This window comes from Schistocerca piceifrons, chromosome 7 (assembly GCF_021461385.2).
Source record: "Schistocerca piceifrons isolate TAMUIC-IGC-003096 chromosome 7, iqSchPice1.1, whole genome shotgun sequence".
Taxonomy (NCBI): domain Eukaryota; kingdom Metazoa; phylum Arthropoda; class Insecta; order Orthoptera; family Acrididae; genus Schistocerca; species Schistocerca piceifrons.
This window is the reverse complement of record NC_060144.1, coordinates 420805578-421093935: the sequence shown is the minus strand read 5'-3', so window position 1 is coordinate 421093935 and position 288358 is coordinate 420805578. Positions and strand designations below refer to the sequence as shown.

General features: G+C 41.9%; 1 protein-coding gene and 1 long non-coding RNA gene across 2 annotated transcripts; both read left to right on the top strand.

Moving 5' to 3' along the window:
- Positions 1–57468: 57468 nt before the first annotated feature.
- On the top strand, positions 57469–215251 carry LOC124804920. Its single transcript, XR_007017383.1, has 4 exons — positions 57469–57521; positions 141039–141168; positions 158123–158259; positions 215145–215251. It is a non-coding gene; the product is annotated as an uncharacterized LOC124804920 (long non-coding RNA).
- Positions 215252–215307: 56 nt separating this feature from the next.
- LOC124804919 (facilitated trehalose transporter Tret1-2 homolog) lies at positions 215308–246495 on the top strand. Its single transcript, XM_047265296.1, has 5 exons — positions 215308–215407; positions 223353–223801; positions 231823–231973; positions 237784–238086; positions 245728–246495. Exons 2-5 carry the CDS (start codon positions 223374–223376, stop codon positions 246013–246015), a joined length of 1170 nt encoding a protein of 389 aa, XP_047121252.1. The 5' UTR covers positions 215308–215407; positions 223353–223373; the 3' UTR covers positions 246016–246495.
- Positions 246496–288358: the final 41863 nt, after the last annotated feature.

The following is a 288358-nucleotide window of genomic DNA, read 5'->3' as shown; positions in this document are numbered from 1 at the left end:
CAATTAATTTTGTGAAATGATTATGTAAAAATAAGTAGTAAAAGGATTAGAGAAAATTGTATAAAAATAAGTAGTAAAACGGATTAGAGAGACTTTTGACTCTCCTTTGAATGAATTGACATATCATTTGTAGCAAATAAAGCGCGTCAAATGCATTTCTAATGAATTTTATTCCTTACGTTTAGACAAATCATTTCACAAAGCAATTTTGCCGTTTTTTAATTCTTTTGTTTTCAAATTTAGTTAATAAAGTGTGAGGTATAGAATATTTAAATGTCGATGAGCATTCAATTACTATTAAGAGTGTATGGAGCAAGATAGAACACAGGATTTTCGCTTTATGATTAATTTTGATATTTATTTCATTTTTTCGGCATGAAGGTAAGATTCCATTATTTCAACACCTATGTAATTTTTCATGCGCAAAATTGCTAGACCCTGAATAGATGAACTTTTTGACATTTCATTTACAAAGATAGCAGCAACTCTTTGTGACGTATTTCAATTACCTCTCAAACCACTATGTAAGATTTCCCTAATTACCCTGATTACTTTCAAAAAATTAAATCTTTTATTAAAAACCGAAACGTTACGTTAGTCAATTTGAAACTTCATTCGTCCATATCCTACTTTTGTTTGTCTATGAACATTTGGGCAAAAGTCCATGGTGTCATTTCTAAGGAGTCTTGTCTTTACTCCGATTAAATATTTGACCAAAACTCATCATTAAACTAATTCTTGAGTAGTCTTCGTTGGTATGCGATCTTCGTCAATTTGCGTACCGGAAGATACAACAGATTCCAAAAAGCTGCTCCATTTATGACTGGTGTAATTATTCAGCCGAAATCCTCAGAGAACGCTGTGAAGATGTTACGGGATGGACGTGATCTCAACATTCTGACAGCCCAAGTTCCTAAATTAGCCGAAATATTTGCTATTTTCTAATACATACAACTCAGGCATTCACAACAAAGTGGAAAAAAATTGCTGTGTCAAGTTGAACGTGGTCTTTTTTTCTGTTTACCATCCACAAACGTAAGTGGAAGTGGGAAAAGTTACAGTGGTATCCACGTACCCTAGGTGGTTTGAGGACTACGCACATAGATGTATTCACATCGTGTACATGCAGCCTAGTTTCGAGAATCGTATCTCTAGCGAGCATTTTGTGTCTCAAAGTCACCAATCGCTCATTCTTAATGCAATTTTTGTGGTTAGGGATTTCAAAACATTGAAATAAAGGACAATGGAAATTCAGTGCTCTGTACAGTGAGAGCTTTGGATTCTACTGAATATTATCACTTGTGCTGAGCTACATGCATATACCGGACCACGACTCGAACGTGATCATTGGTCTTTAGCCTACAGAGCTCTTCCTTTTGACCTACCATAAATATCTAACAAACTGACTCACTGCTGTGAGATGCCAGTGTCTTCTCAGTTCTTCTCAACTCTACAGAGTTACGAGCTACTCGCAATATGTTGTCTTCCAGGTTCATTGATACCCCGGACAAAGTGTGCAATTCAACATTTTTTTAATTAACTTGCAAAGATGGGGCTATAGAGTAGCTCCCACTGATACTTCGATAACATGATATGGATCTATCAGCTAACTACAGATTCACTTCTTGCGCTGTTCTTTGCCACCGAACGTCATATCTTACGCTAGTATATCTCTGGCCGCGTGCGCAGCGTCGAAGCGCGCCGATTTAAAAGAACGGAAGGAGCGCTGTGGCTCCCTCGGAAGATGGCCGGAATATATCCGTGCGAAATATCACGTGAAGATATAGTGTTTCTGCAGCTGCACATCCGAAGTCTAATAGATTATTCAGAGCACCGCAAAAACTTGGAGATGTATTCTAAGTCATCCTTCTGCCAGCACACTTTTGTCCTGCTGAGCAATGAAAGTACATAAACATGGAGTAATATACCTTCTGAATGTATAGTAAACAGAGATTAAATTCCCGCCCATCTACATAACTTTCATTCGCAGAGTTAAGGCTTTTCCTTTTAAGTAAATACTATGATGCCTACGAAGTTGCAGCGTATTGCAGGGGAAAAATAGGTCCCCAACTCGTTTTATAATTGAAAGAAGTGGTTGTAACTCCATCATAAGTTGCTTTCAGAACCTGTCCCATGTGGTCTGTTTGCCGTTGTTGAGGTGGTCATAGTGCCACTTTGATCTTCATTGTAGGAGAAATTTTTATACATAGGATATCGCCAGTATTGTTACACAATACTGATTATCGGAAAATGGACATAGTTGTCCGAAACTAGCAACCACCAACAAATAAAAAAGATACTTCTGAGTGCTACTAATGACGGAGCTGCAACCATTTTTTTTCAACAAGGATCATTGTTTCAACAATGCGAAAGTCAGTTTTGTCCATTGTATCTTCTCAAACAAGGTGTTGGTTCGTCTTCAACGATCTCGATATTCAAGAGAAGATATCATGATGATCATTATGATGTATGAATCGGTCGAAAAGAGAGGTTTTAAATTAACTTTAAGCTCCACAACATTCTGTTCCTACTGGACTCCGTTAGTTGTTGATATGAAGTGCATTCCTTTGTATCTACCAGCGTGCTATAGCATCTTCTATATCTGCATCATTCCGCTTCTGATTTTAACTTAGATGATAATTTTCCTTAGAACTTGAAACTCGCTGTGTGGCTCCATCCATCTGATACGCCTCAAGAGAGCTCTTAATTCGTTTACCCTTTCAAACATTTAACTGTTATTTGCCTACAAATTTTATATTCTTCGTTCTTCACCGCAGCCGTATTTCAAAGCTTACGAAAGTATTCTCCTTTTTGGATTGTCATCCCTGCTACCTCTCGAACAGTTAAAAATGGTTCAAATGGCTCTGAGCACTATGGGACTTGAAATCTGCGGTTATCAGTCCCCTAGAACTTAGAACTACTTAAACCTAACTAACGTTAGGACATCACACACATCCATGCCCGAGGCAGAATTCGAACCTGCAACCGTAGCAGCAGCGCGGTTCCGGGCCTCTCGAACAGTCATTACTATCGTATTAAGTACTGTCATCATATTGCTCACCTGTCTTTTGAGTCTAATCGTAATTCTTTCAATATTTTGTTTACCTTATTCCATTTTTCTCAATGAAAATCTATTATCCAGTATCCGAAAGACTTATACATCTCTCTTCAGACCTCACCCTTTCCTTGTGTTAATATCGGTTCTTGTTCCCTCTACTTCCCCGTATCAAAGTTAACAAACTGATAATTGTTCTCTATCATGTAGTCCAGTTTCTCCACTCACAAATGAGTAATTTGGCAATCTGGGGTGTAAGACTAATGTTCTGGGATCCTTTAACTCCTTTGAATGTTGCTTATTTTGAGTGGGGAACACGACTGTCTTAAGAAAATTTTGTGGCCAAAAACCTGTTCTTTATATTTTCATATCTCTTTATCAGCAGCGTCATGCTCTGCACGGCACCATATTCTAAAACCTGCTCTGAATTTCCTGATACGTGTTATATATGAAACATTCTGTTAATGTCCACCTATACAGAAAGGAAGGATCAATGTAAGACAGCAAGAGGAATCAGAGATCGAATCGAAAGATTTAAGTATCCGTTTCTTGTGCGTGCTGTTCGATAGTAGAATGATAGGGAAATACCAAAGGTTGAAAATACCACTTCATTTGTAAAATTTTTTTATCATTACGACCGGTTTCTGGCTTTCGAAGCTCATCCTCAGGTGTCGCAACTGTGCTGTGGCCCCCGAGCGCCGCGGTGCACGTGTACGAGCGCGGTTTGCTACCTATGAGCGCAGAACAGGAAGAAGTGTGGAAGTGGGTCGAGGAATCCTGTGAGAGGTCCTTACGTTGAACTGCAGAGTAGATATAGTTGTAGATGAACGTTACGGCTTTCTTATCGGCCCCTTATATTAAAACTGGGCCAGCACTATCTTTGTGACAGTTCTCTCCTTCTTCTAATTGACCATAGTCATTAACATAAATTTAAGCTCCCAGAACTTCTTCTACCTAATAAGTGTAAATCGGCTTCTGTGTTTATTGGTCTGCAATTGAATTTCCGTGTTTCTATTTTCATCATATTTTTTGTTTCATTACGCAATTCTTCTATGACCCACTGTTTCTCTACAGTGTGTCCACAATTAAAGTTCCAATTCCAGTACGCTGTAGAAAAAGAACCACTGCTCAGAATTACGTCCAATTTGAAAATATATTATTAACACACGAGGAAACTTCTTGGAACGAAGTAAAATTTAACGAAAATTTCACCAGTAGACAGAGCTGTAGGCGTCTTAGCATAAATGGGGTCGGCTGCAGATAACAGATGTATCACAATACTACGGCTGTGGTTTGAGTTGCACATAACACCACCCGTAATGTTGAATGTGCATGACTACATGTGTTCTACAGTCAACGTTTCTGATTCTGTTAGCAAGGTAAGCCCATCCATCACGGCAAGATTGTACCACATCGGATGGGACAAATCTGTTTTTGATTGTCCTGAGGGCAAAAACCGCATAAAAAAAAACAAAATGACTACGGTTAACTATCCAAAGACACATTCAGTATGCTGTCCACCGTTTCCTGCCCAAGCCGAAATCGATAAACGTCATGTATCTTCCACAACAGATCGGAGTGTCTCGAGGAAGTTCAGAATGCGTTGCGAATACGTGCTTTCAATTCAGCTACTTTCGTAATTGGGGAACTGAACACCACTGTCAGAAGTCATGCGGATTAAGGTCAGGTGATCTGGATGGCCAAGATGTAGGGAAATTACTGCTCATAATTCAAGCACTTCCGAAACGCCTCTGCAGCAGCCGCTTCTCTCCCTGTGTAATGTGCGAAGGTGTGCCACCTCGCATAAAAATTATCCCACACTTGCATCTAGCCTGTTGGAGTGAAATATGTGCTAAAGCGACTCTCGTAGAGTTTACTAGTGACCGTACAGGTAATAGCGGCCGCAGGATTCATCGCAAAAATATGTGATCCCATAATAGAAGATGCCATCAATCAGCACCACACAGTCACCTTTGTACAATGAAGTGAAACCGGTTGATATGTCTGCGGATTTTCGATTGCCCATATTCTGCATTTCTGTATATTGACATATCCTTGGAAATGAAAATGGGTTTTGTGTGTCCAAAGAATGTTCCAAGGCCATTCATTGTCCAATCCGAGCAAGAAACTCCAGATCCAATGTTTTCCTTGCTGACAGGTCAGCAGGAAGCAACCTCTAAATATGGTTGATTTTCTATGGATAGCAATTCAGGTTGTTTCGCAGGACTTTACGCACCATGCTCGCAACCATGTCCAGCGTTAGGGATTTCCCCGTAAACTGCATGCTTGCACACAACCGCTCGAAACATCCTCCAATAGTTGGGCCACATCTTCGCCAGATGTTGAGTCAACTGCTTTCTCCCCTCTACCACACTGCACTTAAAAAAAAAAGAAAGAAAAAAAACTGTATTTTAGAATTTTTTAACCATTTTCTCCAGGCCCTTAGAAGTATCACCAATGCCTTTTTTCATACGCTTCAGTGTCCGAAACTTCTGCAGGGCTAATGGCCCACAGTTACCGATCTTGTGAAAGAGCGTTCATGAAGGCAGTCATATTAGGCGACTCGGACGCGAACTGAGGAACACCCGTCCACCGCTCGCCTGTTGATGTGCGTATTCCGACACTTAAAGCGCCATTTATTGGGCAAATTTTCGTTCTCTTTTTGCATGAGGCTCCCTCCTGCGTTAATGATATGCTGTTAAAATTTGACGTCATTTTGAGCAGCGGTTGTCTTTCTACAGCGTTTTGAAATTACAACTTTAATTATGGACGACACCCTGCAGTTCCGCCATCATTTTACGCTTACTATCCATCCGTTTTCAGTATTTTCCCTGTTATGCTTCTCATCTGATTCATTATTACACAGGGTGTTTCTAAAGTAACTGTACACATTTCCGGGCGTAATGTATACAGCAAAGTAAGGGTAAAATCTTAATTAAGATTGTGTGAAATTGCTTTATTTCCGAGTTATGATGTATAACGTCATTCGTGGTAGTTATTACATCATGGGCAAGTACGGGCTTTTAGTGTGTCGTGTTTGACTGCATATCACTGGTGTTCCCTTATAGACCCCTCTACATTGCTCCGTACAAAAACGGTTCAAATGACTCTAAGCACTATGGACCTAACATCTGAAGTCATCAGTCCCCTAGACTTAGAACTACGTAAACCTAACTAACCTAAGGACATCACACAAATCCATCCCCGAGGCAGGATTCGAACCTGCGATCGCAGCAGTAGCGCGGTTTCGGACTGAAACGCCAAGAACCGCTCGGCCACAGCGGCCGGCTCACTGTTCGGTACGAAATGCCTTTCTTTGCTTGATTTCGGTAAGGTTCGTTGGGGTACATGTAGGTGGATGATAATCCTCGTGTAACTACAGTAAGAGGATATCGTTTAGCAGTGAACATTTGGAGTGGTGTAGTGGCCAATCGGTTACTCGGACCGCTTGTTACTCCACAGCGTTTGTCTGGCAAAGCCTATAGACAGTTTTTGTAACATGGATTGGGTGGTCTGCTCCATGATGCCACACTGGCTACACCAACCAACTTATGGTTAAGACACGACGGTGGCCTTGCACTTTTCACTCGGGAGGCATGGAAGTGTATCAAAGTTGGTTATCTCGATGAGTGGACAGGTTGTGTAGGTCCCCTATTTTCTGCCAGATCCCTGGATCTCAACCCGCTGGACGTCTACCTTAGACCATACTCGAGGAGCTTGTGTATGGTGTTGGACTCAAACATATAGCACAACTACACCAATGAACTGAAAATGGATCTGCATCTGCAAAAAAATGACATGAACTGAGACTGCAATATTCCAAGATCGGTAAGACGCCGAGTGCGTCATTGTCTTCGTCTACATGGACAACATTTTGAACATGTTCTGTGGTATATGAACAGTATTAAATTGTTTCAAATTTCAGATCCGTGTCGTTGCTTTCTGAGAGATATTAGTTTTGGGTGGATTGTGTTGTACTTGAGGTCCCTATTCTACTGAACCACTCTGAAATCAAGAAATTACAAAGAAAATTTTATTTTAGGAACATCTTACGCTAATTTTGATGCATACATTTCATCCACGAATTTTGAATCACCCAGTATTACTTCTTACTACAGTTCACATTCTTTAACGATTCTAGTAGGTTACATTTCTTCCCAGGTTCTTTTCTGTACCATCAACCTAATTTAACCCGATTCTAATAACAAATGCTGAAACACTGTGTACTTAACCCGTAGTAATTGCTTTGTCGTGGTGAACTTCGGCTTCCACTTACTCCGCGTCCGCCCACTCGCCACGTCTGAGTGGGACGCACACACATCACGTCTGTGGCGGTTCACCTCTCCCCTCCCTGTCCCAGCACAGTACAGTGCGGTGGCTCGCCACTGTTTCCTCCGAGTTGCGCTTCGTGGCTACGGGCCGCTCCTCCAGGAAGTTACTGATGAGCTTTCTGGCGAGATGAGACGGTTTCCGCCCGAGGTGTCAGGCGGTACGTCGCAACCCCCGCGCAACTTTGCTGAACCAATTTCGCTGCACGTGCCTGGCTCCAAGGCGAAAACTCAGGGGAGTGCCATAAATATTTCTCCAAGCAGTTTGGTGCGCGCTCCACTGACCAGAGGAGGTAGACCACCCCGAGAATTGATGGAGTGACGGACAAGTGGTTGCCGCACGGTATTTCGGTGGGTGAAAGACCCTTCCTCGCAACTCTGCCCTAGAAGGCATTTCGCGACCGAAAGACGACGAGCAGAAAAAGTCGTTCTCTCGCCACAGGTGGGCTTCACATAGTCGGCAGCTAACTTTCATACTATACTCAAGAATTTATATTAGCTCTGAAGACCGTATTTATTAATTTTATAGCGCCTTACACGTCTCGACCTTTCGCCATTCTCAGAGGTTCTAAACATATGTAATACTTTCATGTGTAAAACCTAAACGGGATTTTTCGAACGTGGATAATCCAGTTTAGGTTTTATATGCGAGTGGATTACATATATTTTCAGTGTTTGTGAATGGCGCCCAGACCCAATGCTTAGGGGAGAATACGATGGTCAAGACTAATATAAGTTCTTGAATACATTCGAAACGGTCTCTTCAAGCATGAGATACTTATGCATTTCGCTGATGTTTCATACCATATTTAGAAAAAGTTACTCCCCTTAGCTTTAATAGTCGCTGTGATAGTTCATTTGCATATCATCAACAAAACTGTATAGTTCGCATTTGGCATTCAAAATTCATCGCGTCATTACCAACATATTTCTTCATGATGCTACAACGATCTGGATTAATGAATGTAGGCAATGCATACATACTCTGGTGACTGTGAAAAATGAATGTAACGAAGCGTTGTGAGTTACAATCAAATTAAATGATTAGTTAATTGAAATGGCAGCTCCACCTGTTAACGCTTCCAAACTCCAGATAAGAGCTGAAGATTTTCTGTTTCCTGACTGTGGCAGCATCAGAGATGAAACCTACAGCACTTGTTTCAACATAAGAACTTAAAGAATAAGGGAAAGGGTGAGAATCGCAAACACATATCAGAAAAGCAGTGTGCGAACTGAATAAACATATTGTCCATTTGATACACAATTCAGTGCTAGGTGACGCATTACAATACGGGATGACAGAAATCCATAATTGAAAATTACTCTTCGCGTAACTTGTCCGCCATGGGAATCAGAAGGTAGAAAAGAAAAATAATCAAAGAAGAAATAAATATTCATCCGGCCGTTAAAGAGTCCTAATAAATAAAATGAGGGAATCTATCTTGAGTGGTAGATGGGAGACATCGTTGACCATGAGAGATATAAGACTAGAATGAAAGTGCGACATCCCTTACCCAGACGGCATCGGCGAGTGGTGCACAGACATCTTGAAGAGCAGACTGCTTGCGTGTACAATTACGGTGATCGCAGCAGGCACGTACATACCGGCTAGTCATAACCAGATTCTTACCACTGTGATTCCAACTCCAACGTAATGGTGGCCGATATAGGTTAACTACATATGGCAGCATCCTCTGCACTACTACTTACCAACCATATAACGGCAATTTCGTGAACCGGCGTTCGAATGGTCGCATCGAAATTTTGCTTCAGGGAGGCTATGCCAAGAACGAGCATAATGATGGACTCAAGAGAGCATGTTTACATAGTTTTGTTGTCTTGGAGGAGACACAGTGAACTACCAAGCCCAGTAAAATGTATTTCGTGTTTCCAACCTTGATGTGGAGGCTGTCCTAAGCACCTCTATGGCTTCTCACCCTTGGTGGCACGGGAAGACTACCTAGCATTTATGTTGATCGTTCTGCAGTGGTGTTAGGTGGCCGTCGCCATGGAACAAGTCTTGCTAGGCGTTAAAGTCTCTGTGTTTCAAATTTCAATGCAATTGTTTCTTTCTTCAATGATTAACAGCAGCAATTCTCAATCTGTGGGGTGCGTACCCCTGTGGGGGCGTGATGACTCTAAATGGTGGGTGCTGGCATATTGAAAATAAATTATTTCAAAAGTTAATTAATGTAGTGAAAAGAAAGCAAAGCAAAATACATTCTGACATGATAAAAAATGAAAATTTGCGTTTATACTGATAAAATGCGCTTACAAATAGGACCGTTTCAGTACTGCAGAGTGCACTTAATAATTAACTTTTCAGCACTAAATTAAAATGAAGTTAAATAATTATTACTGACGCTCATGGACCTGGTGTTTCTTAGGGCAGCAGCCGTGCTAACTTGCCCGTGCTCGTGCTCTCCTCTGGCGTAATTCTTCAACTTATCGCGCTCTACCTCTAAGACAGCAACACAGGGTCGTCGATTTTGGGTTTATCAGTGTACCGTATCGATGTTGCGAAATAGCAATAAATTTACTTATTCTTGTTAATTGGTATTTAGTAAGACCTGTAACGCTATCTTCAGCGCGAAAATGGAAATGATATATTGTTATAGTATGAGGAAGCGTGGCAGGGGAAGTGATGAAAATTATGATCGAAAACTGGATCACATTTACTGGAAGGTTGAGAAATACTGCATCTCGAGACTTTCTTAAATGATCTGTTCAGTGGTATTAAATTACTTGTACAACAACATCTGACAGTCCAATTTTTAATCAACATTTTAGCGAGTCTGGGTTAAAGACAAAGATCGATACTTTAATTGAAATTATATTATTATGTTTTGTGATTGGTAAATATTCAAGCGATCAGCTCGCAACTGCAGTCACAGGATTTCTGGTTTTGCCACCTATATGAATCCGTGATTGGAAGTGTTATTCACTGAGTAATTAAATACTCTGTAACGACTGGACAAAAGAGTTATTGTAAACCTTTTCCGTATGTGTGTGAGAAATCGTCCAATAGTGTCGCGTTTACAATAGCCCGATAAAGGATTTTGAGAGTGTACACGGCCAACTTTCTGAGAAACAGAATTCCCTTCTACTTTAGAAACTAGTGCACTGTGTTCTGGCTCGAATCGATAATCGATGGCTCTCTATCTTCATGTGTGACTGTACCCAAGCAACGATTCTGGTGGTGTTCCGATGGAACGCACAAGCTGTCCCGTCTGCGGCTCATAGAGCGCTGTCTGTGGAAATTCGCTCTCGGTCTGACTAGAGTCTTCGTGCTGCAGTTGACCAGTGCAGAGGACACCAGCTGACCTGCTGAGGCCCATCCGCTGTTCACACTAGTTCGTTGTTGAGGCCGACGCATTCCTGGACTATATTTTGAAGAGATGTGTTGCAGCCAGAAGGCTCTGGCGAATGTCAGAGGTTGGCTGGTTCTAAGAGAGCAACTGTTGGTAACTTCATTTCATGCACCAGTAGCGCAGCACTGAGGACAATTAATATTATAAGCACGCTGTCAAATTTGTCACCTTTAGAATTTTGGTGTCCCATAGCCAGTGACGGATGTCTTTGTATAAGACGAACCTTATCTAAGTTGGTTTTGTTGCCAGATTTCGTCGGCTTCTGCAGTGTTAGGGCAGTGTGGTCTAGGTCTTGTGGTGTCTAATATTATTTGTAAAGTTGTAAACCACTACCACTAGATTTGTTTTGTGTTGCGCTAAGGGGCTTCGTATTGGGTTTGATTAACATGTTCTACGTTTTCATATCGTAGACATCTTAGAGACATCTCAGGTTTAAATATTTCTGAAGTTGTTTTACACCTCTCCATTTTGTAATCTTGTTCATTTCCATGATTTCAGAAGATTATCTTTTGAATGCTGTAGTGAAACCAATTTGCTGTGCCATATTCTGAAGTTTGTCGTAGTGTGTATACTGTCTTACTGATGGAAGCTGGCCCATCATTCTAGTATTCTTGTTTCATCTCAAGTTTGATTAATTCCGTAGTGTCAGTTTCATACATGAATCATTCATAGTTTTAGTGTTAAGCCTTGTGGCCATAAACATGTGTAATTTATTTATTCATTAATTTTTTGTTCGAACAGTGGCTTTAAAATTAGTACAAGTTGCTGCTTGGGCACAAATTTTAATTGGACTCGCGCTTTTCTATCTTTCAGTTGTGACAGCGTGGTTCGCTCGGTGTTTCCAAATTTTTAAATAGGTATATTTTAAAAAGATTTTTTTCTGTTATATGCTATGTCCGCTACTGTGATTTTGTGCTACAGTTACCTTTGTCACCAGATATAAAGGACAGAAGTTAACATGCGTTAAAATAGAATTAGTAAATTAATGAGAATTTTTCACTGTCAACCCAGGCAAGAAAGTGTGGCAGAGCTGAGCGTGTCGCTCGGGGGTATGTGGCGCTGCCCTCTGTCAGTCACAGTGGCCTAAGCTTGCGAGGTATTTCGTATTTAGTGCTCGTTACTCACCGATGTGTTCCAGAGTGTTAATCTGGAAAGGCATGGCATCTGATAGTAAGAGCGAATTCTTTTTGTGTGAGGTGGAAGGTCAGGGGCAGGTGATGGGTTTTTCAATACTGCAAGTGTAGAGATGTTCAGTAGCTTTAAGAGATTGCCTAGCCCATTTCTCCATGATTCAGAGCATTGTTAATTTATCAGTTCACAAAAGTCACGAAATTGGTAAACTGTTGTGGTCCTATGTTCACTTAGAACAACTCGCCTGTATATTTCAAATATCTCATTCAGTCACTCTTCATGTAATATACGCATTAACTCAAGATATTCTGAAGTTTGTTCTTGTCGGGGCTTGGTATCATGTAAGCAAGTTAAGATTTACGTGACAACATTACGTAGGAGAAATTATCCAATAGGGTTAGGAATGAACTTGGTAAACGGCATTTTCTCTGGTTATAGGCTCTCGATGAGACATTTTTCGACATATAAAACAAATTAAAGCCACTATCTCGGTGTAATGTTTAAAGGTCACCAAAATGGAAGCTGTCAATAACATGTTGGAGGGAATGTATCCTGAAGATCGTTCCTGTATGTTGTTTACTGAAAAACCCAGAATCTTTGTTGAAATCGACAGGATTGTTCCAAGTACAGAGAGCATTTGTGTCAGTGACGAAAAACGTGACACTCGTCAACAAGCTTACGAGTGCGCTCTCACAACTCATTCAGCTAAGAGTCAAGTGAGAAGTGCGATTCAACATTATAATAATTTTTATCGTTGTAAGATACCGTCCTACTTGGTTCGTGATGGCCCAGTTTACATGATAGATTTCGAAGCAGGAACCGGAGCCGGAACAGGAACAACAGCAGTGGGAACACTGTCCGATTCTAGGGGAAACTGCCGCACAGAGATCTAATAAACTGAAAGCAGTTTCGAAGTACTTGATTCCGTTTGTAGGTGCGTCTATTAAAGGTGAATCTGTGAGTACGTAATTTGCATCTTGAATTATGAGTGGTACCTTAAGTACCATCAGAGTTGTTAATTTTTGCTGTTGCAACCAGATAGCAGTTCTTTGGCACCGTGAACAGAGAGTTCTTGCCTTTCGTCATGAGTGTAAGGATTCAGAATTTGTCATGACCAAGCCGGCCGTTGTGGACGTGCGATTCTAGGCGCTTCGGTCTGGAACCGCGTGACCGCTACGGCGCAGGTTATAATCCTGCCTTGGGCATGGATGTGTGTGATGTCCTTAGGTTAGTTAAGTTTACGTAGTTCTACGTTCTAGGGGACTGATGACCACAGATGTTAAGTCCCGTAGTGCTCAGAGCCATTTGAACCATTTTTTTGTCATGACCAGTGAATTTTACACCTGCAAGAGGGGTATTCAATCAGTGTTTTCCTTTATTCTGAGGGCTACCTTGGTTCTATTTTAAATTTCGGCCTGGTAAGGCTGTGTAATCATAATTGCACCCAAGGCATTAGCGACGGTCCAAGTAGTTCCGTTGAATTTGATGTGGCGCATTTGAAAGAAGGGCAAGGTGACTAGATTTTAAGGGTTCTTGAGCAGGTTGTGAGCGGCTGCTAAGAAACAATATCAGATTCAGTTGACTAATGGTACATACGTCACCAATCACCATATCGCTTATCCTGTCCAAAAGTGAAAAAGTTATGCCAGATTATTGACACATTACTGGCTTATGGCATTGTTAGGCCATCCATCTTAACCCATGCTTTACGCATCTTTCTTGTACCTAATGGGAATGGCGTGGTCCATAGGCCGGTTGTCGATTATCTTGTTCTGAAACAGAAAGTTATTTTGTAGTCAGTGCAGTTACTGAATTTACGCAAGTGTATGTTTTTTAACTTCGTGGATAATGTACGTAGCAAGACGACTGAGGAACGTTTAGAACATTTAAGGGAAATTTATTTGCGAGAAGGCAGCTTAACTACTAGAAGTACTAGCCGGGTCCGACGTTGCTCAACGTCGGTGATCTGGTGGCAAGCGTCATTACGAACGTGGAAAGCCCGCTGGCAGCAGTTGTTGCAATCAATTTATTGGTTTCACCATCTGAATTAAAGCGCTCTTTCCACAGGAGTGGTTTTGCTTTTATTTACAGAGAAAAGTCTGTGGTCATTCTGGAAATGTGGATACATAAATTATTTGTACATTTTGATTTCATAGATAAATAAAGAGACAAGAAAATACTATCTTCAATCACAGAAACAAAATCTACATATATATTTCTCCAAACTGCAATAAACTTAAGATGGAAGAACCAATAATGATTGGCTGTTTTAGTTAATCTAGCCCATCAAGGAATCTCCTTTCTATGGCATTTAGTTTCTGGCGCTGGCGTTAAAATTGGTACAGAGGGTACAAGTCTGAAATTTCCTCAAAGTAAAAATAAGAGATGTGTAACTCAATTTATTCCCCCAGTAAGCCGCATCCTTGAATCAGTTTGAATCAGTTATGCTATAAGGCGGAAATCTTTCAGTGGATCGAAAGTCAGCCGACTGTTTTTGATACAAACTTGGGTCTTGCCTGTCGCAGATTTTGAACGCCCCATTATAGTTCCAACTGATGACACTCATTGTGGCATTGGAGCTACACACTTTTAGCAGCTTGACAGCGACAGAGGATCAGTCGTGTACACGTCTAGGGATACGTCTGCCGATGAACTTAAATATTCCGTCTGCAATTTAGAAGCGCACCAGTCAGGTTCACTTTGGAGATATTAAATAATGCTTGGAATACTTTTTCTATTCGTTTATTTAATAGGAAATTGAGATCAGAATCCAGGTGTAGGCAGTGTTAAACAGAAGCTTCTCGCTGATGGACAGTTTAAGGGTTACCAACTTAATAACCGGCTTCTTTGTTGTTTCACCTGTTATGCGGGAATATAAAAATTCTGTCTCACCAAGAAACGTGTCCTTTCTATTTTTAAGTACTTTCATAAATCTTTGCTTGGAAGGCAATCGGGTGTATATAAAACCGTAGGCAAAGTTATGGAGCACCTCACCTGGCCTCTATTTAACAAGGATGTGGCAAGGCTGCTCAATGAGAGTGAGGTCTAATCCCAAACTCATGATTTTCTTCATTCTGTCCGTGAAGACAAGCCCACGGAAAACGGCTTGCGGAATATTTGGGTCCCCTTACTCGAACCAAAAATGGTAACAGATGTGTACCTACCGTTTTTAATTTAATTTCATTTATTCAACATGCCCCACTAATGTGTTCGTAATACTACGAGGGTGGCAACTTTAATATTGGCAACTATTTATTTACAGCTCGTCAAAATAGATTCGTGTCTCAAAGTTTTACTGACCTTCAAAGTAGTCACCAGCAGTGTGTATAACCCGTTGGCAGCGATGTAGAAGCCGTAGGAAACGCTTGGCAGTGCCAGTTGTGTTGACAGTTCGAGCGGTGCGGTCCGTTTCCCGACGATTTTGTAGCAGTTCTAAAGCGAATACCGTGAAGTGTTTCCTTCAGTTTAGGAATCAAGTTGAATTTACGAGGGCTCAATTAAGGGGGGGGTACAGTAGGTGGTATAGCACTTAGCAGCCCCATCACTCAAACATATCAGTAACTGCTTGCACTGTACGTGCTTGAGCATTGTACTGCAAAATGATGGTCAGGTCCTGCAGAAAGTGTCATCACTTCTAAGCTGCTCACAGGCTGTGTTCCAAAAATTAACAGCGGATGGAGCTGATGGAGCTGAAAAGTGCTACACCACGTACTGCACTCCCCTGATTTAATCCCTCGTGAGTTCAACTCGATTTCGAAAGTGAGGGAAACACTTCTGTTTGTAAAACTTGCAGTAACAAATATTCGTATGCTGGAAAAACGTTATGAAATTGCGAAATCTTCGCAATTTGTAAATATATAGCTTTACCAAAACAGGTTTATACACTCCTGGAAATTGAAATAAGAACACCGTGAATTCATTGTCCCAGGAAGGGGAAACTTTATTGACACATTCCTGGGGTCAGATACATCACATGATCACACTGACAGAACCACAGGCACATAGACACAGGCAACAGAGCATGCACAATGTCGGCACTAGTACAGTGTATATCCACCTTTCGCAGCAATGCAGGCTGCTATTCTCCCATGGAGACGATCGTAGAGATGCTGGATGTAGTCCTGTGGAACGGCTTGCCATGCCATTTCCACCTGGCGCCTCAGTTGGACCAGCGTTCGTGCTGGACGTGCAGACCGCGTGAGACGACGCTTCATCCAAACATGCTCAATGGGGGACAGATCCGGAGATCTTGCTGGCCAGGGTAGTTGACTTACACCTTCTAGAGCACGTTGGGTGGCACGGGATACATGCGGACGTGCATTGTCCTGTTGGAACAGCAAGTTCCCTTGCCGGTCTAGGAATGGTAGAACGATGGGTTCGATGACGGTTTGGATGTACCGTGCACTATTCAGTGTCCCCTCGACGATCACCAGTGGTGTACGGCCAGTGTAGGAGATCGCTCCCCACACCATGATGCCGGGTGTTGGCCCTGTGTGCCTCGGTCGTATGCAGTCCTGATTGTGGCGCTCACCTGCCCGGCGCCAAACACGCATACGACCATCATTGGCACCAAGGCAGAAGCGACACTCATCGCTGAAGACGACGCGTCTCCATTCGTCCCTCCATTCACGCCTGTCGCGACACAACTGGAGGCGGGCTGCACGATGTTGGGGCGTGAGCGGAAGACGGTCTAACGGTGTGCGGGACCGTAGCCCAGCTTCATGGAGACGGTTGCGAATGGTCCTCGCCGATACCCCAGGAGCAACAGTGTCCCTAATTTGCTGGGAAGTGGCGGTGCGGTCCCCTACGGCACTGCGTAAGATCCTACGGTCTTGGCGTGCATCCGTGCGTCGCTGCGGTCCGGTCCCAGGTCGACGGGCACGTGCACCTTCCGCCGACCACTGGCGACAACATCGATGTACTGTGGAGACCTCACGCGCCACGTGTTGAGCAATTCGGCGGTACGTCCACCCGGCTTCCCGCATGCCCACTATACGCCCTCGCTCAAAGTCCGTCAACTGCACATACGGTTCACGTCCACGCTGTCGCGGCATGCTACCAGTGTTAAAGACTGCGATGGAGCTCCGTATGCCACGGCAAACTGGCTGACACTGACGGCGGCGGTGCACAAATGCTGCGCAGCTAGCGCCATTCGACGGCCAACACCGCGGTTCCTGGTGTGTCCGCTGTGCCGTGCGTGTGATCATTGCTTGTACAGCCCTCTCGCAGTGTCCGGAGCAAGTATGGTGGGTCTGACACACCGGTGTCAATGTGTTCTTTTTTCCATTTCCAGGAGTGTAGATTGGCCAGCTCCCTCTCTTTCCTGTATTACTCTTCCTTATGGAATCTCTCTCTGTATTAAGATCGTGACACACCGATAAAAGGTGATCTACTGTTTGGTCACCCTCTTCCTTCACACCTAAAAACAGAACTTGGAGTTAGCGTCAGCCGATGGTAGGAAGACATTAATTTTCCATGTGCGGCTAACATCATTGCAATATTAGATGACTGTGGTAACTTTATGAAAAGACAATATTGAACAATCAGAAAAAAACCTTTTGTGATTGCACCATTTGTAGTTACAGAGCGCCCTCATTCCCATTTTTCTTTTGCAGTGTATCTTAACTTATTCCTGGTCACAGACGAAGGGGTTCTGCTGTAGATCTCTGCTGCGTTTTCTCTAGCTCCTTGTTTGGCAAACATGTCTGCCAGTTCATTCCCAGGTGTTCCTACACGTGCTTTCGTTGTTTCGACGTTAATATATCATTTCCTCTGCCGCAATTCCCTAATTTTCTTTCTAATCTTTTCTATCAAATATTTATGAGTCCTGAAATAACGAATTCAGAGTAATTCTACTCTCCTTGCATATTACCACGACCATGTTAACATTTTCTTCTCGTGAGTTCTCAAATTTCTGTAAGGCTCGCAAGATTGTTAATTGTTCTGCTTGGTTAATGGTCCACCCATCAGGGTGCACTTTAACTGACAGGCAGATATCCCATTAATCATTATTACCGCTCCTGAACTTGTCCCGTTTTCCCAATAATTTCCATCGATATAAATCTCTGTAGGATATTCCTTGAGTTTGTAATTTTCTTCAAAAGTTGCTGTACTTGCTAGATGGGGCTACTGTTTGTAGTCTAAAGGAGAGTCTATGGAACGGGTTGTCCGTTCAATTTTTGTAATTATTTGTTCTTCAGCTGTTGCCTTTAGTTTAATAATTACTTATGTAAGGCCTATTAGTGTGCACAACGCTTCAGTAGACCTTCTATAAGCCTTATCAATCTTTGTGTTGATCAAGCCCTAGATTCGAAGAATAACTGAATCTTCGTGCAGTTATATTTTCTTCTTAGTGTATGATTCCAAACTAGAGCTATATATTTTAATACTGGTAGTATAGCGCCTTTGTAAATTATTTTCGTTGCTCCCCCAGTTGAGCCTTGTGATTTAGATAAAGAATGTGTAAGTTCTCTGCAGTTTTCAGTCATGTACTGTATATGTTCTTTAAACATAAATTTAGAGTCAATAATTGTACCCACGTATTTTAATCGTTCGACATGTTGCAAAACATTATTTTTGAGAACGATATTAAATGTTGCTTTGTCTTTACGCCTTTCCTTGTATGAGTTTCGATATTTGTTCATTAGAACGGATTCTGTCGTTTTTGGCCCAAGTTATGAATTTTTCGATTAATGTAGAGCTCCTTAGCAATAATGATGGTATCTACTTTGATCAACATCATGAAGTCATCTGCAAATGCTACCGTTCTTGTGCTCACTGTGTAATCCAAATTAAGCAGAGAATTATACTATATATTCCAATAACTTAGGCCACAGTAAGACCTCTGTTGGCACATTTTGTCACCTTCTTTTCTTGTCTGATGCTGTCAAATGCTAACACTGCTGCAATAGTTGTTTACTGAGTTATCTAAGTTCTAGGATATTCAAATTATTGTACCACTTTAAGGATTCTGGGCCACCAAGCTGCGTCTAAAGCTACATGAACTTCAAGAGTGACTTCTATTACACACTGTCTTTGTGGTATGCTTTCCTCTACGAAGTTCTTAACAGCAAACAGTGGACAAACTGTCCCTTTCTGTGGAGTAGAACCATAGTGAATGTTGTTTAGGTGAGCCTTAGAGAAGACATGGAGCATAATTCTGTTAATTAATAGCTTTCTAATACTTTTCTCTCCATACACGGGAGGCTGGTAGGACGAAATTTGGACACGTTTATGCTGTTTTCTTTACCAGCTTTGAGACTGGGTACTATTTCAGCTCTTTTCTACAGTCTCGGAAAGTAAAAGTTTTTTAGGGCACTGTTATGTAAAGCGGTAAGATAGTTAGGAGAAACGCTATAAATTCAACGACGAATCTTTCTAGTAAAATCATTTTAAACAAGAGTCTAGTTTTCAGGCAAGGTCTTTATTATTTCCTTTATTTATGTCCGTGTAAATACTATATCATTTACCGTTCCGTTCGGCCGTAGCGTTTGAGATCTTATTAACTTGATATTTCGTGTCTTATGTTCGACCGTCCTAAAGCACAAAATAATCGAGCATATTGCTGGCAGTTTCGGTTAAATCCGTTGTCGCGTTCTAGCTTTGTAATGGGAGTATTATTTCTGATTTTCCCTGACGCGATTCGACAGACCACGTTCTTAGCGTCATTCGTTGGGGTCAACCCTCAGTATTGCTTCCAGGACTAAGTTTTTGCTTTCTGTATGGATGTGCTGTATTCCTTCTTCTCTTTACAATATTGTTGTCTTCGTAGTTCCCTCAGCTCTTCATTGTCCTTTGTCCTTCCTCTACATCTACAGCCATACGGTTATTCTGCAATTCACACTTAAATACCTGGCAGAGGGTTCATCGAACCATTTTCATAGTATTTCTCTACCATTCCACTCTCGAATGGCGCGTGGGAAAAAGGAACACCTAAATTTTTCCGTTCGAGCTCTGATTTCTCGTATTATATTAAGATCATAATTTCTCCCTACGTAGGTGGGTGTCAACAAAATATTTTCGCATTCGGAACAGACAGTTGGTGATTTAAACTTCCTAAATAGATACCGCGAAGAAAATCGCCTTTGTTACAGTGACTGCCACCCCAGTTCCCGTATCATATCAGTGATATTCTCATCCCTACTGTGCGATAACACGAAACGAGCTGCCCGTCATTTCACTTTTTCGATGTCCTTCGGCGATCCTACCTGGTGAGGATCTCATACTGCGCAGCAATATTCCAGCAGCGGACGGACAAGTGTAATGTAAGCTGTCTCTTTAGTGGGTCTGACGCATGTTCTAAGTGTTCTGCCAACAAAGCGCAGTCTTCGTTTCACCTTCCTCACAATATTATCTATGTGGTCTTTCCAGTTTAAGTTGCTCGTAATTGTAATTCCTCAGTATTTAGTCGAATTAGCCCTTAGATTTGTGCGATTTATCGTATACCCAAAATATATCGGATTTCATTTGGTACCCATGTGGATGAACTCACACTTTTCTTTGTTTAGTGCCAATTGTCACTTTTCGCACCATACAGAAATTATCTGTAGATCATTTTGTAATTGTAATTGATCGTCTGATTATTTTACTAGACGGTAAATTACGCCGTCATCTGCAAACAATCTTAGGGGACTGCTCAGATTATAACCTAGATCATTTACGCAAAGCCGGCCGGAGTAGCCGAGCGGTTCTAGGCGCTACAGTCTGGAACCGCGGACATGGATGTGTGTGATCTCCTTAGGTTAGTTAGGTTTAAGTAGTTCTACGTTCTAGGGGACTGATGACCACAGCAGTTACGTCCTATAGTGCTCAGAGCCATTTGAACCATTTACGCAAATCAGGAACAGCAGAGGGCCTATGACACTACATTGCGGAACGCCAGATAACACTTCTGTCGCTTGTGTGGAACGGTATCAAAAGCCTTCTGGAAATCTAGGAAAATGGAATCGATGTCATACCCCTTGTCGACAGAACTCATTACTTCATGGGATTAAAGAGCTAGCTGTGTTCGCCGTAAAGAGATGGCTTTATTTTGAATTGCAGTTAATTCAGATGTTCATCAGGGGTAGATTTTCTCCCAGTTCTGTGCTCCACCTGGTTTTGTATCTTGAACACTTTATTGCATGAAGTATCAAAAACTTCTTATTATGTGATAACAGTTTTAGTATTTATTTCCGCTTGAACTTTTGTTGCCAAATTTTAGTGTTTTTTTAAGTTGTGTAAGTACATGTTTGGTAAATATTTGTGCTTAAGTTCTTCCAACAGGTACTCGTCAAAGTCTCTCAGGTTTTCTTCTCTAACAAGAAAATTTTTTTGTTTGAATTTTGCATCCAGCATATGCCCTTGCGCACAGTCCTTTGCTATAAATAATAATGGTTGAGACAACTCTCTGCTTCATCACACGTCCATTGGCTTGGCGTCGGCAGTAGATGACAAGTGGCCTTAGTTAAATCGATACTGCTCTTTCCTTTACTGTTTTCAAAAGTTGGTCCGTGATTCACCTCTTTCAGTAGGAACAGACTAGTGGAAGCCAGAAATTCTTCCACCTCCTTTCCTCTGCCACATGCCAGCTTTTGCTTTGCTATTCATAGCAATTACTAAACCAACTGCTTCATTGTAGGTTACAATGTCATCAATTTTTCTCAGGTCATATTCGATGGGTTTTTTGATATCTGAGTACACGCTACATATGAAAAATCGCGAATTTCCTTTTACTATTTCCCCGAACGCTGCGTCTTCGTAGGTCAAGTGGGCGATCATTTCGGAATTAGTGTCTTTGTTGGTTGGTTAGGTATTGCAGCTCTGGAGAGCAGATGATTTACTGCTACGCGCTCGATTTCGAAGAGACCAAGTTGCTTGGCTTGCATTTCCTATTGACATTAGTAATAATCAGTTTTCTGTTTGCATTGTGTACTATTTACTTCGGAGGTATCCATGGTACTACACTGTTCCTGCTAGAACACAGAGGTGATGAACACGTAATTCATTTAGGGGCCGTTTCTGTTTTAACCACACTTATAAATCGCTGAATGTGGCGACGTTTTTTGTTTGCTTTGGTTTTTGTGAGTTGTTTATCAATTGATTGTTGCAGAGTGATAAGATCTTTAGTTACTGTGTTGCAACAGAATCATTATTTTCTGATTTCTTGTCGCTTTTAAAATGGCTTTGAATTCATTTGAAGACATGAGGTAACTTTACGGATACATTTCGCCAGTGTCGCACCTCTCATTGAGGAATCGTTATTGATGAACCACATCAGGATTCCCTATATATCATGTCATCGTTCTGTTGTGTAGCTTTAGAGGCAGATAGTGAGTCAGTAATACACTACTGGCCATTAAAATTGCTACACCAAGAAGAAATGCAGATGATAAACGGGTATTCATTGGACAAATATATTATACTAGAACTGACATGTGATTACATTTTCTCGTAATTTGGGTGCATAGATCCTGAGAAATCAGTAACCAGTACCCAGTACCTCTGGCCGTAATAACGTCCTTGATACGCCTCGGCATTAAGTCAAACAGAGCTTGGATGGCGTGTACAGCTACAGCTGCAAATGAAGCTTCAGCACGATACCACAGTTCATCAAGAGTAGTGACTGGCGTATTGTGACGGGCCAGTTGCTCGGTCACCATTGGCCAGGGCACCAGTCGAACATTTTCTGTATCCAGAAAGGCCCGTACAGGACTTGCAACATGCGGTCGTGCATTATTCTTCTGAAATGTAGAATTTCGCAGGGAACGAATGAAGGGTCGTAACACATCTGAAATGTAACAACTACTGTTCAAAGTGCGGTCAATGCGAACAAGAGGTGACCGAGACGTGTAGTCAATGGCACCCTATACCATCACGGCGGGTGATACGCCAGTATTGTGATGACGAATACACGCTTCCAATGTGCGTTCATCGCGATGTCGCCAAACACGGATTCGACCATCATGATGCTGTAAACAGAACCTGGATTCATCCGAAAAAATGACGTTTTGCCATTCGTGCACCCAGGTTCGTCGTTGAGTACACTATCGAAGGCGCTCCTGTATGAGATGCAGCGCCAAGGGTAACCGTAGGCATGGTCTCCGAGCTGTTAGTCCATGCTGCTGCAAATGTCGTCGAACTGTTCGTGCAGATGATTGTTGTCTTGCAGTCGTCCCCATCTGTTGACTCTGGGATCGAGTCGTGGCTGCACGATCCGTTACAGCCATGCGGATAAGATGCCCGTCATCTCGACTGCTAGTGATACGAGGCCGTTGGGATCCAGCACGGCGCTCCGTATTACCCTCCTGAACCCACCGATTCAATATTCTGCTAACAGTCATAGGATGTCGAACAACACGAGCAGTAATGTCGTGATACGATAAACCGCAATCGCGATAGTCTACAATCCGACCTTTATCAACGTCGGAAACGTGATGTTACGCATTTCTTCTCCTTACACGAGGTATCACAACAACGTTTCACCAGGCAACGCCGGTCAACTGCTGTTTGTGTATGAGAAATCGGTTGGAAACGTTCCTCATGTCAGCACGTTGTAGGTGTCGCCACCGACGCCAACCTTGTGTGAATGCTCTGGAAAGCTAATCATTTGCATATCACAGCATCTTCTTCCTGTCGGTTAAATTTCGCGTCCGTAGCACTTCATCTTCGTGATGTAGCAGTTTTAATGGCCAGTAGTGTAGTTATTGCGCCTGACGCTATGTGAGCCTTAGTACTAGATTCGTCAGCAACGCTAAATTCACATAAGTCGTTAGTTTCCATAGGAATATCATTCACAGTTCCATATGACAGATTTTTAATCTCATTTTCATTGGGATTTATGTTATTATTGACGACTGAACTGCGGACAGTATTCTTATATAATCGAAATTACATCGACGTCTTTTACTGTCAGTCCAACGAAAAACCACTCCAAAGCAGCAAATTTCCCTATTTTTGCCTTTTATTCACTGTATAAGTAGTTTCGTGCATGGACTCTAGCCATCGAGTGAATAAAAAAAAGTTAAATTTGCAACTTGGACCGGTTTTTCGTTGTACCGATTAACATAAGTTGCTGACCCTCAGCTATTCCAGCATGCTGGAAGTTCAACTTGTAGTGTGTTTGGGGCGATTTTTCTAGGACGGTAGTGCCAGAGTCTGGTGTAATTTTTTTTAGGGAATTAGTTTAATGCGATATCTCCTACATTCCTTATTATCGGCAGCCTCCCTTTGCAGAAAGGGTAAGCAAAATTTTAGAAGTGCTCTCATTACTTTCCATGCTCACTGTCAGACAGTGGGATGAGTCTGTCGGTTGTTTTAATTTGGCATTTTATTCGGATGTTTACAAGATCCGGTGGCAACTCCGGCTACTCTTATGTTTTCCTACCCTCTTGTCTCGTCTGTATCTAATCTCACAGCGATCAATGGCCTCCTGACGGAAACGATCAATCCGGAAATCGTCCAAAGGAATTGTAGGTAGGGCGAAATTACTGTTGTTTTGCGCACCACCGACTGGCTTGAAGGTATAATTGCAGTAAGTATCCTACTAATTTGAATATTCGATAGACGGTCTAAAGTAGTAAAATTAAGAAGATACTGCCACGGTGTATTGGATCTTACAAAGTTGATAAGATATTGACCCTCATTAGCCTCTAGAATAAAGCTATCGCTACCAATAAATCTAGTTATAGTCATCTCAGCCAGATTAATACTAGTCATTGTAAACTGTCTCTCCCAAAGTTTTGACTAAGGGCGAGATATTGAGACTTGCACCAACTGGTACATACCGGTAGAGAATTTCTGTCTACCACAGCCTACAACAGTAGCCTAGTGACGAATCGAATGGCATTCTGCTAGAGTGCGCAACCTTCTCAGACTTCTGGGTTGTAGAGCGCTGTCTGTGGAGGCTCGCTCTCAGTATGTTAGGAGTTTTCGCGCTGCAGCTAACCAGCACAGAGGGTCCCTACCGAGCGCTGCAGTTCTTCACGCTAAACAATGGAGCCAACGCACGCGCTGGACTGCTTTTTTTAGGTGTGTGTGTTGCAGCCAGAAGGCTCTAGCGTGTCTCAGAGGTTGGCTGGTCCCAACGAAGTAGCTGCTAGTAACTTCATTCCATGAATCACCAACAGATAACTGACGAGGATTAATTTGTTGAGAACAGTCTCAGAATTTTGGCCTTCTGCATTCAGCAGGTATCTTTGTATAAGACGGACTTAATATAAATTTATTTTGTTGCCACACTTTAGTGGCTGTGGCAATGTTAGGGCAGTGCGGCCTTGATCTAGTGCTGTCTAATATTACTTGTAAAATTGTAAACTGCTTCCATTGGAACTGTTTTGTTTAGTGCTAAGGAGCTTGGTATCGGCTTTAGTTATGGCATGTTCTAAGTTTTCTTAACTTTTAATAGTTCTTGTACTTAATATTTTTATTCAGAGATTCAAGTTAAATGTTGATGAAGTTCTCTGATACCTCTTTATTGTGTAACGATGTTTACTGCCATGTTTTAACAAGACTGGATTTTGAATGATTTTGTAGTGTTGCCAATAAGCTCCATATTCCCAAGTTTGCCATGTTTAGAGTGTGTCCAGTCTAACTGATGGCAGCTGCCTCCTGATCGCTTTTTGCCTGCTTTAACTCTCGTTGTGCTAATTTTGTGGTGTCATTTGACACTCCAGTTTTTCATTGTTTTATTGTCGAGCCTCACAACATATAATTGTGTATTATCTTTATTTTAGATCTGGCTTCAAAAACGGAGAGTTGCTCTTTTGGCAAAACTTTTTCGTTGGTGTAGCGTTCCCAGATCCCTGCTTTCGTATCATTGCTTTAGCTCCAAAAATAATTTAAAACATACGCTACACTACTAAACATGAAAGGGAAACATAGGTGATTAGATTTTTAAAAAATTTAAAACTGCACTTCGTTGACGCTACCTTAATTATAGTTCTGAGAAACGAAAATATTACCTCTGGCTGTACTAACCTCACAGCAGTTTTATAGAAATCCAGCTTTTGACAATAACAGGAGGAGTAACACTTCAAATGTACATACGTTTGAAATTAAAAATAATTTATACGTGGATTACTTTGTCACACATTTCGTATTATTAAACAACATCCCAAAACAAAATTTATAAGATTCATATAAGTCTCAATTAGAATACATTTTCTGTAGTTTTGATTACCAGATGTCATAAACACAGTATGAAGATATCATAGGAGATGACTGTGCATATATATAATTTGTGGAATCTATGACCTTCAAGCCAACGGCCTGGCCGCAGTAGTAACACCGGTTCCCGTCATATCATCTAATTTGAGCGCTGTCGGGCTGGACTAGCACTTGGATGGGTGACCATACGGTCTGCAGAGCGCTGTTGGCAAGCAAGGTTAACTCAGCCCTTGTGAGGCCAACTGAGGAGCTACTTGTTCTCGTAAACTGACGTATGGCCGCGAGAGCGGTGTGCTGACCACGTGCCCCTCCATATCCGCATCCAGTGACGCCCGTGGGTGAGTGTGACATGGCGGCCGGTCGGTACCGTTGGGCCTTTCAAGGCCTGTTCAGACGGATTTTAATTTAGTTTATGACTGTCACGGGGATCCGAGTGCGGAGGGGATCCGAGTGTTACATAGCATTTCCTATTTCGACCTGGTCACTTCCACTGTTTTCAGGAGTTGATTCGGTGGCAGGATACAACGGTAGATGGGCAGCAGCGTTGTCCCTGTGTTGAGCTAACTGTCTCGGCAGTTCAATCAGGCGCTAAGCCAGCTGCTAGTTAAAACTGCTGGTTACTTGCTCAGACCTTGGAAAAGAGATGGTCACTGGTGCTGACTGTCAGCTGACGACACCTGTATCCCTTTGAGATGGGGTGCCTTTAAGCTTTGTTGACTGAAACAACCCCTCATAAGTCAGTGGACATTTCCTCTGGCCCCTGGGGCCCTGAGAGCGTCTACCACCCATTACACTAATGATGATTAGTTTCTGTCTGAGGCAGCACTGCCTTTGATCTGCTGACTTGATGGTTGCAATGGTGGCTCCACTGTGCACGAATCTCTCTTAGGTCTTGGGTTTGGCTTTCACAGAGACCTTACCACTAATACGACACAAACGACAAAAAAGAAAGCATTAACACTACTTCTCCCGCAATCGTCTCTCTAGCAGAGTGACATCGCACAGAGCTAGACAAGGTATAGTACCCTTAATTTATCACATGATTCAACCACAGTACTGCAAATCAACATATAGATTGTCCTTTTTTCATAACTTTGACATCTAAAAATTTATACTATCTGACTGACATAGTTTTAGCGGGGTAGTTGTAAACTAAGAAGTCTCTATCCTCCCGTTTTAAAACTGCTTGAGTGGGCCAGCTTAAGGACATCTGCTACTAGACGCTTCGTGACACAAAGTTCGTTCAACATGCACTGCCTGACAAAAATGTGAAGCATCTGGAAGGAGAGGAGGAAGTGAAATGAAACTTCTCACCTTTACAGGGTATGTGAAGTTTTTTTCTATGGTTACGAAACCGATTCAGATTTACAGAGAACTGGGCAATATCCGCCCATTTGCCGGTATAATGTTGTAGACAGTCTGCTCAAGATTTATGCTCTGATTCAGTTACGAGGCTTCCTTAAGCCGTTGTATCTTCTCCTGAGGCAGCCTGGTACACAACTCTCGTAACACATCCTTCGTATCCAGTGATGAAGTTAACATCGGAGCTGGTTCCTCAAATATTGTGCCCAAGACTAATCTGTGGATTTTGGTGGCCTTGAGATAACATCAGCATCATGCAGAAAGTTCGCAGAGACACGTACCATGTGTGGACGAGTTGAAAAATAACACCACGAAACTGTCTCAAGGAAGACAACACATGGGGAAGCATGATGTCCATGACGTATCATTCTGCCATCCATGACTACTAGCAGCGACTTCTCTGTTTCTGTGGCCGAGGACGCTTACGCACGCCTGTGTGGTGATTCAAATCCTGGTGGTGTAAAAAACTTTTATTGCTATCATTTGGTCAGTAAGGGGAGGAAAGACGGTGGTATAAAGTTCCTGATCACCAGAGTCTGTGCCAATGTCCTGGTTTCAACACCAAACCTTTCATCAGTCTCTCAGTAGGTGAGGAGATGTGACACTGTTGATGGCAGTCTGTCTATTGGATGGGGGCATTAAGTTTGGCAGCCCCCTTGGTGCTGTTCATGAGGAGTGGACTAGGTACAAGTACTAGCACTGGATTTCATCCTCTCCGTTCTCTCATCATCATGCAACACAAACATTACACACACACAAACACACACAATCCATACGTATAGTATAACGTACATATAATATTGTAATGGAGCATATTGTAATTAAATAAACAAAAAACTTAGAAGAGTCCTAGAGTTGTACGCTTGGATGCAAGAGTGCGCACCTAAGCAGTGGAGGGTGGAACACCTATCTAGTGCTCGGATAGCTGTAGTGAATGACTGGCTAGCAGCAGTGACATCAGAAAGTCCGCATTTCCCTGGGACATGCGAGTTCTCCATTTTGGAGAAACGTTGCTATAATGCGGTGGCCTAGGCTGTGGAGTGCTCATTGGTGCAGTCATACCTCTTAGGAATTTAACTAGCAACTGCTTGACCACAGAAGTAATGAAGTCAATTTGGAGGAACTGTTGCCTGGCCAAATTGTGAACGGAGGACAAATTAGCCATTATTTAATGAATTATTTGTTAGAGTCTTTACTGTAATGCTTAATGAATCGGGTAATATTCCAAATAGTTTTGTAATACGACTGTTCAAATATACGTGTATCTATTTTGGTGATCCAGCCAGACAGCTGATAACAACTAGTCTCTATTATCGTCAACTGCTCTCATCTTGATCTAACAGCCTTACCTATACTGTGTGCATGTTAGATCGGCTATTGTAGTTGTCTGCTTTCCTTTTGCTCCGACGTTGGGCGTTTACTTCACTTGAAATCTTTCATTTATCTAGATTTTATATAATTTTAGATAAATCTTTTATTTATGTGTAAGTAAATAAAAACAACGCCTAGATTCGATGTGTAATATAAGTTCAATCTATTGTTTGCTTGTCCATTGTACTGTTAATCTCCCTATATGTATGCTTACTAATGGATTTCTTGCGCTTTAGGCGAATCTCAGGCAAGCCTTAAAGCGCTTTCACCGATTGTAAAACTTCATTGCATGGTCATCAGCCATTAATTCACTTAATCTGTAAATGTTCTTTATTGTTTGGATACCACCGAAGTTCACTAAATGAAAATTTCGTAGTACCTACAAAATTTTGTTTTGCTTGATAGTGGTTACCACTTTTAGGGGGCCATATGTTGTTTGATTATAATCATTGGTTTCAGAATATATGTTCTTAATAAGTAATTTGTTTTTTGTATTCTCACTCCAGCTGCATATCTTACTATGATAGGCTTTTAGCATTGGGTTTTAAGCCCTTGGAGTAGTTGCTAAGAATGATATTGGATTAGCTTTGCGCTGTTACTTTGTTTACTGAACTGTACCTAACTGTAAGTTAAATTATTTTGGCTTACCAATGGAACACATCTTAAACCAATTTGGCTGCCGCTAAGTTTATTACTTGATTTCCTTAAACTTCAGGTCTATGAACAAAGACGATAGAAATACTTGACACACTACATGCACAACTGTGAATACGCCTTCGAGCACGAATCTCTTGGAATCCTGTATCTAAACAGCCGCTGAGTCCTCACGATACACCATCTTAGCCCGTCTCATGGTGACACCTGCATCTACGCGGTACATTTTCTAGCTGCGTCCTGAAAACTTGAAAAGCTCTGTCACCTCATCAGACCAATATCCGTCTTATTTTGTGGTGTTATTCCAAAAGGACTACAGCCCACCTGTCGAGAGGTAGAGAATTCTTGGTGATTGTCCTGATTACTTCATAAGGATCATAGTCTTTCACCCAATAGATGAACTTTGTGGTCTATATTAAGTAATTTGGCTCAAGTGAAGCTTTTTTCAAATTTATTGGCTTACGGGACCTGCCCATACAGGCATCTCAAGAGTGGGCTGTCATTCCTGACGGTTTGAGCGTATGGACAACACAATACCCAGCCCCCAAGTGGAGGAAAGTCTACGAGGCAACCCTGGCGCCTTTGCATACCTACCGAGGTGGACAATCAACCAAGTTTCGCTTCGCAACCGCGTCGTGGAATGGGTATATGTGGATTTTGGAAGGATTCAGAGCTCACATACAAATATACATAGATAGGCTTCGCGAACTGCACTGGAACCTTAGCCAGACCACAGCGCCATGTATGGAAGATGGTGACTGGATTTAAATTTGGTCAGGTGATGCAATCTCTTGCACCATAACACCCAGCCCACCGGTAAACTAAACGAATTTCCGGATATTTTCTATATTTTTCATTGTTCTTCCAAAAACTGACTTAGTCACTAATTTGTAAACATCTTTTCCGAAATCACATGTCCCGGGAGCCCTCTGTTCTGTGTTTCATGAATATACTCCTTCAACCAGCAATTCTGTCGAAGGAGATGCTACAGATGATACTAACATGTATAGAGACATTGCTGGAGGGTTCTATCGCTGCTTGTTCTCCAGCATTGCCAACAGGTTCAGGACAAAATAAATTAAAGGGACTAAGCACCCTGGACACAATTGGAAGTCGCTGTGCGCATCATGCAAATGGATAGGATATGCTAGTTCTATCTCCAGAACACATCACTCACCATAATTCTGAGCCACAAAATGGATTTTTTCCTTCCATCTGACTGTTTCCCTTTTCGATTTCCATCAGAATCCCACAAACGATAGGCTTTGTTGCATGGCGTATCTGTAGAGGTTGTTTACATCCAAGTAGAGGGTGCAACTTAAGTGGAGGAGGAGATTAGTGTTTAACGTCCCGTCGACAACTAGGTCATTAGAGACTGAGCACAAGCTCGGATTAGGGAAGGATGGGGAAGGAAATCGGCCGTGCCCTTTCGAAGGAACCATCCCGGCATTTGCCTGAAGTGATATAGGGAAATCACGGAAAATCTAAATCAGGGTGCCGGACGCGGGATTGAACCGTCGTCCTCCCGAATGCGAGTCTAGTGTGCTGACCATCGCGCCACCTCGCTCGTTGCAACTTAAGTCTTCAGTGGCTTGCACTCTTCCTCACTCATTCGTGGGTTATTTGCTTGGTTTACCTGTGCATTCACAGCCAAATACCCCCGTGAATCCTGCAGTCTAAGAAGAATAGCATGTCAACGTTTGTCAACACTTCGATGCTGATAAGTGTTCTTCTTAACTTAGCGTCCCAGGAAAGCCCTGGCGTGATATAATAGAAGGCAGGAAACAGAGAGTATGTGCTCAGGCGTAAACTCCCTAAAAAAAAGAGCCGTTGTATTCAAACGAGAAAGTCTCGAATGGTTTCTTCGAAAGGCTACGGTCGATTTCCGTCCGCATCGTTTAAATATTCCGAACCTGTACTCCGTTTCAAGTGACCTCGATATCGATAGGGTGTTAAATCCTAACCTTCATTTCTTCCATGGTTGGAAGTGTTATTAATCTGAAAATTACCCACTCTTTCACTGTAAGGGCTAGATAAAAGAGTCTTGATCATTAACTACGAGCGCGCGCGCGCACGCTTGTTGTGTGTGTGTGTGTGTGTGTGTGTGTGTGTGTGTGTGTGTGTGGAAGGGGGGGGGGGGCAGAGACATCTAAGGGAAGTCTCCCGTTTAAAGTATCCTGTACGGTTATTAGTATTTAGCTTCTTCATGTCACCAGTATACTCAAAACATAAACTGTGCCGTATCATTCAAGTCTTGTTGAGCGTAACATGCGTACTGCAAACATTATCAGTCAGCAGTTAATTATGGTCTCATTTTGTTCTAAACAGTTCATAATTCTCATTTTGTATAAAAAGATTCGACACTACCAAAATTATGCGTTATTACATTTCCTTGTTGAAATGCATGAAATATTTCTTTAAAGGTACTGTCTAGGGAAATCTGCACGAATATACAGGGTGATTGAGCTGCCCCTGCCGATTCGTTTCACATAACACGCAATGAGTCTGTATCAGGAACAGTACCCACACAGGAAATACACATGAAATCTGTGTAAGTTCCGTCCCAGAGCTTTGGGTGACTAGTACCGACGAAATCATACTGTAGAAAATACAAGTGAGGAATGGCTATGAGTTAAATGGTATTTTTGGAACGAGATGTAACTTATTTCTGACGTTCTTATCCAAGTGTCTCCAATCTTACTTTGTGTAATTAGCGGTGGAGTCGTACGGGTTTTGGATGTCTCTGTATGTTTATTCCGTTTATAATACTTAGTCTTCCGTAAGTGGTCGAAGCGTTGTGTACTTGAAAGTTGCTACTTCCACTCTTCCCATTTTCATTCCATGCATAAATTTCGTAGTTTCTTTATAAGGCAACGTTTCTGAACAATTTACGAAAGATTAAGTGGAATAAACTGACAGGGACATCCAAAAACTCTATCATTAAACAGCTAATTACACAAAGAACTATTGGAGATATTTAGATAAGTATGGTAGAAGTAAAGTATACCTTGGTGCAGAAATACTGTGAAGCTCATAGCAAATCTTCACTTGTATTCTAAAGTATGATTCCGTTTGCTAGCAATCCCTCGAAGTTCTGGGAGGGAAGTCATATCGATTACGTCAATTACATTCTCTTCCTTGATAACGTTTCTGAACTATACGTAGCGCGGGTTTCTGAAAACTGATCGGTAGTGGCAGGAGAATCGCCGTGTAGAGTCTTATTTTCAGAAGATTTCGAGGTAGTTCAAAGACTGTCAACTTGTTTTAAACGTTCAAAAACGTAAAACTGTGCACTTAGCAAAACGCAGAGCAGTAATATCCTATGAACTTCGATGAGCCACAATTCTAAACAGGTAACTCATACAACTAAGTACGAGTAACGGTTTGATGAGTTATAAACGGAATGACCACATGGTCCCAGTCGGAGAAAAAGCAGACTGCAGACTTAGATTAATAGCCCAGGTTCTGGGAAAATGCAGTGTGTCTACAAGGAAGGCAGCTTACAAAACACTTCTCCGTACCATCTTAGAATAACGCTCAGTTTTGTGGGACGCATACCAAACAGGACTATCAGAAGATATTAACAGTATAGAAAGAAGTGTGGCACGAACGGTCAAAGCTTTGTTTAACTCACAGCAGAGCGTCACAGACTAGTTCAACAACCTGAATTAGCTGATTCTTGAAGAGAGACGCGAACTTTCCCGAGAAAGACCACTTACAAAGTTAAAAGAAGCGGTAATAATCAAACATTGCAGAGACAATCTTCTTCTCTCTGTGTATCCCTCTCGCAAAAATTACCTCGAGCAATTAAACAGAGAACCGACTTGTGGAGATAATACCTTAGACCTACTGATAACAAACAAACCCTACCTTTTCGACTCTGTAAACGCAGAACAGGGAACCAGTGATCATAAGGCCGTTACAGCATCCCTGAATTTGGAAGTAAATAGGAATATAAAAAAGCAAGGAAGGTTTATCTGTTTGGCAAGAGTAATAGGAGGCAGATTTCAGACTACCTAACAGATCAGAACGAAAATATCTGTTTCGACATTGACAATGTCGAGTGTTTATGGAAAAAGTTCAAAGCAATCGTAAAATGCCTTTTAGACAGGTACGTGCCGAGTAAAGCTGTGAGGGACGGGAAGAACCCACCGTGGTTCAACAACAGAGTTAGGAAACTACTGGGAAAGCAAAGAGAACTCCACTGCAAATTTAAACGCAGCCATAACCTCTCAGACAAACAAGCTAAACGATGTCAAAGTTACCGTAAGGAGGGCTATGCGTGAAGCGTTCAGTGAATTCCAAAGTAAAATTCTAAGTACCGACTTGACAAAAAATCCAAGGAAGTTCTGGTCTTACGTTAAATTAGTAAGTGGATCGGAACAGCATATCCAGACACTCAGGGAAGATAATGGCGTTGAAACAGAGGACGACACCCCTAAAGCTGAAATACTAAAAAATTTTTTCCAAAGCTGTTTCAGAGAGGAAGACCGCACTGCAGTTCCTTCTCTAAATCCTCGCATGAACGGATAAATGGCTGACATCTAAATAAGTGTCCAAAGAATAGAAAAGCAACTGAAATCACACAACAGAGGAAAGTCCACTGGACCTGAGGGGATACCAATTCGAGTCTACACAGAGTACGCGAAAGAACTTGCCCCCCTTCTAAAAGCTGTGTACCGCAAGTCTCTAGAGGAACGGAAGGTTCCAAATGATTCGGAAAGAGCACAGGTAGCTCCACTTTTCAAGAAGGGACGTCGGACAGATGTGCGAAACTATAGGCCTATATATCGGACATCGATCTCTTGTAGAATTTTAGAACATGTTTTTTGCTCGCGTATCATGTCATTTCTGGAAACTCAGAATCTACTCTGCAGGAATCAACATGGATTCCGGAAACACCGATCGTGCGATACCCAACTCGCTTTATTTGTTCACAAGATATATTGCTTCCCTCTACTTATACCTCCCGAGGAGGTCACGAATGTAAAATTAGAGAGATTCGATCGCGCACGGAGGCTTTCCGGCAGTCGTTTTTCCCGCGAACCATACGCGACTGGAACAGGAAAGGGGGGTAATAACGGTGGCACGTAGGGTGCCCTCCGCCACACACCGTTGGATGGCTTGCGGATTATAAATGTAAATGTAGATGTAGATTACGGAAGATCAGTTAAATTACAGCTCGTAGGGAGGTATTGAAGCACTCGGTCTTCTCGCACCCCCCATAAACTATAACTAACAGGTGTTTGCATTGTAAGAACTCTCTACCATGCACCTACATTTTTTTGAACATGGTGACTGTTTCCCAGCCTTTATCTCCCCGTACATCTATTACCCTCCCAAATTTCTCGCCATCATTAACTTAGTAATTCGTTGATCCCTCAGGACGTTCCTACCAATCTCTTTGTTTGTTAAAGCTGTGCCATAAAATTAATTTCTCTTCAACCCGACTGAAGATTAGTTACACGGCTTAAATATCTAATATGCAGCACTCTTATTTGAATTGCGAGCGTGATATCTGTGAAGGTTAACAGGAACTGATGGTAGCATATTAGCGATCAAATTTAATACCAAACTTCTGGTTGCAACGGTATAGTTTCTGTGACCGTAAGCAAAACTGTTCTAAATTAACACATCCCCCTCACTTACTAAAAAATTTTAAATAATACACTGGTAATAAAATCGGAAGTCAGTACAGAAATGGATTTCTTCAGAGGATTGAAACCACACATCTTGGCTTCATTTAGAACAATACCCGCAGGGCTAAACACATGACTACATACATTATCGTGAATCCTCGAAACCAAGACCAGGCCCACCTCACGTACTGCAAACAAGGACCATCAATCATTGCAGAGGGTGACTGTAAGAAATCGCATGGCATCAGCAGAAGGACTCACTAGTGGGTTTAAAAGTGTTACTAGACGTCCAGATAGCACAACGACTGTGCGTAAGAAGTTGAAACAGTGGTGTACAGTGGTCAAGAAGCTTGTCGCAAACTACACGTTTCTGTGGCCAGCACTCAGCGACACTCGAAGGGGTGTAAAGAGCGCCGCCTCTGAACCGCGGATGGTGGGAAACGAGTGATCTGGAATGATGAATCACGTTGTGGTAATGGGATGAAAGAGTTTTTGTCTGGCGGATGCCTGTAGACCGTTACCCGCCAACATGGGTATTCCCAACGGTAAGTATGCAGGATGTCGTCCTACGGTATGGAAGTGTTTTCTTGGTTACGGCTTGGTGCACTTATTGCTCGTAAAAACACGCTAATTGCAGATGGATGCGAACACATTTAATAGCAATATGTACTGCGCACAGAAGATGAGCATTTGTGGACCGATGACTGTACCAGAATGACAGTGCGTCCTATTGTAAAGCGGAAAGTGTGCGACAATAGTTTGTGGAGTCTAACCAAATGGACCGATGACTGTACCAGAATGACAGTGCGTCCTATTGTAAAGCGGAAAGTGTGCGACAATAGTTTGTGGAGTCTAACCAAAGCCCTGATCCGAATCCCAATGAATATCCTTATTATGAGTTAGAACGTCAACTTGGGTTCAACATCGTTACTGAAATGCCCTGCTTAACCGGGAGGACGGGACAGATAGAATAAATTGCGAAAAAAAGCCAAAATAAGGGGCTGTCAGTTACACTCGAACATACAATTTTATTATTTGATCAAACATTACAAGAGCCTAAAAATTTCTTAAACACACAAAAGGCAAGCCATATCTTAAAACATTTCTTTAGTTAGGCTGAAGTACACAAGTTAAACTCAAATTGGCTGAAGGCCGAAGACTTAAAAATTCAAATATTTTTTCAAATGCCAAAGAGCTTATGTGAAACAGCGCTTTAAACTAGGCTAAGGGCCTTAAGAGTAAAACAACTCTAATTTAAAACACAAAAAACACAAAACTGGCTAGAATCCATACAAGTACCAACAACAGGAACAAATTTAAATAAAATAAGGCAGTACACACAAGGGCGCCTAGACGTTCGAGGGTCGGCCTGTAACTCAAACACTAACGCTCGCTTAGGTGAGACAGGCAGTCGGGCCAATCATTCACGATCTGACGAAAACCCAACCGACCGACAGTCAGCGGACCCACCGACAAGATAACTTCCACTTCACCCATTCACTGCACAACAACGTAGAAGATATTGGCGCCCACAACCAATCACACACGGAGCTGTCAAACTACACATCGTACTTTACAGCAACAACACGATGAGGAAACGACACTGCTTGAAATTTACGTCAACGCCCAGGGCAGGTAACCGGAACGTTAACGGTCACAAGGCAGGAGATTCCGCTGGCGCATTTCAATTCAAATAACCAAATACAGTGAAACTCCACAGGAGGGTGGACTGAATTTTCCAACTTGAAAACCAAGTTGTTGCTCACGGGAATATCACAACAGCCGACATCGAATTCCAAACGACACAATGTAAACATTCATTTGCTGGCAGGTTAAATCAAAACTCAACTTCAGTGTCCAGCGTCGGTGAGCCACGGACCTCGTAGCAATGGGAACAGCGCCACACTCTCTGACACCGCGTAGAGGGCGCCAGCGGGCCCCGGCCAAACTATGCCCCACCGAGAATTCCTCACTGCTCCACGCCAACCGACCGACTCCTCAGAGACATTACGCCGACAACTTTTAAAATAACTTGTCAGTCCAAATCACACAAATTACACCCAGTTTCACGAACACTTGCACGAAGAACTAGACAATGCTAACGGCGGTGACTCTGCAACCACAGGGACGAATCACGAGTCGGCGCTCACAGCCAACCCATAAGCTATCTCCGGCCAAATACACGTCGTCCGGCAAGACGACCGACCAACGACCAACCAAAATCGTCGCTACACCAATCATGTGAGTCGGCACCCGTCGGGCGACTCTTGGCGGTCCGGACCCCACTGCTGCCGCGCCCCGACTTAACTTGTGCCGCGTGCCAACCAAACACTGCCAGGTCCGAACTACACTGCTAACACCGCCCAACTGGCTGGCAGATCCGAACTAAATACCAACACACGACAACCGGGACGTAATAGCAGTCAGCAAAGATAATACGCCAGGGCTTATATCGATAAGCGCCGCTGCTGCCGCTCACGGGCAGGAAAGGCGGCAACTCGGTGACACCAGTAATTCAAATTAACATAACGAGGCGGTAGTACAGTAAAAACAGGGTATCAAATGAGATATGGCAAGAACACGAGCTATACACAGCTCAATTACATTACCTGGTCTCCGCTCTTACGGAACATTTGGCTGTTTTTCCTCCTCAAACATCCAGACACCTTTCCAGAAGTGTCTCCAGTAGAGTTCAAGCCGCCAGAAAGGCAGAGGGAGGCCACACATCATTTTTATGTCCATTAGTATGTATCCTGATTCTTTTGATCAGATACTGTGATCAGAGAGCATGGCATGCAGAGTGTCGACGTATTACGATTCTATATGGCAAGGTGTTGAGAAACGAACTTTTTGAACTTTGATATAGATACTTAAAAAAAAAAGAAAAGGAAATTCTGTCCGAACAGGCCGTAAATGTCCTACGATGCAGACCGGCTGCCGTGTCATCCTCAGTCCTTAGGCGTCACTGGATGCAGATACAGAGGGACATGTGGTCAGCACATTTTTCTCCTGGCCATTCTCAGCCTATGTGACCGGTACCGCTATTTCCGAATCAACAGCTCCTCAATTGACCTCACAAGGACTGAGTGCAATTCACTTGTCAACAGTACTCGACAGACCCGCGGTGAACCACCCAAGTGGTAGCCAAGCCCGCCAGAGCTTAGCTTCGATCATCTGATGGGAAATGGTATTACCACTGCAGTATGCCATCTGGATTTATATAGATACTTCTCGCAACCTAGAGCGTCATTCTGGAGCAACTTACGTGTACAATAGCCTAGTACACTGGAATATACACTGAATATTCTATACATAGTAATTCCGTCGAACCCAGTGAGTTATATATACCATTTACAACCGCGTCAAGATCGGAACCTGGATACGTACTGTTTGCTTCTTTCAATTGTTTGTTTTATTTGGCCTCTGGCCAATGTCCACCGTTTTGCAAAAAGATTTGTACTTAGATTTAAATTATATGGCTTCTTGCCAGCAAAATGTGCTCACATTACCTACAGTAACATGAAAACAGCAATATAATTGTAGGTAAGAGATAATTTATCAAGAAGAGTGATTTGATACAAAGGCAAAAGAAAGCAAAGTGAAAACACATTTAGGATAATTAAAAACAGAGATAATCACCTTGCCCTGAGACAGGCTACTATATTAATGATCTATACCCCGTCGTCAAGAAGCCATTCATGACCTCGTCATTGCCATTTCTATGAAGGGGATTTATCTGCGTCGGAGGTCGTGATACAGTATGGCGTTCCTGGGAATAGTGCGCAGTGATGCATAAAACAGCATCGAAAAACTGGAGAATGCAGTTGGCATTCCGGAACTGGGCTTTGTATATCAACACTGTCGAAGGTAGCGAAGTGATGAGCACCTACGGAAAAATCCTTCGTTTGGCAAAGTGCAATGCACACGCGTTATTCACGGCAACATTTTTGCAACCCTTTACCGCTAGAGGGCTATGAATAGCAGAGTGCAACATGGCGATGTGTTACATAACTAGGTCGGTCCGTGACAAACAGCGTGCGGTAATCGAGTTTCGAATTCGACCAGTTCGTCCACACATGGAACAACCTCTGTTTCAGCAGCATGACAATGCCTGACCACACCCGAGCTGCTTAAGCAACAATCCGATGCCTTGGGTTCACTGTCGTTGATCATACTCGACACAGTCCCGGCTTGATCCCGTCCCATTTTCACCTGTTTCCAAAACTTAAAGAGCAACTTCGAGGTCTTTACTTTGAAAGCGATGAAACAGTGCAAGCAGGGGTGGGACTGTGGCTCCATCAACCAACTCAAATACTCTACAGTGACGGTATGGGCAAACCAGTCTCTCATTGGGAGAAATGTGTTCATCGCCAGGCTGACTAAGTTGACAAACAAATATTTGAACAAGAAGATCAAGTATGTAGAACGTTAAAAACGATTATGTTATTTGAAAGGCCTTAAGGGTCATCACGTAAAAAATTTGGAAGCATTACTTCTCAATATGCCCAGATATATTTTTCGGTAAGTGAATATGATTCGACACTGGCTTCAGATGGTCAGCATACAAAGCAAAGGTAATGCCGTCAGGTAAGGTCGAAGCTACAGTCTAACGTTTAGCGAGTAAAATTTCATACGGTGTAACGTAACATACTGGAGCAAATCGGTTCTCTCCCCAGCAATTGACTGTCCCATAGGTGCATAAAACGACTGCTTTTCGACCGCAAATGGAATGTTGGTACAATAGGTTATACAACATGAGAAAGCAACGCAAGTGGTGCAAAAATGTTTTTTGAGTTCTTTTAGTGGACTATTTAAGAAACATCGATTTCCGTGAAGCTGCTGTAACTCCTTTCCATGTCCTATAGATTCGTATGAGAGTAGTTTTGAAATATTAAAATTAGAAGGGGCTACTGTAATTCATTTTAACTAGCAAAGCAACAAGAAATCTATTATAAAAGGAACGTACGTTGGAATGAGTCCACACTTGTCGCCGGCCGGGTTGACCAAGCGGTTCTAGGCGCTACAGTCTTGAACCAGGCGACCGCTACGGTCGCAGCATCGAATCCTGCCTCGGGCATGGATGTGTGTGATGTCGTTAGGTTAGTTAGGTTTAAGTAGTTCTAAGTTCTAGGGAACTGATGACCTTGGAAGTTAAGTTCCACAGTGCTCAGAGCCACTTGAACTATTTTTCAACCACACTTGCCTGAAAATATTAATCTTCGTACCAAAGGAGGTAATGATCTGGTTAAAGACTTATATTCGTGTCTAGACGAAGTGAATTTCCAAACAAGGTAATATAACAGATAAGGAATTATATTCGATTATAGAGGAAGCTAATTTCTGATTTTCAGCATTCGAACCTGATTTGTATATCTCTAAACCATTATAGGTGAGTGCTTGGATGGTCCATTTAATAACATAACAGCCGATGTTTCCACACTTGCACCCATCCCTCTAAAACATGGGCAATTCCCCATACACAATGACCTTATGAAAGCATTAACAATTTATTTCAGCACCATGCGTCAGTATCATCGCTTCCTAGTTCTATCATTAGTCCTTTTTATAAGGATGCGTGCTTGACTACAGAAATCGATGTGACTCAAGTTTGTATTACCACCGTCTGCTGCAATAAGACACTAAAACATGAACGACACTGACTCATAAATTATTTTTGGTTTTCAGCTACTTTAGCAAGTAGCGCTAAATGATTTATCAGTCAGTAGTGAAACGTGAAGTATCGGTCAATTATTCGCTTTTCCTTTTTGGATGTCGCAACGTTTGACGAGATATTGTTTGTGGTGACACTTTGCTATCAGTGACGAGAGTTGGATATCGATAAACGTATTTAAACGTATTCCATGAGCACCCGGCATATGTGGTTAAAGGTGAATTTATTGCTAAAGTTTATTACTAGATTCCCACGGATCGTAGAACGAAAATGCACCACCTTGCAGAAACCTTAAGTGAACGGCAACTGATACCTAATATGGTACGTAGGCGATGAAAAAAAAAAGCCCAATGGATTAAGCGATTGTTAACGGTGAGCAAATAGCTGTGATTGGAACAATTTAGGCGAGATGCACAACACTTTCGGCGTGAGTTTTTACAACGGAGTAAATATAAATTTATACCACGGAACTCAAACAATCAAATCAAGGTATTAGCTCTGGTAAAATGTTCTCAAGAAGTCGAAACCTGTCGCATCAGCAGGAAAAATCATGATGATGATTTGTTGGATTATGAAATAGGGTAATCAAGTACTTTACAGTACTACAGGAAAATACTGGAGCGTGACGTATAGGTATATGCAGACTATAGCGGCGAATGAAAATTTGTACCAAGGTAGAGATTCGAACAGCCTTGGCACAAATTTTTATCCGTTTCTTCAGTCTGTATACATACACTTGAGATGTCTGAGGCTGGAAAACGTCTCTAGAACCACATGGTTTCATTTGATCAATAGATACTGGACCAATATCACAAGAATTAGAAGAAGATGCAGCAGCATTTGACGAGGAAGAGAGGTGCTGTGTCGCTACGATGAAGCGTCACCATACTCAAATGCTGCTGTTGTCGCAAAATTTGCAAAAATTGCATTATAAATTAATGCAATGTCTTCGTATTTTCCTGATATGGCTCGCTGCGTATTCGTCTTGTTTACAACCGAGAAGAAATGGCCCACAGGTAAAAAATTCTACTCGAATGAGGGCGGCGTCATCGATACAAAAGCGTGTCTTAGAAAGGGTTGATCATTCCTAAGCTATTGAGGGTTTAGTAATGACTGGTAGGTTCGGTACCAGTTACGTCTCTCAAAGTGGACTACAGTCAAAAATATATACCTTCTTCGAAATAAGTGGTGCCTTCCTTCATAACATGGGAACTTACTGAACCGTTCTCGTTGGTAGTCATGGAAAGCAACTGGCTGTCGTTACTGTCTACCCTACCAGGAAGCTGTTCACTGACCCCAGCACATTACTACAAGTCGGCCTTTAAAACTCTCGGAATCAACAAGTACAAAGAAGCTTAAGAAGAATAATGTTTGTATAAAGTATTTGCACGATTTTGCTGAAGGGATGCTCTGTTCGGAAAATGGACTGCTGGTCCTGTGTCTCGTTAGTATCTCTTGTGGTGTTCCTTGAATTATTTATTCAATAACATTACAGTCAGTGTGTTCTCTCATTAACCAGCAACTGGTGAAGTTCTCCATATCCAATAAAACTGAAGAAGCAAAACATACACGGTGAGAAAAGTACCGTCGAAATAAGCACTCGTAATAGCATACCGAACTAACAATTCTATTATACCAATCAGATCTGGAACACAAACCATCAGCACTGATTGAGATAACCAGTTTGGTTACTTGTATTTGCTGTCAGTCTGTTTATGTGAAGGAAACATATAACAATCTTAGAAACAGATGTGTAGAACATTTAAGAGCATTAAGTAATCGCTCTCACTCAAACTTTACAAATCATGTAGTAGCACAGAATCACCACAGAGAGAACACACAGAAACTGATTCAGACGTCCTTAAAATAGAAGAAGCATGTACCAAAAATTAACAATAAAAGAGAGTTATCACATTCAGGAATTAATAGCCCAACGAACTACAGTACTAAATACATACATATAATTGTACAATAAAACACTATTTGCAGCTATAGAAGAATCGTATAAATAAACTTTACCCCCACCCCAGAAAAAAATTAAGAGAAACAGCGTATTGATTTCATTTAAATTAAAGTCTCTCTCTCTCTCTATCTCTCTCTCTCTCTCTCTCTCTCTCTCTCTCTCTCTCTCTCTCTCTGTCTCTCTCGCTCTCTTTCTCTCTCTCTCTCTATCACACACGCACAAACACAAACACAGCGGCTGAACATCTCAAACATCAACAACATTTTGAAATCGCATGTCGTTCCCCCAAGTAACGAAATGAACACGTAACGAGACATAAGACTACTACATAGTCGCAACAACTCGCGAAATGCGACAGAAAAGAAACCTTGCGCTTTGCTGATAAATTACATCTAATTCGTGTATGACAGCAAGCAACGATAAAAGCAAAAGAAAGAAGTACCGTAACATGTAACAAACAAGAGAAACAAGACAGCAACATCAGAAAAACCTAAGTGACACTCTATATAATGAGTTTCTCAGTCTAAAATGAGCGAAACCCAGAAGAATACGTTGTTTGCAGATGACTAACTACAGAATACTTGGCAGAATTTGAGCCACAAATTCTGATAACATACGCAAGAGGTTAACATCCAATAATATTTTTTCAGAAAGAAAGTAAACACAAATTTCACTGAAGACAGCACATGAAGTACTGGAAAATATGTAGGTAGTAACAAAAGCTTAAAAGTACCTCTGTCAAAAGGTGGAATTCATCTCTTAGCAAGCACGGAAAACAAGAAGGCGAACAACATCCAAAAGAAGATCACTGAACTTGTTTTCTGGCCGTACAGAGTGCTCTGGAAAGAAAGCGTCTACTTAGACAATGGCAAGCCATGAAGACTCCTTCAAACTATTGGAATGATACACTAGATCAAACAGCCCCCCCCCCCCCCCCCCCCACCAATAATTTCTCGTAGTCTGTCAACAACGATACCGCGTACTGGTCGAGCGTGAAGATTACAATATTTTAAACACAATATGAATGGTGCATATCCTGAACAGGTATCTACAAGCCAAGGACTCCTTGTTGAAGGTATTAAAACAGGCATGTTTTGGGTAACGTTTGTTTCCTTACTGTAGAAAATCGTGGAGCTATGCAGAAGTTATAATACTTACCAGTGAATAATAGAGTGATAATATGGTATATCTGTACTGTGAGTTTTTTTTAAGAGTGAATTTCAACTAATTTTGGAGGAAGCAGGTTGCTTACATTCCTGCTACCGAATATTTTACTGCGAGGCCCGGTATGAGAAACTTCGACTGCTAGGAGATTCTGGTGAATCTGACAGTGATCAGCAGAAATCATCGCTGATGACTTTGAGCCTGTCTGCCGTCTACATGTAAACAGCACAACCACCGACTGGACGTACTTCTATCTTGCACGTATATAGGATTTTCGTACAAACTCATTTACCTGGTAATGAAGTACGCTAAGCCATATCTCTAATTTCGCCTTTCAGTGTTCTGTGAACTAACACTTAAAAAAAGTGCACATACTCTTGTTTTCCTCACAATCTTAGTATGTGATGGAAAGACATCACTTGTGTTAGAATAGTTGTCCGCAGCACGTGGTCGTGCGGTAGCGTTCTCGCTACCCGCGCCCAGGTTCCCGGGTTCGATTCCCGGCGGGGTCAGGGATTTTCTCTGCCTCGTGATGACTGGGTGTTGTGTGATGTCCTTAGGTTAGTTAGGTTTAAGTAGTTCTAAGTTCTAGGGGACTGATGACCTTAGATGTTAAGTAGGGGACTGATGACCTTAGATGTTAAGTAGTGCTCAGAGCCATTTGAGAATAACTTTTGTACAGGACAACTACAATGAAGTTAGCTTTGGATGAGATACAGTTCAATTTTGTGCGAATGAAAACACTAGCTGGTATTTGATTTATGGGCATAATGCCTGGTCCAAGGCATATTTCTCTGCCTAACGTATCACCTTCCACTCCTGGTGACTTCATCAGAGGCTTTAACGATTCAGAAAACTGCTACAGACGCAGGACGAGCTCAGGACGCCGAACTGTTTATACGTATCAACTCAACGGTCGGTTCGTAACGTCATCAGTCCACAATCTACTTTGGTTCCTCCTAACGAAATGTGAGTGTGGGTATCGTCTCCCATCGCATAGACCGGTCGCCTGGTGTAAGTCATTCTAGTTGACGCCACTTCGACAACTTTCGTGTCCATGACAATAAATGATGATAAAGACAACATCCAGTCCCAGAGCTGATAAAATCTCCAACCTTGTCGGGAATCGAACGCGGACCCCTCGTTTGGCTTTCTGCCACTCTGACCAGTCAGCTACGGAGGCAGACATTCCTCTTGATGAGGTGACCTTACAGTTGGAAAGTGTTTTTGCAAAGGGTGTGATAAATCTCTTTAAACATTGAAACTTCCTGGCAGATTAAAACTGTTTGCCGGATCGAGACTCTGGTAGAGCACTTGCCCACCAAAGTCCCGAGTTCGAGTCTCGGTCCGGCACACAGTTTTAATCTGCCAGGAAGTTTCATATCAGCGCAACTCCGCTGTAGAGTGAAAATCTCATTCTTCAAACATTGTCTCATATCAACTTACTATCAGTGGGACAGCCACATCTATAGACTAATTGATGATGTAGCTGTGGAGAACACACTCACCATAGTTGTAGCGAATTTTTATATGGAAATTTTAAAAGGAGCAGCTCTTCAGACGAGTAAGAGGAAATCCTAATGTTGGCATTGGTATGTGGATGATATTTCCATTATATGATCTCATGGATAAGAACTCTCTGAATGATAACATTTTTTGAATAATATTAATTCACTGTGGAAGAAGAGAATCTGTCAAATTTCATTTCCGGACGTGCAGCTAATTAGAAACAGCCTGACGGAACTTCAGGGTATGAAGTCTACAGAAAGCCGGCTTGCCGTCCCGAACAGAAAAGGGTGGGTATCGAAACATTAGTAGACCGAGCTAGAAGGATCTGTGAAGCACAGTACTTGCCAGACGAGCTCCGTCATTTATAAACGGTTTACAGATAAAACGGCTATTCTGAAAAGGTGATAAATAGAGCGCTACATCCTGCAAGAGGCAAACAAAGGCAAAGTTTTCCTTTCACTTGAAAACTATCACACATCGCATCAGCAAAGTAGTTAGGAAACACAGCAGTGATTCAGTGTTTAAACCAACAAGAAATATGTACCGAGGGCTTCTGGCTGCGGATTTCCACAGTAGAACTAAACACTGCGGTGACAAATGTCGTAGGACAGCGAGATACACGTATCAAAACGGTGGCAATAGCTCTTAAACAAGGTATAACAGGGAACTGCATTGGCGGACCTGTCATTTGTACACAGTTAATTCTTGTGGAACGGTATCCGACATGATTATGGCCGAGCGACAAGAATTAACAGACTTTGAACAGGGAGCGGTAGTAGGAGCTAGACGCAGAGGACATTTCCTTTCAGAAATTGTTAGCGATTCAAGATTCTGAGATACAGTGTGAAGAGTATGCCAAAAGTACCACATTTCAGGTATTACCTCGAACCACGGACTACGAAGTTGCCGACAGCCTTCACATAACGACAGAAAGCAGTTGCGTTTGTGTAGAGTTGCTGGTGGTAAAATACAAGCAACACTCTGTGAAATAACAGTAGAAGTGAATGTGTGACGTACGAAGACCGGTTCGTTTGGACAGTGCAGCGAAATTTGGCGTTAATGGACTATGGAAGTAGATGTCCGATTCGAGTATCTTTCCTAACAGCATGATATCGCCCGCAGCATCTCTTCTGCATTCGTCACCATATTCTTTGGACGGCAGACGACTGGAAAATAGTGTCCTGGTCAAACGAGTCCCAATTTCAGTTCGTAGGAGCTGATAGTATGCTCGAGTCTGGTGCAGAACCGACCAAGCCATGGACCCAAGATGTCCACAAGGCACTGTGCAAGCTGCCGGTTATTCCGTTATGGTGTGCGCTGTGTTTACTTGAAATGGACTGGGTCCTGTGATCCACATGTACCTATCATTCACTGGAAATTGGTATATTAGGCTACTTGGAGACCATTTGGATCCATTCAATGGACTTAATGTTCCCAAACTAAGATGTAATTTTTACGGATGACAATGCAACGTGTTACCGAACGTTCTTGACACTTCGAGAAAATGATTTGGCTTCCCAGATCGTCCGACACGAATGCCACTGTACATTTATGGGACATAATCGAGAGGTCATTTCACGCACAAAATCGTGCACCGTCTACAACTTCGCTATTATTCATGGCTAGAGAGGCAGCATTCCTCAATATGTCTGCAGGGGACTTCCGACGATTTGTTGACTCCATGCCGCGTTGAGCCGTAGCAGTGCGGCGTGCAAAACGAGGTCCGGCACGACATTGGAGATATTTCTCGTCTATCGTCACACCAGTGTATAAAATCCCATGCTGTTGCGGCCAAGTGTACATAGCAACTACAGAAAGTAGCGTTATCACCCGCCTCAAGGCATACAAGAGCGGTTGCCGTCTGGGCAAGACGGATAAATCAGCTGTGGTAGATATCGCACAGTTCGGGCAGGAAGGAGTGCCTGTCCCCGGCACGAACCCGATCAGCGGATTAGTGTCGAGGACCAGTGTGCCGTCGTGATGACTGGGTGTTGTGTGATGTCCTTAGGTTAGTTAGGTTTAAGTAGTTCTAAGTTCTAGGGGACTGATGACCACAGCTGTTAAGTCCCATAGTGCTCAGAGCCATTTGAACGAACCAGTGTGCCGTCCAGTATGTGGATATTTTTTAAGGCGGTTTTCCTTCTACTTCGGCAACTGCTGGTTGGTTCCCCGTATTGCGCCTCAATTACACTATGTCGGCGATCGCTGCGCAGCCACTTTCTCCACGTACGCATACACCATAATTACTCTACCACGCATACATTGGGTTACTCTGGTCTGGCGTGGTTAGAGACGTTACAGGAGCCAGTTGTCATGTCAGTTGGGGGGGGGGGGGGGGGGGAAGGGGAGGTCCATTGGGGGCCGCACCGCCCAATAACCGTGGGTTCGGTGTGGGGCGGCGGTGGGGTGAGTGGACTGCTGTAGCCTCTTTTGGGGTTGTGTACCACTGCGGGCTACGGCGGGGTCGAGGCCTCTCCGTCGTTTCGAGGTCTCCAGTTCCATACAATACAATACAATATCACACTAACATCAATTTCGTTTTTTTACACTGTCGTTTTAGCAAAGTATAATAGTTACTAATCTACGATGTACAGATAGGACACAAAAATTCAAAAGCACTGAAACTATTTCAACAGAAAAGACGGATTAAAATTAGACAAGTTGTGGGCTCTACTGCTAAATGAAACGGCCAGAGCCAGCTCTTCCTATCCTCAAATTCCGTAGCGTACGTCGGCGTGACTGCACGATCATAGAGAGTGGTCGATTCCCATAAAAAAGAGAGGCCGTGACGTTAACGTCACAGCACCAGGACACTGCAGGTCTTACGAGTGCTAGCGGCAGTGTCCGGCGGGGAGCGGGAAACTGTTTAACATATTTATCTGGCACCTTTCCAATTACATAATGATTTCCCGTGGGCCCTGCACGGAGCCTAACGTTCGCGAAATGTGGCGGACAAGCCGACTAATCTGACGTCTGAAGTTCTTATGTGGGCCCACATACTTCGTTGGGGCTGCGGCATGATGGCGTCACGAACCGACAATTGGTTGGATACATATAAACAATTCGGCTCGCTGAGCTTGTTTTGAAAAACACCTTTCTGTTCAAATAACAAGCGTTTGCTGCCGGAAGACGCCGTCGACCACCGCCGATATTTCGACAGGAGCACACCCTGCCATTCTCAAGACACAAATGCAAGGAGGAAGCAAATGGAAGGGAATGTAATAATTCACAGACGAGAAACAAGAAAGATACCACACACAGAACAAGTGTCAACACAAACTAAGATAACCAACATCAGAAATATCGATAGTGACTATTAACCAACAGGTGAGGTAGCACTAATTCTGTTCCTCTGTTTTTTGATGAGAGACAGAGCCGAATTCCAAGCAGCATTTAAATAAAATCCGCCATCTCTGTTTATAAGACTGCTTGATTGTTTGATATCAACAGCTTGCTTAATAACACTATCCCAATAGCTGGACGTGCAAGCCAGAATCTCCGTGTTGTTGTATTCCATAGGATGACCGGTGTCAAGGCAATGATCTGCAATAGCGGATTTGCTCAGCTGTTGTAAGCGTGTGTGACGCTTATGTTCAATATACCGGTCTTCCACAGTCCTCACTGTCAGACCAGTATATGGCATGCAAGGAATACGATAGACACCAGCCTTACGCAAACCAAGATCATCTTTTACGGACGCCAACAGAGCCTTAATCTTAGAAGGTGGTCGAAAGACACATTTCACATCATATTTCCGCAAAATTCGGCCAATCCTGTTCGAAATGCTTCCTGCGTAAGGCAAAAAGGCCATAGACTTAGGTGCCATTTCGTTGCTATCGTCACTCACCCGTTGCACAGAAGGCTGATGGCGTAACGCACGTATGATCTGCCTCTCACTATAACCATTCTGACGAAAGGTGACTTCGAGATGTGATAGCTCGGCTGCCAAACTTTCAGAGTCTGAGATAACGTGGGCCCTATGAACCAAGGTACGAAGTACTCCTTCACGCTGAGATGGATGATGACAACTATCAGCTCGCAGGTACAAGTCAGTATGAGTAGGCTTCCTATAAAAAGCCCCAACGTACCATCAATCTTCCTTCTGACCAACACATCAAGGAAGTGAAGGCATCCTTCCTTTTCTACCTCCATAGCGAACTGAATATTCGGGTGGATTGAATTCAGGTGTTCCAAAAACGTGTATTGGATTCGGTTAGCTGGGCTGTAGGCTTATGTAGGGAACTCCGATGTCAAACAGCGATATATGCTGCATGCTTACAGTAATATAGTTGTTTGATGTCGTCAGTTTTTGCGCTGTATTGCGATTTTACGCCATCCTTGTGCAGCGCTATGCTATTAGTTGTGTAATTATAACCGATCTTTGTGATTAATTACGTAATTAGGATGGATATTTGCGTCAGTTTCCCGACCAAAATAAATAAAGTTGACTTACCTAACCTTTCTCTCCCGCATCTGGACAGTTTCCGTGTGTCAGAGGGTGCACTTGGGCTATCCATCCTGAAGCACCAGTGTTCAAGTCCCAGAAAAGGCACTGCCACTCCCCTCCAGACCGCTATCTTGGATTACGTCACGGGAGGGATGACGGTGCCCTCTCGTGGTACTGCTGTGTACTAGGTCAGCTGGACTCCAGAGCCCATGGTCAACACACCAGATGGAGGCACTGCCTAAAATTGTTTAAATAAAGACTGTTTAAATAAAAACATACGTCCATCCTATCTAGCACAGGCTGAGTCCTTTTTACACCAAATGCCAGGTGGGGCCGGGTGGTATCGGGTGGGACGTCAGTCAAACTCTGGGACGAAGAAATTCCCGCCAAAATTCGAAATTTCCGCCAAGCCAACAGGGTAGATTGGGGGAGTGGTGGGGATGGTGGAGGAGGTCGGGGGCGCACGGTGCAGGGGCATACGTGCAGCTGGTAAAACAGGCAACGTCCTCTGTCGGTGGGGGTGATGTGTCGGCAGCTGGGCCAACACCTTGTAGATCGAGATGGCTGAAAATGCACGCTAGACTAACGCAGACGGGCGTGAAGTACTGGAACAGGCTACGTAATTAATGCTATGAAGAAAAGTACGTAGCTGGATTAATACTTATCTTTAATCAATCATTGTGGTACATCGCTCTTGACGATACACAGGAGACTTTAATTACAATCACTGTAAGGCTAATGGCGCCTTGCTAGTTCGTAGCCATTAACTTAGCTGAAGGCTATTCTGTCTCTCGGCTAATGAGAGAGAAAGGCTTCATACATCTAGTCACTAGCGGGGTCGTCCGTACAACTGGGGCGAGTGCTTGTTCGTATCACGAGACCTGCCTTATAGTGGCGCTAGGTCTGCGATCACCCAGTGGCGACACGCGGGTCCGACATGTACTAAATGGACCGCGGCCGATTTAATCTACCACCTAGCAAGTGTGGTGTCAGGCGGTGACACCACAGGGGGTGGACGTTTTTGGGGGTGGGGTTGGGTGGGCGTGGGCGCTATTAATTGATCAATTTAATTAATTTGCATATCAATTTGATATCAAAATTGCGCTGATACCCCGTCTCCCTATTACTCATGACGCCAGGAGCTACAGCGCTGTGTCTTTCCAAAACAATGGAAGTATGGGACTTCTCTCCAGGTCGCTACCGTACTCGTTAACCATGGTTACTTAGGATGGTACTGAAATACGATTCATTGTTGAACAAAATGCGGCGCCAATCATCAGCAGTCCGTTTTTCCTGTTCACGACAGCACTCCAAATACAGTTGTTTGCGTTTTGGTGTTAGCGGCTGCCTACTCACTGGATGGTTATGCTCCAGTCCGTTTGCTGCTTATCTCCGGCCAGTGGTGCTGTGTGACACAGAATAATGAACGGAGTGCATTACTTGTTCTCGACTGGCACGTATAGATGTAAAGTGTGTCTGGTACGCACTACGGCGATCCTGCCTTGTGGAGGGCAGACCTCGTCAACCAAAACTTGGCGGCGAGTGTGGCTAACCTCACTCACGTTCCCATGCAGTTCAACAGTGGAATACCTCAACATTCGAATGCCCCGTTATTTATCGCCAGAACATTTACAAAATGTGACAGATCTACCAAAGACACTGCTTACACTACTCTTCTCCATCCTTTTCTGGAGTACTGCTGTGCAGTGCGGGATCCACATCAGGTAGGACTGACGGAGGACAAAGAAAAAGTTCAAAGAAAGGGAGCTCGTTTTGAGGCTGTAGCCAAATAGGGGAGAGAGGGCCCCGTATATGATACACGAATTGGTGTGCGAATCATTAAAACAAAGGTGTTTTTCGATCACCTACTTTTTTTTCTCAGAGTGTGAAAATATTTTGTTGGCAGCCATCTACAGACAAGTAAATGGTCATAATAATACAATAAGAGGAGAGAGAGTTCGCACAGAAAAATTTAAGTGTTAATTTTTCGTGCGAGCTCTTCGACACTGGAACGGCGGAGAAATTGCTTGAAGGTGATTTGAAGAATCCTTTCGGCAGGCGCTTAATAGTAAGTTATAGAACGGTCATATAGATGTAGATGTAGGTGGAGAAATATGAATATTCCATGATTCTATCAGACAGCGAAACTGAAGTCCATACCATGGCTTCTTTCCAACTCTTTCAAGCACTGATAACGCTGTCGCACACTACGTGTCCTTCATACTGATCTCTCAACACCTGACGCTGTTCACTTTCCTTATAAAACTTCTCGGCTGGTAACAACATTAAACACGAATAGCACTAATACACTGTGGTCACCACTCTGTCTGTTAAAGAGAATTCCAAATCTAATCGTATACATACCGGACGATGGTGTGTACATGCACGAAGTTACATTTTCATCCGAAATTGTGTTTTGGGTGCTTCATTTTTTTGCCAGTCGTTGCAGAATTGTCCCTCATCGTGGGTGTCACAAAGCGGTTACCACTAGGAAAATGTTGCCAAACGAAGGGCTGACGAATGTAGTACTACATCTACATCTACATTTACATGATTACTCTGCAATTCACATTTAAGTGCTTGGCAGAGGGTTCATCGAACCACAATCATACTATCTCCCTACCATTCACTCCCGAACAGCGCGCGGGAAAAACAAACACCTAAACCTTTCTGTTCGAGCTCTGATTTCTCTTATTTTATTTTGATGGTCATTCCTACCTATGTAGGTTGGGCTCAACAAAATATTTTCACATTCGGGCAAGAAAGTTGGTGACTAAAATTTCGTAAATAGATCTCGCCGCGACGAGAAACGTCTTTGCTTTAATGACTTCCATCCCAACTCGCGTATCATATCTGCCACACTCTCTCCCCTATTACGTGGTAATACAAAACGAGCTGCCTTTTTGCGCCCTTTCGATGTCCTCCGTCAATCCCACCTGGTAAGGATACCACACCGTGCAGCAATATTCTAACAAAGGACGAACGAGTGTAGTGTAAGCTGTCTCTTTAGTGGACTTGTTGCATCTTCTAAGTGTCCTGCCACTGAAACGCAACCTTTGGCTCGCCTTCCCCTCAATATTATCTATGTGGTCTTTCCAACTGAAGTTGTTCGTAATTTTTACACCCAGGTACTTAGTTGAATTGACAGCCTTAAGAATTGTACTATTTATCGAGTAATCGAATTCCAACGGGTTTCTTTTGGAACTCATGTGGATCACCTCACACTTTTCGTTATTTAACGTCAACTGCCACCTGCCACACCACACAGCAATCTTTTTAAATAGCTTTGCAACTGATACCGGTCTTCGGATGACCTTACTAGACGGTAAATTACAGCATCATCTGCGAACAACCTAAGAGAACTGCTCAGATTGTCACCCAGGTCATTTATATAGATCAGGAACAGCAGAGGTCCCAGGACGCTTCCCTGGGGAACACATGATATCACTTCAGTTTTACTCGATGATTTGCCGTCTATTACTACGAGCTGCGACCTTCCTGACAGGAAATCACGAATCCAGTCGCACAGCTGAGACGATATCCCATAGGCCCGTAGCTTGATTAGAAGTCACTTGTGAGGAACGGTGTCAAAAGCTTTCAGGAAATCTAGAAATACGGAATCAACTTGAGATTCCCTGTCGATAGGGGCCATTACTTCGTGCGAATAAAGAGCTAGCTGCGTTGCACAAGAACGATGTCTTCTGAAACCATGCTGATTACGTATCAATAGATCGTTCCCTTCGAGGTGATTCATAATGTTTGATAACAGTATATGCTCCAAAACCCTACTGCAAACCGACATCAATGATATAGGTCCGTAGTTCGATGGATTACTCCTACTACCCTTCATAAACACTGGTGCGACCTGCGCAATTTTCCAATCTGTAGGTACAGATCTGTCGGACAACGAGCGGTTGTATATGATTGCTAAGTAGGGAGCTATTGTATCAGCGTAATCTGAAAGGAGCCTAATCGGTACACAATCTGGACCTAAAGACTTGCCCGTATCAAGCGATTTGAGTTGCTTCGCAACCCCTAAGGTATTTACTTCTAAGAAACTCATGCTAGCAGCTGTTCGTGTTTCAAATTCTGGAATATTCCACTACAATTTGTAATCCCACTTTTATCCATGTACTTGTCAGTTTTACCACCATAAGAGGTCTCAGTACTGTGCTCTCAACATCTGACTCTGATCGCGATCCTTTTAATACTTCCAGGGCTGGTGACTGTGATACGGCTACACACTGCTGCCACACACTCCGTGGGGCTTCTCCCGTCGGACGTTCGAGTCCTCCCTCGAGCATGGGTGTGTGTGTTGTCCTTAGTGTAAGTTAGTTTAAGTTAGATTAAGTAGCAAGTAAGCTTAGGGACCGATGATCTCAGCAGTTTGGTCCCATAAGATTTTACGACAAATTTCCAATATTTTCCTAGGCAATGCTACCAGTGGAAGCATAGCCGTCGCCCTGAACTCGTCTGGTGTTATGTCGTGCATATCATTCCACGAAGCCACACACACAGTGAGTCGGGAAGAAAGTTACACGCATTGAGTGGTGAAAGTATTAGTGTTTCTGAACAAAAGATTCGTATCAGTGTATGTACTTGAACAGTGGAGGGAAGGCATAAGCAGGTGATGGTAAATGATACATCGTGATCTAACGTTTTGTTTAATTTTTTATTTTTCTCGCAGAAGATGTTTAAAAAGTCCACCATGAACTGTGATGCATTTTGTAACTCTTCTGGACAGTAGTCGTGTTACCTATCTGAGCTCATTCTTACGGTCCTTTACATATAAAATACGAGCGGGAAGTTCGCGCACTGTGTCCACTCTGCGCTTGTAGACTTCGCTCTTAAGCCAGTTCCGCTTTCAGTAACTTGACACATTGGGATCGGATTAGCTCGGTAGGCAATAAATGATTCCACGGCAACCCATCCAGCAGCCAGGATATGTTTCAGTGAGGTACTGTGTCACTGGGTGTGCGGAATGAGCAGGACCGAATGCCGGACATTTGCCACGCCGGACATTTGCCACGCCGGGCATTTGCCACACTTGCCCCTTCGCCAGGTAGCGATCCCTCAGGTAAGGACGCACTTCCAACTTCTGTCCGCTTTCAAACCGTCGTCTCCACATCTTACTCGATACAACCAGTATGTAAGGGACTTCTTCTTCGACATCTTGGCCAAATACAGAGCCTCTTTCCGAAATAGAAATATTTATAACTTTTGGGAAACAAAAGCAATACCAACGATTATGTCAGTATGTAATTAGTTCTGCCAAGTATAAATATAGATCCCTCTGTCTGTATGGTAGCTTCCTTTCACGCTTACTGATTGCGATAGAAAGAGTCTATCGCCATGAGAGCAACAAGAAAGGAACGATGTAGAGAGAATGCGAATGTACGCTAGTCATTTCTTTTTGACCACTGCATTTGTGCCTACTTTAATTACTACAACTGCATGCCCAAAAGACAATAAGGAAAGAAGAAATGAGTATGTTAATGTTTGAAAAGAAGAACGACATACTCCATATTTGCCGGCCGCGGTGGTCGTGGGGTTCTAGGCGCTGCAGTCCGGAACCGCGAGACTGCTGCGGCCGCAGGTTCGAATCCTGCCTCGGGCATGGATGTGTGTGGTGTCCTTAGGTTAGTTAGGTTTAAGTAGTTCTAAGTTCTAGGGCACTGATGACCTAAGATGTTAAGTCCGATAGTGCTCAGAGCCATTTGAACTCCATATCAATTTAATCTCTAAAATGGGATATCCCGTGCGGCGAAACATTAGTTAATAAAGTGTAGCGGGACAGTGTTCAAAACATGACTGAAAATACGTTCACTAAATAGAGATAAGATCATCTATGATCGACATGTCGTCTAAAGTCGACATACAGTTTTAAAATGTTAGAAAGAAGGAAATGAAGTAATACAGAATGGTATGCTTGTAACGTACGTTGTTGTTCTACATTGTTTAGCTCTGGTATTTACAGGGTCGCAGAGAAAGCATCCTAGGTTTTGGAGGGAAAAGCCGTAATTGTAATGATCTGCACTACAACAGAAACAAGACACACAACTGAGGAAAAATAATGTAGTGTGTGTTCCAGCCCACAAGCGACATTAAGCAGATAGTTCCTGTGACTTAGTATGGGTAGAGGATATATTCAACAACCGGAATAAAGTAATAACTGGCTCCTTTTACAGATGAAACAGTTGCTGAACTGTTCAAAGAAAACTTGAGTCTCATCACAAACAGATACCCCACTCATACAATTATAGTTGGCAGTGACTTCAATCTACCTTCCGTATGTTGACAAAAATACATTTTCAGACCCTATTGTAGGTAGAAAACAACTTCTGTAATTGTTATAAATGTTTTTTTTTTAAATTATTTTGAACAATTAGTTGACGAGGCCATTCAAATTGTAAATGGTTACGAAAACACACTTGACCTCTTAGCCACTAATATTCCTGAGCATCACGACGGATACAGGGATTAGTGAACACACAGTCGTAGCGAGGCTTAATTCCATAACAAAGAAATTCACCAAAACTAAACGTGAAATATATCTATTTATAAAAGCAGCTAAAAATTTGGTTGACGTCTTTCTAAGAGATAGTCTCCAATCCTTCCAAACTATGTAAGTGAAGACCAAATGTGGCCTAAGTTCAAAGACATAGTATCAACAGCACTCGAGAGATTCATACCAAATAAATTAATAAGAGACGGAACTGATCCCCCATGGTACACAAAACACGACAGAAAGCTGATGCAGGAGCACCGAAAAAGGCAAGTATAATTTAGACGAACGCAAAATCTGCAAGACTGGCGAAGTGTTACTGAGGCTCGAAATTTGGTGCCGATTTGAATGCGAGATGCATTTAATAGTTTCCACAACGAAACTATCTCTTGAAATGTGGCGGAAAATTCAAAGAGATTCTGGTTCTATGTTAAGTAAACCAGCGGGAAAGCTCAGTGAGAAAGGAGGAGGAGGAGGAGGGGGAGACAAGGGACCCAACCCTCAGGAGCAAGTAAAATCGTGGCAAATGTCCGGCGTGGCAAATGTCCGCACACCGCAGGACCTCCGTCTTGCTGGAAGTACATACGACGACGTGTCGGCAAAAGGAATAACCTCCAAGTATTGTGGTAACACATTTTGAAGCAGAGGAAGACGACATACTCCATTAAGACTGCTGTCTAAAACAACTGGACCGATGAGTTGGTCATCAATAATACTGCAACACACACGTTCACTGAGAGGAATAACAGTACGTAGACTGAAGTCACTTTGGTCGTATTGGCATACGAGTGCTGGTCAGGAAGGACATACGACTGGCACCCGTCACCTGTAGGTCCGACTCGGTTAAGAAGAGAGCATACGTTCATGTGAAGTTTTTTGTTCAGAATCATCAATACTATCACGTTTGCTCCTGGCTGACCCTATATTTATGTAAGTTGTTTGGGCGTCTGTAGGATTCGGTGAAGCGAATCTCTGTGCGGGGAAAGGGACAGCCGATCGTGGTTCTCGGATTTCTCTTGCCGGTGTTGCGTCAGGTCAAGTGGCTAGTCTGAAGCTGCGCTACCAGTTGCCGGCGGTACGCCGCGGCCGCTGTCCTTGGAAGGCACGTGACGCGTTGGCGAGCTGCACACACGTGGCGAACGGCCAGTCCAGTCCACTCCAGTCTGTGGCTGACAGCGGCCATCGTCACTTCCGTCTCGCTAGCAGGTGAGTTCGTCGCACTTTCACTTAAATATGTACTTCTCACAAGCGACTTTGCTGACTTACTCGACACGTGTTCTTAGTAGCAAGAGATACGTTGTAACTGAGACTAATGGGGAACGAGGAAAACGGTGAGCAAAGCAAAGAAAAGGTTTAGGGCGTTGACCTCAAGTAATTCAGAATTTGTGTTTTGTCTGGGACTGCCACCTCGTTATACGTAAGTATTGCGTTACTCGTGGCCGGAGGAGGGTACTTTGTGTCCCATTATCGTCTTTCATCATCTCCTGATGGCGCGTGGTAACCATGGAGGTTGGTACGCTTCCGTATATGTACCTGGCATCATAATACATTAAGGAGCTCAATAAACTTTACGGGTTAATCCTGATTATTCGCACTGTAGTGCTAGCTCAGATACAATATATTACCATTAAAAGGGATTTTTGAATGCGATGATATTTACGTCGACTTCATCATAAATTAAACTTACCAACTTACCCGTTACGGATGTTCTAGAATCTGAGAGTATGAACACAGATAATGGTCAACACCCATTTTTTGAAATATTTGCTCATTCCCATATAGTAGTTTCGAAGCTATTCAAGTTAAACTTCTGTTGCTTTCATGGTAATTACTTCTTTCTTTCGTAACTTAGTACTAGCTCTGTGACAAGAACGTAGATTTATCGTCATGCGTGATACTTATATAAAGAACTGCCTATTAATGAATTCTTTCACTCACGGCGACTGTATGCACACCACTGTAGTTAGCTCCCTTTTCAGTTACCAAGTGGCTAGAGATTGGTCACTGTTCACTATAAATACAAATATTGATCGTCACGAAAAATCCAGAAATACCCAATATGTCCTGTACCAATGATGCATAAGGGTTGGGACAAAAATTTTCCATCCGAATGCCGTAGAGTGGAGAATCGGTATGCCAATTAGGAAATATTGCCGAGTGTATTGAGGTTATCTCTTTGACGCACTAGGATGAGGATACCGGTTTTGTGAAACATCGTATCATACTCCGTGAAAAAGTTCGTTAGCTGCCGATTTCACATTCTCGTCCGACAGGAATAGTCGACCCTTCAAGGCCATTTTTAAGGGACGCAGGCGTGATAATAACGTGGGGGGCGGGGGGGGGGGGGGAGATCAGGACTATAGGGCGGATGCTCGAGTATCTACTGCTTGAGATGGCATAACTTCTGCTGGCCACCGAGATAGACTGGCATCTTGTGTCGAATCACTATCATCAAGGAACTTGGCGAACCTTTCCAGAGGGGTGGTTTTCGACAGATATGCTCTCCTATATAGAATATTCGTCGTCCGATGGATGCCTACCGGTGTTGTCCTTCGGCTGCCAAGAACAGAATAACAGCACGTTGGTCCTGACAGGACGCGTATCGTAACAATGTCGCTATAGCTCACGTTGCCGCACCTGCCGCACACATACAAGAAATACACGAATGTCGCACTTGTCGGTGTTTATATACCAGCATCGGAGTCGCGTTCCGTTGCATATACGTTACAGTAACACCCTCAAACGGAAACGTTTTGATCGTCCCTTACAAATATTGATCACCCCCAATTTACAGCAAGAATCCAAGACCTGCAGTAAAAATGAGGTATGTTACAATTATCATCTCCACTAGCAATTTGTTTTTGTGCGTGTAACAAAATCGATATGTGGACAAATACATTGATTTAAACTGGTGTTTACGTGAATGACGGAATATACAAGTACAGTAATTACAAGTACAGAAAATTGCAGTGGTTTTCTCGTTTTCCCGAAGCAACATTTATAAAGGGGGCAACAGATTTGTTGTACAATTCTCAACGGCTACCGGTTCCCTGCAATGATCCAAGGTGCTCACGCTAGAAAATATCGCATTTTATGTTAAAGATTCCTCTTAAGTTTACCTGCCATATGGGTTGTGCTCCTCCGTTCTCATGACACCTATGTTTGTCTTCATTCGTGGAAAGCCTGATGGCATAAGTTCTAATAATGATTCCACCCGCTAGAATGAGCAATGCAAGACACATTTATAGGTGCACTTCAATTTCCCAGACGTCGCCCAACAAATCAAATAATTCATTTGCTTACCTGCTACTGACGTCAAATGCTGCTCCTACTTGACATCGAATTTAAGCATTACCCATAACTCTTTATTTGGCAATCTCGCTTTCAAACAACATCAAAATTGAGCGCTGTTTTCTGCAATATGTTAAAATTTTTACCCTTCGATGGGGAATAGTGCTTGCAAGCAACATTTCAGCTCGCATATACAGCGGCATTTTGCTGTCTCTGGTGGAAATTTTCTGAATGGTGTGCGTGTTTAACAGACACATACGACACTACGTGAGTAGCTATTAGCAGTGTCGAAGTCTCTTTCTGGTCTGTTGTGCTTTTTCTGTGCAAAGAAAACTGCTTATAAACGCAAAGAGGAACATAGCAAATGGACAGATCTTTTATGGGAAGAGGAGGCCTGGCTTTATCTGATGGACAACAAGTCCACAAGAAGATGAAAACTGCAGCTTCAATGCTAGTGAGTGGTATATGGTACTATAGTTCTGCGTAGTCTCCGGACTATGGGCCGAAAACGAAGAGGTGGACTTGGCCTTCAGGAGCATTCGACTATGTGTTGTGTAAAATGTGGAACTGTTCTGTGCTTTGCCCAATATTGGATTTTTGAAGACAGTTCATATGAATTAGTGCCAAATGTTACCATTTTTTAGCCAAAAGAAAAACATTGTAGTATTTATGTTGTAGCACATGTGTACCATTTGTGGGTAATAATACTTAAAGGCACTATGATATATTTTAAAAAATGGATGAGAAAGTTCTCTTCTGACAGTAAAGATCTAATTTAAGTAACTTAATATTTTACTTTCACCACATTTTTGAGTGCCAAACAAAGGGTGAAATATGTAACCGTATGGCAGGCTCCTGATACTAAAATATAATACCGTAACACTTGCTTCAGTAGTATATCACCGACCCTGTAATCGGATACAACCGATACTTTTTATCTTTGTTACGGTAATTATTTACCATTGATAATTTCGCATTTTCTTTAAAACTTGATTACATTAAGAGTAAACAACCAGTCTCTGTATCAAACATTAATCAGGTGCTATTCTTACTGCATTTGATAGAAATTTTGTGCTGATGCGATATTCCTGCATTAAACTGTGTCGTCCATTAATAGTTTCAGAGCTACTGTCGTTTATCACGTAGCACACTTACTTTTTGTTCATCTAACAGTAAATTACTTCTGCATGTAACTTCAGAACGACTTGATATTTCCTTGTCGATATGGAACTTCAAACAATTCGTAGTAAATAGGAAACTGCACTTCCTATGCCTGACGTGTGAATCCCACGTTTTCGGGTTGAACACGTTCCAAGGTCGACTTCGCTGGTGACTAGGACACGCGATGTCCTGAGCATTTGGAAGACGTTAACCGCGTTTTCTGGTAAAGCGCCTTTGGCTGCGAGATGGAACGTGCAATTTGATAAGAAACTTCCCAGAAGCTGAAGCTCTTCTGTCCGTGTTTGCTTTAACAATATGTATGATATTTTTGGAAGGGTCCGTCTTTGGTAAAATACAGTTTTGTTCTTTATACCAAACCTGTTTCACTACAGTTTCAATATCATCAATGGGCTTTTATTTTAAGGCTGTTAAACATAAATAATGTTCTTTATTGTTTGTGTGCATGCAAATATTATTTTTGAAATCGTAATTACAGAATTCTGAAGAACACATAAAATTATGTATTCATATCTTTTTATCGCATGGTGTGGTTTTCCTGCTGTATTATGTTTTCATAGTGGCGGTTTCTTTCACAGTTTGTCATTTGTAACCATATACAACTCATTATTATCTATGCAAAAATTACGATTTGGAAACTGTTATGGCTATGATTGAAATTAATTAATTTTAAGTGGAAGGTTCTGTGTGTGTGTGTGTGTGTGTGTGTGTCTATTTGTATTATGTTTCCATTACGTTTTCCTTTTTCCTCATCTTCCTCACTGTGAAGTTCTGCATATTGAGCTGTCACTGTCACTGTTTCACTCTTTACCAGCTGGGAAAACAATATGGCGGACAGTGGAACAGTTGAATGTGTTCTTGGCGGTTGTTTTGAATCTTTCAGAGGTGTACGTGCTATTTTGTGTGTGTGTGTGTGCATGAAAAAGGAGGATAGAGAGAGAGAGAGAGAATAGGTTTGAAGTTATATTATTGTTATTATTATTTTATTTATTGAATTTTTAAATTTTGTGTGTGTGTGTTGGTTCGGGTGGGGGGGGGGAGGTTGGTATTATCTAATAATTCCTTGACGGCAGAGAACAGAGCACCATTACAGAGAGCCATGTGTTTATTTATTACTTCTTTTCACTCAACAATGGCTTTTTGTATTTTATAGCTGCCTTCAATTACTAGTTTTTGTGGGGGCTGTTGCTACATTTGAGAATTGTCAAGTCAGTATTGATGTCTGGTGGGCTGTGTTTCGTGTCCATAAGGTGTTCAGAAAATGTGGAATGGAAGCTGGTACTTTATAATGCTCTTCTGTGTACCATGTATCTGGTATTAAAGTTTCTGTTTCTCTGTCCTGTATAAACTGATTTGCAGTCCTGTCGTGTTAGCTGGTAAATACCAGATGTGTTGCGTTTGTCTGTGCTTGTGTTGGGTGTTCTTAGTTTTATCTGTGTTGGATTGTCTGTCCTGTAGGCTATTTTGAGACCTTGTAGTCTGAGTTTGTTGCTCACAGAGTAGGCGTCATACACAAAGAACAAGGGCTAAAAATAGCCTATAGGACAGACAACTCAACACCGACTAAGCAAAGGGCAGCCAACACAAGCACAAACAAACACAACATCACAACCGTTCGCTCGACGAAAGATCCGTACCAAAAGACTGGAAAGTAGTACAGGTCGCACCAATATTCAAGAAAGGTAGTAGGAGTAATGCTCTTAATTACTGACCCATATCGTTAACGTCGATATGTAGCACGATTCTGGAACATACACTCCTGGAAATTGAAATAAGAACACCGTGAATTCATTGTCCCAGGAAGTGGAAACTTTATTGACACATTCCTGAGGTCAGATACATCACATGATCACACTGACAGAACCACAGGCACATAGACACAGGCAGCAGAGCATGCACAATGTCGGCACTAGTACAGTGTATATCCACCTTTCGCAGCAATGCAGGCTGCTATTCTCCCATGGAGACGATCGTAGAGATGCTGGATGTAGTCCTGTGGAACGGCTTGCCATGCCATTTCCACCTGGCGCCTCAGTTGGACCAGCGTTCGTGCTGGACGTGCAGACCGCGTGAGACGACGCTTCATCCAGTCCCAAACATGCTCAATGGGGGACAGATCAGGAGATCTTGCTGGCCAGGGTAGTTGACTTACACCTTCTAGAGCTCGTTGGGTGGCACGGGATACATGCGGACGTGCATTGTCCTGTTGGAACAGCAAGTTCCCTTGCCGGTCTAGGAATGGTAGAACGATGGGTTCGATGACGGTTTGGATGTACCGTGCACTATTCAGTGTCCCCTCGACGATCACCAGTGGTGTACGGCCAGTGTAGGAGATCGCTCCCCACACCATGATGCCGGGTGTTGGCCCTGTGTGCCTCGGTCGTATGCAGTCCTGATTGTGGCGCTCACCTGCACGGCGCCAAACACGCATACGACCATCATTGGCACCAAGGCAGAAGCGACTCTCAACGCTGAAGACGACACGTCTCCATTCGTCCCTCCATTCACGCCTGTCGCGACACCACTGGAGGCGGGCTGCACGATGTTGGGGCGTGAGCGGAAGACGGCCTAACGGTGTGCGGGACCGTAGCCCAGCTTCATGGAGACGGTTACGAATGGTCCTCGCCGATACCCCAGGAGCAACAGTGTCCCTAATTTGCTTGGAAGTGGCGGTGCGGTCCCCTACGGCACTGCGTAGGATCCTACGGTCTTGGCGTGCATCCGTGCGTCGCTGCGGTCCGGTCCCAGGTCGACGGGCACGTGCACCTTCCGCCGACCACTGGCGACAACATCGATGTACTGTGGAGACCTCACGCCCCAAGTGTTGAGCAATTCGGCGGTACGTCCACCCGGCCTCCCGCATGCCCACTATACGCCCTCGCTCAAAGTCCGTCAACTGCACATACGGTTCACGTCCACGCTGTCGCGGCATGCTACCAGTGTTAAAGACTGCGATGGAGCTCCGTATGCCACGGCAAACTGGCTGACACTGACGGCGGCGGTGCACAAATGCTGCGCAGCTAGCGCCATTCGACGGCCTACACCGCGGTTCCTGGTGTGTCCGCTGTGCCGTGCGTGTGATCATTGCTTGTACAGCCCTCTCTCAGTGTCCGGAGCAAGTATGGTGGGTCTGACACACCGGTGTCAATGTGTTCTTTTTTCCATTTCCAGGAGTGTATATTCTGTTCGAACATTATGAATTACCTCGAAGAAAACTGTCTATTGACACATGGCTTTAGAAAATATCGTTCTTTATTCATATGAAGTGTAGAGTGCTATTGACAATAGATTTCAGATCGATTCCGTATTTCTGGATTTTCGGAAGGCTTTTGACAGTAGACCACACAAGCAGCTTGCAGTGAAATTGCTTGCTTATGGAATATTGTCTCAGTTATGTGAGTGGATTTGCGATTTCCTGTCAGAGAGGTCACAGTTCGTAGCAATCGACGGAAAGTCTTGGAGTAAAACAGAAGTGATTTCTGGCGTTCCCAAAGGTAGTGTTAAAGGCCCTTCCCTGTTCCTTATCTATATAAACGATTTGGGAGACAATCTGAGCAAGCCGTCTTAGGTTGTCTGCAGAAGACGCTTTAGTTTATCGACTAATAAAGTCACTAGAAGTTCTAAAAAAATTGAAAAACGATTTAGAAAAGATATCTGAATGGTGCGAAAATTGGCAGTTGACACTGTATAACGAAATGTGAGGTCATCCGCATGATTGCTAAAAGGAATTCGTCAAACTTCGGTTACACGATAAATCAGTCTAATCTGAAATCCGTAAATTCAGCTAAATACCTAGGTATTACAATTACGAACAACTTAAATTGGAAGGAAGACAGAAAATATCGTGGGGAAGGCGAACCAAAGACTGCGTTTTATTGGCAGGACACTTAGAAAATGTAAGAGATCTACTAAGGAGACTGCCTACACTACGCTTGTGCGTCCTCTTTCAGAACACTGCTGCGCGGTGTGGAATCTTTACCAGATACGACTGACGGGGTGGATTAAAAATTACTCACATATAAAAATCAACTTGTTGCTCTTAAAAGAAAACAACCGACAGGCATAAAATTAATTTCAGTGGCGTCCCAAGCAAGTGTATGATGGGACCGTTACAGTTTATAGTGTATATTATTGATCTAGATGAATGCACCGGAAGCTCTTTAAGGCTTCGAAGATGATGCGCTTGTCTATAAGAAGCTAGCAACCCCAGAAGGCCGTAGAGGAAAAGGTCCAAATATTGGCTAATTTAAGTTATAAATAGTAAAATATTTCTGTTAATTCATAAATTATTGAGGAAACCTTTGGATGGTACAATAACATGTGCCATTAAAAGTTAAATGGGGTTAAACAATTAAAAAACATCCTTCCTATTTTAAATAATTTATTTCATAAACCAATTAAAAACTTCGTTATTGGCTTCAAATATGGGCTACCATTAACATGAAGGAAAAAAAAGTACTTAAAAACAAGTTTGAAGCGGAAATTTATTTGCAATAATAGCAAGTATAAACTCCATTGTCAATCCCTCACTTTCAGTATGCGTCCACATATAGCGCTAGATATACTGAATCCAAATTTGGCTGTTGGCGTCCGCTAAAAATGGACTGTCGCAGAATATGCACGTTCTATCCGTCCCAGAAGACGTGCGGTCTTCAGAAACCTCAAAAACACTTTCCTCGTCGTCTAGGGTAGGCCCATTCTCATTAGATAATTCGTGACGCAAATATAGGTCTTTTTTATGGTGCTAAGCAACAGTCATACAATACTTTTTAAAGGAACATAGCGCCATTTGACTGTTTTATTGTCTATTTAAGGTCAACTCATGTTTCGGCCTTTTATGCCGTTTTGAAGTATTTGATTTTACATCTTTAACATATACTTCAGGACACTTAATATGTCGTCAAGTTCAAAGTTCGCCGTAAAGTAAGAAAAATACTGGCTTCACACGAAATTCCTGAGGTAAAATCATCATCTTGAACAGATCAGTGAATAATCTGAAATGCTACAATATGGTGATTTTACATCCGGCATTTCGTGGGAAGCCAACATTTTTCTTAATTTATGGCCAGCTTTGAGCGTGACAAAATGTTCAGTGTCTTGCAATATACTCGTATGTTAAAGGCGCAAAATCTCATACTTGAAAATGGCATAAAAGGCCAAAACCTGTGGTGTACTTCCTATTTCTTCCATGGATTTTTTTGCTTCAGTTTTTGATGAGGCAAAGTATCTGTCTCTTCAGTGACCAGTCCACGGAACTTGTGAGCTCTTCGTTGTATGTGATCCTGTAATCAAGCAAGCTTTTAGAGAGTTCCGACCTCTGTTTTCTTGTTTCCTTTGCAATTGTTGGTGGGGAAATGTCAAAAGGGCTAACAAGAGCCGAAGTTCCTGGTTGTGAATCTGATGAGGAAGAAATTGGCAGAGGAAATTATGAAAACATTCTTGTCCTTGAAGAGGATAACCGTGAATTTGTTGCCCATTGCTCTAGGGAAAGAAGTGCCTTAGGGCTCACGAATCGATAGACAGTATGAATGGTGATTCAGAGAAAGATCTGCCGAACTTCTACCAGCTTCGTTAGTGGTGAGGGGTGCGTTAGTGTCACTGCTCTCTGCTAAGACAAGCGCCATTCGTTTCAAATCTGATGCAGCATAACCGAAAACCTTTGATCCTTAGTCAACAAGTATGAAACAAGCTCTTCTTCCAGACATGGTCCTAAAACAGAAGGCCTGCCTAGCGTAGCACTGTCAGCAGCAGTTGGGGTAAGATATGTTTTCTTACTTGGAGTCAGCAGGGTAGAACGAGGTACATCATATACTTTTGCTGCCTCTAGAGTTCCTCACAGCAGTGACGGCTTCAGGCATCTTCAAAGGGTCGTGCGTTTTCATTTTCTCTTGGCTTGGTGGTTTAGTCTTGTTGCATGGCACCGCGGAAAATAGATCTTGAGTAGATTACAAATAAAAATACAGGTCTGTAAATTGATCCAAATACAGAATAGCCCATAATTAGACCCTCCATGGTAGCCCATATTTGGACCACACTGTAGACGGAACAATGAAAACTGGGAAACACATATTTTAACGTACCAGTAATACAGTTATTTGAACGAACTGCATGCAGGGCTAAGTCAAAATGTAAGAAAAAAAAATTGTTACCCACGTACCTGCCATTAGAGTTCAGTCCACATCGAGGTTTTCACGCGCAAAATCTCAGTGCACCCAAACAACATGTGTTCGCACAACGAACTGTTTACAGTAGTCGTTGGCTTGCACGCACCACTGCCAGGTTGCAGCACTTTCTGCACCCCCAGGCCTGCCAGCCCATATTTAGACCACGACCCATATTTGGACCTTCTCCTATAACGATTTGCAGGAGGACCTACACGCAGTTGATGAATTGTGTAGGCTCTGGAAATTCACCCTGAACTTAAATAAATGTAACATATTGCGCATACATAGGAAAAGAAATCCGCTGCTGCACAACCACACTATTGACGAAAAATTGCTGGAAACAATAACCACCGTAAGATATCCAGGAGAAGCCTATCTATCCGGAATGACATTCAGTGGCATGATCACATAAAATAAATAACAGAAAAAGCGGATGCCAGACTGTAATTCGCAGAAAGAATCTTAAGGAAACATAATTCATCCACTTAAGAAGTAGCTTAAAAGAAGATCGTTTGACTGATTCTTGAGTACTGTTTATCAACGTGGGACCCTTATAAGGCAAGAGTCACAGATGAGATACGGAAGATTCAACCAAGAGCGGCGCGTTCGTCAAGGGAACGTATAGACGGTGACAAATTTAGCACCAAGAGCTATTTGCTTCAAATATTACAAACAACCATATTCTTGAGACCATTCAATGAAAACTCGGCGTGGGAGAATACAAACCTTATAATTAAGTGATTGATTTTAATACTACGTTATTCCCCAGAAGGAGGTCGGTTATTAAAACTGCACTCTAACGGTAAAATACACTACGTATGTTAAAAAATTTGTATACTGGAATACAAATAAATAGAGAAAAGTTAAGATGGTGGTTTTAATACTACAACTCAACTACCAACTCCGCCTTCAGTTTAGTATTACACACAGGACGTCCATAAAACCATGTTCAGTAGCCAGAAGGTCCTTTTTCGGGATGTTCAGTTTGACCGAAACTTACACATCTTCGATCTCAGTGAACCATCAGAGACCCATTCTGCTCTGTGTCTTTGCGTGGTAGGTTCACGTTTTGCACTAAATCTCCTCACCGGTGATGACTTTTTCCTGAAAAGAGTTGTCCGCTCTTTTCTATTTAGTCCAACAGCAGGCGTCCAAGTGCAGTGTTTGTGTTCATTAGGCGAAATGTGCAGGATAGTCTTTCCACACACATTTCTCTTCTTCACCCATTCTGGAGAATGTCCTGAACATTCTACATGAGGACGGCTGATGAATGACGCACGTCTGCTGTTTGCAGTAGTTGGTACATGCTCTCCAAGTAGTTACTGTTCAGAAGACGCTTGTACGCAAGGACTAAAATCAGCCCCGGAACTTTGGGACGAGTGTTACAAGCGTAACAAACTACATGTACGAAATCTATGAATCCACCGATGATCACGTTATAGAAGGAGGTATATAACGGTGACGGTTTCATAACACTTTTTCAGAATTACTTCATAATGAGAAGAATGTTTTGTTTCGATTTTTATTTCAGTGACATACAAAATGGGGATACATAATATAAGTGTTTTCTGTGAGAAGTCTAGTTAGTTGCAGAGACTGAAGCAAGTCATACTTGCTTCCATATAGCTTCATTTTGTTACTGTTTTTGACTGTCACTGTCACACACTGGCGTACCTTCTAATTGTTCAAATGGCTCTGAGCACTATGGGACTTAACATCTGAGGTCATCAGTCCCCTAGACTTAGAACTATTTAAACCTAACTAACCTACGGACATCACACACATCCATGCCCGAGGCACGATTCGAACCTGCGACCGTAGCAGCAGCGCGGGTCCGGACTAAAGCACCCAGAACCGCTCGGCCACAGCGGCCGGCTGGAATATCTTCGTGAACACCATCTGCCTATTGTCTTGGCCTTATGTATCACACCCAATACAACATAAAGCACACCCTACAAGCAAGAAATTTGTTTTTTCAGCATGGCTACGAGCACGGCATGTTGCGTCGCGGAATGCAGGCTAGTACACGACGACAGTTAATTAGTCGACGCATTTCGCTTGTGTCACGCAATCCTCTCCTGATTATCCACTTGAGCTGAGTGGCTTCCCTTAATGATGCAGATTGCTCATATCTAGGAACAAGCGAACATTCTCGTGGAATTATTGTATGTTGTTGCTTCGATAGTTAAGGCATAGTGTGACACGAGCCATCTCACTCTTACTAAAACAATCACTTCACGCTCTACTTTAATTCACTAAAGCTGCATTTTCTTCTATGAATACTCTTTTTATTTACTGCTTAAATACTTCCTGATATACACTGAAGCACCAAAGAAACTGATACAGACATGCGTATTCAAATACAGCGATATGTAAACAGGCAGAATACGGTGCGTTGCCGAAAGTCTGTGTAAGATAACAAGTATCTGGCGCAGTTGTTAGATTGATTACTACTGCTATAGTGGCAGTTTATGAAGATTTATGTGAGTTTGAACGTGGTGTTATAGCCAGTGTACGAGCGATGAGACACAGCATCTCTGAGGTAGCGATTACTTGGGGATTTTCCCATAAGACCATTTCACGTGTGTACCTTGAGTATCAGGAATACGGTAAAACATCAAATCTCCGACATCACTGCTGCCGGAAAAAGATCCTACAAGAACCGGGCCAACGACGACACAAGAGATTCGTTCAACGTCACAGAAGGGCAAGCCTTCAGCAAATTGCAGCAGATTTTAATGCTGGGCCATCAGCAAGTATCCGCCTACGAACCATTCAACCAAATATCATCGATATGGGCTTTCCGAGTCGAAGGTCCACTTATGTATCCTTGATGACTGCACGACACAAAGCGTTACGCCTCGCTTGGGCCCGTCAACACCGACATTAGACTGTTGATGACTGGAAACATGTTGCCTGGTAAGACGAGTTTCGTTCCAAATTGTGTCGAGCGGATGGATGTGTTCGAGTTGGAAACAACCTCATGATTCCATGTACCCACATCTCAGCAGGGGACTGTTCAAGCTGGTGGAAGCTCTGTAATGATGTGGGGCATGAGCCGTTGGTGTGATGTGTCTAGATACGACTCTGACAGGTGACACGTAAGCATCCCATCCGATCACCTTCATCTATTCATGTGCATTATGCATTCCGACGGACTTCGGCAACACCCCACACGTTCAGAATTGCTACAGAGTGTCTCCAGGAATCTCTTACAAGTTTAAACACTTCCGCTGGCCTCCAAACTCCCCAGACATGAGCATTATTAAGAATATCTGAGATGCCCTTGCAACGTGCTGTTTAGAAGAGATCTCCACCCCATCGTACTCTTACGGATTTACGGACAGCCCTGCAGGATTCATCTTATCAGTTCCCTCCAGCACTACTTCAGACATTAGTCGAGTCCACGCCACGTCGTATTGCTGCACTTGTGCGTGCCCGAGGCAGCCCGATATTAGACAGGTGTGCCAGTTTCTTTGGCTATTCTGTGTATTTATAGTCTCTGGTGCTTTCACTTATCTTTACATACCGCCTGTATCAATGGTCATCCACAATGACGGATGCACCATCTTTAGACTTAACAGTCACATGCCCTAAATATACATAATACTTCGGAAGCAGTATGAAGTACGTAGCCGAGGTTACTTTTATTACGCAACATATTAAGTAACTTCTCTATCCATTAACGGGTGGAGATAATAAGATAGTGTGTAAGCCTCTGTTAAACCCGCTTTTAACTACAAATTTTATCTGCGCCACATCTGTGGAGTAGATTCGTAAAGATCTAAAGAATATTCGTAGTTTCGAACTTGATGTTTACTAAGCAGGTTCTAGCAGTATAAACGTCTTTGTTCGTGTGTGTGCCACAACACTTCTGTTGCACACTCTCAGCATCTGAGAAGCCTCTATGGAAAGAGAAGGTAACGATACATTTCCTGTCCTCGACGCTGTCCGCTTTGGTCGAGCGGTCACAGGCGCCTCAGTCGTGAACCGCGCAGCTGCTACGGTCGCAGGTTCGAATCCTGCCTCGGGCCTGGATGTGAGTGATGTCCTTAGGTTAGTTAGGTTTAAGTAGTTCTAAGTCTAGGGGACTGATGATCTCAGATGTTAAGTCTCATAGTGCTTGTCCGCCACAGCGGAAATAGAAGTTTTGTGTGTATTGTCAACAGGTAATCTACGCACACCGACCTGTACTTACACGCTACCGGTCATCATCACACGGCACAGAATCACGCTGTGTTACAAAAATTGGTACGTAGTGCAGTGTCAGACGCCGATGCCTATCTGAGCCACCTAATCACAATCTTCAGGAACAACGGCGACGACTACCGCCAAATAAATGAAGTGATCTCAAACGTGAATCGCAATAAGACCGCCGACGAGCAGTAGTAAGCGAATCTTGCTTTTTTGTCCTTCTGTGGGTCCTTGTCCGGCAACAAAAGCTTCCTGCTGAAAAGACGAAAGATCAAATTGAACTTCAGACATCCGTCAAAATTCTGACAGTTGCTGAGTGCAGTTAAAGGTGCGGCAGGACTCAGAACGCCTGGAGTGGACAAGTTACCTTGGGAGTGTGGCCGTTCTGATGTCGGACAAACAGTGTGCACTGTGGAACAACGCAAGGAGGTCTTATCACCTATGGTATCCCCAAATATCCGCTTTAACTGAGTGTGTTCTAGAAAACGTATACCGAATTAAATTTGACGAAATCTTTGGAACCATGTAATTAAAGAAGCCATCGAAAGAAATATCATTGACAACACCGCTAACAGAGACAGCGGCAGCAACTCATTGCGGCTTGAGATCCAGCGATCGCGAAGTTGAAGCGGGCACATCCAACACGGAGTCAACGACTGTCTATATGCGCCGATGGCGTGAGCGCCCGTGACGTCAGAGCCGGCAGCTCGAGCCCCGCGAGAAAGACTGGCCGCAGCGGTTACGTCAGAGCACGTGACACTGCAGGTGTGAGAGTGCCAGCAGCCGTCTCTGGCGGGGAGCGAGTACCTGTTTCCCACGAGTTTAATAATTCCTGACGGCGTGTTTAAGTACATACAAGTTCTCGTTAGCACACGACAAGAAGGTACCATTAGGGAGTCCTTTTCAATTAAATATCGATTTCCTGTGGGCCCTGCACGGAACCGAGCGTTCGCGTGTGGCGGAGAAGCCGACTAGTGTGACGTCTCAAGTATCGTTGCTGGGCCCGTATATCTCGCTGACCCCGAGGCAGCTAGAGTATATTAGCAGTCATTCCACGGGGACATGGCCAAGGAGTGGTTGGTCGAAATCTTGTGACATTTTAACCACTCGATGCGCCCAGACCCCTGAAAACATTTTATTCAAACAAACCTCTGACTATTCACACTGCATATCTCTGTCCTTCCTACCTAAAATGGATAACACATGTTTGCACAGTGCTCAAAGACCGCACAATCGTTTTGTAAGCAGTCCGTTTGTAGACGAACTGCAGTCTGTCAATATTGCCCCAATGAACTGTAGCCCACTATTTTCTTTGTTGAAATCCGGAGCCTATATGGTAGTTACACTTAATAAAATTTCTTCGTGGGTCAAACTGCAATCGGTGAAATGTCTGAGAACTACAACAGCCGCGCGGGACTAGCCGAACGGTCTTCGGCGCTTCAGTCATGGACTGAGCGGCTGGTCCCAGCTGAGGTTCAAGTCGTCCCTTGCGTATGGGTGTGTGTATTTGTCCTTAGGATAATTTAGGTTAAGTAGTGTGTAAGCTTAGGGACTGATGACCTTTGAACAATTATACATGACTGTGCTTAAACTGACACACAATATTTTTAGCGCAACGCAGTCTGACATTCAAAAATCCCGGAAAAGAATGGCCCCGACTAACAATAACCTGTACTTTCATGAATCACTTACCTCACAAAAATCTTCGTTACTCGAACCACTGCACTACAGCGAGCGCCACTACTGCCACCTAAATAAAAGATTCTAACTACTGAAAGCACTAACTACTGATAGGAATAGTTAGCAAATGAAAGATTTTGATAGAGAACAAACAATGTATTTACCTTAATAGTGTTCAAAAGTCATAATAAATATAGCAGTTCATAGCATCCAGTCTTACAAATGTATTGTCTCTGATGGACACACGTCCAGATCATCGGCTCTCAAATTTCCGCCATCTCTCTCCCCACATCCACCATTGCTGGCGGCTCACCTCCTACTGCGCAACGCTACGCGCTGTTAACAGCCAACTGCCCAACGCTAAAATGGCGAGTATTACAACAATGCCAACCAGCCACAGACTGCACACAGCACAGCCAGTGATTTTCATACAGAGCGCTACGTGGCGGCGGCGTTACCAATATAAGAACCTAAACAGCCTACTTACACAACTGATAGCATCTGCTGTGTCATTAACGTACATGACTGACAGCAACCATCCTATTACACTACCACATGGCTAACCAGATTTTATATTCTGTAAATAACTCTCCATCCAGACTAATGTGAAGTGTCCCGCCCTTCAGGAGTTTTTCATCTTGTCGAAAACTTGATAATTGTTCTCATTTGAACGTATTTCCTTAAGAACGCCTCGATGCGGTACTGAATAAAAAGATATTTAGAAGTCTAGAACCAACACATCAACCTGATTTTTTAATCATGGAACCAAGGACATGTGTGAAGAACGCGTGTTATGTTCTGCATGACCTATGTTTTCGGAATCCACGTAGATATCCATGAATAAGGCCATTTTGTTCCAGCTAAATCGTAGTGTTAGAGCTCGGTAAATGTTCAGATTACTGATACAAATGGTACTGAGTGATTTACGATGTTTATTCTGGTTTCAGTATCACTTGGTGCTCTTTTACCCCCTTACTCTTGCTGTCATCCAAAGAAGGTTATATCTGTACGTGAATTTCAGATAACTGTCTTCTTCGCAAGGACCAAACACAGGCAATCGGTTCTTCTGTTGGTGCTAACAACTTGACCTTGTAATGAACGTGTCTATTTATGAATTCCAAGACTCAGAGTTTAATTATGTTAGCTAATTCGATATTGAATAACAGTAGCTAAAGTAAGATGGCTATAATATAACAGTAAAGAAAGTAGAAGTAATGAAGGCCAAATATCAGTCATAAAAACAATGTTTATATCAGATAACACGTGATTCCTTCTAAGCCGTATCAAGATGAAATATATGTAAGGATAAATAGCGTTATATTGTGTTTGCATGTGAAGTAAGTCAAAAACAAATTTCATTAAGCATTGACTCTGGATACAAGAAGGTCAAATTTTCCTGCCAGGCTCTCAGCATATGACGTGTATATAGTAAGCCCCCTTTTGCTTGCTGAAGAAAAAGCACAAGCATGTTAGCAGAATATCAAGTGTTTACGAGGGAGAAAAAGTAAAAAAGTTGAAAGTTGACCGAGAGTAAATAGATGACTTACAACTACGGTCAGGGTGTGACTGAGCAGTGCGTTATACTGGCAGAGGCGCTAAGATCATTATGTGGTGTTCCTTAAATCCACAGTGTAAGTCAGTAAACAAAATCAACGTACCATCACATAACTGATGATTGCACCTAATATTCTGCCTTCCGTGCCATACTTATTAGGCTGTGTAAGTGAGTACTAGAAATCAGAATAGAGAGCAAACTGATACTGCAAGAAGAGTTTGGTTCTATATAACCTTATGGATACTGGGGGAGAGCAGCAAACTTTAATAATAGAAGTCAGAACTGAAGCGGGAAAGGGGAGTTAGGATACTTCGGATACCTTCGTGGGTTTGTGGACCCTACAAAGAGTCTTATATATTGCAAAGTGAAATAATGTGTTAGAAATTCTGAAAGAAGCACACTGAAGTTCTAAATAGCTAATGACGTATGAAAAGTGTGAAAATAATTTGTGATAGTTGTAAGAATTGTATACGACTGTGTTGATGATTACTTGTACTCACTTTATTTGACACTTGTGGAGGAAAATTTTCCACATGCGCCTCTACCATAAGTATCGGTTTAAATTCGTACTAGCTCTTGATCTTTGCTTCACTCATACTTCGATGTAAAGCTCCGATCAGAACTATCTGGCGACGACAACTGGGTGAAATCTCAAGTGTAGGGAAGCTATCACTGTGCTCGAATTCAGTCCTCCCCCGGTGTGGCCTCTATAGGGCGACTTGTAGCCATTTCACGAATTCTGTTTTTTTCATCTGCTCCCAGAACCCCTTTATCTTTTCTCTTCTTCTTTCGCGCCATTCAAAGATCTTCAGTAAACTCTTCTCCACTCTGCTCGCTGTTGACTCAGTTTTAACTTCCCATATCCTTCTCTGTCGTTGATATCTGGTACGTTCATCGGTGTGCACTTGCTTCTCCAATTTTCTTTCCTGTCTACCACAATCCGCATTTCCAGTCAATTATTTTGAGTTCTACAAATCAATCAGTTCCTTTCATTCCTCTTGTTCTAACTGTTGTTTTACATACTGCTTTGCTCATTCTACTCATACTCATCCAGATTACGGGTCTTTCCATTCTTACCGTTTTCAGTGTTCTGCCTCCTGTCTGTATCCTCATGCTCTGGTACAGAACTACCCTAGTTCCTCGCAATCATATCTCACCATCTCTGCTAGGGCCCATACGATTTTTCTCTATTCAACATCTAGTTGTTCTGTACCCGTCTTTCCAGTGTTATCGTCTCTGAACAAGCTGCACCGCATTTCTCGCCGTTTCCCTGCAGTATCTGACGTTTGCGACCGTGGATACATTATTTTTATTGTATACCTCACTCGTTAAATAGAAGGCTTATACCAATTTCTTCAGCATGTCTCTTGTTCTTTCACTGCTACATTCCTCAGCTCAGAACTGTCAATAAATGTGAGATCTGCTCATTCGTTACTTTCGCCACTGCAGCGAGAGATTTCCACAAGCGTGTGTGTGGTATGTGTCAGCAGCTATATGAAGACAAACAAATGATTAAAGGGAAGTAGTTCATTTATAAGCTTGTCTTATTTGTGACTAGGGCCTGCTCGTATTGATGAAGCAATTGGGGTCCCAGCAGTAACACCGGAGCCGGTGGGTGTGGCCGAGCGTTTCTAGGGGCTTCAGTTTGGAAACGCGCGACCGCTACGGTCGCAGGTTAGAATCTTGCCTAGAGCATGGATGTGTTTGATGTCCTTAGGTTAGTTAGGTTTAAGTAGTTCTAAGTTCTAGGATACTGATGACCTTAGATGTTAAGTCCCATAGTGCTCAGAACCATTTGAACCCAATTTGAGCAACTGCGTACCGCGCGTGGTAGCCGCGCGATCCAGGGCGTCTTGTCACGGCCCGGGCGTCTCCCCCCTTCGGAAGTTCGAGTCCTCCCTCCGGCATGGGTGTGTGTGTTGTCCTTAGCGTATGTTAGTTGAAGTTAGATTAAGTAGTGTGTAAGCTTAGGTACCGATGACCTCAGCAGTTTGGTCCCATAAGACCTTACCACAAATTTCCAAAGTAACTGCGGAAATGTGAATAAGAGTTCACGACGACGAGAACGGAGAAAGTCCTCGTATTTTACAAAATTTCAGAACAGCGGAACCAGCTACCAAGGACGAACGCCAATTATAATGCCAATAATTATGTTAGGTACGGGAGTTGGTAGAATCTTCCAATTACCACTGAGTGCTAATCCTTCATGTTCTAGGTTTCAGTCACCACAAAGCTACAAGAAACAAGCCATTTTTTAGTCACCCGATAATTCAATTTCAGCTGGCAAAGTCTTTTCCGAACTGCTGGTATAGTTCGAAGAAATGGTTTGCCTTTTCGAATAAAGACCGATAACTACTCTCCAGATCACACTAAAGCAATAGCAAGAATTGGAGGAATAAGTTTGGCTGTTTAGCGGTGAATGGGTGAGGATGAAGTGGGAGCATTCGTTGAAGATGGAAGGAAGGAAGATTTAATGTTAATGTCCAGTCTACGACCAGTTCATTAGAGATGGACCACTAGCTCTGATTCTGTCAAGAATGGGGTAGAATATCGGCAGCGCCTTTTCAAAGGAACCATTCCGTCATTGGCTTGAAGTGATTTAGTGAAATCATGGAAAACCTAGATCTATGTGTCCCGATGGGAATTTGAACCATCGTCCTCCCGAAAGCGAATCCTGTGTGTTAACTACAGTGCAACCTCGATCACTAGAATTGGTTGAAGTGTCGTACAACTGAAAAAAAAATTGTTAGCAGTCGTTCGATCTTATTATCCAGAAGAAGGTATGTCAGTCGAACAGAGTGCACGATAACAACAAGAACTATGTACGCAGTGAATATAACGAGAACTTGGCGGAACAGACTCTCAAAAGCATCGGAATTTGAGTGTACCGCAATGTCTCCACATTTAAAACATCCGAGATTTCTAAGTCATTGATGATTCGAGACTGAGAACCGCCATCAGAATGTAGTAGAGAGTTTTCGCAGTCAAGTTATTGTAATGTGTAAGAGCATTAGCGACGTCTGTATGTTGTTAGCTGAGTCGTCTAATCCACTTCTTGAAATTCCAATGAAATGCTGCTCAATAAACGATGATGTACCTACTAATAACAATAAAAAGAAATATTCTTAACTTTCATCGTTTATATAATGAACGCTCTAATTTTTGTCTGAAAATGTCTGTTGATGTTCCCAGTACCTCGAGCCACAATTAGTGGTGACAAAGGTAATTCGTAGTTCTCATATTAATACTTAAAATGACGTAATATAATATCAGTTTCCCAATTTTCAATTTTCAATATATATCATATTTCGTAATTACGGGTCATTAAATTCTTTAAAAGATTTTCGTTGGTTTTTACCTCCGTGTTTCGACAAATCATATAAAGTTAAAGAAATAATTCCACATTGGAGCCTCAATTCTTTGTTATAAGTACATCTAATCTCAGTGTAACGAAGACAATGACTGGAGAGTTTCTCGCTTAATGAAAGTTTATAAAACACGTAAATCTGTCGTTTATTCTCATGTCAAAGTTCCACCATGGAATAGATTTTAAGGTTTTGTTACTGCAAAACCATTATAACACTGTAGGACTTGACAGCGTAATGTTGTCCCGTCTATTGATCCATTAACATTTTTAAAACAATGCACACACGCTCTGAATACGTCTTACTTTAACAAACACATTCACGTGGTCCATTAACATTTTTAAAACAATGCACACACGCTCTGAATACGTCTTACTTTAACAAACACATTCACGTGGTCTTATTTCAACTTTCCATGTCATTTTATGACAAAGATTTAGGAATGTGGGGGAATAGTGGGCCATGAAAGTTGTTCGATGTTTCTATTGTTTTCTACATATTACGTGAGGTATCTTACAGAGGTTTCTTCTTTGGTATATTAGGAAATATTCCATGAGCTTGTATGCGCTGGGTTAATAATAAATAATCGAAATCACAAGTGCTGTAAAAATACTTAATGCGTTCTATTTCAATTAAAAGAAATTTTTCTTATGTGAAATTGCCATTCATTAAACGCATATTATCATTGTCGATGTTTGTGACGGAATAAGACCTTGAAAAGAATAAACTTCACAAATTAGGCTTATAGTAGCTCCTAATTCATTTATTAAGACTGTGGTAAGAATCGCATATACACTCCTGGAAATTGAAATAAGAACACCGTGAATTCATTGTCCCAGGAAGGGGAAACTTTATTGACACATTCCTGGGGTCAGATACATCACATGATCACACTGACAGAACCACAGGCACATAGACACAGGCAACAGAGCATGCACAATGTCGGCACTAGTACAGTGTATATCCACCTTTCGCAGCAATGCAGGCTGCTATTCTCCCATGGAGACGATCGTAGAGATGCTGGATGTAGTCCTGTGGAACGGCTTGCCATGCCATTTCCACCTGGCGCCTCAGTTGGACCAGCGTTCGTGCTGGACGTGCAGACCGCGTCAGACGACGCTTCATCCAGTCCCAAACATGCTCAATGGGGGACAGATCCGGAGATCTTGCTGGCCAGGGTAGTTGACTTACACCTTCTAGAGTACGTTGGGTGGCACGGGATACATGCGGACGTGCATTGTCCTGTTCGAACAGCAAGTTCCCTTGCCGGTCTAGGAATGGTAGAACGATGGGTTCGATGACGGTTTGGATGTACCGTGCACTATTCAGTGTCCCCTCGACGATCACCAGTGGTGTACGGCCAGTGTAGGAGATCGCTCCCCACACCATGATGCCGGGTGTTGGCCCTGTGTGCCTCGGTCGTATACAGTCCTGATTGTGGCGCTCACCTGCACGGCGCCAAACACGCATATGACCATCATTGGCACCAAGGCAGAAGCGACTCTCATCGCTCAAGACGACACGTCTCCATTCGTCCCTCCATTCACGCCTGTCGCGACACCACTGGAGGCGGGCTGCACGATGTTGGGGCGTGAGCGGAAGACGGCCTAACGGTGTGCGGGACCGTAGCCCAGCTTCATGGAGACGGTTGCGAATGGTCCACGCCGATACCCCAGGAGCAACAGTGTCCCTAATTTGCTGGGAAGTGGTGGTGCGGTACCCTACGGCACTGCGTAGGATCCTACGGTCTTGGCGTGCATCCGTGCGTCGCTGCGGTCCGGTCCCAGGTCGACGGGCACGTGCACCTTCCGCCGACCACTGGCGACAACATCGATGTACTGTGGAGACCTCACGCCCCACGTGTTGAGCAATTCGGCGGTACGTCCACCCGGCCTCCCGCATGCCCACTATACGCCCTCGCTCAAAGTCCGTCAACTGCACATACGGTTCACGTCCACGCTGTCGCGGCATGCTACCAGTGTTAAAGACTGCGATGGAGCTCCGTATGCCACGGCAAACTGGCTGACACTGACGGCGGCGGTGCACAAATGCTGCGCAGCTAGCGCCATTCGACGGCCAACACCGCGGTTCCTGGTGTGTCCGCTGTGCCGTGCGTGTGATCATTGCTTGTACAGCCCTCTCGCAGTGTCCGGAGCAAGTATGGTGGGTCTGACACACCGGTGTCAATGTGTTCTTTTTTCCATTTCCAGGAGTGTAGAAACAGATCAAATATTTTCAGTCTTTCTTCTTACACCTCGAAAATCGTATATAGATACATCAAATATTTTCAATCTTTCTTCTTACACCTCAGAAAATAGTTTCATTAACCGTATCATCACTAAGCTCTGATCTATCACATGGATTTCTAAAGGGGGGGAGGGCAAAAATTGTCCTCCCATTGTTTTCACTTGTTTAACGTTGTTTTGTTTGTTTGTTTGTTTGTTCTGATTATTTAACGAACTAAGAACTTCTTTACTAGGTTGCAACTCACTTTCCATAGTTATCAGGAACATTATAACATATACAAATACAATAAATAGAGTAATGAATATGAGAAATATTATTGTATTTTTGTCATGATACTAACATTTTTATATACACCAGACTTACATTCAGAAATCATAAAAGAACGTACAATAGCAAACCACAAATAAGAGAACAGAAAATCAAAGTCAGTTATTACAATTGAGTGTTTCCTTCCTATTCACTTTCACTTTCAAATTCACAACCTTTGCATATGATTGTTTCTGCAGAAAGGGTGGAACACACATACTTGGAACACCTGCAACAAGCTATAGACACTTTTGTCTTCTTGCCTTTTCCCTTTTTAGAGTTTTTACTCTTCAAACAGATGTGACATCTTCCTCTTGAATAAAATTCAACAGACTGAACAGTTGCAGTAACGCTGGGCAACGTTTTCCCTAGAACACTTTCCACTGCAGAGATGATAGGCTTTTGTAAACCCATGATATTCTTTGTTCTCTCCGCCACACCTGGCCTAATGAGCTGTTGACCTAATTCTTGCGGATACAGCCTTCTTTCATTATGCTTCTTCTTATTCCAGTTTGAATTGTTTATCATGAAAATTGTTCCAGTATTGAGACAGGCAATATCCATCAAGGTGAAAAAGAGAGATAATGGCCACCTTCTCGTCCTTCGTTTACTGAATGATGTCGTGTCATTTGATCAATGCTGTCTATGCCCCCTTTGGTTTCATTGGAGTAGATATTGATGTTTGTCTTTTTTCTCTGTCGACTCATCCACTTTGTTATCATTGTGTTGTGTGAGAAGAAGTACGAGATTCTTCGTAGGCTTCAGTTTGGAGATGTATGATAGCAAGGTAGCTGGTGCGTTGCTTGTTTTCGGATCTGTGAATAAGAGCTTAGAGGAATATACCTCTCGACCCTGCGTCTTCTTTACCTGTTCTGTTATGTGTTTTCTGTTACTCTTCAATGTTCCCACCAAAGTTAACATTTCATCATTGTAGAGCTCCTCAGATAGGTCTATGGATGTGTAATAAGGATCTGTTCTTGTATTTCTTCCACTTCCTGCCAGTAGATTCACCAGGCGTCTAACAACTGCCTTTGCACTCCGTTCCTCGGCAGGTCGTTCATCCATCCCTGCATAGACCACCATTATTAGAACATACCGGGTGTGTGCATCTGATAACATCTTAATCAATACGCCATACTTCCCATGCTTGTCTTTCATAACGAACTTAAAGGGACATCTTCTTCGAAATAGGGAGAGCATTTCATCGATCGTTAGATCTGCACTTTGTTTGTAGTCTTTAACAAACATTGTGTCAGTTTTGTCGAAAACTTCACAAAGGCGACAAAACTTATCCTGCTTTCGTCTTTCGGTTCTTGGTTCTTTATCATCAAATCTAACCAGGGCAGAAGTTCTCCACATTGAATACGACTCATTGTATCTATGTAGATATTCTTCCACAGTACCCTCCCCTGTAAGTCCTCAAGAGACAGTCTAGTGTCATTATCTGTGTCCGTGAGTATCAAAATGCCAATGAGGTGTACATTTCTTCTATTGTTGTAAGTTTGAAGTTCTTATTACGAGTTTCTTCGTTTCTATAGTCCACGATAATCTTCATTATTCCGGGAGTTATAAGCTCTTTGAAAGATTAGAGGTCAAGCCTTGATGAGTCAATCCTTCATGAAAATTTATTATATTTTGAACTGACCTGCGTACTTGCCTTGGAGGCACAGTAATATATCCCTACTGCTTTTCCTGTAACAATGACGCTGGAAGCAACTGCATGCTGTCTATCAGGGGATGAACTCCGTGAACTTGACTCATTGTCAGTTGCTGTGTAACTATCGTATGCCACAACTGTATCATCTTCTTCTGGATCACTTTCATTACCTTCACTTGATTCATTTATTATTGCTGACACCTATATCTGTGAGTAACCTCTGATACTGAAGAGACATTTTAATAGAACTGCGAGTAATATACAACTGCTCGAACAACAACGGCGATTTATTTCAAAACAACAATGGCGCCAGATACACCGGTACCAACAGTAAGAAACTGTATTTCTTTCTCCCTTATAGAGAAATATTTGAATGAGACAAGTTTTCTCACCGATGTCTAAGGGGGTAGGAGGCAAAAACTGCCTACACTTAAATTAAATATAATAGGCAGATTTAAATAATTCACAAAATTTATAAAACCATGACAGAACATACTAAATTCTTGGCTCTTCACTCCAACATATAGATATATTACTCAAATAACACAAATACTTCAGGCAATTTTACCCCACCCCCCCTTAGTTGTGCTACGGTTAAACAATCAGAATTCTCAAATGTGAGTAGGTAACGCCACAATTACTTTGGTGCCTTTGTTGGTTAACACACTTTCTGGAGCACAGAGTTTCGTCAACATTTTTAGTTACCTTGAGGTTCCTGAGACATGAGCGAATTTATTGTCACATAGCGTCCTTTCTTAGAACGCATCTTTTAATACATTTCGTTGTTGATATTACCATTGGGGTTATCAGTGTTTTCCGATAGATATAGCTTATTTCTCTCTCTCTCTCTCTCTCTCATTCTCTCGATGTCTTCACATTGATCTTCTATATTTTTTTCTTGTCCACTACGCTTTTTTTATTCATTTACCAATCTGTAGCAGCTCATTTCCTATATAAGAGGCCATTATTACAGGCTTCATACCATGAGCAGATTATGAAGCTTCTTCTGTCATTTATATCTCGTAGCATGTCTTAAAACTGACTTTCCTATAGTGGTTCCTCTAAAATTAATTACTTTCTCCTTGGGTGAGGATTCCGCTACGCTTGTAGGCTGTCACTTTTTCCCAGCACAGTACTCTTGGCCTCTACGAATTTCGAAACGATACAATCAGCTTTTACTCTTCGACGCTGGTGCGGTTGCATTTCGTTGTCTCTATTTTATTATAAATCCTCTCTTAACCATGAAGAGTTATCGATCTGAAACCATACCTTATGGCAACGTGCGTAGTTCGTCAATATTCTTCTACCAGTGCACTCAATGCAGTCCACTGGTATATCCTTTTCAAGTTGCACACAGATATACACTACTGGCCATTAAAATTGCTACACCACGAAGATGACGTGCTACAGACGCGAAATTTAAACGACAGGATGCTGTGATATGCAAATGATTAGCTTTTCAAAGCATTCACACAAGGTTGGCGCCGGTGGCGACACCTACAACGTGCTGACATGAGGAAAGTTTCCAACCGATTTCTCATACATAAATAGCAGTTGACCGGAGTTGCCTGGTGAAACGTCGTTGCGATGGCTCGTGGAAGGAGGAGAAAAGCGTACCATCACGTTTCAGACTTTGATAAAGGTAGGATTGTAGCCTATCGCGATTGCGGTTTATCGTAGCGCGACATTGCTGCTCGCTTTGGTCGAGATCTAATGTCTGTTATCAGAATATGGAATCGGTGGGTTCAGGAGGATAATACGGAACGCCGTGCTGGATCCCAACGGCCTCGTATCACTAGCAGTCGAGATGAGAGGCATCTTATCCGCATGTCTGTAACGGATCGTGCAGCCACGTCTCGATCCCTGAGTCAATAGATGAGGACGTTTGCAAGACAACAACCATCTGCACGAACAGTCTGACGACGTTTGCAGCAGCATGGACTATCAGCTCGGAGACCGTGGCTGCGGATACCCTTGTCGCTGCATCACAGACCGGAGCGCCTGCGATGGTGTACTCAACGTCGAACTTGGGTGCACGAATGGCAAAACGTCATTTTTTTGTATGAATCCAGGTTCTGTTTACAGCATCATGATGGTCGCATCCGTGTTTGGCGACATCGCGGTGAACGCACATTGGAAGTGTGGTGATGGTATGGGGTGCCATTGGTTACACCTCTCGGTCACCTCTTCTTCGCAATTATGGCACTTTGAGCAATGGACGTAACATTTCAGATGTGTTACGACCCGTGGCTCTACCCTTCATTCGATCCCTGCGGAACCCTACATTTCAGCAGGATAATGCACGACCATATATTGCAGGTCCTGTACGGGCCTTTCTGGATACAGAAAATGTTCGAATGCTGCCCTGGCCAGCACATTCTCCAGATCTCTCACCAACTGAAAACGTCAGCTCAATGGTGGCTGAGCAACTGGCTCGTCACAATACTCCAGTCACTACTCATGATGAACTGTGGTATCGTGTTGAAGCTCTAAGGGCAGCTGTGCCTGTACACGCCATCCAAGCTCTGATTGCCTCAGTGCCCAGGCGTATCAAGGCCGTTATTACGGCCAGAGGTGGTTGTTCTGTGTACTGATTTCTGGGGATCTATGCACCCAAATTGCGTGAAAATTGAATCACATGTGAGTTCTAGTATAATATATTTGTCCAATGAATACCTGTTTATCATCTGCATTTCTTCTTCGTATAGCAATTTTACTGGCCAGTAGTGTATACAGCGGAAGTAGTTTTAAAAGAATGTTTTTACGAGAAGGAGAAGAATATGATTTAACGTCCCGTCCACAATGAGGTCATTAGCGACGGAGAACGAGCTCAGATTGGAGGAGGGGTGCGGAAGGATGTTGGCGTTGCCATTTCAATTTGTGCCATTCAGATATTTGCTTTAGCGAGCGAGGGAAGTTACAAAACACCTAAATCATTATATCTGAAAGGCATTTCTCCTGACCTCCTTTCTAAGTGGAGTCGAGTGTCTCGCCTACTTTCTTCGATTTCGAGACTTATGGTCTTCATCAAGACAAATATTAATCGAGTTTAATGCAGGTTATCCATCACCTGCTCCTAGTCAGTGTTTTATGCTTTTTGCATACCACACACGATGTAGGATGGGTCAACTAGTTCACAATGTTATTAAATTTTCTCCTTGTATCTAAGGTTTACTACTGATATTACGTCATATACATTAAAACTCCGGAGCTTTAGGAAATCAGTCGGTAATGATATTGTCACGTGGCAATTATATTAATGCAGAGGCTCCCCGTGCACGGCACATGAATAGCTGGTGGTCTTCCTTATTTGTAGTCGATTCACAGTAAATTATTAAAGAAGTATACTATAATTATTCTACCCCATATTTATCTGATTCATTATATTGTATGAAACTTCGTGGCAGATTAAAACTGTGTGCCGGACCGAACTCCCGAGTTCGAGTCTCGGTCCGGCACACAGTGCTAATCTGCCAGGAAGTTTCATATCAGCGCACACTCCGCTGCTGAGTCAAAATCTCATTCTGGAAACATCCCCCAGGCTGTGGCTAAGCCTTGTCTCCGCAATATCCTTTCTTTCAGGAGTGCTAGTTCTGCGAGGTTCGCAGGAGAGCTTCTGTAAAGTTTGGAAAGTAGAGACGAGGTACTGGCAGAAGTAAAGCTGTGAGGACGGGGCGTGAGTCGTGCTTGGGTAGCTCAGTCTTCTGGAATTATGCCGGCACGGTAGCTCAGCGTGTTCGGTCAGAGGGTTTAGCTACCCTCTGTAATAAAAAAACTGAGTGAACGGTTAAACGGGTGTCATGAGATGTCTGCCCCGATCATATACAACGAACAAAATAGAACAAAATGAGATCAACTAAGAATTTAAAAAAAAAGTCGGTAGAGCACTTGCCCGCGAAAGGCAAAGGTCACGAGTTTGAGTCTCGGTCGGCACACAGTTTTAATCTGCCAGGAAGTTTCATATCAGCGCACTCTCCGCTGCAGAGTGAAAATCTCATTCTGGCATTATATTGTACATTCTGCTGGCTTAATAAATTTATGCCATTGCAGTGAGAAGCATTTGCAAATATTGCTTTTAGTGGTCTTCATTTCCTCCAGATGTTACGAATTTTTCCCTTTGTTTTCGAGCTTAAATGTCAAGGGCTTAACAAGTAAAATTACAACCTCACTTTTATGGCGCACTGCTGTATTTTAAAGCGACCGCGACGCAACTACATGCAGTATGATGTTTTTATTAAGTTTGCGTATAAACCGGCATTTACGTATGAGATACATCTGAGATTATTCTAGCAATTTGTTACTTGTACAATTTTTCTCACGGGTATTTAAACCTATCATAAAGCCATATTCCATGTAAACAGTTACGCTATACTAATCATTTACATGAATAATTTTAAACTATTTTTACCTAATAGGTGCATAAGTGTTAATGAATTAACTGGTACAATCACATTTGCGAACACACGAACTCTTGCGCCCTTCCTCCCCTCTTACCCCACCGATCCCGGTCGTCTGTCACTGTCTACCTCTCTACCTCTCCCCCCCCCTCTCTCTCTCTCTCTCTCTCTCTCTCTCTCTCTCTCTCTCTCTCTCTCTCTCACACACACACACACACACACACACACACACACACATACACGCACACATACATCCACAAATATACACAAATTCCGTATACGAAAGTATTTGTGTATCGAATGTATGAAGCTGCCAACCACAAATTAAACCAGATGTTATTACCCATCTCCACCTTTAATTTGCTTTATAATACTTGAAAACTCGAAATGCTGGATAACATGTCATCCATGTCTAAATTGAGAACAGACGACATTATTTTAACTCACAGTGTTATATTAATGAACGCTGTGGTTCGTTACTTTAATGAAAGCAAATTCCCGCAAACATTATAAGCAAACTAAATTAGGGTGGAGTAGGTATGAGCAATCGATATCAGTTGAGTTCTTTCTTTTCTGATATATTTTCGAAGACTTACTGATCGGATTCTGTATTCGGAGATTCTTCATTGACAATAAGAGAGTTGATTAAAATATTTAGACTTAGTTGTCTCATCTAACTGACAGACATTCGCCCGCAGACTCGTTTGGTGATATGTACTTGCCAGTTGTTTCACCCCCCCCCCCCCCTCCATGAACCATAGACCTTGCCGTTTGTGGGGAGGCTTGCGTGTCTCAGCGATACAGATAGCAGTACCGTAGGTGCAACCACAACGGAGGGGTATCTGTTGAGAGGCCAGACAAACGTGTGGTTCCTGAAGAGGGGCAGCAGCCGTTTCAGTAGTTGCAGGGGCAACAGTCTGGATGATTGACTGATCTGGCCTTGTAACACTAACCAAAACGATCTTGCTGTACTGGTACTGCGAACGGCTGAAAGCAAGGGGAAACTACAGCCGTAAGTTTTCCCGAGGGCATGCAGCTTTACTGTATGGTTAAATGATGATGGCGTCCTCTTGGGTAAAATATTCCGGAGGTAAAATAGTTCCCCATTCGGATATCCGGGCGGGGACTACTCAAGAGGACGTCGTCATCAGGAGAAAGAAAACTGGCATACTACGGATCGGAGCGTCGAACGTCAGATCCCTTAATCGGGAAGGTAGGTTAGAAAATGAAAAAGGGAAATGGGTTAGGTTAAAGTTAGATATAGTGGGAATTAGTGAAGTTCGGTGGCAGGAGGAACAAGACTTATGGTCAGGTGAATAGAGGGTTATAAATACAAAATCCAATAGGGGTAATGCAGGAGTAGATTTAATAATGAATAAAAAACAGGAGTACGGGTAAGCTACTACAAGTAGCTCAGTGAACACCTTATTGTGGCCAAGATAGACACGAAGCCCATGCCTACTGCAGTAGTACAAGTTTATATGCCAACTAGCTCTGCAGATGACGAAGAAATTTAAGACATGTACGATGAGACAAAAGAAATTATTCAGATAGTGAAGGGAGACGAAAATTTAATAGTGATGTGTGACTGGAATTCGATAGTAGGAAAAGGAAGAGAAGGAAACGTAGTAGGTGAATATGCATTGGGGGTAAGAAACGAAAGAGGACGTCAACTGGTAGAATTTTGCACCGAGCATAACTTAATCATAGCTAATACTTGGTTCAAGAATCATAAAAGAAGGTTGTATACTTCGAAGAACCTGGAGATACTGACAGGTTTCAGATAGACTATATAATGGTAAGATAGAGATTTAGGAACCAGGTTTTAAATTGTAAGACATTTCCAGCGGCAGATGTGGACTCTGACCACAATCTAGTGGTTATGAACTGTAGACTAAAACTGAACAATCTGCAAAAAGGTGGGAATTTAAGGAGATGGGCCCTGGATAAAGGGTCTATACAAGGGCGATGTTCTTGAGGACAATATTATTGAAAGGGAAGAGGATGTAGATGAAGATGAAATCGGAGATATCGTACTGCGTGAAGAATTTGACATTACACTGAAAGACCTAAGTCGAAACAAGGCCCGGGAGTAGACAACATTCCATTAGAACTAGTAACAGCCTTGGGAGAGCCTGACCTGACAATACTCTACCATCTGGTGAGCAAAATGTATGAGACAGGCAAAATACCCTCCGACTTCAAGACGAACATAATACTTCCAATCCCAAAGAAAGCAGGTATTGATACAGGGTGTTTCAAAAATGACCGGTATATTTGAAACGGCAATAAAAACTAAACGAGCAGCGATAGAAATACACCGTTTGTTGCAATATGCTTGGGACAACAGTATATTTTCAGGCGGACAAACTTTCGAAATTACAGTAGTTACAATTTTCAACAACAGATGGCGCTGCAAGTGATGTGAAAGATATAGAAGACAACGCAGTCTGTGGGTGCGCCATTCTGTACGTCGTCTTTCTGCTGTAAGCGTGTGCTGTTCACAACGTGCAAGTGTGCTGTAGACAACATGGTTTATTCCTTAGAACAGAGGATTTTTCTGGTGTTGGAATTCCACCGCCTAGAACACAGTGTTGTTGCAACAAGACGAAGTTTTCAACGGAGGTTTAATGTAAGCAAAGGACCGAAAAGCGATACAATAAATGATCTGTTTGAAAAATTTCAATGGACTGGGAACGTGACGGATGAACGTGCTGGAAAGGTAGGGCGACCGCGTACGGCAACCACAGAGTACAACCACAGCGCGCAGCTAGTGCAGCAGGTGATCCAACAGCGGCCTCGGGTTTCCGTTCGCCGTGTTGCAGCTGCGGTCCAAATGACGCCAACGTCCACGTATCGTCTCATGCGCCAGAGTTTACACCTTTATCCATACAAAATTCAAACGCGGCAACCCCTCAGCGCCACTACCATTGCTGCACGAGAGACATTCGCTAACGATATAGTGCACAGGATTGATGACGGCGATATGCATGTGGGCAGCATTTGGTTTACTGACGAAGCTTATTTTTACCTGGACGGCTTCGTCAATAAACAGAACTGGCGCATATGGGGAACCGAAAAGCCCCATGTTGCAGTCCCATCGTCCCTGCATCCTCAAAAAGTACTGGTCTGGGCCGCCATTTCTTCCAAAGGAATCATTGGCCCATTTTTCAGATCCGAAACGATTACTGCATCACGCTATCTGGACATTCTTCGTGAATTTGTGGCGGTACAAACTGCCTTAGACGACACTGCGAACACCTCGTGGTTTATGCAAGATGGTGCCCGGCCACATCGCACGGCCGACGTCTTTAATTTCCTGAATGAATATTTCGATGATCGTGTGATTGCTTTGGGCTATCCGAAACATACAGCAGGCGGCGTGGATTGGCCTCCCTATTCGCCAGACATGAACCCCTGTGACTTCTTTCTGTGGGCACACTTGAAAGACCAGGTGTACCGCCAGAATCCAGAAACAATTGAACAGCTGAAGCAGTACATCTCATCTGCATGTGAAGCCATTCCGCCAGACACGTTGTCAAAGGTTTCGGGTAATTTCATTCAGAGACTACGGCATATTATTGCTACGCATGGTGGATATGTGGAAAATATCGTACTATAGAGTTTCCCAGACCGCAGCGCCATCTGTAGTAGAAAATTGTAATTACTGTAATTTCTAAAGTTTGTCTGCCTGAAAATGTACTGTTGTCCCAAGCATATTGCAACAAACGGTGTATTTCTATCACCGCTCGTTTAGTTTTTATTGCCGTTTCAAATATACCGGTCATTTTTGAAACACCCTGTAGATGTGAAAATTACCGAAGTATCAGTTGAATAAGTCACGGCTGCAAAATACTAACACGAATTCTTTGCAGACGAATGGAGAAACTGGTAAAAGCCGACCTATGGGAAGATCAGTTCGGATCCAATAGAAATGTTGGAACACGTGAGGCAATACTGACCCTACGACTTATCTTAGAAGCTAGATTAAGAAAAGGAAAACCTACGTTCCCAGCATTTGTAGACTTAGAGAAAGCTTTTGACAATGTTGACTGGAATACTATCTTTCAAATTCTGAAGGTGGCAGGGGTAAAATACAGGGAGCGAAGGGCTATTTACAATTTGTACAGAAACCAGAAGGTAGTTATAAAAGTCGAGGCACATGAAAGGGAAGCAGTGGTTGGGAAGGGAGTGAGACAGTCTTGTAGCCTCTCCCCGATGTTATTCAATCTGTATATTGAGAAAGCAGTAAAGGAAACAAAATAAAAATTCGGTGTAGGTATTCAAATCCATGGAGAAGAAATAAAAACTTTGAAGGTTCGCCGATGACATTGTAATTCTGTCAGAGACAGCAAAGGACTTGGAAGAGCAGTTGAACTCAGTCGATAGTGTCTTGAAGGGAGGATATAAGATGAAAATCATCAAAAGGAAAACGAGGATAACGGAATGTAGTCAAATTAAATCGGGTGATGCTGAGGGAATTAGATTAGGAAATGAGACACTTAAGTAGTAAAGGAGTTTTGCTATTTGGGGAGCAAAGTAACTGATGATGGTCGAAGTAGAGAGGATATAAAATGTAGACAGGAAATGGCAAGGAAAGCGTTTCTGAAGAAGAGAAATTGTTAAGATCGAGTATAGATTTAAATGTCAGGAAGTCGTTTCTGAAAGTATTTGTATGCAGTGTAGCCATGTATAGAAGTAAAACCAGGGCGATAAATAGTTTAGACAAGAAGAGAATATAAGGTTTTGATATGTGGTGCTACCGAAGAATGCTGAAAATATGATGGGTAGATCACATAACTAATGAGGAGGTATTACATAGAATTGGGGAGAAGAGGAGTTTGTGGCACAACTTGACTAGAAGAACGGATCGGTTCGTAGTACATGTTCTGAGGCATCAAGTATCACCAATTTAGTATTGGAGGGCAGCTTAGGGAGGCCAAGAAATGAATACAATAAGCAGATTCAGAAGGATGTAGGCTGCAGTACGTACTGGGAGATGAAGCAGCTTGCTCAGGATTGAGTAGCATGGAGAGTTGCATCAAACCAGTCTCAGGACTGAAGACAACAACAACAACAACAGTAGTGTTGCGACACTTCCTTAAATATTTTCAGTCTAATATTCGAGAATCATAACACAAAAAACTTTGCACGAAACATCGTGTATAATTGTTGATTGAAACTTTGATAAGTTCGTTACGTTTTGATACAAATGTCAGAAGCAAAACTAAAAGCATTATGAAATCGTCTAAAAACGTAGTCAGTAGATAATATCGTGCTCAGCCTGCAAATAGAAAGCTGTTACTGTTTGTCGTCCTGTACACGAAACATAGGTACGTTCGTGTATTAATGTATTCTACTGTTCGCAATTGAAATATGGATTACATATTATCCAGCATTTCGAGTTTTTAAATATTATAAAGCAAATTAAAGGTGGGGATGGGTAATAACATCAAGTTTAATCTGTGGTTGGCAGTATCATACATTCCATAGACGACATCAAAAACAACAATTAAACTGCTATATTGCGGAAATAGAAAGTACTGTTGAACTATTGATGTGCGGTTTTCACAGAATGGATTGGCAGTAAGGGGCTAATATTGTCAGCCACTCAACAGATTATAATAATGCTTATAAAGTGTATATCTTAAATGGAACAATGCCTATTGACATTAACAAACTGAAAGTATAATAAGTATATTAGAATAACAATGGTGCTTGTTGCGGGATTCTAGAGCGAGTCATTAACGAGGTATTGCTTTTTGAAAAATTCCCACTTACACACTTGCAGAACATCTGTACCACCACACATTAAGGAACAGAACAAATGTATACACTAGTTATGTTGATTTTGACCAGTAACGAGACAAATCATCATCACGGCTTGTGTTCAAAATGACCACCAGGAGCGGTAATACACGCCTCCACCTGGTATGGAATGACTGGTACATGCTAGCATTTTAGCGGAGATGTCCGAGCAGGCTGCCGTAATACGTCGGTGCATATGATCGGGTGTAGTTGATATGTCTTTTAACCTTCCCCACACAAAAAAGTGTAAACGCGTCAAATCTGAGAGCGGGCTGGCCAAGGTGCAGGTTCCTTGCGTCCAAAACAACGATTTGGAAGCACTTCTTGCACTGTGGCCTAGGAAGCCGTCAAGCTGGGCCCACAGGTTCTTCTTAGTGAGCAGGGGAAGATGATTTGTTGAGAAGCTGCGATAATTGTGCGCGTTCAGTGTTCCGTGTACGAAAAAAGGGCCTATGAGCTGTTGGTTCACTATCGCGCACTATACGTTTACACTCCATGGACGATGACGTTCCACCTGACGAAGACAACGGCAATTGTCAAGAGACCAATTCGGCGGTTTACCTGGCGATAATTGTTAAATGTGTCGTCATTACTGAACAAGTTACATGATACAGCTGGAGCACCTTGTCTTAATGCCCATGCACAGACGTTAACACGATTGTCATAGTCGTTTCCAAGCACTTCTAGATGGATGGACACTTGATAGGAATGCAACTTATGTCGGTAGAGAATGCGCGGGACACTTGTCTGACTCGTGCCACATTCTCGTGTGATTTCACGGGAGCTAACGTGTATGTGTGTGTGTGTGTGTGTGTGTGTGTGTGTGTGTGTGTGTGTGTGCGTGCGTCCATACATGCGCGTTTCTCTTTCCACCCTCTATTATTCTTGAAGTCGATAGATCATTAGATTTGGTATAGGAATCAAGCAGAGACGAATAGGGTGTGCTGAACACATGTTTCACTGTAGAAGGTACCGTGGCTGACCACCTGGAATTTGTAGAAACTGTATGAGAACTTTCAGGACGCCCAAACCCTCAATGAAGAAGATTCACCCTAGACACAACTTCAGAATTCTACGTTTGCATTATCTCTGTCTATTGTTTTACTTTCTTGAAATGAGTGGAACCGTAGGTCATCTCATACATGTATAGTACCAAGTGTCTCAAAGTTTGCTTGTGTGGCGTAAATGTGATGCAGAGCTTGAGCAGTTGTAACGAATCCCAGGTAGTTATAATAACTGTATGCACTGTGATGAAATTCTTCTAATGTTTCCGCGGGATGTACCGTCCAATATATGCCAGTCCTGCTATGGGAACCCTACACTCATATTTCGCAGGTATTATTCTACCATATACTGCGGGCTAATCGATTCATGCGAATTACAAGGAAGACTTGATTGTCGGTGGAAGGGACGGTGCTCATTTCAAAGAACCGTAAGCTCGTTGAAATCTGCTAGAACTTGATACTGCTATCTACATCTACATCTACATGTATACTCCGCAAGCCACCCAACGGTGTATGGCGGAGGGCACTTTACGTGCCACTGTCATTACCTCCCTTTCCTGTTCCAGTTGCGTATGGTTCGCGGGAAGAATGACTGCCGGAAAGACTCCGTGCGCGCTCGAATCTCTCTAATTTTACATTCGTGATCTCCGCGGGAGGTATAAGTAGGGGGAAGCAATATATTCGATACCTCATCCAGAAACGCACCCTCTCGAAACCTGGATAGCAAGCTACCCCGCGATGCAGAGCTATTTGATTACCTCGAATGCTAAGCGACTAACATCACTCATATAATTACACTGGGTCTGAGTTTAGTACAGGCCTAGACAAGATTTGTGCTCGCTGATCGTACTTGTGCTGCTCTCCGGCTCCCTCACCACTTTTCGAGTAGCTGTGTGAGTGGGACAGCAATATGCTGAAGGCCGTCCACGTAGGAAACATAGGAAGACGTGTTAACAACACATTTAGACCACTTCTAAGAGGCGAGTATTGCGAGATCCTATTACTAGTGTTTGTTTTCAACTTTTTATTTTTCTACCAAAGGAATAACTATTTGGTATTGAATTCGAACATTTTATTAGACAGTGAGTAGAACTATAAAAAAGTTGTACACACAGGCATTTGACATTAAGTTAAACTGCAAAGTTGGAGGGCCATTGTCAGTATCACAACAGAAAAAAAATGTTCGCTTACATACTTTGAACCAAACATTGAAATAACTGTTGCAACTTGTTTATGCATTAGATAATATTGCTTTCGGAGTAATATTTAATAAGAGTCTTCTAATTTTATAGGCTAGACAAAAAGATAATTGAGCTGAGTGCTATACTGTTCGTCTGTCAGTTCAGGTTGGAGGTAATGAGGATATTTACTGAAGAGCCAAAGAAACTGGGATAGCCATGCATATTCGAGATCAGCGATGTGTAACCAAGCAGAATACGGCACTGCGGTCGGCACCTCCCATATAGAACAAGTGTCTGGCGGATTTGTTAGATCGGTTACTGCTGCTACAATGGCAGCTTATCAAGATTTAAGTGAATTTGAGGGCGGTGTCCGGTGTACGAGCGATGTGAGCATCTCTGTGGTAGCAATGAATTGGTGAATTTCCCATAAGATCATTTCACGTATCAGGAATCCGGTAAAACATAAAATCTCCGACATCCCTGTGGACGGCAAAAGATCCTACAAGAACCGGACCAACGACGACACAGGAGAATCGTTCAACCTCACAGAAGTGCAAGCCTTCCGCAAACTCCAGCAGATTTCAATGCTTGGCCATCAACATGTATCAGCGTGCGAACCATTCAACCAAACATCATCGATATGGGCTTTCGGGGCCGAAAACTCACTCTGTACACATGTTGACTGCACGACACAAAGCTTTACGCCTCGCCTGGGCCCGTAAACACCGACATTTGGCTGTTGATGTCTGGAAACATGTTGCCTGGTCGGACGAGTCTCGTTTCAAATGGTATCGAGCGGACTGACATGTATGGGTAAGGGAACATCATGAATCCATGGACTCTGCATGGAGACTGTTGAAACTGGTGGAGGCTCTGTAATGGTGTGGGGCGTGCTGCGTTGGAGTGATATGGGACCCTTGATATGTCTAGATACAGTGGGACAGGATTTGTGGACAGCCCTGCAGGGTTCATGGTGTTAATTCCCTCCAGCACTACTTCAGACATTAGTGGGGTCCATGGCACGTCTTGTTGCGGGCTATTGCGTGCTCTTGGGGGCCATACACATGAGGTAGGTGTGCCAGTTTATTTGGCTCTTCTGTGTACTTCAGCAGCCAAAAGCGAGAGCGCTATGAAAAACAAATTGAAATCAGTCTTCGACGTGCAAAGTCTTAAAATCTCTTTGAGAACTCTTGATGACCTAGTTTAGTTACTTAAACGTAGCTAGTTATGACTGGTCGGAAAATGACTTCCTTGAGTTCCGGGAAATGTTCCATGTCATGAACTTCGAACCGATGTTTCCATAGTATTAATTTCTGTTTCATAACATCAATGTAGTCCACTGCATCTACTACGAAATTTTTGTCCGCTTGCACTAAACGACTTAATGAATTCAAGAAACTGATGGTGTTGACCATGAAAGAAGTTTATAGTGCTCTATTTACCCTTACATTAATTTTTTCGGTATGGGCGCCTTAAGGTCATCCAGCACTCACTCTCGTACTTCAGAGGACATCGCATTGCCTATCTGGTCGCGTTGAAATGATATTCCAGTGAGTGTTTTTCCTACTCATAGGCTCCCTGCGTGGCCTTCAAACAATAGGAAAAGTAAAGTAGTTCACAACAAGCGTTTAATGATGTAGCTTCTTTCACTTGTTCTTTTTATTGGCGGCAACGGCCTTGCCGCAGTGGATACACCGGTTCCCGTGAGATCACCCAAGTTAGGCGCTGTCGGGCGTGGCCGCCACTTGGATGGGTGACCATCCAGTCGCCATGCGCTGTTGCCACTATTCGGGGTGCACTCAGCCTCGTGATGCCAATTGAGGAGCTACTCGACCGAATAGTAGCGGCTCCGGTCATAGAAAACCATCATAACGACCGGGAGAGCGGTGTGCTGACCACACGCCCCTCCTATCCGCATCCTCAACTGAGGATGAAACGGCGGTCGGATGGTCCCGATGGGCCACTTGTGGCCTGAAGACGGAGAGCTATTTTTATTGGCAAGTTCATAGATGCCATGGAGTTCCTAATCCACAACATAAATCTAATTTAACATGGTATTGTCAGTAAAGTATTAAACGACGATTATCTTGCTGTAGCTCAGTGATGTCCTACCTTTCTGCGACCATTACCTGCCGTTGCGATCAAATATTAGCTAGTGGTCCCTCCCCTCCTCTCCCCACACCATCATCAACATTAGCGCCTAACTAACCTTCAGAATGAATAGGATTTTCTCTCGAATACTGTCACGTTAATAACGAAAAAAGGGTAAATGATTTAGTTTTTCTAAGTGTTTTACTAAAACTCTAACTAACGACTCAGTGAGACAACTGGTGCCGCTTATTTGTAACAAATCATGGTTATAGCATGATGAAGCAATTCCACGAGTGCTGCCTACAACACGTCTCAGAAAATTAAGCTAACAAGCCACACTGAGGGTAGATAATTGTTGCAAAACGTGCTTCCTCTGCTCCACTTATCTCTTTAGGGACACATCTTTCATTCAGAATAAAATGTGTGGAGTATACTTTTGTCTGCAGTTTGTACACTACTTCATTGCTGGACTGCTCACTTCTGAAATGGAAGAAACTCCCTATAGCAGTGTAGTAGCTTTTACAGAATTATTGCTGTAGTCTGCTGTCAATTAGTTCTATTATTGTTGTGAAGTAGCGGCGCGGAGTGGCCGCTCGGTTTGAGGGGTCTTGTCACGGATTGCGTGGCCCCTTCCGCCGGAGGTTCAAGTCCTCCATCGGGTGTGTGTGTTGGTCTTAGCATAAGTTAATTTAAGTAATGTGTAAGTCTAGGGACCGATGATCTCAGCAGTTTTGTCTCTTAGGAATTCACAAACATTTGAACATTTTTTTGTTATTGTGAAGTAAACAATGAAGAAATTTCTGTTTATTGCAGGAACTACGTACACCTCTTAGAAGGTATTTTAATAAGATATGCTAAACATATATGATGTATGTATCACTATTTTACTGTCGCAGGTCCTTGGCACAAAGTATGTGTATAGTGGGTGAATAGTGTGAGGAAGATGATGTTCATACATTAGTTTCACTTGTTAACGCTCTTATTTGAAAAAAAGTAATTGCTGGTATCTTATGTAATCAGTATTACAGTCTTACAAAACAGTGATAATAGTAATAATATTTTGAAAATAATTTTCAATTGTGTCAGGAATTCAGTGCAACCTTTTCGTTTTTGCCGCCTGAGGTAACTATATTTACCCTCTTGGGTTGTTTACCCGCGATTTGGTAACCACTGCTCAAGCTGTATCCGACTGCAGCCTTCGGTTGGCGTTCGCTGCTCGCCCCTCCTTCCAACACCCACACTCGCCACTGCGCTCAGAGCGGCCGGAGCATTAGCGTGCGCAGAGCGCTATTCTGAGAGATCTGCTTCATGACGTGCCGTGCTTCGCTTACCTGCCAGCGTAACATAATTGACTGCTACAGATTGTTCTAGCTAGAACATCGTCATCTAAAACAACTTACTGGTGATTGTAGTGACGAAAACGTTGTGGTATCTCTGCTGTTCACTGATTGTACAGTATACGTGAGGTATTCTGACGGGCTTCGAATGGTTGTTCGGGATGCCAGTGGAGAGTGTTAATGTAATGATCCTCCGATGTACGGCATATATTTACCAAACGTTTTTCCTGCAAGTCTGCGGACTAATAAATGTGCTGCTGACGATGATTTAGACAAAACCACACAGCAGTCTACGATGGAATAAATAACATATGCTAAGATACAAAATAATTTGCTTTCTAAGACATTTGGAATACTTATACCAATATTTGATAAAAGGTGAAATGAATAGAAACGCGACGCTAAATCGGATCAGATTAGGACATGGAAGCGAATAAGTGATGATAGTTTATGAGAAATCATGGCTGTATTTTTTTGATCTGCTTTTTGTGAATCAAGAGAAATCTAAATTTGGGTTCTGGGGCAGTGAGTTTAACTAGGTAACTCGAAGTCTGAAACACTGAGATAACACACGCTTTGTAGGGTGGTTCATTGACAGTGACCGGGCCAAATATCTCACGAAATAATCATCGAACGAGAAAACTACAAAGAACGAAACTCGCCTAGCTTGAAGGGGGAACCAGATGGCGCTATGGTTGACCCGCTAGCAGGCGCTGCCATAGGTCAAACGGATATCAACTCCTTTTTTTAAAAATAGGGATCCCCATTTTTATTACATATTCGTGTAGTACGTAAAGAAATATGAATGTTTTAGTTGGACCACTTTATTCGCTTTGTGATAGATGGCGCTGTAATAGTCACAAACATATGGCTCACAATTTTAGACTAACAGTTGGTAACCGGTAGGTTTTTTAAACAAAAATACAGAACGTAGGTACGTTTGAACATTTTATTTCGGTTGTTCCAATGTGATACATGTACCGTTGTGATCTTATCATTTCTGAGAACGTATGCTGTTATTGCGCCATATAGCGGGCCAACCATAGCGCCATCTGGTTTCCCCCTTCAAGCTAGACAAGTTTCGTTCTTTGAAGTTTTTTCGTTTGACGCTTATTTCGTGAGATATTTGGCGCGGACACGATCAATGGACCACCCTGTATTTACTTTATATAGGCGTCTGCTAATAAATCACCGCAAGTTTTATTTAACTTATATTTTAAGCTATGATTATTCAAAATTGAAAATTATTGACAATGCGCACAGTAACAACAGTTTCGGTACAGTTAAATACGGTGTTACAATTAAGCAGATTGCAGCCGCCTTTGCACTTGTCCCAACCATGCGATTCCAGTATGTGTCGGAATATTATCGAGAGCAGGTATTTAAGGTACTAAACCCCTACAAGGTAAGACTCCAGACAACTATAAAACCTTGACAACAGCTTTACCGTCATATTTACGAATAATAAAACAACCATCACGGGGTTGGGAAAAATTCTGGGAGAATATTAACACACACAACACTTCCGGGCATTGACACTAGCGCCTGGTATTCACTGATTACCGACACCGTGAACATGAAAAACACGTTTGTCGGTGATGTTTGGCATTGTCATCTTATTGTCATTCGTATTAAATAAAATCCTTCACCACACTCATCCTCAATTGTAGCGATCAAAATCAAATATTACTTTGAAACTTGGCATATATAACCAGATCAGCTGCGGACTAATACATAAATTATCTGACGGAAACTACGGTGGAGAATGTATTGACTCCAGATTGGTCTCTCTATCGGAGTTTGAAAATTAACGCTAGAGCCACGCCCACGGTACATCTAGTGGCTTTCCGTTCAAAGTCAGCGTTGATGGATGACTGACGAGAATATTTACGCCAATATGAATGGATTAAACATGGTCATCTCGACTATAAGAACAAATCACATTTCTATAAATATCTCTGAGTAGTGCGGGCCGACTTATAATTGTGGTAATGCTTCTTAGTTTCCCAAGAGTAGATTGTTATTTTGATAGTAAATTATTCTTCTTCATGATGAAATTTTCTGAGAAAGTTATTATTCGGTTTTCCCGAAGTGTTTCTTAGTGGAAAGCTCTTACTCTGTCCTAAGAACCGGTCCTGTGCTTTTGAAAATTCTGTTCTTTTATAGTAAGACTACAACGAACTGCAATGGCAGACAGTACAAGAAAGACGTTCTGAGTGACAGAGTGATTTACTGTAAGATTTAGAGAGAGAACTATGTGGGTGGAGTCGGAGAACATATAAGTTCGTTCCACATATGTCTCACGGAATGACCACAGTGAGAGAATCCGTGAAATTTTAGTTAATACGAAATTATACTGACTTTAATTCATCCCACTCTCCATTCGCAAAAGATATAGCGAAAGGGCGATCAGACAGTCGCAATAGATGAACCCTGCACCACACCCCGTAAGGTGGCTTGCGTAATATAGATGTAGATACAATTATAGAAGAGCCTTAATAATAGGAAAGAGAAGTTACATTATTTCTCAAACAGAAGTTTCAATTTTTCCGAAGGTGGTTATTGTAACTGTTCGTGAGGACGTTATTCGACGTCACCTCTATTACTAATACTATCTTTATTTTTGTATCAGAAACTTGTTTTCAGGGTAAGTAGAATAGCTAGCGGGACCAATCCTACTGAACAACTTTCGGTAGGAAGAATTGACCACTGCTGCAAGGTTGGGCCGACTATGGAGCGTTGCAGCGAGCACATAGACGAACTGTAGAATGGGACGGAAGTAAAATAAAAATGGTCTACTTGTTAGCATAGCTGGCAACTAATTCGAATGTCTCATGTAAGAGTCTCGGTGACCACAACAGAGATTTCTGGGGTGGAATGATCTGGAAAGGATCTTCCACCTTTTGCGAGTCCAAGTGAGAAGCTGCTTAATAAAATAAAGAGCGAAATTTCCACACACTCCACAGAAGTGGCGTAAGATTGAGATACTTGGACTACGATTTATCCCATAGTTTTTCATTTATTTGTTACGCAGCGTGGTACTGAGTGTTTAGTTTAATATTGCTTAAAATGTAGTAAATGTCATGATAGCTGTTACTATGCAGTAAATCCCTTATATACCCTTAGTCAAGTAATATCGTTGAATAGCGTCTTATAAAGGACTTTACCTTTGCCTTTTATCCAGTTGTCTTTGTAGCTAACTTCTGTCCAGACATATTTACAAACAATAGAATGAGAGGTGATTTTCACGAGCATCTTTGAGCCTCGCAAAAAGATTTGTAGATAATTTGTGTTTTATCTAGTGAGTGGTAGGCACTGTAACATTGTTAAATGTATCATGATGTGAGGACTATTCTACATGTGGCGTCTTACGTCGGATCTCTTTTGAATGAATGAACGTAACGATAGGGTGATTGAAATTAAAATGGCTGCCTGACTTCAGATTCCCAATTAACACGTACATTTGACCGTATCTGCTAATCTTCTGCTGTCTCGTGGTCAGCGTCAGCCCTTATTTCTCCTATCAGCAATTTCTAATTATTAATTAATAGGTTATAGGAGGCACAGGGAATTCTACAGACCAGAAGTCGGACTGATCTGGTAAAATCTTTTATGTGTTTTCATAAAGAAACACTTGTAAATCCGAGCTAGCGTTTTACAGTTAAAATATTGGATACTACATCCACAGGAATAGCACAAACCTGACACAAATAAGGTCTTGCTGCAGAACAAGACAAAGGGAACAATTTGCAGTTTACCTAAAATTCTGTTAACTCGTCCTGTCCTTAATCGCAGATAGAGAGAGAGAGAGAGAGAGAGAGAGAGAGAGAGAGAGAGCATGTACGCTAAGAAATAGATGGTAATGATTATTACTCACGAGAAAGAACAAACTGAAGCCCAGGCAGAGGCAGTACCAACCACTACCGCGCAAGCCTAGTTAGTTTTGTCGCCCCTACAGATCGACATGCATACCGTTGCATTTATGATGGTTCCCGACCGAAATTATCGTAGTTGCATTACCTTTCAAGCGAAACAACACTAAACCGAGTTGTAAGCTCCTTGGCTGCTATTGAGTAAACAAGCACAAAGACGCGCAAATGACAGATTCTGAAGCTACTAATCTCCACGGACCTACTCCAACTACCAACTGCAAGCAGCTGAGGGCTAGAGAGCATCGCCGGTCAGTTTTTTTACGAGAGTATCGCAACCTAGTAAGCTTCCGGCTGCAGCCAGAGGAGCTCGCAGCCAACCTAAACAGAGTGACTGTTAAGTTTTGTTCTGGCATGCAAGGCCTGGTCTCACGGTTATGATGTTGGGTTCCCTGCAGTGGTGGCGCCTCATCGAAAGTGGAGGGACAGATTGGTGTCCCTCTGCCACGAAGAAGCCGTGATTCAAAGTAACGGCTCGATCAGCCTTTGTGGCTGTTCACCATGTTGCAAATTAATAGGAATATTCAAATAAAGGCTTGGAAAATTACTCCCCCCCACGAGACAACAGTCATCTGGCTGGGCAATCCTACGGCAAATGGAAATGAGCGTTTGGCATCATTGGCCGGGACGCCCTTGCGGGGCAGGTCTGCCCGACTTGATGCAGGTCTTATTACATTCGACGGCACATTGGGCGACCTGCGTGCCGGATGGGGATGAAATGATGATGAAGACAGCACAACACCCAGTCCCTGAGCGGAGAAAATCCCCGATCCAGCCTGGAATCGAACCCGGGCTGGTAGGACGGCAATCTGTCACGCTGGCCAGTCAGCTATCGGGGCGGACAATCATACGGTCATATCTCACTACCTGAGAAAATTAATTTGATATGGATTAATTGACGATTAATTCATCGACTTTCTGAATATTAATCGCACTGACTTTTTGGTGTATCAAATGATTCGTAAATTTACGAACAGTTCTAAACGACCGTCAGAAAAGTAAAATGTATTTTGTTATGACTCTGTCACAAAGGCTGGACAGAGTGGCTGTCGTTCCTACCACACACCGTGTTGTAGGTTAGAGAAAAGTCTCTGTTCTGCACTATGTCACAGAAAAGATATTCTGAAGTATTTGCTAGCGAGTGAGTGGCGAGTGTTTTAAACTAAATGTTTACTCGTTATACTCGTCTTTCAGGATCCATACCGTAATGAGACAATTTTTTGAGAGCTTGTATTTTGAAAACTATGCTGTCTTAGATGTCGAACGATCGAAAGGGTACTATTCACGGTGAAATTTGCTACTCTAGAAGCTCTCCAATTCGTACCCGTTTGCCCTTCTTTTCCTCCCAACAGTACAGCGTGCAAGCCCACTCAGGCTGCATGAAAGACACTTCTCCGGTATCCCGGGCAGACCGGAAAGATCTAAATAAGCTGAATCCATGGAAACATTCACTATTCTGGGGCGCAGCATCGCCACTAACGACGCCACTCCGTACGCTAGTCGGAACCAGTAGCACAGTGGGGCATATAAACTGGAGCTTGTCCACGATAAACACAACCCCTCCCTCTCTCTCCCTCTCTCTCTCTCTCTCTCTCTCTCTCTCTCTCTCTCTCTCTCACGCTGTTCTTGACCACTGTGGTACGCTAAACTACACGCTATGTTTACGGACTAGCTCTCGGAACTCTGTCCTGTCAATGGAACTACTGTCTGTATTGACTTCAATAGCGTACTAGCCTTCTGGATTCCACCGTGGTCTTACTCTCTCTCCCACAGCCAACGTTTTTCAGACTGTGTCTGCCAGAGCGTGGTTATTTCTCATTTACGCTGTCTCATTAAAATAATGTTGATATACGACACACTTAGAAAGATATAAAACGTTATCTGGGAAAATATGACAATAGCGCAGCGCATATATAAATCAGCGTAAATCTATAACGCCAGAAATATGTTTTTCGACGATGATATGTCACGTTGACAGGTTAGATCTAATGTAACATTTCAGCATACGTATCAGAATGGCTACCACGCCGAAATCATGACTTTGTGAAAGAAATTAGCAGTAGTTTAGAGTGAAAAGGAGGGAATTTCTTCAAAAAAAGAATAAAGAAATATCTGGCAGTAACAGATCTAGCAATAAGCCTCTGAATTGCTTCAAAGTCTTCCTTTAAGCCGACCTGGTGAGGATCCCAAACACTCGATCAGCACGTACTAAAGAATGGGTCTTGCAAATGATCCATATGCGACCACCTCTGCGGATGAGTTACGGGCTTCTAAAACTCTCCCAATAAACCGCAGTCGGGTTTCCGCCTTTCCTGCAACCGTCCTTACACGCTCGCTCCATTTCATAGCACTTGGCAACGTAGCACCTAGAAATTTAATAGACGTCACTCTGTCAACCTCTCCACTACGCAAAACAGTATTCCAACATTAGAAGATTTCTTCTCGTAACATCTGCATTAAATTACACTTTCCTACATTCATACGAAGCTGCCATTGATCGCACCAAATAGGACTCCTGTCTAGATCATCCTGTGTCCTTCTACAGTCGCACACTGATGACACTTCGCATATTCTACAGCGTCATCAGCAGACAGCCGAAGATTGTTGCTCATCCTACCCGTCAGACTGTTTACACATATAGAGAACAAGAAGGGTCCCATCAACTACTCTGCAGCAATTCTGACGATACCCGTGTCACTGATGAACACGCGCCGCTGTGAACCACAAACTGGGTTTTGTTACTTAAAAAGTCTTCGAGACACTCACATATCTGAGGTCTTGTGCAATCCTGTCCGGAAATTTAGGACTATGGAGTCGAACTGTTGCCCGTCATAGGATACAGTTTTAATTTCGTTTTTAAGAAAATGATTCGCGCAGGGGGATCATGAGACATATCATCGTTTCATCGCCGCATATATTCCCGCATGAAAGACATTAAAATAGACATCCCTGGCATTGAGAAGCAACTGAAAGGGATGGGGACCCCGTTCGGTTTTACAGATAATACCCCACGGCCTTGGCACCTTACTTGGCTTGAACTTATTTCAAATTTCTTGGCCAGTGGTAAGTCCCAAGCGACTGGAAACAAGTGCTGGTGACTCTTGAATATAAGACGAAAATTACGGACTAGTTCGCTTAACTTCGGTATACTACAGAAGTTTTTAACGTATAAAGGGCTTTCTAAACCGCACTGATTTATGGACAGAAGCTTTTTTTCCCAAAGAAATTTATTATATTCGAAACTAGAATATGTTGAAGAATGAAGCATACCGATGTAAAGTATACAGGTCTCTAATTTTTAGACTAGGTTCTTTTACCCTTCGTAGATACAGGAGTCAGCAGAGTTTTCTCCAATCGTTTGACACTTTGTGCAGGCCGAGAGATTTGTGATAATTGTAAGTTAAGTAAGGTGCCAGTGCCGTAGAGTACTCCTCGTAGAACCAAATTGGGATTCGACTTTTTTCATCTCCTTCAGAGACTTCTCAACGCAACTTTTATGTCCTGCATGCAGGAGTCTGTGCTACGTTCAAAAGATGGTATGTCTGCACGATACCCCTGCGTGAAAGATTTTCTTTAAACGAGATATCTGAAACTCCAGCTTCCGTTTTGCTGTCTTCTAATGCCAGACGAAGTGGGTCGACGAATGGCAGGCTAGAAACCTTCGCCCTGCTTACTGATATTACGTAAGTAAGAGGTACGGTCAGATGGTATGACAGGCTGGGAGACCAGTGCGGAAAGTTGAGCCGGCTAATTGGAAAGGCTTATTGTGTCCGTCACGCACAATAGCACATCTCCTTCGCAAAATATGGTAGTGTGTGTGTATGAGTGTACTGTGTACTGTGGGAGAGGGGGACCCCCCCCCCCATCCAACCCTTGGATCAACATCACCAGTGGCATCCTTCACTTTGTGATAAACGGCGGAAACGGCGGGGCGGAGAGGTTTGCATTTCAGTCCGCGACACTGGCGCCAAGTCTAGTGATAAGGAATTTTAGGCCACCATTCCTCCTACTCTTCGCAAAAGAGTAAACTGCCAGCAGCGCGTGTCGCGCCTGGGCGGTTACCCAGCGAAGTACTGGCCACAACCAGCGCTGCTTAAGTTCTTAAGTTCAGTGATCTGACGGGAATATCTGTATTCAACGAGGCAAGGCCGTGGGCGTTTCACATAGGTAATGAGGGCACGGATCGGCCTAGCACTCTTCCTGCCGTTAGCGGCCTTCCTGCCGCTGCATCTTAGTAAAGTAGTTCTACAGTTGGCATCATGAGCGTGAATGGATCCCGTTCCAGTGCTCAGAACAAGGAAATAATCACTTGCAGTACCGGGACTGGAGCCGGGTCCTCTGACTGGTAGTCAGACGCGCCGAGCGCTCAAGTATAGTGAAATATTCCGATCCTGAATAACGCGAGCATCCAACTCGCAAAACAATAAACCACAATCTGTGTATGCTACGAAATCAGCGTTGTCGAATCCCACATGTGCTTGTGGACGCTTCTCCTTCTTACAGGAAGCTTAACACCGTATTTTCACAATTACTCTTCAGATACTATTTCTGAATGAGAAACCCTCTGTGCTTTCTTTCCTTAGATACAGGATGCACATTGTGTTACACCTACACACTTTCTGCAATCTGACAGTAATGCTAATCGTTTGCATATGCAACCCCCTATAGCAATTTGGCCGGCAGTGTATTACGACGTTAAAATTCCAATGCAAGACAGGAAATCTTGATAGTCTCCTCACGTTTGTTCATGGATCCTAAAAGAAATATATTTTCATATTTACGCGAGCCACCTGTCCGCCATCTTCATGAGAACGCCGCTGCTCTTGAGTCCCGCTGAATACCGATGCCAGCCAACCGTCGTCCTGTGTAGACTTCCTTACTGTAAACGGTGCATGCACAGCTCACCATAATTGCTGCCCCCAAGACTGGGTTGATGGCGTCGCCCGCAGTAGAACACGGACGTCGTCAGCGTATCATACTCAAAGATTATTTTCAATTACTCGGGCTGACCACACCAAAGAATGTTGTGTTTGATGCGAAATAGTACAGGGTTTCCACAACCTGCTAGGAGGACAAGCCTTGCCATCATTAATCAAATTATCTACCATCCTAAGTGCAATTGCTTCTTTATAAACACTGTTCCAAAATGCGGAAGTACTGAGAATGTATTAGAGTCTCGTAAAATATATCTTGTGCTCTCTTATAAACAATGTTAAGCTACCGCCTATTTTTCGAGCTGTTGTAGCCTCGCGTGGCAGTCTACCTGCTTCTCACTTGTACCGAAACTGTGAGAATCTAAATGCCGATCTAAGCCTTCACACTATGACACGGAATTCTCTATATGCCAGTCTTCATAAGTCCCAGATCACTTATAATAGAGCCGTGCGGTGTCCTAACCTTGGAATGTGTACGGAAAATAGTCTTAATGATGTAACTGATATAATCCATTAAAATTCTTCCCAACTTAAACGATATGCCCTCAGCATCAGGAACAAATGTCATAGATCTATGTTCCTTTTCAGGCAGCTCCAGATTCCATAACACAACGAATCTGCTTCTCAGCGAATTCATGTTCCTTAAAGACAGCCGTAAAATGTGCTAGTTTCTGGGTTTAACTGTCCACTTCGGAATAGTATATAATCTTTGAGTGCGATGTATCCATATCGTCGGTGTTCTGCTAGGGGTGGCGTTATTCGTCCAGTCTTGGGGAGCAACAAATTTGGTGAGCGGGGGATCCGCCGTGTACTGTAGGGATGCCTGTCTAGGACGATGATTCGCAGTCTGACATCAGTTTTCATTGGGACACAGCAAAGGCGTACTCCTGATCGCCGAAATACCGAGTCATGTAGATTTTAAGATGGACAGCAAACCGGAGGAGACTCTAAACAATTGAAATCTATACCTTAAATTAAATTTAACATTTATAGATGTACTGCCTAAGACGACATATGAATGTTCGTACCGAACCGAAACTCGAACCTGCATTTCCCGCTTATGGCGAACGGCGCCATACCACTTAGGCTATCTGAGCACGCTCCTTGGACCGACTCAAACTTCCATGTGTCTCGCATCTGTCTACTTCTTCTCATACATTATTAGTTCATTTCCTCACACTTGTACCTCTCGTGCCTCCCACGCGGGTTTTATAATAAAGATAACGAGAAGTCATGATTATCGATGTCATTTCCATCACAGACCCGTCTTCGCTTAATACATATTTATATTTAATGACGAACTATAGTTTCTAATAATGAAATTTATTTCTGAAGTTTACCCTAATTGCAATAGATTTGCATGCACCACTGAAGTTCAATTTCGGCAATAAATTTCATTAAAAATTTTGTACATGACTGGAGCAGCAACCGTAGGACGAAATCTGCTTGTAGAAATAAGAAACAGTCAATCAGTTGCAAGAATGGAAGGTTTATTAAAACCACTTTAACGTGGTTTCGATGTTTATAAATACGTTTTCTTCAGAAGGAAATATTGACAAGTGGGTTACATGTTTTGGCACAGGTGCTTTAAAATATAGCTGAAAGGCGTCAGTAAACTACAAAATTTCATCGACCAATATTTGAAACTGTAGTTCACTGTCAAACATAAATATCTATCAGAAACTATTACATCGAGAAAGTCTATCTAGTCACACGAAGAAGCAGGTTAGTTATAACTTTTGTAACGCCCCTAATTCTTGTGGAACACTTCTATCTGTTAAATCGTTGACATCGAAATACGACGTTTTGAATGAACTCATGATGTTCAACGATTTCTTACATGTCTTTCCGTTATTAGAGCATTACTCGAATGCTTGACAGACTGTAACGGGTATTTAGAGAGTAAAATCATGATGTACCTTTTGAAATTCTGAGAGCCCTTTTCACAAAGTTTCGTACTGTTCCTCTCCAAATACAGTTCTCAAATGAGTTGATGTTACGAAACTTAGGTTAGATGCTGGCACGTGCAGCCACTGTTTTAAACTCTAAGATACCATGAGGTGAATAACGAAGGGGGAAATTGATAATTTGTATCACACGTCTCACGGAAAACACTGTGAATTGAGCAATACAGATATAGTTGTAGATAAGTGCGTTTCTAGACAACATGCAGGCATTTTCGAGCTGATTTCTCGTTATTTTGGTCTTACGTCTCTAAAATGGCTGCTAAAGCCATTACTGACTGGGAATACAAACAAGCATTCGTTTTTGAGCGTCTTTGATCATGGGTGCCTGTTCGTGTATTTCAGGCACTGGAATGGCATCCTGCGGGGGCGACACAGCCGATGCCGTCCGCAGTTGCTTACTTGCGAGAGAATTAATGTCGCGAATGTTGACAGTCTGCGCCCAGCTTTGAGCTTATCACCCCGAGGCACCTGTACTGTGTCTGCTGCCGCAGTACCGTGGAAGGGGGCGCACTGATCCTACCGAGCTCCTTGCGGCAGCGGTTTCTGCTTTATGCAGGGTTAACCTCCATCTTCATTATGGAGCATCTGTGAGTAAGTCTTATTGGTATCTGTGAATACAACGGTCGTTTTATAAATACATGGATAGAACAATAGCTTAGCCATGCACAGTCAAGATTATATTTTTTATGTAACACGAACAATACTTACCTGAAAAGCCCTTTTCTTCATACTTTTACAACATAGCGAATCTGTTATACTCTGCATGGAACTTCAAGTGAAGAACCCAGAAGATACGGTCGGATGTCATTCTAATTTCGCACTACAAAACGCCACTGCGCTATGGCTAAATACATACAGTGCCCTGATCTGAATCGAAAGAACGAGTTCGATATGAAGGTTACCCTTCTACGATTAAGAAGTATTTAATAAACTATTCGCAAAGAAACGGAAAGAGAAGGGTCAGCCCTAGCAAATGAGTCGAGGGTGTGGTTCCTGGTGAAGCTAATAGTGCTGAGAGGCGTGAAGGGGTTCATCTCTAAATACTACAGTGGAAGAGCAGTAAGTTAGACCATCATTTACTACAAAACAACGTGGTAGTTCACTCACCCACACACTAGAGATGAGTAGCAATCGTTACATTAAATCAGTATAGTTACACAGTTGCCAGTACGGGTGGCAAAGTCCCGGAGGGAAGGGAAGTCTGGTTATTAAGTCATGTAGTCGCTCAAGCAAATTAAAGACACGGTTTCGCTTCAGATATAATGTTGCATCGATCGGGTGGTATTCGGAAAATACATGCAGTAGTCCATATCACTAAGACATGGCCGGGCCTTCGATTGCATGAGTGTGCTTTTAAACGATATCCCCGTCCTTTAACTAAAAACACGTCTACTCCTATCTCATCATTAACATCTCGCCTCGCTTTGCTGCCAGAATTTACTAAATTTGAGAGGCGCAAAGGTGAGCTGGACCTCAGAAACTGCAGATAATATCTCCGCTGCAAAGGCTGCCACGGCCTGCACAGTGGATGAATGTCGTCCTCAGATTTCGACCAAGAGTCTACAACTTCACATCCTAACCAAGAGTAGTGTTCACCTTAGCTTTTCAGCCAAGAGGAATGTTAAAACGAAGCTCCTTTGCTCTCTCTGCGGAAATTCTGTCAAAAATTACTGGTTGTCCAATGAGACACTATGTTAAAAACGCCCCCATTGACAAGCCCGTACCAAAGAATTTCCTCTCTCTTTCGAAAAGTTTCATAGCCCGCATCTTGTGGTCGTGCGGTAGCGTTCTCGCTTCCCACGCCCGGGTTCCCGGGTTCGATTCCCGGCGGGGTCAGGGATTTTCTCTGCCTCGTGATGGCTGGGTGTTGTGTGCTGTCCTTAGGTTAGTTAGGTTTAAGTAGTTCTAAGTTCTAGGGGACTGATGACCATAGATGTTAAGTCCCATAGTGCTCAGAGCCATTTGAACCATTTGAAAAGTTTCATATTACCTTAGTCAATCACCTATTCTTTCAGTTTAAACAAATTTACAACAGTTTGGTATAGGATCCTCACCTCGGGCTACGGAGGAAGCTTGGACCAATCCGAAAGATCTCGAACTATCGCCTCTCCGAAACGTGACACCAATTCCTCCATTCTGGCTAATATGTTAACACATCCCCTCCCAAATGTTTGGGTCCATAACATACAGACGTTGGTCCACGGGATGTGGTGGTGAAATTCAAGAGCGGGCATAATATGAGATGATGTTCCTAAAACCCACATTATCTTATCTAGGGACTAAACAGCTGCATAAAATTTGCAGAAACATCTACTTCGCACGTCGGCCCGGCGCCAGTTGTGGCAACTTAAAATTGCTAGCCAAATATAACAAGTAAGTTGCTGGCGACTGCTGTCAAGTACTGCCTCTGGAAAGTTGTGTCTGCAGCCGGCACAACTGCCTGGGACACGGTCAGTGCTCTGCGACCCAGCGCCTCACGGGATAACAAGGCCGCCTGGCCGAGGCGCACCGAGGTGACCCACTAAGCGGCTGGGCTGCCAGAGCACGCACGCATTGTGTTGGCGGCGTCACTACCTGGCGAGTCAGCTGCAATGGCAACACCGCACATTATGCATCGCGTTGCTGTTGTGGTATTCAGCCCGAAGACTGGTTTGATGCAGCCCTCTATTCTACTCTAACCTGTGCGAGACTCTTAATGTCCTAATAACTACTGCAACTTACATCCTTCATAATCTGCTTACTGTATTCGTCTTTTGGCCTCCCTCTACGATCCCCACCTCCCCCCTAACCAAACACTTCCCTTGAATACTAAAGTTGGTAAAGTTGGTTTACTTTCAGAAAAGACTTCCTAACACTCAAATCCATATTCGATGATAGGAAATTTCTCTGCCTCAGAAATGCTTTTGCTTCCATTGCCAGTCTGCATGTCTCAGAACGTGTCTTATCAACCGATCTCTTCTTTTGGTCAAGTTGGACCACAAATTTCCTGTGTTTCCAGTTCTATTCAGTATCTCCTCATTAGTTACGAGGACTACCCAACTAATTTTCAACATTCTTCTGTAGCGTCATATTTCGAAAGATCCTATTCGTATTTTTATCTGAACTGTTTATTGTACATGTTTCACTTCCATAAATGACTACACTCTACAGGCCGCTCTGGCCGAGCGGTTCTAAGTGCTTCAGTCCTGAACCACGCTGCTGCTACGGTCGCACGTTCGAATCCTGCCACTTGCATGGATGTGTGTGATGTCCTTAAATTATTTGAGTTAAAGTCGTTATAAGTCTAGGGGACTGATGACCTCAGATGTTAAATCCCATAGTGCTTAGAGCCATTTGAACCATTTGCTACACTCTAGACAATTACTTTCAGAAAAGACTTCCTAACACTTAAATCCATATTCGATGATAGGAAATTTCTCTGCCTCAGAAATGCTTTTGCTTCCATTGCCAGTCTGCATTTTGTATCGTCTCTACTACGGACATCATCAGTTATTTCGCCGCCCAAACAGCAAAACTCATCAACTACTTTAAGTGTCTTTCCCTAATCTAATATCATAATCATGCTCTGACTTAATTCAGGTACATTCCATTATCCTTGTTTTGCTTATTCCGTTACCGCTTTTTCATTGTACAGATTGAATAACGTTGGGGATAGACTACAGCCTTCTCTCACTCTCTTCTCAATCACTGCTTTCCTTTAACGCCCCTAGACTCACGTAACTGCCGTCTGGGTTCTGTAAAAGTTGTAAACAGCTTTTCGCTCCCTGTATTTTACCCCCGATACATTCAAAATTTCAAAGACGGTATTCTGCTGGTAACATCTTCAAAATCTTTCTCTAAGTCTACAAAGCTACAAACGTAGGTTTGCCTATCCTTAAACTGTTTTCTAAGATAAGTCGAAGCGTCAGTATTGCCTCACGTGTGCCCACATTTCTGCGGAATCCAAACTGATATTTTTGTAGGTCTGATTCTATCAGTTTTTCCAATCGCCTGTAAAGAATTCGTTTTAGTATTTTGAAACTATGACTTATTAAATTGATAGCACGGTAATATTCACACCCGTCAGCAGCTGTTTTATTTGGAATTGAAATTATTAGATTTTTCTTAAAATCCGAGAGTCTCTCATACAGTGCATCTTGCACACTAGATGAAAAGTTTTGTCATGGCTACCTCTCCCAAACGGTTCTGACTGAATATCGCCTACTCCCAGGGCCTTGTTCTTTCAGAGCTCTACCAAATTCTACTCTCAGTATCGGATCCCCAGTCTCATGGTCATCTACTTCCACTTTCCTCTCTATAATATTGCTTTCAATTTCATCTCCCTTGTATGGACGCTGTATGTTCCGGCGTAGCGACAAGCGCCGGCACGACGATGGAGAAAGGAAGAGCAGAGAGGGCTGTGAGACGACGTCAGCCAATACCACGCTGACTAGGACGACACCACGACTGGAGCGGCATCTGCACAAAGAGAATATAAGCGCCGCGCGGCCGAGTAGCGGTGGAATGGAAGAAGAGCCGTCATACAAACGCTACAGCAGTGACTTATGAACTGTATTGTTTTCCATGCATTGAAATTGTATATACGGAAGGTCATTGATTATTTGCATGTCGCTATTTGCTTCCGACACACCTTTTTGCGAATTTAAGTACTGTCAATTTAACTTACTGTGATAAACCCCATTAATCCGACTTGCTTGAATTGTTGTCTAGCGATCCGAGAAAACAAGGCACCCTATATTGCACGAGTCGTCTGGATACAAAACTGTGTATACTCCTTCCACCTTTCAGCTTTCCCTTCTTTGCTTAGGATTGTTTTTCCATCTGAGCTCTCGATATTCATGCAGCTGCTTCTCTTTTCCTTAAAGGCCTTTCTCATATTCCTGTAAGCAGTATCTATCTTTCCCCTAGTGGAATATGCTTCCTAATTTGTCCTCTAGCCATTCCTGCTTAGATGCTTTGCATTTCTTGTGAGTCCCATTTTTTGAACGTTTGTATTCCGTTCCGACTGCTTCATTTGCTGTTTTTTTTATATTTTCCTCTTTCATCAGTTAAATTCAATATCTCTTTTGCTATCTGAGGATTTCTATTAGGCTTGTCTTTTTACCTGTTTGATCCTCTACTGCCTTTACTGTTTCATCTCTAAAAGCTATTCATTCGTCTACTACTTTATTACTTTCCCCTGTTCTAGGCAACCGTTCCCTAACTCTTCTCTCTGTATCCTAGGAATCAGGTAGTTGAGGATTTGTTACATGACGATCAGTTTGGCTTTAGGAAAGGTAAAGGCACCAGAGAGGCAGTTCTCAAGTTGCGGTTGATAATGGAATCAAGACTAAAGAAAAATCAAGACACGTTTGTAGGATCTGTCGACCTTGAAAATACCTTTGGCCATTTCTACTGGTGCATGGTTTTGGAAAGTCTGAGGAAAATAGTGGTAAGCTATAGGGAAAGACGGATGATATACAATTTGTAGAAGAACCAAGAGGGAACATTAAGAGTGGAAGGCCAAGATCGAAGTGCTCGGATTAAAAAGGGTGTAAAAGAGGGATGTAGTCTTTTGCCCCTACTGTTCACTATGTACATCGAAGAAGCAATTTCAGAAATGAAAGGTTCAAGAGTGGAATTAAATTTCAGTGTGTAATGATATCAATGATGCGATTCGCTGATAACATTGCCATCCTCAGTGAAAGGGAAGAAGAGTTACAGGATTTGCTGAATGGGATGAACAGTTTAATGAGCACAGTATATGAACTGAGAGTTAATCGAAAAATACGAAAGTAATGAGAAGTAGCAGAAATGAGTACAGCGAGAAACTTAACATCAAGATTGGTGGTCCCGAAGTAGATGAAGTTAAGGACCTGTGCTTTCTAGGCAGTAAAATAACCCATGGCGGACGGAGCAAGAAGGACATAAAAAGCAGACTAGCACTGACAAAAAAGGCGTTCCTAGCCGACAGAAGACTCCTATTATCAAATATAGGCAATAATTTAGGAAGAAACTTCTAAGAATGTACGTTTGAAACACAGCACTGTATGACAGTGAAACATGGACTGTGGGAAAATGGGAAAAGAAGAGAATCGAAGCACTTGAAATGTGTTGCTACAGAAGAATCCTGAAAATTGGATGGATTGATAAGATAAGGAATGAGGAGGTTCTCCGCAGAATAGGCGAAGAATGGAAGATGTGGGAAACGCTGAAATGAAGATGGAATATAATAGTAGGACATCTATTAAGAAATGAGGAAATAACTTCGATGGTAGTACAGGGAGCTGTAGAGGGCAAAATCTCTATAGGAAGATAGGGATCGGAATACATCCAACAGATAATTGAGGACATAGGTTGCAAGTGCTACTCTTAAATTCTTAAATGAAGAGGTTATCACAGGAGAGAAATTCGTAGCGTGCCGCATCAAACCAGTCAGAATACCAACGACTCAAAAAAAAAAAAAAAAAAAAAAAGTTGGTGGGGGTGGGGGTGGGACCACAAGCCAACGGCGGCTGGCGACTGCCGCTCCAGGGCTTAGAAGACACACTACTCAGGCCTACGTAAAACCAATGTGCAATTACTTGGAAAAATACGGTGTTAAGAGGGAAAGATGAACGTCATGAACAGCGTCAGATGTTGAGTGACCACTGTTAAATGGGGGTTGGAACACCCTTTATCAACACTGTTAAATTTCGTTACTTTCCTTCCCTGTATTCCAGAAATCACTGTGGCAATGAGCATGAAAGTTTTACAGGACATTGCACATTATATTCGTAGTGCATCGAACTTAAATCTTCGCGTTTCAGCCAGTGCTTTGTGAAATACAATATTTTAACCACGTTGTTAAAATTTTGTGTAATCTTTTGTACTTTTTCCCACACAATTTTAATGACACTTAACATTATTTTATACTTTTGTTTTAGTTCAGTATACTCAGTATGTCTGTTTTGCTACTCCCTGATAATTTGAATATTCTACTGCAACTTGTTTCCGAGATTTAGGGAATAAAGCAACGGAAAACGTAAATTTTTAGAAAGAACTTCTAGAGTTTGAATTGACTAAAAACTTACCTAGTATGTGTTTTAATTTTTGTTTTTAGACATTCAGAAGCACCCTGCACCAAACCGTATATGATTATCTTAATCGTTTTCAATGGATTTCATTCTTTTCTTTCATTTGGATTCTTTTCCGTCTATCTCTGCTGGATACAGTGATATATTGATACGAATGTTGTCCACATGTTGAAGTTCTCTGTTGTTGTTTACTCCAGGAAAATTCCCATGTGCTGTAGCGTTTTCATCCTACAAATGTTGACATCATTAAGAGCATCTGAGTTTTAGTGTCTTCCACCAAACAAAAACGTTGTTCATTATGTGAATCCATACGAAACCGTTGAAAGACTCGTTTGGATTATGATTTTGCTCGTCTACAGATTTCTTCAACAAGTTAGGATGTCCCAGATTTCGTAAATGTCTTTATTTATTCCGTGACTGCTGCTGGCATGTCATGTTCCTGGTTGTATGAAGTATTAGTATTGAGCTTTGCGATACTTGCACCACGAATCAGGCTCGGAAGAGCAGGCTGATGTATTGGTTTCTCATTTGTTGACGGTTTTTGGAAGCCATTTCTGCCAGCCTCATTCTGAACACATCATCAGTGTTATTCTTAATCTACATTCCACAGTAGTGTGGTAATTCATCAATAATTTAGTCTGCCAGGCTACCCTTTGCAGTTTCACCATCAGAAGATTCTAGTTTCTCAAACTTACTTTCAGTTCCAGTGCTTGGTGCCCATAGTGTTTTGGACGTGATCCACAAATTACAGTTCTGTGAAAATCTTATCATCATAAGGTCGAGTTTCTATTACACTCTCGTACGCTTTTAACCTACATCAGCTAAGAACGTACAATAACAAACACCCGTTTCATTCAAAGTCCGACTGAAAATTTTGCTAGCTGCAGAGGCCTTCACAGCTCCTATCACAAATACGTTCTGCTTCGTTAACTGATTTACATTTGTAACAATGTTTGTTCAGAATCTTAAAGTCCATTGATCACCTTTCCGCTATCCAGTCTGGTCACTGTAGCATCAGAATGCTCAGAACTTTTACATATTATACGCGTTTGTATTATGTTTCACATTGTTATCGAAGGTGTTACCAATATAAAATAAACATACTTCAGATGTACAATACTGTAATCCCCACCCTTCTATGTAAAAGTTACAGACTTCATTTGATCTTCAAGTAATGCATGTAAAATTCTTAACTCTTCAAACAGGTGCAGGTGATATATATGTCCCATGAAAGTTTACAACTGATTTATACATCGGTTTATTAAGGTAACTGCAAATAATATAATGGAATAAAATATCGAAATGGTCACAAAAATTTCTTTTCCATATCCACTCCCCTTAAAAGACCCAAGATGCCGCATACCCGTGGGAGACAGCTTTATCACCACCTGACAGAGTTCTAAAGGAGCCTCATTGTGCGTCTCCATTTGGCAAGCTGGTTGAATTGAGCTTTATTGACATTTGTGGGGCATTTGGACGTGACAGTGAGCCAGTGTTGGACTGCATGGGGAAGTGAGAGATGGTATACCTGTCGTCAAAGTACCAGTCGACCACGTCTGACCACCACGAGGGAGCACAAAGCGCATCGTAATCCCTTCACATTTCCACCTGTCATCCAAGGACAAGCAATGGACTACCTGCAACATGACGTTGTCATCCCGCTTCACTGGCCAGAGAGTAGCAGCAGCTTGACTAGGGAATTACAATACCATGCATGGACTGCTTTTAACACAACACACGTGGCTGCGTTTGGCTTGGTGCCCTGACAGGGAAACATAGGCTGCTGTTAACTGGCATCACATGGTATTTAGAAATGAACAGTTATTTTGCACAACTCTGGATGACCATCGTCGATCAGTATGGCGACTAACTGGGAAGGTATCCAATCCATTCAGTGTTTTGGAGTGGCAACACGGTGTTACTCATGGCATCATGGGGTCGAGAGCCATCAGTATTACTTCGGATGATGGTTGGTGACTCATGGAACTCTGAAGGCAGAACGTTACATCACGGTCATTCTCCGTCCTTATGTACAACTGCTCACGTCACAGCGTCGTGGTACGATTTTTCAACAGAAAAATGCTCATCTGCGCATGGCATGTGTATCTCTCAACTGTCTACGTGGTGTTGAGGTACTCCCAGGGCCAGCAAGATCCACAGATCTGTCCCCCCACAGAACATGTGTGTGACTAGCTAGGATATCAGCTCGGTGCCAGTGTCAGTATTCAGAATATCAAGGAGCTGTTAAAACAGTTACGGTCGCCTCAGAAGAGGGTACAATGGCGTTAGGAAACCCTTCCCAACACAACCAACGCTTTCCTCCAGACCAGAAGTGGTGTAACGTCATACTGATAATTGGGTCAATACAGCCAAAATCTTTGCACATTGACTGGTTTTGTAATTACCGAAACATCACATACCCTCCCAGATGGTGAATATTCATTTAGTTTCCTCCTTCCCTTTCGCACGCTTCACTTTGTGAGGCACTGGAGCTAAAAACTGCACATACTTCAGCAGCCCACAATAAAAACTACTAACTAGCGGAAAACTAAGAATAATTAAGCCAAAAACCCATACGTAAATGACCCTCAACCATCCCATTCACTCCTATGCAATGATTCCATAGAATTCTGATAGGGACACGAACATTTAGTGCTGCTTCCAAATATTATTATTTCGTGCACTTCGCCTAACAATCCGTCTCACATTACTTTCCCCTACCACATCTTGTACCCCCTCAGAAAGTACCGCAGCCTCCCAAAAACGAGAACACGTAAGTGGATCCTACTTTATCTCTAAACTCGAACCCAACGCACTAATTGTATCTCCCACTCTCGGAAACCTCGTTCTAGAGCTGCGCCTTTGTCAACACAAACCACACACTCTTCATCTCCATACACCAGATACTTTTCGTGGAGTAGCATTAACGTCCTCTCCTTCCCAGATCGCCAATTCACTTCTGACACCTACGCTATTAACCAATGCTTACCCTGCTGCTTCCGCTTCAAACCAAGGCTCCAACGACCAGGAATTTAACTACACCTCTAAAATACGTCGATTTGATTTCACAATGCTTTTACAGGAAGCAAAAAAAAAAAAAAAAATGCAGTGGTAACGGGATGAAAATCTCTATGTGAAATGATCTGATTCGTAAACTGGCACGTTAGCGCATCAGACATTGTGTGTCTCACCATTGGCTCCGTGTTTCTCTGCCGTGAATGTACATTCATTGTCTTGTACAGCTCACCTGTAACCTCACCCCTTTTCCTCTCGTAAAGTAAATGCTATGTTTGACCCTATCACACAACAATACATATACACTGTCCAGTCACATTACGGTGACCATCTGCCAAAAACCTGAATAACCATCTTTTGCAGTGCAGGCAGCTGCGAGACGAGCAGAAAAAGAGTGAGTGAGGTCATGGGAAGTGTTGACAGGGATGTGGAACAATGCCGACTCCAGTGACATGCCCAGCTGCACTAGATTGTTGTCCCGCACAGTCTCAATTGGTTTAGTTCCGAGGAGTCTCGTGCCATTGGGGGTACGGTGAACTCATGATGGTGCGTTCCGAAACACGCACGTACTCTGGAAGCCGTATGACACGCAGCATTGTTTTGCTGGTAGATGCCATTGTGCCGGGGAAGAGTAAACCACATTTAGGGGTTGAAAAAGCGGGAGGGATAGATGCATACTTGTGTTGATCCATCGTGCCTTCCCGAATGACTACATCTCCCAGGGAATTCACGAGAAGATTCCCCATACCATAACGATCCCACCTCCAGCCTGGAATCTTGCGACAATTGTTGCAGTATGTTTGCTTTCAGACTTTTCACACCATACACGCTAACGGCCTTTTATCTGGTTCAACATAAAACATGATTCACCTGTAGAGGCCACCTGTCACCGCTCAGTAGATGTCCAGTTGCAGTACTGGTGTGCTAACTGCAGCCTCGTCGCCGATGAACAGCAGTCAGCATGGGTGCATGGAGCAGTCGCCTGATGCAGAGGACCATGCGCATCAAATTTCGCTGAACAGTCAGTGGGGAGAGATTGTTGGTAGTCCCTTATTTCATCCGGGTGGTCAGTTGCTCAATAGTTTCTCGTCTACTCGCTCGTATGCATCTCCACAGCCGTCGTCCACCGCTGTCATCTAAGGGCCGTGGTGCAGCCAGCACAGCTGCTTCGGCGCTGGTTTTGGACAGCGTCATTTTCCCATGCACGGTATACGTTAAGTACCGCATAGAGCGTACAGTTTCCCAACCTAGCCACTTCGGAAATGCTGCCATCCTTCTCACGAAAGCCACTGGTCATTCCTCTTGTATGTCCACCCTTTAAGCAGGAAGTTTCTGGGACGACGGCCGTTTACTATCGTGACAAAAAATAATAAATAACAAATAATAAATAATAAAAAATAAAAACACCTACAGCCGTCCTTATGATTTTATTTTATTTTGTCGCTACCAGTTTCAACGCTTCATTGCCACATCTTCAGGTTGTTTTGATGCATGGGGATCATATCAACCTGTACCGCATCAAAACAGCCTGAAGCTGTCAACAGTTTTATATATTGGCATTCTTGGCCTCATTCTATATCTTCTCCTCCTGCAAGGCATGGCTGTGTGTTACGTGCGGCTGCCTCGAGTCGAATGAACATGCTGTTGCCTCGCGAGCGAGACTGCGCCCCCTCCACCGGATGTGGCTGCTGATAAGAGCGCCACAGCCAATCAGCGCGCAGCAGAAACTTTGAAACTGGTAGCCACAAAATAAAATAAAATCATAAGGACTGCTGTTGGTGTTTTTATTTTTTGTCACTGATCATTCCCTCTTGAAGTCTGAGAAATCGCTCCGTTTCCGCATTGCAAAAACGAGTCCACTGTTTTCCAAGTCCCTTCAGCACTTTTTATACACCCTTCACTTTTAGTGCTACCACCTACCACCTGTAAGTGGTTCATTCACTTTCATGTCGAACGTGACTGGCTATTACATTAATGTAGGTCGACCGAGTAATTCTGGCCGTAAGCAGTTACATTTAGACCGTACAGTTGCTTTTTTTGCGTGATCTTGACTTCCGAGCGTCTCTTAATACTTACCCTCGCAAAAAGTTGCAAATTTAGAGTTTTAACCGATGTAATAACCATTTACATCTATGAACTGTTGTTACAATGAGAAACCATGTTACTGACTGCAGAACTGACAGCTTACAACCGTGTGTAAACCTGAACAGAACCTACTGTTACAGGCAATCGTATATTTAGTTTCGAAGCGTTAAATGGATACGGCGACTCGGATTTTCCAACAGAGAACACATACATGTTACTCTTCACCGCAGATCGTTATCGTCTTGATCACTTATTTATATCTATCAAACAAAGAGTGACTCTTCAGAGCCAGGATAAGAGCAGCAGCTCAGTTACTGTTAGAATATCCCTCTGAAGTAAATATTAAAAATAACAGAAGGGGGTCGCGAACCCTGATGAGGCTATATATCTATACTACTCTTGTAATTAACTGAATAACTTTAATGCAAACTCTTAGTTTACCATTGCAAAGTGACTTAAAAGATAATATACATGCAAGCAGAAGTCTCTACTGCTTAGCTTTCTAGGTGTGTTTGAAAGACATTACCTAAACAATTATCGAAAATCTTTTACCTTAAACTTGAAAATGACAGGAAGCGAAGTTAATCACAGGAAACTTAAAGATGGACGTATCAATAAGACATTTTCATTTCAGGCATTTTATAACAATAGTTTCTTTGCTAAATGAACGCATTGACATTGCCGTTTCAGTTAACTATGTTTCCTGATGTCGTAGCTCAGCAACAAATCAGCTCTTTGTAAAATGACAATGGAATTAGGATCATGCATGTCTGTAAGAATGAGAGAGTTCGGAAAAGTAAAGCCTCCAAATTTTTATGTGGAAATTTTTAATGCTTTTTAAATATAACAAACGTTGTTAACATTAGAAATCTTCATTCTCTCTGTCTACGTATTTATTTCTCAACAAAGTCACACTGGCGACGAACACATATCCCCCAAGGAGGAAACAGTTTGTTGATAGCGTCACTGTAAATGTTTGACTTTGTTGATGGAGCCACAATTTCCGGCCTGGGTGGCCGAACGGTTCTAGGATCTACAGTCTGGAACCGCGCGACCGCTACGGTCGCAGGTTCGAATCCTTCCTCGGGCATGGATGTGTGTGATGTCCTTAGGTTAGTTAGATTGAAGTAGTTCTAAGTTCTAGGGGACTGATGACCGCAACAGTTAAGTCCCATAGTGCTCAGAGCCATTTGAACCATTTTTTGACTCACAATCTCACTTCTGCTTGCACCGTTCCATCACCATCAAACTGAAGTTCTCTAAATCATTTTATTGGTTTTGGAAACACACGAAATTCGGATGGGACATAGTCGGGATAGATAACCGTGAACCCAAGGCGTCGGATTGTTGCAGACGTCGCAACGCTTCTGTGATGTCCGATACTTTAATGCTGAGAGAAAGGGAGCCCTATGTGTTGACTATCTCTTCGGATTCGTGCTTTCAGTTTTCTCAAGGTTTCGCACCCACAGACAGAATTACGCTTCACCCTACCACGTTAAACGCTACAATCTGGAGTCCTCTAACCGCAGAAGGTAGCAAATTGCCTCAGCGATGTATGTAAGGTGACCGAGGAATATAGATGACATGTAATACCTCAACCGATATTGAAAACGGAATAAAAATTTCTTTGGCATTAGTTTTCATACTGAAGTATAGATCTACTGAAACTCCTGTAAAATGTATCGTTCCAAACTTTCAGAAAAAGGAAAAGTACACTGATACCCGTTACTCCCTATACACTGCCAACTACGAGAGTACATAAAAGTTCTTGCCTTTTAGCAGCTGAGCAGTCGTAAATTGTGATGACGATCACGTTACACAATTTCTTCATGGCTCAGTTAATTAATTACGGCCCATCGTGCAGCTATCCCGAGCCATTGTTCTGGAAATACCAGTGGGAAATTACTTCGCTACAATTTGTGTCCGGAAATTCTAGCATGCGCGGTAAATTACTTTTAGAGACGACTTATAATTGTACACCTCTTCATAGGCAATGTAATTAAAATTTCGTCGCACAGTAATGAACATTTTAACAATACGCTATAGAGCGTCACATGAACTACGTTACTGCCTACAAGCCAGTCTCTCTCTCTCTCTCTCTCTCTCTGTCCAAACTGCCTTAACCCCTGAGAGCGCGGAGCTCTTCCAAAAAGCGCGCCTAATTAAATTCGTTGTAGTTCCACTGTTTTTGTGGATGATCACTGTGAAAGTGAATTTGATGTAGTAAAGATCTCTTGGGAATTGATCAATAATATTGAGTTAAGATCATATTTTGTATTGTATTCCAATACATAAACGACACATATAAATGAAATATTCAGAAATTTAAGTATAATACACTATCATAATTTCACTAGCTTCTTTCACAATTTTGTGTCGATCAAAACTGTATCGATAAATTATAAGATGTAAGACTATCACAAAAATATAAAAATTTTATGGTGTGATATATGATGATGTCATTAAGTTACAGTCGCGTGCTAGGCATGTAGAGATCTTCTTTAATGCAGCCTACAGGCTGATATTGGCATGTCTTCGGTCTACTGCAGAGATATATCAAGTGTTGAAATCAAAAGGTACAAGATGTCGTGACAAGCAAACCAGTTGTAAGATTTATATACCACTTTGGGATGACTTACTGTGGCCGTGCGGTTAAAGGCGCTGCAGTCTGGAACCGCAAGACCGCTACGGTCGCAGGTTCGAATCCTGCCTCGGGCATGGATGTTTGTGATGTCCTTAGGTTAGTTAGGTTTAACTAGTTCTAAGTTCTAGGGGACTAATGACCTCAGCAGTTGAGTCCCATAGTGCTCAGAGCCATTTGAACCATTTTTGATGACTTACTGATACATCTAGCCAATGGAAGCATGTGTCATTACCTCCTCCAAAAAATTCGAAGCTGTGGCCTCAACAGACATGGTAATCCTCAGCGTCAGAGGTCCGATCTTTTCCAATTCCTCGAGCACTAACAAACCATTAATAGCGATGCGTATCTGAGACGCTGCGTACGCTACGCAAGTCCATCAACAGCAAACGGCCTTGGATGTTCACGGAGGGAGTTATTCTGTTCAATGATAACGTGCGTCCACACATCTCCAAGGTCATTAAAAATATAACGGTCAAGTTTAAGTGGGACAGCTTGAGCATCCTCCCTACAGCCCTTACATATCCTTCCACATGTTTGGTCTGCTAAAAACACATCTCAAAGGCAAGCGCTTCAAATCGGACGACGAACCGAATAACACAGTGGAGGATTTACTCATGTCACAACGATTGGAATTTTCTCAACAATGAATCCTTCGGCTAGTGAACAGCGGGATAGTTTTACACAGGCTTATGGTGATTACGTTTGAATAAAAACTTCAGTTCTACCATATATTTTCGAAAACTCTTCATATATTACCTGCAATAGCAGTAGTAAAGAGAGACATACGACGCAGTTTATCAGTACTCTGACCATAGTACATCTCAGCAATCTTCTACAAAGCTTAACAGTCCACCTCATAAAGCAAGGAATGGACATAGCGGCTACCAGCAGCGTACAATTACTCACTGATCAGTGTGAAATATTGTAACGTTCTTTTTTGATTGCACTAATAGACGCTGAACAGCGCATAATGACAACTGGAAACATACACTAATGAACCGAAACACTATGTCGATCTTTTTAACAGCATGTGGTTTCACCTTCGCAACGTTATAAAGCAGCGATTGCATATGGCACACATTCTTGAAGTCCTTGATAGATTTCCAGAGATACAAGGCACCAGGTGTTTGGGAACAGGCTAGACATATCCCATAAATTGCGGTGGTCTGAAGTAGCGGAGCTGGAGCCAGATAGGGTGTCAGATGTGATCCGTTGGATTCAGATCAGGCAAAGTTCGTGGCTAAGACTTCAAAGTGGGGTAACTAGCATGGTCTCCAAATCACTGTGGCACGATTCTAGCCTCGTGATATGGTCTGTAAGCTTGCTAGAAGATGCCATCGCTGGCGGGGAGTACTTAATGACTGCTGGGCTGCAACTGGTCTACGATAATGTTCACGTACTCCACACCTGCCATGGTGCCATCGTTTACTACTACAGATTCCATGGAAACCTAGATGGATGTCCCTCAAAGGAAAATACTCTCTCCACCGATATGCACCGTAGCATGGTATAAGTTTCGAACTGCCACTCGCCCTGGGCTACGCTATATACGAGCATGACCATAGTCCAGGAGTAACTAGAAGCGTAGATTATATAAGTAGACAAAACGTTTCCACTAAACCACGGTCCTATCTCGATGATCCCGTGCACGTTGCTATCGTAAATAAAGGAATCGTTGGGTGGACAGGAGACATGTAGTGGTCGTCTGCTGCGTAGCACCATCTTCAACAATGTTTGCAGAAACCGAACTGTGACCCCAAAACATTTCTACCTGCACCAGCATCGAGTTCTGTCGTTATATGTGTCACAGGTCGCCATATATCCTACTTTACAGAGCGGACAACACTCCGTCTTCCATGTTCTGTGATGCGTGGGCGTCCAACACCTTGTCACCCACTCCCCGTTTAGCCGTTGTACAACCACCTTCCTTGGCTGCTCAGAATAGCTGCACGTGAAAAGCGGAAGCTTCTTGCGTCTCCGTGTCAACGCTCGATTCTGCATTCGTTTTTTCTCCACATGCACACTTTTCTTACTGGAACACGTTTCCGTAGTGCCACCTGAAAACATTCTGTGAATGTCCCTGCCACGGTGTTGTTTATTGTCGAAGTTCTAAGAGCATACTTTCCTAGATGAGATAGTCTGTATCTGCATTTACATCTAGATCTACATTTACATTACTACCCTGCTGTTTATACTTAAGTGCCTGGCAGAGGGTTTATCGAACGACTTTCATACAATTTTTCTACCGCTCCACTCTATAACAGCGCACTTGAAAAAGGACCACTATCTGATCAAAAGTGCCTGTACTCGTGTTAGTGGACGTTAAAACTGTGTATGTCAGCCCTTCACCTTTATGACGATTCGAACTCTGCTGGCGCCACTTTCAATGAGATGACCTGATGGCTGTGGAAGAGTGGAAGTCTATTCTTTCTCAATACCCAAAACCAGAGACGGTATAGATGTCGGACGTTAGGGTCACGAGCGAAGTCGACATTCTGACTCATCCCACATTTATTCTGTTGGTTTCAGGTACGGACCCTGGGCAGACCATTCCGTTACAGAAATGTTGTTTCCCAAACACCATTGTCTCCCATATGCTGCTTTATGACAGGGGGCATTGTCATGTTGATACAGTCATCACCTCCGAACTGTTCCTCTATTGTACGCAGCAGACAGTGTTGTAAAATGTGTTCAGTTACTTTCACATTTAGTGTTTGGCAATGCACAGTAAGGGACTACACCCTACCCACGAGAAATACTGCCATACTACAATGCCACTGTCCAATAGCAAACACTACCTCAAGCATCGCTTCGCATTGACTACAGAAGTATGTGGCTTATCTGCTCGATCACTGTATACCATTCTTTTAACATCTTACGCAGATTCACTGCGCTACCAGTACTGCTTGTAGCACTCTGGAACTCACGAGTGACTCCTTCCACTCACTTCACGGGAGTTTTTTTTACAATCACTGTTCGTAACGCTAGACGGTCCCAGTCGTCTTGGCTTAGTTGCGGCTGTTGCTCCGATTTTCCACTTGACAATCAAGTCATCAACTGTTCTACATGGACACGTCTGGGAGGGTTGAAATGGCACTCATGGATTTGTTCCTTAGGTGACTTTCAATGACTACTCCACAATCGAAGTCTGAGCTCTCCCGATCCAGCCATTCTGGTATTACTGCTTCTCTATTTACAACACAGCACTCGCCGGCTCCTCTTACAGTGAGGGGTCTGTCCATTGTGTCGTCTAGTGGTCAATTCCGTGTTACGTAGGTAGGTCTAATACTTTTGACCAGATAGTGTGTCTAGTCTTTCACATATCTCGAAAAATGTTCATGAAGATAGCATTAGACAGGTTCGAGCTCACACGGAGATTTCTCAACTAAGGTTCTTCTCTGACACCGTTTGCGACTGAAACAGGAACATTGCGGGGGGGGGGGGGGGGAAGTGAAAGTATTACACACTAATCTCCTTCGTATACCGTAAGATAGCACTTGGAATATAGGTGCAGACATAGAAACGCTTCGAGATGTCCAGCTAATTTCGTAGCTTAAATATTTGTTGCAGCAATTTAAAGAACCAGCATCAACTTGACACTTTTATTCGATAGGTGAATCATTGTATGATTCAGTTAAACAATATCAAGGGTCCAGATATTATTCCGTGAAGACTTTGATCCTCATGTGTCTCGGTGAGATACATTTAATAACAGTGATGGCAAATATTTTTGAAATAATAAACACTTTACTTGCTTTATTCAATTCGTCTCTTTTACATTTGACAGTCACTCATAAAGACAAGGTGATCAAGAAAAGTAGCTATTTCTCCTTATCAATCTCCCGGGGAATGTTACATTTCAAAGATGTGTCATCTGACGATTTGAATGTGCAGGGTGCCCGTCATGCTAGAAGAACGTATCCATCCTTTTACCCAGGAGAAGATCTTTCTATAATACCAGACGCTCGCTTTTAGAAAAGTGTAACTGACGGGTCCCTGTAACCGACACTGTAACACAACAAGTCCAGTCAACTGATTGTCTATCACAGCACACCACATGTTTACAGCGAAATGTTCTTGAAAATATTTCTCAACAGAGCCAACAGGTTTTCGTCGGACCACCATTGTGAGTTACAAATGTTACGAGCAAACACATTTAATACGGTTACTCGGCTAATTGCAGTTAGCCATCCGTTTCGTCATTTTCTCAAAGGCGTTGAATCCACTGTAAATGATAGGGTTAGAGGCCGTGAATAAGGACGTGAATACGTAACGTCCAACGTATCCTTGTATGTGGGATATCGATTCGTGTACATATTCAGCGTTTGCTTGTTGAAGAGCTATGTTCTGACATGTAAATAACTTCTTCTACTTCATCCACACTCTGCTCATTTGCACATTCAGATGAAATATGGATGCCAAGCACTGCACCAGTCTCATGCACTTTAGTGAAACACAAGTAAACGCTCTTGAATCCTGTGTTCTGTGGTTAGGATACTTCCCACTTTATTCTCTATAAGAAGCAGCAACGTTACCAATACAAAGCCAGTACACAAATATCGTATCGGCGTTTGTTGTTGTTGTGGTCTTCAGTCCTGAGACTGGTTTGATGCAGCTTTCCATGCTACTCTATCCTGTGCAAGCTTCTTCATCTCCCAGTACCTACTGCAACCTACATCCTTCTAAATCTGCTTAGTGTATTCATCTCTTGGTCTCCCTCTACGATTTTTACCCTCCACGGTGCCCTCCAATGCTAAATTTGTGATCCCTTGATGCCTCAAAACATGTCCTACCAACCGATCCCTTCTTCTAGTCAAGTTGTGCCACAAACTTCTCTTCTCCCCAATCCTATTCAATACCTCCTCATTAGTTACGTGATCTACCCACCTTATCTTCAGCATTCTTCTGTAGCACCACATTTCGAAAGCTTCTATTCTCTTCTTGTCCAAACTAGTTATCGTCCATGTTTCACTTCCATACATGGCTACACTCCATAGAAATACTTTCAGAAACGATTTCCTGACACTTAAATCTATACTCAACGTTAACAAATTTCTCTTCTTCAGAAACGATTTCCTTGCCATTGCCAGTCTACATTTTATATCCTCTCTACTTCGACCATCATCAGATATTTTACTCCCTAAATAGCAAAACTCCTTTACTACTTTAAGTGTCTCATTTCCTAATCTAATTCCCTCAGCACCACCCGATTTAATTTGACTACATTCCATTATCCTCGCTTTGCTTTTGTTGATGTTCATCTTATATCCTCCTTTCAAGACACTGTCCATTCCGTTCAACTGCTCTTCCAAGTCCTTTGCTGTCTATGACAGAATTACAATGTCATCGTCGAACCTGAGAGTTTTTACTTCTTCTCCATGAATTTTAATACATACTCCGAATTTTTCTTTTGTTTCCTTTACTGCTTGCTCAATATACAGATTGAATAACATCGGGGAGAGGCTATAACCCTGTCTCACTCCTTTCGCAACCACTGCTTCCCTTTCATGCCCCTCGACTCTTATAACTGCCATCTGGTTTCTGTACAAATTGTAAATAGCCTTTCGCTCCCTGTATTTTACCCCTGCCACCTTCAGAATTTGAGAGAGAGTATTCCAGTTAACATTGTCAAAAGCTTTCTCTAACTCTACAAATGCTAGAAACGTAGGTTTGCCTTTTCTTAATCTTTCTTCTAAGATAAGTCGTAGGGTTAGTATTGCCTCACGTGTTCCAACCTTTCTACGGAATCCAAACTGATCTTCCCCGAGGTCCGCTTCTACCAGTTTTTCCATTCGTCTGTAAAGAATTCGCGTTAGAATTTTGCAGCTGTGACATATTAAACTGATAGTTCGGTAATTTTCACATCTGTCAACACCTGCTATCTTTGGGATTGGAATTATTATATTCTTCTTGAAGTCCGAGGGTATTTCGCCTGTCTCGTACATCTTGCTCACCAGATGGAAGAGTTTTGTCATGACTGGCTCTCCCAAGGCCATCAGTAGATGTAATGGAATGTTGTCTACTCCCGGGGCCTTGTTTCGACCTAGGTCTTTCAGTGCTCTGTCAAACTCTTCACGCAATATCTTATCTCCCATATCGTCTTCATCTACATCCTCTTCCATTTCCATAATATTGTCCTCAAGCACATCGCCCTTGTATAAACCCTCTGTATACTACTTTCACCTTTCTGCCTTCCCTTCTTTGCTTTGAACTGGGTTGCCGTCTGAGTTCTTGATATCCATACAAGTGGTTCTCGTCTCTCCAAAGGTCTCTTTAATTTTCCTGTAGGCAGTATCCATCTTACCCCTAGTGAGACAAGCCTATACCTCCATACATTTGTCCTCTAGCCACCCCTGCTTAGCCATTTTGCACTTCCTGTCGATCTCATTTTTGAGACGTTTGTATTCCTTTTTGCCTGCTACATTTACTGCATTTTTATATTTTCTCCTTTCATCAATTAAATTCAATACATCTTCTGTTACCCAAGGATTTCTATTAGCCCTCGTCTTTTTACCTACTTGATCGTCTGCTGCCTTCACTATTTCATCCCTCAGAGCTACCCATTCTTCTTCTACTGTATTTCTTTCGCCCATTCCTGTCAATTGTTCCCTTATGCTCTCCCTCAAACTCTCTACAACCTCTGGTTCTTTCAGTTTATCCAGGTCCCATCTCCTTAAATTCCCACCTTTTTGCAGTTTCTTCAGTTTCAATCTGCAGTTCATAACCAATAGATTGTGGTCAGAATCCACATCTGCCCCTGGAAATGTCTTACAATTTAAAACCCGGTTCCTAAATCTCTGTCTTACCATTATATAATCTATCTGATACCTCTTAGTATCTCCCGGATTCTTACAGGTGTACAACCTTCTTTTATGATTCTTGAACCAAGTGTTAGCTATGATTAAGTCATGCTCTGTGCAAAATTCTACAAGGCGGCTTCCTCTTTCATTTCTTCCCCCCAATCCATTTTCACCTACTACGTTTCCTTCTCTCCCTTTTCCTATTGTCGAATTCCATTCTCCCATGACTATTAAATTTTGGTCTCACTTGACTACCTGAATAATTTCTTTTATCTCATCATACCTTTCATCAATTTCTTCATCATCTGCAGAGCTAGTTGGCATATAAACTTGTACTACTGTAGTAGGCATGGGTTTTGTGTCTATCTTGGCCACAATAATGCGTTCACTATGCTGTTTGTAGTAGCTAACGCGCACTCCTATTTTCTTATTCGATATTATACCTACTCCTGCATTACCCTATTTGATTTTGTATTTATAACACTGTAATCACCTGACCAAAAGTCTTGTTCCTCCTGCCACCGAACTTCACTAATTCCCACTATATCTAACTTTAACCTATCCATTTCCCTTTTTAAATTTTCTAACCTACCAGCCCGATTAAGGGATCTGACATTCCACGCTCCGATTCGTAGAATGCCAGTTTTCTTTCTCCTGATAACGACGTCCTCTTGAGTAGTCCCCGCTCGGAGATCCGAATGGGGGACTATTTTACCTCCGGAATATTTTACGCAAGAGGACGCCATTATCATTTAATCATACAGTAAAGCTGCATTTCCTCGGGAAAAATTACGGCTGTAGTTTCCCCTTGCATTCAGCCGTTCGCAGTACCAGCACAGCGAGGCCGTTTTGGTTAATGTTACAAGGCCAGATCAGTCAATCATCCAGACTGTTGCCCCTGCAACTACTGAAAGGCTGCTACCCCTCTTCAGGAACCACATGTTTGTCTGGCCTCTCAACAGATACCCCTCCGTTGTGGTTGCACCTACGGTACGGCCATCTGTATCGCTGAGGCACGCAAGCCTCCCCACCAACGGCAAGGTCAATGGTTCAAGGGGGGCGTATCGGCGTAACATTCGTAAATATGTGCATAACCGACTTAGTACAATTGGCCAGTATAAATCAGTTTCGGTCACAGTTGAGAAATTCTATTATGTTCACTGACGCACAATTTCAAAACTTGAATTTCAACACAAAAAGGTACTCAAAGAACAAATCAAAGCAGTGGAGTAGCAGACTGCGAAATGGAGATTAATCTATTTAATCTACTTTACCCTCGAAACCAATAAAAACTGACGCTCGAACGTGTCGATTAAATCAAGGAAATGTGTGAATGAATATAAATTTTATGCACTTGACTTTCAATAAGAGAAAATATTTTCTTGCGAGGATTAGAACAGTGATCTTTTTACTTCTGTTGCTGCTGAGCAGCGTCTACTATGAACACAAGCATGAGAGACATTAGTTGAAATAGATAGACAACGAAAGCAAAGATTTTATTTACATCAATTATTTTATTCTGATCACTGCATCAATCATTTGGCCAGCATATACTCAATAATTCTCTAAATACACTGCGCAATGGAGTAAGGGATCACTGTTTCGAAACCCTTTAAGTGTGTTCCATTCGAATGCAAAATCCTGCAATTTGGCTCACAGGTTCGTATAGCCGTCCTCTGTAATGGTGCAAAACCGCGGCACTCTGCGACGTCAGCCTCGGGCTCGACGACGCTCCAAACAAAAATGAGTTGACACTTCCGAAAAAAAAGGCTGGAACACAGAAGTCCATGTGACGTGTAATGCGGAGAATGGATTTCACATTGACACCAAATTTTACCATAAATCTGCCCAGTGCCACCGTTGACGTATGACACGATGGAGAGGTCGTCACAGCTCCGCTTACGCCCATTTCACCTCTTCTTCTTCTGCCTCTGCAATCGAAGTCAGAACAGCAACGCCTAGCGTCGAAATCACGCGGTTTTCTTACAGGTGGGGGAGGAAAATATTTCAACCGCACCGCCGTGCAGAAGGGAAACGAAAAGGCCTCAGCCGGTTGCATAAAGGGTGGCAATGAAACCTCCCCTAGCGTGGGACGCTGATTCCCCTTACATTTCACTGTCGAAAACGCCAGTTCGCAGTGAAGTTTGCAACATGAAGACGTACTTAAAAACCTTTGGCACTGCTCACACCCTCGGTCGCTTCAACCCTTCTATATGGACATTTTGGGGCTCATCCGTATTGAATGCATTCGTTTGGAGCGCAGCGCGACCGCAATTTTTCCTCTCATTTACAGCTTGGAACCATTCGGAACCTTTCAAAAAACAAATTGACGAAATTTAAACGTGATCTGAAGCAGCAAAGCTACCCATGCTTTTTCCGTGCTCCTGCTTCAGGCCCTGCGTTTGCGGTCGCACTGGGCTACAAAAGGGGTGAGAGCACATTCATTGAGGTTGCTGCCCCATGATGTCCGTCGAGAAGGGTTAGATCGCCCGGAACGTGTTAACTGTGTCAAGTCCTTTTGCTAGTCGCACTGCGAACTGTAGTTTTCGACAGCGAAATATGTGGGAATCAGGGCCCCAAGGAAAGGGGTGGTTGCATTAACACCATCTATACCACCCCCTGAAACTTTCTTATGTCAATTCTGAGCGGCATTGTGTCTCAACTGCTTTCCTGGGCCACTTAAAAGAAAACCGCCTGAGGGTGAGTTTGCAGAACGCTGCACTTTTGCATCATTTTAGAAGAACGTTGTAGGCACTTTTGAGTCAAATTTAAAACCTCCAAGTTAGTATGGGAGAAATTCCAAAAAGCGGACCTCGCTTTCTGTTTCGCAGAGTATGTTTGCATTTTTTATGCACACTGATAATACAATATGTTGCAGGGGGAATGATCAGTGTTCATGGATGTGACTACAAAGATCATTCGAAGCAAAGAAGTCTATTAAGCATGGGATCTGAAATACATACCTTAAGAGCTATGAGCACTTCTTCATAAGGGAACTTTGACCTGGAAACCCGGAACGGCACGAAACCGTGTTTAGACTACCACTCAGTCACGAAAACCACAGTGGCCTGTGTCATTTCCACGCAAAACTCCGCACTTGTCTGCTAGCGCCATCAGAAAGTGGCTTGTTGTAGCTGCACTAACAAGTGCTCGAGTTGCGTGAATGGTATAGCTGCAGTACGATCATGACTGTTGAAGTGTTCATTTGCGGGTTACTTGAAAATTGTGTTCAGTGATATAATGAAGAGTATTAATCCCGCGAATACGGTCAAAGTATTAGGGATAAATTTGCGACGTTCTGAATATGCAAATGAAATCGACGTCGAGGATAGAGAGTCCAGGGATATATTATAACATAATGATTAAGAAATGCAATGAGGATAACACAGAAATACATAACGTTACGCTCGATAGATATAATGATATTGAAGGAAGGGAAGAAGTGTAGCGGTTCAAGCAGTAGACGATGATAGTCTCCAGATCAAAAGGATTAGTTTAGTCAAAGTGGGTACGAACTATCTCCATCCAAACAGTCGAGGCCCACTGTATTGGGAGGTGGTGATGGCAGTGTACTAGAGAACATTTATGAAGACTATCACAATAGTGGTTTCAGTTCCTATAGTAAACTAATGATGTCGCTATAACTGCATTACAAGTAAATAAAATTAATTCTAGGTCATATCTCTGGCAAAGACGAGCAGAAGATTATTTTAAAGGAAACGGGTTGTCACAATAACAAACTATAAAAGAGTATATAATACCGCAATTTGATAGAATAAGGTCGTATGGATCCACTGTTCACTATTGGAATCTGCATATGTGGGCACTGGAATCGTCTAAAATGGTTGCCTTGGACAATTTCAAAGCTTAGATATCTTATGTCAACAATTTAGAGGCTGAATATGACTTTCATCCAGGCATATCACTACATTTGTCACATGTAAGAACATAAAAGACGTCGGAAGGCAGAACAGTTTGTGGAGTAGGTGAACGTGTTTATGACAGAGTGGAGAAAGGGAAAGTTTGGAAGAGTGACGAGTTCAAGTCCTATATGAAATATATTCTTCAGCACTGCAGGAGAGAAAACTACCGCTAATGTGTTGTGGTCTGCACGTAGCTCTACCTATAGCTTAACAATTGTGTGGCTATCAATGACAGGCAGACTAGGAAACAAATTGTACATCTGCTATAAAGAGGCACAAGACACTTTCGGCCCAAATATTTCGAAGAAACTTGATACAATCCGCCACGAAACATTCATTTGGGGGCAAATAAAAGTGGGAAAGTGACTATAGCACACTTGAAACGTTTTCTAACTTCAGTTCTCGGAGAACATGTAACAGGTGAAATGAGCCTATTGGTGTGTGACTCCTCGTCAGATCGTACAGATTATACCCTTCTAGATGCTAGTTTCCCAAACAAAGATGTTATGCTGAAGATGCTGCCATCGAAAACAACGAAGTAATGGTAACGCTTGGATGTTTACTTCTTTGGACAATATAAGCTCTATATCAGAAGGATTGTAGATTTTCTAAGACTACAGTGTGACAAACCATAAGTGAAGATACTTGGTCGTTATTTAATCATCAAACTTTCCTATTTGATTTACAATTAAATTTCTGCACCAAAGTGTACGCCTATGTTGCAATATGCTTAGCGAAAGGTGGGTTGAGGCATTGACATTCCCGTAGTACCATCGTTTGAAATTTTAGTTAGTGTCGATTTTGATATTGTACTGCTTGAATGCAAAAGTGATGCTGAATCCAAAGACGTAGCTTTAGTGAATTTTGCATGTTGTTCTCTTTCGCTCTGTTTCAGCCGCTTTACCCAAATCTCGCATATGCACTATGATGACTAATATAAGCGCTAACATGTGTGTATAATATGTAAGTTTTGAAGTATTACTGAATTCACTAAATTACATTTAATTTCCATCCTATGGTCTGATGTCTTGTTACTGATTTCTCTCTGTTAAAATGCCACTTATTGTAGAATGCAACGTTTTGTGTAGAAATGATACAGATCACAATTTTTGTTTAAAGATCGAGTGTTATTCTAAGCACAGTTTCGTGCGGTTTCGAGCTTTCGAGGTGAATGTTGTCTCTTGTTAGATACCGAGAAACAAACTGCTTCTGTTTTAAGCTCTCTTTTTACAAATTTTTACAGGTGGTAGTATGGACCAAAACTAGAAAAAAAACCACTAAACAAGGAATCTAAAATGTATACCTTATGAGCTGTTAGCAGTTGTTAACCTAAGCTTCTGCGGAACACTTCCTTTCTACCGAACAAATGCACATGGCTCATAATTGAAGTAATTCAGAGTGCATGATTACCTCAAAATTGTTTTCTTGGGTTTCCACTACTTCCTTGCAGTAGAAGAGATTTGTTTCATAGCATCTAAGATGAAGAAATGCTCACAGCTCTTAACGACACATTTTAGACCTCGTGCTTACTTGACTTTCTTCTTCGAAAGACCGTTCCTATCATATCCTTGAATACTGATCATTCCCCCTTGAACACACTCTGTCTTGAATTACATTTCTTTGAAATGCCGGCTAAATACGTGAAAGTCTCGATGAACCGGAACTGAACTTGGCAGTATCCACGTCTCCAAAGCGAGGAAGACAAATAAATTTCGAAGAGTAAAATGTGTTTATTACTTTCTCATTATAGATCGCAGAGGACAACATATTTAAGTAATACCGTATGGAAGGAAATTTCTACGCTGGAGGCGCAGAAATGAAACTGAGATACTACAACACTTGAAATATGGAATGCTTTATTCGAATTATTAAATATTACCAGATCTTAAATATTTACTGTTCGTAATGAAACACCCACAGTACTCACAGGCCGGCCGCGGTGGCCGAGAGGTTCTAGGCGTTTCAGAGCGGCGCGACTGCTACGGTCGCAGGCTCGAATCCTGCCTCGGGCATGGATGTGTGTGATGTCCTTATGCTAGTTAGATTTAAGTAACTCTAAGTTCTAGGGGACTGATGACCTCAGATGTTAAGTCCCATACTGCTCAGAGCCATTTTAACCATTTTGAAGTACTCACAGATGCTTGACAGTCACTGATGCTTAACAGCGTTTTGGTGAACCTTTGGAGACATAGAGCAGCAATTTTGCGTGCCATGCGTTCGAAAAGCCTTGGTATACATGCAGCAACAGATGTGTGCCCACAGATCACATGATTCCCGTAAATTACATGCCGGTGGCTTCTGTGACGACTTTGGAGTCTGCTAACATCGCAGATGTGCTCCATCGCGCTTACATCAGGTGAATCGGGCGGCCAAGGATCAACATGAGTTCACTCACATGCTACTCAATTCACAGCAACCGTATTCCGGATCAATGACACGGACAACTGTCCTGCTGGAAGATGCCATGGCCACGGGGGCAAACATGGTTCGTGATCCGTCAGCGCTTTCAAGTCCACAGCTCTCAGGATATCATCGAATATTGCCACCACCGTCCTAAGTCCGTGTTGCATTTTATTGTAGCCGTTCGCCAGTAAGAAGGCGACTGAGGATACAACTATGAATCTAGTCTAGTGTAAACATCATTCATCCGAACAGTCGGCACTTTTCCATTGATCCACGGTCCAATCGCGGTGATCCAATAGGCACTGAATTCTTAATTTACGATGTCGTTAGATGAACATAAAACCATGCTTCGCAACGGAAGTTAAAAAGGGCCTTACATACTATAGGCTTTTAGTGTTCCATACCTCAGCCAGTAAAAACGGAACTCTCATAGGAATCTCTATGTCAATAAATTCTGTTTTCCTCGTCGGGAAGTCAGATGAAAATGAAACCTATCCAAGGAAGAAAAGCAGTTTCGTCAAGTTTTTAATACACAAATCGAAATCTCGATATCCTATCCAAGTAAACTCAATGTTAGTGTATATTCGTAAAGGTAAGACTGCAGCACTTAATTCTGTCAATGATTTACACTTCCGAAAATCTGTCACTGAGGTAAAAACACAAACCTCGCCGACAATTGATTCTTTGGTGTTGCACGATATTAACGGCACCCTCTATTTCTTCTCTGGTGTACTATGTCCTCACTAAGATAAACCTCCTAAATAAACCCTCGTACTAAGCCGAACAGCCTCTTAAAACTTTAAGATACGATATCTCTGTTTTCCTGATCTGATTTTGCTGAAATAAAGCCTTTACTTGCATCAAGCTTCGCTGACGCTATGTGGAAACCCCATCAAAATTAGTCTGGCATTTGTGGAGATTTTTGTTCACACACACAAACAGACAGACAGACACTATAGTTTTAAGTAAAACTTTAATCAGGATATCCTTTACATGTGATCCGATTTTGGTGAAATAGAACCTATACGTTACCTCAATCTACGCTCTCGTTACCTGCAAAAATCCCATGCAAATTCGTCTAGCTCTTTTGAAGATTAGAGTGTTCAAACAATCAGACAAAATGGTTTTATAGCTTTATTATTAGTGTAGATGGTGTGCCAAAAGATATGCTCCGAAATACTCGTGTCGACAGATGTGTCACAGACGGATTCTTATCCGGCTGTGAAGGAAGGGAAGCCCCCATCCTCCACGTTGTGTGAGGACGCATTGCCCTCAATTACGTTGTAGTATAGCGTTACTTGCGCTATCAGTATCATTCGGACACGTTCAATAGATACGCGCGATAGTAGTCCATGAACAGTCGATCAGATTGGTCGTTTCCGAGGTGCGCATTGCCAGTGGTCGGCCATGGCAATCTGCCCTATTGTCTAAGTCATTTAAATCACTGGGTTCCTCCTTTTGCGAACCATAACTTCATTAAAATCTTTACCCAATAGTCTCCTTACCGCTTACATACATTCGTTATGTCGTCAGTGTCCTCGATAGAAGCAAAGGCTACGTGTAGCGCACAAATGGGAAGGAAGAACCACTGTTGTTTGATCACACGATTGCTGAATTGTCACTAGAACACTTACATCCATTTATATATGCGTACGACAGAGCTATTTAAAGTGTAACGATCACAATAACAGTGATCATCGGGTGTAGTTTAGTGTTAGAATTCCAAGAGTGTGCCTTCCTAAAAAGAGAGAAACAGAATAACGCTTCCTTCTAGATAAACCTCGTGACTGATTATGCAGGTGAAAGAGAGGGAACGGAGCTCAAACAGTAGGTTATCTGCAGTCGTTCTCCGCTCTCACATATCTCGATTAGCACAGGACACGGGTAAGTTGCAATGTTTCGCAAAGCACTCTTACTAAAAACCGTAAGGATGCATGCATATTATAGATGTAGATTCTACGGAAAACTCCTGTATTGGAAGCCCCCTTCCCCCCCACCCCCTAACACACCCGTTCACATTTTGAGAAATGGACTTAATGTGGGAAAAAACGATTGAGATGATCAGCACACTTAGAGCTGGATGCCACTTCGGTGAAGCACTTGAACTCTGCTCAAGTTATCGAGGGATATTCTTGATTTAGTTTTTCCGTCATTACCTTCAGTAGTTTGAGACAAACTGTACAGAGCTATTTTGATAATTATCCACTCAAAGTACAACTCAACCTTAATCTACTCCCGTGCTTTCTTGCGTCCACTCATGAATCAATAACGTGTGGTGCCCTGCATCCAGCATGAGACGTCAAATTTCGTCCTAGATAAGAAAACCTGGTAGCTCACTCTTGATATTTAACTGAAGAAAAAATAGCAGACTGAAACAAGGCTTAATCACCTCTTTGATATTCATCTGAAGGAAACCAACCAGACTGAGACTGAAATATGCCATAACTTAAAATAATCTGAGGTATCCAGCATTGTACATCTGAACTGCAATGAACCAGTACAAACTTCCTCTTTCCCAGTTATGGCGAGTAGATGGTTCTGCTTTGAACTGCGTTTCATATCCGTGTTAATGTATCTATAATGACCTAGGACGGATAAGACTGGTAATGACATTAGAATGTTAAGTGGTCAAAATATTTTCAGCATACAGTATAGGATAAGACGTGAACGGGAAACACTGCGTTGGCCATTAGTCAGTTAATTAAGGAGATATATCTACTACCGTATTCCTTCCAGACAGCGATGGAAAAGGGATCAGTAAGTGCCTGGCAGAGGGTTCACCAAACCACTTTCATTACATTTCTTTACCGTTTTACTCTCGAGCAGCATGCGGAAAAAAACTAAGACTTAAATGTTTCCATCCAGACCTGACTTTTCTTACGTTATTACAACGATCATTTATCTCTATGTATCTACTTGTCAATAAAATGTTTACGCATTCGATGGAAAGGTTGGTGATGGAAATTTCGGGGGAAAGATCATGCCGCAATGAAAGATGCCTTTGTTCTGATGATAGTCCTCCAAACTCACGCATCATATTCGTTACACTTTCTCCCCTGTTTAGCGATAATGCAAAACGAACTACCCTTGTTTGAACTTTTTCGATGTCCTCCGTCTACTCTGTATGTTAGGATCGGTGCCGCGCGGAGTGGCCGCCCGGTTTGAGGCGCCTTGTCAAAGACTGCCCGGCCCCTCCCACCGGAGGTTCGAATCCTCCATCGGGTATGGGTGTGTATGTGTGGTTCAAAATGGCTCTGAGCACTATGGGACTCAACTGCTGAGGTCATTAGTCCCCTAGAACTTAGAACAAGTTAAACCTAACTAACCTAAGGACATCACAAACATCCATGCCCGAGGCAGGATTCGAACCTGCGACCGTAGCAGTCTTGCGGTTCCAGACTGCAGCGCCTTTAACCGCACGGCCACTTCGGCCGGCTATGTGTGGTTCGTAGCGTAAGTTAGTTTCAGTTGTGTGTAAGTCTAAGGACCGATAACCTCAGCAGTTTGGTCGCTTAGGAATTCACACACGTTTGAACGTAAGGGTTCGTATCGCAAAGCAATGCTCAGGCAGAGGACGGAAAAGTTCAGTGTAGGCAGTATCTGTGGTAGATTTCTTGTTTCTTGCGAGTGTTATGCCGATAAAACGCAATCTTTGGTTTGCTTTCCGCGTAATATCCTCTGTGTGATACTCCCAATTTAAGCTGTTCAGACCGTTAATTCCTTGGTATTTAGTTGAACTGACGGTCTTCACATTGCGTGATTTATCGTATAACCGAAATTTAAGGCATTACTTTATTACTCATATGGATGACCTCACACTTTTCATAATTAAGGGCCAAATGACACTTTTCGGACCGCACAAATATTCTGATGAATGAATTTGCTATTGGTTTGATCTTCCGATAACTTAACTAGACTTTATGAATGAAAATACATAAGCCTCTGATGTAATATTCTATAATACTTATTTTTTTAATTCACAAACTGGTTTTCGTCTGTTACGCCCTCGTCACATACAAAGACAAATACGTGGTGCAGTGAAATTTCCTATAGTTGTAAATATATCAGCAGGAACGTCTGTGGAGCAGTAAAGCTGGCATATACAATGATTTAAAAATTCGGAACTATCGTATAAACCGTGCGTTTTCAGTGATATATTCTATGCTGATGCCTCACCCCTCTTACAAGATATGTATCAGGTTTAGCGGAGCAAGCATGAAAGAAGTGTCTGTTTCCATGCTACGGTTTCCTAATGTGGATTGTTGTCTAAACTTTTCGGATTAGCAGCTTGAATGGTGTACACACTTTAGGACATTAAGAAGTGGTTGGACTATAGTACCGAAAGCTAGAAGCGCCAGAAATGCTAAATCTCGTGTTTTTTTAAGCATTAGATACTTTTAGATCCATGAAGAGGAAATGGTGAGATAAGTAACAGAAACATTTGAACTACTCATTAGAATATTAAGCCTTTTATTGTCTGATTCATAATTTTGGTATTTTTTGTATTTTCAGAGTTTAATGGGATATTACATATAGAATAAGAGTCAACAGACGTAAGTGCAAATGATGTACGCAATCTGACATGGATGGAATGAGCATTGGGGAAGGTGTCATGCGATTATAAACCGAGATTTAATCACAAGTAAGTATAAATATTTTGTTTCTCTTTGATCTGCATTTTTGTGTACGAGATACAGAAGCTTTACAAATTACTCCACATTATATTAAGTTGTCTGAATCACTAGTTCATGACAGAATTTTCTGGCCTGATTTTGTGGAAAAGAACAATACACTGAAGAACTGAAATTTCCTTCCCTTGGCATATGTGTTGGTGTCTGACCGATGTCTATGTCGAGGTAACAGATAAAGTCTATGATAACAAAACTCTTGACGTCAGTTTGGACTACGTGATCAAAATTACTTAGATATGTTTTTAGTGAAGTATGTGAACGAGTTAATATTATGTGACCGAGATTTGTACAACAAGGATGTGCCACGTTACCTTTTGAAAAAACACAAAAAGTACTGATGTAAACTTAACGTTACAATCAGAAAAGAATTTGTCATTATATTTAGAACAATCAAATGAATCTTAAAAAATATGGATTTGATCTTAGATAAAATTAGACCAGAGAATCGTTACAACTTTCTCAGTGGATGCGAAGAACAGCGTTCAGAAAACGTCGCATACTGATATCATCGAAGTACAATGAACTATTAGCCACAGACATTGGTGTACGAACCGACAATTTTGTACAGTCAATAGACGTTGATTATTTTCTGTATCTTCCAGCAATATTTCTTCATTATTACGTTCGTAAATAAACTCCGGTGGTATATATCCGAATGTCGAGAGTTCGAGTCCTCGATTATAAAATCGTCATTGCTCCTTTATATAAAGCATATATGTTAAAGAAAAGGAAAAATCTGTAAGAACGATCCGTGGTTGGTTTTTGGGGGGATACTGACATTCGACATTTCCAAGAAGTACATATGAAAATAGTGATTTAATTAAAATTAAATTTTAGTACAACACTTCATTAAATCGGAATAAAAAGTAGAAAATAGTTTCTCAAAGACAATACAGATTTCTGACTGCATATTCTAGTTAAAGTGTCTTACGTGTGCAACAATAATAGCCTCAGGAAAGGATTTCAGAAGATCTCAATATTCCTATCACATGTCAGCTCAGTAAATTTTACAAGCATTAAATAATAAAATTTCGTGTGTTGATAATTTCCGCGACCTATCTAAGACCTTTGACTGTATGAATCACAGTATTCTCCTAGGTACACTGTTTTATTGGATTGATGACATAGCCAACCAATGAATGATGTTATATCTAACCAAAAGAATGTAGGAAGTTGTACTTAGTAACTGAACCAATGATGTCTGGGGACATTATTCTGATTAGGAAGAAATCACATATGGGATTCCCTAAGGCTCAATCTTAGGTTCGCTGTTACTCGTCATATATGTAAACATTCGTCTGTTAATATACAACAAGCAGAATTAGTTCCTTTAGCAGACGACACTACTATTGTAGATGGAAATGGTAAATAGCGTTCTTTCACATATTGTTAGCTGGTGTTCTGTTTTACAAAGACACACCACTTTCATTTCTGCTCATGTAGGGATACTACACTGTCAATAAGCTGTGTCCATACTGATGAGAATTTAAACGGGAAACGTATGTTCTGGAAGTCCTAAGACGACTTAGTTCAGCCAAATTAGCAATTACAATCATTGCAATTCTTGCCTAGAGACAAATCAGTAAGTTGAAGTATTTTGCATATTTTGATCAAATAATGACATATAAAAATAATCTGCGGTAACTTATATTTACGAAAGTAAGTCTCAGTTGTTAAAATACATGCTGACAGAATAATATGTGATGCCCACCCATGATCCTCTTGTAGACTTCTGTTTAAGAACTTGTGTAATCTGAGTACTGGTCCACAGTTCATTTCTCCCCTCATGAAGTATATTGTAAGTATTCCACTGCAGTTCAAAACAAACACTTATGTATACAACTACAATGCCAGAGGAGAAAATGATACTCTTTACTCCACATTAAGGTAGTCTTCAGTATGAAAAGTCTGGCAGACAGCAAAGTAAAATTTGAAAACAAATTAAAATTTATTCTCCCTGACAACTGCTTCTCTTCCATAGGGGAGTTTCTATAACTGTAATGTGTAAACGGTAGTGGGTAGGAAATAGTATCTCATATCAGCATGTACCCATACTTACAAATTAATTTGCAATGTAAGTTTAAAATCACTCAATCTACATCATCATGATTTATTTTGCAAATGGTCTACGCAACATGAAACTAAATACGTAACCAAATAACTAAATAAATGACAAATATACAGACTGCCCCAAAAATATATCTTTGCGAATTTATAATACGTATGACAATACATGTAATTTTTATACCATAAACGTGGAGCACATTCAGTACATAACTGATGCACAAATAGTTCACCTCCTAATTATTATCTTCATTTGTTGCTTAAATCTAACAAGTATTGTCACAAACATTAAAAATTCAGAAGAAAAATTTTCACAGTGTATTGTAAATTTGGTTTTGTTTAAGTAATATTTTCTTCTTTTTAGTCTTGTGAGTGTGTGAAATTTCCTAGTGAATTTCAATCAAAATGTGTGTCTCATTGCGTATTTCTTTCTGTTACCTACTGTACTGTACTGTACTATACTGTAGGAGTTCGTTCTGTATATGACCCAAGTTTCATTGAGCTGTTGTTTAGCAGTGACATATCATGCGAAAGTTATTTTCGTTCTTCAGTTTCGCATACTTGTGTATTATAGGACTTAAATGGCGTAGCATTTTGAAATGCAGCACGATACACAACATCGTGTAGAACGACAAGGAAAACTGCGGAAACAGCTTACGGCGGTGTCCAGTACGCATTCCTTCGTGTGATTCTAAAATCAATTACTAGACGGAAGTACCGAGCGAAACATATTATGTACATTACCCTTTATATCTAACATCCTCCCCTATAGATAAAGAATCCAGCCAGTGTCCGATCCTGCTAGTGGGTCGATCCAAGGGAAACAATGAATTATGGACGACCGTAAGCATTTTTCCATATTGTAATTTCATTTCTCCGAGAATGGGGCGGTCCGGCATTGATAAAAACGCCACATCACTAAAGGAATCAAGTATGAAGTTCTAAATCAAACAAATGAAATAATTTAAATTTTAAAATATGCTTTGATGAAGGATTTTCTAATATTTTTGAAACTACTTAAATGATTTTACACACAGTCGTAATGTAATCGTGGATTATATGGGGACGCTTGTGGTGTATGAAAATTATCATGTTCAATATGGAAGACACTTCAATATACCCTGTGTCCAACCGGTTAATGTATTGAATCCAAAAGTGTTTGAAGCCTGGAAGGAGGCCTTGGCAATGAATGAGTTGGTATACTACGCGACTTGAGGAAGTTAGGGCGGATGCACTTTGTAAGACAGTGTGAAAGTCTTCCAACGTTTTCCAGATTTGCCGACTATTATGGTGAGACTGAGATACTGACTACACTATCATAAGTTGAGATGCAAACACTGAGTGCATAGCTCAGGAACTGTAGGGTTACAAATTAATTGCGCCCTGTTGAACACGAACGGCCGCAGGTCCCTTCAGAGCTCATTCAATGTAAGAAGCTCTGCACAGGAGATGTGACGTTCCAGAGGGCGTACACTTTGAATCACTGTGCAGCGTCTTCTGTTAAGTTCGTCTACAGCTAGAAATTAAAATGTGTATATTTAATCTCTCTGCTGTACCTTCTTGTCACTGTAACTGCTAAATCTATGCCACTATTTCTACTCTGAATTTAAGTGCTAACGCTTTACCCTTCGATAAAATCGCTACTGACATCCCTTTAGTAAACTGTTATGCTCAAATGAACTGCTTCTTCAGTAAGCTCCCTTTAATTTACGTAAACCATATACACCCATATAGTCATTCATTCATATAAATACATCACAAGTGCACTGGGTAAACTTTTCGTAAAAGTTACGCACAAACTGGCAGTTAACACTGCGATGTCCGGAGTAAGCGTTATGTTGCAGATTCTGTAAATAACAGAATTTTTATATAACGGCGCATTCAGTGTAGGACCTTTTTATCCCCTTCCATAATGGGTCAACAATGTTTTGCATAAGAGGAAGTTTTCTGTCCTCGCCGTATCACACTAAACATTTTGCGCTAATTATAATTGCAGTGCCTTCCTACGTTATAAACTCTCTTTCTAATTTAGCCTATTAAATTAAAACGTTTCCTACAGCGAGAAGTTAACCCTGAATTTCTAACAGTTTAAATAGTTACTCTCACTATGATAATTAACAGCAGTATTTGAGATTGTACTGTGACAGTTTTCTCCTCATCCACAATGTTTTTATTTCTATCTTGATTCAGTAACCGGCGATGTTTTTTTATTACCCTGCAGACATCACCCGATGCAGCGGTGAGATGTTGCATGATCTGAGCTCTTCTCTCGTTGTAGTCTCTCCCTGTACATTACCACAAACGGCGACTTCTGCACTAAGTCCGCTATAAATTATAGTTGTCTCTAACCCTTTCGGTCAATCTGAAACGGGTTATATTGGGTGCACAACCGATTATATTGGGATAGGCAACCAATGGTCGGAAATCCTTGTTTAATATATTATGACCGTACACAGCGTACATCGCGTAACAGCGACGCTCATAGTGATTCTTCAAAGTGACTACTGCCAGTCTCAACGCATGGGTGGCAACGGCGTACGCCGCATTCTCTCATAGATCCTTGGTGTCCGTTGTAGCAGGAGACTAACAACTTGGACCCCAGAAAGCAGATCTTCATCCGTTTCTACGGGGATTTCATACACCAACGTCTTGACGTAACCACTGAGGAAAATGTCCAGAGGTTTGAGATTCTGGGATTGCAGTGGCCATGCGACAGGACCTCCCTTTCCAATCCAACGATGAGGGTTGTTGAGGTGCTCGTGGACATTACATTGGAGCGGGCTGGTGCACCATCATGTCGAGACCATATGCTTTCGCGGAGAACAAGGCGTACACATTCCAAGAACTGTGGCAGTACATTTTACCGGAACCCCAGGTAATGTGTACCAGTTAAACGTGGTGGCAGCAAACAACCTGGGACAAGCCCCCCTGTCCCCTTCCCCGTAAGTTGACACCGATGTGGACGTCGTGGGGATTGTCCTAACTCCAGACATCGCTGTTGCGGCTGTCGGGAACATCATAACGGGCTAACCAGGCCTCATCAGTGAGCATACAAGCTGTACAAAGTACGGAAATAAGGCGCCGCAGTGGGTAGTCCGTTGAATAAAGTGAAGGAGGGCTCAAAACCTGTCGGTCTCAGTGCTTCCAAACGTTCTTTATGATAGGGGTGTAATACTTGTACCACCAGTACTCTCTAGTCTCAATACTGTATCCTTCGGAGTGTGCGTTTCAAAGCGAAATTGACGGGTGCTTATTGTTGGGTGCTCGGCCACACGATCCAACCCCACATCTTTAAAGTCTGGAGTTCAGACATGTGTTTGGCGAGAACCTTGGACGGCTGTCTGTAGCGTGAACATCCCCGTCCCTTGTAGGCTGATTTCCACGGAAATAAACTTCTTCCAATTAGGATGACACCTGTTGGTGTGCTGTGTATATTCGTGCTGTGTTACGGGCACTTCCCGCTGCACCGTACATTAAATGCATGTCTGCCCACTCTCGTGACGCGTAACATTCGATCTCTGACTTCACAACGGACACATCAGAAGCTGTCTAATGCAATGGACAACTAACACCAGGGATGATAGTGTTTGTACGGCACAGGTTAATGTGCCGGTGCGACGCACTCGGTCGTCACATGACACTCGTGTTCTGAGCTAAGCTGTGTACAGTATGTCTGTTGTGGATCGCGGATGTTACCTGTTTATCACCCACTACCTGTTCCAGTGCACAACAGACACCCAGGATCTTAATGAGAGTGCGGCAGAACCGTATGCGCCGTTGCAATTCATGCTCTGAGACCGTCGGTCGTCGTTTTGTACGGTTGCTGTGAGCTATGGGTTTGCTATGAGGTGTACGCTGTGTGTGTCCATTACATAATAAACATGCAATTCCTACCATTTGTTCCCTATCTCAATATAATCGGTTGTGGAACCACTATCAGCTGTTTCAGTTTGACCCAAAAGATTTGAGACAGCCTGTGTACGACCGATACAAACAAAATTATTGCTACTCCATGTTCTCACTTTTCTGCATTTCACGGTTCCTTCGCAATAACTCACCCTAGCCCCAGCTGACTTCATAATCCTGCTTCGCTTAGGCACGGATTGTGTTTACCACCTAACTGGGAGAAGTACGTGATAAGTAATGTACTGAAATTTATTAAATTTTACAAACTTCCATATCAGAAACATTTTTATAAACAAGTCTACTATGTAACATAATACGCCAACAAATTAATGTCATATGTATGGGCAGAAATAGGCTTATAAATAAGATGTAAAATTTATGCTTGACACAAAGAAACAATAAGTAAATGAGTAAACACAGGCAGATAAAGGTTAATAAACTTCCCATCTCGAACGCTGTCCACGTTTAAGTCCGGTGGCTTCAGTACCTAATGTAGAGACTAGGCGAAACTAACCGGAACTTCCGGAACGTCAGTTCTCGGCGAGGGTGCCGCTACCTCGTGAATTTCATTAAGATACTTTCCGAGTCGTGAGGTGGACTGCCGCTCCACATCTTGATGTAATGGTTATCCAGGTAAGTTCTCCGCTCAAATATTTCTGGTGGCCAAGAAGAACAAAATCTATGATTTCGACGAGACGTTAAAACATTTCATGTGCTTCCTCATTCGGACCGAACACTGAGTCATTTCCTGGCTAGATCGCTAATTCTAAAGTGACACCTAGTGGACGTCAGGTTTCTTAGACTAAATCCTGGTAACTCACTTGTTCCCTGGTGCCGCCCTGAAGAATAAACATTCCAACACTTCCTTTCTGTTGCCAAGGCTGTTTAAGAGACAGTAACGCTAAAAATTAAAGCGTGATGGATTTCAGTTTAATGTCATTACTTTTGTGTGTATGTGTGAATGTGTATTATCTGCATGCGTTGTGTGTGTTTTGGTTAGGCACTGTTCATATTTTCATGTCTGATAGTATCATTATCCTGTTACTGGCATTCATGTCAAGTTCCGTGCTATACACACACTCATTTGTAGTGTTTGTGAACAAATGCTGAAGGCGGTGCCTCTCTCTCCGAAAATAAAATTTATTTCGTTATCACGTTCAATACTGATTTATGATCAGTGCCATCATTGCCAACGTCGACATTTAGAATCACTTAAATCTTTATTTCACGTAGCCATTCTATTGATCAGTTCTAGTATTTATATCGAAGTAAGATACAGCGAGTCAGTTTCCACACTACCAGTTGATAATTTGTTTTTATGTGTAGCTACATGAGACCACCTGCAATTTTCACGGTATGCCAGAAGCTCACTTTGTTTCTGTATATGCTTCCAAATACACAAACAGATAAAAAAAATTTAAGCACACTGAAGGGAAACGAAACGAAACGAAACTTCACCGATTGAGGGGGTGTGTGTTGCTGTTGCAATTATTACAAGACCGAGCTCAATTTTGAAAGAAGTTGGCAGTGCGAGTGCATTTATCAGTATGACGTTGATCCTCTCTATCCTCGATGCATGCCCTTATTCATTTGTGAAGGCCGGCCGGGGTGGCCGATCGGTTCTAGGCGCTACAGCCTGGAACCGCGCGACCACTACGGTCGCAGGTTCGCATCCTGACTCGGGCATGGATGTGTGTGATGTCCTTAGGTTAGTTATGTTTAAGTAGTTCTAAGTTCTAGGGAACTGATAACCTCAGATATTAAGTCCCGTAGTGCTCAGAGCCATTTCAACCATTTTGAACCATTTGAGAAGGAAAAGGGTATCATAAAGACATTTTATTCTCTCCTCAGGCAAGCTAGCCATCAACTGTAGCAGCTCGTCCTTGATATCCTGAATACTGTCAGTGGGACGGATTTAAGGCCTGAACTGTTCACACTAGTTCCTATCTAAGACAAATCTTGGGATCTTGCCGGCCATGAGAGTACAAAAGCAAACTCACATTGCGTAGAGACACGTGTCATGTATATACGAGCTTTGGGCTGTTGGAAAATGGCACCTCGTTACTGTAACATGAGAGATAACATGTGAGGACACAACGCTTGAGAACACAGGATGTCCATGACATACCACTGTACCGTCAGAGATCCCTCGCTCACCATCAGCCGCGAGCTGAGGTCACGCACGATGGCTCTCCACAGCTTGACTCAGAGACTTACGCCATTGTGCCTATCCAAAACCTTGCAATAATCGAAACCCTCCTCCTGTCGCCGCCATATTGGAGGGCGACGTTCACCAAATGGAATGGAATGCAGAAACACGAATCATAGGTGAACACTATGTGATGCCGTTCATCAGATGCCCACGGTTCTCTTTCACGACACCACTCCAAACGCAGCCGTTTGCATTTTGATGTAAACAGCAGCCTAGGCAAGGACCATAATTCCACAGTCCCTATGCCGCTAGTTTTCGTCCATTAGTGCACGATCGCACAGAATTTTTCAGCGAGTCCAATACTTATTCTTGGGTTGTAGGAGCACATGTGAAGAGGTTACGATGTGCTCGCTGCACAAAACAGCGATTCATCCTTACGGCGGGCAGACGTAGTCACCTGTAACCTAGGCGATAAGTTTGGTCTCCATCACGTTCTAGTGGAATCTAGCTTCGGTCCAATGTCCCATGCGAATGCACCCCAAATCTGCATATTGAACAATTCGGCCTACCAGGCAAATGGAGACAGACATGAGGCTTGTTGAAAACTCTCTTAGATGGTGATATTAATGTCTCACATGAGTACACGGCATTTCTATTTCATTAACAGTTTCGGTGACCCGCCCTGCCTGGTATGGTAGCTCGGGGAACGGAATGTGGCCGACACCATGCCTTATGCGTTCTGACTATCGGCGCCATCTAGCCTTCGTTTTGTTTGCTATCGAGCCCGATATTCTCAGTCAGTGGCAACAATCTGTAGTGAGCATTGGACAAGAGGTAGCCCAAGTTGCCAATTTTACCTTCATTTTCGGTCGAGCCTGTAGAATGTGAAGAACATGGTAAATCATAAGAAGAAATTTCATCCTCGCATTCAACTGAAAAAAAAAATGATAATTGTGAGACATGAAGTGGAAAATTCTATAACAAAATTATGATATCGAATACACGATATTTATGCCAAACGTATGGCGAACAGCGATAATAAAAGGTGAAACAAAATACGAAGGGTATACATTTTAATCTATATTTGTTACAAATTTACGGTGAACAGGAAATAATATCCTCTTACGTCCACGTCTGTTTCGAGGCATCGCTACAAAAATAAAATTTGTGTGTAATCACGGTGAATATAATTATTTTATAGATGAAGAACTATAAATTGAAAGCAAATGCACTTACGTGCACACGTTTCACCACAGAACGCTACAAAGATAACCAACTCCTACATCTCAACCAAGACTCACTGCAGAGCGCCCGGACGCGGTCAGAGGCAAATGCAAACCCGCACAGTAAACAAAACATACACTACACACTGCCAATAATCAGAATAAGGTAGGCGTGGCGTCGATTATCTACCGCTTCCCGAGTTTCCACGCCTGGCGGGGCAGAGGCGCCGACCGTGTTGACGGTGATCCTCCAACATCTGACGCTGTTCAAGCACTTATCTTTCCTCCTTCATTTCGTAACAATACTAAACAGGAAGAACGCTAATGCATTCTGGTGGTTGTTCTATTTGTCACACAGAATTCCTACTCTAATCCTTTACATACACGCCGACTATGCCTTCTGGGAGCATCACATTTTTTGTCAGTCAGTGTACACTGATGTGACAAAAGTCATGGGGCAACACCTAATATCATGTCGAGCCTCCTCTTCCTCAGCCAAGTGTGGCATGGACTCAACAAGTCGTTGGAAGTCCCCTGTGGAAATATTGAGCCATGCTGCCTGTATAACTGCCCACAATTGGGTTCAAAAAAATGGTTCAAATGGCTCTGATCGCTATGGGACTTAACATCTGAGGTCATCGGTCCCATAGAACTTAGAACTACTTAAAGATAACTAACCTAACGACATCACAGACATCCATGCCCGAGGCAGGATTCGAACCTGCGACCGTAGCGGTCGCGCGCTTCCAGACTGAAGCACCTACAACCGCTCGGCCACATAGGCCGGCCCATAATGGGAAAAATGTTTCCAGTGCAGGATTATGTGGTAGAGTAGACTTCTCTTTTATGTTCCATAAACGTCGGGCGATCTGGATGGCCAAATCATTCGCTCGAATTGTCCACAATATTCTTCAACCCAGTTGCGATCAATTGTGTCCCGGTGACACGGCGTATTGTGATCTACAAAAATTGCACTCTGTTTCGGAACATGACGTCGTTGAATGCCCGAAATGGTCTCCAAGTAGCCGAACATCGGTTCAGTTGGCTCAGAGGACCCAGTCAATTCCATGTAAACACAGTCTACACCATTACTGAGACACCATCAGTTTGCACGTGAATTGACAACTGCACTCCACGGCTTCGTGGGGTCTGCGCCACACTCGATCACTACTGTCAGCTCTGTCAACCGATATCGGGACTCATCTGACCAGGCCGAGGTTGAACTGTCGTCTAGTTTCCAACTGATGTGGTACGGAGCCCTGGAGAGGCGCTGCAGGCAATATCGTGCTCTTAGCAAAGGCACTCGCGTCCGTCGTTTACTACCATAGCCCGTTAACGCCAAATTTCCCTGCATTGTCCTAACAGAGACTTCGTCGTAGTCTCCCATTGATTCCTACGTTATTTCAATCAGTGTTGGTTGTATTTTAGCACTGACAATTCTACACAAACGTGGCCGCTCCCTCTCGTTAGCTGAAGGCCGTCGCCAATTGCATTGTGCGTGATTAGAGATAATACTTGAAATTTGGTATTCTTTGCACATAATTGATGTCGTGGACCTCGGAATACTGAATTTCCTAAGGATTTCCAAAGTGGAATCGGCCATGCGTCCAGCTCCAACTACCGTTCCGATTTCAAAGTCTGTTAAATCCTGTCGTGCGGCCTTAATCTTGTCGGAAGCCTTCTTATATGAATCACCCGAGTACAAAAGACAGCTCTGCCAATGCACTGCTCTTTTATATCTTGTGTATCGATACCACTACCATCTGTAAATATGTATATCGCTGTTTCATGATCTTTGTCACCTCAGTGTATATAATTGTGAAGATTATATTCTATCTTGATCAGACATAAATTGTTCTTCTTTTTACGCTCAAACACGTTTCGGTGAAGTTTTATTACCATCAGTGGGTGCATTGAGTTTATTATTACCAAATATGGGCACTTATGTTACAGCCTGGTATTTGCAGTACAGGTGATATCGTACTCCAAGTAGTAATTTTTTTATACCGCTTTTTCAAACCTCTGTGTCACCTGTGCGATCTAGCACGCAAGACGACTTTATGTTTGATAAAGACAGAACCATTAATTAATAATTATATATACTTTAATACATAGTTCTCTGAGTTAAAGTTTGTAAGAATTAATATAAGAGTATTAGTGGCTGGCACAACCCACATTGCCAGTGAATTTAATAACTAGAGAAAACACTTTTGACTTTCAAACAACACATGCTACCAAATGATCACAGAAGATTGATGTATTAAATGGTATAAGGTACCTGGAAGAAGTGATTTCAGCTTGGAAATTTTGTATGATGCCTGCCAGACTTTTATCGTTTCGCCTTTAAGATCGAGAATATTTTCTTTCTACATATAGAAATATATTTTGAGAACCTCTGACAGTTTCAAAAACGTGGAATATAGTTTTTTTTATCTTGTAACTTGACATCTGTTCTAAATAATTTTCTTTAGGGAAGCCCCAAGTAGCCAATCAATGATTAAGAGGAGTCTGTAGCCAGTCACATTTATTGTTCACCTACATGCAAACGAGATTCCACAGAAGTGTCAACAGATGAAGTCACATAGAGTGTGGTACTATTATTATTATTATTATCATTATTATTATGCCAGATCCTTGCGACGAGGAACTACCGGCAATATATCCTGAAACAGCACGGTATATACCATGGCGGAAAGAAGTTTGTGGGTAAAAAGGAAACTGTATCACTTATGACCTTCTGTCCCATTGGATATTTGAAAATGTATGCTTAGGTCGTCAAAGCAGTAAACAAAGACTTCCTCTGTGCTACGGATATGATCCTCACAGTGCTGTACAAAATTAAAATTTGAAAATATAGTAGCATGGTAGAAAAATTATCGATAAAATAGCCAATTACTGTAGATTGATTAATAAAGCTGCACAAGCTAACTTCCTTGCAAACGTCAATGTCCATAATCTGCAAACACCTGCAAACACTAGATGGCCAAATATAGGGACTGGGAAATCGATATAAAAACCATATGGAAACGGAAGTATGTACACATCATACCTATGGTAATATCGGACACCCACGTTGTCCAAAAATGTACTGTGAAGAGTCTGCAGGACCTAGACCTAAAACTTGTAACGCAATAGACAGAATCTAATTTAGAATACCGCACGATACAACTATGTATGTATTCATTGTATTAGACGGAAAATGAATTAATTGTATCTTTACCCACTTTTCTAAAACCAGTGATTGTTTCTCAGATGAATACATGCTACCTTCTGAAGTTTTTCTTTTATGATTAAAAGTAGAATTGAAACACATAAAATGAGATGATATATCCATATTTAAGACTTTATAAATTTAACTACTACAGACACTTATGACAAGAGTCTTTATATGAAGAAATGCAAACTTATTGATTTTCACTACAAAAATTTTAAATTGATTTTTTATGGACCCCTTAGTGCATTTAGATATTGTCTTAATTACTGTCTGTAATTAAAACTAAGTTGAAATATTTTTGTCAATAATGCCTGTACTGGTTCACATAGGTAAAAATATGGGAAAGTATTGGGGACTGCAACAGCAAAACCTGTGCAGTGTGTGGCGCTGTGAGGGAAGCTGAGCACCAATAAAGCACACATATGCGTTGGAAGACAGGTAGAAAGTTGATCATATGAGCATTTACACTTCTTAGTGGTGCACGAGCTTTTATTTAAAGATTATCCAACCACAAGTTGAAACCAGAATGGCATGGAACCCAATAGGGCACAATTTAGGACTTATTTTATTACAACAAGCATATACCAACATCTAATATTCTGAACAACTGGACTTACGCGTTGTTGATTTTGTTGTTGTGGTCTTCAGTCCTGAGACTGGTTTGATGCAGCTCCCCATGCTACTCTATCCTGTGCAAGCTTCATCATCTCCCAGTACTTACTACAACCTACATCCTTCTGAATCTCCTTAGTGAATTCATCTCTTGGTCTCCCTCTACGATTTTTACCCTCCACGCTGCCCTCCAATGCTAAATTTGTGATCCCTTGATGCCTCAGAACATTTCCTACCAACCGATCCCCTCTTCTAGTCAAGTTGTGCCACAAACTTCTCTTCTCCCCAATCCTATTCAATACCTCCTCATTAGTTATGTGATCTACCCATCTAATCTTCAGCATTCTTCGGTAGCACCACATTTCGAAAGTTTCTAATCTCGTCTTGTCCCAACTATTTATCGCCCATGTTTCTCTTCCATACATGGCTACACTCCATACAAATACTTCGAGAAACGACTTTCTGACACTTTCCTCTCTACTTCGACCATCATCAGTTATTTTGCTCCCCAAATAGCAAAACTCCTTTACTATTTTAAGCGTCTCATTTCCTAATGTAATTCCCTCAGCATCACAAGACTAAATTCGACAACATTCCATTATCCTCGTTTTGCTTCAGTTGATGTTCATCTTATATCCTCCTTTCAAGACACTGTCCATTCCGTTGAACTACTCTTCCAAGTCCTTTGCTGTCTCTGACAGAATTACAATGTCATCGTCGAACCTGAAAGTTTTTATTTCTTCTCCATGGATTTTAATACCTACTCCAAATTTTTCTTTTGTTTCCTGTACTGCTTGCTCAATACAAACACTGAATAACATCAGGGAGAGGCTGCAACCCTGTCTCACTCCCTTCCCAACCGCTCCTTCCCTTTCATGCCCCTCGACTCTTATAACTGCCATCTGCTTTCTGTAGAAATCGTAAATAACCTTTCGCTCCCTGTATTTTACCCCTGCCACCTTTAGAATAGGAGAGTATTCCAGTCAGTACTGTCAAAAGCTTTCTCTAAGTCTACAAGTGATAGAAACGTAGGTTTGCCTTTACTTAATCTATTTTCTAAGTTACGTCGTAGGGTCACAATTAACTCACGTGTTCCAACATTGTTATGGAATCCAAACTGATCTTCCCCGAGGTCGGCTTCTACCAGTTTTTCCATTCGTGTGTAAAGAATTCTCGTCAGAATTTTGCAGCTGTGACTTATTAAACTGCCGGCCGAAGTGGCCGCGCGGTTCTGGCGCTGCAGTCTGGAACCGCGAGACCGCTACGGTCGCCGGTTCCAATCCTGCCTCGGGCATGGATGTGTGTGATGTCCTTAGGTTAGTTAGGTTTAACTAGTTCTAAGTTATAGGGGACTAATGACCTCAGCAGTTGAGTCCCATAGTACTCATAGCCATTTGAACCATTTTTGAACTTATTAAACTGATAGTTCGGTAATTTTCACATCTGTCAGCACCTGCTTTCTTTGGGATTGGAATTATCGTATTTTCTTGAAGTCTGAGGGTATTTCGCCTGTCTCATACATCTTGCTTACCAGATGGTAGAGTTTTGTCAGGACTGGCTCTCCCAAGGCCGTCAGTAGTTCCAGTGGAATGTTGAATAATCCCGGGGCCTTCTTTCGACTCAGGTCTTTCAGTGCACTGTCGAACTCTTCCCGCAGTACCGTATCTCCCATTTCATCTTGAATTACATCCTGTTCCATTTCCATAATATTATCCTCAAGTACATCGCCCTCTACACACTCCTTCCACCTATTTGCTTTCCCTTCTTTGCTTAGAACTGATTTTTCATCTGAGCTCTTGATATTAATACAAGTGGCTCTCTCTTCGCCAAAGGTCTCTTTAATTTTCCTGTAGACAGTATCTATCTTGCCCCTAATGAGATAAGTCTCTACATCCTTACATTTGTCCTCTAGCCATCCCCGCTTAGCCATTTTGCACTTCCTGTCGATCTCATTTTTGAGACGTTTGTCCTCCTGTTTGCCTGCTTCATTTACTGCGTTTTTATATTTTCTTCTTTCATCAATTAAATTCAATATTTCTTCTGTTACCCAAGGATTTCTACTAGCCCTCGTCTTTTTACCTACTTGATCCTCTGCTGCCTTCACTACTTCATCCCTCAGAGCTACCCATACTTCTTCTACTGTATTTCTATCCTCCATTCCTGTCAATCGTTCCCTAATGCACTCTCTGAATCTCCCTACTACATCTGGTTTAGTCAGTTTATCCAGGTCCCATCTCCTCAAATTCCCACCTTTTTGCAGTTTCTTCAGTTTTAATCTACAGTTCATAACCAATAGATTGTGGTCAGAGTCCACATCTGCCCCTAGAAATGTCTTACAATTTAAAACCTGGTTCCTAAATCTCTGTCTTACCATTATATAATCTATCTAAAACCTTCTAGTATCTCCAGGGTTCTTCCATGTAGACAACCATCTTTCATGATTCTTGAACCAAGTGTTAGCTATGATTAAATTATGCTCTGTGCAAAATTCTACCAGGCGGCTTCCTCTTGCATTCCTTAGCCCCAATCCATATTCACCTACTACGTTTCCTTCTCTTCCTTTTCCTACTGTCGAATTCCAGTCGCCCATGACTATTAAATTTTGGCCTCCCTTCACTACCTGAATAATTTCTTTTATCTCATCATACATTTCATCAATTTCTTCATCATCTGCAGAGCTAGTTGGAATGTAAACATGTACTGCTGTAGCAGGCATGGGCTTCGTGTCTATCTTGGCCACAATAATGCGTTCACTGCTGTCTGTAGTAGCTTACCCGCACTCCTATTTTTTTATTCATTATTAAACCTACTCCTGCATTACCCCTATTTTATATTGTATTTATAACCCTGTATTCACCTGACTAAAAGTCTAGTACCTCCTGCAACCGAACTTCACTAATTCCCACTATATCTAACTTTAACCTATCCATTTCACTTTTTAAATTTTCTAACCTGCCTGCCCGATTAAGGGATCTGACATTCCACGCTCCGACGCTTTTGATGCAATTGCAATTAAAGTTCTGGCAAAGGATGTAACAATTTGCTTGCTTTCATTTCTTGTCAACGGCAGAAGACAGTCGTGCTATTTTTGCCGAATAGTTTTCGTGTTCTTGGAGAACATATTTAATTTAGTGGTATCTAGTTACTTACAACGCTATAATTATATCAATACAACGTAAAACTGAGTGAGGCTATAAATAATAATGGTAATATCACGATAATCATGTTGGTAAAACACCAGGGACTTATTAATAAGTACTGAGGGAGATATGTTAGAGAATTCCTAACATCAGAATGAAAATTTCGAATTGCTGATTTATGTAGAGAACTTGGTCATTAGATGACCGGTGAAATACCAGTATACAGTTAGAAAAAGGCAATTGCTCTCAAATTTACACTGAAGGAACAAAGACTGTCTGCTGTGGATAGCATACTTAATAAACCGAAAATATGATAAGGTGAGTCAGCAATTCCATTAGTTTCAGAATGTCATAATCGTACCCAACGTTGTTTGGGATACGTGTCATTAGAAATCCCAGATTCTTAAAGAGATGCCTACAAGCTGACAGGTTAAATACCACATATTATTGACACTGCTCGTTTTATGGAACCAATACTTTCTAACAGATAAACCACCCAAGAAATGTTATAAGACGTTGAATTGTGTAAATATGATGCATTCAGAGGTTGCATCTACGGCTCTCTCCTACAAATAAGAAACACTTCCCTTTCAGGTGACGAGGAAGCAAGATGGCCACTCAGGATATCAGCGCAGAAACAGTAACAGAAGAGCGGCAGCCGCTGCGCCATTCTAATTTCGAGAGGTCTTCCACATTCAGGAGGTGGCCGCAGTATATTGCAGTTTTTTTCGGTAGGTCTCTTCAAGCTGCCACGCACGTGACCTGGTAATGTATTGATGGCGCTTACCGGCACTGCGTTAATGTATATTTTATACTACGTTAACGTGACTACAGCCAAATGCCAAACCTATGTCTGATTAAGATACGGAGATGGCTCTCAGACAGAGCAAATGCTCATGTTCAAATGCAGATCGAAAGTTAATTCTAACCTACATCAATCGGAACCCTTTTGCAGTCAATTAACGGTCTCCTTCACATTGACCTCCATACGCGGCACTACCATTAACTAGACAGCGTCGCTAGAAAAGTTATATGTTTGACCAACACGGGAGTTGCTAGTTGAGAAAAAACGCGAGTACTTCCCATTAGATGGCACACAAACGTACCGGCTAGATATAATGAAAGTACTGTTACTCATGGAGGTCCAGTGTGGGCTGTAATTATCGCGTGGGACCGAAACTTAGTAGCTATGCTACTGCGTTAGTGACAAAACGATTTACACTGGAAAAAATAGTTCCATTTTCGGCCACCAGGTAGAAATCTGGCACTGTGCTCTGTATGTATAACGGTATGACACACGATGTCATTTGACAACACTCAATGATTAGTAATAAAACCAACATTATGCCTTTCTCACTCGTTGGACCTTTTCTACTCACGTCTAATTCCTAATGCATTAAACGTCTTTCTTGTATTCACAGCGCCAGAGTTTCAAATGGCAGCAAAAATTAGACCTAATATCTTTGCAGCGTAAATCGCTTCTGAATGTAGGCATTAGCACATACAGCTGTAGCCCACATTGTGAGTAGCTACACATTACTTATAAACACCTGGTACTTACAAGCCTATGTGGCTCCAGCCTGTGGAAACCGTGTAGGCCAAGACAGAGACGCTTTTTCAATGATCGTGGTTTCGAATCCCACCCATGCCATGGGTGATTTGATCTTGATTTATGTTCGTCCCTGTGGGGTTGTCTTCGTCGCTGACTTAAAATTTGTGAACTAGTTCTTAAGAAACTTGTTTGAATTTCAACAAATAATTGATAATCGTACCGTAGGGGAGTTGCTAAAGGCCAGTAGGTAGCGGCTTTAGCAGACATGTCGTCCAGTCTGACGTCTTTAGAAGATGTTGTTGTTGTTGTGGTCGTCTTTGCAGCGTAAATCGGTTCTGAATGTAGGCATTAGCATACACAGCTGTAGCCCACATTGTGAGTAGCTACACATTACTTATAAACACCTGGTACTTACTGTATACCATGATGAGCGTGTTTTCTTCGAACATGTCAATATTTCAGCTAACTTAGTTTATTGAATAACTTTTGGCTCTGTCTCTTGACAGACTGTAATGAACTGTAATTACAATATTGTGAGACTAGTATCAACCAAAGACTCAGACTTCATTAATATTAATAACAGCTCAGGAATAAAGAAGTAAAATTTTGTATCGAAGAACAGAAGAAGAATTAGAAAATACCCAAGTAAAAACAGGAGTAGAAAGGTACATTTATCTTATTCATGGTGGACGCACAATACTTCGATTCTGGTTGCATCACTGTAAGATTTCTGCGGAACATGGACGTCAAGTAGTGTGTCTCCAGTGCTGCTGCGTACTGAATTTAAGTAGGGGTGATCGGGGCACATTTACGCGGATTTCTTATCGGAACTTTTAAAAAGGTTTCGTTTACATTCGTGTTAAAAATTGTTTAACGGTTATTAAAGTACAGCTTGGCATGTATATTTTTAACTCAACATTATATTTAAGAGTGCAAATTTTATACAGGCGCAAGTTAAGTGCTTAAACGTGCCTTAGCTATGGGGCAGGTTTACAGTTCTGCGGGGCATGTCACAGAACGCAATAATGACTAACCAAATCACACTACTTAACTATCCAATTTAAGTTTTGTTGGCAATAAACAGAATTAGAGTCTTACTTACACTAATTAACATGAAAAAAGCTCAACAATTTTACTGGCAGTAAAGAAAAATTTGCCGAACTTCCATTTGTTAGCATAATATGGCCTACGTAGAAGTCTGAATGTTAAAACAAGGCCTATTCATTATCATTGTACGAGTTTCTATCTATGTATACAAATGTTCCTCCTGTGGAACGATAATTGTCTTGACCCCAACGTTTACATCTAAGGCAATGGACAAACTCTTGATTTTTCTTATTGGTTGTACCGTTTTGATTATTAAATACTAAGACAATTTTATCTTCTTCATCAGACTACTGCAGGTTATAAGAGAAAAGAAGGAGAACTATATCATACTCCGCAAGCCACCTAATTGTGTGTGGCGGAGGGTACTTTCGGTACCACTATCTGATCCCTCCAGCCCTGTTCCACTCACGAATAGTGCGTGGGAAGAATGATTGTCGATAAGCTCCTGGTGGTCAATACGCGAGATGTATGTGGGGGAGAGTAATATGTGTCTGACTCCTCCTAAAAAGTGTTGTCCCGAAATTTCAGTAGTAAATCTCTCCGTGATGCTTGTAACGTTTGCCAGGGAGTTTGTTTAGCATATCCGTGATGCTCTCTCGCCAGCTAAACGATCCCGTAACGAAATGCGCCACTCTTCGTTGCATCTTCTCTATCTCTACTAACAGTTCTACCGATAGGAATCCCAGACAGATGAACAATACTCAAAAATCGGGCGAACAAGCGCCTTATAAGCCACTTCTTTCGTGAATGAATTACATTTCCTTAAGATTCTTCCAATGAATCTGAGTCTGGTGTCTGCTTTCCCCACTATCTGTTCTATATGGTCATTCCACTTAAGGTCGCTCTGGACAGTTACACCTAGATATGTTACGGCAGACACTGCCTCCAGCTGTTTGACATCTGCAGCTGTTTGTCATCAATAGTGTAGCTGTACTGTAGCAGATTTCTTTTCCTATGTATGCGCAATATGTTACATTTCTTTACGTTCAGGGCCAACTGTCAGAGTCTGCACCATTCATCAATTCTCTGCAGGTCGTTCTGCAAATCACAGCTACGGTCCTGTCAAACGTCGCTGTGGTATTCCAGGTATTACCTTTTGATCTGTCGATTTAGATCGGTTAATAGCGACATGTTGAGTTCTGCCTGCAAGAAAGTCTTGAATCCAATCGAAGGTCTGTTCCGATACACCGTAAGGTCGTATTTTTTTCATTAAACGGCAGTGCGGGACGGTGTCAAATTTCTTACTTAAATCAAGGAACACGGCATCAACCTGAGCGCCGTTCTCCACTGTGCTGTGGGTCTCGTGGAGGAACAGAGCGAGCTGAGTTTCACAGGATCTCCGTTTGCGGAATCCATGTTGATTTTTATAGAGAAGATATTCATTTTCCAAGAACGTCTTAGTTCTTGAGCATAAAACATTTTCCATAATTCTACAAGAGAATGACGTCACCGATATAGATGTATAGTTGTGTGGATCTGCCTTAAGACCTTTCTTAAAAACGAGAATGACCTGCACTTTTTTCCATTCGTTATATAACTTCCGTTGCTCAAGCGTTCTATAATAGAAGGGTAGCAAGTTCTTTCGCATAGTCCTTATAGAATCTTATAGGTATCTCATCTGGTCCTGAAGCCTTTCAACTACTAAGCGATTGTAGAATTTGAAGCCATTTTGACTATTTTTCGACTATGACTGTCTTAAGAAATACATAAAGTTTATTTTTTAAATACTGCTACCAGTCACAAACTTTGTCAACTATTGTATTATTTATTTAGCGACATGTTTCGAGGGTTAAACCTCATTTTCAGGCTAAATGGCATTACGCAAACAACTTTACAATACTTTCCAATGAGGTCATACTGATATTATATATTCTTTTCGCAAATGCTGTGGTCATATTTGTTCTTCTGGTGTGGAAGCCTCGTTGGGATGTGTTGCGGTGTATCTATTTCCGAGGCTCTCTTGGTCACTGTTCACAAATTGTCACTAACATAGGCATAACTTCCAAATACGATCAGAAACAGAACAGAACTGTTTGTGATCGTATTTCCAAGTTACCGCTATACTAGTGACAATTTGTGAACAGTGACCAAGAGAGCCACGGAAATGGAAACACCGCAACACATCACAACGAGACTTCCACGCCAGAAGAACAAATATGACCACAGCATTTACGAAAAGGCTATGTAATATCAGTATGACCCTACTGTAAAGTTGTTTTTGTAGTGCCATTTAGCCTGAAGATGAGGTTTAACCCTCGAAACATGTCGCTAAATAAATAAGTAATACAATAGTTGACAAAGTTTGTGACTGATAGCGGTAATTGAAAAAAAAAAACTTTAGATAAGCGATTGTACCTGCTTTTCAGTGCCGGTTATCTCAGTATCAGCCATTTCGATGTTTGTACGACGATTGAAAGGAAGGACAGTGTTGCGATCTTCCGCTGTGAAACAAATTCGGAAGATCGGATTCAGTATTTCGGCCTTCTCTCTGTTATCTTTCGTTTGGGTGCCGTTGTTGTCGTTGAGAGAATGAGTAGATGATTTTCACCCAGTTCCTGATTTTACATACGACCAAAATCTCTTAGGGTTTTTACTCAGGTCGGTTGACAATGTCTTACTTTCAGAATCGTTGTACGCTTCTCTCATTGCTCTCCTTGCGCTCATTTTCGCTTCGTTCAGCTTTTGTTTGTCAGCTAGGTTTTTAGTTCGTTTGAATCTGAGATGAAGTGCTCTTTGTTTACGTAGCGCTTTTCTAACACGACTATTAAACCACGGTGGATCTTTCCCATCTCTTAAAATCTTACTCGGAACGTGCTTGTCTAGAGTGTATTGAACGATGCCTTTGAATTTTTTCTATTTATTCTCCACGTCTTCGTCCTCATCGCCGAGTATTTGATGCTGACTGCTAACATATTCTGAAATTTGTATCCTGTCACCCTTGCTGCCAAAATATATCTTCCTACCTTTCTTAACATTCGTTGTAGGATCCGTAGTCATAGATGCTGTCACAGCCTTATGATCACTGATACCTTCTTCTACTTTAACTGATTCGGTAAGTTCAGGTCTGTTTACTGCCACGAGGTCAAGACGTTACCCTCACGATTTGGTTCTCTAACTACCCGCACAAGGTAATTTTCGGACAAGACATTGTAATGGTACTTGCATTACGTAACCATTTGGGCACCTCACCTCAACCTCTCGATACCAGCAATATTCTACTGTGTTTCTGTAAAATAGTTAACTTATTTCTGTGACAACATTCAGATTTGATTTCATTAATGTAGAGGTACTTTGATACATCGATATTTTTATATTGCAATGATATTATTCTTATGTATATTCTTTCATTTGTCACTATGATCTTTGACGTACTTGCAACTCTGATTTTTGGGCGGGTAAGCGGTTATTAGAGAGTCACGTCTTGGTCGTCATGTTGAAAAGACGCAAATTGTAGTCAGTTTATGAAATGTGAACGTTAACAGTGAGGACGATACTTTCAAGTATGTTTTATATTGTGAAGTGATATTGCAACAAAAGTAATAAAAAAGAAGTGTAATTTAAATTCGGAGTGCTGATCACTTTTTTACATGACCTCTGTCCTAAATTGCAAAAGTTTAATCTTCAAGAATAATTTACGAAACACATTTATAAAACTTTTGAATATCGCAGAATAACACCTAGGCCTCTTTGCATCCGAGCTTGGAATCATCACTACCTAGATTTTCGAAGATTCAGCCATGAGTTCACAATGAGACCAGCGTGGGGAACAGCAAAAGATGAGTGCCTAGTTTGTCCATTGTTTCAAGAAATGACTTTATTAATTGTGCTCTAATGACACCTGCCACATAATACAACTTTGTTGTTGCCCGAAAATGCAATATTTAGCAGCGTGAGCAACACTACAATCATAATTAATTTTTGACCTTTGTTGTGGTAGGGTTGTTAGAACATCAAGAACAATGCCCCACGATTCCCTGTCTCTGACACCAGTTTTGATGACAGAACACTCCCAGTCTATACCTGGCAAGTTGAAGTCATTTCCTATTATAACGGCAAGATCAGGAAAATTAATAATGATATTCTGCAAGTTCTTTCTGAAGTGCTCTACTACTACAGATCCTGACCCAGGTGGTCTATAACACCCCATTTTTGACCGTCCTTTGATATTCATTTTTACCCGGATCAATTCATGTTCGGAAGCGATGATAATCTCGCTGGATTTTATCGAATTTTTTAATGCAATAAACGCATCGCCACCATTGGCAACTAACCTATCCTTAAGATAAACATTCCAATCTGAACTTAGGATTTCGTTGTCATTGACGTCTGCTCTCAACCAGATTTCTGTTCCCAATACAATCTGTGCATTATAACCTTCAGTAAGCGATACTAGTTCTGGGACCTATCCTTGGATGTTCCTGCTGCTTACTAAAATCGTAGTAATCTTTTCTATCTCTGATCTGCGAGGATCAAGATTCTCTGCGGTCGCTGTGGCTGATTTAACAAGCAGATCGTCTTTGTTCGTCTTTGCTCCATATACTAAAAAGGCCCCATGTGCAAGCCATACGTACTCCGCTACCCTAGTAGACGCTTCGAGCGTGTAGTGCACGCTTGACGTTTTAATAAGGGGAACCGTAGAATTGTGCACCAGATAGCGGAGGTCGAGAAATTCGCATCCGATACCGTCGCTGAGCTGTCTAAGTCTCTAGTTTGGACCTTCCACTCTTTTCCAAACCAGAGGACCGCGATCAACCCTGGGTACGATGCTACAAATAGACAGCTTATCCTGCACCCCGGGTGCGTTGCTAGTGGCCTTCACCAAATCAGCCAACCGCCGAAAGGGGCAGATGACGGCCTCAGAACCCAAGCGGCAGGCATCTTCGTGCCGACATGTGCCACTACATGCAGCTGATTGCACCCAGGGCGCACGATAGCCGCCGGCAGGGCCTCCTCCATGTCACGGATAAGACCTCCCGGCAAACATACCGAATGCATACTTGTATTTTTTCCCACCTTTCCTGATATCTCCCTGAGGGACTCCATCACCCGCCTAATAAAGGAGCTCCCAATGACTAGCATACGCACCTTCTGTACCTGTCCGGACTGGGCAAGAAAGTAGACCACTGGCCCAACAGGAGAGGAATCCAGTGATTGCTAACGGATGCTTCGGAAGGACTAGTTGGTGAGAGGAAATTGAGAGAAAGAAGGAGATACAAGATGCTGGACGGCATAAAGGGAAGTAGAAGTTTGGCGGACCTGAAGAGGAAGGCAGAAGCCAGGACAGCGTAAAGAGTTGCCATGTGGAACCTTGATTTGGGTAGAAGACTAATGATGGCATCAGAGGTAAGCTACCCACATTTTTCCTTGTTCTTGCTTTTGGCAAATGATTCAAATGGCTCTGAGCATTATGGGACTTAACTTCTGAGATCATCAGTCCTCTAGAACTTAGAACTACTTAAACCTAACTAAACTAAGGACATCACACACATCCATGCCCGAGTCAGGGTTCGAACCTGCGACCGTAGCGGTCGCGCGGTTCCAGACTGTAGCGCCTGGAACCGCTCGGCCACTCCGGCCGGCTTGCTTTTAGCAGTTTCTTGCCCTTATCAGTCCTTGCTCACATAGAATTAATCTCTTTGAATGAAATTTATTGGGTTCAAATATTTTTATAACGGTCTCTACCCTTTATTCTGCCATGCCTTCACTTTTTTAGACTGGGTTTCCACTACTGGTGTCTTAAAGTTTCCTTGAGTGAGGTATCGGTTAGGATGGCAATGCGAAATAGTGCCTAACGTGTCCTTACAGAACTGCATAAAGTCCCTAATGGCTTGGCTAAGAAGACGACATAAGACCAAAGAGGAACAGGGCTCGTATCTAGGCAGAACTACGAGAGCCCCAGGATTACATTAATAACACCGATATCATAAATTCTAAAAAGGCGTAATTGTCGCCAAATATTTGGCCGTTAAGGGGAGACAAATCTTTGTCTTCCATAGGCCTAAATATTTCAACTTCTTCCAAAATGTTTAACTTCTTACCCTTTTCCGTAAAATGCAAAATCTTAAGATTTTGTACTTCCGGAGGACTGTGGCCATTGGCAGAGCTCTGTTTTACCTGTCCCCATCTATTAAGAAGATGTTCTTGCAATCTGATTTTGAAGGTTCTGCCTGTTTGTCCAACATATCCTTCGTCGTTGAAAAATAAAAAATAAACTAAAATTGCAACCAAGACTGTTTTTAACAAATACTGTTAAGTACTTGTTTTTCTGTATGCCACATATGGAGTGGAAGAATTTCTTAGGTTATACGTGTGTTCTAATGTAATCATAGTTATCCAACCGTAAATGGGGACTTAAAGTTTAACGTTCTTTCAATTGTTCACATTATTGAGAGACGAATGAGCACTAAACTGCAGGGCCCGACTCTATTGGATAAGAAACTGCTTTTTGAATCGCAAGTTTCGTAATTTTAAGCAACTCTTTTATTCTACTCACGATTTCGCGGTATTAAGCTGTACCTCCCGTCTTTGAGTTGTATTTACTGTTAAGGGCTCCTTAGACGCTCAGATATTAGCACCGATCTCTTGTACAGACAATGTTTGCACAGGCAAGACGTTTCGTGTGAATAAATCGACGACTATAAAATGTGTCTGACACCCAAACCTCCAGATCTCAGAGAGTCAGATAGGTACGAAACGCAGTAAGGTGATAGAGTATCAACCAAAACATCGATTTAGTTCTTGCTATGTGCTGTCGTAATTAAAAGTAAGACCAGAACTACGGAGCACATGAAAAGCGCATCTGTGATCAACTGTTTTGCATATTTAGCGTGGGTCAGTTGGTAGAGCGTATGGTCGTCGTGCTCATGGTCTCTGGTTCATACACCGCTGATTACAATTATGTTTTAACTCTTTACTCGTGAAGCTGTTACATGGGAGTTCATTTTCCTGACATGTAAAAGAACTTTTCGGAGTTTGTAGCAGTGTTCATTCAGCTGTCTGGTTTCGCTTCGTTATTTGAAAATACACTCCTGGAAATTGAAATAAGAACACCGTGAATTCATTGTCCCAGGAAGGGGAAACTTTATTGACACATTCCTGGGGTCAGGCACATCACATGATCACACTGACAGAACCACAGGCACATAGACACAGGCAACAGAGCATGCACAATGTCGGCACTAGTACAGTGTATATCCACCTTTCGCAGCAATGCAGGCTGCTATTCTCCCATGGAGACGATCGTAGAGATGCTGGATGTAGTCCTGTGGAACGACATGCCATGCCATTTCCACCTGGCGCCTCAGTTGGACCAGCGTTCGTGCTGGACGTGCAGACCGCGTGAGATGACGCTTCATCCAGTCCCAAACATGCTCAATTGGGGACAGATCCGGAGATCTTGCTGGCCAGGGTAGTTGACTTACACCTTCTAGAGCACGTTGGGTGGCACGGGATGCATGCGGACGTGCATTGTCCTGTTGGAACAGCAAGTTCCCTTGCCGGTCTAGGAATGGTAGAACGATGGGTTCGATGACGGTTTGGATGTACCGTGCACTATTCAGTGTCCCATCGACGATCACCAGTGGTGTACGGCCAGTGTAGGAGATCGCTCGCCACACCATGATGCCGGTTGTTGGCCCTGTGTGCCTCGGTCGTATGCAGTCCTGATTGTGGCGCTCACCTGCACGGCGCCAAACACGCACACGACCATCATTGGCACCAAGGCAGAAGCGACTCTCATCGCTGAAGACGACACGTCTCCATTCGTCCCTCCATTCACGCCTGTCGCGACACCACTGGAGGCGGGCTGCACGATGTTGGGGCGTGAGCGGAAGACGGCCTATCGGTGTGCGGGACCGTAGCCCAGCTTCATGGAGACGGTTGCGAATGGTCCTCGCCGATACCCCAGGAGCAACAGTGTCCCTAATTTGCTGGGAAGTGGCGGTGCGGTCCCCTACGGCACTGCGTAGGATCCTACGGTCTTGGCGTGCATCCGTGCGTCGCTGCGGTCCGGTCCCAGGTCGACGGGCACGTGCACCTTCCGCCGACCACTGGCGACAACATCGATGTACTGTGGAGACCTCACGCCCCACGTGTTGAGCAATTCGGCGGTACGTCCACCCGGCCTCCGGCATGCCCACTATACGCCCTCGCTCAAAGTCCGTCAACTGCACACGCGGTTCACGTCCACGCTGTCGCGGTATGCTACCAGTGTTAAAGACTGCGATGGAGCTCTGTATGCCACGGCAAACTGGCTGTCACTGACGGCGGCGGTGCACAAATGCTGCGCAGCTAGCGCCATTCGACGGCCAACACCGCGGTTCCTGGTGTGTCCGCTGTGCCGTGCGTGTGATCATTGCTTGTACAGCCCTCTCGCAGTGTCCGGAGCAAGTATGGTTTGTCTGACACACCGGTGTCAATGTGTTCTTTTTTCCATTTCCAGGAGTGTAGCAAAGCTATAGAGTTCATTCGTAGAGATAGATGTGGTGTTCTGTTACACATGTCCACAGACGTCGATGATATACTCGTAACACTTTTGAGGATCTGTCTTACAATAAAAATCTGACCCGTAGTGGATCTATTAGACATGAAACCACATTGGCAGTCTCCTAGATACTATCCTACATATGTTCTTAGTGGCCCAGCCCTGATTTTTCCTCATACTTTAAATACTATACAGAGCAGTGCAATTTCTCTATAATTCACAAAGCTTGCTTTATCATGTTTTTATTTTCAATGTTGAAGGCAGAGTATTGCTGAATTCTATTGTCCCGGAATATTTTATTTCCGCCATATTTCCATTATAATCTCATGGGAAACCCTAATTAGCATTTCTCCGCCATTTTTTATCAGTTCTGCGGCAATATTGCCTTCTCCAGGAGCCTTATGGTTTTTAAGACGCTTGATACTAGCCTTAACTTCTTCCAATGTATGACCCTCGACCCATTCCTGGTACTCTTCCTCTCTGTTTACTTCCTGCTCCATCTCTTCTACCATACAAGCATCAACCTCACCTTCATTTTCTGATTCTGTGTTCAGTAGTTGGCTAAAATACTCCTTCCATTTGTCTAAAATCTGATCTTTTCCTCCACTCAAATTTCACGCCATATATGTACAAAAAACTGCTCAGGGTTGAAATTCTTTGTTTATATCTTTCAAACTCATACAGAATTTCCTTCTTTCCTGAGCAGTCTTTATCTCTTTTAATCCAACAATCAACAGTTTTTCAAATTCTCTCATTTTTCTTCTACATTCCTTATCCGTTTTCCATCTCTTCTCCTTGTATTCTTCTATAGTAGCTCGAGTTCTCCTCAGCAGCATTCTTTTTCTTGCCCCATTCTTACCGTTTATCTTTCTCCTACAATCTTCATCAAACCAGACCTGCGTTCTCGATTACTACTTTCTGCACGGTACAGTTTTAGCTGCCTAATGTATTATACGTTTGACCGTTTCCCATCTTTCTTCAATACCGTTTCCTACTGATCTTCGGCTACAGTAAGTCTATTTTGCAAAACAGTGTTATGCTGTTGTACTGTATTTTCATCATTTCTTAACTTGGCAACATCAAACCTTGGCACAGTACTTTTCTTGGTCTGTCTGTAATTAGCTACCCTCTGTCTATATTTGATTCTTACCAAATAGTGATCATTATCTCCATCTTCACGACGACAGCTAGCCACTTCTAATACATCTGAAGCATGTCACCTATCTATGAGTACATGAGCAGTTCGATTATCTGTGATCCCAAGTGGGGAGCACCATTTAACTTTCCTTATATCCTTCCCTTGCATCTATGTACTTTTAAAAATCACATTAGTGCCGTGGCAAAAATCAGTTTGACTGATACGATTGTCATTAGAAGCATCACGCAGACTCTTCTTACCAGCTGTTCTTCTGTATGAGATTTCTCTTCCTACTTGAGCACTGAATTCCCCCATAATGACAAAGGGGGATAGGACGTGAAACGGGCCGACTTGGAGCAGGAGAGGCACCACAGGACATTTCAATTTCCAATGTCTATACTTTTACAAATAATTTAATAAAACTTTGTCAGCATGACCAGGAAGGATTCAGGATTCACATTCACAGCAGAGGAAGTTCAAAAACATAACAAAATAAATTTTTTTTACATGTGAAATTTCATCATTTTTTCACTTGGTACTGGCTGCATTTGTTGCTGTAGGTACACTTTTCTTCGTAAGTAAGAGAGATTCTTTGATGAATTTTGCACAGCAGACAAACCATACCTACAGGTGTATGAAACTCTAGAATTTCCCAAATCTGTTAAAAACTGTGGTAAAAATTGAGATAAATAACTATAAAATTCGAGTTTTCTCTAAACACGAAGTTTAAAACGTAACAGCCCATTCATTTTTCCATAGATTAAATAAATTCTATAGTTTCATACACCTGTAAGTATGGTTTGTAAGATGTGCAAAATTCATCGAAGAATCTCTCTTACTTATGAAGAAAAGTGTACCTATAGCAACAAATGCAGCAAACAGTAAGTGAAAAAAATCATGAAATTTGACATTAAAAAATATAATTTTTTTCTGGTTTTTGAACTTCCACTGCTACGTGTGTGTATCCTGAATATTTCCTGGTCATGCTGACAAAGTTTTATGAATTTATTTGTAAAAGTATAGACAGTGCAAATTAATATGTTCTGTGATGCCTCTCCTTCTCGAAGTCGGCCCGTTTGACGTACTACCCTCATTAACATCATGCTTGCCCACCCTTCCTATTTCCTATCGCAGTAGCTCATAGAATATATATTTTCCCACCGACTCTTCATCTTCTGTTGGGGCATATGTACTTATGAAGGATATATTGAAGAAGCAGAGTCTTCCGCTAACAGGCTTAAAGTTCAATATAGCAGCTTTATGAACATGGCCAACCAGAGGGTCTGTATATCCATATCTCCTGCTTCCACAGCTGTAAAACATTTTGTGTGTCCCAGATGCTAAAATTGCATTTCACCTCTTGTGTTATCGTCATTGTCACATTATGTGTCTTCATTTTCTTTTTCAGATTTTGTAGTCCTCCAATCTTGTTCAGCATTCTCACAATACGTGTCGCTAAATACCAATTTACATGCCGTTTCCGTTGCCAAGGCCGTTTGTCCACTAAATCCGTCCGGCTTCCTTTGTCCTTTGGTTCTGTAACGAGCTCTATCTTCCGGGGTAGGATTTTTAGCCCCACGTCCAACCCTCCTATTTTATCCCCGCTTGGGAATGTCACTGCAATTTCCGTGGTACCTGTCAGTGTCGAAGTAAACAAAAAAGTCCAATAACGCAGGTAAATGTTATACATAAATAAAGTTCCTCAGAGACTACTTATTTATAAATAACAGAGTTTTACTCGAACAAGTAAACTAAGGATTACTGGAATGTAATAAACAATTCATAGTATACATTATCTTAAATCTGTGATATTCATGGCTGTGTCCGCTAGTATTTTGTTTTGCTAGAAGCTCGCCTTGATGCAGCTTGATACACGCAAAGTAGCATATGGTAAAAAAATAGAGTGAAGTACAAACGACAGATGGTACAGTATGTACCAGTCCCGTGGGAGAGTCCGCCAATTGTACTGAACTTTGTTTCGGATTGGTCGGCACATTCGGGAGTTAGTCGCCATAGCGCCTAACTTCTCTTATTAATTATTTATGTACTTTTCATTGTATTTAAGGCAGTTTTTAGCATGACAGTCTCTCACGGTTTTTGTTTATTAAATTTCACCAGTGTTGACAAACATAAGAGTAGCGATATTGCAACCGAAGTACTTCGGACATATTCGGGTCGCTTTGCCACGCCTGAGAGATGAAGTAATGCGGCTGCGAAAGTCACTCTCTTTCAGGAGTTCTGGAGGGACAGACATGTCGTACTCTAAATCGGAAGCTGAATGGAAAAGTTTCCGTACAATTAAGAAAGCTATATTGAGTGTTGTAAAAGACAGTGTAAAATGAGTGAATATCTAAATAATACCCAAAAAAAGGATACATTAATCAATTCTCTTTTCGCTATTACAGTTGTTATACTTATTGACATTCGACATTTCATTTGGACGACACTAGGAAATGAACACTCAATAACTCATAGAGGTGTGAAAAATGGGATATGACGCTACGGACTGCTGCACGTTACTCTGAATTCTGAGCCGCCATATTTGATACTCCGAAACATTAGGAGATTACAGTTTTGCGATTGCTTCTTGTTCTTAATTTGTGTCGTGTTGCACCCAACAGTTGTCGTAAATAGAAAATATTGCAGTTCTTACATGAATAATACAGCGTCAGGAAGGCACTTTCAGACGCGATTCTAGTCTTAAATGCATATTTCACCCAGTAATACGGCGAATTTCGGATCGTTAATGTAAGTACGTTTTTGTTACACGTATCGAACAACCAAGTACGTGATCTGAGAAGTCATATTTCGTAATCCAGCAATTTCCTTAATACGGACTGACAAAACCGATGTTCGATCTATATTGTCTTCCCGAAATGCTGAAAACATATTTTCCTAAGTTTGGTCGGCTTTCAACCTCCTTTCCACAGCGTTCTCCAAGCGATCTTTTCATGTTTGTGTGTATGAGGGTGTGAGTGTGTGTGTGCGTGTGTGTGTGTGTGTGTGTGTGAGAGAGAGAGAGAGAGAGAGAGAGAGAGAGAGAAAGAGAGAGAGAGAGAGAGAGAGAGAGAGAGAGAGAGGGAGGGAGAGTTCACAGATTGTAGACACCACCCGTAGAGCTGCATTGTCTTAATTCACAAACACAATTTTAAACGCTTATTACATCACAGGAAATCAAATGTGCTAGAACGGTTTATAGCAAAATCGTATAAACTGAAACAAGTATATATTTCAGGCCAATGATGATGCCTTCTAAATAATAAAAGCGAAATGCTTAAGACACAAAAAACTTCGGTTTGGTCAGTTCCAATCAAAGGGCAGCAAAGTGATAACTGACAACGTAGTATTATACACAGCTGAGTGGTACAGGAAAATAAACGTTAAGAGGGAATCTGCAAATTCTCCACATCATCAGTATGTACGCTGTTCACAAATCTTTCTTCACTTGCTGCCACAAAACTCATCCAGCACACGTTTATTGGGATACAGTATTCACGTGGTCCCTGCAGACTATTGTTTGTCGTTCTTATCGCACCGAGCAAGGTAACCGCGCGCGTCGGGCGTGTCTCGAACGACCCATTACCTCCCTATAACAGTGGCGGTGCCGACTCGTGCGTCCACGGCTAACCGTCATCGGGCACCTCACTCCGTCGTGAAAAACACTGAGGAAACACACAATACGGAAATAGACTCTCAGTGAGCAGAAATGACTGAGCCATTTGGCGTAAGAGATTCACATAATGGAGAAATGAACTAAATGTATCCGGTTCTCCAATTACGGTTACACTTCAGCTGCACAATGGATTAATGACAATGAAAAGTTGTGCCAGGCTGGGACTCGAACCTAGAGTCGGCTTAACCACTTAGGCTGCCTGAGCACACCTTCAACACGACCCACACCTCCATATGTCACTGGGTGTCATCTATGACCTGCACTTGAACAGTTGCTGTGATTCCCGCACGGGGAGAGTTTTTCAGTTTTATTATCACGGAGTTGTCTAGGAATGAAATGGCATTTGCAGTGTCTGTGTTACACGATGTAAAGTCCAATGTCCTTCAGATGTGCCTGAAGGACATTGCACAGTACGTCGTATAACATAGACACTGCAAATATCGCTACAAATGCGAGAATCTTCATCTCACATTTAGAATTAGCTGCGACATTACTTTGTACTATATGATATGTTTACAGTCTCATCAGAGTGTATCTGAAAGAAATTCTTTATGTACTTTGAAAAATTTATAAGCGCACGGACAAACAAAAAACAGGAGACATGAGATTAACACAGTGTAATACGGCACTAGCCTTGAGGATGGGCTCAAATCGGCGAGCAAGGGAGTTAAAAATATTCTTCGTAGCGTGACGTATGCATGTGGAAACATTCGTCGATTCTTAGATCTCAAAGAGTTGCCGGATTATGGGGGAGTTAATTCCCAAGTTTAGCATGCTGTTCCAAATGCTCCTACGCTTTCCCATATGGTGTAAATCTGAGCCAGTCGAGATATGATAGGTTGTCTGAGAAATCGTAAAACCACACTTTATACACACAATCCTGCAAACACGACTGTTGTCATGTTGAAAGGTGGTAACGTCTGCAGCATATTTGTCATTATCACATAGAAGAAAATCAACAATTCGCCACCGAGAATGCAGAAATGAGCATCTTGGTTCATGTCCATGGTAACCTGAATAAAAGCCGCGAGTCATATTATAAAAACACCGTCAAAACATCACATTTGCAAGTCTGCCTTGTGTTATTTAACAATTGTGTAAATAAAAAGCTTTTTAATATAATACGTTTTTCAAATGGACTAGAAAGTTTAAAAGAATTTCTCCAAGTTCCATACAAATTCTTAACACCCTACAGATAGTCCTGAAAATGTGTGCTTGTGATTTTTTATAGGTATGAAAAGACTTACAGACTTTGAAACGAAAAATATGGGGTGCATGCAATAGTTAATAGTAAAGGAGGCGAACTGTTCCTGAACCAGTTATGTATTGCACGTGGCCCACGTTTTTTATTTTAACTTCTATATGTATTTTCGTAGTTATTAAAAATTCACAAGTAAAAATTTTCTGGACAGTTTTTCGGGGTCAGGAATATTTATTGGGCTATGATTTATGGTCTGTCTTTTAAATAATCTTGCATTGAGAATTTTTTTTTTCAAATCATTATTCTCTGCTTTTTATTCTCGTGTGTATCAAATTTTTCAATAGATTTCAAATATTTTGATGAGATTACAACGTAAATATGTGGTATCTTTCGGGGCTATTTTCGTTTCTCTTCATCTGTGTCATCCGGTACATTACTTCATCCTACGATTATCTCACCAAAAGACCTCTAAGATAAAAATCAGAGAGAATCGAGCCCACATGGGGACATACTAGCAACCGCTCTTACCATGAAATAATGGCAAGTGGAACAGGAAAAGGACAAATAGCAGTGGTACACAAAGTACCTTCCGTCACCCACCAGAGACGTAAGTGGGTTAGTTTCAAGTCTCTAATTCATCAGGAAATTAAGGAGATAAGCAAAGTACCCTCTGCCACTCACTAGACATGAAAGAGAGCTAGTATTGCATCGTCATCCAGCTCTGAGCTATGTTGAAAGTTTCAGATCTGTAGCTCATCGGGAGAATAGTTTCGAATCAATTGCAAGATTTGTACCGAACAAACAGAGAAGAAAGTGACCTAATGAAAATGAGATGAAAGTGGTCATATCGCGACCCGTAGATCCATTCTATGCGCCTAGTGGCCAGTTTTTGAATTGTTTGGAAAATTACTGACGTTCAGCTTAATGTGATGCTATGAGCAATGACCTCTTGCAAGGTATCCGGGTCCATGTTCCCACTGCACAAAGTTCCCTTCGCAGTATTCCCCCAATAAATTAGATCATAAGAATCGCATTCACAGTCAGCAGCACTTTTTGTCCTGTTTAAACCAGATTATCATAGACAGGGTTTGAAGGACGTCTCTACTTCTATTCACATACGCCTTTTACGACCTCTGTTTTTATACCATGTTACACGGAGCTGCGAGTCATACACTATTCCGTTTACTCATCTTGGATAGTCCACGACGATACACGGACGAATATGTCAAACCCTTCACTGTGTGGTGATCGGCACGCCCAAACCTGACAGTTCTTCTCTGTCATTCTGTTAAATCTCCGTGTCGAGATATTTCATTGTGCTGCTTCCATGCATCCCGCCGGCACATTCTCACCACTTGACTCCCACTTCTTACGTCAGTAACAGTTTCACTGTTCTTGTGCTTCTGTTCATTAAAATGTGTGCGATGTGGGAACACAACGTCTCGGCGTAAGAGAACAGCAACAAAACGGTGTCTAGAACGTCATTTCCACCCCCTAGAAATGGTATCCAACGGCATTTTTGTTGGTAACTGCATTGCAACCGATATGATAATAACAGTCTAGTACTACTCAGGTCTACGAGACCAATTCCAGCAAAACATAAATGACAAGATGCCTCTATTGAAACAGGATTTTTCTTCTGGACGATACGCACGCCCAACAAGCTGCTTTACTAATGAAAATACTTAGGGATTTGAATTACGGATTGCTGGAACATCTGCCCCAAACACGGATTTTGGCACTGGTGTTTTCCATTTGTTCCATTTTCTAAAGGAATTTTTTGTTTTAGGTTCATTTTAGAGGTTGGGTATTTCGAGTAGTAAACCGTCAGTAAGTGAAACACAAGGAAGAAATATACTAACTGGCAGAAAATCGGCTTGAAGCCATTGACCGAAAACGTGATGATATAGAAAAGATAGAGTGCATTCTCTGCTCAAAAACGCAATATTTAACCACCTGCAGTTGGACATGAAACTTCGGACAAAGTTAACCTCAATTCACATTTACTAAAGCGTAAATGTAGCAGAATTTTATAATAATAATAGTAATAATAATAATAATAATAATAATGAGAAATAATAGTAATACTGAAAACACTTACGTACAGAAAGCCCAAAAAAAGATTTATGGGAGAAATATCCCTTTGCAAATAAAACAATGTCTGCGAAACAGATTAACCGTCGTCACTCTTCTTCAGTCACTTCGTAGACAGTGCCTCCAGAGACTGGGAAAAAGAATTAAAACAAAAGAAATCTCTGGTAATCTACTCGTCTTGGACGAACAATAGATGGTATTAAGACCTCTCATTTAACTTTCGCTAACTATTTAGTGGTACTTTTGGGTAGTGCAATCACAGAAATAGAACAGAAAAAAGTTTGCAAAACACGTGCTGAAAAAGCTGGACTACAAATCTTTCTTGAAAAGGCTCAGTTCATCTGCAGTAAATTTAAAGTTCACAAAATGAACACAAAGGATGGGCAAATATGACGCTTTAATTCTCAACGGAAGAAGCGAACTCTAAGACTCCATGTAGGAAGAACGAATGATGAAGAGGAAAATTCCTTGCCCACGAAAACCAGAGGACGAATACAGATTGTGCCGGCCGGAGTGGCCGAGAGGTTCTAGGCGCTACAGTCTAGAGCCGCACGACGCTGCGGTCGCAGGTTCGAATCCTGCCTCGGGCGTGGATGTGTGTGATGTCCTTAGGTTAGTTAGGTTTAAGTAGTTCTAAGTTCTAGGGGACAGATAACCTCAGATGTTAAGTCCCATAGTGCTCAGAGCCATTTGAAACATTTTTGAATACAGATTGAAATCCCTCAAAGCATCAGAGAAATTACCAAACATCACAAAAGTTATTAGAAAACGTAAATTTTTGACGCCTTCAGAAACTCCCAGCAACGAAGATTACTCCCAAAACTGGCATACGTGGCAAAATACAAAATGTACCAAGGATCCATCAAGTACACATGACCTCTAGAAAACGCAGCTGGAAGCTTTGGAAGCAGAAGACAGGAATGTCTTGAGTCAAAATGTGAACTGTGGGGTAGCACAACTAGACAATGTGGTTCCAAAAATTCCAAGAACCTAGTGGACTGAAGAAAGAGAAATACTGCACGGAGAGAGAGTGAGAGCCACACGGAAGTTCCGGAAAAAAAATCTGAAAGCAACAAGTGATCAAACAAGGGCCATACCCTAATAATACTGATAATAATAACCCACATGATCATCTCACCTTTTCGTTCTATTGCCGATACTTCCAAAATTTAAATTTTAGGTTTCTCTAGCGGTCTTCAATTATCCAGAGCTTTTCTTGTCATTGTCAGTCTACATTTTATATCCTATCTACTTCGCCCATCATCAGTTGTTTTGCTGCTCAAACAGCAAAACTCATTTAAATTTCTCGTTCCCTAATTTAATTCCCTTAGCATCTCATGATGTAACTCGACTGCATTCCTGTATCCTTTATTTGCTTTAATTGATCTTACATTCTCCTTTCAAGATAATGTCCATTACTTTCAACTGCTCTCCCAAGACCTTTGCTGTCGCTGACAGAATTACAATATTATCAACAGATTGCTAATTTTTTGTTTCTTTTCCCTGAACTTTAATTTCTACTGCAAATTTTCTTTGATTTCCTTTACTGCTTGTCCATTGTGCAGGTTGAAGAACATCGGGGATAGGCTACAACCATCACTCTATTCTCAACTGCTACCTCTCTTTCATGCCAATCGACTCTTGTAACTACCCTCTGGTTCCTGCAGAAGTTGTTGACTGGGGTCCCACTGAACGACACACTTGAACTGACTGCGGAGAGATTTGACGTGCTCTGTAGGACCTGTTCAGGCATACACTGACATCCACGTATTTCCTGTACGGGAACCAATATTACGAGCAAACTGAAGGTGTAGCTATGGCGGCCCACAGTCTCCTCTGATTTCCAGCATGTTTATTGAGAGATTTGAGAAGACGGCACTACTGACAGCCAGACGTAAAACCACATGCTTCTACAGGTATGTGGACGACAGCTACGTGATCTGGCCTCATGGGAAGGACAGGTTCAATGAGTTTCTTAAACATCTTAACTTATGCCATCCAAATATCAAGTTCAGAATAGAACTGGAGGAGAATCGCCAGCTGCCGTTTCTGGATGTCCTAGTCAAAAGGAAAGCTAATGGATGAATTCGCCACAGTGTGTATAGAAAACCCACACACACTGACTGATATCTGCAGGCCGTCAGCTGTCACCACCGTGCGGAGAAGAACGGGATTCTTAAACATTGGTCTACAGAGCACGTGCCTTGTGAGACCAAGAGAGTATACCGACAGAAGCAGAGCATCTTAAAACTGTGTTCTGGAAAACCAGATACACCACAAAGCAAATTGAGATGGCACTCCAACCAGCGACTACACTACAGGTTCCCGAAGAAGAGCAAGATGAAGCAACGAAGGTGGCATATCTGCGGTATGTGGTTTTATTTCTGACAGAATCAGTAGGACCCTCAGTAAACACGATATCGAGTGTGTTTTCTGTCCATCCAACAAGATCGGGGCGCTGGTGAGGACTGTTAAAGACAACCTGGGGTTACATAAACCAGGAATTAATAATGTCTTGTCAATGTGGCATTTCCCGCATTGGCCAGACGACAAGAACATTGGATATCAGGTGAAAAGAAGATCAGACGCACACACGATTAAGACAGGTGGCGAAGTCAACCACCGCCGAACACTGTCTAGAACTAGATCATGCCATTAATTATGATGGAACCAAATTTATAGCACAGATACCCAGATTTTTGTACAATGTTATAAGGGAATCGATTGACATAACAGTGACCGACAATTTCATGAACCGTGACATGGGATACCACCTAAGTAGAGCCTGGGATCCCACTCTGGGATTGTTAAAGGAGCAACGGAGACAGCTGCAGCACTCCACAAATGGAAGAAGAGAAGGCGTGGACATGGAAAACGATCACCAAACAGAGTGCCAGGAGCAGCGGACCGAAGATGGAACGTCGAGGAGGGGGTCCTGAGGAAAACGAAACGGCAACGTTGCAGAAGGTCGCAGCAGCGGACGCGGACCGCAGAGGGAGCGCCTACAACCACCGGTGGAGGGGGAAGGCCACAGACATAAGTACTGGACCAGGTCCACTCGAGGAGCAGTCCCAGGTCGCACCTGATGGAGGTTACGAACTACGTTACCGAAATATCGAGCCAGTACAACGCTGATATCCGGAAGAACACCCTACAACACAAGATGTCATAATATAGGAACTTCAAAATGGGTTATTTAGAATACTTGTTTATTATATCATGTAATAATAAATACTGTAGTCAGCACTTAAAAATAAACGTACAAATAGAATTGCAGCTCGTTCATCCCATCATTTCTACAGGGTGGTCCACTGATCGTGACCAGGCCAAATATCTCACGACATAAGCGACAAAAAAATTGTTCAAATAACTCTGAGCACTATGGGTCTTAACATCTGTGGTCATAAGTCCCCTAGAACTTAGAACTACTTAAACCTAACTAACCTAAGGACATCACACACATCCATGCCTGAGGCAGGATTCGAACCTGCGACCGTAGAGGTCACGGGGTTCCAGACTGAAGCGCCTAGAACCGCACGGCCACACCGGCCGACTAAATAAGGGTCAAACGAAAAAACTACAAAAAACGAAACTCGTCTAGATTGCAGGTGGAAACCATATGGCGCTATGGTTCGCTCGGTATATAGCGCTGCGATAGTCAAACGGATATCAACTGCGTTTTTTTAAATAGGAACCCCCGTTTTTTATTACATATTCGTGTAGTAGGTAAAGAAATTTGAATGTTTTAGTTGGACCACTTTTTTTCTTTTTGTGATAGATGGTGCTGTAATAGTCACAAACTTATAAGTACGTGGTATCGCGTAACATTCCGCCAGTGCGGACCGTATTTGCTTCGTGATACATTACCCTTGTTAAAATGGACCGTTTACCAATTGCGGAAAAGGCCGATATCGTGTTGATGTATGTCTATTTTGATCAAAATGCCCAACGGGCGTGTGCTATGTATGCTGCTCGATATCCTGGAAGACATCATCCAAGTGTCCGGACCGTTCGCCAGATAGGTACGTTATTTAATGAAACAGGAAGTGTTCAACCACATGTGAAACGTCAACCACGACCTGCAACAAATGATGATGCTCAAGTAGGTGTTTTAGCTGCTGTCGCGGCTAGTCCGCACATCAGTAGCAGACAAATCCCGCGATAATCGGGATTTTCAAAAACTGCGGTGTTGAGAATGCTACATCAACATCGATTACACCCGTACCATATTTCTATGCACCAGGAGTTGCATGGCGACGACTTTGAACGTCGTGTACAGTTCTGCCACTGAGCACAAGAGAAATTACGGGACGATGGCAGATTTTTTGCACGCGTTCTATTTAGCGACGAAGCGTCATTCACCAACAGCGGTAACGTAAACCGGCATAATATGCACTATTGGGCAACGAAAAATCCACTATGGCTGCGAAAGTGGAACATCAGCGACCTTGGCGGGTTAATGTATGGTGCGGCATGATGTGAGCAAGGACAATTGGCCCCCATTTTATCGATGGCAATCTAAATGGTGCAATGTATGCTGATTTCCTACGTAATGTTCTATCGATGCTACTAAAAGATGTTTCACTACATGACAGAATGGCAATGTACTTCCAACATGATGGATGTCCGGCACATAGCTCGCACGCGGTTGAAGCGGTATTGAATAGCATATTTCATGACAGGTGGATTGGTCGCCGAAGCACCATACCATGGCCCGCACGTTCACTGGGTCTGACGTCCCCGGATTTCTTCCTGTGGGGAAAGTTGAAGGATATTTGCTATCGTGATCCACCGACAACGCCTGACAACATGTGTCAGCGCATTGTCAATGCATGTGCGGACATTACGGAAGGCGAACTACTCGCTGTTGAGAGGAATGTCGTTACCCCTATTGCCAAATGCATTGAGGTTGACGGACATCGTTTTGAGCATTTATTGCGTTAATGTGGTATTTACAGGTAATCACGCTGTAACAGCATGCGTTTTCAGAAATGATAAGTTCACAAAGGTAAATCTATCACTTTGGAAGAACCGAAATATAATCTTCAAACGTACCTATGTTCTGTATTTTCATTAATAAAACCTACCTGTTATCAACTGTTCGTCTAAAACTGCGAGCCATATGTTTGTGACTATTACAGCGCCATCTACCACAAAGCAAAAAAAGTGGTCCAACTAAATCATTCATATATCTTTACATACTACACGAATATGTAATAAAAGAATTGGGGTTCCAATTTTTAAAAAAGCGCAGTTGATATCCGTTTGACCTATCGCAGCGCCATCTGGCGGGCCAACCATAGAGCCAACTGGTTCCCCTTTCAAGCTAGACAAGTTTCGTTCTTTGTAGTTTTTTCGTTTGACGCTTACTTCGTGAGATATTTGGCTCAGTCACGATCAATGGACCACCCTGTATAGTCTTGGATTGAAAAAAGATCCATTAAAATTTACAAAGCTGAAAAATGCTTTTATATCTAACTATTAATGTTATCTAACTTACCTCACTCCACAGTATGAAGAACCGTTAGGCACATTTTTGGGCATTTTAAGTGTTAACAAATAATTTTTAAACAGAAAACCGCACAACGAATTGATTAAGTGCTTTTGTATTTTAGCAACGTAATGATAGTGAAACTGTACACCATTCTCATTTTGTTGAGCAGTTTGGAGCACGTCCTTGCAACATACGAGTACTGTCACTACGTATCAGCACACATATAGCAGTTATTTGCACAGTGCTGAGTGGGAAAGGAGAACTAACATGGTACTGTGCGCAAAGAGAGGCGCACCACTTTGACGCTTCGTGTGTACCGATGCGTGGAGGAAGCCGCGACCTTTGTCACTGAACAAACGCACACGTGACATTTCGTCGCCAATGTGAACGAGACTAAAGCAGAGTAGGAACATAAAGCGAAAGAATCAACGTACGAGCTGCTGATGTGTTTCTTCTGGGAGAACGACTGTGTACTTGACACGGTCCTGTTTGACACTCCAGTACTGGTCCTGTGTTCGAGTCTGCTTGTGTAGGGGACCACAGAGTGACATCGGTCGTTGAGTTATACTGGTATCCTATTTCCGTGTCTTTCGAATTCTGGACCATTTCAGAATACGTCTTGCCAAAGCTGCGCTCAGTTTGATGAACTCCTCTCTCATACGGCTGAGCAATGTCTCTGAAGTTACTACTTTTTTGACAAGCTTTTTTTAAGGATTGCATTATCACTCCCTTCTTTGTTTAGTTACGTCTTGATTGTGTCGCTGAATTAATGAACCGGGGTGCTAAAAATTAGGTAGATGCCTTAAGGTCATGAAAGACCCACTTCTTTCGTTCTTTCTTTAAGTTTTACCTACCCCATTAACTCTCATTTATAAGGGCACATGCATGTACATTACAGTTAAAAGTCCATGTCATGGTTCATCTTGATGGCTATTGTACCTTTATTTTATTTTAAAAATTCACCTTAATGCGTTTCGGCCACAGCTGTTATCAGAAACTATCCGATAAACAAAACAAATGAGAAGTTACACAATGCCGTGACAAAAGTAAAAAAAAAAGGAAGAAGCAATATTGGGATACCTCCTAATATCTTGTCAACCCTCCTATTTCCCGGCGTAGTGCAGCAATCCGACACAGCATGGAATCAACAAGTCGCTGGAGTCCCCTCAGAAATTCTGAGCCAATTTGCCTCTATGGCCGTCCATGATTGGGAAAGTGTTCGTGGTGCAGGATTTTGTGCACGAATTGACCTCTCCATTATGTTCCGTAAACGTTCGATGGGATTCGGATCGGGCGACCTGTGTGGCCAAATAATTCACTCGAATTGTTCACAATGTTCTTCAAAAAGGTTCAAATGGCTCTGAGCACTGTGGGACTTAACTTCTGAGGTCACCAGTCCCCTAGAACTTAGAACTACGTAAGCCTAACTAACCCAAGGACATCACACACATCCATACCCGAGGCAGGATTCGAACCTGCCACCGTAGCGGTCGCGCGGCTCCAGACTGCAGCCCATGGAACCGCTCGGCGACTCTGGCCGGCGATATTCTTCAAACCAATCGCAAATGATTATGGCCCTATGACATGGTGCATCGACGGCCATAAAAATTCCCTCATTGTTTGGAAACATAAAGTCCATGAACGGCTGCAAATGGTCTCCAAGTAGCCAAACACAACCATAACCAGTCAATAATCGGTTCAGTTGGACCAAAGAGACGAGGCCATGCCATGTCAACAAAGCCCACACCGTTATGGAGCCACCACCAGCTTACACAGCGCCTTTGTGACAACTTGGTCCATGGCTTCATTGGGTCTGCGCTTGAAACATACCATCAGATCTCACCAAACAAAATCGGCGGTAATCCGACCAGGCCACAGTTTTCCAGTCCTCTAGGGTGCAACCGAAATGGTCACGAACCCAGGAGAAGCGCTGCAAGCTATGTCGTGCTGTTATCAAAGACTCTCGCTTTGGTCGTCTGCTGCCACCGCAATATCCTAACGGATACGCTCGTTGTAAGTCCTAAGTTGATTTCCTCAGTTACTTCATGCATTGCTGCTTGTCTCTTAATACTGACTCCTCTAAGCGGTCGCTGGTCTCAGTCATTAAGTGAAGGCGGTCGGCCACTGTGTGGTGCTTGGTGAGCGGTAATACTTGAAATGTGGTATTCAAATGGTTCAAATGGCTCTGAGCACTATGGGACTTAAAATCTGAGGACATCAGTCCAGTAGAACTTAGAACCACTTAAACCTAACTAACCTAAGGACATCACACACACCCATGCCCGAGACAGAATTCGAACCTGCGACCGTAGCGGTCGCACGGTTCCAGACAGAAGTGCCTAGAACGGCTCGGCCACGCCGGCCGGCAAATGTGGTATTCTTAACACACTCTTGATACTTGTATTATGACTAGTGCTGTTCATTGAGGCACCCTGCTTGAAATAAGACTCTGTGACCATTAGGTGGTGTTTAAACCAATAGAAAGTATCAATGTTAATTCCAATTAGCGTCTACAAATGAAGTATACAGTCATTTATTACAAGTAAAAAGTAACGAATTGCAACCCTCACGCTAAAATTCCCAATGGAATCTACTAATTACGCATAGAGTCACAACATAAAACTAATCTACAAAATTAATGAGCAGGACCGGCAACGTTAAGAATTCAAATTATGGTACGTACCAAGCATACAGACAGAGCTTGACCCAACTTTACCCTTGTTTTTATCTATTTAAATCCATATTGCAACCACTTTTATTTTCTTAAGTTGGGGATACAAAATGTAAAGACTTTATTTTAAAATAGCAAGGGATTACAACATTAACACAGACTTTACTACAGGCTTCGGTACCTTACGCCAGCCCGCGGCTGTTGTGTATCAGCCGAGGCACATAGACAGTTACCAAACGAAGCACTACATGCAGGTATCTTCCTAGGCGCACCCCCGCTGCCACCCTCTCGCGGAACTGCTACATTGTTAAGTCTTGGAAAATGTCATAGGACCAATGTGCTCTTGAGCTTGCTCTTAAGGTCCCTTATTATTTTGTCCAACTGAAGAGATGTAACTGAACTGTTTTCCAAACAGGGACAAAATACTCTGCCAAAACGTGGTAGCGTTCAGAAAGTGAATGTTTCGTTTCTTTAGCACCATGCTCCCTATGTGATGTCACAAACTTCCCCGCCCTCCGAAATGATGTATGACTTAATGGTAGACCGGCAGTGCATAATTCGGTCAGTTCAGGATGTAGCGAGAGTCATCATGTACGGACGTGTTGCCTTAAACTCAACCTCCACACATTCTGAAAATACTCCCAGTGACTGAACATTCGATGCAGAGGAACAAAATTCACTGCAGATTATGAGAACTAGTGCCACAAAATCAAAATCAAATGTTGTAAGACCATGTTCTGCAGTATTATTTATGATATGTGAATTGCATTTAGCTCGTTTTTGAGCATTTAGCTAGTTTTCCAGTAAGAGAAAAACTGGAATTTTTTGCCATATTCGTTGGAGTAATGTCTGTACTGTATGCACTTACCTGTTTCACATGGTAGACATTATATTCTGTAATGGTCTTTATTGCATGGAAAATGTCTTTGTGGGTTTCTTTGGAGTCTTCACAAAGATCTAGCAATCACTGATTTATCCCGTGGTTAAAATCAAACTACTGAACTGCATAAGAATAAGTTCCTGTAATTCCTCGGTTCAAAGTATCTGAGTACACAGAAAAATATGTCTTTATGAAGCTCGCCTTCGACTTCATTTTGACTGTATGGGCCAATAACAGTTTCAGAGATAGCCGTTGGCTTCATTCTCCCACATCAAATGTTAGATGAAGTATTACTGACTGGATGATACAATTTCATTTGACAATCCATTAACTTGTAGCTGAGGCCGTTTTTTACACTGTGATAAATAGATGGAACTGCAGCCCGTATCACGGCATCTATTACAGTCGTTTTCTTTTCACAAAGAAATTTGTTGCTGTTTTACTTTTATAGCACTACTGTTGCGACAGGAAGTGCTTTTTTTGTCTTCTGCTCATCCATTACAGCTTTTATTTCTTTAAATTTTATCGACAACATGGCAGGGAAAATCACATCCTTTTCAGTGAAGTCGTTTTCTTTTATCTCTGTTTTGTAAACAGAATTTGTTGAAAGACCCGTATCTGTTGTTTAAGGAAATGCGTGTAACCTTGCTGTACTGAATTTTACGCACGTATTTCGACCGAATTTTGAAACCTTTCACGGGTACGCGCTTTGGTGTGACATATATGTTTACTGTTGTTATTCAAGTGTCCTTGATGCTGAGTCTCTATATAATTGAGTTAAATGGTTCACAATACTTCACTGACTGCTGTTGATATGTGTCTGTAGCATGATGTACGAGATTTTTTTAATTTTTTTAAATTTTGCTTAACGATTTAGGATTTTGTATTTTTCGTCAGTAATATGTATTGTTTGTTTTTGTCTATTTTGTCTCGTCTCAGAATGATGGTTGACAATCGAAACTGGTCGGAATAAATGTGTAAAATTCAGTACAGTAAAGTTAACATGCATTTTCCAAATTATATTCGTGCTGTAAAATGTAGGCTTAAAAAGATGTTTGCGTATCTTTTAACTTTCTTTTTCGGAACAGACGAATTTGAAGAACTATATTCATCACTAGAGGAAGGGAAAAGTATCTTTTTTCCGAAAGCCGACCCTTTCTAATTCTATAATGCTCAAAATGGACATGAGATCTCCTGACAAGTTAACGGCCTGGTAATTTAACGTGCAAATGTGTATTTTGAAACATGTAGAAACGTAGCCGACCGTGGTGGCCGAGCGGTTCTAGGCGCTACAGTCCGGAACCACGCGACCGCTACGGTCGCAGGTTCGAATCCTACCTCGGGCATGGATGTGTCTGATGTCCTTGGGTTAGTTAGGTTTTAGTAGTTCTAAGTTCTAGGGGACTGATGACATCAGAAGTTAAATCTCATAGTGCTCAGAGCCATTTGAACCATTTTTGTACAAATGTACAATGACTGGGGGAAAGAAGTTCACACATCATTCTTTCTGTTCGTTTGCATGGTTTCTCAAATTCGGGGCAAGGCGGGATAAAAGTGTGTGCCGAGAGCTGTTACATAACATATAGTGGAGGTATAGTTACGCTAAGCTTCGACTTGTATAATGTTACAGCTGTACGTTATAATATTTTATCAACACGTTTCTCTAGTTTAGTCTCTGTAGATTAATTTTTGTGAAATGACCTAAATTTTACTTTTTAACGCGTCATGTACGTTATAATATTTTATCAACACGTTTCTCTAGTTTAGTCTCTGTAGATTAATTTTTGTGAAATGACCTAAATTTTTCTTTTTAACGCGTCATGTCGTATTCATCACTTTCACAGTAATTTTTTATCCCTTTATTTGGTAATGTTGCTCTAAATCTACATAAAAATTGCGGACTGTTATTTGCATCGTGTTTCAAATTTCATATTTGGGTGGGCAATGGTGCTTGCTAGTAAATTTTAAGCTTTCATATACGACGACATTCTGTCGTCTCCGGTGAAAAGTTCGTGAATACTGCGCATCTGTTGCAGACATCGTGCAAGGTTATGTGAATATCACTTAAAGGTGCAACAGTTTCTTTCGATTTTGTGGCTGTATTATTTTTATTGTGCAAACGAAAGATGCTTCCAGCCAGAAAGAGGTAGTCTTGAAGGTGAATTATTATACAGATGTATTAGCAAATTCTCACCTGGGACATTGCAAATGGACTTCTCCTTTTTGGAAAGACAACGCCTGGCTTTTTGGAGGGACAAGAGCAGAATAAGAAGCAAACAGCAGCTGCTACGCCAATTAATGATATAGAATACAACAGCTTCGTTCACTTGCCTGAGTAAGGGACAAAATTCAGATGCTGACTTTTCCCTCTGGAATAATCGGCTGTAAATATAAGGAAAATATCGAATGATTCAGTGCTTTGGACCAAAATCGAATTGTTTTAAGAAATTTCAGATGTAGTAGGGAAAAATACTGCCATTTTTTCGGTCAGAGGAACAACACTATATACTTTTATTGTAGTGCTAATGCGTCTTTTGTGATCGACGATGCTTACAAGTAACATATTGTATTTTGAAAGAATATGTGCAAAATTGTTCACATAGCCATATACGTCTAAATTAAGTATTAATACATTTTCTTCGCCGTATATCTGTGTGTGCCACTCTAATGAGTCTAAGCGCAATTTCTACTCGTTATCATTAAGTTAAGCGTGATATTTTGGGTGAGTAGTTTGTTCTTTCATTATGTAACTGTATGCTTAATTTGCAGACGTCAATTTGAATTTAACAGTGAAGTCTTACTGCTTTTAACGTCATCTAAAGCCGCAGAGGTTTATTTAAGACAGACTGCCCCGATGAACATTTCATTGTAATTATTGTAAAAATATAACTTCTCGCTTGTTTTGTTTATCAGACATATTCTGATGATCGCTGTGGCTGAAACGCGTGAAGATGTACTTTTAAAATAAAGACATAGGAGCGATGAAGACGGGCAGTTCCACTGACGGTTTCGTACGATGACTTTGTCATTTGTAGATCCCTTTAAAATACAACACTGGTCGCTTTGGAGCACTGTAGACGGTGTAGAACTGCTACCATCTGATCACGTGACCCACCACCGCTGACGAAAATCATGGCAGTGAAGTGATGTTCATCTGGCAGTTGGTTGTATCGAGACGTGCAGTAGGAGGAGCTATCTCGTTTCAACGTGTCCACCATGACACCGTGAATGAAACAGCTCGATTTGTTGCTGTACCAACGTGTCTACAAGTAATGATGTAATACTCACCGCAACGTAATGCAGAGTAAGAATAATGGTCACAAAAATATAATAACACACAAGGACGGTAGATCATAGAAATTTGTTGTGAATGAGAATTAGATTCGAACCCAACAGGGATTGTTTCTGTCGCTGAATGCTGGTCAATCTCAGCTAGTTTCCGATCGAACATTGCGAAGAGAATTACATGGAATAGACATTTGGAGTAGGCTACCTCACAATGTCCTGCTATTCACAGTCACACAGAGATGCACGTATCCAAAGGGCTAAACAATACAGAAAGTGGACAGAAGATGGCGAGTGATGTGTTGTGTGGTCCGATGACTCACAGTTTATATTCTTTCCTAACGATACAAGGTGTCGAATGGACCGATGTTCCAAAGAAAAGTTCAGCCCTCATTGTGTGCAACGATACTGTGATGTACAGCAAACAAGACGAACTATGATATACACGAAACATGCATGTAGTTCAAGATACCCGATGACCGAAAGTATGGCTTTATTTCACATCTTCGTGATGAGATTGCTGTGCACGCGGCCATGTTCCAACAGGGTAGCAACAGTGTTCACAGGTTTCGTGAATATGCCTCTGTCACACCTCAACTGGCCCGCTAAATCACCATATCTTTATCCCCTGTAAAATGTCTGGGACTATTTGGAACAGTGAATGGAACGTTGTAATCATAAATCTCGCAAATTAGAAGCTCTACGTAAATTAATCATCAATGAGTGACTGCAGTTGTATGTGGATCAACTTATATCACGACCTTTGGGAGCAAGCCACATTACGATTACGACGATTCTGCTGTCCCCCTCAACTCTAGTAATTAAGAGACAGATAATCCAAGGATAATATCGGGTTGGATTAAGAACAGTTACTGTTAGCATAACTTGAACAGAACAATTTACCGTCGGAAATGCGATATTCCAGTGCCTGTATTGTCCTTTGGACATGCGTGCGCGGCCCAAACTACATTGAATTTTCCCTCTTAGCAACTCAGGCACTGCAGTATCATATTTATCCGCCGATACCAGGCAGCAACTTTCAATTAAAGATGTCCTCTCATATACGACAGTTACAGAATGATTGTTAGAGTTCAGGTTGTGACGCAGGAACAACGACATATGGAATTTTTGATCTCGTAGTGAGTCGTACACGGGTAGCCAAAGCGGAAAAAGCAACCGCTCTCATGAAGCAGGAAATCGGGGTTCGACTTCCGGTACTGCACAAATTTTCATTATCCTCATTCCCTTATACATCTGATGGTTGTTCTTGTTCATATCTATGAATGCATTTCATTTATTGTTGGATGCACGACTCACAGACAACCTATTTAGGTATGTACAATAAATTAAGAGTCCACGTGCCATTATACGACACAGATATTATCACTCTGACACGACGCGAATGATCTTATTAAAAACGATTTAACCACTTCGACATGACAGTGTCGGCCTGCCTATTATTTTATCCCGACCCTTAGATTCGACTCACCCCACTAGACTCTACCTGCGACTGCTACTAAGCACTCGCGGCTAGGGCTGTTCATAAAATATCGATATCACCACAAGAAAATATGTCTATATTAACATACAATACAGAGTCCCGATATTTTTATTTCATATTATACCATTATCCTAATTTTCGGTATAAACTGTAGTGGAAAAAATTGTTTACTTTTCATCGCATGCAACCTTTCTCTTTGACTGTGTGAGGCAAGTATAGGTGCCACAAAAGAAAAAGTCCAATTGCACTGGGGGGCGGCGGTGTGAATGGAATAATAAGATTTCCGATGTGAATAAATAGCATACGAATTGCGTTAAAGAACAAGTTTAACGCAACTAGTGTGCTAGTTCCTCACATCAGCATTCTTGAAAAGCAGTTGTTGAAAATGATGAAAAAAATCTAAGTGACAAGACTGTACTTTGCGGCGGGTAGAGACTACGAAGGCAAATGCTAACGCAGTCGGCTCTCTGCACTACCAGCAGAAATTTTAATGTTTAGTGTCACCACGCGGTTTTCGTACATCAGCGTGAAAAAAAAGGTTTATTCGACATGTAGTCAGTGACTGGAATGGAATATTGTCTGATAATATGCCAGGTAAACAGTTGTTGACTATCAACACAATCGTCGACAAAATAAGTGTTGTAATACAAGCTTTTCATCTGCAAAAATTCCCATTATTAATTTCTGGATTTTCAAATTAAGCGTTTCTCTTTTAGTTCTCGTTCTAAGGATGATAGACCGGCTGCTAGGCGCTTCAGTCCGCAACCGCACTGCTGCTACGGTTGCAGTTCGAATCCTACATCGGGCATGGATGTGTTTAAGTAGTTCTAAGTCTAGGGGACTGATGACCTCAGACGTTGAGTCCCAGAGTGCTTAGAGCCATTTGAACCATATTTTAGAACAGGCTGCTAGCTTGTTGATGCACGAAATATCCAATAATAAATCAGTAGTTAAATATACACCTCTCAAACCGGCAGTATGTTAAGAATGAGCATCCGATATTTTTATAGGCCAATATATCGATGTTTTTTGTTAGATATATCGCTACTCACCGCCGATGTATAAATTTCCGATAGTTAAAATGTTCAATTGTGTTGAATACCTTGTGGACCAAACTGCTAAGGTCATCGGAACCTAGACTTACACACTACTTGAACTAATTTATGCTAAGAAAACACACACACCCATGCCCGAGGGAGGACTCGAACCTCCAGCGGGAGGGGCCGCGCAGTCCGTGACATGGTTCCTCAAACCGCGCAGCGATAATTATGTTCTTCAATATCGATGTATCGGAATCCCGATATTTTTAAAAATATCAACAGTTCTACTCTCGGGCAGGAACGACAATCATATTATATTCAAAATATTGTCCGCTGGCTGTGATTACTCTAAAATTCCGCATTGGCCAAACCAGAGGTAGCTACAACATCGTCACTGCAATAAAGCAGTTCAATAAATTCTACATCTATATAATACTCAGCCAGCCACCGTACGGTGCGTGGTGGAGACTACCCTCTCCTACTGCCTGTCGTTTCCTTTCCTGTTCGAGTTACAAAAAGAGCGAGGCGAAAACGACTCTCTGTATGCTTCCGTATGAGGCCTAGTTTTTCTTGGTTTTTCTTCGTGGTTTGTTAGCGGCAGTAGAATCGTTGGGCAGTCAGCTTTAGATGCGGTTTCTCTACATTTTCTCAGTAGTATTTTTCGAAAAGAATGTCGGCTTCCCTCCAGGGATGCACATTTGAGTTCCCGAAGCATCTTCGCATCACGTGTTGTTTGAACCTAACGGAAACAATTCTAGCAGGCCGCCTCTGAATTGTTTCGATGTCTTTCTTCAATCCGACCTGGTACGGATCCCAAACACGTGGGTAAAACTCATGAATAGGTCGCACCAGCGTCTTATTATGCGGTCCCCTTTGCAGGTGAACCACTCTTTCCTAATATTCTCCCAATAAACCGAAGTCGACAATTCGCCTTCCCTAACACAGTTCTCACACGCTAGTTCTACCTCATATCGCATTACTCTCCAACGTTATAAATACGAGGGGCTTTCAATAAGTAATGAAACACATTTCGGTTGGAAAGATGTGGAACTTGTTGGACATCGTGCAGTATTCCCGTTTCAGCGCCTGGAGTTTAATGAAGCTCCTATAGTTGGCGGAGCTGTTGCAGCTATCAAAATGGCGTCTGGTAGGAGACGAGATTCTGGCAGAAGTAAAGCTGTGAGACCGGGCGTTGAGTCGTGCTTCGGTAGCTCAGATGGTAGAGCACTTGCCCGCGAAAGGCAAAGGTACCGAGTTCGAGTATCGGTCGGGCACACAGTTTTAATCTGCCGGGAAGTTTCAGGAGAAATTATGTTTCAGCTCGAGAAAACGAACTGTAGCTTTCACTGGGGTAAGACTGAAACGTGAAATCTCCATACCCATTAAAACTTCATGCATCGATTTAGACAAGGTAGGAGTTTGGTTGTTGGGTTATTTTGTGGGAGGAGACCAAACAGCGAGGTCATCGGTCTCATCGGATTAGGGAAGGACGGGGAAGGAAGTTAGCTGTGCCCTTTCAATGGAACCATCCCGGCATTTGCCTGGAGTCATTTTGGGAAATCATGGAAAACTTAAATCAGGATGGCGCGACGTGGGATTGAACCGTCGTCCTCCCGAATGGACAAGATAGGAAGAAAACGTCAAAAACACGCCTGCTATACATGTCAGAATGCGCTATCTGCAGCTGTAAGTGGAGTAATAACGAGGGTGCGGGATCAAGTAATAAAAGTTACCTACCTTCTGGGTATGAGTAGTTCTAATCCATCTGCACGTCCTCTACCTGTTAAAAACTACCTGTCCTGGTCTACGGTCATCCTTAGTGTTATCCACCTGGTGTGGCGTAGTTGCTATCTGAGTTGACTAATACAGTCCAGGAAAAGGTTCGTACGCCACCACATAAACGGCATGCTACACAATATTATGGAAGCCCCATGTCCTCTAATTAGTGTCGAGTACTACAGCAACAAGTCAAATAGAAAAATGCAATTTCCACGTACCATAATCATCGGAGCCTCTATAGTGCCGGATAATTCTGATTAATAAGAAACAATTTTAAATGTAGATCGCTACACACTTCCGCCTGATATCACAATAATACTGATGCCACGTGGGACATTGAATAAGAAAGCGAGGGCAAATCTAAATCTGCGTAAACACTACACACCATATTTTCAAGGATGATAAAAATTCACACTCACCATCGCAGCCAATTACGTTAGTAACGACTTTTCAACATCACACTGAGAATGATCAAAACCATATAAGAATGTTTGTCCTACTTAGCGATCAGCAAGGTGTGAGATTATGTAATGGCGGACTACAATTATTTTTTTGTGCTGCCATCGTCTGTCATAGTCCAAAATCTAACATTACAAAACAAACTGAAGTCACTTACTGAACGCCTGTTGATATTTTGACTTTGCTAGCATAAGATGAACATATAGAAACCTTATTGTGCAACTGAAGCAGAGAGATTATCAGCTACTCTTACAAGTCTGTCAACACCCAACACGTTATAACACTGAGAGTATTCGACACTGATTTTTAACTTTTGGGCCAACTGTGATCTCAGCCACGATAGTTTTCCTAATATGTACAATTCTGATGAGACTATGCTACCAACTGGTTCCCAAATTACCAATTCTCTAATAACACTGCTTTAAAGAATTTTACGATCACGTGTTCTCCTCATGGACTACTTTTGGACTACTTTATCTGCTGGAACTGGTGTGCGTCCGTAAAGCTGTTGACGGAAATTCTTCTTTCCGGAGCTCCTTTCTGTATCTGTAGCAACATTTATTCTGTTATGAGGCAGAGCTACCACAAGTAGTGGTTAAAGACAGTGGACTGGGATTGTAACGTCTCACTTGGTCACTCACTATACATGCAGTATTAATCATGGGAATATGGATGAGTTGCGTGACAGCTGATGCCCTCCAAGCTGGCGTTCCTCCGCTTCAAATACGCGTGAGCATGGGTAGATGTTCTGAGTGTAAAAAGGCTGAATGATATTATTCCATTCGCATACTTTCCCTTTGATTAAAGTGTAGTATTGTTTAAATCACAGTGTGCAGTCCCTCGTTATTTCCAGAGAATTTGGTGCAAGACAAAGTTCTCCTCTCTTTACCTCGTTGCTTAAGTGAAAGGTACGTAACAGCATCTAATTGGCGTTTGGTTGTAGTCAGTTGGATAAACCTGGATTGATAGATTTTTAAATTGCTTGTTAGTCTGTCCTCAGTCGCTATGAAAGAAGGTCCTTGCACCGCCGATGTTGTGTCGCCCACGTACATTGGTCCATGCACGACTGTGCACTGTACCATCATGTTTCAAAAAGACTTGCGTGAAAACCCGATTTTTCAGTGTGTAACTTTTCGGGCTCTATTGATCACGGAGATAAGGGGTCAGGTTTTGGATAGCCTTTGGCCTAGCTACCATTTGTATACCTATTGGAAGAACGTGCATACTCTAGCTACTCTAGAGAACAGAAACAAAATTTGAGCATTACACACTTACTCCAGCCCAGGCATTGGGTGTAGTATAGGATGGGCCTTATACAGCTTACAAAAACTCTATTTGTTCGTGAATGGTTCCTCAGAAAATCCCGAAAAACTATGATTTGTGGATGCAAAATGTACCAGTTGTGAGGATTTCCATTCAGAACTAATGTTCGAAATTTTTACAGTAACTTCACATGATGATGTTCTCGGTGAACTTCGAAGCTTTGAAGCTTTTTTCTGTATTATAATGCGTTGCCCAGCTCCAGAGGCTCAAATTTACTGTACATTTACACTTGAAATATGCAGATAATATCCGGTGCCAGGCATAAATGTAGTTGTAACTAATTACGGTTGGTGTGTGGGATTGAAGGGACCAGACTGCTAGGGCCATCGGTCTGTAACTAATTCATTGAATGCATGACAAGGGCTCTAGTATCATTGCAAGATTTATGAGGTCACTACTTTTAGTCTCCATCTTTTCACTAATAAATCTCTATGTTGCTCTGTCTCTGTATAATGGGGATGTCACGCCTATACAGGGTGTCCTGAACTGGATATTATTCGATGGAGCAACCTGGTGCGGTAAGCACCTTACAAAAATTTATTTTTTTATATGAAATTCTTTGTACTTGCAAACGAAATACCACATTTCTTGGAATATTTTAGGTGCAGCCTAAAAATGTTGTGCGTTGCGTAGGGTAGTGTTTTGGGGTAGACCGTGTGTTGTGTGTACTTTGTTGTTTACACGTGTCAAACCATGTAAGTGGGTCGAAGTGTATAAATAAATTATTATCCTGCCGAATCCGTATTTTGTAACCAACACACCCTGCAGTAACAGGAAAAAAGAGGACTAGCTGCAAAATGACCCTGTCGGACACAAAAATGCGAATATCCTCGTCTTTAAAACAAAGGAAGAGAGGAACCAACCGCATTAATCCTCATTCAACAAGCCTGATCATCCATTTTGGATTGCGGACACATTCGCGTTTCTTATGCTAATAGGGAGTAGCAGGGAGACAGTGACGAGAGAAGGGGGAGGACACTAGTAATGGGAGAGAAAGATAAAGAAAGACTTAGTAAAAGGATTTTGAATGTTCTGTGTTAAAAGAGCGCAAATATCGTCGCATACCAAAATTTATGGTGAGGAAGGCAGAATGAGGACTTTGGCAGCTGGTCCCCCACAAACCTGATAGTGCTGACAAGATCATTTTTTAGCTGCCGAACTATTATTGGACCAAACGAATCGCACACAACGCTGTAGCAGTAAATAACTTGGGTGTGTGGCTACTTATAGCTACGTTCCAGTTCAACATGGACAGGACATGTAGCTATCTCAGAGATGAAACACGGAAAGTGATCGTGGGAAACGGTTTTGTGGCAGCAACGCAGGATTGCTTTTAATATTGCAAGCATCTCATTCTCTCTGAAACTCAGACAGAACGGAAAAGTGTATTCTTAAACACGCCCTGAACAAGATTGCAATCTTCTGTAACGTTTAGGTTCAGGACATGATATTTTAAAGTTATTTGACTTCAGTACTTTAAAAACCAATAAAGTTAGAGGATAGGAATATTTTATTTTCTGGAACGTAATAACGAAGAGTATAAATAATGATTTGACTGAATTCTAAAGGCTTTATACCTCGTGATATATTCATGGCCATACTTTAAACACATATAAGGAACCCATCTTATAATCGAGCAATATGCAGTGAGCATGCTTGTCTCAATAAGTTCGCTTAGTTTTCCTGTTCAGAAATCTGAAATTTCAAAACACAAAGACTTCACGTCATATGTAAAGCAATGAACCGCCATTTTTCTCGGCGTCGCCTGTTGATGACTTACGTTCAGGCCTGAAAGCATGCAAGCGATTAATCTATGTGTACCGCTGACAGACGCAGTTGCCCCTGCATGATTTAATTTGCCTCTGGGTGTCAATTACGATCAACAGCACAGACACCACAGAACTGAGGTGATCGAGGGTGGGCTAGGAAATACCTGAAAGGATTCCTGAATCAGTGGCCCAAAAAAGTGGCTCTGAACACTATGGGACTTAATTTCTGAGGTCATCAGTCCCCTAGAACTTAGAACTACTTAAACCTAACTAACCTAAGGACATCACACACATCCGTGCCCGAGGCAGGATTCGAACCTGCAACCGCAGCGGTTACGCGGTTCCAGACTGCAGCGCCTAGAACCGTTCGGCCACTCTGGTCGGCCCTGAATCAGTGGTATCCGGTTCTATTCGTTGGCAATCACAGGAGTCGTCTGATCCTGAAGCCAGTCGTAGAAGAGTGTGGAAGCGATCTGACAGCAACAAGTGTCTAAGGCGTGCTGTCCCACTGATACAGCAGGAAGATGGGTCAATCCTGTTGAGGTCAGGTGTCGGACGCCTCTCATCGCTATGGGTGGTTATTTGTCAGCCATGTATTATCCTAGCAGAATCCTTCAACCTGTTATCCTGCCCTGATGTTATCGTTACTCAGATGGTTTCCTCTTTCGTGATGATAACGCAAGTGCACATCGCGCTAGCCCGTGTAGACATCCCTGCAAGATGCAGACCTGTGGCGTGTGCTACATGAAAACGATTGACCATGCATGAGACCCGATAAAACTCGCAGGAACTCTTCTCGTACAGTCTGTAGATTCTTACGCAAAAGAAGCTCAAGATATGCTGGAACAAATTTCAGCAGACTGATTTCTTATGTACACTCCTGGAAATGGAAAAAAGAACACATTGACACCGGTGTGTCAGACCCACCATACTTGCTCCGGACACTGCGAGAGGGCTGTACAACCAATGATCACACGCACGGCACAGCGGACACACCAGGAACCGCGGTGTTGGCCTTCGAATGACGCTAGCTGCGCAGCATTTGTGCACCGCCGCCGTCAGTGTCAGCCAGTTTGCCGTGGCATACGGAGCTCCATCGCAGTCTTTAACACTGGTAGCATGCCGCGACAGCGTGGACGTGAACCGTATGTGCAGTTGACGGACTTTGAGCGAGGGCGTATAGTGGGCATGCGGGAGGCCGGGTGGACGTACCGCCGAATTGCTCAACACGTGGGGCGTGAGGTCTCCACAGTACATCGATGTTGTCGCCAGTGGTCGGCGGAAGGTGCACGTGCCCGTCGACCTGGGACCGGACCGCAGCGACGCACGGATGCACGCCAAGACCGTAGGATCCTACGCAGTGCCGTAGAGGACCGCACCGCCACTTCCCAGCAAATTAGGGACACTGTTGCTCCTGGGGTATCGGCGAGGACCATTCGCAACCGTCTCCATGAAGCTGGGCTACGGTCCCGCACACCGTTAGGCCGTCTTCCGCTCACGCCCCAACATCGTGCAGCCCGCCTCCAGTGGTGTCGCGACAGGCGTGAATGGAGGGACGAACGGAGACGTGTCGTCTTTAGCGATGAGAGTCGCTTCTGCCTCGGTGCCAATGATGGTCGTATGCGTGTTTGGCGCCGTGCAGGTGAGCGCCACAATCAGGACTGCATACGACCGAGGCACACAGGGCCAACACCCGGCATCATGGTGTGGGGAGCGATCTCCTACACTGGCCGTACACCACTGGTGATCGTCGAGGGGACACTGAATAGTGCACGGTACATCCAAACCGTCATCGAACCCATCGTTCTACCATTCCTAGACCGGCAAGGGAACTTGGTGTTCCAACAGGACAATGCACGTCCGCATGTATCCCGTGCCACCCAACGTGCTCTAGAAGGTGTAAGTCAACTACCCTGGCCAGCAAGATCTCCGGATCTGTCCCCCATTGAGCATGTTTGGGACTGGATGAAGCGTCGTCTCACGCGGTCTGCACGTCCAGCACGAACGCTGGTCCAACTGAGGCGCCAGGTGGAAATGGCATGGCAAGCCGTTCCGCAGGACTACATCCAGCATCTCGACCATCGTCTCCATGGGAGAATAGCAGCCTGCATTGCTGCGAAAGGTGGATATACACTGTACTAGTGCCGACATTGTGCATGCTCTGTTGCCTGTGTCTATGTGCCTGTGGTTCTGTCAGTGTGATCATGTGATGTATCTGACCCCAGGAATGTGTCAATAAAGTTTCCCCTTCCTGGGACAATGAAATCACGGTGTTCTTATTTCAATTTCCAGGAGTGTATGTTGGTATGGTTGTTATCGTTTGGACAGCAGTTAGAAGCAATGGCTAGACCCCATTGTGAACATCATTCAAATGACAATACAAGTATGATACGATACCCAGAGTTGTGCAACAGTGTGTTAAAAGTTACCCAGCAGCAGATTTTGGTTTCACTAACGTCCAAACATGAGGACTTTGGTGCAAACTGCCCCAGGTCTGGATATTGTTCTGTTTTTATTTCTCAATAAAGATATTATTTTTTCTTCCTAATGTTTATTCTTTCAATCCCTGTCTGTCTCCTACTATCTAAGCTCACTTATCTTCACAGAAGTATAGCTGGTGCAGAATATTTTGAACAGGTTACTAATATTTGACCAAAACAAACACCATTTTCTTTTCGAAGAGCTGTTATATGCTATCGAAGAAAAGAAACTTGGTCTTACACGGTGCGTTTTAAACGTATAGTTGGAAAGTAGAGACCTATGGAAAATATTCTTCCGTGTTTCCCCACAAGTTCGCAAGGCGACGACCGAACTAAGACGAAGGCACTGTGCCCTTTAACAGCTCATCAGCGACCTGCCGACGGTTTTTGGGCATATAAATAGCAGCCTGCCTCCGACCGCTCTCCGCCCCCCCCCCCCCAACCTCCCACCCCTCCCCCAACCACCAGTCCCTCTTCAGGCGAACGCTTTTCTACGCTATCTGCTTCTCCTTCTCCACTCTGTCCGATAAAATCTTGACAGTAGACAGGACCCTACTCCGTTCGGCATGGAGAGGACGAATGGATTCTTACGCAAAAAAGTTCTTCTCACCTCACTCTCCTGCTGTATTTACGGAACTTCATTATAAATTGTTAAACCTCGAATACACGCTAACGATAGTACTACTATATATACGAAGCTTTTAAGAAGTTTTAAATATCTATATTAATTCCTGCTTATTATTATTGTATGTAGTCGTTCCTCATATATATGTTAAAATGTTTATTGCGATTGCATTGTCAGCATTTTGTCATTTTAGCCATGTTCGGAGGTGTGGATATACGCATTGTTGTGACTACTATTTATGTTATTTACTTGTATTTATTTGTTTAACCAGATCAGGCCAGGGCGTTCGAGTCCTCGCTTACATCCAACGCAGAGTTGCACAGATGCTCAGTATCTTCCTTTACAGCATAATTACCTCAGAAATAACAATAATTATAATAAGACAAATATTAATATAAGTGATCTGAATTTCTGTACAGAAAATGTGAATTATAACGGTAGCGGTATATATAAAAAGAAGATGTAGTTATACAATATAGATATTTTGTGATACAAGGAGTTCTGGGAAGGGAAATTTAAGGAGACTGTACCAAACAAGGACGCTGAGAAATGCCGACCGCTGTGGCCGAGCGGTTCTAGGCGCTTCAGTCCCGAACAGCGCTGGTGCTACGGTCGCAGGTTCGAATCTTGCCTCGTGTATGTATGTGTGTGATGTCCTTAGGTTAGTTAGGTTTAAGTAGTTCTAAGTCTAGGGGAATGATGACCTCAGACGTTAAGCCCCATAGTGCTTGGAGCCATTTGAACCATTTTTTTACGCTTGGCCCAGTCATGATCAGTGGACCACCCTGTATAAATGACGGGATGAACGAGCTGCAATTCTATTTGTACGTTTATTTTTAAGTGCTGACTACAGTATTTATTATTACATGATATAATAAACTCCTAGGTAACAAGTATTCTAAATAATCCATTTTGAAGTTCCTATGTTATGACGTCTTGTGTTGTTGGGTGTTCTGCCGGATATCAGCGCCGTACTGGCTCGATATTTCGGTAACGTAGTTCGTAACGTCCATCAGGTGCGACCTGGGACTGCTCCTCGAGTGGACCTGGAAGACTAGGCAGGAAGGAATGATCTAAGTGATAATGAGTGCGTACAGGATCAATGACATCATTATTGCTGCTAAAGTATATATGTTATTAAATCTCTTTTGAGACTGTAGATGTCATTTAGCTCTCTAATGTAAAGAGGCAGGTTATTCGAGAGACATGTTTCTGACGCTGAAAAGCGGATACAAATTTTCGGCGAGTAGTGCACAAGTATTACACGGTTCAGGCATATGTACAGGGTGTTTCAAAAATGACCGGTATATTAAAAACGGCAATAAAAACTAAACGAGCAGCGATAGAAATACACCGTTTGTTGCAATATGCTTGGGACAACAGTACATTTTCGGGCGGACAAACTTTCGAAATTACAGTAGTTACAATTTTCAACAACAGATGGCGCTGCAAGTAATGTGAAAGATATAGAAGACAACGCAGTCTGTGGGTGCGCCATTCTGTACGTCGTCTTTCTGCTGTAAGCGTGTGCTGTTCACAACGTGCAAGTGTGCTGTAGACAACATGGTTTATTCCTTAGAACAGAGGATTTTTCTGGTGTTGGAATTCCACCGCCTAGAACACAGTGTTGTTGCAACAAGACAAAGTTTTCAACGGAGGTTTAATGTAACCAAAGGACCGAAAAGCGATACAATAAAGGATCTGTTTGAAAAATTTCAACGGACTGGGAACGTGACGGATGAACGTGCTGGAAAGGTAGGGCGACCGCGTATGGCAACCACAGAGGGCAACGCGCAGCTAGTGCAGCAGGTGATCCATCAGCGGCCTCGGGTTTCCGTTCGCCGTGTTGCAGCTGCGGTCCAAATGACGCCGACGTCCACTTATCGTCTCATGCGCCAGAGTTTACACCTCTATCCATACAAAATTCAAACGCAGCAACCCCTCAGCGCCGCTACCATTGCTGCACGAGAGACATTCGCTAACGATATAGTGCACAGGATTGATGACGGCGATATGCATGTGGGCAGCATTTGGTTTACTGACGAAGCTTATTTATACCTGGACGGCTTCGTCAATAAACAGAACTGGCGCATATGGGGAACCAAAAAGCCCCATGTTGCAGTCCCATCGTCCCTGCATCCTCAAAAAGTACTTGTCTGGGCCGCCATTTCTTCCAAAGGAATCATTGGCCCATTTTTCAGATCCGAAACGATTACTGCATCACGCTATCTGGACATTCTTCGTGAATTTGTGGCGGTACAAACTGCCTTAGACGACACTGCGAACACCTCGTGGTTTATTCAAGATGGTGCCCGGCCACATCGCACGGCCAACGTCTTTAATTTCCTGAATGAATATTTCGATGATCGTGGGATTGCTTTGGGCTATCCGAAACATACAGGAGGCGGCGTGGATTGGCCTCCCTATTCGCCAGACATGAACCCCTGTGACTTCTTTCTGTGGGGACACTTGAAAGACCAGGTGTACCGCCAGAATCCAGAAACAATTGAACAGCTGAAGCAGTACATCTCATCTGCATGTGAAGCCATTCCGTCAGACACGTTGTCAAAGGTTTCGGGTAATTTTATTCAGAGACTACGCCATATTATTGCTACGCATGGAGGATATGTGGAAAATATCGTACTATAGAGTTTCCCAGACCGCAGCGCCATCTGTTGTTGAAAATTGTAACTACTGTAATTTCGAAAGTTTGTCTGCCTGAAAACGTACTATTGTCCCAAGCATATTGCAACAAACGGTGTATTTCTATCGCTGCTCGTTTAGTTTTTATTGCCGTTTCAAATATACCGGTCATTTTTGAAACACCCTGTATGTGGCCACCTGCCTGAAGCTTGAATAATCACCTTGTGCAGCGTTGACATGCAGGACGAGTGCCTAAGGGGTTCTGGAAGGTACCGACAGAGAAGTGGAGCCATGCCGACTGTCGTGTCGCGGACAGCTGCGCCAGGTTCCTCGGTTGAGTATCCATAGCGCGAACAGGCCGATCGAGGAGGTCCCTCAGATTTTCGATTGGGTTTACATCCGAGGAGTTTCGTCGCCAGGGTAGTATGGTAAACTCATATGGTGCTCTTCGAACCTCGCACGTATACCTCGAGCTGTGTGATACATGAGACACGAAAACATTCCTCAGGTCACAACTCTCCCTCCTCCGGCCTCGACAATTAACACGATTGTTGAAGGTCCACACACGGCAACGGACCTGTGCCCGACAGATCATAAAACGTGATTCATCTGAAAAACCACCTGTCACCATTCAGTGGACGTCTTGTAGTGGTACTGGCGTGCAAATTCCAGCCTTCGTCGCCGGTGAACAGCAGTCAGCGTGGGTGCATAAACCAGGCGCCTGCTGCAGAGGCTCATACACTGGAACGTTCACAGAACGGTCCTTCAGGAGGCACTACTGTACAACCTTGATTCATCTGGGCGTCAGTTGCTCAACAGTCGCACGTCCATTCACCTGCACACATCTCCACAGCCGTCGTTTACCCTAGTCATCTATGGCCCGAACTGCGCCACAATTCCCTCGTCGCCGGTTTTGGATAACGCCGTTCCGTTGCACGGTATGCTTCAGCCACGGCGGCACACGATCAGATTACAGACTTAGCCGTTTCGGAAATGCCTACCAAAGCCAATGATCACTCCCTTTTGGACGCCAGATAAATAGGTGCGTTTGTGCATTACACAACGGCAGCACTGTTTTCTGCGTCCCCCGGGCATCTTTTACACACCCTCCTCCCTCCTCTACTAGCGCTGGCACCTACGGTCTGTGAGTGTTTTTTGCACATTGACGTCGAACACAGGCGGTCGACACATTAATGTGACTGGCCTGTGTATAATGTAGTGGGCTTTCGAACGTGACACGTTTTGCAAATACGGTATCTATCACATTCCGGCACCTGCCTCCGAAAGCGGGGTCGTTATCGCAGGGCTGTGCAGTTACGTTAGACTAAGAGGTAACCAGTTTTAAATCCTGGCCCAGGATGAAATTTACACAGCCATTATATGGATAGGCAGAGCAGAGCGCGGATAGGTGATGGTGTAAGGCTGCAAATCACTGCACTGTGCGCCAATTTCTTAATTAAATTCCAACGTTAAGTTTGGCGTCCCCCTTGGTGGCAGAAGAGAGGGGCAGGTTGGGTGCTCGCACCGAGTTTCACCCTCCCCCTTTTCTCTTCCTCTCTATACAACACAAGTATAACGCCACACTATACGCACATCCATACACTCACGTACACTCCATAAGACGTAACTCTCTGATATCCGCTAGAAAAGGCGACATCCTGCGCGGTGGAAGAAAACACTTTCCGACTCAGGAGGGTCTCCCATCCAACAACGGCGCACGACTTAACCATTTGTAAGATTTCTATGAAAAGTGGCCAAGTGCGAGTAGGACTCGCGTTTTAAGAGTTCCTGGCTATCTTAATTGTGTATACAGATAGATCATCCAAACCGGGAATCACGAATGTCGACGATTTTTGCTAATTATCGATAACAATATTGGTAAAATATAGATTCCGGGAATTCCAAGATATTCAAGAATGTTTTAATTTTAAGTTCAATTTTTTGTGTAATTTCGCTTTAGTTACATTATAAAGATACGTGAGCGTAATTTTTTGTGATCCTATGGATTCAGGCATCATTTAAGTTTTTAAATTACATTATTAAAAGTAGTTCAATTGTGACAGAACTTGATTAATAGCTGACGTCTGATACATCCTTTCAAACCATAGGGAATTTCGAAATTTATTCCAGGGACTTAAATTCCCGTCAAAAATAAAAGTAGATATTTTATATAAAACAAAACAGTCCATGAAACGTCGAACGACGATAATGGACATGATATTGGTATCTTTAAGGCAAGAGTGATTACTCATTTACAGGTACTGTAAAATCTCGCTTCTTGCAAATTTTCTTGATGGTAGGTCAACGGAAACTACTCTATAGGTTTTGATGAATGAGTTTAGGAGTATGAAAATATGTGATCTAACTGATTGTACTTTTTAATGCATAGACGTAGAAGCATTCATTTTACACCTCCAAGGGACCGTCGACCTTGGAATGTGACACAAATAATTTGATATGTCTGTACATTCCTACGAAAACGAATCTTAATAGACGGACAGACGGACTGTCGTATAAAAAACAATTTTTGGTCCGTGCGATGTAATTACAAATTAACAACTTTCGTACTTTTTTCTCTTAATTGGCTTCTTACCAAGTTTCGTGATTCTACGTCAGTGGGGAGTACTATCGCTTTCGATGACAGAGCTGCGAGTATCAGAATCTACTTCTCTATCTACATTCACATCTGCACGGATACTCTCCAAATCACACTTAAGTGCCTCGCAGAGGTTTAATCGAACTACCTTCACAATAACTCTCTATTATTCCACTCTCGAACATCGTGGGGAAGAAACGAACATTTATTATCTTCCCGTGCGACTTCCGATTTCCCTTGTTTTATTATGGTGATCGTTTCTCCCTATGCACATCAGCGTCAAAAAAATATTTTCACATTCGCAGGAGAAAGCTGATAATTGAAATTTCGTGAGAAGATTCGGCCTTAACGAAGAACGCCTTTGTTCTAATGAAGTCCATCCGCAGCCTGTGTCATGTCCTTGACACTCTCTCCCCTATTCCTCGGTGGCACAAAACGTGCTGCTTTTCTTTGAGTTTTCTCGATGTACACCGTTAATCCGCTCCGGTAAGGATCCCATACTGCACAGCAGTACTACAAAAGAGGACGGACAACCGTGGTGTAGGCAGTGTCTTTAGTACATCCGTTGCATCATCTATGTGTTCTGGTAACAAAACGCACTCCTTTGGTCACCTTCCCCACAACATTTTCTATGTGACATTAATGGCCGTAGGTTTTGGCAGCAATGACTTAAAAGTTCAGGCGTTTTAAGTAGTTAAGCGACCGTTGCCCCTTAGTATGCGATATAATTTTCAACCTTATACGTCAGGCTGTCCCTAAGGAAAACGGGTGTTAATAGCTGGGCAAACAGACAACCGGACTGACAACAAGTGTTCCTATAACGGCTACGTTTTTACTGTAGGGAACCAAAAAAACGTTTGAATTTTGAATTAAGCTTTTTTTAGGTCATCCGTGCAGTGTCGGATTTGCATTAAGCCGGGGAATCATGAACTTGCTTTAATGTTCCTCAATAAAATAAAAAATGAAATATAAGTGCAAATCTGCCACTCGTTTGAGATATGTCTCGTTGTGTGTATCTCCAGCAAAATTTGGTCCTTGGGAATAATGCATCAGTGATATCAAGAATGGTGACTGAAGAATATTGCCCTCTTTTGGATAAATTCTTGCTGGTGCTATTTCGGCTAGTATGAACAACTTGCAAAACCCCCGGACTCGTAATAAACCTCCAGAAATGTCTCAGTTTAGCCCTTGAGTCCGTAGAGGGTGGTACAAGGTGTGTACAGTATAACTGGCCACGCTGTCCCACCCGAGTTTTGTGATAACTAAGCCACTCCGTCCTTGAACTGACTTAATGAGGCGCCGCATAGGAGCTCTTCCTATCTGTTATGTGGAGATGCTCTCGTAGTTCTCCTTGCAGAATCGTAGCAGCGTTGTCGGATTCTGAAAGTGCAATACTACTGTGTATGTTTTACAGAATGAAGCGGGAAGAATTTTTTTGTGCAAATAATTTTTGCACGGGATGCCGTTATGGTGCGTTTTTCTAAGAAACAGCGTGAAATGAACGTTCTCACACTAATTACAAGCTAACTATTAACGGTACCAAATCATGGTCTACCGCAGGACTAGATCGAAAGGTATCCTATCGATGACTGCCGTCTATGGCGCACAGTCTGTAACTTGAGCGTACAACCGGTATTGTTCCTATGAGATCAAACATCTTCGTTATGCCAAAGTTATTCATTTATTTATTAATATAAATGTTTCCCGCACTGTAAAAGTACTGAAAAATAGCATCTATGACTCCTCCTAATGTCTGAGTGTCAGAAGGCAACTTTTGTCAGCAAAGATTTATTGATACCAATTACTTGATTCGCTCCAGAGTAAATTTATGTCCCCTACGTATCTCTTCGCTAAAGTCACGAGCATTTTCTGCAGCGGCACCTCATCCCACTGGCTCTCAAAGCGCAACATGGCCAACCGCCTTTGCTACACACACACACAGCACCTACTGGTCACTCCATACGTACTGCAATACTGATACATTCATTCCACTTATGTAAAACAGAAAAATTTGGAATAAAGTAAAATGCGCTCTTATCTGCAAAGGGGTACCTTACAAACTTTAAGACCCGCACACATTATATTAATTGTGGTGTCTGCAGTAAGTAAGACTAGACTATGCGTTGAGGTTGTTCAACCTCTATATAATGATATCCACTTCACACACCTGCATTTGGTTATTAATCATTATCGATTTCGAAGCGCCCAGGCATAATTTGTGCGGTAGAGCCACAAAGTATATTACGATATTCCTTAATCATGGATCGTTATCAAGAATGGATCCGCCTTTGTCCAGTAAAGGTGATACCATACTTGATAACGATCCATCATAACGAAATAGGATCCGCCCCTACGAAATAAATCTTCAGTATTTTCACCCAACACACTCGTCTAAAACAGATCACAACACTCTCGTTCGAGTTCGCTCGCCGTTTCTTTCGCTCAGCGTGCTCTGCTGTCTCTCGGTCCGACTGATAACGATGTCGGCGAAGATTACCCTCGGCGTAGTATTCTGTTAACTATGTTTCGGTTTCAGGACATATTTCTGATTTTTACTCCTTAATTAGTATCTCATTAGTTCTGTGATATCCTCCCATGTTTCCCGAAATAGAAATAAATCAGGGACGCCCTACAAGAAGGATTGCTGCTGACCCCTTGCACTGTCCGATACTGGAAAGGAAATGAGTTTAAAATACCAGTGAACTGTCAATATTTACCGCGCTCGCAAAGTGAAATAAGTTCTCATTGTTTCCGCGTAGGAAGATATCTCTGTGAGGTAGCGCAACTTGTCTCAGCCGTCTCTCAACTGTTCCCTAACTCTTACAACTGCAGTCTGGTTTCTGTACATATCGAAGACAATTTTTTTCTCTCTCTATGTTATCCTTGTTAAGTCTAGAATTTCAAAAATTACGATGAATAAAAAACATTAAAGACGGGTGTTAAGCTGATATCGCTATAAAGACAATACACAATAATGAGCGAAAACATTATAACCACAAATTTAATAGCGTGCTGGTCCGACTTTGAAACGAAATACATCACCGTTTCTGCGTGATATGTACTCGACTAAGACATAGTGTGTGTTCGAAGGTATTTGGCACCAGATGCCTAGGTACTGGTCGCACATTTCCCACGAAACACGGGTAAGTAGTTTGTGGATATGAAGCTAGGGTGATATAGCGGCCCAGGTGTGTTTCATCTGTTCAGATATGGCACATTTGGTGGCCAAGTCATCAGTACGCGTTCGCTATTATGCTCCTCAAACCACTATAGCAAATGGTTCAAATGGCTCTGAGCACTAAGGGACTTAATATCTGAGGTCATCAGTCCCCTAGAACTTAGAACTACTAAACCTAACTAACCTAAGGACGTCACACACATCCATGCCCTAGGCAGGATTCGAACATGCGACCGTAGCAATCGAGCGGTTCCGGACTGAAGCGCCTAGAACCGCTCGGCCACCACGGCCGGCACCACTATAGCACGGGTCTACCCTTGGACATGGACAGTTACGAGGGCTATTCGGAAAGTAAGGTCCGATCGGTCGCGAAAAGGAAATCACTGTGAAAATCAAAAATGTTTTATTTGCAACAGTTAGATACAGCTTCCAGCCAGTTCTCTACACAGTCGCCGCTCCGACTTAGACATTTATCTCAGCGTTGTACCAACTCCTCAATGCCCTCGTCGCAGAAGGCAGCCGCCTGTGCTTTCCGCCAAATCTCTGCGCTGGTCTACAGCTCGTTGTCTGTGACAAAATGTTGTCTTCATAGCCAGATGTTCATGTGAATAGTATTGTGAGCTGTAATGTGGGTAGCCCGCATCTCGTGGTCGTGCGGTAGCGTTCTCGCTTCCCACGCCCGGGTTCCCGGGTTCGATTCCCGGCGGGGTCAGGGATTTTCTCTGCCTCGTGATGGCTGGGTGTTGTGTGCTGTCCTTAGGTTAGTTAGGTTTAAGTAGTTCTAAGTTCTAGGGGCCTGATGACCATAGATGTTAAGTCCCATAGTGCTCAGAGCCATTTGAACCATTTTTTTGTAATGTGGGTAATCAAACACATCCCCTAGAAAACGCTGCAGGAGCATCTCCATTGCCCAACAGAGAGCGGGCGAAAATTGTCATGAAGGAGGAAACGTATGACAGTCAGGTTACGTGGGCTCAATTGCTTCAGGCGAAAGCTCTCACTAGAACCTCACACTTATGAGGGGGTGCATTTTTTCTAGGCAACTTTAGGTTCTCAGGGTGCGCTCAAAACTGAAAAGAGCGGCGTGACGCAATCGACGGTTATAGTGGAGACACTGCCCATTACTTCTGTGCCAAGTTTCATCGGATTTTCACTGTCATTTCTATTTCGCAATCGATCTGACCTTACTTTTCCAATGGCCCTCGTATCTTCCTGGAAGAGTCAATCACCGTCACGGAAGTCATCATGCATGAAGGAATCAAATTGCGAGTTCTTAGATGTCACGTACCCAGGCGAATGTCAACCCACAGAGTAACTGTGCCCCACTATACTCCGTCTGTCACACGGTGCTTGTTTTTTGGCTGATGGCACACATGGATATGACCGGAAAACTAGTGCATCCAATCAGGCAACATGTTAAGATTGGCCCATAATCTACAGTAGATCCGATGATGTGGTGCCCATTTGAATCGTAACTGATGATCTAGTCATGGAACACGTAGGAGTCGTCTGTTGTGGAGCTCCAGGTTCGACAAGGAGCCTTGAACGCCGTGCTCCCAAACACTCGTGCTAGCCTCAAAACCGTACTCTGCCACAGATCTCCGCCTGTGCTGTCTTACAGAACGACCAAGTCTCCGATCTGTGATGAGTCGTGGTCGTCCAACACCTTGTTGTCTACTCGTTGTTTCACCATCCTTCAACCGCTTTTCAAAGCTGCTCACTACCGTAGTACTCTAACAGACCACCAGCTTCGCCTTTTCGGAGAATCTCGTTGCTAGGAGCCAGGCCATGACAATCTGCGCCTTGTAAGCGTCACTTCTTTCTTTCTCAGTGCTTATCTTACCTCAACACCAATGCCCTGTGATAGCTGTTCAGTTTATAAAGGGTGTTCCTAAAATGATTGTAAGAAATTAGAGGGCTTGTAGCGTGTCTCACAAAAAGTGACTTCCGCATAGCAACAACCCATGTCCGCACCCCTATACATCATTTAACAGCGCAGCGCGCAACCAGGAATTTGCGTATACTATCAGACACACAGTTAGAAACGGTAGCAGGCTACGCAGTAACGTTTTACTTGCAAACTTTAAAACACTGCTGGAAGCTACGCCGTCTTCCTTGAATGCATGGCGTACAACGATGGCTGAGGGACTCTCGCACAATTTCAAATACATACGGAAAACTGTGAATTACATCAGCGGCTGCCGTAACGACGGGCTTTCAGCTCTTCATTCATCTCGATAGGTGTTTCACAAACAACAGATGTCAGACGTCACCAGATGAAAAAGTCAAGGGTTTTTTTAAGTCGGAAGAACGCGCAGGCCTGGCCACTTGCCCACGGCGCCATATCCAGCTCGCATCAAAAGTCTCACACAAATGATTTCGCACCGCATGAGCGAAGTGCGAAGACATACCATCATGTTGATACCACATGCACTGTCGCATGTTGGCATGTTCCAGTTACTCAGACACTGTCTCCCTTATGAAGATTAAGAATCTGTTTACGTTCAGTCGTTGGTAAAGCAAGTATCGATCAATCGCCTACCAGACTAGCCCAAACACTGACGACGAAGCGCCATTGGTACCACGAACAAAGGCGACAGGCGGATCTTCCCCTGTATATAAGTGTTGATTATGGCTGTTGACCGGCCGGAGTGGCCGAGCGGTTCTAGGCGCTACAGTCTGGAACCGCGCGACCGCTACGGTCGCAAGTTCGAATCCTGCCACGGGCATGGATGTGTGTGATGTCCTTAGGTTAGTTAGGTTTAAGTAGTTCTAAGTTCTAGGGGACTGATGACCACAGCAGTTAAGTCCCATAGTGCTCAGAGCCATTTCAACCATATCGCTGTTGAATCCACTTTCCCTTCTAAAGGACACATTGTATGTAAGAAGTACAAAGTACGGGAATTGAGATTGAGTGGCGCTCTTCTACAAAAATCACTGGCAGAAGTCAATGTGATGCGAAAAATCTTCTCTGTCAACGGCTTGAATTTTCTGAAGGTGGTTAAGGGTGCAAATCGTCTTCATTCCGCACATGCCAGACTGCGAGCTTGCTTGCCGTGAGTTTGCTGAGGGCGTGTTTTGCATCAGTTCTAACGCCTTCTCTTCAAACTATGGTGTAAGTGCTGTGCGTCGACGGCCATGTCTGTCTGGTCTTCGAACCCGCATCACAAAACGAATTCATCGGACTTCGATGTAGGCCGTAAGTGCTCATACGGCGTTACGATAAGTCACCTCTAGTGCACCTGCCTCTCATAGGGACGTGTGGATGGAGATGGACATGCATGGCTCTGGCACTCGACGATTCAGAAACTGCTAAAAGTACAACAGTTGAACAGAGAGAGTATTTCCATCTGCCACCCCGTAAGCACAGTGCATTTCTACCACCTCCTCTGACGGAAAGCGCGCCATTTCCCTCCTCTCAACATAGAACCACGCTCAAGAGTGTCCCCATTTGTTGATGGGCGAATCCAACTCTCCACTGTACACAGATGCCGCTCTCTACACCGTTTCGTATCAAACAGAAATTTGCACTGGCAAACGCGACGCGTTCGCGTCCAAGCGAATGACAGGCGAAACTCCATGGTGTTGCCCCGCCAGGTATACCTGCAACCATTTCGACCAGGATGACAGGCTGTATGCCTACCGTTCCAGCGGCGCGCACCGCTGTTAAACTTGTTACTGCTACGACCGACCTCCTGCGGGAATCTCATAGTAGCGAGCATGGGGCAAATGGATAGGGACTGCAGATAGTTGGCGCTATTTGGGAATGTGGATCTGCTGTGAGAGGTGCCAAGATATTCTGTGCAATTGCTTTAGCACTGTGTCCCGGATGGCGCAATGGTTACCGCACCAGCCTAGTAAGTTTAGAACCCTGGTGTGCTACACTTTTTCACTCGTCACCGCTGATTCCGCATAATGTCTTGAAGCAACTAACATCAGTAATACCTTCCCTTTTCTATCCTTCCTCCCCACCTCCAACTTCAATTTACATATATACTTTACATTCATTTCAGGAACATTCTGTACACAGCGCTTTCCTTAACGCGTCACGGGCCCCCAACACCAATAGGTGGCATTGAGTTTCGTGGTTGGTTGTGGTCACATTCTTTCATCTCATCGGTGTAAGGTTCCCTGCACAGAATGTGTATCAGCTGACGTCCGCACTTTCTTGGAGAAAGATGGAAGTTGTGCAATGTGTAGTTGAATTTCAATTAAGTTTTAATTTATTGTCACGAATTTTTTAGCTATTATCTAGAAACTCTAAACGGGTAGTACATATTCAATAATCATAGTGATATACAATGGTTTATATTATGCAAATAGTAATGAAGTACGTTAACAGCAACGATTGGTATTATTAATGTAGAAATTAAACAGAAAATTGAAAATAAGAGTCTATTAAAGAAAACATAAACTGAAATAAATTAATTCAAGTTATAAGTGAATAACTTCGAGCTTTTATCACTAGACATCTTACAGGAAGCCTAGGAATATTTCGAGGTTTTCCCAATAACCACAACCATTAACCACAACCATATGTACTTCTAAACCTATTGCTGCTATACTACTCTACATTTCCCACACTGGTAAGTGCATGCCTCGACGATTCTCAAGTCTATGCTTACCTGTGTAAATGGCCATGGCATTCTTTCTTCCCTTCTTTCCTCTGTTTTTTGAAAAAAATCTTTCTCCTAATGAAATTTGTATGTTCCTGTCTTTGTCTATAGTGAAGGAATAGCTTTTTATGCTCTGTTGACGTTATATTGATACTCAGAGCGTCCACTTGATCTTATAGACTGAAAGTTAAGCACTTGCATTTCAGATATTTTTTGTGCAATCATAGTAACCGTTTTTCACTAGTTCTGGTCACATACAGTTGTTTCCAGGTCGCAGTCAAATTGTCTGCAATCTGTCTCTACCTGAAAAAGAGGGCAGCTAAAAAAGGCATGAACAGCGGAACCTTTCACTCCACATTCACAGATTGGTGTGTTACTACATCCCACTTGATGAAAATCTTTGAGATGTGGACAATGATCTTATGATAGTTCCACCGTACCTCGAGTAGGAGCAATGTCACTCTGTTTCACTCTGTTCCTGATGCTTTTGGATGTATTGTGAACCCACCTTGCAGTGCTTCTAGTGGCTGTACCACACGCAACGGTAATTTATAGGCAGTAGTTGCAGAATAGGCAGTCTGATGCATAACTTTAAACGCTTCTGAGTAACAGATTGCCAGCCGTGAGGCCGAGCGGTTCTAGGCGCTTGAGTCCGGAACCGCGCTGAGGCTGCGGTCCCAGGTTCGAATCATGCCCAGAGCATGGATGTGTGTGATGTCCTTAGGTTAGTTAGGTTTATGTAGTTCTAACAAGGGAACCTCCCCATCGCACCCCCCTCAGATTTAGTTATAAGTTGGCACAGTGGATAGGCCTTGAAAACCTCTACGGTCGCAGGTTCGAATCCTGCCTCGGGCATGGATGTGTGTGATGTCCTTAGGTTGGTTAGGTTTAAGTAGTTCTAAGTTCTAGGGGACTGATGACCACAGAAGTTGAGCCCCATAGTGCTCAGAGCCATTTGAACCATTTGAAAAACTGAACACAGATCAATCGAGAAAACAGGAAGAAGTTGTGTGGAACTATGAAAAAAACAAGCAAAATATACAAACTGAGTAGTCCATACGCAAGATAGGCAACACCAAGGAATGTGTGAGCTCAGGAGCGCCGTGGTCCCGTGGTTAGCGTGAGCAGCTGCCGAACGAGAGGTCCTTGGTTCAAATCTTCCCTCGAGGGGAGAGTTTAATTTTTTATATTCAGGCAATTATTATGTGTCCGTCCGTCCGTCCGATGCGAGGTAACTGCGCCGTAGTATGGGGACGCTACACCTAAACAAACATCGAAACATATTCCTGTCATGTAACGCACATGCCGTCACCAGTGTCGTATAGAATATATCAGACGTGTTTTCCTGTGGAGGAATCGGTTGACCTATGACCTTGCGATCAAATGTTTTCGGTTACCATTGGAAAGGCACGTCCTTTCGTCTACTAATCGCATGGTTTTGCGGTGCGGTCGCAAGACACGCACACTAAACTTATTACAGTGAACAGAGACGTCAATGAACGAACGGACAGATCACAACTTTGCGAAAATAAACAACGTAAAACTTTCACTCGAGGGAAGACAAGAACCAAGGACTTCCCGTTCCGCAGCTGCTCACGCTAACCACGGGACCACGGCGCTCCTGTGCTCACACTGTCCTTGACGTTGCATATGTTGCACATGGACTGCTCAGTTTGTGTAGTTTCCTTATTTTTTTCATAGTTCCTCACAACTGCTTCCTGTTTTCTCGATTGATCTGTGTTCAGTTTTTCAAGGCTTTTCCACTGTGCCAACTTATAACTACATCTGAGGGGGGTGCGATGGGGAGCTTCCCTTGTAAGTATAGAGGACTGATGACCTCAGATGTCCAGTTCCATAGTGCTCAGAGCCATTTGAACTATTTTTGAGTAACAGATTTTACATGTTCTAGAAGGTTTCTTTTTTCACCTAGAATAATGCTTAAATATGTACAAGCAGTGCTGCGTTTTACAGGTAAATCTGTGAAGGCTCAGAGTAACGATGTGTAGCGTAGCGTGTTTGGGTTGGGGCAGCCACCCTGGGCGGGGCGACGGCCGGCCTGGTGGGCGGCTGGACGAGCAACGCGGCGCCGGCGCTGCGGCTGCGCGGCCTGTCGGAACCCTCGCTGGCGTGGGTGGGCGCGCTGCCCGCCGCCGGCGCGCTGCTGGGGGCGCTGCCCGCGGGGCTGCTGGCCGCCAGCCTGGGCCGCCGCCGCCTGCTCGCCGCTGCCGCCGTGCCCAGCGCCGCCGCCTGGCTCGCCGTCTACTTCGCCATCGGCGACATAGACTCGCTGGAGGTGGGTCGCCGCCTCTGCTGGTTACCGGCGCGGTCGCGTTCACTCCTTGCTCATCACAGGCCCCACTATACGCCTTACACCAGCTGCGCAGGTCGTCATAATCGTCACACTATAACCCATTCCCACAGTTTTCATTGAGACAGAGGTCTTTTTTTTCCTCAGTATTGTATATTATTCCCAAGAACACTCAACATTGCACTAAGGTGACAGAAGGTATGGAATAGTGATATGCATACATACAGATGGCAGTAGTGTCCTGTACACAAGTTATCAAAGGGCAGCGCACAGCCGAAGATTTTTTTTCTACTTAGGTGATTCATGAGAAAAGATTTCCGACGTCATTATGGCAGGAAACTAACAGACTTTGAACGTGGAATGGTAGTTGGAGATAGACGCATGGGACATTCCATTTGGGAAATCATTAGAGAATTCAATATTCCGAGATTCACAGTGTCAAGAGTGTACCGTAAATACCAGATACGAGGCATTACCTCCCAGCACGGACAACACAGTGGCCAACGAACTTTACGTAACAACTGAGAGCAGTGGCATTTATGTAGAGTCGTCGGTCGGTGCTTACAGACAAGCAACACTGCTAGTAATAACCACAGAAATCAAAGTTAGACTTTCGATGAACGTTTCTGTTATGAAAGTGGGGTGAAATTTGACGTTAATGGGATATGACAAGCCGACGACTGACGCGAGTGCCTTTGCTAACAGCACAACATCGCTTGCAGCGCCATTCCTAGGATATTGACCATATCAGTTGGACCCCAGACGACTGGAAAACGTTGACCTGTTCAAATGAGTGCCGATTTCACTTGGTGAGAGCTGATGGTAGGGTTCGATTGGTGGACAGACCTCACAAAGCCATGGACCCAAGCTGTTCAAAATGGTTCAAATGGCTCTGAGCACGATGGGACTAAACTTCTGAGGTCATAAGTCCCCTAGAACTTAGAACTACTTAAACGTAACTAACCTAAGGACATCACACACATCCATGCCCGAGGCAGGATTCGAACCTGCGACCGTAGCGGTCGCGCAGTTCCAAACTGTAGCGCTTAGAACCGCTCGGCCACCCCGGCCGGCGACCCAAGCTGTCAAAAATTCCCTGTGCAAACTGGTGGTGGCTTCATAATAGTGTGGGCTGTATTTACTTCGAATGGACTGGGTCCTCTGCTCCTACTGAATCGACAATTGACTGGAAATGGTTATGTTCAGCAACTAGAAGGTCTTTTGTAGCCACTATTGGACTTCGTGTCAAATCGCAGAGTCGCTGGGCCACACTTGTTTACCATTCATTTGAGGGACATACAGGACAGTTCGAACTAATTGTTTGTCAACTCAGATCGTCCTACGTTACCCTCATCGAACATTTTTAGGTACATAATGGAAAGGCCAGGTCGTGCATAAAGTCCTGCATCGGCAAAACTTTCGCAACTATGAATGGCTGTAGAGGTGACATGGCCCAGTATTTCTACATAGAACTTGCAACGTTTTACTGAGTGCAACCCATGTCAAGCTGGGAAAAAGGAGATCTGACACGATATTAGGAGGTATCCTATGACTTCAGTCCCCTCACTGTACATGCACTTACGGGGTCAGTAACTTCACGATTTCGGTGACAACTCGAACTTAAAAGTTCATGGGAAATTAGACTGTTAAGTTCAGAGTAGAGTGCAGAAAGGAAGGGAAAGAGCACAAGGGTCACCGCGGGGGGCTTATTGTCTGATGACATAAAACAAGAAAAACTTGATTTCGATTTTGGAACAAATGGGTGATCCAGTATAAAGGATTGTGAAAAGCTGAAACTGCATTCCCAGCAGTATGTCTTGGAAGCAAGCAGCCAGTGTCCATCTTTGCCTACAGCATCAAATTCATATCCTACTACTGGTGTAATTCGACATTGTTTTCACAGTCACAGTGGAGTGGACCATGTGTGATGATAGGTTAAGGATGGTATGGGATAGCACAAGTCTACTTAGATAATAATGGACTACACGTTCAATAAAAATTTTCCTTTTTGATAAAGACACACAAATATATTAATAACTAGTATTTAGCTGCAGCTTAGTCCAGACATGCATTTGATGCATATATTGAACACACCTCATTCTCCCTGTCTCTGTCTACACCTCTTCTTCCCACTGTCTGTTCACCTCACCCTTACACCTCTATGTGTCCATCTCCTCCAACCCCTCTCTCTGTTCCTTCATCCGCTTCCCCGCTTCCCCCCCCCCCCCCCCCGCTCGTACACTATATTTTAATCATCCCCTCTCTCTTTCAATTTCCACCTTCCCTTCCTGCTTTCTCATCTGCACACCTCTCCTACACGCCTTCCACCTGCATCATGCACTTCCCTCTCCCCTCCCTGTCCTTTCCTCCTAACTCTGACCATCCCCTCCTCTGTCCTTCTCAACTGGCACACAGACATACTTGCTGCATGTGCAGCCGCTGCAGTGCAGTTCAACAAAGGAAACCAATACTACTCATGAGGCCTGCTGTTTCTGTGTCAAATTTTTAGATCACACTCACGTAATTGAAAAAAAGGAAAAGGTTACGAAATAGATGTCAAAATATATGATATAATATGTTATGATGTGAGACACTAAATAATGGACCCAGAGCCAGCACTCAGTTAATCAAGGAAAGCAACAGTCATAAGAAATCGGAGACCACGTACAAGATGGAGAAATAAAACACGTAATTGAGGTTTTGAGATGGAAAACGATACTGTCTAGTGATTGCACGTGACAGGTGAACGTGTCGCATTACCTCAGCGGAGGCATGGAGACGTCGGTGGCATGGATGCAATCGTAATTATTAGTTACCATCGCCATCCGCATGATCTGACTACCGTGACGAGCGAGGAAGAAGATCATTAACTGTTTTTCCACCAACTGGTAATCTTTTTTATCGGCCTCATATAGCGTATCTCAACGTAGCACCGAAATTGTAGGAGCATGTGATCTTGAGGCCGGATCTACCAGCCAGGCAACGTCAGTTTACAGCGGCAGAATTCGATTGCTGGTGAGGCACTGATCAAGCTGTGAGGGTTTATTTAAAATCTTTGGTTTCGAAGAAAACGACCGACTGCTCAGAGAACACTGTATTGCACAGCCAACTTAACACTGCTCATGTGCACACTTTTGGGCAGGTTGCTTACTCAGGACAGACTGTTAGACAATGACTTCTTCTGGCGACCAGAACCGCTTTTCTGACGCCTCTGTGGACCATTCATGCGTGGAGGGCCGTTTAGACTTGGTACAAAATGTACTCTAACCACGAGAAACACGGTCTTGACGAAAATTACTAACCTCTGAATTAACTGCTATTACCTTAAGCCAAAATTATGAACATTACCTCTGTACTGGGGCATCATTGCTATCTATTTGATAAGAGGGGTTGTCAAAAACTAAGGGACACATTTTTATGGTAAGACAAGTAACTTTTATTGAACCTTGCACTTTTCTTCTTCAAAGAGACACAGATACATGGTACTATTTTTGAACGTTGTACTATTTTTGAACCTAAACTTTGGAGAACCTTTCCATTTGCCGCTCCACTTCACTCGCACACTGTGATGCACCTGTTATCAATACTGCAGCAGAACTATCTGTGTAGAAAACCCAGAACATGTACTACCTTCTTACAATATGCCACATTTGTTGGCAATGGTTTTAGCGTGTATCGGCATGTTCTAACACACTTTCAGATGTCCCTACCTATCTCCAATCCTCCCGCGCAGCACACAGAAAATCAGAAATTAAACTATATTCAAAATTAATTCATAAAGTATTGTCATTGCTAGCCTTAAAGTAATGTTAATCTCTAATTATCTCATTTCTTATGTAGGGCTAACAGACTGCCATCCCTGGAGTGTGTGACAGCACAATTTATAAAGCTGTAGATAAGTGCCTATCAGACATTTCAGTATACAATAGTAATAGCTGGGTCACATCTCCTCCCTCTACAGCGTTACAAAACATGGCTGTCACGTACGAGGCCGATATCCACATCTGCGTGATTACTCTGCTATTTACAATGTTCAATGAATCACCTTCAAGCTGTCTCTACCGTCCTACTCTCGAACGGGGCGCGGGGAAAACGAGCCATTAAAATTTTCTGTCCCAGCCCTGATTTCTCATATTTTCTCGTAATGATCGTATCTCTCTACTTAGATGGGTGCCAACAGAATCTCTTCGCAATCGGAGGAGAAAACTGGTGATTTGAATTGTATGATAAGATCCCGTTGCAACGAAAAACGCCTTTGTTTAATGATTAACACTCCAATTCACATATCATGTCTGTGACACTATCACCCCTATTTCGCGATAATACAAAACAAGCTGCCCTTCTTTGTACTTTTTCGATGTCATCCGTCTCTCCCATCTTCTGCGGATCCCACACCGCACAGCAATACTCCAGAATAGGGCGGACAAGCGTGGTGTAGGGAGTCTCTTTAGTAGACCTGTTTCACCTTCTAAGTGTTCTGCCAGTGAATCGCAGTTTTGGTTTGTTCTACCCACAACATTATCTATGTGATCGTTCCAATTAGGTTATTTGTAATTGTAATCCCTATGTAGTAAGTTTAATTTACAGCCTTGAGATTTGTGTGACTTATCGCGTAATCGAAACTTAGCGGATTTCTTTTAGTACTCATGTGAATAACTTCACACTTTTCTTTATTCAGTTTAATTTACTGCCTTGAGATTTGTGTGACTTATCGCGTAATCGAAACTTAGCGGATTTCTTTTAGTACTCATGTGAATAACTTCACACTTTTCTTTATTCAGGGTCAATGACCACTTTTTGCACCATACAGATATCTTATCTAAATCATTTTGCAAGTCGTTTTGATCATCTGATGACTTTACAAGACGGTAAATGACAGCATCATCTGCAAACAATGTAAGACGGCTACTGAGATTGTCTCGTACGTCGTTGATATAGATCAGGAACAATAGAGGGTCTATAGTACTTCCTTGGGGACAGCCGGGTATTACATCTGTTTTACTCGATGACATTCCGTCTGTTACTACAAACTGTGACCTTTCTGACAGGAAATCAGGAATCCAGTCGCACAACTTAGAGGACATTCCGTAGGCACACACTTTGGTTTAGAAGACGCTTGTGAAGAACGGTGTTGAAAGTGTTCTGGAAACCCAAAAATACGTAATCAATTTGACATCCCCTGTCGATAGCACTCATTACTTCATGAGTATAAAGAGTTAGCCCCCACAGCGTTCTGAAAAATAATCATCAATGTACTTTACCTACTTTCCATGTAAGTACTAGGCCTGTGATGCTTTGGTATGAGTATATTCAGATACAAGGCAGTGCAACTGAGGTAGAGCTGACAAAAACACCTTGTTATTCTGTACGTGTGCTCTTCTGTTTCACCATTAAGTCCAACAATCGGGGAGAGCAAACGCCATTTTTTGTGCTAGATAAGAGAAAACACTGTCGAATTTCAACGTGAATAACTAGTCCTGATCGGAATGTAAAACTTTTTACATATCACAGAGGTACAACAGAGCACAGCATGTAGACATGGAGTTACGAATTCAGTAGCTGCATATTAATGAATCAAGCATGTTGTCAACAACCCCAAATGAATTGCGACGGAGGATCTGTTGGTGTTGCCATTATCAGCAGTGGTAGTGGATATATGGGGGGTAATACCGTGACGGCGTTACAAACTTTCAGAGACGATGGAGAACGGTGACTGTGTCAATGTGAAGTAAGAGATCCTGGTCCAAAACCGACCGAGTCGAAAGTTACAAGCTAAAATGTTTCTAATGCAGCTGACAGTTGACCTCTTCCTCTGCACGCTCTATGGTTACCCCATTTTGGGATGAGGCGGGGTGGATCGAAACAATAAAAAAATGTCCAGCAAATAAGGGCTCTAACAAGCATACCTTAAGTGCTATGAGCACTTGTTCAGGAGATGGTATGTGTTTCACAGTAGCAAAGATGAAGCAGCGGTCATAGCCCTTTGACATACATTTTAGAGTCCACGTTTACTGGGTGGTATTATCTTGTTTTGGTCTATACCGATACCTCTCAAAATATTGAAACCAAAGAGCTTGCATTGGAAAAGACCCACCGTCAGAGGTATCAGAACTATTTTTGCTTAGTCGTTTCCGGGCCAGGACTCCTCAACAGCAACTGGTACATTTATACTTTTCCAACATCAATGCAAATTTGTAACAGTATCACGCAATCAACCTATAAACATTGACGAGCCAAACCGTTGTGTCCACGGCAAGGTTGATTTCCGACTGGCGCTGTAGCGGGCACGTGAACCACTGAGGAAGGTACATTGTCCCGTCATGTAAATGTGACCACCTGTCAAATGCCTGAATAACCATCCTTTGCAGCGTGGACCACTGCGAGATGTGCAGGAAGAGAGTCAGTTAGGCCCTGAAAGGTTCCGACAGGAATGAGCAGCTGTGCAGACTCCATTTGCATGGCCAGCTACGCTAGTTTCTCGGTTGAGGATCCATGGCGTGAACAATCCGATAGAGGTGGTCACACTGATTCTCTATTGGGTTTCAATCCGGGCATTTCGGTGGCCAGGGAAGTACATTAAACATATCCTGGTGGTGTTTGAATCACACACATACACTGCGAGTTATGTGGCATGTTGCATTGCCCTGCTGGTAACTGCCATTGTGCCAAGGAGAAACAAACTGCTTGTTGTTGGGGTGGGCATGGTTCCCAAGGATAGACGCACGCTTGCTTTGATCCATTGCATTTCCAGTACATTGCACCTGCATGTCATTCATGGTATGCCACAAAATTTTCGCCCCCGCCGTAAGTTTCCATCTCCTAATTTGGACCCTCCCGAGGATCCAACGGCAGTCTGTCCGATGGAGCATAAAAGCTGATTCGTCTGTAAAAGTCATCTGTCGCCCGGTGTGCCACAAATTTTCAGATTGTTCCACTAATCTAAATATACTGGTACCTAATGCCTTTAATCCTGTGCGTCTTGGCTATTGAGAAAATTTAGAGAATCGGCATTTTGAAGCTGAGTAAAGAGCATTCTACTACCGGCAACGTACATCCCGTGTAAATACCGCTAAAATAACATAGGAGAAATTATGGCTCGTACAGTAATACAGAAAGGCGTTTATGCCCTTCTTCATTTGCGAGTGGAACAGGGAAGGAGATAACGAGTATTGGCACCGGGTATCAGCCGCCAAGCACCGTTAGGTGGCTTGTGGAGTACATATGGAGATGTAGATTTACAATGGGTCAGACAAGCGCTATTCCCATTTTGCGTGCAAACAGCTTCTGTCTGTATCATGTGTCGCTTCAGGAGCAGACTAACATGAGGAATTGCAGAAGATGCATGAAATTCTTTTATCAAAGAATCTTGCTAACCAATGAAGCTCCCTTCACAAATCATGGAAAGCTGATTGTAAGGAATTTACATTCTTGTGTCGCTGAAAATATGATTTGGCTTACGAAGTTTGAACATGAGACGCAGTGGAGTGTGGACAGTTTGAGCGTTACCTGTACGCTAGGTGTGTTGCATATCACTTGGGCGTTATTTCATTTCGATCTCATTGTTTTCGTACGCAACCAGTGTCTTACGTGGTTCCCCTACACTGGAAGTGCTGAACTGTGTAGAAACTAAGCACGGATATGTATATGACCGTATAACCACAGAACATGCGCTACAGTGGTTAGCAAAGCATGTATATTACCTATTTTGATGTATATGTATTCCAATGTCAGATAATCACAACCGAAGTTAGAAACAAGGGCAAATGGCAGTGTGCTGTGTCCTTTGCCACACACTTCAGTAGACAGAGTACGTAGTTGATGTAGCAGTATCGAAACGCCTGACTATCGTAGCTACATGAACGAACAATGAATTCACTTTACACCCAAAATATTTATTCAAAATGATCACGTCGCTCTAATTTGCCTGCAGGGATCGTTAGCAGACAGCGGTATGTACTCGACCAAACTGTGGATTCTGCTGAGCGGACGAGTCCTGCTAGGTGTCGCTATGGGCGTCGCCACGGTGGTGGCACCTCTGTACTCTGAGGAAAGCTGTGACGTGGCCATCCGCGGCCGCCTGGGGGTGGCGCAGAACCTGCAGATCGACGCGGGCATCCTCCTGGCCTACACGCTGGGCGCTGCGGGGGCGTCGTTGGAGACACAGACGCTGGTGCCGGTGGCCGTGCCGCTGGTGCAGTTGGTAGCCCTGCTGTGGATCCCCGAGAGCCCAGCCCACCTGGCCGCAGCGCCGGAGGCCGAAGCGATGCGCCGGGCGCCCAAGGCGGCGCGATGGCTGCGGCTGGAGCTGGACCCTCTGGAGCGGCGGAGGCGGGAGGCCGATGCGAGGGGGGGCAAGGAGACGCCTCCACTCAGGGTCAGGTGAGCACACGGTGACAGGTCAGCGGTGAAGTACAGAGAACAGGTTGAACGGTACTCCTCTACATATTCACTCCTGACTGGGTACTGACTGAGCGAGCTAAGGCAGCATAGCAGCATATCGAAACCTTAAGAATACTTATGGGAAGAAGGTTGAGTCACCACTTACACAGCTGCTGTTGCTGTTCCACATTCATTCTAGATTACCTTATAGGCCGAGGTCTTTCGTTCGTGGTGAGATTGGTACCGGGGCAGCGACATTTATGTATTCATGTCGTTTCTGCTAATGTCAACATTCTTTTGACATTTATCTGTTCATTGTGCACTTAACAAAGACATTTTAAGGTTAGGAGATCTATTTATTTGTAAATAATTACACCTCAAATAATTTTTGGCTATTTATTGTGAAATGATCAGCCAGATACCAGAAGTAGTACGAGGGTGCGATGTAAAACATTTCTCCAGAATTTTCTTCAGTGGATTGGGAATTATAGCCTACTAATAGCCATATACATGTTTATTAAACCTTGACGCGGGTTCGACAGTTTGAAAATTGTCTACTTCGGAAGTTTTTTTTACACAGAATCACATTATCTACGGCCGATGTGGGAATAGTTGACTCTGTCCAGTACATGTATATGTCATGCACTTAATCGCCATTTAAAACACATTATTGAAGAGTAGTAACTCTTTACTGTAGGACGTTGCATTAAAATTTTTTGAACATCACACACTTTACACTACGCATCGTTGGATCCACGGTCAAGTGTGTCTTACTTTAAGACAAAGCTCTACAGCAGAGAGCAAATACTTTCAAATTTTAAATGTTCATTATGTGGATAACACGTACATGTACTAGACAGTGCCGACGGCTTCCCTACTGGATATACATAATGAGATTCAATGTACAGTACCTTCTGAAGAAGAGAGTTTTAAAACTGTCGAAACGACAGTCAAGGTTTAATAAAGCTGTATTTTGCAAATGGTAGTCTGTTATTCCCAATTCATTGAAGCTCCTCAATAGAACCAACGTTATTAACGGTCTACATCTTTGTTCTCCTTGTCTACATATTTATTTCAAACGTAGTTACCCTGGTGAGGGAGACAATTCTCTCAACTAGAAGCCAGTTTGTTGACATCGTCACTGCAGAAAGTTTGGCCTTGTTGACAAAGCCACTACCTCACCCCTGCTTGCACATCTTCATCTTTACAAAGTGTAGTCTTCGAAAGTATTCTTTAATATTTGGAAGCCGATGAAAATAGGATGGTGCTAAGTCCGGACTGTATCGAGGATGATCGATGACGATGAACCCAGTGCGTCATATTGCTGCACATGCAGCAGCACATATGTGTGGTCATGCTGAAGGAGAGGATGCTCCATGTCTGGATAAATTCTTCGAATTCGAAACCCAATTACGGCACACTGTTTCTCACCGACCGACATGGTTACGGTACACACTACCATGTTACACGCTACGATTCAGATCATTCAAGCGGCAGAGGTCTATACAATATGTAGACATGAAGAAAAAAGGTGTAAAACATTAACAACATTTTGTTTTATTTAAATATGTTTAGAGTTTTCACGTAGAAATATCGGAGGCGTTACTTTTCACGACGTTCTAGTACATATCCGTAAGGGTAGTAACGCTCCAGTTGCTACAATTAACATTTGTAATGTTTATCCAAGTGTATTAGACGTTCACAAAATCCAAAGACGGTTTTCTACTTTCAAATCCGGTAATATTGATCTTTAATACTTTTGTCAGACAGGAAGACCAAGAACTTTCAAAGAAAGAAATGGTTCAAATGGTTCTGAGCACTATGGTACTTAACATCTCAGGTCGTCAGTCCCCTAGACCTAGAACTATTTAAACCGGACTAATCTAAGGACATCACACACATCCATGCCTGAGCTAGGATTCGAACCTGCGACCGCAGCAGCAGCGCGGTTCCGGACTGAAGCGCCTAGAACCGCTCGGCACGAAGAACTTTACGAAGTGACATATTAAGGGCAGAAATTAAATCAAATCACTATCAGACAATCAAGGAATTGTCAGACATCCTCAACAGTCCTTGATCGACCATCGCAGAACATTTGCAGCAGATCGGTAAAGACAAACACGGCTAACCGATCCACTACTTCCAACTTACTACTTCAGCGACACTATCCAGAAGCGTTTTTCGATAGTTTGATCACTGTAAATGACAAATGGGCTCTCTCTGACAATCCAAAAGGCAAAATTAATCGGCTCTCTCCGAATGGATCACCAAGAAGTACAGCTAAGCCAGCTATATACACCAAAAAAGAGCTTTTGTGTGTTTGGTAGAGTATTCACGTGGCCGTTCACTTTGAAGTGCTGAAACCTCGACCACCTGTGAATGCAGACATTTCCTGTGAACAGTTACATCAAGTAAATCAGTCATTAATTGAAAAGTGCCCAGCTACTATTAACAGAAAAGGTGTTATTCTGCAACACTATAATGCAAGACCGCACTGCGCGAGAACGAACCCTGGAAAAGAATTATTGAATTGGGATGTCAGATATTGCCTCACCCGATATTGCACCACTGAATTTCCAATTATTCCGATCGCTACATTTTCCAAGTGGGATAAAAACTGAAAATGTGAAATATGTCAAGATGTAATCTCTAAATATTTTTCTCAAAAATATATAGAATTTTATGGATCCGTTATTGAAACTTTGCACTCTAGATGGCAAAATGTTGTTGATATCGAAGGTCATTACATCAGTTATTAAAACAAAGAACTTTTTAAGCATTTATCTGTTTGAATTTAATGTAAAAAAGAACGACATTACCGGGGGCCCCTAAGTTTGCCAACTCAGGTGTTATACTGAAACATTTTTCAGATTATAATCCCGATGGTGGAGAGGGATGCGGTGGTGGGAGGAGACAGTCAGAAATATTTTAGAATACTTTGAAGATGTAATTTCGCTGAGTTCCACGCATTCGGTTTTTGCGAGTGACTACTGTTGTACATAAATGATATTTAGACATTTCGGGGCTTTTTGGTGATGAACATCCGCGTAGTTTAGGGATTTGTGGCTAGAAGAAACAGACATGCGAAATTCAGCAGTAGTCACTGCTCTGGACCTTAGGTTCCGTATATAATACTCAGGTTTCCGAAGAAATTTCACTTAAGCCATTCAGACATTCTGGAGTGAATGGGACGCTCAAACACCGTTTACGAATTCTGTTGTAGTACAAGCAAATAATTTTAGAATACTTTATGGGTTTTTGGTTGAGTGGGTTGTACGTTTAATAATCTGTGTAGAGGCAGGAACTTTTCAGTTAAGGCCGGCCGTGGTGGCCGAGCGGTTAAAGGCGCTACAGTCTGGAACCGCGCGGCCGCTACGGTCGCAGGTTCGAATCCTGCCTCGGGCATGGATATGTGTGATGTCCTTAGGTTAGTTAGGTTTAAGTAGTTCTAAGTTCTAGGGGACTGATGACCTTAGAAGTTAAGTCCCATAGTGCTCAGACCATTTGAACCATTTTTTTCAGTTAAGTCCCAGACAAGCTGCTGGTGGGGCAAAGTTAGTCACAAATTGGGTTATCTAGAATGGGACGCCAATTTAAGCATGTGTTTTATTACCTTTAGAAATCGTTATTCAGAAACGAGCGATGGAAATGGGAAAAGGAAATTCCGAAAGTGAGATGAGAGATGTAATTCTGAGAGAATAAGTTCGCAGAACACTGATAGGAAAGTGTGGAAAAGCAACTGCATAAACCGCATTCCCTCAAAATTTTTGAGATCTTTAGGAGAATATGGTAAAACTACTCGATCAGATTTTAACCATATCAGCCGGGAGAAATACGCTCAGAATTCAATAAGATTTTAACATTTCCAATTCTGATGACAACGCCGGCAACTGTGGCCGAGCGGCTCTAGGCGCTTTAGTTCGGAGCCGCTCTGCTGCTACGGTTGCAGGTTTGAATACTGCCTCGGGCATGGATGTGTGTGATGTTTTTAGGTTAGTTAGGTTTAAGTAGTTCTAAGTCTAATGGACTGACGACTTCAGTTGTCAAGTCCCATAGTGCTTAGAGCCATTTGAACCATTTCTTCCTGATGATAGCAGGTAATACGCAGTACTACGCAATTTTCAGTCTCATAAGGGTTTTTTGCAAAATACTGACACTAATTACTTATACAATGATGAAAAATTTTCTAGACGCTGAACTCAATAAAGACCCGACTGTTTCCAAGAGAAATGAAAGTACACCCCACGCAACACTGAACCTACAGTTTTAGTTACCATATAGGTTAAAGAAAGCCACAAGTACTTTCATAGAATTTGTAGTTTAAAGTAGGAGCTTTCGCCCATGGTGATTGGAATACATTGCTTGAAAATTTGAAGGTAGCACTGATAAGACACAGAGTGCTCAAGGTTCTTTGTAACTTGTACAGAAGCCAGACTGCAGTTATAACAATCGACGGACTTGATAGGCACTAATTGTTGTTAAGGAAGTATAACAGCGTTCCATCGTCCCCAACAATACTCAATGTGTACATTGAGTAGTTTGTGAAACAATAACAAGATGTTAATTATAAAGGAAATCAAAGTTAAGGGAGCACAAATTAAAATTCGGAGGTTTGCCGATGAAATTATACATCTGCTAGACACGAAAAAGCATTATGAAAAATGTTGAAGAAAATGGATAGGATCTTGGAAAGATGTAGGATTAATATCAATAAAAGTAAAGCAGCTTACTTGTGTATAGTCGAATGGAATCGGGTGGTCTAGGTTAGGGAATGAGAGCTAATTAGGTTAGCTAATTAGGTCGGGGAATGAGAGGCCACAGAATATTAGTATTGGTAATCAGGAATCAAAATAACTGAAGCTATCCGAAGTAATGTGCATGTAAAATGCATACTTGCAATGGCGGTATAAACGGAAGAATAGAGATTTGAGGACAGTGAATATAATTATAAGTGCTAGGAAGTCCTTTTTGTAAATATTTCTCTGGAATATAGCGTTGTGCAGAAGTGAAAGGTGGACGAAAAAAGTCAAGGGAAGAAGAGAACAGTTCCTAGTGAAATTTCGTGGCACAACTTGAGTAAAACGAGGGGTCGGTTGATAGACATATCAGGAGGTATCAAGCAAGAATTAAATTGGTGAACGACGGAAATATGAACTATAAAAGTTGATGAAGCAGATCATGCCTTGACTTCAGTAAGTAGCAGGATCTAATGGATGTAGGTGGCAACAGTTAGGCAGCGACGAGGGGGCTTGCATAGGTAGCGAAACCAGTCTTCCAACAGAAAACTGTATCAACCCAACATAAATATTAAAATATATTAATTTCTGCCAGTTATTTTCGTGCAGACTGGTGCCAGCTGGCTGAACTTTGGTCACCGAGATCAGTTGTTACCATCTGCTGTCATACTTCAGAATGTTGGAACTTCTCATATACCGATAACATTGAAAGAATACCGTTTAGTTTCGTTATGAAATAACGAACCTGACAATATTTAGCAATTGCTAAATACATATGGGAAATGGATATACGTCCTAATCTTCTTTTCCCACCTCTCTGTCCTTCCCGTTCTCTATGTCTATTCCTTCCACACACCCCCACCCACGCCCCACCTCTCAGTCCACCTCCTCTTCTTCCCACTCTCTGACCTCGAGCCTTGTTTATTGGTATTTCAAATGAAAACTTGATTGGGAATTGAAGTCGCTTAAAATGAATAGCTACATTGGACGTGATCATTTGTATAAGGGACATGAGAGAGAACACTCTGCTGGATCTGTGATGTGTGGCAGTATTCCGAATAGATTTAATCTGCGAATGGGTAGGATTACAAAGTTTCTCGCGATTCAGATTCTGTAGTAGTATTCCAATCATAAGCCGATAAGCCATAAATACAGCATTCCTCTTATCTGTTAAAACCGACTGCGGGGAAGGAAACAAAACAGCACATCATTGTGTAACAATTTTTGTTGAAGATTGTGTGACACGAGAAAGAATGTACGTGGGGGAAAATTGTTTTATAGCTGCTTAAATGCCCTGGTACCGTAGTTAAGGCCGAACGAGTCAAAGAAAACAAAAACGCACATTTTCAGAGCACAGTAGAGCGCTTTAACAAAAGTTCTGTATATTGTTGTTCGAAAAATATAATGGCTGGTCTAAGACTATATGAACGTATGTTATAGTACTGCATAAAGGTACGAATTAAATGGGTCAAGAGTTCCATGAGATTTTTGATAACGTTTGCCTATTTTGTATTAAAAATATATAATCCATGCCCATCATAATGTTTACTACAATATCACATAAAAATTCAAATAAATCGGGTTTTTCGGGAGTTTTGGTAACAACACTGGCCGAAGTTTATCTTTGTATATATAACATTTGTCCTAAGCCTGGCGAAGTGTTACAGATTTTTAATGAGTATCGAGTAGAAAGCTGAATTGAATCCGTCAAGAACTTTCCGAGATTTTTGCTAACGGCGTTAAACAATGTCTTGCATTTAGGTAGTAGTATAGATTACGAAACTTTCTATTATTTCACCTCTTTTGTAACTTGTAACTATGTTTAGATAACTATGTCATTGTTTATAAACATCCATAGATTCATAAATTTCTGGGTAAATAATTGTAAGCTTAAAAAAACTTCAAGAACTGCATGTAATTTGCGGATACAAATGAAATTAATATAATCCGTGCGACTCAGTGAGACACAGTTGTAGAAATACATTGTTTTAATGTCTGCATATCAGTCTCTGATTATAATAGAATCGTATCACAGATTTAAACCTTATTGTCTGCACAGTAGCTCTACATATACTAAACTTTTCGTATTATGTTTCTTGTGGAATACGTACATCATATTAACATCGCCACGTAAATCCATAATTATTTTAAAAATTATATTAGACATTTATTGCATATTGCCTTTACAGAACTTGATGAATACTAAACTTTTCACATTACGTATGTGTTTAGAACATATCACAGAATAAACGTTTCTTTTCAATACTGGTTCATAACAGCTTTAAACAGGATCATTGAGGCCAGTTTATCCAACTGATCGTCTGTGCAGGATATCTGTCCGTCCTTACTTAATCTAGAATAAACCTTGGCACTTTATATATAACGTTATTCATAAGTATCTGTGTGTTATCGGAAGACCACTGTGCGATAACTGTAGGATAGACGCAATTTAGTGGATAGGGGATGTCTCTGAATTTTTTACTCACTTTACAGGTGCTCATTGTTGGCACCGTTTCTGACATCAAAGCGTCTGTATATGAGTGGGTGCCCTCAAAAAAGCTGCAGCCCGGTTTGGAGATTTGTTCATGAGGTTGCCTATCTACAAGTAACAATTAATTCAATGCGGCCATTCGGAGCGGATGTTTTGTCCACAGACTCTACCTGTTTCTATATGCCTGTCCCCTAGTGATGCGCTGCACAACTACACTTCGGCGTATATTACGAACTGAAACTTGGCGACGTACTCTATCAACTGATTCTAAGTTTTTATTACAATATCGTGCAGTTTTCACTCACTCGTCATCTGATCCGCTGAGTTACTTATGAACAATGCTGTACAGCACGAGTGTTTGGTCACGTGAAGTAGAGAAGTTAAAACGTGCATATGGCACCTACGGTATTTCTACAAAAGATAAAGACATACTCTGACAATAGTGGCCACTGACGCAGAAAGGGTACTGGCGTAGTCGTCACAAGTTTCGATACACTGCAGGTCTCTCTCTCTCTCTCTCTCTCTCTCTCTTTCTCACTCTAGCTCACATAGACACATACATACACACACACACACACACACACACACACACACACACACACACACAAACATGCACACACGCACACACAGGTGAGCACGCACGGCATATAGAGAGACATGCAGCAGTAAGAGCTAACACCGAATTTACTGGTTTTAATAAACTGAGATAAATGAGACACGTTCCTGACAGTTTCAATCAGTACTTGCAGATGTAATCTATCAGTGTGTGAGCACTGTAGATCCTCTTTCGGCAGGTGTCGGGCGCTGCTGATAGTCGTGGGACTGATGACGTTGCGACAGTTTCTAGGCATCAACGCGTTCATCTACTACACAGTCGACATCTTCCAACAAGCTGGCAGCTCACTATCGCCAGAGATGGCGACCTTGGTGGTTGGAATCGTTCAGGTGAGCAACTTCATTACATTCACGTAGATGGACGTAACTTTTATGTCTCTCGTTATCTATCGTCTTCTTCCTGTTTTATCGTGTTTTCCTATGTTCATTCGCATTTGGCACTATTAGTGATGGTGGGAAGCTGGATGCCATTCCTGAGTCCAACACTTCTTCCCAGGGGCAGAATTTGTGTATTCCATCTCTCTGCTTAGAGATTTAGGTCGCAAGCAAGACTGAGAATGTTTTTTAAATGGTTGCGAATCGTGAAACCGAGGCAGTACGTGGCGTTCACCCTGTCGAATGTGGGAAACCGTCTAAAAACTAAATCAACTCTTAATTACATAATGCATGTTATCTGTTCCGTCGTACAGGCACATAAGAGCAGACATCATGTGTACAGATAATTAAGGTCAGACGGACAATGAACTCTTCAGCGCAGATGCTCACCAGGCTGTGAGCTATTATGTAACATACCTCACAATAAAGAGCTTGCCCAAAGTGTAGCCTGCTATCAATATGTATTCAACACTGCCGATTTCCTTGTCCGCATTATGGCTCGAATACTTTCACAAATGAGATGTATCAACCACATCAGCCCATCCTCAGCTTTCCCAAAACCTGAAGAGGCTGATGGGCTCAAATTGGCTCCCTCTGCAACTAACAGTTCTAGACTTGAACATGACTGATCCCATTCCATTCAGACATATTCACACACACCTTGCAATAAATATTGTGGATGATCGGTAAGTGGCTCCACCCAGTGCAGTCCACCATACAGGAAATGGAAGAGATTTACACAGTTCCACAGTAAAAGAAGTAATGGTGAGAGACGTGCTGTAACTTTCTGGTCATTCATTAATTCACCAAGTGGCTGCGGTATGGTTACATGGCTTTATAGAATATTGTCAGTAGTAGACAATAGCATGTGCCGCATGTGCCAGTCTAATCCCTTTTTTGCAAGGCTACGTACGTCACTGACAACCTCACTCTTGCACATCAAATACATCTGAGGTATTGTTTATAGGAAAATATTTTACATAAAAGCTCACGTAACAACTGTAAATAAGTACTTAATAAACTGAGAACAACTCCAATACACAACTCGAGCTCGGATGAAGTTATTTTGTCTATTTACAATCTTACGTCACGGAAACGGACAGGAAATGCTAGGAAGATGTAGTCTGACTGTAAATTGGAAAACGTTCGTGTCTCCTGGTGAGGCGAAACTGCTTTTCTCCTAAGAACACTACATTTGTCGAACAGGGTAACTAATAATCAGTTTCCATTGTTGCAGTGTAAAGGGGGGTGCAGAGATGTATGGCGAATCCGTCCATATGCGTTTTTTCCGTTAGTTTTATAAGTAACTCATATCTGTATTCCATATAGTATTGAAGGACTTTGTGGAAAATTAAAAACACCCCTCTACCCCCCCCCCCTCCCCCCCGCCCCGCGTTTCAGAGCATTGTATCGACAATGGGGTAGAGAGAGTGGCGACTCGCCTGCTCGATCTTCAGTTTGCAGCAGACTTACAAAGGACTTAAGGGCATGACTAAAATCCGGCGACCTGCCTTCCTTCGTGTGTCTAGCCCCGTCCGGCTAGCTCGTCATACTCCCAGAACAAAATATTTCACTTATACTCAGATGTGGGGCATACTTTTAATATTTGTTTTTAACTCACTTCATTTAAAAACAGACGTTAACTCGCTATCAGTAAATCACTATTTTCAAATAATTGTGATTTTTTTTTCCGCTACAACACTGAAACTATTGGTCCTAGAGGAAAATTGACTAGGATGTCTTGTAGGAAATTTCACACTGTTTAATTTCGTACTATGAGACATTTTCGTAAGAAGATTCAGTTTGTGAGTCATCCAAGAGTAATATAAAAGAGTGACCATCAAAGCGCTAAACATCCACCTCTCTCCCACACTCACAGCCCAACGGCCAGCATTTCTAGTATGTTGTTCATGGAACTCGATCGCATCACTATACGATTTTTTGCGATTACGCGATTTTTCCCCTAAACCCACATCCCTCGGTCATTGCTGACTGGGCTACAAGCATTTCCCCATGTCCCTGAAGCACTGTAGAGGCTTTAATGCACTCGCTTATCCGGGCAGGTCCTGTTCTATTTTCGGCGTTTATACATCTATCACAACGGATAACAGAGGACAGCCTAGACTACTTTATTTAAAGCTAATTATTTACTACAGTTTATATTTTTTGAAGAAAAGCTATTTCATAGCAATTTTACGGTGTATTTTACCTATAACTCTTCTTCAAATGTAAGTAATATAGACTATTGTAACACATTTCATGCTAATAGTACACAATGTACTTGTGATTGGTTAACACTGATGTCATACACAGGACGGTGAGCAGGACTAGTGCTATTTAAGACCACTCCCTGCCTATCCATTTAACAATCAGTTCAGCGTCGTGGATCGGCGTACTGGGTATATGTAGTTTGTAAACTGATTTCAGTGAAAAACGGTAATGTCGGAAATTGAGTCCACCTTGATGCAAAACACCTTGTTATTCTTTTATTTCTTTATTGTCCCAAACTAGTTTCGGCGACAAATATCACCATCATCAATGGGGTTTTTTAATGCAAAACACGCACAAAATGGCATGGTTGTACAAACACGGTAAAACATTATTACATTTTTACAATTCATTTTTTGAAATATAGTTTTCTATTGATACTTTCATACTACCTTGAGTACCGTATGAGTACCAAACTTGGTAACATTAATATGCAGAATATGGAGTGCAAAATTTCCAGTTCCATCCATGGATACGAGGTGCCGTGATCAGTCATCATGATTCATAGTCTCACATACCTGACCAGTCGCAGTGCACCTGTTGATGCGTCAACATGAGCTTGGACTAAAGGGGCAGGGCATTGTTTGTGAAACTATGTTACCAAAACAACAGTAATACTGTATCTGCACTTCTGGAATATCGCCGGCTGAAAGGATTACGGAAGGGTCTTCTTTCTCCACCCTCTGTGCTGGGTATGATGAAACAGTTAGAATAAACTGAAGAACTGGTCATCGCTGCGGGAAGGGGCCGGTGGTTGATGAAATCGCTGTTGCTATGGCAGACAACGCCGAGCGCAATTTCCGATCGTCAGGCAGTGCGGGTGCCGTGTCACGAGAGTTTAACATCCCGTGGTCCAGTGCGCGGAAGGTGCTTTGAACCATTCTCAGATGGTATCCATACAAGATGCATATTGTACAACAGCTTGCACCACAGGACGCACAACGGCGCGTTGACTTCGCTCTCCACTTTCTCCCAAGGATTGAAGTTGACGAGGGCTAGTCCTGGACCATCATACGGACAAATGAAATTCATTTTCTCTGATGGATGAAGTAAACACACAGAATTGCCGAATGCGGGGATCTTCACCTCCAGTCACTGTGCATGAAGTTCCTCTGTATGATGAACGTGCCACAGTATGGTGTGGCTTCGCCTGCTGCTGTGGCCGAGCGGTTCTAGGCGCTTCAGTCCGGAACCGCGCTGTTGGTTCGAATCCTGCCTCGGGCATGAATGTGTGTGATGTCCTTAGGTTAGTTAGGTTTAAGTAGTTCTAAGTCTAGGGGACTGATGACCTCAGATGTTAAGTCCCATAGTGCTTAGAGCCATTTGAACCATTTTATGGTGTGGATTCACGGCAACGTTCATGGTTGGCCCACTATTTTTTTGGACGCTCTGGTGTTCAAGGACCAAAGACGTGGAATGCGACTGGCCAGTGTTACTGCAATATGCTTCGCCAGCATGTCATATCCGACTTACAGGAGAGAGACGCATTGAACTCAACAGCCTTAGAGCAATAGGCGTCCCCGCAGCACATCGTTCGTGAAGCTCACCTGCTTCTCCAAAACGCAACTGGAAACGATCGAATTATTAGCCGATCGTTTCCACATGCTAGGCCGGCACGATCACCTGATCTCGCTCCCTGTGATTTCCGGATGTCGCGCTACCTCAACGACATGATTTAACAGAGAAATATTCGCACATGTGCTGATCTAAAGCGCAGCACATCAAGAGAAGTAGACGGCACAACTACGGACATGCTTCGTTCTGCTGTGCAGAATGCAATCCTGCGCTTTCAGATTCTTCTGGACACTGAGCCCCTTTTGTAGCTGTAATGGCACCGAAATGTAACGGTACTATGCACCACAGCAGCGTATTAAAAGTGTTTCAGTTGAATTGATTCTGCATTATTTGTCTTCCCCATGTCCTTTACATAATTGCTGCCATGTTTTTTTACTAGTACGGTACGTAGTTTTGATCATAACCAACCGCTATACGTAAGCGAGGGTAATGATTGGAAAAGGGCACAGGTCATCCCCGTTTTCAAGAAGGGACGTCGAGCAGATGTGCAGAACTATAGACCTATATCTCTAACGTCGATCAGTTGTAGAATTTTGGAACACGTATTGTGTTCGAGTATAATGACTTTTCTGGAGACTAGAAATCTACTCTGTAGGGATCAGCATGGGTTTCGAAAAAGACGGTCATGTGAAACCCAGCTCGCGCTATTCGTCCACGAGACTCAGAGGGCCATAGACACGGGTTCAGAGGTAGATGCCGTGTTTCTTGACTTCCGCAAGGCGTTCGATACAGTTCCCCACAGTCGTTTAATGAACAAAGTAAGAGCATATGGACTATCAGACCAATTGTGTGATTGGATTGAGGAGTTCCTAGATAACAGGACGCAGCATGTCATTCTCAATGGAGAGAAGTGTTCCGAAGTAAGAGTGATTTCAGGTGTGCCGCAGGGGAGTGTCATAGGACCGTTGCTATTCACAATATACATAAATGACCTTGTGGATGACATCGGAAGTTCACTGAGGCTTTTTGCAGATGATGCTGTGGTGTATCGAGAGGTTGTAACAATGGAAAATTGTACTGAAATGCAGGAGGATCTGCAGCGAATTGACGCATGGTGCATGGAATGGCAATTGAATCTCAATGTAGACAAGTGTAATGTGCTGCGAATACACAGAAAGATAGATCCTTTATGATTTAGCTACAAAATAGCAGGTCAGCAACTGGAAGCAGTTAATACCATAAATTATCTGGGAGTACGCATTAGGAGTGATTTAAAATGGAATGATCATATAATGTTGATCGTCGGTAAAGCAGATGCCAGACTGAGATTCATTGGAAAAATCCTAAGGAAATGCAACCCGAAAACAAAGGAAGTAGGTTACAGTACGCTTGTTCGCCCACTGCTTGAATACTGCTCAGCAGTGTGGGATCCGTACCAGATAGGGTTGATAGAAGAGATAGAGAAGATCCAACGGAGAGCAGCGCGCTTCGTTACAGGATCATTTAGTAATTGCGAAAGCGTTACGGAGATGATAGATAAACTCCAGTGGAAGACTCTGCAGGAGAGACGCTCAGTAGCTCGGTACGGGCTTTTGCCACAGATTCGAGAACATACCTTCACCGAAGAGTCAAGCAGTATATTGCTCCCTCCTACGTATATCTCGCGAAGATACCATGAGGATAAAATCAGAGAGATTAGAGCCCACGCAGAGGCATACCGACAATCCTTCTTTCCACGAAGAATACGAGACTGGAATAGAAGGGAGAACCGATAGAGGTACTCAAGGTACCCTCCGCCACACACCGTCAGGTGGCTTGCGGAGTATGGATGTAGACGTAGATGTAGATAGGTCTGAGCAAAGTTTCTTGGAGTGAAGGAGGATTCACGGCGTTAGCGACGTCCATTGCTCCGCTAAAGAGCCTGCAAGGCAGCAGACGCGGGACGCTCAGTGTTGAGACGCGGCGTGCTGCGCTGCCCGCAGCTGGTGGCGACGGCGCTGGCCGGGGCGGTTGTGGAGCGCGCGGGCCGGCGGCCGCTGCTGCTGGCGTCCGGCGTGACGGCGGCGCTCAGCCACGCGGCGCTCGCCCTCTCCGCGTCGCCGTGGGCGGCGGGCGCCACCTGGCTGCCGCTGCTCGCCATCAACGTCTTCTTCGTCGCCTTCGCGGCCGGCTTCGGCTCGCTGCCCTGGTTCATCACGGCCGAGGTGGTGCCCACGCCGGACGCCGCCTGGATGAGCGGGCTGGCCGTCGCGTCCAACTGGTCTCTCATCTTCGCCGTCACCAAGGTATTCCCATCGCCAGAGCCTGTACATACGCATAATCTGATCAAAAACATACGGACAGATCAGTGGACTTTTATATGACCTGTGTACACTCTTCGCCTTTATCACGGCTTGAACGCCTCTGGGGACGCTTTCGATCTGGTGTCTTGGAGTCTGTGGAGGATTGGCAGTCCATTATTCCTCAAGAGACGAAACAATAGAAGACAGTTAGCCGACGCTCTAGGTCATCCACATGGTGTTCCCTTGGGTTCAATTGGGAACTGTAAGCAGACCAGTCCATGCCAGGGAAGTTATTGTCCACAAACCATTATCTCTTAGATGTTGTTTTATGCTATGGAGAACTATCATGCTAACACGGTCATCGTCTTTCAACTGTTCCTCTACTGTGTGCAGTACACAATGGTGTAAAACCGATTCATATCCGCCTGCTTTTAGCGTTTTCTTTAACGCGATGAAAAACACCGCCTTAGCGAAACATCACCTCCACCGTACTTCGTTGATGGGAGGAAACCTTCTCTTCCATCGGTTTGTCACAGAGCATAGCTTGGTTCATCACTCCACACGAATTGGCTCAAATGGCTCTGAGCACTATGGGACTTAACATCTGAGGTCATCAGTCCCCTAGAAGTTAGAACTACTTAAACCTAACTAACCTAAGGACATCACACACATCCATGCCCGAGGCAGGATTCGAACCTGCGACCGTAGTGGTCACGCGGATCCAGACTGTACCGCCTAGAACCGCTCGGCCACTCTGGCCGGCCTACACGAATTGTTTCCAGTCGTCATCTGTCCAGTGGCATCGCTCTTTACATTACTGCAAGAGTCACTGTCCATTAACTACAAGAGTTTGTGGCTAATGACGAGATGGTCGATAGCTTCCTGCGCACCGTTATTGCGCTACCTAGGAATTACAGTTACGAACAATTTAAACTGGAACGATAACAGAGGAAACTTTGGGGAAAAGGCAAACTGAACACTGTGTTTTACTGATATAACACTTACAAGATGTCATAGATACACTGGAGAGAATGTGTGCACAATGCTCGGTCGTCCTCTGTTACCGTATTATTGGGCGCTGGGGATCCTTGCCAGGTGGGATTAACGGTAGATGTCGAAGAACTACAAAGAAGAGCAACTCGTTTTGTAATATCGCAAAATAGGTGAGAGAGTGTCACGTACATGATTAGCGGGTTGGGGTGGCAAACATTAAAAAAAAAAAAGCTGTTTCTCATCGAAGTGAGATCTTTTCAAGATATTTCGATCACTAACTTACTCCTATGAATGAAAAATAATTTTGCTGACGGAAATCTACATAGGGAGAAAATATCATAGCAATAAAATTACAAAAGTAAGAGGTCCTAAGGAAAGTCCTCGATTTTTCCGATGCATTTTTCGAGAATGTGACCGTAGTTAAATAGTCTGCAGGTGTTTCGATTAACGCTGTGTCAGGCTGTTAAGTTTGAATTGCAGAGACATCGCCCAGAAGTAGATAATAATGTAGCTGGACTGCCGGTAGCACTGCGGAACTCACGAGTGATTCCATCCCCTGATTTAAGGCGATTTTTTACAACCACCCGTCGCAATGCTTGATGGTACCACTCCATCTGTACATGAGATCTGCCTGGTTCTCATTCCAATTAAATTACATTAACCTCATGTTAATCCTAGTGCCTTCTTTTATGCAACAGGTCACCCACGTACAGCTGCTGATTGCAGTGTTCAGTAAGCATTCATCCGTGATGTTGTTGTTGTGGTCTTCAGTCCTGAGACTGGTTTGATGCAGCTCTCCATGCTACTCAATCCTGTGCAAGCTTCTTCATCTCTCAGTACCTACTGCAACCTACATCCTTCTGAATCTGCTTGGTGTATTCACCTCTTGGTCTCCCTCTACGATTTTTTACCCTCCACGCTGCCCTCCAATACTAAATTAGTGATCCCTTGATGCCTCAGAACATGTCCAACTAACCGATCCCTTCTTCTAGTCATGTTGTGCCACAAAATTCTCTTCTCCCCAATCTTATTCAACACCTCCTCATTAGTTTTATGATCTACCCATCTAATCTTCAGCATTCTCCTGTAGCACCACATTTCGAAAGCTTCTATTCTCTTCTTGTCTAAGCTATTTATCGTCCATGTTTCACTTCCATACATAGCTACACTCCATACAAATACTTTCATAAACGACTTCCTGACACTTAAATCTATACTCGACGTTAACAAATTTCTCTTCTTCAGAAACGCTTTCCTTGCCATTGCCCGTCTACATTTTATATCCTCTCTACTTCGACCATCATCAGTTATTTTGCTCCCCAAATAGCAAAACTCCTTTACTACTTTAAGTGTCTCATTTCCTAATCTATTATCCTCAGCATCAACCGACTTTATTCGACTACATTCCATTATCCTCGTTTTGCTTTTGTTTATATTCATCTTATATCCTCCTTTCATGACACTATCCATTCTGTTCAACTGCACTTCCAAGTCCTTTGTTGTCTCTGACAGAATTACAATGTCATCGGCGAACCTCAAAGTTTTTTTTTCTTTTCCATGGATTTTAATACCTACTCCGAATTTTTCTTTTGTTTCCTTTACTGCTTGCTCAATATACAGATTGAATAACATCGTGGAGAGGCTACAACCCTGTTTCACTCCCTTCCCAACCACTGCTTCCCTTTCATGCCCCTCAACTCGTATAACTGCCATTTGGTTTCTATACAAATTGTAAATAGCCTTTCGGTCCCTGTATTTTACCCATGCCACCTTCAGAATTTGAATGAGCGTATTCCAGTCAACATTGTCAAAATCTTTCTCTAAGTCTACAAATGCTAGAAACGTAGGTTTGCCTTTCCTTAATCTAACTTCTAAGAGAAGTCGTAGGGTCGGTATTGCCTCACGTGTTCCAATATTTCTACGGAATCCCAACTGATCTTCCCCAAGGTCGGCTTCTACTAGTTTTTCCATTCGCCTGTAAAGAAGTCGCGTTAGTATTTTGCAGCCGTGACTTATTAAACTGATAGTTCGGTAATTTTCACATCTGTCAGCACCTGCTTTCTTTGGGATTGGAATTATTATATTCTTCTTGAAGTCTGAGGGTATTTCGCCAGTCTCATACATCTTGCTCACCAGATGGTAGAGTTTTGTCAGGACTGGCTCTCCCAAGGCCGTCAGTAGTTCTAATGGAATGTTGTCTACTCCCGGGGCCTTGTTTCCACTAAGGTCTCTCAGTGCTCTGTCAAACTCTTCACGCAGTATCAGATCTCCCATTTCATCTTCATCCACATCCTCTTCTATTTCCATAGTATTGTCCTCAGGTACATCGCCCTTGTATAGACCCTCTATATACTCCCTCCACCTTTCTACTTTCCCTTCTTTGCTTAGAACTGAGTTTCCATCTGAGCTCTTGATATTCATACAAGTCGTTCTCTTATGACCAAAGGTCTCTCTAATTTTCCTGTAAACAGTATATATCTTACCCATAGTGAGATAGGCCTCTACATCCTTACAATTGTCCTCTAGCCATCCTTGCTTAGCCATTTTGCACTTCCTGTCGATCTCATTTTTGAGACGTTTGTCCTCCTGTTTGCCTGCTTCATTTACTGCGTTTTTATATTTTCTTCTTTCATCAATTAAATTCAATATATCTTCTCTTACCCAAGGATTTCTACTAGCCCTCGTCTTTTTACCTATTTGATCCTCTGCTGCCTTCACTATTTCATCCCTCAAAGCTACCCATTCTTCTTCTACTGTATTTCTTTCATTCAATCCTGTCAGTTGTTCCCTTATGCTCTCCCTGAAACTCTGTACAACCTCTGGATTAGTCAGTTTATCCAGATCCCTTCTCCTTAAATTCCCACCTTTTTGCAGTTTCTTCAGTTTTAATCTACAGTTCATAACCAATAGATTGTGGTCAGAGTCCACATCTGCCCCTGGAAATGTCTTACAATTTAAAACCTGGTTCCTAAATCTCTGTCTTACCATTATATAATCTGTCTGAAATCCGTCAGTTTCTCCAGGCTTCTTCCATGTATACAACCTTCTTTTATGATTTTTGAACCAAGTGATTTAAGGCGATTTTTTACAACCACCCCTCGCAATGCTTGATGGTACCTGTCCGTCTGTACATGAGATCTGCCTGGTCTTGGTTTTACCGTGGTCGTTACATCGCGTTTATACTCCAAACTCATATGCTCCAAGACGCAACAATCTACCTGGGCGGCTGTAGAAGGGTTGAAATTTTCTTGATGGACTCGTTACTCAAGTACATCCAACGACTAGTCCACGTTCGAAGGCACTGAGCACACCTGATCGAGCCATTCTGGTGTTGGTACTTCTGTACCGACAACTCAACACTGCGTGCCTCTTTTTATACTGGCGGGTTCGTCTCTCGTGATATGTGTCGGTCAGTTCGGCCTTACACAGAGGTGATCGCATACTTTTGACCAGGTTGTGTCTCAAAGGGAATTGTAAGCTATATTTATTAGAAGCTCGTTTACAGAGAGGTCGGAGAGCCAGACAACTGTGTTAAATGCTGCAAGAGTTGGCTACTGACACTCAGCACATCTGACAGCCATGTACTGCACAGAACTCGGTGGAAAGACGCATTACTATACGATTACACGAATTAGTACCAAAGGCCGGAAGCAGTCACATCCATTAAATATTTTAGAGTGTGAATACAGACTGATGTAGAGTGATATGAACACATAATAACCAATAGTTGGAGATGCAGATGCAAGGCTGAGACTGACTGAGAGAATTCTCATGAAGTGTCCCCTGCCATGAAATAAACAGTTCACAAAATCCAACATGATCGTCGGTCTAGGAACCAAGCTAGAGTAACTGATGAATAACATAGGAAAGATCCAAAAAATAGCAGCGTGTTTCGTCACGGATCCTTTTAGTAAGACCGGAGGTGTCACGAAGGTGCTGATCCAGCTCCACTGGTAAAATTCCGCGAAAGTACTTTCTTACAAAAGTCAACCATACACATAAGTCATAAGCATATTGCACCAAAAGACCATGAATTTAAAATCATGGAGTAACGAGATCATACCAAAGCTACCAAAAATTGTTCTTCTCATGCGCTATTCGCGACTGGAGCAGGAAAGGGGGAAGTGATATTGATAAACAAAGTACCGTCCGCCACACGTCATGAAGTAGCTTGCGGCGCATAGATACAGATATAGACTGGTGTAAAGTTTAACGTGCGCGTTTGATTCAGGCAAGCGCTGTACATTCTCAATGCTTCGCAGTACAAGTCGTAGAACTGGCACCGTAGTTTTTCATAGCGGTTGCATTGTATGAAGAGTTTTCAAGGATTAACACCATCTTCATCGTCAGACGACTTGTCTGTCGGAAGTGAAGTCTGCTTCCTTTGTCGTGGTATTTAGGCTTGAGACTGGTCCGATGACGTCACACTGAATTCTTTCTACTTGTGGTGACGTCATCTAGAGGGCTATAGTGGTGGTGGTGGTGGTGGTGGTGGTGGTGGTTAGTGTTTAATGTCCCGTCGACAACGAGGTCATTAGAGACGGAGCGCAAGCTCGGGTTAGGGAAGGATTGGGAAGGAAATCGGCCGTTCCCTTTCAAAGGAACCATCCCGGCATTTGCCTGAAACGATTTAGGGAAATCACGGAAAACCTAAATCAGGATTTCTGGAGACGGGATTGAACCGTCGTCCTCCCGAATGCGAGTCCAGTGTGCTAGGGCTATAGTCCCATGCACAGATGCATACAGTCACCTCCTGACGAAGTGGATCGTGTTAATTTTCGGAAAGCTCGAGTTTTAACTCCAATTTGTTGCGATCTGAACACCAAAAAAACTTGAAAGAAGTTATTGAATTATTCACTAAATCAAAAGTTCGATTGAAAATACTAATTTTAGTTCCCACTAAAATTTATTATTTTAAGTTCTACACTATGCGTTTTGGGGGTTATGCCTGCATTATCAGGTGAATTATGTCTATTATATCTTTTACAGCACGTTTTTACTGTGTACACGACATTTTAGTAACTGTCTGGCAACAGAATACAAAACTCCAATTTGATCAAGACTAAAGTTAAATGTATTTTCTGATTAGCTAGGTGAACAGTAATGTAAGAGTAAATACCAATCGAAGTTCACAAACTGTACACTACACTAAACAAAGGCAGCGTGTTAGGAGCTAACAACTCACAATAACATACAATAATGATAATGCTGCTTATGGTAGAAAATTTTATGTGGTACTTTCATATTCTACTTTAATTACTACTATTAAAAGTATGTAGTGAGAGTACGGTTTTAATAGTTATGCCAGCTGTTAGGCATTCATATATCTGGAATGTTCATCAGATAAAAGAAAATATGTAGAATAGCAAAATCTCTGTTTTAAACAACAATCTAAAACACACACACACACACACACACACACATAATACCAACGTTATGTAATAAAAATAATGATTGTGTAACATAAGATTTGGCGGAGACCAAAGGGAGACCAGGAGATGAATACAATAAGCACATTCAGAGGGTTACAGTAGGTAGTTGGAGCTGAAGAAGCTTGCACAGGATAGAGTAGCACGGAGAGCTGCATCAAACCAGTCTCTGGACTGGAGACCTCAACAACAAGAACAAAAAGATTTGGCAACGCTGTATACCAGTTTTCATGAGAAAAAGTCTTTATTAGTCTCTTGCTGGGTTCTTACAGCTCTTCTAGGACAAGCCCGAAGAACAAAATAATCCATTTATTGCAGCGAACTAGGCATGCAAGTTCAAAATATTATAGTAATACAAGAACGTAGAGATTTCACACCACCTCGTTTGCATAGTCGCTTATCAACTAGTCCATAGTTGTATACGGTAACGTTCAGATATTCGGTTACACAATTGACACTCGCATGTTGGTTTTGGTTCGCTGTATGTTACGTTACACATTAGGTGACAGAAGTCGTGGATTGCTACTCTGATAACCTCGGAGATTTCCTTTGTCTATGTACCACAGTAATGGCTCCTCGGCTTCAGAGGTTTAGAAGTATACCTCCGCTATTTTCTTCAACGTTTTAGTGATCTTTCCGAAGCACTGGTGTTGGATAACATTAGTTATGTCAGTAGGTTATCATTAAGGAAGGATTCTCTTGCCAGCAGGTATACGACTCAGAATCGTGCAGATTCTGATCGCTTTCTTTGTATAGGTCGCCTTCACTTTTTCTTGTGTTGTTAGGTTTTGCTCGATGCGATATGGTCCGATGATTTCTATGCCGTACGTCCGTATCGGCGAGAGGCTGGCTTTGAATAGTGCCATCGCTGTCTTTAGGCTGAATGATCTGATGTGATCTATTTCGTGACTAGTCATAATTGCTTGTATTGTTATCTCTGTTATGTTTTGTGGAGGATTTTTCCACAGTATCGCGACACCTAGGTGAAGTGTAGCATGAAATATTGTTTTTCTCTCCTGTATTGAAGTTCTCTGCCGATTCAGGTGCTCTTCCTCCACTTATGAGAACCAAAATTTTTGTCCAAGAATAAAAATCTTACATGAAGTTCGAGGATGGATATCACGTTTCTCAGCAATGAATGATTTGTGTCAACGTCTGGGCCACATAACGAATGCTGCAACGACCACTTTGATCTCAGTAACAGCAGAGACTTGATCGGCAGGTGTTCCCGGAGAGCGTGGCAAAGCTGGGCCGCCAGATGACGTTCGCGGTACTCGGCGTGCTGAGCACGGTGACGACGCTCTTCGCGCTGCTGTTCGTCCCCGAGACGCGGGGGAAGCCCCGGGACGCCATCCAGAGGGAGCTGCTGGAGGAGAGCGTGTTCGTGCTGCCTTGCTGCGCGCGCAGCCGCCAGCGCGTCAAGCCGACCGAGCGCGCAGGCGCTAGCGCCGGCGAGCAGCAGCCGCTGGCCGACTACGGCGCCTCTGTCGCTCCTCCTCGGTACTCGTAGGAGCGGAACGAAGAGGACTTCACACAGTGCCCTGTTCACAGTTGTACTATCGTGCTCTTTTCTAGTTGGTACCATAATCAGCCTGTAAGATAAGCCGTACTGACCACTGCCAAACAACATTATTCTTGCCGCATCTCAGGGACAAGAGGCAGACTTGGGAGTTTCAGACGCAGATGGGTAACAGGTCGCTGTGTTTCTTCGGGTTATCACTTAAAGGCAATATTTTTTCCTGTGTACTTGTGTAAAAGACTATTGTTACATACAGTGTGTGTGGACGAAGAACGTGATGTCAGTAAAAGTTCGATCGTCAGTAAATTACGCCATGCCAGCTCCCCTTTCCCTGATTTCATACAAAGAATACATACTGAATGTCGCCGAATGATCTCATTTTCTAACCATGCCATAAAATTTCTCCTCATTAAGACGTGGTACATGAAAGTATTTTTGGCTGACAAATAAAATAATGCAGTCTACTTCCTTCATTTGACTTATAATCTAACATACCTTTAATTACACGACATTATCTCACAATGAATGCAATATTAGTGGTGAACGACCAGATTTATTTTGGAGTGGGTATTATATCAAAATTGATCTGCTTAATTGTTATTGACACAAGTACTCGGCGAAATCAAAAAAATAAAATCCCCTGTTGGGGAAGTCTGTTTGAGGAGCCTCACCGAATACCCTTTTACAGCACTCGGTATTGTATGCCCTCATACACTGACGAAAGTTATTGTAGCTTTCTCTCAACTTTGCAGAAATGGAGACACCGAACCATGTAACGGATTCTCATCAGATAGTCAACAACATATTGGGGCCTCTCACTCAATGAGATAGAAACTCGTGAACTCGTGACATCAAGTTATTTTCTTTTCTTTACTTGAAATTTAGTAATTAGCACGTATATTATTTCAAGCCACAAGTCATTTACAGAATTGTATGTCCAGTATACTGGCAGATTGCCCATCGAATATATACAAGATGTGAGACTTCAATTGGGCATTTATAATACCCATGAGATGCTAATAAGATCGCTACCCAATCACCTATACACTCCCCATAAGATCATATGGATTATTAAAAAATAAGCATCTGAACTGAAACAGGTGTTGCTCAATTATACATGAATTATGGGTACCACGGCTCAGATATAATGAGAGAGGGCGTTTATTGAGCGACGAAATGAAACCTAAGGTCAAAGAAAATCCTGTTTATTGTTGAACTTCATACAGACTACATACAGGTAAAGCAATAAAATAAAGTGCAAAATAGTTTAAAATGAACTATACAAGGAACACAGTAAGGACTTGGCTCAGGTGGTGGAACTGGAAATGAAACGGTCCAGTCTGATAATTCCTCGTAAACCCTGAATCACTACGGAATTAGTCAGCAGATCAAAGTAAAAGAACATGCAAGCATTAACACCCTTGCCTACTGAGCGCATGTTGTGTTTAGCTTGCTGACTGCTTGAATTAACTGGGAAAACAAAACTCTAACTTGAAGAAACAATCTCGTGGTCCACTCGTCACGACGCATGAAATGCCACTAATGCTTGCCAATGATTGAAAACACAGATGCAGAGGAAGGCTGCAGTGATGGTTGAGCGTTATAAGTCCAGCTCTGTGAACTATTTTCAGCATTGGGGCGGAGTTCTTCATCTTAATAGTTGCAAGATGAACCCTTCAATCCTTGGATGTCTCAAACCACATGTTGTGTCTCTGCAATTGCAAGATTAAGTGACTCCCCTATGGAAATCTGAGACCAAGAGTGTATGTGTTCTCTTACTGATAACTCTTGGTGGTTCCAGTTACACGGTACTGCCTTTAGCCAATTACTATAGGCCTTCAGACTTCCGACCAATGAAAAGTCTATAACAGTGTCAAAGTTTTCCTTGTCCCAAAAAGTATTCTGTGATGAAACAATGATACACATTTCTGTCTACGAGTGGGGCAGAGAGCATATCTTCTCTCCCACTATGAGAGCGCTTTCAGTTTTCAGCCAACGATAGAGGCTGGACATATGCACACATGAGCCTTCATCTTCACTACACAAATATTGTAATGAAACAGCCCAATAAAGATTTGAGCATTAATTCCTGCTGCCTGCTGATCTGCTCTGAGACCACTGATTCATCTCGCCCTGAATGCATCGTGTTCTTCACCTCTTGCAGATTCGTACCTTTTCGAAAGAATTGCTTATTCGGCGTGTGCAAATGCCGCCTTCACGTCTTATATCGGAGTGTAGGACATTGTCTCTGAAAATGCCCCTCCGTCCAGAATACCCGCTCAAGACCTCGCCTTTCATCTAGCAAATATTTAAGACACGATTGGCGTTGGACCACTGTGTCCTTCACTTTGACACGGTCTACCAGCAAGCCCAACATATAGAAAAACATTGCATGAATTCTGCACTGAATAGAAACGAAATTGAGGAGTACTTATTACATTCACAATCATTCGTGTTTATTTACATGGTTCAAATGGCTCTGAGCACTATGGGACTTAACATCTGAGGTCATGAGTCCTCTAGAACTTAGAACTACTTAAACCTAACTAACCTAAGGACATCACACACATACATGCCCGAGGCAGGATTCGAACCTGCGACTGTAGGAGACGCGCGGTTCCGGACTGAAGATCCTAGGACCGCTCGGCCACCGCGGTAGGCCGTGTTTATTTAATTTCCATTCGAATTTTCTTATGCCGCTAATAATTTGAATTAATTTGGTAGTTTAATGTGAATAGTGGGCCTCTGATCAGCTTTAAATGTCTGTTAGAATGGGCCTACAGGCAAGTTGCTGAAAATAAAAGACACCAGTACACCACAAATAAACTATATATAGTCATTACAAACACATCATAGTACAACACGTAAATACACTGCACTGTATCAAAACAAAAACACGGTTTTCAATACTAGGATGGTTGTAACTGAAATTTCGGCAGATGAAGTGTCACGATTTCAGAACGGTCATTGGTCGCAGAGTTTTATAGTTCACTTCTTGGAAGTGCATTATGATTGTTGATGTTGGATTCAAATTTTCATTGGTTGATCGAACACATTTCTGTGGTTTGGTCAAAGGAGTGGATAATATTATTTTCCACGCCGATAGCCTGCTTGTAATAAACAAGTATATTACTAGGAACTAATGCATTAGTGAGATGCCTAGCAATGTTCATCCTGACACCAAGCAAATAATATAAAAATTTTAATGTCTGCTGAGTGAACGCAGTCACGCATTTGTTAATTGTAGATCACATTTTGTGTACACCGACGTATTTTTACATATGATGTCAAATTTTGTGAGCAGCACAGTGAAGAAGTTGATTATAGATCAGTGCAGCCCCAAACAAGTTAGTTGCTGTTACAGATCGACTCAGAAACTGTCTGATTTTAGTGCAGTGGTGGCGGATTTGTTAACATACAAACTGTTACCACTTGACGTTGTTGTCAGCTGTCAGTTTAGATGATCCCTAAGGGACTACCAGATGGTGAGCCGCTGTTGTTGAGAATGCAGGCAGTTGACTGCTGGTGAGTATTGGCAGGTACAGCCCCTATTGTGCTCAGCCCTGATGCGAAGGACAGGTTCTGCGTGACTGGCCGTAGAAAGTTCTGTGCTGGTACATTCTGTCGAAGGCGGGTGTCCTGGAAAACGTATTTACCCAACATAAATAAAAAACTGAATGGTGCTTTCTTCATTTGAAACAAAACACAAAAGTTTGTTCATTGACGAACAGCAGTTATTTTTCTGCACATGTATCTTTGAATTATCCTAACTTAAATGGAAGCCATCAGCAGAGTATGAAAATTTAATAGTTAGTGTTTAATTTTTATGTCTTTTCGTAACGCTCATCGTTATTGTTGATTTGTTGTTTCTTTTAAAAAGCTGTTCTTGGGAACTACTGCTTGCATCCTGTCGCTATTCTTGCGATACTTTCTTCGATCTTTTTGTAGTTTAGTTTATTATCCAACGTTACTGAATAAGACAAGATTCAAGATCAAATGGCGCCAATGGGGGAGGTATCAATCAACGATTTGTAACACTCTATGTTACTTGCTCGCTGTCAGTGGCTTCGAAGTTTCCCATTGCCTGTGACGTCACATTTTCCTCATTCAAAGACACCGTTGCTATCTGGTGGCCACTATCTTGCATATTACTCCTTTCAGTTTCTGTAACCACTGACTCCTGTAAACTATCATTCTGTGTTTCCCTAGCCTTGCTCTGTCACACAGTGTCCTGCCGGGAATCCGTAGCTAACACAGTGTCCGTAGATCTGATGGAATTACATTTTTCCGGAGTCAGATGTGTCTGAACTTTATCTTCGATAAGGATAGAAGCTGAAGCTATGAATTAAAATATGTGCCACGGCCGGGACATAATTCTGAGTCTCCTGGTTTTTGAGCACACATGCTAACCATTTTTTTCATGTTTTTTCTTCTTTAACCACTTTTTTCTCTCATATTTAACGCTACCCTTTTTTCTCAAAGTCGCTAACAGTTTGTTTAATTTACTTAGGATTTTACTTTATTCCTTACACCACTTCCACTTCAGGCGATGGACCCTATCACCCATAATACCCCCAAAAACCTATCTAACCTAAAAACAAAAACAAAGTTAGTGCCACCACCACTTTCACCCTAAAAGCTGACTAGGACGGTTGTTTGCCACCACTTCAGGCTCCGCGCACGAACAAAAATTAAATACGCCTCTGAACGTTTTGTTAATAAAAAGATAAAGGAAGGGGTACAATACTTTTATTATATTTTATTTGTATTCCATTTTTTATGTTTTTATTTGTAATTCCTTTTTTATCTTTTTTATCTTCTTTCGGGGAGGTCCCCAGCAGCCAGACGGATGGATGTCCTGCTCGTCTTCTCTTTCAGCGAGGGTGAAACACCCTATACTTACCGTTAATGTCTCTCATCAGTCCATCATATGCTGTATCTCAATTCTTCTCACACGCGGTACACCCAATTGTCTGGAGGGAGAGAAAACAACGACCCCAAGCAATTCGCAGAGAGAAACCCATACAGTGCTTTGTGCCGTAAAACCGTGTAGTTGCTCATTAAATAATGCCAAAAGTCTAACAACCCCGTAACGCTCTCACTAAGAAAGTATGACAATGCCATACCCTTAAACCACACCGTGGCATTATGACGAGTTGAAGAGTAGTAAGTGACGTCGGGATAGATCAGCACGATGGGCTCTACGGACTGAGACGTCCGTCGCGGCAACAATGCCAACATGCGCTGTGTGAGGAGCCAGCAGTCGGCAGCCGTACCACAAACGAAACGGTGAATGCCGGTGATGACAGCGGTGCATCTGGGGCAGAGAGTTGTATTATGAAAGTTGTATTATGTGTAAACGTTGTCTGGTGGGGAATTTTTCAGTAGTTAACACATACCACAGCACCCTGTCCGTGGTGGTATGGAAAGGCGAGTGTATGTTACTCCACACCCGCCTCCATACCATTAGACCTTTGTAGTATTGGGGTTACTACAGCTGGACAGAGAAACGAAGTCCAATGCCTCGATAATAGTTCAAAATGGTTCAAATGGCTCTGAGCACTATGCGACTTAACTTCTGAGGTCATCAGTCGCCTAGAACTTCGAACTACTTAAACCTAACTAACCTAAGGACATCACACACATCAATGCCCAGGCAGGAATCGAACCTGTGACCGTAGCGGTCGCTCGGTTACAGACTGTAGCGCCTAGGACCGCACGGCCACTCCGGCCGGCTCGATAATAGTGACGATGTAAAAAGTAGAAATGGGCTGAAACTTTGAACTGAAGTTTGTGTTAGAGAGGGCCTTGGTCTTACGTAGTCCGTGCAACTGTTGTTCCCACAATACTACACTCGTGTAATGAGTATGACATCTGCCTAGCAAGCAGGAGACCCAGGTTCAGATCCCGGCTGTCGCACAGATTTTAATTAATTGCTTCAGTTTCTGTGCTTATCGAAGAACAATATCTGTAGTTTCTGAATAACCCTATACTTTTCTTTTAACCTCGTCCATCTTCTCTAAACTGCATTTACGAGCACGGGTTAATTTCGGTATGCCCTTTTGCTGACACAAACAAAACCCGAGAAAACTACTTCTCGTCAACGAAAACCCTATACACAGAAGCCGGCACAGGAAAACACATGCAGAGGTTCAAACACAAACAAATAATAACCCAAGAAGATGAAAGTTGAGTTTCAGGACAATGACGGACTATCCTTACCTCATCCTTCTTCTTACAAGAAAAGCAGAAATTAGCACACTGGTGCTCGGCACTATTTTTATTACGTGAAGTTTTGTTGGTATTGTAGTGATCTCACGTTCTTACCTGGTCCTGGAATGTATGAAGTGACAGGAGGGATTAGCTGACAGCTGTAAAATTCAGACATGACTTTGGACTATCGCTAGGTTTCGATAAATGCGTGAGAATTTAAACAATGCTGGCCTAGTAAGTGTTGACTAACTGCCCCGTAGGCGCCCAAGTACCCGACATTTCGCAAATTTTTATCCTTCCTCTGCTGAAAACAGATTCCTCGTCCCAGCACAAATATACAAATTATTCACACATGTTTGATTCAAGTGTCTACATTGTTTAGGTACCGCTATCCGACTGTTGTTTGAATTGTTACGAACGAACCACGTTCGGTTAGTTTAAAACTGACGTGTGCCATATGAAAATAGTTTTTGCCACCTTATATGCATGTAGTTTACATTCCAAATAATACTCATTTATTACTTTTTCTAGAATGTTATTAAGGCACATGTTTAATAAATTACCTACTTCACCCTCTATAACATGCATTTACTTTTCCCTTACAACAAAATATCTGGTTCAAACTTAACGCAGGTAATGATACCCTCAGGTTCTCATTCCAATTAAATTACATTAACCTCATGTTAATCCTAGTGCCTTCTCTTATGCAACAGGTCACCCACGTACAGCTACTGAATGCAGTATTCAGTAAGCATTCATCCGTGATGTTGTTGTTGTGGTCTTCAGTCCTGAGACTGGTTTGTTGCAGCACTCCATGCTACTCTATTCTGTGCAAGCTTCTTCATCTCCCAGTACCCACTGCAACCCACATCCTTCTGAATCTGCTTAGTGTATTCATCTCTTGGTCTCCCTCTACGATCTTTACCCTCCACGCTGCCCTCCAATACTAAACTGGAGATCTCTTGATGCCTCAGAACATGTCCTACTAACCGATCCCTTCTTCTGGTCAAGTTGTGCCACAAACTTCTCTTCTCCCCAATCCTATTCAATACTTCCTCATTAGTTATGTGATCTACCCATCTAATCTTCAGCATTCTTCTGTAGCACCACATTTCGAAAGCTTCTATTCTCTTCTTGTCCAAACTATTTATCGTCCATGTTTCACTTCCATACATCACATTTGTGATATAACTGTTGATATTACTGCAACATAATGTCATCCACCTATTTTGTTATCTAATACTAACATACCCGCTTACTGTTTAAGTGTAAAGTGATCATGAATAAAATTTCACCTTATCTTCTAATGAATAATTTTTCTTTTATTTCTTTTTCTTATTCTTTAAAGATAAATTTTCTTTTGTCGACCGTTATCATTCTTTCGTCACTTACATTAACTTGGTGTAAAATTAGAAATCGCATATTATTTTGATTCTATGCACCATATACAGTCTTTATTCATAAAACGTAAACTACTACGCCCACAACGTGATCAGAAGTATCCGGACACGCCCGAAAACAAACTTTTCAATATTAGGTGCATCGTGCTGCCACCTGCTGCCGGGTACTCCATATCAACAAACTCAGTAGTCATTGGACATCGTGAGAGAGCAGAATGGGGCGCTCCGCAGAACTCATGGACTTCGAACCTGGTCAGGTGATTGGGTGTCACTTGTGTCATACGTCTGTGCGCGAGATTTCCACACTCCTAAACATCCATAGGTCCACTATTTCCGATGTGATAGTGAAGTGGAAACGTGAAGGGACACATACAGCACAAAAGCGTACAGACTGACCTGGTCTGTCGACTGACAGAGATCGCCAACAGTTGAGGAGGGTCGTAATGTGCAATAGGCGGACGTCTATCCAGACCATCACACAGGAATTCCAAGCCGCATCAGGATCCACTGCAAGTACTATGACAGTTAGGCGGAAGGTGACAAAACTTGGATTTCATGGTCGAGCGGCTGCTCATAAGCCAAACGACGACTCGCTTGGTGTAAGGAGCGTAAACATTGGACGACTGAACAGTGGAAAAACGTTGTGTGGTTGACGAATCACGGTACACAATGTGGTGATCCGATGGCAGGGAGTGAGTATGGCGAATGCCTGGTGAACGACATCTGCCACAGTGTGTAGTGTCTACAGTAAAACTCAAAGACGGTGGTGTTACATTGTGGTCGTGTTTTTCATAGAGGGGGCTTCCACCCCTTGTTGTTTTGAGTGGCACTATCCCAGCACAGGGTTGTTTTAAGCACCTTCTTGCTTTCCACTGTTGAAAAGCAATTCGGGGATGGTGACTGCATCTTTCAACACGATCGAGCACCTGTTCATAATGCACGGCCTGTGGCGGAGTGGTTACACGACAGTAACATCCGTGTAGTGGACTGGCCTGCACAAAGTCCAGACCTCAATCCTACAGAACACCTTTGGGATGTTTTGGAACGCCGACTTCGTGCCAGACCTCACCGATCAACATCGATATCTCTCCTCAGTGCAGCACTCCTTGAAGAAATGGCTTCCATTCCCCAAGAAACCTTCCAGAACCTGATTAAACATATTCCTGCGAGAGTGGGACCTGTAATCAAGACTAAAGGTGGGCCAACACCATATTAAATTCTAGCATTACCCACAGAGGGCACCAAGAACTTGTAAGTCTTTTTCAGCCAGGTGCCAGGATACTTTTGATGACATAGTGTATGTCGAATGTTTGCGAGGGACAGTGTTCCCCACTACTTTCTGCTAACAAACTCGCCTAACCGAAAATAAAGAGATATTACCACCGTCACTTTTATTTATGTCTGGAAATATGTCAAGAAAACTTGACCACTTCAGCCTATGGATCCTACTTAATTGAATCCCATTGAGACTGGAGAGAAATTTGGCTTCTTAACACTGATTTTTCTTGAAGCGAATGATGAGACTATCATTTTTCAGGGAATGGTTCCAACCATGGGCTCGCTGTTTCACCCATTTCCTACAGAGTTCAGTAACTTGATGACTATTTCGCAAGTGTCCAATTCTGTAACATCTACCACGTTTCGTAATTACTGAGAATGTAGGCTGCTAATCAACATGTAAGTCCGTTGAGAAGAGTCCACGTAGTCACGGATACTTCCAGTCCCCCACTCAATTCATCAGAGGAGTCTGCGCAGCTCTATTAATCGTTCCTTACGGAATCCTATCGGAACTCATCCTGCTACCAAAATCCCCACGGATTTACATGGTTCAAATGGTTCTGAGCACTATGGGACTTAACATCTATGGTCATCAGTCCCCTAGAACTTAGAACTACTTAAACCTGACTAGCCTAAGGACATCACACAATACCCAGTAATCACGAGGCAGAGAAAATCCCTTACCCCGCCGGGAATCGAGCCCTGGAACCCGGGCGCGGGAGGCGAGAACGCTACCGCACGACCACGAGCTGCGGACGGATTTACATGTTCACTACGATTACAGAAATAGAAAAGGAATCTGGGCACTCTTTTAACAAGAAATAGGCCCTGACTGAGTCCTTCTCATGATGGCGCTAAATGGTACATTAAACATTCGACTTATCCAACGTGAAGTAATACGACAGCTTCTTCAAAGAACAACAAGCTCTGCCGGCAAGTTAAGGACATGTTACGTAATCATACTTGTGGTCCATTTAAAATGGACTCGCACTATAGTCTGCATAAACCTATTCAGAGCCATTGAACTGAAAGAGAGTTGCGTCACCATTCCTTTTACCGATACTCACACTGTTTATGAGCGACTTTGTGAAGCTCGATAGTGACCAGCAGGGTACTTGCCGGTGCATGGGTTGTAAGCAGCCATACACTCCCGCACATACCTATAACAACCAGTCACAAACAGAAAATTAACAACATACAAAAAATTCCATTCTTCAGTCCGCATTGACACCGACCTTGGATAAGATTAGGCGAATTGATCTTCAGTGATGTTCCAGCAAATTGTGACACTTCACAAATATAAGACTAAACCATCACAATAACCTGACATTGCCAGCTCTGAAGGAAGCGATGTATAATTTTCAATGCTGTAGCGTTCCTGAGAGAACACTTTATCAGCCGAAATCGCAGATACTTTTACACTGATATCTAGTTTCAGGAAATTCAGTTTCCAGCTTCAGATCACTTATTACAAGGTAGTAGTGGATTACACAGTCCTTTGAAATTAGACTCATTGTCGTAACTGTAAAAAGTTTGTCATAAATGTAAAATGCAGTTTTGACACCGTGTAACTTGAAAGACCTGTGCAGACGCTACTACCCTGTACTAAATGATCTGAAGGTGGCAGTTTAATTTGTTGAAACTAGTTATCAACGTACAAATACTTGAGACCTTGGCTAATTCAGTCTTTCCAGAAGATGACTATAGCTTTCAACAAAATCATCAGTGTTCGGCCAGCCGTTGTGGCCGAGCGGCTCTAGGCGCTTCAGTCTGGAACCGCGCGATCACTACGGTCGCAGGTTCGAATCCTGGCTCGGGCATGGATGTGTGTGATGTCCTTAGGTTAGTTAGGTTTAAGTATTTCTATGTTCTAGGGGACTGATGACCTCAGATGTTAAGTCCCATAGTGCTCAGAGCCAGCCATCAGTGTTCGCAAACTTTTAGTCAAGGACTTGCCAACGTCCTTAGTTTGGCTAGCTATAAGACGACTCCATGCATCAGAAAACCACCAGTGTCCTGAAAATCCTAGGTCCGTGTAGACAAATTCGTAATTTCAGGCAATATAAAGCGACTCTTTATATCACAAGGTCGCGATTATCCGGAAAATTATCCTGACCAGGAGTCACCAAAATCTTATGTAGGACTACAGTTGAGCATCAATTAGCGTACCCTCAGGATGCTAACAAGGTTTGTACAACGTTACTTATACACTGAACAGACCGCTCTGCCGAAGCCATGTGGAGTATTAAGAAAAAGGTCGCGCAATGAGAACTAATAAATGTCTAAAATTAAACAGGAGTGGCCCAGTTAAATGTAGAATAAGGCTACCACAACTCACATAGTGTTCCCCACATCGCGACTAGCGCAAATGCAGTTGATGCTTACCATTATTCAAAAACTCAGATGCAGAGGATGGTTTCGGAGATAGGTGAGAGATATTAGTTGAGCCCCGCCATTTATGTTCAGCTCTAGGACAAATCCTTCCTCTTTCCAGTTCTAAGGTGAAGTCTTCATTCTCTGGAGATGGGAGACAAAGGTTTGCTTCTCTGCAGCTATCAGACGATCCCCTATCGAGATCTGACATGAATTGTCTGTGTGCTCTCTTACAAAATATTCTTGCTCGTCCTCCCATGACCGCAATGCCTTTAGCCAGCCTCTGTAGACTTTCTGAGTTCCAGCCAATGAAACATTAATAACGCATTTCAGCCAGTGACAGGCGCTACACATAAGCACCCGTGAGTCCTTCTGCCCGGTAAGAAAATGATTTTGGTGTTCCAATCCGGGACTGCCTTACAAAATCTAGATATCATCTGCTGCTGACCTCCTTTGGGCCCACGGGTTCTCCTCGCCATGAGTGCGTCGTGCTCCTCAACGCCATGCACATTTGCACCTTCTTCGTAGGCATCCTTTCCTCGGATTCTCACAATGAAACATTACAGCCCGACTATTGCCAACTTCAGGCTTCAGCGAGGATTTTATCGAACCGTGGGACATTGTCTCTGACGAAGGCCAAAGCCCAAAGTACCTGGAGCAGGACCCAGCGTTCCAACATGCTAGCTATTGGATCCCTACTTCATCCTCCACCACCCCACACTCTAACAGCGAGGCCAACTTACAGAAAAATGTTATATGACTTATTCTCCATTAGAAATTCAGCTGAGAAGTACTTAATAGATTTACAGTCTTTGGCGTCTGTTCCACTTACATACGCATTTTCAGGCATTGCATGTTACGTAATTTGATAGTTAAATTTAGATAGTGGGGTATTTGGGAAAAACTGTCCCACAAGAAAGTGACCTAGAAATATCAAAGTGACATAGAAACATCACAAAAGTCAATTGACAGTTCAAATTTAAGCCAACGTCTGTATAAAGTGATTACGTAGGAAAGTAACTCAATCAATGTTAACACTCTGTGATAAATTTTAATAATATCTTTTTTGTGTGTACTCTGTTCCCGAATAACATTCTAGGTACACTACATTAGATGTTGGACTCCTGGTTTACTCTGGTGGTAGAGTAATTATCTTTTATGATATTCGTATTTGAAACATGCGAAGAAAACTTTGTATGCGTGACCAACAATATTACCTTTGCAGTCCCCCTGGGAGTTGTTCACAACACCACTATGAACAATTGGCATGGCAAACTGCCCTGATTGGAATCTAATTAGCCTTGTGACAAAATGACTGTTAATCTCGTAGATAGTGAACCGTTTGCTAACATTCAACTCTCGGTGGGAGAGAGAGTGGTGCTTGTGACTCCTCTTGGTTCTCTGCTGTGTATGAAATTGACTGTTATTCCATTTTCAAAAGAATTTAGTATCAATATGGCTTACTGGAAGCATTCTGCCGTATACTCTATGTATATAGAGCGAAGTGAAATACAGAGTGTATCAAAAAGAATCATCCGATTAAAAATATCATAAATATTTTGAGATATGTGCATGAGCAAACTCTCGAGTTTTACTTGGTTCCCACTAGGTCGGAGCAGATTGCGCACACTTCAGTTCTATTAAAGATGGTGCCGATGCAACAGAAAGCGTTTTTTGTTCTACGTTTTCCGCAGTGCGGGTCAGTAACAACTGTTCAGCGTGACTTTCGTACTACCTTCATAGTAACGGCAACGAACAGATGCAGTGAATAACAGTCCTATAACAATAACACCCTTCTGCTCCACATTGACCGAGTGTATTTCGAACTGAAAAATGATGACATCCTTCCAGAAATGAAAGCTCCTCTCGATGAAGAAGCATGGCTGCAAGAGCAACCATTAACGTTAAATACAGCTCGCAATATTCACACATACCATCTTCCAAAATGAACCGGTATATTTGTGATGGTTCATCAACGTGCCCTGATTGTAATTTGATCTCAACCTTTCTAAGGAACACATACACTTACTGATAGCAAAAGCATCCTAAGTAAGGGATTATGTATTATTCTGTAATTTGCATCCCCCTCTGCGTAGCTTGTTATACATAGAAGTACCTATGATTCCTAGGAACAACAAAAAGAGGGCAAAAACTGATTTTAGATAGAACCATAGCACGTCATTAGTACTTGCTATGATTAGTTATTTAGAAGGACTAATATTCATTCTTTTGCTGGTTGTAAATTAATGGACTCTTAGCATAATGACTCCAGTATACGATATGATGTACTTCGAAGTAAGTAATAAGTTCAAGTAGGTCTCAAATGGTATGTTTTTTCGATCTGAAGATATCGCATGGGTGAACGCGGTGATGTGAAATACCAAAATTTCTGTGTTTCACTCAATAATAAATTGAGCTTCGAAAAACGTGTTCTATTCGCAATTTCCAAATTAATTAATGAATCAATAAAATACCCATTCTTCCACGACTAATAGAGGAATTTCCTTTTCACCCTTATAACTCTTCTGTGGTCATTTCATATTTAGCAACAAAACGGCGATGATTCTTCATCCAGAGATAACTCGCTCTGTATGATGTTGTGTTCATAATTTTTTGTTTGTTTTGAGATGATTTCTTTTCCTAATTAATATTTCCTGTATCATAATAATTTATCCCGTGCACCTGACTGGGAATTGAAATTTTCCATAGTATCTGAATAAAATAATTCTTCTTGTAACTGTCCTTTAAAAAAGTACTATGATTTCTTTCAGTGCTTTAAATAGGAAAGCGAATATGCATTTTATATTCTTTTTTCACTTATATTCTTATGGTAGTCAAATATAAAATCTGCTTTTCAGGTAAGTAAAAAATAGTTTTTTTATGTTGTAATGTACTGTTCTATGTACTTTCATTCTGCAACGTATACACTCGCGGTCTTAGTACTACAGTATTTTGCAACTTAGACTAATTTGATATTTTCTCAAAAAGAATAACAGTTAGTTACCAGCGCAACTTCTATCCTGTTTGCTGACACTGGATCAAAAAAGAACTAACGCACCTCAGGTGTTGGTGTGTCCCAAATATCTCATTACAAAGAAAGACGGATACTCGAAGCTGCATGTTCTTTAACTAGTAAACTGTGATATTCCTTTATTCCCACAGTTCCAAAAGCCAGTGTAGAAATAGGAATTCAATTATTAGCACTGAAAATAACAAATAATCACAATACCAACATAGAACGAACATTTACTTTTTTCCCACGACACTGTGCTGCCTATGGAAAGGCTACGAAATCCAGATTACGATCGATAGAATTACCGATCACACAACTTTATTTTAAACATACCTCCAAACCCATTCGAGATATAACTTACCTTACGCTCAAATAAAAATCACTGTTTTTTTGGCAACGTAGTACTACATTACAGATGACCGGATTATATCTTAATTGGCACTGAACAAGTGAAGGCGGCAGAGTTTACCCACTTTACCTCACAGATATTACTTATTCTCGATTACTAATTAGGCTATCATATTCCGTCTACTAATAAACCGAGTCTGCTCCAAACTCAACATTCAAATGATCTAGATGACCATTGTTACCATCAATTCGAGCTATAAAATGCACAAAGGAGCAGCGTTATGAGCCCTTGCTCGAATATATCCTACGGCTGTCTTTTAGTTCTAGAGCGGCCAGTTTCGTTTCCTTTGGTTTAGCATCCATCATATATTCTAGCATTTCTCAGTTCCTATAAGTTGGGAGCTCCTTTCGTCCTCATAAATTTCTATAACATTATAGTAATATTTTCGTATTCATTCACTATAGGTAGAAATAATATTCACATCATTTAGACAACAGGATTTTCGTCAGTACACAGCCTACCGTTTATATGTACGTAAGTTTACGGTACAACTTACTTATATGACGATTTATTGTCAGTTTAGTCTGCCATGTATTCCACCAACCCTGGTTTCTGAAATGGTGTGGATACGATACACTTTAAGTACTTATGACGAAGATAAGAAAATACGGAATATCTTCAAAAATATGTGATTGGCTAGAATGCAATAATTATAGTGCCCGTTGAATCTTCGATATGATCATTGACGCTCTCAGTACATCTAAATTAGTTTTCAGTATGGTCCAGGAGCGCTTTCAGACTGTCCACTGAAGAGGAGGTTATCTGACAGAATGTATAGATTTCCATTCCTGTTAAAAGTATGGAATTACACAACATCCGCTTGTTGTAATGATGGTTATCACTCTTTAAATGTGAATAAACGCAGTACAATTCTCACAAAAGAATGGAAGAAGCCGAAACAATGCACTTACAAGGTCACTCGTGAACCTCGGAGCATATCGCGTTGATTATATTTGTGAAACACTGACAAAAGACACTTCACGGAATGGGGTGAACTTTTAAATAAGTGCTAGAGTAAGCGATTAAGACTTAGATTCTTAGGCGGAAGATAACGGTGGTACGTTCCTATGGGACCAAACTGCAGAGGTCGTGGGTCGATGATAATGGTTCTGAGAATGTGTGATGCTTCTGTAAAGGAAAACACATAAAAAAGCTAGTGCTTCCTCTTCTGTAGCATTCATACAGCGTTTTCTCAGGAAGTTAAGAATGTAGACATCGAGCGAATTAAGTGGCGCGTTGCTATCATCAGAGCAGGTCGACATAGCCCTTCGGAACTGTTAGAAGTGCTCATGAAACTTAAATCGGGTTCTGCAGAAGATTTGTGCCGTTGCTCTCGCAAAATCCTGTGTTACAAATTCAGAGGATTCGAAAAAGGCTGTGAGACAGTTACACTGCTTCCATCGTGCAAGAAACCTGAAAGTGTTGTACGAGAGCTGGGGCCTTTACAGACGTACCATACACAAATGTCTTACTCCTTTATTAATTATATAAATATGTTAGCACCAAAAACTGTTGTTATTGAGACGAGATACACTTCGCCATCACTGTACAGCTGAGCGTATGTGTAGATGTAGGAGGGTTAAACATCGTACTCAGTTACTGTGTTTATCATAAGAGCCAGCTGACTTTGTTACAGTGGCGGCACTTCTCAGTGGGAGACAAACTTCCGGTAATTTTATGACAACGTGAGAGAAGGGTATTTCCAGTCTGACTCTACAGATACTCGAAAGCATAATGCTTTTCACACGCTTTACAACTTCACTAAAAGATAAGTTCCATCTTACTTCCAGAATGCTACAGAAGAAAATGCTGTGAGTATTATTGCTAACAGTAAGGAATCATTTCCACGAAACATAACCAGCGAAATTTTTCCTTTTTTTCTTAAATTACGAAGTTTAAATTTTTCCACGCGGTGTACTACAATATCAGTTCAGAAAATGACGCACGAAATTCAGAAATTACCGTGCAAGTTCACTGAAGACAATATTGTGTGGTTCTCTTTTCCCCCTTCATACAGGAATTGGCTCACTCCACATATATCAGAGAACATTGCTGCAACTCATACTGAAGTTACCAAACGGCCCGTGCGAAAAATAATTCCCAGTCAGTCGTTGTTAACACGCACGCAAACAAGGAAGGAGCATCATCTTTCATTTTCCGTAATGCTCATAACGCAGAATATGCAGTTCTCTTTTATCAAGAAAGTTTAATGTCACGTAATTTCCTACTTAATTATGCAGATATACGTCACAATAAGGAAGATGCAGTTTGCGTACTTTTATATCCCATATACGCATGCAGATTCGTTGTTGTTCTAGTTTTATTCGGACTCGTAAAACTCGCGCCAGCAAATACGATGCACCTTACTAGGCAAAAGCATTAAACGCAGAGACGAAATAATCTTTTCTAGCTGCCATATTTCATCTTTTGTTCCTCTTAAATTACAATATTTGCTACCTACGGACAAAATAAATCCTCTTGTCGGAAAGGAAATTATTGCTATTCTCCCTGATTTCGTATGACTCCAGTAATGTTTCGGAAGTATGTGTTACTTACATACTACTTGATGGTAAAAAGTATACACAGTGCCTACACTAAATGGTAAGCCGGAACACTACCACCGAAATACGGAACGTAGTTGAGGTATATTTTCTGAGTATTTTGGCATAAGGGGCCCGTAGTCTCCATTAGTTCTTCACAAACCAGTTACATTCTATTTGATTTGTAACTGTTACTTGTCGTTATTTCTGTATTGCAGAGAAAATATCTGACAAGTATGCAAATATGCGCTGGTTGCATTATTCGTAAACATACTTGATCAGCACTTAATGATGAACGGAGTAATACCCATTTAACTCTTAGCCCTCCAGCTCACATCCTGTACTCCCTCCTTCTGTCTATGTGTAGTTGTTACTGTCACTGAACTCTAACGAATCACATTATACAGTACATAATAAAAATTATCCTTTTCTTACAACGTACAGTTGGCTTGAACCATTATTACATAGTTGTGCGCTGTACAACTCTTGCGCTGTTGGTCCTGTTGAGGAACGATGATGTTGTCTTAGGCGACGATTGCAGAGCCTGCTGAGTTACATCGCGCTCAGCCTTAAGTCTTCAGCAGTGGCACCAAATAGGAACTCTCGAGTGCGTATCTACGGCGATGTCTCACATTTGTCGCCACGAATTGAAACTACTGTACTTAAACGGCTGTACTTTCTTGTGGTTCCGTCGTGAGGTACCAACCTTCGGACGACACCACACACTGTGATTTGCATTACACGTTTTGGTGATTGCATATTACATACCTTTTTCACTTTTGTAGAGGCATTTTTACACAAACAAAGATGATATGTACTACAGACAGCACATGTCTGAACTACATTATTACTCTCACACGAGCCACTCCGTAGACTACTCTGATGGGACAATAGAACACAGAAAAAGGAAAGCTGATGCCTTAAAATTCGCCTTTAAGAAATCATTGTAAGTAGGCTGTTTAGGTTCTCATATTGGTAACGCCGCCGCCACATAGCGCTCTCTGTATGAAAATCACTGGCTGTGCTGCGTGCAGTCTGTGGCTAGTTTGCATTGTTGTCTGCCATTGTAGTGTTGGGCAGCGGCAGTTGGAGGTGAGCCGCGAGCAGTGGTGGATGTGGGGAGAGAGATGGCGGAGTTTTGTAATTTGTCATGAACTGCTATATATATAATGACTATTAAGGTAAATACATTGTTTGTTCTCTATTAAAATCTTTCATTTGCTAACTATGCCTATCAGTAGTTAGTTCCTTCCGTAGTTTGAATCTTTTATTTAGCTGGCAGTAGTGGCGCTCGCTGTATTGCAGTAGTTCCAGTAACGAAGATTTTTGTGAGGTAAGTGATTTGTGAAAGGTATAGGTTAATGTTAGTCAGGCCCATTCTTTCGTAGAGATTTTTTGAAAGTCAGATTGCGTTGCGCTAAAAATATTGTGTGTCAGTTTAAGCACAGTCCTGTATAAATTGTTCATAGGGGACGTTTCATATGTCGACCCTTAGCCGAGGATACTTCACTGGAATCGTCTGATTTTTTTCTTGTAGTTTGTGTAATTAGTGTAGCTTTTGTTTATTGCTAGTGCGTAAATATAGAGAGAATTTCCTTTGTAGTTGTAGTTTTTCATTGTTGTACAGTAAAGCAGTTGTGGCAGGCATGTAGATTTGCAGCAATTATTTCGCAGCTGCGCTTGCAATTAACGAGATATTATGTTCAGTGCTATGTTAATGTGATCTCTTATTGTTGCTCTTCAAATTGTGTTTTTCTGTGTTATCGTGTGAAATATTGTGAGTTTAATGGCGTGTGAATAACGTAATACTAGGCTCCAAAGTAAACTGAGAAATGACAGTGAAGGCGTAAGCAGTGTGTTAGCGCCACCGAGTAATGAATTAACTAATGTTCAAAATAGTAATTTGGTAATTGTGCATAGGGAAATGGAGCGGGCTGCAAATAATGGTGTAGGCAGTGAAATAATTAGTGAACAGGGAAGCATTATCGATCGACCGGTCAGCAACAGCTCGCCTCAGGAATCCGAAATGACAGGTCACAATCTCGCAAATACTGTAGATTCAGGTTTTGGGTCCTCACCGTTTTCTCAAATGAGTCAAGACACATTTTCTGCTTGTCAAAATGTGAATGTTGCCGGTGAAAATGCACTGCAAAAAAGCATAGAGAATCAGATTCCAGACACTAATACATTACTATTGCAATTAATGCAACAAATGGAACAAAATCAGAGACAAATGGGACAACATCTTCAAAAGTTAGACACAATGGAACAAAATCTTAAAAAATTAGACGCAATGGAACAAAATCTTCACACCACGCTTGAACAAACATGTGAAGATTTGACTACTGAGTTACATAAAATCGAATCGAAATGTCAAAAAGTCTGTAATGACGTAAAAACACAAATTTGTGAGCATTTTCAACCTATTTTTTCGCGGCATGAAAATGCATTACAGAATCACGAAGCAGCCATAAAAGAACTGCAAATTATTGTTCATGAAAATCAAGAGACCTTGCAAGCTAAAATTGACTCAGTTGCATCTACCGATTCGGTTACGCAACTTGCAAAAACTCAGGAAAACTTAAAGGACACAGTAGAAAGACACATGGAGGAAATTAGTACATTATCAGAGAAAGTAGTTGAACTTTCGGATCAGGTAACTAACTTATCTACAAAGGTAGATGATGATCTGAATGACACAAGACCTGTAGCCTTCACTGACACAGAAGAGTATGAACAAATTAGAAAATTCAAACAAAATCAGAATCAAATCAATACACAGTACAAAAGAGAAATCCGGGAAGTACAAGATCAGCTGACATAGGTAATACAAGAATTACGTATTTCAGAGGACACGCGCGCTCCAACACGGGAAGAGGGACTTAGAAATACGGAAAAGCCGCAAAATAATAACACAGGGCATTTCGGAAGTTATGAAAGAAATTGGCAATGTGCGTCGAATTTTGAGATGGAACGGCCGACACGACCTAACAATGACCGATATGCGACTCGCCGACATGATGACTTTTTATTATAAGCTGTTCATTACTACACGTAAATTCAAAACATTTAAGAATTCTGGCAACGACATTCATCCACAAGCATGGCTCCATCAATTCTCTCATTGTTTTCCTCCCAACTGGTCCTTAGAACACAGATTAGAATTTATGTGTGGCTACTTAGAGAATGAACCAGCTGTAAGAATGCGATCGGTCATTCACGATTGCCACAGTGAAGGAGAATTTTACCATGCCTTCCTCTCAGCATATTGGTCTCAAGCCACACAATACCGAGTAAAACATGGCATCATAATGATGAAACATTTCGAACAATCTGAATTTTCCAGTCTTGTGACATATTTTGAAGACATGTTGCATAAGAATCAGTATCTTTCAAACCCATACAGCCCCTCAGAACTCATCCACATTTGCTTACTCAAATTGCCTGAACATTTACGACATATTATTTTTGCAGGACGTTGCAAATACGACATTGAAGCTTTTCAGGGACTCTTACAAGAATTAGAAACTGACACAGACAGTCGCCGGATGCGAAAACAGGAAAATAATCACTACAGGTCACATACGTCACAATTCCGTGACGACAGAAACAATAACTGGACACGACAAGGCTATTCTTACAACGCAAATCGTGACCAAAACAGACACCACCCATATGACAACCACTGGCAGAGTAATAATAGTTACAGAGAAAGATCGCATTTCCGTAGTAATGAATATGACAGAGATTACCTTAGAAACAGACAATATGGGAACCAAAACAATTATTATCAAGGGCGACAGAATAACTTCAGACGCAACAGTTCGGCGCACAATTACGATTCAGGGAGAAATTCTCCACCACGTGACGGACAAGGAAGAAACTACGGAATCTACCGGCATGACGACAGACGATATATTCGTAACGACAGACCTGAATTGCATCAGAACTGGCGGGATTCAAACAGGGCAGGGCCTTCTCGTCAGAGTGAGTTTGTAGAAGTTAGGTCTCCTAATCCTAACGATGCGCGCCAACAAAGAGACAGACAATGACTCGCACAGCAGGCAGCCGCATGCGCCCATTGGCTCCGAGAAAAATAACATAAGACGTTAGCCTTGAGAAAAATTTTAGCATTCTTTACCGATGTATACAACATGATAATTGCTTTGAAGTTGAAACTCTGTGCACTAGGAAGGGTAAAGGTTTACACCACATTTCACATGTAAAACCGTTTATAGAAAGATAATCTGCTTTTTAACTTTGTCTTTGCCATAAAACTTTTCACTTCACATTTCTAGTATGCTTTGTCAGACTTAAGAAACTGTTAACATGCAACAATGTTTGAAGTTAAATATCCAGTCAAGAACCAAGAGAACTTATTTAAACAGAAATTACGAATGCATTGTTATTGTGAACAGACGACACAGTGTTATTGTGTGTGTGCATTCTTGCTTGTTTGTTAAACGATTACGTAACGACTATAAGGCTCAGATACTTAGAACATTTACTAGTACTGCTAATGAGATTTTAATGCAACATTTTGGTTTATTTGAAAATACATCCTGAATTTAAAGTGCTTTCTGAGAGATACCAGATGACACAGAGGTTAGTTTATGTGACAGCTACACGATTTTATCACGACGCTACTAATGAGTGACAATTTACAATGTTGCTTTTGCGGTGTATCTGTTTTATATCTGCACAGTTTTCTGAATTCTTCTGGAAAGTAAAACATGTTTTAGTAGTAACTTTTGTGGTATAGCTACAATGAGACAGCCTTTTCTGTAGCACAACAATACGTTACAGCACAGTAAATTCTTCATCACAACAATAAGTGTAATAACTAGATATCTATACGCAAAGCATTTCACTTTTGTTTATCATGAGGTAAGTGCATTGTCTTTTGCAGAACCTTGCTTTCGGAGGATGATAAATACGACACTTCCACAGAGATTATCTTACAACAAGATGCACAGTTTAGCGCTACAGTACACGTATTTGAGTGATTAATTTCGCATTTAAAACATGTATTTTTTGAGATATTTGGAGTACAATGATACAAGGGTTTTCCGTGATATATTTCATTCCATTGCAGTAATCTATAACACCTGAAGGTATAATTACATTAATCCTCAGGAGGGGTACACGCTTACTTTGTGTACCATGTGTTTGGCAAGCACAAGGAGCCCTAGCTAATATGGTATTTGCTTATACAACTTTACACATCGGTACCATATTTCTCTAACACAGAATTACACAGCTATCTGATCATTTAACAGAGAAAGAAACTTTTTTTTACTACATCAGTGACAGATGTTTACATAATTACACAGTTGGATAACTTCACACTTATGAAACTGTATTTTGTCTGTACTTTGTAAACTGTTCATATTTTTCAGAACCATTGTGATACTATGAGAGCTTTGAATGATGTATTTGGTATGGGATCATGATTTTTAAAGTATGTTTGAGGCAGATGACACTTTTGACATGAGCAGAGAATTTTTTTTAGATTTTGACACTATTGGAGGAAGCTACGACGATTTTGAGATTTGGCTGAGGTTTTATGATGTTATTATTACGATGATGATGTGTATTATGCTGTTGCCATATGTTTATGATCAATAAGCTGATGCTATATGAGTTATTTGATTATGCTACGTATCTGTTATGATGAAATATTGAAGAAGTCTCGACGAATAAGGTAAGGAATAATGAGTAGTGGTTAGGGACTCTGGTTTGTGAAAAAGGTTGTTGGATCCAAGAATCGTACTTTAAGAGTTATGAAATGTGTGTATATCCGTGAATGTATCACAATGCTGGCGAAAATTTTTTGGACACTGTTATATTTACAGGATTTTGTGTCTACACATTTGTAACGCAAATTTTCGACCTGTGAAATTTTTATATGAGATTGCCACTGTAGCGGAAACTGCTGTCGTAAATATTTCGTTAAGAAAGGTAAGTGACCTTGACGTAATGCGTTTTTGGCGCCCAGCTGAGAGGTAGTCGTCTGACAAAAGAAAGCCATTAGGTGGAGAAAAAAAGAGGCCATTATCCTCGCCATTGACATTCCTTTAGAGAAAGCATCCCAAATACGACACGCTCATTACTTGGAAAGATACATCTGGACACCTGATTATGACAAGCGTCTTTCTACGAGAGTTGAGAGAATTTCTACTAACTTATGAAATGTCACATGACTATTGAATGATATTTTTATGATTTGCTTTTCATAGTTGCTTATTTCATTTGATATCCAGTTTCCAGCTGTGTTGCAACATTGCTTTTATAAAATAAAATGCATTTGCTAATGTGAACACTTTCTGTCAACAGATCTATTAAATAATAATTTTGTAATCCACATTCTTAAAAAAAAGGAGCACTTGGAAAGGAAAGTACAATAAGAAGGGACTAGTAACAGTAATTGCACACATAATTTTCTTTTCAAGTACATGGTAATATTTTTTTTACAATAAGTTGTTGTGGTGCACCACTTTAATTACATAGACATTAAGATGCGATTATACATTTCCTTTATCTGTATTGTTATCTTTAGTGTACTATTTTTTCTGCTTGAGCTATGTCATGTTTAGGTATAAGTTATTTCATTTTCTGCTGCTGTTTGCCAGGCATAGTGCTACTGAATTTTAATTTGTGTTACTCTGCTAAGCCAGATTTATTTTTCTTGTTTGCTGCACATTGCCTTATATTAGTTGTAATATTGCAATTGCTTTGCTAATTTCTATAATGCTGCTTACTTTGCAACTCTGCATTTTTTGTCATTGCTGTTTGTGTTAATTGTTTTGTGCTGCTGCATTGCCTCGCCCCTTAGTTTAGCATCTGAGCTCAGTAGATTTAAGTTAGCTTAAGAGGGGGTAGACTATATGAGAGAATGAGTTGCGATGAATTGGAAGAAACGCATTGAGAAGATATAAAAAACAGATTTGGCAAAAATGAGTATTGTGCACTGAGAAATAATTATTTTGAAAGAAATATGAATAGAATACAGAAAGCAGGTGTAGATAGGACTTTTTGGGAATAATGATGAATAAAGGGAGATCTCCAAGAAGTAAAGAAAGTTTTGTTTGCAAAATACTGCAGCAAAACTAACCCTGTCCTTTCCTTTTGTATTATTATGCAATATGTTTGTGTACCCTTGCGTATTTGTGTTTTTCCTGTCTTTATGTGTTTAGCTGATGAGAGCTATGTTGTAGAATTTTTCTAATACTATGTTATTTACTTTGTAAAGATGTTGAGACATTATTTATTATGTTTTGTTGCTCATATGTGAAGGTGATGTTTCAACAGTTATTGTGATCTTTATGTATGTACTTATGTCATTATTTTTGTAACACTGATGTATATGTTTATTTCTATTCTTTTGTAAAGCCTGTGTAACTACAAATGTTATCTGTATTGTTATGTTCTTTGTATGTATTTTGTACCTTTGTAATTGTATTCTTATGTTATATAATTATAATTGACACCAGTTCATCATATTATTAACTTGTAAGTTCCATTTCACTGCACACGTTTCTGTTGGTCATAGTATATGGACTATATGTGAGAAGTAGGGACTGTTAGTGTTTGAACATGTGTCAATAATTCAGCAAGGGACTGGATAACAGCATTGCTGGTTCTAAGGACAATTAAGAAAAAAAGAAATTTTTTTTTTGTGAGTGCACAAGTGGTGGTTTATGGACTTGCTATATTCTCCGCAAAACTCTTCAATGGTGATTGTGCAACTGCACAGTCACAACAGATGGCTGCTGGCCATCTCTACAAGGACTACAGTGGGTTTGCATCTTTGATGGCCAACCAGTACCATTATCTCTACAAGGACTACGGTGGGTCTACATTTTTGATGATCCATCAATACCATTATTTCTACAAGGACTGCAGTGGGTCTGCACCTCTGGTGGCCCAACAATACCGTAATCTCTACCAGGATTACAGTGGGTCTGCTCTGTGATGACCTACCCACCAATATTCTTCAAAACTTCGACTGACTCTGCGGTGGGTTTGCTCTGTTGTGGCCCATTACCTGTCAGCATGTCAAGAGTCAGCACTGTCTTTTCGTTGGAAGGACAACACTACTTCTTCAAGACTGCATGGACTGTTTTTGTTTAGGTTCTTATACTGGTAACGCCGCCGCCTCATAGCGCTCTCTGTATGAAAATCACTGGCTGTGCTGTGTGCAGTCTGTGGCTAGTTTGCATTGTTGTCTGCCATTGTAGTGTTGGGCAGCGGCTGTTGGAGGTGAGCCACCAGCAGTGGTGGATGTGGGGAGAGAGATGGCGGAGTTTTGTAATTTGTCATGAACTGCTATATATATTTTGACTATTAAGGTAAATACATTGTTTGTTCTCTATTAAAATCTTTCATTTGCTAACTATGCCTATCAGTAGTTAGTGCCTTCCGTAGTTTGAATCTTTTATTTAGCTGGCAGTAGTGGCGCTCGCTGTATTGCAGTAGTTCCAGTAACGAAGATTTTTGTGAGGTAAGTGATTTGTGAAAGGTATAGGTTAATGTTAGTCAGGGCCATTCTTTCGTAGGGATTTTTTGAAAGTCAGATTGCGTTGCGCTAAAAATATTGTGTGTCAGTTTAAGCACAGTCCTGTATAAATTGTTCAAAGGGGACGTTTCATATCATTAACACAGGCAGAGTGTACAAACATACCGCAGTTTGACCCTCGCACAGCCTCCCTTATGGAGGACACAGTAACGGACATCCCCTGGCATTGTGAACGAACTGAAGTAGTTGAAGACAAATAAGTGGCCAGGTCTGGATGGTATCACAATTCGGTTTTGAAGAGAGTAATCAACAACATTCGTCCCTTCCTCATCTCGTGTTTATCGCGAACATCTCGCCCAGTGCAAAGTCCCAAACAAATGTGAAAGTAGTACAGGTGACTCCCAAAACTACAGACCAGTATTCTTAATCCCAGTTTGTTCAGAATTACTGTACATAATCAAGATTTTAATACAACAAATCTCCTCGAGATGAAAAAGCTTTCGTCCACATAGCAGCACGGAATAAAAAAGCATCATTCGTGCGAAACTCAGTTTTCCCCTTTCCTCACATGATATCTCACGAACCACGTGTAGCGTCGCAAGTTGTTCCTAGCGAACGTTTGTTTTAGGACAGCTTGCTGTATGTAACTTTGGGGGCTGAAATCTAGCGGCCTACCCTGGAGAAACACGTGCATCTGTCACTGCCTGCCGTGGGGAAGCTATTCAAGAGGAAGGTGGTGTGAAAATCTCAGCTTTCTAGCTGGCATATTTCGGAGAGAGAAAAATTTACTTTAAAGTTATAAATACTACACTTAAGAAAGGAAATTCTGCTGGTAACATTTATAACGTGTTTTTGGTTGTCAATTGAAATACTCACCTGAAGTATTAGGCTGTAGAATTATTTAATTCAAATTCAATTAAAATATTTCAAATACCTTACAATTTTCGTAGTAGAAAATCTAGAATAAACTCAGAAAGAACTATTAAACTCAACATTTTCTTTATTGTGTGTTATATGAGCCTGTGAGTAAATGAGAGTGTATGTGGGACATTCGTCAAATTTCAGCATTGTATTATATACCGTCTTAAGTAACGTGCAAGAGTTACACAAGCTTGCCGTTGAAAACGATCCTTGGGGATTTACGCACTTAGCTGATGTCGTATGTCTAGGTGTTAATGCGATTTTAATAAAGCAGCCAGAAAGTCAGCTGGAGTAAAATCTGTATCTAAAGAAAATTTCCGGAAATATTGTCTTTTCGTTTTCGTTTATTAAACATTAGTGTAACAATTGTATGTCAAATTGACGCAAATGCGTCTGTGTATAAGGAATAGTGCAGACGAGTTTTGGCGCGAATATGATCAAGAGCGAGTATTCTGATTGGCAGTCAGTATGGTCATCCAATCAGAATTGAGACGGTTTCCGCTCGTTACCTGATAGTTATACTGGGAGTGAGGCTGGAAGAAGGAGGTCGCTCGCTAGCTTTGAACACGGTCATGTTACTAGTGCCAGTAAAAATAATGTGTAAGATGAAGAATTACTTAGTGTTTGAGTTATTGGTGAACTAAGTCGATAGCAGTTGTTGTTGAGGACTGTTTGGCGAAATTTCAGAGGTTTTGACTAAATCTGTTGGACAGATATCCGCGTGAGAAATATTGACCTTCATGGAATCCGCGTGGCATTTCAATATTCAACTACTGAACATTTTTGGCAAGCAGTTTCTTTTTTAGAAATCTACGAGAAGGATAGAATGTAATAACTCATATTAGTCGTAAAATTAATGACTGAGAAAACGTTGTTTAATTTGGTTCGGATGTGGACAGATTTCTGGCTGCTGTGCTTGTGAAATGTGTGTATGAATCGTGAACTGGAAGAAAATAGCCAATAGTTTAAATGTGGACTGATCAGTACTTTTTCTTTGGTTATCAAGGACAAAATAAACATTATTATGTGGAAATTTCAGACTTTATTATTCAGAAGACAATCCATTTCCTTACTGCCTGATAGAATTGGATGACAATATTTCCACAGAACTTTCTTTCATAGCTTGAGTTGTGCGGCCTCAGTAATTATAGATATTACGTGGTTTTACTTATCAACGCTGCTTTTACATTATCATGTATCTACGTTGCTGAGTGAAGGGACATTGAGCAGACGCCGTTCTGAGGTAGGTGGATTTTAATTTTCAGCCAGCACAGTCACAACGACGAACAGACACGAGAAATTAAACCCTGACCCGCTGCATTTCGTGCATCGGCCAGGAAAGACATTAATAAAGTTCGAATGTGTAGGGACTTTGAAAAAAGCAGCAGTGTTTAAATGGACTCGTAAAGTGTTCACAAACGAGTGATAAAAAAACAATTACAGAACAATAGACACGTGTACTAATGAACTGCAGTTGGAGCGCAGTAGCAAAGAACTCGAGTGCAAAGTTATTAGTGAAGTGTACCATGCAGTGAGAACAACAAACGGTGCACGGTAGCAGACGATGAACAACCAACTGACTATCAACAGGCACCGCACTACTGCCGTAAACAAACCAGACGAGTGGGAGCAGTTGATATCCATGGCAGAAGTGGTGACCCGTATTCTGGACCAACGTGGGCAGAGCACGCTGTGCGGACACGTGGTACCATCTCGCCATGTCAGCAACATGAAGAAAATGTAAGCAGTGTTCTACTTAGAGTTTTGTGTGTGTGTGCCAAGAAACTTTGCAAAATATCTTAAAATAATCAGGCGGTAGTAAAGGAGGGATGGGGGTAGATTTGGGGAATGTAAAAGATGAGAATGATTCCATGATTGGTAATTTCAGTTTCGATATGTCACAAGCAAATGTTAGTAATAGTTTATCAGATTCACTGTATGCTAATTATGGGACTGACAGTGGACAAAACACGATGGGAGACAAAGTTCAAAATATACCTGTTACTGTAAAAGAAATAAAGCAGGAACCAATGTCAGTGGCTTGTGAACAAAAAGATAGTTTTTCAGATACGTTTGCGAATATTCTCAAACATATGAAGGAAATGGGTTCAGATATAAATCTTCATTAAGTTCCAATATTGACACCAAAATTAATAAAATGGGGTCTAATACTGACATTAAAATGTATAAAATGGGTAGTGACATAAAAATTCACTTAAGTGCTTATATAAATGAATTACATACTGAAGTTGATCAGGCGTTTACTAACTAGTCAATAGAAATGGAAGCGAGGATGGAAGATAAAATTTCCACAGAAGCGTCTGACAATGTGACACAACACAGACTTTTACCATATATGAGTTGCTCGAATACTTCTTATGTGATAGAACCCAGTATGTTGTCGCTGACGGCGAGTGATTATCAGTGACAAGAATATCATTAGGAGCGCCCAACGAAAGTGTGATAGCACTGCTCTTTTTTTATGTGTACATAAATAACCTGACGGACATGGTGAGCAGCAATCTGCGAATGTATGTTGATAATGCTATGGTGTTCAGAAGACTCGTCGATAAGTGACTGAAGAAGGATACAAGAGGGCTTAGACGAAACTTCTAGTCCATGTGATAACTCGTAGCTTGCTCTAAATGTTGAGACAGTAAGTTAATGCGTTTGGGTTGGACAAACAATCCTGTAATCTTCGAATGCAACATTGGTAGTCTGCTACTTTACACAGTCATGTTGATTAAATATGTGGGTGTAATGTGGCGAAGCTATATAAACTGCCACAAGCTTGTGCAGGCCGTAGTATGGAAGGCGAATGGGCGATGCTGGTTTACTGCGATGGCTTTAGGAACATGGGAACGAGGGAGACATTGTACAAAATACTAAATCGACCCATTTCTAACTACTGATTATTCTTTGGGATCCCCATCATGCTGGAGTACAGGAAGACATTTAAGTAATTACAGTCATTTGTCAGCAGTAGGTTCAATGGAAACACCAGTAGTAAGTGGGCCTGTTGGGTGGACTCGAGGGGCAAAATAATTTCCATATCTTTGTGAATCAGACGGCAGCACGGGGCACCAAAGCAAAAAAATTAAATGCATTTTCTTTAGGAGGCAAGACATAGCACTGTGTATTTATGAATTAAAAAATTAAGGTAGAAATTCTAGACCGTGAAGTTCAGTATCGTTATTTGTATGTTTCTTCGTTCCTTTGTATCTTAGATTAATATTTCCTTCTCCAACAACTGAAAATGCAAACCAGTAATTTAGTTAAGATATCTGCAGGCAGAATAACTTTAAACTTAATATCGAGCACCATATAAATATTTTCACCATACCTAGTATTTGAATACCCACATTCGGTAATGTGGTATAATTCAATTACTTCTAGATCACTGAAATTTTTACACAAAGTACAATTACTAGCATTGTTGAGCTTCCTGAGTAGAGCCACCATTTATATAAATTAAATTTTTATTAAGATTAGAATAAACTGTATGTAATAAATGGACAACAACATTGCAAAAGCAATTATTCAAATTGTTAAGTTATTTAAGTTACACATATTTTCTAAAAAAGAGCTAGATTATACAAAACAAAAAGTGAAAATATTTGCAACACTCAATTGTTTAAAAAAAGAAATAGTCTCTAAAACACAGATGGAAAGGATAGAGATAGTAAAAATTACTTATTTTAATGAATAATGGAAAGAATGCTTAAAAGAATTAATAAAAATTGTAAAAAAACGAACGAATATGCCAAATATGAATATTGGTATAATAATACAATTGGTATGATGATACAATAAATAACAACTAATAAGTTTAATCCAGTGTTATAATGAAGCACTTTATACATAGATTATTTTTACATTAGAAGGTACTTAAAATTTATTTTTATGTCCATATGTTCTGTATCATAATTTTCAGGAAAAGTCTTTTAACATGCTGAAATGAGAAATATTTCTTAACTTGCTTTTTGATTAATGTTTTTTATACCTCTAGTTATCTAGTTGTAATATAAGTGTATCTTTTTCACATTACTCGATCATCTTCTCATAGGTTCACTGCTCATCTTTTGAATATTTTCATTGTTCAAAGAAAATCCCTTTTGCTTCATCACAATATTTTTATAATAACATAGCAACTTTTACGTCCAAATGATGACTAATCTGTGATCCAATTATTTCCTAATTCATCAGTCCATTCATAGTCGTAAGAAAGTGGCTTCACCTTACTTTCGCTAGCCAGTTTCAACTATTTTGAAAACAGTAATATTTTATAATATTTTATGTCTTTTAATAATAATTTTTGCATCTTCCATTCTAACAACTCTATCACAAATCTAATAATAGATTTAGTATAAATGGAAGTTGAAAATAAAATGTGCACCACAGATGAAAAATGCACTGCAAACAAAAAACTGTTCTAAGACAGAACTTGGAAATAAGACAAATCTGCCAAGTGAAGGTTTTGGTTATGGTTACTTTCCGAAAATGTAAGTACTTATAATCTTGATTCAATTGTTTGAGATACTAGCTTCACACAAACCAAAACAGCCTTACTGTGCTGCTACTGCAAACAGCTGAAAGTAAGGGGAAACTGGAGCCGTAATTTTTCCCCAAGGCATGCAGCTTTACTGTATGGTTAAATGATGATGGCGTCCTCTAGAGTAAAACATTCTGGAGGTAAAATAGTCCCCCATTCAGATCTCTGGGCAGTAACTACTCAGGAGTACGTCATTATTTGGAGAAATAAATGGTTTACACAAGAAGAGAATAGAAGCTTTTGAAATGTGGTGCTACAGAACAATGATGAAGAGTACATGGGTAGATCACATAACTAATGAGGTAATGAACAGAATTGGGGACAAGATAGATTTGTGGCACAACTTGGCTAGAAGAAGGGATTGTTTGGTAGGACATGTTCTGAATCAGCAAGGGACCACCAATTTAGTATTGGAGGGCAGGGTCGAGGGTAAAAATTGTAGAGGGAGACCAAGAGATGAATACACACAGGAGATTTGGAAGGATATAGCTTGCAGTAGGTACTGGGAGATAAAGAAGCTTGCACTGGACAGAGTAGCATGGAGAGCTGTAACAAACCAGTCTCTGGACTGAAGACAACGACAACAACAACAGCTTCAAACAAGAGTGGAAGAGCTTAAACGACTTACTGAAACATTTTACTACAGCATTATGGTCTTTGAAATAACAGATTTTATACATGGTAACTGAAAGGTGAGAAATGGAAAGCTTCTTGTAAAAAAAAAGAACTCTGTGGAATTCTTAACACTTTGTTGAAATCTAGCTTTTCTAGATTTCATTTAGCAAGATTTGGAGTTACAGCAAAATTCCAGATTTATTAGAGTCCAATACACAAACATGTCAATGTATGAAACAAATTATGGCCAAGGGTACCAAAATCATAAAGCAGAAATATAAATAACCTATTGCTATTGCTTATAAGCAAGAAATAACCGATATTAAATTAAATACCCTTTAAATCTTAGAAGAATTTAAAAAGAAACATTATTATTTATTGCAGATAGACAGAACACAAGAGTTTGCAGGTATTTTTGACAAAGAAAAAAATGTCTGAATACCTAACAAAACATTTAAATTTTCATATGCAAGAAAAATATACAAAAATAGCGATGTAATAGTAAACAAGATAATTCTGTGGGAAAGGACTGCTTAACACAAAGAAACTATAATTTTAGAGTAAAAATGTACATCAAGGACTCTAACCATTAATGTATTGTTTAGAATTAATAATAAATAACAGCAAATATTAAGAGAAAGCTTGTTTTCATTCTCTTCCAATAGCTTAAGTGTGACAAAAATTAACAGATTCATTTAGATTACTTTATCAGCCTTACTTTTAGCAATTTCGCGCAATACGTCTGTTTGGGGAATCCAAAGAGGAAACAAATAACAGAAATACAAATAAAAAGTTATATAATATATAAGAGAGCAAAACATTTATTAAATTCGTTTGTCTGCATATAGTTTGAGTTATTGGTCTATTAATTGTATGAAGCTTTTTGAAGAGACAAATAATATAAGTCAATACACAAAACGTGTTTCCTAGTATCTGGAGAAAATATTTTACCAGACTCAACAGCTAGGTTCTACTAAAACAAAACATATAAATATTAAATAATTATGATTAAGAAAGGCAAATAATATTATTCTATGCTTGTGTAAAAAAAGAAGAAACATCAACAACACACTCTTTCTATAAACAATTAAAGAAATTAAATTAATTGATGTAGAATATTTAGAATCTACAAAAAAAGAGAAAAACAACTAGAAAACATAAGCTAACCTCTATGTTCAACATTAGGAAAAACCACCCAAAAAGTTATTATTTTATGTTTCATTTTAAAAGGCTCCCCTATTCCTGAACTTTTTAAAATCAGCAGAAGGAATAATTCAAGTCTTCCAGGGGTAGCTTATATTTTCTGAAACTGTTTTACAGATCTAAACTTTCTTGTTAGCTTTCTACATCAGAGCAACAAAAAAATATAAAGCGAATTAAGAATCACTCAGCTACCACTAGTCAGTGACAATTATCACCTATCAATAATGAAAAATTCAAGTAGAAGAAATAGAAATAAAAAATAAAAGAGGAAAACAAGAAATATTAAATATGTCTTTTGTAATGTGGACAATATTTATAGCCTTTGGCAGCTTCTTCTCCTATAAAATAATCCCCATAATGTTTATTATTATTCATTGCGCTTTCCTCACTAGAATTTGAATAATTTTCTTTGAAGTACATTTGTTAATTTCCTTAAGAATTTTTTACATATTGTCGTCAACTATATTTACTCACATCTTTTCACTCAACAAATACATCTTTTTCTTTATCTCAAACAGTAATTTTTATGCAACCATTTTAAATAGAATTATATGTAAGTGTTCTTCTTGGCATTTTTCTCTCATATCTTGGTAATATATATTAATCTTGTAAAATAGATCTACAATCTTGATTTTAAATTCGTCAGCCATTTATAGGTGCAATTTTCAATACAGATAAATAACTTTAATTAAAATAAGTGTAAAATTAATTTTTGCCAAAGACATTGCAATAGAAAAGTATGCGAGTTTTTTATAACCAAGTAGGCTATAAACAAGAATGGTTTCTCTTATTATGTAGTTATTTAGGATATAATAATTATAACATTTATTATGCAGAGGTGGTGGAATTTCTATTAAATGTAGGAAAATCATTCGTTTTTATTTCTAAAAATGTTGCTACATTAGGATAGTAAATAATTTTTAAATCCTGTTGTAGACAGTTATGTGGAATCCAAATAAATCCTACATTTTTACAAATTTTTTGTTTTCTTAATTTGCATAAATTTATTTTCTTTGCCCTTCAACAGTATATTCAGACTCTTTACTATTTTATCGCAAAATGCCAACATATCTCAAAAATTTTTTATTGCTTACCATAAAAGCATAATTTTATTAATTCCAGAAGTGCCAAAATGTAACTGTTGTCGTGTAAAATAATATTTTCTTGTTTCTTCCTTTTCTCTTATTTTCTGTTCATTCTCCAAAATATTGTTGTGATCTTCCTTTAAAGATTGTTTATTATCTAAATATACTCTTTTCTTAATTTATGTTCGAGTTTTTCTAATTCTTACTCCTGTTTGTAAGTCACTTGTGAATATGCTATATTAATTGGTTTAATTTGTTTAACTGAAAATAGAAAGAGTTTTTTCGTATTAGGGGTTGTTCTTTTTCTATGCAATAATGGATCTGTATTTATTAATACTAATTCATTGACAATTATATCTTTTGTACTGTAGTGTCACTGCCCAGTACTTTAAGTAAAAGTATTAAATCTTTAGCGTAAATGACTCAAAGTAGCATGGAGACCACCACTGGGGAGCAGTAACACTGCTGGCTGTCAGCCACGCTGTGTTGGCATGTAACAAGGAAACTGTGAAGTAAGGATACCTGAGTGAAGTGGTTAACTACCCAGTGCTGCAAAGAACAATGCAGTAAGTGGGTCATTGCTACCACACTCTGGCGAGTCTCTTTGTTACGAGTGAATATACTAGAAACCAGGTTTTAGACAAACAAGTGACCACTAATGGAATATAAATGAGGTTGAATTTGGGGAAAGACATAATTTGATTTGAGGAACTTTGTCACCACTGAGTAGCTGCACCATGACACGATAACACCAGCAGACTGTGAAACGACTGAGCAATGCCAGCAATATCCTCCAGTTCAAGACCAGGTTGTATCTGCCACCACAGTGGGTCCACCTCGGGACTAGGTGAAACAGTCCTGTTGGCCCTTGTCTGTGACTGCTGCCACTGACACTGAGGCCCAGGAAGGGACTCAGTCTCACAAAGCCGGCTGCTATCTGTCTCCCGTCCAAGGGGTGTTGATTGAGACCAGCACACACCTGGAATGTTGCTTCACTGGGAACTGCAGTTGGTGGTGTCCTGATATGGTATCGTGTGGTGCCAACTTGGCAGCCAATGAGAGCTGCATCAGCCATAGCTTACAAGAAGAGGTGTGCCTGTCTCATGTAAAATTGAAGATATATATAGTTATATTGTTAAATAGTCCACAGTGCTTCCACTGGTTCCTCAATGCCTACATCATCGAACATGCACCATCCACTGTAGAGCTGCCACTACAGAGTACTCCAAATAATATTGTCGATAACAAACGGTTTAATGTAAAAAATAATTTTCTCTAAGTATTAAATAACACATTTGTTCTATGGAAATCATATACTTTATCTCTTCAAAAATCTATGAATAATTAGTAGGCAAATTGTTAAAGGTAAATGCAGATACAACAAATTTAATAAATTTTTCTCCTTTTCTTTATCACCTGTTCCAATTTTTATTTGTATTCCTGTTTGGTGTTTTGTTCTCCCAAGAGACATACTGAAAGACAAGGCAACAACTATTTTGTAATTGATCTTTCACGTTTTGCCACATTTTAGCTCGTGGAACAGTATAAAATGCTTTCCCTAATGTTTATTGGCTTTTATTTTTAATTCTAAACCATCAGTTAACGGACTGAAATTCTGTTCTTTTTTCGGGAATCTGTGTTAATATAATACTGGATTGTTGCTACTAACTCCACTCTCTTTATATTGTTTAGAAGAAAATATTTTCCTTAATCTTTTGTCTGGACAATTTAAAAAATCTGACATACAGTTACCAAGTTGTCTGTCGACTACAGGACTTGTTGTTTGGCAAATTAATTTGTTGTAAATTTTAATTCTATAATTGTTATTTATCCATGTTAAACACTCTATTCCTACAGAATTATCCTTGTTTATGTTGCTTACTATTACATTAAAATTTTTTATATTCTCCTTGCATTGGAAAATTAAAATGTTATGTTAAGTACTCACACTTTTCTTCTTGTTTAAAATACATGCAAAATCTTGTGTTATGCCAAAATCCAATAATAGTCTTACTATTTAGGTTCTTATAAAATCAGTGGTAATTCTCTTCTACATGTAACTAATTTAACATCGAATAATTGTAATTAACTGGGAATAGCAAAAAATAGTCGTAATTTGTTTTACACCTTAATTGTTTGTGTACAGGAATCTAATAAATATCAGATTTATGCTTTATCTCCATGTCTTTCTAAATTAAATTTAAATAATACAGATCTTAAGAAACTAAAAATTTCGACAAGCCTTTTTTTACAAGAAGTTTTTCACATTTCACTTCTGCTTCTGAATACATAAAATCTGGTATTTTAAAGAGCGTTATGTGGTGTAAAATGACTCATTGATCAGTTGAATTTCTTCTAATCTTTTTTCTCATTTGTGCAGAAAATATCATTGGTATTTGTAATGGCATCATTTAAATGTTCTGTAAGTAATCATAGCCTGAATCTTTCATTTGATATCTTTACTTTATTTCCAAGAAGTTCTGTCATAGCATATTTTTTATGAGGATTACATATTTTGCTTGAAGTGCACTTTTTACAGCTACCATTTATAGAGAAAATTTTTATTACATTTGTGAAGGAGTAGTTACAGTTACAGATGCAAAATTATTATTAGGGGACATAAAAATCAATAAGCTGTAATATTCTTGAAAAAGTAGCTGAAACTGGCAGTTCAAATTGAAGTTTTTCTCTTAGGTAAGAGAAGAACTTCACTTTCAACTGCCAGTTTCAGGTAAATGACACAATTTTGTTACGACTTTTTTTTCAAAATACATAGCTCTCAAATGGAAGAAAGTACTTTTATAATTTGTTTGATTTGAACAAAAACATTTTGTCCATGTGATCCATACTGAAGTGACTTTTAGTTAAAAGATTTATCAATCCATGGATTCCTTCAAACCTGACTCACCAATAATTAATTTATCTCTGTAAAATTTTACTGGCAATATACCTGTAAACTAAAATGTGCCAACAGGTCTTAAACCCAAAATTTAAACAGCACTTTAGCTAACATATTTTAGCACTCTTTCACCTATGTTTATTTCTTTAACATTCAGATCTTCATCTTTTACCTTTTAAATGTTTTTAACATATCCTCCATATTTCTTTAGTACAACATGTATTTCTGATTCACTTAGTGTATGAACTCTTTTCTCACTATAAAGTGCTTAATTGTTGGTATCTCATTAAATTCTTCAAGATAGTCATTATAAGGAACCATCTCATCCTCTCTATTTTCTCTATTTGCCTTCACTACAATATCACCAAAACCTTCAATTTCTTATTTGCTTGTTCAGTAGCTTCAATAACAGACTGATCTTTTTTATATTTTTATGTTCTGTCTCAGCTGTTTTTCCATTTTTCAATTCTCCATTTCTTTCTTTTTGGTTTAGCTCTATTAACAACTTCTGGGTCATATTTTGCAAACATTTAATAAGGATCAAAATATTAACAATTATCTTTTGTTTATGATATAAAATTTTTAATTTTGTCTCTGTACTGTTCTTCACAAGGTTTTATAGTTGTCTGTCTTAAAAAAGAAGCAGACTGATCCCACTTCCAGCATTTATTAGTATATTCCTTAATATTATCAAAACTCAAATCTCCAAGAAAAAACTCATCGTAAATATGATTTAAATTTGTCTAATACTGTCTAAAAATATTTTAAAAATTTAGATTATCTCTTATAATTGTTTAGGCATTTTTGAATAAATCTGAGCTACATAAAACAATATATTCCCTTATGTCTGCCTCTAGTAAAATATTCTGTAGCCACATCCTGATGTTCAAGGCTGAAATCATGAAGTACAACAAGTGAATTATCTTGACATGCATATAATAGTATTATTTATTTATTTTGTCAATAATTATCATAATTTTCTCATTATTTTTATCTTCCATTGTATTGCATAGTTTTATTAATTCTTGGTAATTTTGGTGATCTGAACTTTTAGAGTAAACATATAGATGATTGTTTTTATCCCATTTCAAACACCTGGAGCTGTAATATAATTGTCAACATTAAAGTTGTTTTTTCACATCTGGTTGGCCCCTGTTATTGCACATCAAACAGAATTCTCTGTAATTCTAATTATTGGTTCCCAGTCCGTTCTCATTTATATAATAACATTTTAATCAGTAATAAATGTATTGTCTATGCCTACTGAGTGCTCAGTCATCTGTTCTCAAAGAAATATTGACTTTACCTGTATGAGACAGTTATGCCACAACAAACTCTATTCTGATGGATGTTGGTCAACATAGTTTGGAAAGCTTAGAAAAATGTATTTATTTGAAAATGGTAAATATTCACATTAATGCAGACAAATGTTTAAATAGAGTTACTATTGAAAGTGATGTTAAATTGTATACATACAGAAATGATAGTATTGAAAGTGTGCTTGGATTCAGTATTCAAACTACCCTGACCAATAAAAAGACTGTTGTTATTAAATTCTAATTAGTCAATACAAATTTTAATGTAGTTGACGGAATGTTGATGATGTATACTGATCACATTCATCAAGAAACTAATATCATTGTATCTTTCAAGTTTAGTGCTCGGTTTGGTGCACCACTAATCCATAAGACAGATCATCCTTTCTATACTGAAATTAGGATTTAGAAATAACTAGACCTGACGAAAATGATAATTTGATTGACTCCAATGGAGCTAGTGCGACACTCGTTCTGGAAATCACTTAATTAAATTCGATCCATATTAAATGAACAAATTCGAGGGCTTTCAGTTTTACTCATTGTCAATGAACGAGAAGACCAAAAGGATTATAAATCATCCCAACAAGAACACAGAGATTAATATAAATATTAGAGATGGTTAGTTTCGTCCTAATAATATTCTACGGCACATTAGCTTCAGTAATAAGGGAGCAGATGGTGCTGATTACATATGATGGAAAATCTAATACAAAAGTTAACTGATAACTATGTGACATAATTGTTCAATGTTATTACCATGAAGAAACGAAATAATATTTCATCTAGACTGGAACATCAATTTATTTCCTCATGTGTCAATTGACTTCTTCTCTAACCAACGAATTAACCATGGAAGACCATATTTTCAGTAATGGGAAGGTAAACAGTGAGAATAATTAAGTACAGTACTTATTACGCTAAACTTGCTTGGTAGGTTACCTCGAGCTTATAAAGAAGTGATGTGGGAAGGAGATTTAACTGTAATTTTTACTTGGACTTCTAGTGGAAACGATCCCCTTCTTCGATGGGCTGACTATAAACAATTCTGTATTGTATATGCGACCACTCTTCGTAAGGAAGGAAAATCTGTTGTGGAATCAATGGAAATCCATGTTAGCTATCAACCAGAATATTCACTCGAGATAGAGCAAGTATAACAGGTTTATTGGAAGTTTGTTACTTGCATTTCTGAAGTTTGTATGTACTATGAATGTCTGAAACGCTAAGTGACAATTTTAAATCGCTTATTATTGACTGGAATATGTGCTCGTTTTTGTCATCACTGCTTGGCAGCAATGAGTGCTGGAAATTTATCGTTAGAGGGTAGTGAGACAGACAGTGAGCAGGTAATTCATGGCGACATAGACATAATGTTAAGTGAATCAGTGTTGAAGTAAACTGATCTGTGTCTCAATATTGTGAAACAGAGGAGAAAGAATGGATTAGTGATTTAGATTGAAATAAGATGTGAGAATATCAAAAATGTGTATGAAGAGGACCAAAGATAATATTTTTAATTTTGTGGTGCTATACTCATGCATAGTTAGTATCATTGTTGAATGAGACATCCATATAAGGGAACTTAAGTTGTTGTTTATTTAGTTGCATTTTGTTCCTATAATTTTCGCTATTATTATGAAATTATGTGGAAAATACATCAGCGATAGTTTAAATGTAGAGGTCGTCAATCAGGTTTGGACTGCTGTTGGGAAATGCTCCACAACGCCGCAAAACTCTTCCAGTTACCTTATGTTGTATATGCTAGAGGTTCTAGAAATACATAGAGCACTGTCTGGTATACTTTGATGATAAATGGACGTACTACACAGTCATCTACATTCGCAATGATACTCACAAAGAAGAGAATTGTCGATATAGCGATGAAACTGAAATTGGGAAACATGCTGTCGCATCATTGGTCAGTGTTGAAATTACTGTAAGATTGCTAAAATTCTTCACACTATCAACTGTGATGCTTATTATTACATTACACCTACGATATCTTTTCCATCCCATCTGTCCACTGGTATGCTGTTGGTTACCACATAATGATTGATTAACATAGTTTGTTTGAGATGGAGAAAGAGTTTTGGTGGAAGGGAAACACCTTCTGGGGGTGGCTAGCACCGAAACAGTGATTGCGTACATGACTGCAATATGAGGTATCAGTCAAAATGGAACAGAGCCATCATCTATTCCGTCACTGTGCCAGATGAGTTTAAATGTAGAGGTCGTCAATCACGTTTGGATTGCTGTTGGGAAATGCTCCACAACGCCGCCAAACTCTTCCAATTACCTTATGTTGTAGCTGTTTTATTTAAAATTATCCAGTTTGTGTGGTGCGTTACGTTAGTAGCAGTACAACATGACTCACACCATGTGACGTCTAGTATTCTGCTAGAGGCAATGGATCATAGCATATTGGTGTCAGTCTAGAAGCTTGCAACTTACAATATACTCTGTGGGATACGGTCCTCCTCCTACAGTACAGGGTATGAAACTTTAAACTGGTCTGTGCAGTGGATCAATACCTGTATATTTAAAATGATCGCCACATGTGCTCAGTGCTGGCACACATACAATATTTGTATTCGATGGATGGCAGGAGAAAGATGCAGTAAAAATCTTATCGAATTCTTTATAGGATGAAGTTAGTGGAGCTTTCATAGTTCGTAATTTTATCTGTTGGATGGTATAGAATACCGATGATAGAATTTTGGGCTGATACACGTGAATGGGCCCTTAGGGACGCGAATCTGCTTCAGACTGCAGTATCTGTAGGTAGTTTGGAGAAGCAACACAATGCAGTAGCAAAATCTTAGTCTTTCTTCCAGTTCCCATACTACCTTTTATACTACCTAGTGTTGCAGGAATGGACTACGTTTGCCGCTGCATATCTGGAAGAGCTACGACAACATCCTCCCATTTCCATTAAATGGTCGAAACGCAATCCTGTAGCATTAACTCAGCTTAGCCTGTTTCTACATGGGTCGCAGAAGGTGGTAGATATTGCTTTCTCCTACATCTACAAAGTTCCGACTTAAATTGGAACGATCACATTCACAAAGCTGTAGAATTGGCAGCGGCTGCAAGAGGCATAGGGACTATCTAAAATTTTACTCCAGCAGATAGGTTCGAAAGAGGTGACTCGTTTCGAGATATGACAGTGCCAGAAATATAATTCTCTAGTGGTTGTAATCATTAAAGGACTTCTCCATAGGATCTATCGCAGGTATGTGGTTGAATGGAAGGACTTGATTCCAAATCACAGACGTCATTTCTACCGAAAGCGTAGCACTGGACATCTAAAAAGCCTTTGTACATTTCTTAAGACCTCAATGGGCACTCCTTCTACTACTGTTTCTGATCCTTCTCAATCAACGATCGCCTTTAACTCAGTTGATATATCGGCAAACCTCTAAGATGGAGAAGTCTGTTGGAGTGGAGGAATGTAGTTGACCTCTAGACGGACGAATAGCGAACTAACACTTAGTATGTGATGGATAGCTTTTGTGATCGCGTGGAAATTTGAGGCGATTCGATATGGACGTGTGTTTGTGCTGGACCATTATTCCCTCCCACGTAAATTGTCCGGCTGACTGCTTCTACACATTTCGCTCCTTTATTTAGTTGATAGAACATCGATTGTGGTGTGTACATCTATCAGGAGAGAGACACGCGGAATACACGATTGCAGGTTCTATAGACATGAGGAACACCTTAGTTGACTTTTTTAATTTAAACGGATGATTTCAAACCTGTTACATCACCGACATCGGTTTTTGCGAGTGGAAATATCAATTTCCTCAATTTTATTTCGAATTCTCACGTAAAGGTCTTCGTAGACGGGATAAGTTTCTAATTACTAAGTGGTTTACAGCACGCTACACCTCGCTAAAGTTTCGTGTTTCTAAAGAAATAGTTTCCAGTCTATATCTTCGGAATTATACTGTGTGAGCGGTACTACTGCTCTGCAAGCGACATTTCAGTGTGTTT

What these genes read in the sequence shown, in the direction of transcription:
- LOC124804919 (XM_047265296.1), top strand. Translation starts at nt 223,374, where the DNA reads ATGTACTCGACCAAACTGTGGATTCTGCTGAGCGGACGAGTCCTGCTA. An exon ending in TGGTGGTTGGAATCGTTCAG is followed by an intron (nt 231,974 to 237,783) that starts GTGAGCAACTTC and finishes CGCTGCCCGCAG; the next exon opens with CTGGTGGCGACGGCGCTGGC. An exon ending in TCATCTTCGCCGTCACCAAG is followed by an intron (nt 238,087 to 245,727) that starts GTATTCCCATCG and finishes CTTGATCGGCAG; the next exon opens with GTGTTCCCGGAGAGCGTGGC.